The 282,699-nt window shown below is 44.2% G+C and overlaps 2 protein-coding genes and 2 long non-coding RNA genes across 10 annotated transcripts; 2 read left to right on the forward strand and 2 right to left on the reverse strand.

Annotated features, from left to right (window-relative positions):
* Positions 1–30,967: 30,967 nt before the first annotated feature.
* Positions 30,968–199,753, forward strand: smarca4a (SWI/SNF related BAF chromatin remodeling complex subunit ATPase 4a). 6 transcript variants are annotated; one of them, XM_072248375.1, is made up of 34 exons: positions 30,968–31,046; positions 104,425–104,681; positions 107,265–107,397; positions 108,582–108,962; positions 111,929–112,027; positions 115,926–116,184; positions 121,257–121,383; positions 124,977–125,150; positions 127,472–127,645; positions 128,228–128,395; positions 130,406–130,456; positions 131,721–131,851; positions 132,955–133,012; positions 133,533–133,654; positions 134,679–134,829; positions 136,008–136,171; positions 137,050–137,116; positions 137,221–137,331; positions 139,430–139,672; positions 142,423–142,536; positions 147,528–147,635; positions 149,054–149,140; positions 151,678–151,724; positions 156,817–156,983; positions 165,837–166,000; positions 172,564–172,791; positions 180,255–180,332; positions 183,153–183,374; positions 183,938–184,191; positions 189,655–189,763; positions 190,816–190,917; positions 196,440–196,569; positions 197,865–198,004; positions 198,972–199,753. In XM_072248375.1, exons 2-34 carry the CDS (start codon positions 104,460–104,462, stop codon positions 199,002–199,004), a joined length of 4,818 nt encoding a protein of 1,605 aa, XP_072104476.1. In that variant the 5' UTR covers positions 30,968–31,046; positions 104,425–104,459; the 3' UTR covers positions 199,005–199,753. The 6 variants fall into 6 exon arrangements, with proteins under 6 accessions (XP_072104476.1, XP_072104481.1, XP_072104479.1 ...); XM_072248380.1 differs by having other exon boundaries at positions 197,865–197,968; XM_072248378.1 differs by having other exon boundaries at positions 189,658–189,763.
* On the reverse strand, positions 170,298–200,519 carry LOC140191211 (uncharacterized). Of its 2 annotated transcripts, XR_011883784.1 has the most exons (4): positions 200,209–200,519; positions 187,306–187,571; positions 181,712–181,921; positions 170,298–170,799 (listed from the first exon to the last, which is right to left on the reverse strand). It is a non-coding gene; the product is annotated as an uncharacterized lncRNA (long non-coding RNA). The 2 variants fall into 2 exon arrangements; XR_011883785.1 differs by lacking the exons at positions 181,712–181,921; positions 187,306–187,571 and adding an exon at positions 172,591–172,767.
* Positions 200,520–201,798: 1,279 nt separating this feature from the next.
* On the reverse strand, positions 201,799–220,346 carry LOC140191212 (uncharacterized). Its single transcript, XR_011883786.1, has 3 exons — positions 219,096–220,346; positions 216,044–216,082; positions 201,799–202,158 (listed from the first exon to the last, which is right to left on the reverse strand). It is a non-coding gene; the product is annotated as an uncharacterized lncRNA (long non-coding RNA).
* A 910-nt stretch (positions 220,347–221,256) lies between these two features.
* ldlra (low density lipoprotein receptor a) lies at positions 221,257–243,580 on the forward strand. The gene is made up of 18 exons (XM_072248382.1): positions 221,257–221,386; positions 228,552–228,674; positions 231,494–231,616; positions 231,706–232,086; positions 232,800–232,922; positions 234,125–234,247; positions 234,603–234,722; positions 234,812–234,937; positions 235,469–235,640; positions 236,456–236,683; positions 237,219–237,337; positions 238,318–238,457; positions 238,764–238,905; positions 239,703–239,855; positions 240,467–240,658; positions 240,748–240,825; positions 241,308–241,468; positions 241,583–243,580. Exons 1-18 carry the CDS (start codon positions 221,272–221,274, stop codon positions 241,616–241,618), a joined length of 2,655 nt encoding a protein of 884 aa, XP_072104483.1. The 5' UTR covers positions 221,257–221,271; the 3' UTR covers positions 241,619–243,580.
* The last annotated feature ends 39,119 nt before the right edge of the window (positions 243,581–282,699 follow it).

Raw genomic sequence — 282,699 nt, forward strand, 5'->3', positions numbered from 1 at the left:
TACTCTTGCACTATAATTCAAAACCTTGTCAATCTCTATATGTGATTATAGAATTGGTTTATTATTGTCACATTTACAGAGGAACACTGAAAAGTTTAGATTTGCATGCATGCGTACAGATGATTTCAAAACAAGTACATGGTAGGACAAAAGGAAATGCAATATCAATGCAGAATATAATGTCACAAAGAAAATGCAGGGAGGCAATAAGATTCAAAATCTGACGAGGTAGGTTGTGAGGTCAGTAATTCATCTTTAATGTACAATTGGCCCATTCAAGAGTCTTATAACAGCAGGTTGAAGCTGTCCTTGACCCTGGTGGTGCGTGTTTCCAAGCTTTTGGATCTTCTGCCCGATTGAATGGGGAAGAAGAGAGAGTGACCGGGATGGGTGGGGCCTTTGATCATAGTAACTGTTTTTCTGAGGCAGCAGGAAGTGTGGACGGAGCCCTTGGAGAGGAGTCTGGTTTTCATGATGTGCTGAGCTGTATCCATGGCCTTCTGCAATTTTCTGAGAAGTTGTCATACCGAGGTGTAATGCATCCAGTACTAAGCTCCTAGGTATAGACTCCACACAGATGCAAAGGGAAACATCCCAACAGCATTTACTGTGAATAGTAAGAAACAAAATGCTTGAGAAACTGAGCAGGTCAGGCAGTATCTATAGAGGTAAGTGGACAGTCAATGCCAAATGAAGGGTCTCGACCTGAAACGTCAACTGTCCATTTATATCCACAGATGCTGCCTGACCTGCAGTGTTCCTCCAGCACTGTGTTGTGTGGCTCCAGGCTCAAGTACCTGCAGTCCACTGTGCCCCCTTCAGTAGGATCACCTGTGGGACTCCTAGGAGATCAAGGGACTGCAGATGCTAGAACAACAACCCTCCTCCCCCCCCCCCATTTCCCTGGTTGAACAGCATCGGTGGAGGCAAAGGGATGGTGGGATGGTTGGTGTTTTGAGCCACACCATCCTGACATCCTGACACAGGGTTTTGACCTGAAACATTGACAGTCCATTTCTTCTCAGCAGCTTCTGGCTCTGAGATTTCTCAGTTTGTCTGGATTCTCTCTGCACCTCAAAGCCCTGGGCTGTCCCATAGCACTGTTGCCAAGTACTTGCCATTCTCAGCTGCAGAGACTGAAGGAGGTAAAAAGCCGCAGTATATTACTGGATAGAGAGTATCTTGTTTCTCTTTAAATTGTGCAGTTTCTGTGACCCCAGGTATGTTTAATGTACATTAGGAATCCTCTCACTGCCAAAACTGCAGTGTTACCCTGAGGCACTGGAACATCAACCTGGTAATAATGTGCAAGGCACTGGGGGGGACTGGGGCTTTGGCCGTTATGGGTGAGAACTGAATAGAAGCTCAGGGCAACACACGAATGCTGGAGTTACTCATCAAGTCAGGTAGCTCCAACTTCCAGTAATTTCTCTCCCTCTCCCCTTCTCTCTTTTTCCATTCCCTGTTCTGATTACCCTTTCACCCCTTCTCCTCACCTGGTGCCCCTCCACCTTCCCTTTCTTCCATGGTGCAGTGTCCTCTCCTGTTAAATTCCTCCTCCTTCAGCCCTTAATTCTTCCACCTATCCCTTCCCAGCTTCTCTCTTCATCCTCCCCCACCCTCTCACCTGGTCTCATCTATCACGTGCCAGCTTCTCCTCCCCCCCCCCCACCTTCTTATTTTGGTTTCTTTTCCAATTCTGATGAGGAATCTCAACCTGAAATGTTGCTCTCCATAGGAAGGAGCTTGCTCGGTTCCTCCAACGTTTTGTGTATGTTTCTCAAGGATTCCAGCATCCGCAGAATAGAGTGTAGTCACAGAAAACAAACAAGAAAGAAACGGGGCCTTTGCTGCATCTAGTCTACGCCAAACCTTTTACACTATCGACCTTAACCCTCTATGCCCCTCCCATCTATGTACCTATCCAAACTTCTCTGAAAGGTAGGAATCAAAATCGCTTCCACCACTTGCGCTGGCAGCTCGTTCTGCACTCTCACCACCCTCTGAGTGAAGAAGTTAAGCCTCGTGTTCCCCTTAAACATTTCACCTTTCACCCTTAACCTGTTCACCCTCCTGTCGTCCAGTTTCCTGTGTCCTGCGCCTTGGGTGTAACTACCTCTCGATATGTCCTATCACCCTCCAGCCTTCCAACTGATCCCGCTTTCATCCAGTTCCAAAGCAAACTCCTTAACACAGTGTTAGAAGCTGTACTTGCAGGTGAAGTCATCAGGTACACTGGAGGTCTCCCTGCCTTCTCACGTCCCGCAAGAGGATTATTCAACTATCCTGCCTGCCATCCCTACTGCTCTAACTGTATTCTTGAATCTCTTGTATTTATGTAACTCCGGGCTGATTTTTCAATTACAGTTCACCGTTCATGCTTTGCTGAGCAGCGAAGGGCAATGGGCCACATTCCTGCTACTCTGGTTGATAGGGTCGTAAAGCCTTTATTAGTCAAGGAACTGAGGTCAAGAGTCACGATTTGCAGCATTATAAAATTCTAGTGAGGCTGCATCTGGAGTATTGCATTCACTTCTAGTTGCTTCATTACAGAAGAGGTTTTCTAGGGTGCTTTCTTGATTACAGGACATGTACTTTTAGGAGAGATTGGAGAAAATGGGGTTTTCTTTTTTTTGGAGCGTTGAAGGCTGAGGGGAGACCTGATAGAGGTTTATAAAATTATAAGAGGAATAGAAAGAGTAGACAAGTGAGCAACTTTTTTTCCCCAGAGTTGTAATGTCTAATACCAGAGGAGTCAAGATCGAAGGAGATGTGTGGGGCAAGTTTTTTTTACACAGCGTTGTGGGTACCTGGAACGTGCTGTCAGGAGTGGAGGTGGGGTGGGAGGGTGGTCTGGTGTTCAAGTAGGTACGTGAATGTGCAGGAAATAAAATGGACACTGTATGCAGGCAGCAAGGATTAGTTTAGTTAGGTCTTTAATTCCTAATGTAATTAAGGGCCAATGGGTCTGTTCCTGTGTTGTACAGTTCTGTATGCCCTGTAAGTGATGAGACAATGGTTTTGAAGCACTTGAATGAACAGAGAGTAGCGTTTCCCTTGCACCAGTCCCCTGCAGCCCAAATTGGAGCTGGGTACAAGGCTGGTCCCTGCGGTCATGCTGCCTGAATGCAGCCCTTTCGCGCCACCATGTGGAGATTTTAAGTAATGGTGAAAACCTGTCCATACCCACAGGATGATCCTCTGAGTTTACTGTCATGTGCACAAGTACGATGGAAAAACTCTCTTGCAGTATTACCACAGGCTGATGCTGAAAATCTAGAGCATCTCACACAAAATGCTGGAGGAACTTGGCAAGTCAGGCAGCTTCTATGGAAACAGTAGACATTTCGGGCTGAGACGGGAATCAGTAGTGGAAAGGAGGGAGGCAGAAGCCAGAATAAGAAGGTATGGGAGTGGGAGAAGTACAGACTGGCAGGTGAAGAAGTTGGTGGGTGGAGTAGAAACTGGGAGGTGATGGGTGGAAAAGGTAAAGAGCTGAAGAAGAAGGCATTTGATCAGAGAGGACAGTGGACCATGGAATAAAGGGAAGGGGGGAACCAGAGGGAGGTAATGGGCAGATGAGAATAGGTGAGAGGGTAACCAGATGGGAAATGGTAAAAGAGAGAGGAGGGAGGGGTAAGTAATTATTGGAAGTTCCCTTGTCCTGACCTACCACCAACAAGCCTCCATATTCAACAGATCGTTCTTAGTAACTTCTGCCATTTCCAATGGGATCCAACCACTAAGCACATCATTCCCTTCTCACCACCACCACCACCCCCACTCTGCTTGTGACTCCCTTGTCCTGTCATCCTCCCTCACTGATCTCCCTCCTGGCACTTAGCTCTGCAAGCATGACGTGCTATACCTGGTCCCACACCATCTCCCTCACTACCAAACAGTCCTTCAGGTGAGGTGACACTTCACCAGTGAGTCATTTGGGTACATCTACTATATCCAGTGCTGCCAGTGAGGCCTCCACTCCATCAGCGAGATCTGACACAGACTCAGGAACCGTTTCATCGAGCACCTTTGCTCTGTCCACCACAAGAGGCAGGATTTCCCAGCAGCCATCCGTTTCAATCTGACTTTTCATTCTCATTCTCACACGTCCGTCCACAGCATCCTCTATAGTCACGATGAGACCAAACTCAGGTCGGAGGAGTGGCACCTCACAATCTGTCTGGGTAGCTCCAACTTGATGGCATGAACATCATTTCTCTAATGTCTAGTAATGATTCCCCCCACCCCCACTCTTTCCCTCCTTGTCCAATCCCCAACTAGTTATCCTCACCCCTCTTCTCACCTGCCCATCACCTCCCTCTGGTCCCCCTCCTTCCCTTTCGTCTACAGCCTACTAATAGATTCCTCCTTCTTCCGCTCTTTACCTCTTTCATCAATCACCTCTCAACTTCTTACTTCAGTTACCCACCTATCACCTGCCAGCTTGTATTCTGGTTTCTGTCCCCTTCCTTTCCAGTCCTGATAAAGGTTCTCTGCCTGAAACAACATAGAACACAACACAGTACAGAACAGGCCCTTCGGCCCACAACATTGTGCCAGACTAGCTAATAACGTAAATGAAAAACCCCAAAAAATGAATCCCTTCTATCTACAGAATGACCATATCCCTCCATCTTTCTATCATGTGCCTACCTAAGGTCTCTTAAAAGCCTCTGATGTATTTGCCTCTACCACTATACTAGGCAGTGAATTCCAGGCATCCACCACTCTGAGCAAAATACTTGCCCCTCACATCCACTTTGAATCTACCCCCCTCACCTTCAATGCATGCCCTTTGGCAAAGGAGCTGAAGAAGAGGGCATGTGATCAGACAAGACAGTGGACCATGGAATAAAGGCGGGGGGAACCAGAGGGAGGTAACAGGCAGGTGAGAAGAGGTGAGAGGGAACAGAATGTCTACTCAATCTATGCCTCTCATAATCTATCAGATCTCCCCTCAGCCTCTGCCACTCCAAAGTAAACAATCCAAGTTTGTCCAGCCTCTCACGATAACACATGCCCTCTAAACCTGACAGCATCCTGGTAAACCTCTTCTGCACCCTCTCCAAAGCCTCAAGATCCTTCCTATAATGGGGCCGCCAGAACAATATGCAATACTCCCGACGTAGCCTAACCAGAGTTTTATAAAATTGCAACATAACCTCCTGACTTTTGAACTCAGTACCTCCACTAGTAAAAGCAAGCATTCCATAAGCCTTCTTAACCACCTTTTTGACCTGTGTAGCCACTCTCATGGAGTTATGAACTTGAACCACAAGATCCTTCTGCTCAGCAACACTGTTCAGGGTTTACCGTATCCTTGCATTTGCTCCAGCAATTTCCCTACAACTAACGTGAGACTCACTGGTTCCCAGGATTTTCCTCTGTTCCCTTTTTAAATATAGGTACAACATTAGCCAGGAGGGGCCATCGACTATTTATTTCCTCTATAAATGGTCCCTGATTTATTGAGTTCCACCAGCTTTTTGTGCGTGTTGCTCAACGTACATGCTGTCAGGTTGTAGACCAGGGGTCCCCAACTTAATTTGCACCGCGGACCGGTTTAATATTGACAATATTCTTGCCGACCGGGGGTGGGGGGGGGGTGTTCAAGTAGGGTTAAACTCACCTCAACATGTCTTTTACAGTTAGGGTTGCCAACTTTCTCACTCCCAAATAAGGGACGAAAGTAGCCGTCAAATCCCGGGACGCTTTACCTCTGGAAAGACTACCATGACCATGAAGCCTTGCGCGGGCATCTGTGTGCGCATGCGCGTACGTACCGATTTTTTTTTTCTTCCCACAAATCGGTTTTGCCTTCATCTTCCCGACTATACTGTACATACATTATTTCTACTTTATATAGGCTGTGTATTTATCATATCATTCCTGCTTTTACTATATGTTAGTGTTATTTATTTTCGGTTTTATGTGTTATTTGGTAGATTTTGTTAGGTTATTTTTTGGATCTGAGAACGCTCACAAATTTTTCCCATATAAATAAACAGTAATTGCTTCTTTGCTTTACTCCATTTCAGCATGAAAGGTTTCATAGGAACGCTCTACCTTAGCGGGGAAATACGGGACAAGGGCGGTCCCGCATGGGACAAACCAATTTAGCCCAATATACGGGATGTCCCGGCTAATACGGGACAGTTGGCAACCCTATGTTCAAGTTCAACAGTGCGTGACAGGGAATGAGGAAAGGTGCAGCTGACTCATATCGTTTCCTCACGGCCCGGTAGCACATGCTCTAAGGCCCGGTGGTTGCGGACCGCTGTTGTAGACAACCAAGGTGGAATATCAGGTGCTGTTCCCCTAATAACCATATCATCAGCATGCTCTGCTAAGAGTGTATATTGTGATAAAATTTCAGTGGAAAAGCAATGTATTGGCAGAAAATCTCGTAATGAGGGTCACATTTCCTGTCTGCAGAAATATTGTTTCTCAAGAACAGGATACACAAAACGAGAAAATCTGCAGATGCTGGAAATCCAAGCAAAATACACAATGCTGGAGAAACTCAGCAGGCCAGGCAGCAGCGACAGTCAATGTTTGGGGCTGAGACCTGTCAGCAGGACTGGAGGGGAAAAAAAAGATGAGTAGATTTAAAAGGTGGAGGGAGGGTGAAGTAAAGAGCTGGGAAGTAGATTAGTGAAAGATAAACAGGACTGGACTAGAGGGAATCTAATAGGAGAGGACAGAAGGCCATGGAAGAAAGAAAAGGGGCAGAAACACCAGATGGAGGCAATGGGTAGAGGAGGAAAAAGGGATGGGGAATATTGAAGGAAATGGGAGGGGATACAGTACCAGAAGTTCGAGAAATTGATGTTCATGCCATCAGGTTGGAGGCTACCTAGACAGAATATAAGGTGTTGTTCCTCCGACAGTAGAGGAAACTATAGATTGACATATGGGAATGGGAAGTGGAATTAAAATGGGTGGCCACTAGGAGATCCTGCTTCTTCTGGCAGGCCTCCCAATCTATGTACAGTCTCACCGATGTACAGGAGGTCACACCGGGAGCACCAGACACAGTATACGATGCCAACAGACTGACAGGTGAAGTGTCACCTCACCTGGAAGGACTGTTTAGGGCTCTGAATGCACTGAGGGAAGTGGTGTAGGGGCAGATGAGGCACTTGTTCCACTTGCAAGGATAAGTGCCAGGAGGGAGAACAGTGGATACACAAAGCATCTGGATAATTTAGATAACTAAGTTATTGAGATGGGGGTGAGGTGAGATAAGGTGGGCCATAATGCTCAATAAATACTCTTAGACAACGGAGTCAATTTATTCAACATAGTATATACTTATAAAGAGAAAAATATCTCCGGAAACATAGTGCAGAGAGTAGTTACATATAACTTGAACACAAAATGAATCTTACTCAATTGCAGCAGTAGGTTTGACAGGAAACTTACCCAGTTACCTCCATTCCTGCCTGGCTGTGACCTTTGGCAGGACAGTTTTCTTCAAGTGAATGTGCAATTGCTAATTGTAGGTTTCTGTGGGATCTTATTCAACATTTGGTGATTGTATTTCAAATTAACTTTCAATCTCCTTATTTCTCCTGTTTTTAAATTGAATACCTGCTTAACATGCTAGAAAATTGGGAGAAACGTAGATTTCCCCTTAACAGTCATTGATCCAAGGAGGAAATTCCAGCCTCTCCCACTTCTCCACATGGATGAGATTATCGCTGGTATTAAACCCTTATTCCCTCTGTCAGCCAAAGAGGAGTATTTTATTACATTTTTCCAAATACAGCAACTTGGAAAGGTTTATTTTTAAGAAACAGAAAATACTTGAAGGATTCGGCAAATCGTAGCATCCGTGGAAAGAGAGAGAGTTTCAGGTCAGAGATTAGCTATATTTATAGTCACATGCACATGTAGGGTGGCAATGTAGCATGGCAGTTAGCACAATGCTCTTACTGCCCCAGTTCCTGCCACTGTCTGTAAGGAGTTTGTACTTTCTCCCCGTGACCACATGGGTTTCCTTCCACAGTCCAGAAGCATACAGGTTACTAGGTCAGTTGGTCACATGGGTAAGCTCATTGGGTCAGAGGGGCCTGTTACCGTGCTGTATCTCTAAATAAAATAAAACATTGAAACATACAGTGAAATGTGTCAGCCACCAATACAGTCCAAGGATGTGCTGGGGGCAGCCTACAGGTGTCACCATGCTTCTGGCATCAACATAGCATGGCCATAACTCCATCAAGACTTGACATGCTAACTCAGTTTTTCTTTGCACAGATGCTGCCTGCTGTGCTGAGTGCTTCTAGTTTCTGTTTTTATTTCAGATCGCCAGCATCCGCAGTTTTTATTTTATTTTCATTCTGTGAAGGTTTATCAGACCTATTTTTCACATTAGAGGTCAAAGATCAAGAACTAAATGATTGAAGGGAAGTAGCTGTTCTTGAACCTGGTGGTGTGGGACCTTAAGCTTCTGTATGCCTTTATGAAAATCTATATCTACACAACACTGCAGCCCCAGATGGTGGAACTGCTGCTTCCCAGTGCCAGTGACCAAGGTTCGATGCTGACGTTGGGGCTGTCTGTGTGGAGATTGCATGTTGTGTGTGTGTGTGCATGCGCACACGCTCTCCAAGTACTCCTGTGTCCTCCTACATCCCAAGGATGTAAATTAAGCAACACACACACAAAAAAAAATTCAGTAGGTCAGGCAGCATCTATGAAGGAAGATAACATTTTGGGCCAAAACCCTTAATCAGAACCATTGGTAAATTGGTTTATTATTGTCACATATACCAAGATACAGAGGAAAGACTCGCCTTGCATAGCTTGCCTGGTGGTAGTTAAAAGTAAATTTATTATCACAGTACATACATGTCACCATATACAACCCTGAGATTCATTTTCCTGCGGGCTCACTCAGTAAATCCAATAACTATAATAGGATCAATGAAAGACTCACCAAAAGGATGGGCAACCAGTGTACAAAAGACAACAAACTTCAAACACAAACATTAAAAAAATTATAATTAAATAATAATAAACAAATAAGCAATAAATATCAAGAACATAAGGTGAAGAGTCCTTGGAAGTGATTTCATCAGTTGTGGGAACAATTCAGTGATAGGACGAGTGAAGTTATCCCCGTAGGTTCAGGAGCCTGATGGTTGAGGGGTAATAACAATTCCTGGTGACGCGAGTCTTGAGGCTCTTGTACCTTCTTCCTGACGGCAGCAGCAAGAAGAGAGCGTAACCTGGGTGGTGGGGTCCCTGATAATGGATGCTTCTTTCCCGTGACAGCACTCCATGTAGATGTGCAGAATGGTGGTGTGTGCTTTACCCATGATGAGCCGGGCCATATTCACTACTTCTCCATTCAAGGCAATTATAGTTTTCATACCAGGCCATGCTGCAACAGTCAATATACTCTCCATCACACATCCACAGAAGTTTTCAACATTTTAGGTGTCATACTGAATCTTTGCAAACTCCTACAGAATTAGAGGCACTGGCATGCTTTCATGTAATTGCATTAACATGCTGGGCAGGTCCTCTAAGAAATACAAGGTAAAACATTAACAAAGTGCAGAATGAAGTATTACGTGTGGGTGGGAAGTTAATTGTTCACTAGTGAGGAGTAGATTTTGGGGAGTTAATGATAATGAGAGAATTTAATAGACTGGTGTACAGGGTTGACGTTGAGTCTGTGCTGTTTAGTTCTAAGACATCTATTGTTCTAAAGTGGTTATTTTTAATGTTACTGTTGCCTTCCTGTCAGCTTGAACCAGTCTGGTCATTTTCCTCTGACCTCTCTCATTCATAAGATGTTTTCATCCATAGACATGCCACTCAAAACCTGGATGTTTTTGTTTTGCTTTCCGCAGCATTCTCTGTAAACTCTAGAGACTGTTGTATGTGAAAATCCCAGCAGATCAGCACTTTTTGAGATACTCATCTGGCACCACAGTCATTTCATGGTCAAAGACACTTAGATCACATTTCTTCCCCATTCTGGTGTTTGGTCTGAACAACAGCCGAACCTCTTGTCCATATTCGCATTCTTTTAAGTGTAACCCTCGGGTTCGGCCGGTGGCGTTAGTCTAGGGGAAGACAATCTCTGGCCCCACTAACCTTGTGAAATCTTGTTTGTGTGGATGCTGCGTGCTGTGTTACCCTGTTACAAATGAGTACCGTGAAATATCAGATGATACACCGTATGCAATTAAACGATTGAGCTTTGTAATTCTTAATTTGATTATAGGGTTAGTAAAGAAAACAAAAAGAAGAAGGGCCCATTTTAATGAAAGTCTAATGTGCACGTTGGAGCTCACGGTTTTCCCGTCAGTTAATTCTCCATCGATTTCCTCTGAGCATCGTCTACTCCCGCCCCCATTCCAAGTCCACTCTGTCCTGCTGTCTACGACCTCTCCATTCTGGTATCTTCTTTCTCCATCTTCCGCCAAACAAAAGACCTCAAACAACTCACTCTCAGGCACACAACAAGAAAAGAAAACACTCCCTTCATTGGACAGCGGAATACTCCAAAGCCCCTGTTATCTCTAGTCATAATCCAAACACTGCTGATACAAAACAACCATTACATTAGCAGTGAAATCTTTCCCTGGGTGTTACATATGCATTGAGTTGATGCCCATGATTGGCTATTTAGATATTTGCATTAACGAGCAGATGTAGAGGTACCCAATAGAATAGCAACCAAGTGTAACTTGCCTTTAATTAATTCCCATTAATCCACGTCCCTTCAAGTGAGAATTATTTGGCAGGTTTACTCTGCATCACATTGATGATTTTGAAATGCTGGGTTTGGATGATCCCACCAACCACAATCACATGATTTGTTTCTTGAATGAACGTGGACACTCCTACACTGACTGGTTGCATAAGGTTCAATTCCATCAAGATTCACATGGAGGGAAAACTACTTGTTAGAGACCTTCAATTTGCGAGCTTGGGTCTGCAAGGAACACATTCAGGATTCAAAACTGGAAAAATCTTCAAGTCAAAACAGAAGAAAATATAGCTTCATTTTTCCAGGGTTTTCAGCATACAAAATGCATTTTTCAGTCAAAAAATATTAAACTGCTGGGATTTAAATGCAGCTTCACACCCTTGTGTTGCTGCCTTACCGAATGGTTTCCCTGTTAGTGACAGAACCTGATCTGTATGCAAACTGCAAAGCGAGTGTCAGTTGGTTAATGAAACACTGGAATTCATCTTCATTATTCCCCTCATGTCCTTGGATCAGCAGAGAGGGGAGATGCTGCATGAGGGAAGCACAGTATTGATTATCCCAGTTGTCAGATGTACTCTGCTAAACCTCTGATCACATACATTTCCAGCACTGCATTTCCTTTTAATTAATTCTGACTGGACTTGAATATACGTCCTATTTCGAAACCTGATCACAGAATGCATCTCCCGGAGACCAAGGCTTCCAAATAAAAGATCCCTAATGAGCAACTTTCCCTCGCTGTGATCCTCTGTAATGATTAAAAGATGAAGCTAAGGCTTCCTTGTGGTTTTAGGTAGTTTAGACCGGGAAGTGAGAGTTTTAAGAATGGCACATTTCTCTCTCATCTTCCTTGCATATCTAAACAATTCAATCCTTGTTCGTCTTGCACACTTTTTCAATATGCTTCCCGTGTGGTAGTTTCTGCAGAGTAAGGACCAATTGACATTTCATATTCTCTGTACTGGAAAATAGTTAGGATGAGCAGCAAAAAAACTACAGTGTCAACATCTCAGGGCAACACATTGCTACAAGGTACCACAGACGACTGAGGAGGCCAAGTTGTTGGGTATATTTAAAGTGGAGATTGGTATGTTCTTGATTATTAGGGGTGTCAAAGGTAAAGGGGAGATTACAGTTGAGAGGGATAATAAATCAACCATGATGGATTGGTGGTGCAGACTCCACGGACCGAATTGTCTAACTCTGTTTCTATGTTTTATGGTCTTATCACGAAGAATGCCGCTACTTCATTAGGGGTTTAAGGAGATTTCGTATGTCAGCAAAGACTTGCAAACTTCTATAGATGTACAGTGAGAGCATTCTGACTGGTAACATTACAGCCAGGTAGGGAAGCTCCAATGACCAGGATCACAAGAGGCTGCAGTGGATTGTCGACTCAACCAGCTCCATTACGGATGGGTATAACCCTCCCCATCACCGAGGGCACCTTCAAGAAGCAGCACATCAAGAATATGGCATTTATCACTAAGGACTCTCACCATTTGGGATATGGCCTCTTCTCGTTACCACCAACCGGGGAGGGGTACAGGAGCCTAAAGAGCCCTGCTCAATGATTCCGGAAGTGTTTCTTCACCGCCCCCCCCCCCCCCCCCAACACCATCAGATTTCCACACTGTTCATGAACCTGTCAGCATTACCACATTATGACATTTGTCTTTGCACTGTACTACTACCACAAAGCAGCAAGTTCCATGTTATGGCAATGATATATAAATCTGATTCTGATATCTAAAGGTTTCACTAGAAGCTGAGAAAGAGAGGAGAAAAACAATTAGAAAAAATGATAGAATGGAAGGTGTGATAGATTAAATGACAAAAGGGAATTTCATGAAAGATGAAATATAATTGGCAAAATCCAAATTATTACCAACTTTGGGGCCTTAAAGAAGGCAGTAAAATCTGGAAATGAAAGATGGCATCAACCCTACCTATAGGGGAATTCAGTTATCAAAAATTACAGGGGTGTCTTGATCAGCTGAGTTATTGGGCTGTAGAATGGCAAATGGAGTTTAAGTCAGGGTATTGCATTTTGGAAAGTTAACTCAAAGTAGGAATTTCACAATTAACAGTGGGGTCCTGGAGGGTGCTGTATAACTACATGTTTCACTGGAAGTGGAATTACAGATGGACAGGGTGGTGAAGAAGGCTTTGGGTATACTGGCCTTCGTCAGTCAGGGCATTGAGTATAGAAGTGGGAGTAATGATGAGGTTGTACAAGATATTGGTGAGACTGCACTCCGAGAATTGTGTCCTGTTTTAGTCACCCTATATTATTATTAAACTGGAAAGAGTACAAAAAAAAATGAGAAGGATATGGCCTGGATTTGAGTGATTGAGTTACAGTGAGAGTTTGGAAAGGCTAGAACTTCTGTTCTTTGGAGTGTAGGAGACTGAAGGGTGATCTCATAAAGGTGTATAAAGTCATGAGGACAATAGACACACAGGGTAGGGGAACCAAGAACTAGAGGGTATAGGCTAAAGATGAGAGGGAAGAGGTTTATTAGAAATTGAGGGGTAACATTTTCACACAAAAGGTGGTCCACATATGGAAAGAGCTGCCACGGGAAGTGGATGAGAAGGGCACAACAATGCCACTTAAAAGGCAATTAGACAAGTGCACAGGTAGGAAAGGTTTAGATATATAGGTCAAATGTGGACATCTTATAATCAGAATTGGGTTTATTATCACTGACATACATCATGAAATGTGTTGTTTTGTAGCAGCAGTACAGTGCAATACATAAAATATACCATAAAGGAGTTGGGCTGACTCCAATTCAGTATTAAATTAAACATGACCCAGTTACAGCTGTACCATTACAACCTCTCTCCCTGTTGCAGTCTTCCTTCCCATTTGGTGACTATGGATGTTTTTATTTCTCCCTATATCAACCATATATAATCCTTGAGAGAGAACCTTCTATACATTTGGTCCAAATCCACATGGGCTATCATGTAATTTTTCTTGTTAACTTCTAAATGAAATTTTAACTACTCATTAACTATTCCAAAATTTCCAAGGATGTTGCTGGGACTTGATAATCTAGTTATAGGGAAAGGTTGAATAGATTGGGATGTTGAAGTTGTACAAATTGTTAGTGAGGCTGCTTTGGAGTATTGTGTGCAGTCCTCAGCTACCTAGAGGAAAGATAAGCTTGGAAGTGCAGACAGAAATTTTACAAGGATGTTGCTGGGACATGAGGACCTGACTTATAGGGAAAAGTTGACTTTAGTGTAGGAGAATGAGGGGATATCTTATAGACTTACACTAAGTTATGAGGGTATGAATAGGGTATATACATACAGGCTTTTCCCCTTCATGTGGGACAGACTAGAACTAGAGGTCATAAGTTTAAAGTGAAAGGTAAAATATTTAAGCAAGACTGAAGGGAACTTCTTCAGTCAGAGGGTGGTGAGGACATGGAACAAGTGGCCAGCGGAAATGGCGGGTGCAGGTTCCATTTAAGAAAGGGAGGGATATGATGGGCCCAGATGTGGGTCAAAGGGACTAGACAGCCAGATGTGGGTAGATGGGATTGGGTGGGTTAGGCTAGATGGGCTGAGAGGCCTGTTTCTGTGTACATGTAAATGAACTTTCATTTTAAGGAAATTTACAGTTTCTCCACCCCAACATATTGCTATTTATCACTGCTGAAGGAAGAGTCAATGGACCATCTTCTTTGACCACAAAAGGCCACATCTATAGGATAGTAATAATCCATATTTATTTTACCTGCAAACTGGCAAGCAAATTAAGGGATTTAATAGTAAATTGTTAAATATCAATCTCTGAACACAAGAAAATAGGACCAAGAGATCTCAGAAACTGCTGGAATCTGGAGCAAAGGTCAAGCAACATCTATGGAGATAAACAGACAGTCAGCCTTCATCTGAACTCTGAAATAGGAACTGGAGTAGGCTACTCGGCCCCTCAAATTTGTTCTGCTATTCAATTAGGTCATGGCTGCCTTGTGCAAATACTGGACAATTTACACTGCTTCTCTCTGCCTTACACATATCTTGTCATAGACCTATTTCCCAGATTTGTGCATTAATTGCCCATTAAACTCACCATAGAAATTTAATTCAAGATAATTAGCAAATAGCCTTTTTAATGATGTGATAATTGTTATTGCACTATTAATCAATTTCTCAAGCCAAGGGAACTGTTTAAATGATAGCGAATTGTTCAAGATCCATGTCTTTTAAAAAACTGTCACATTCCCCACTTTTTATTCAATATCTAAATACCTTTCTCTTTAACATTCTGTAACCAGTTTAACTTGACTCTTGACCTCATGATCTACCTCATTATGCTTGCATCTTTTAGTTTACCTGCACTGTACTTTAACTGTGACTTTATTCTGCATTCTATTATTGCTTTCCCTTATGCTGCCTCTAGTACCACTCCCTCTATCTATGACCTCGTCACTGTATTGTAAAAACTAAAAAAAAAAAATCACTTTTTATAAACTTGTTTAGTCATAGTCATACTTCATTGATCCCGGGGGAAATTGGTTTTCGTTACAGTTGTACCATAAGTAATTAAATAGTAATAAAACCATAAATAATTAAATAGTAATATGTAAATATGTAAATTATGTCAGTAAATTATGAAATAAGTCCAGGACCAGCCTATTGGCTCAGGGTGTCTGACCTTCCAAGGGAGGAGTTGTAAAGTTTGATGGCCACAGGCAGGAATGACTTCCTATGACGCTCTGTGTTGCACCTCGGTGGAATGAGTCTCTGGCTGAATGTACTCCTGTGCCCAACCAGTACATTATGTAGTGGATGGGAGATATTGTCCAAGATGGCATGCAACTTGGACAGCATCCTCTTTTCAGACACCACCGTCAGAGAGTCCAGTTCCATCCCCACAACATCACTGGCCTTACAAATGAGTTTGTTGATTCTGTTGGTGTCTGCTACCCTCAGCCTGCTGCCCCAGCACACAACAGCAAACATGATCGCACTGGCCACCACAGACTCGTATAGCATCCTCAGCATCGTCCAACAAATGTTAAAGGACCTCAGTCTCCTCAGGAAATAGAGACGGCTCTGACCCTTCTTGTAGACAGCCTCAGTGTTCTTTGACCAGTCCAGTTTATTGTCAATTCATATCCCCAGGTATTTGTAATCCTCCACCATTACAAATACATGCTGGTATTTATGCATTTATTCCATATTTGTAATTCTGACTATTTTTATAGAATTCTTTATTCTGTATAATTGTTGAATGTTTACACAAAACGTTGGAGGAACTCAGCAGGTCAGGCAGCATCTATAAAGAGGAATAAACTGTTGATATTTCGGGCCAGGACACTTCATCAGGACTGGAAAGGGCCCGTCAAAAACATCAACTGTTTATTCCCCTCCACTGATGCTATGTGACCTGCTGTGTTCCTCCAGCATTTTGTGTGTGTTGGTCCGGATTTCCATCATCTGCAGAACCTCGTGTTTATAATTATTGAATGTTGCTGTTTTTTTCTTACATGTCATGCCAACACACCACAGCAATTTCCTAACACATGTAAGAGTATATGGTGAATAAAATTGATCCTGGCTCTGAGGGCTGAAATGATTTTCATGGATGCCATGAAAAACTAAGTTTTTCTCACAGTGACTTAGTACACATGACAATAATAGACTAATTTACTGGCAAAGAAAAATATTATTTCCTTTTCAGTTATTCATTTCTCAGTCTCCCAATCTCACTTATTAATATGATGTACTATTGATCCTACATCACAGAGGTCCCACTGCCATCACCTGGGTTATTATTCAGAGTGTAAAACAGGCTGCTGCGGGAAAATATTCACACTAATGTTTGACCCAGCAGAATTTGACCCATTGATATTAGCTGATTAACACCAGGCTTTGTACAAAATGATTTTCTCACCAAATTCAAAATATATTGAAATTTGGCTCAAATGAAAAATAAAAAGAACTTCTCATCAATAAGCAGAAAACACTGGTTTTCAGTAACCTATGGAAAGCTGAAATTAAAGATGACAAAATTGTTGGAGAAGGCACAAAAGAGAATCACCAGGATGCTGCCTGGATTAGGGTATTAGCTATGAGGAAAGGTTGGACAGAGCAATGAAGTCTGAGAGATGAGCTATTATAAAATTATGCCAGGCATAGATAGGGTAAATAGTTAAGAGTCTTAATTCCCTCCAGAGTGGAAATGTCATACATTTGTGGGCATAGCTGTAATATGAGAGGGAGAAAATTTAAAGATTTACAGGGCAGGTTTTTTTTTATTTACAGAGACCGGTAGGTGCCTAGAAGACACCGTTGGGGAGTGTGGAAGTAGATGCAATAGCAGTTTTTGAGAAACATTTAGATAGGTACATGAACAGGCAGGGAACGGAGGGATATGGACCACATGTGCAGTTGGCATTATGGTTTGCAGAGACATTGTGAGCCAAAGAGCCCATTCTACTGAACTGCTCTATGTACGTAATAGCCAGGAACTGCACTGTGGAAAAATATCATTCATGCAATGAACATATAACTGGATTGAAAATTAAAAGACAAAGTCTTTTAGTGGGATTGTACAAAATACAATATTCACAGAATCTCCTGAATGTTCAGTGTTTGTCCATCGTCGACGTCGATGAGGACCTCGACACCATTATGATGGTGTCGAGACTAGCGCGTGATTTGGATTTAAGTGAGGGAGAGTTGCGCAGCGTCAGCCTCACTCTCTCTTCCCAATTCCCATCTGGATCCAGTGGCAAGACAGAGTAGGGACCACTGGAGATGGGACTAGGTGCAGTGGATGACCAGGACATCTTCTGTGTCTTGTCCTGCTCGACACGTTCCACGACACTTGCAGAGACCGCCTTCTTGACCGTTGGACCTTCCATTGGTCTCATCCGCTCAATCCGCCGGAGTCTATCTTCACATGCTGGGAGAGGCAACTCCCTATCTCACCGAGGGTTTGAGACCCGTTGGCTACCCTCACCTGGTTTAGCCAGCTTGTCGAAGTTGTTGCCCGGAGTTTGGCTGCTGAATGTAGTAAATGTTACAAAGTACCTCAAATAAAATATATCACAGCCAAATAACTTATTAAAACAGGCAACAAAGTTTAATCAGCTTTAAGGAAGCTTTTAAATGAGGAAAAAAAGAGACAAGTTAGGGGAAGTTCCAGCAATTTGGGACCAGCTGTCAACAGAGTGAAGGGATGTGCCTTGGACCAGAGTGATAGAAAGGAGAAGGTGGGATTGTCAGCTGGGAGGAGGTTACAAAAAGAAAGCCCATTAAGGCATTTAGAAATGAGGATGAGAATTTAGATGGGATATAGAGACGAGACATTTGAAGTAAGGACACAAGCAATAGGCACTTGGCTATGAGGAAAGGATGGGGAATTGGCTAGGCGAGCAGTATAGAGCTGGGACTTGGACATTGTCATGGAGAAGAGCTTCAGCAAAAATGAGGTGGAGGAAGGTGGTAGTTGTGGTAACGGGATCAGAAACTCACCTGAGAGCTAATAATGAAGCTGAAATTGCAGACAGTTTGGATAAAACAGATAAAGTTGGATAAAATCAGTGGTGATAACACTGATGGTAGAAAGAGCTATGCAAGGGATTTTTTAAAAAATTTTGATTTCAAGATGCCAAACATTTGTTTTCTAGCACATCGGTAAAGTCACAGAGTAATACAGCAGGGATACAAGCCCTTCAACCCAATCAGACCATGTCAGTTATTGTGGCCACCCAACTAATCCTAATTTCCTGCATTTAGTCGATATCCTGTTCTTCCAGGTGCCTACCCAAGTGCTTCTGAGATGATGCACCAACTACTTCATTCTCAACCACTTCCTCTAGCAAGTCATTTCATTTGTTCACCACAACTGACAATTTCTAAATGGTGAGAGATTCACCAAAGGCTTGTATATAGGACAGCAAGTGATTAGGAAAGCAGTCAGCAAACAATTATCTGTAACAGTTGAGAGAAATTAAATAAAAATGTAGGGAGGATATGCTTCAGTTATATAAGACATTGGTAAGACATTTGGAATAGTGCATTGTGGGTCTCCTTATTTATAAGTTAAAGATTATAAACGTTAGTTTTACTTGTCACATGTACATCAAAACACAGTGACATGCATTGTATTATGTCAATGACCAACACAGTCTGAGATTCTGGGGGGGCAGCCTGCAAAGTGTAAAGAAGGATTTTAATGCATTGGAAGCAAGTCACAGGTTACTCTATCAATTTGGGGCTATTTTAAGGTTGGACAGGCTAGAGATCAGAAGCAAGAGGGGGCTTGATTACCTGACTGAAACATAGGATCTGGAGAAGCTCTGACAGGGTGGATTTGTAAAGGAGCTTTCCTCATGAAGAATCTAGACCGAGGGAGTCACTTTCCAAAACAAAAGGGAGAAAGAGATTAGCAGCAGAGAAAAGAAACTGAAGTTTGTTTCTAAACTTCGGGATTATGCTTAAAATAGTGATTTTTGACAGAGGAAATGAAAATTGATAGCTCTTGCTGCAGGAAGATCAAATACAATGAGAGGTGTAAAGAATCTTTAGAAAGGTGACAAGGACACATTATAGTGTCAACAGTTGATAGGAATGTCTGATAACATGGTATGTGCCAGCCTGCCCTCTGGCCAAAGGTCTGCACCCAAATGTTAACATGTCAACAGCAACAACTTTTTTAATTTTTGCAATGCCAAATATTCCAATATGTGAAATATTCAATCAAAGGGCTGAACAGAAAGCTGGGATACTTTTAGTCCCACTTCTGGATAACATCACTCTATTGACCATCCCTAGCAGGTCTTAAAAATACTAAAACTTGCCTCATGTGCAAGAGGACAAGGGATTCCCAAAGAGCAAGCAGGGAGAGAGTGAAACAGTGAATCACACAGTGATCATGTAAACATTTAGAATTAGACCATAAGACTAGGCCCACCAAGTGAACGCTGCCATTCTATCATGGCTGATTTATTATCCCTTTCAACCCCATTCTCCTATCTTCTCCCTGTAACCCAGACTGTGTCCTCTATCCTAGACTCTCTCACTAACAGAAACATCCTCTCCACAACCACTCTATCTAGTCCTTCCAATATTCTTTAGGTTTCATTAGATCCCCCTTATTCTTCTAAACTGCACAAGTACAAGCCCTGAGCTATCAAACACTCCTCATACATTAACCTTTTCATTCCAAGGATAATTCTCATGAACCTCCTCTGGGCCCTTTCAATACCAGCACATCCTTTTCAGATAAGGGATCCAAAACTGCTCATAAAACTCCAAGTGCAGTCTGACCAATGCCTTATAAAGCCTCAGCATTACACCTTTACTTTTATATTACATGTGTCCAGTAAAAAGATAATCCAGAGAAGTTTTTCAGCTTAGATTGCCCCACTAACAGAAACACAGCACATTAGATTAACATAAATGCAAGGAAAGGCCCTGCTCGTCCAATGCAAATAGTGAAATATCGTGTAGCTTTGTTAACTTAAAGGAAACACCACCTGAAACCAATGTAGATTTGCTATATTGATTCCTTGACAAATAGGCTGGCCTTAGGGATAGATTGATTAAAAGGGAGTTGCTGCTGTTTTTCTCAGTTCAAAGCACATTTCTTGAAAAATTATTTGGTGAAGTTAACCGTGTAGAGAATAGCTGGATGAGGGTCAGTCATTTAAGATAGAGACAAGAAGAAACAAATTCAGGAGTGCTAAAAATCTACAAAATAATCTTTCCCAGAGAAATGTAGACACTCAGCTACTGTACATATTGGGAGTATCTATATTAGTTTAATAGACTCTTGAATCAAAGCAAATACCAGGAGAAAGTCTATTGAAGTACACCAATAACATAAGTGAACTAATGGAATATATACAGATGAGAGATGCTTCTCAAACTTCAGCAGCACAGCACTCGAGAGATATCGATCAGAATCAAGTTTATTATCACCAACACGTCATGAAACTTGTTTTGTGGCAGTAAATATTCTATAAATTACAAGAAATACATATAAAAATTAAATAAGTAGCGTACAAAGAGAACAAAAACAGTGAGGTATTGTCCATGGGTTCATTGTCATTTTGAAAACCTTATGGTGGAGGGGGAGAAGCTGTCCCTAAAACATTGAGTATGTGTACTGTATTCTGGGGGTAGTCATGAAAAGAGGGCACGTCCCAAATGGTGGGGGTCCTTAATTATGGATGCTGCCTTTTGAAGATGCCCTTGATGGTGGGAGGCTAGTGCCAAGTGCCAATGACGGAGCTAGCTGCCTGATTGATGATAATGAAGAATGCTGGTCGTTTAACTGTAGACAGGCGTATCCATTCTATTATTTTCGGTTCCGCGCCGTGGAAAGGCACACTGGGAGCAGCAGCAGTGTCCATTGGTGAAGCCGTAGCACAGAATTGCACTCACGATAAGTAGCAAAAGCAGCACATCTGTCTTGCAAGCAAACAGATCAGATCCAGGACCACATTTAAGGTGGTGAACAATTAAACAGTCAATTGAGGAGATAGCTCCAGGAATAACTGAAACAAATATAGGGTCCAGCATGAGAGTGCTCAAGGCAAGGCTGAAGCATTTATGACCATCTTCAGCCAGAAGAAAGCTTGGGGATAAAAAAAAAATGCCCGTCCCAGCTTCCTTCAGAAATTCTCACAATCACACACACAACCCAGTGTTTAGTCGATCTGATTCACACCACATGAATAAAGTTCAAAGTAAATTTATTATCAATGTACATACTGCATATCACCATATACTACTGATACACATTTTCTTGCATTCACAGTAGAACAAAGAAATACAATGGAATCAATGAAAAACTACACGAACTGAAAACCAACGTGCAAGACAAACTGTGCAAACTAAAAATGAAAATAATAAATAAACCAAAAAAAATCAATCTATACTAATTAATACTGAGAACGAGTTGTAGAGTCCTTGAAAGTGAGGCGATAGGTTGTGGAATCAGTTCAGAGCTGTGGTAAAGTTATCTATGCTGATTCAGGAGTCTGATATTCAAAGGATAATAACTGTTCCTGAAACTGGTGGTGTGGAACCGAAGGCTTCTACACCTCCTTCCCGATGGCAGCAGTGAGAAAACAACACGGTCTGGTGATGATGGATGCTGCTTTCTTAAGGCAGCATTCTTTGTAGATGTGCTCAATGGCGGGAAATGCTTTTAGTCATAGAACATTACAATACAGAAACAGGCCCTTTGGCCCATCTAGTCCATGCCAAATTATTAATCTGCCTAGTCCCATCGACTTGCATGCAGACCATAACCCTCCATATTTCTCCCATCCACGTATCTATCCAAATTTCTCCTATATTTTGAAAGCGAACCCACATCTACCACCCAGCTGGCAGCTCAATCTGCACTCTCACCATCCTTCAAGTGAAGAAGTTTCCCCCCATGTCCTCTTAAGAATTTCACCTTTCACCCTTAACCCATGATCTCTAGTCCCACCCAACCTCAGTGAAACAAGTCTGCTTGCATTTACCCTATCCATACCTCTCATAATTTTGTATACCTCTAATCTCCCCTCATTCTCCTATGCTCTAGGAAATAAAGTCCTAACCTATTCAGCCTTTCCCTATAACTTGGGTCCTCAAGTCCTCGCAAATTTTCCCTGCATTCTTTCAATCTTAATTACATCTTTCCTGGAGTTAGGTGACCAAAACTGCACGCAATTCTCCAAATTAGGCCTCACCAACATCTTCAACATAACATTACAATTCCAGTACTCAATATATTGACTTATGAAGCTCAACGTGCCAAAAGCTTTCTTTACAACCCTGTGATGCCTCTTTCGAGGAATTATGGATCTGTATTCCTAGATCCCTCTGTTCTACCACACTCTGTAATGCCCTACTTCTCACCGTTCAAGTCCTACCCTAATTTGTCCTCCCAAAGTGCAACACCTCATATTCGTCTGCACTAAATTATATCGGCCATTTTTCAGACTATTTTTTCCAGATCCCAGTGCAAGCTTTGATAGTCTCCCTTGCTGTCCACTACACTACTAATCTTGGTGTCATCTACAAACTTGCTGATCCATTTTCATCATCATCCAGATCATTGATATAGATGAAAAACAAGAACACAACCAGCACTGCAATTATGCGACAGGCTCTGAGGGAACACCTTGTCAGGCCCTGGGGATTTATTCACCCTAATTTGCTATAATACTGCAAACACCTCTTCTATAATTTGTATACAGTCCATGACCTCAGTGCTGTTTTGCCTCATTTCTATAGACTTCGCATCCGTCTCCATCTCCAGATGCAAAAATCCATTTAAGATCTCCCCCATCACTTATGGCTCCATGCTTAGTGGTCACTCTGATTTCCAGAGGACCAATTTTGTCCCTTTCTATCCTTTTGCTCTTAATATGTCTATAGAAGGCCTTGGGAGTTTCCTTCACCTTGTCTGCTAGAGCATCCTCATGCCATCGTTTAGCCCTGATTTCCCTCTTAAGTGTTCTCTACCACTTCTTATACTCAAGTACTCACTTGTTCCTTCCAACCTATATCTCTATTTTTTCTTAACTAGGTCGTCAATATGTCTTGAAAACCAAGGTTGTCTATAAACCTGCCGAAGGGTTTCAGCCCGAAACATCAACTGTACTTTTTTCCATAGATGCTGCCTGGCCTGCTGAGGTCTTCCAGCACTTTTGTGTGTGTGTTGGTTGGATTACCAGCATTTGCAGATTTTCTCATTTCCTATAAACCTGCTATCCTTGCTTTTTATTCTGATAGGCACATATAAACTTTGTACTCTCAAAATTTCACTTTCGAAGGCCTCCCACTTACCAAGTACACCTTTGTCAGAAAACAACCTGTTCCAATCCACATTTGTCAGATCCTTTCTGATATTATCAAAATTGACCTTTCTCTAATTTGGAATATCAACCCGAGGACCAGATCGATTCTTCTCCATAATTATCGTGAAACTAATAGCATTATGATCACTAGACGCAAAGTGTTCCCCTACACAATCTTCTGTCTCCTGCCTTGTCTCATTACCAATTAGATCTCGTATCGCACTCTCTGTAGTTGGTGCCTCTATGTACTGATTAAAGAAACTTTCCCGCACACATTTCCTGACCAGCCCTTATACAGTATGGGAGTCCCAGCTAATATGTTTAAGGTAAAAATCCACCTAACCTTATGTTTCTTGCAACAGTCTATGATCTGTCTACAAATCCGACACAAAGGTTGGGGGTGTTGTGGATAGTGTGGAGGGCTGTCAGAGGTTACAGCAGAACATTAATAGGATGCAAAACTGGGCTGAGAAGTGGCAGATGGAGTTCAACCCAGGTAAGGTGTGAGGTGGTTCATTTTGGTAGGTCAAATATGATGGCAGAATATAGTATTAATGGCAAGACTCTTGACAGTGTGGAAGATCAGAGGGATCTTGGGGTCAGAGTCCATAGGACACTCAAAGCTACCACGCAGGTTGACTCTGTGGTTAAGAAGGCATATGGTGCATTGGCCTTTATCAACTGTGGGATTGAGGTTAAGAGCTGAGACATAATGTTACTGCTATATAGGACCCTGGTGAGATCCCACTTGGAGTATTGTGCTCAGTTCTAGTCACCTCGCTACAGGAAGGATGTGGAAACTATAGAAAGGGTGCAGAAGAGATTTACAAGGATGTTGCCTGGATTGGGGAGCATGCCTTATGAAAATAGGTTGAGTGAACTCGGCATTTTCTCCTTGGAGCGGCAGAGAATGAGAAGTGACCTGATAGAGGTGTATAAGATGATGAGAGGCATTGATCATGTGGATAGTCAGAGGCTTTTTCCCAGGACTAAAATGGCAAACACAAGAGGGCACAGTTTTAAGGTGCTTGGAAGCAAGTACAGAGGAGATGTCAGGGGTAAGTGTTTTTACCCAGAAAGTGGTGAGTGTGTGGAATGGGCTGCCTGCGACAGTGGTGGAAGCGGATACGATAGGGTCTTTTAAGAAACTTCTGGACAGGTACATGGAGCTTAGAGAAATAGGGGGCTATGGGAAACTCTAGGTAATTTCTAAAGTAAGTACATATTCGGCACAGTATTGTAGGCCGAAGGGCCTGTATTGTGCAGCAGATTTTCTATGTTTCTAAATTTGCTCCTCTAAATATTGTGGAATGTTGGGTGATCTATAATATAATTCCATTAATGTGGTCATCACTTTCTCATCCCTCAGTTCCACCCATTTAGACTTGGGAGATGAGCTCTCCAGTCTGCCCTGCCTGAGCACTACCATGACATTTTCCCTGACTAGTAACACCACCCTTTATCACATCTGACATCTAAATCAGTGGAACCCCAGAACACTGAACTACCCATCCTGCCCCTCCTGCAACCAAGTCTCACTAGTGGCAACAATATCATAATTCCACATGCTGATCCATGTTCTAAGCTCATCTGCCTTTCCTACAATACTCATTGCATTGAAACACCATGCTCAACCTTTCAATTCCTGTCTTGGTATGTACAACACCTTTCTCCACACCCACTCCACTCTAGTTCCCAAACCCCCTGCAACTCTAGTTTAATCACCCCCCCCACCCCGTGCAAAACCAGCAAACCTTCCCACAAGGATATTAGTCCCTCTCCAATTGAGGTGCAAACTGCCCTTTTTGTACAGGTGTTACCCTCCCTAAAAATCTGAAGCCCTCCCTCTTGCACCATCTCCTCAGCCACATGTTAAATTGTACAATCTTCATATTCCTGGTCTCACTAGCAATTTACCTGTGATGGGCTTTATCAATAAGTCGCTGAAATTACTGGATACAGCATAGTCTTTGGGACCAGACAACATCCCAGTTATCACATACCTCTGCCATAATTTAAAATTCTCCCGAAGGAATTTCTGAAATACGCAGTTTTTTGTTCATGGAGTTCTATGTCCAACTAAAGAAAACTATTCTGGATCCTGTCCTGGGGATTAAAGTGAGACATGAGTATTTAAGTGGATTTGGGGAACAGCAATCAGATTTGCAATAACTCAGAAAGAACAAGGAATGATCAAGGTAGTTTAAGAGATTTGGTAAAACTAGAGCAATGAATAATCTGCTGGAGGAACTCAGTAGGTCGAGCAGCATCTGTAGGGGGAACGTAAAACTGGATGGAGACCAAGTACATGTACAGGCATGGTCTCTCAACCAAAGGAAGCATACACGTACATTAAAAAATCCCAGGATTGGTTCACCAGAATGAATCCTCAGATGACATGTTTGTTGTACAAGGAGACATTAAGCAGACCAGCTCTCTGCTCATTAGTTTATAAGAAACTAAATGTCATCTCATTGAAACATACAAAATCCTCTGGATAGGGTAGATATCCTCCAAGAGGACCACAAACTTGTAGTGTTTAAAGGTTTTGGTGCCTCAATGACTCGGAGAGCTATGTTGGCAGGAATCAGGGCTTTACGTTTTGGCTCGTGGTGGGGTTACCCATGCCAAACAGGTAAAAGAGTTGAAGCCAGATTTAGAGTGGCCTACCAGATCTCTGGGTTTAGGGTTCAGCTCAGGGCTAACAACCCTGAATGGTAAAACAAAGCTGTTACGGAAACAGCAATGAAAAATGAGTGTGACTGTATTTCTGAGTCTCCTCCGGGACTTACTGGAAACTGAGCTACTGACACGATGAAGGAAGCCCTGAACATTGCCAGAAATAGAGGACCTTCAATGTTGCCCTAAGTACCAGTGACATAAGGCACAGTAGAGATTGTAGATGTGGAGTTGTTGTTTCCACTAGCTACTGTAGAAGCAAGTGTCTTTAAATAAGAGTTAAGCCATTTAGTTCCACTCTAAAAGGTGGTAATTCTTTGGTTTTCTGTGTGTGTTGTGGTGGCAGTCAATGAGTAACTTCAATATTACAGAAATCAAGGATGGAGCTGAAAGTGACATTGAGGTCGATGATCACCAACATCATGTAGAGTGGGCTACCCTTGCTTTATCTTATGTTAGAATGCAAGGAAGTGTTTAAGCAACAGTAGAACTTCAACGTTTCGGCACATGCTAGTGATTGCTGGATGACAAAGTAAAAAAAGGACAATGAGAAGAAAATTACATCTTTGATAGTGCAAGGTTCATAAATACAAGAGAGAAAAATTATAAAGGATGATATAACAAATGTTTAACAAATATAAATGGGATTTTTAACAAATTTCACCTCATTGTATACTGAGGAGGAACTCATGGTTGCTCAAGAGATAAGGGTAACAAGTGGAGATGTTTTGGAGGCCATTCATACTACCAGAGAGGAGGTATTTGTAGCACATTACGGCACACCAGGTCTTACAGCACATTAAGTGGATAAATCCCCAGCACCTGACCAGTGCTTAGTCAGAATATGTGGGAAGCTAGAAAGGAAATTGTGGAGGCCCTTATGGAGATATTTTCTTCATTGTTAATCAGTAGTGAACATCTCAAAGGCTGGAAGGTAGCTAATGTTCTTCCATTGTTTAAAAAGGGTAGCAAGGACAAGCCATGGAACTACGGGTCAGTCAGCCTGACATCAGTAGTGGGGAAGTTACTGGAGGGGATTCTGAGAGACAGGATCTACCAGCATGTGGAGGAGCCAGCTTGACTTTTGTGTACAGGAAGTTGTGTTTAATAAACCTTTTAGAGTTTTCCTTAAAAAGAAGTTAACTAAAAATGTTGATGAGGGTAGGGGTGTGGATACTTGGACTTCAGCAAGATCTTTGACAAGTTCCCACATGGTAGACTGCTCAGGAAGGCTAGTTCCAAAATTGCCTCAATGTTAGGAACCAGAGTGGTGGTTGAAAATTACTTCTCAGTATGGAATCCAGTGACTGGTGGTGTGCCGCAGGGGTCGGTGTTGTTATTTATACAAATGATATGGTTACAATTACACAAGGCTTAACTAGTAATTTTGCAGATGACATGAAATTAGGAGTCATAGAATAATAGAACATGGAAACAGGCCCTTCAGTCCATCTGGTTCTTATCAACCAAAGGATCCATCCTGCTAGCCCCACTTGCTCTCATTCAGCCCATAATGGTAGGCCACTAGGGAGTGTAATGGAATAGAGGGACTTGAGAGTACAAGTACATAGGTCATTGAACGCAGCATCACGAGTAGTCAGGGTGGCAAAAAAAGTGCTTATCACACTGCCCTACATCAGTCAGGGCATTGAGTATAGTAGTTGGGACATTATGTAGCAGTTCTACAGGTCATTAGTGTTACAGGAAAGATGTGGTTAAACTGGAAAGGGTGTTACCAGGACGAGAGGGCCTGAGCCATAGGGAGAGGATGACCAGGCTGGGCCTTTATTCTTTGAAGAGTAGAATAAGGGGACCCTTATATTAAAAAGTTTGAAATCACGAGAGGCGTAGATAAGGTGGATGTAACAGGGCAGCATGGTAGTGCAGCGATTCACACAGCGCTTTACAGTACAGGCAACCCAAGTTCAATTCCACCACTGCAAACTGGAAGGAGTTTGTCTATTCTCCCTATGACCACGTGGGTTTCCTCCTACAAGCCAAGAGCATTCTGGTTTGTAGGTTAAGCAGTGATTGTAAATTGTCCTGTGATTAGGCTAGGATGAAATTGAGGATTGCTGAGTGGCAAGGCTCAAGGGGCCAGAGGGGCCTATTCTATGCTGTATCTCAATAAATACTAAAATAAACCTTGTCACAAGAGGGTGGCAAGCTATGCAACAAGTGCCAGAAGAAGTGGTTTAGGCAGTTACAAGCACTTATATAGGTACATTGAGGGGAGGGATATGGGCCAAACACAGGAAATTGGGCCAAAGAGTCTGTATCCATGCTGTATTGTTCTCTGCCTCCATAATGGAGCTGAAGAATTAAAGGGGGATTAGCTGCAAAAATAAAACTAATTATCTTTTGGGAGTCAATAGAATCAAAGAAAGATAGGACAGGTTAGGACCAATACCTACACTGATGTTTTACATAGTGTGAATTCATTTTCAGGAGAGAATGACACAAAAACTGTAAACCCCTCCCCCAAGTTACCCTTTGCACCAACTATCTCCTAAAGCCCAAAAACCTCATACTTTTACCACTCTAAGATGCCACACACCAGTAATCAACCCTCCTCTGCCCCTTTCCCCCTCCCATGACCAATGAGATGCCTCTTACCACTCCCATTGTCTACCTATCCCCACCTCATCTTTCTCTCCCTTCTCTGCCTTCCTCCCAACCCATTCTACTCCCCTCCAATGAGCCCACTCATCCCAAATCCTACTCCATCCCACCTCCCCACACTACTGTCCCTAGACTCCCCCAACCTTCTTGTGCATCCACAGTCTCCATACACCCCTCACACTCCCCTCCATGCCAAACCCATTATACAGCACACACGTTCTCACCCCTCTCCCTCTTCTCTACCCACCTCACACTGCATTCCCACAACCACTCTCCCTCAATGCTATCAACCCCAGCGCCTCATTCACACAAATTTAATTATGATTCAACCGCACATGAATACCACCAAATGAAAGTGTTACTCCAGGGCCAATGTGCAAAACACAGTACCAACAGTCATATGCAACACAATGAGCATATAACACATACACACACTCCCCACCACACACCATCCCACACTCCCTACTCCTCTTCATCCTCAACACCTCCCTTTCCCCTACCCCTCAAATCTATCCCTCACACCTCACCCTCTCACCCATCCCTCACCGCACTTCACTCTCTCCCTGCCCCTCACCATGACCCTCTGCCCCTCATTCCCCTCACACATATCCCTACATCCCACTCCTACCCTTTAACCCCACCATAATCCAACCTCCCACACCCCCTCCCCTACTTACACCCCACTCCTCCCTCTCTCCTTTTGCACTCCTTCACTCCCTTATTCCTCACCCTCCACTCTCCCTAACTCCACCCTCACATTTCTACACATCCCTCACACTCATTCCCCATCCCAAACATTCAGCCCACTCTACCACCATAACCTTCATCCTTACACCCGTCTACCCTCACCTCATCCTCTGCACCCATCTCCATCTTTGCCCTCAATTCTCACTCACCCCAGTTCCTAATCTTCAACCACCACCCTAAGCCCAACACGTACCCACAACCCACAAACCACCATTATACTCCACCCACTCCTCCACTCTGATTATCCAACCCCATCCCAAATCTGCAACCCTTCACCCTGCCCTCTTTTACCCTCCCCTTCACTGCCACAATCATCACCCACACCAACCTCCACTTCTACCCCCTATCCTCATCACCTAGCACTACCTGCACATCCCCATCCAACCCCTTACCCCTCACACATCACATCCCAAAGCCCCAACCCCTCACCCACATCCCCCACTCTTATCATCTCATTACCCACCACTACTCACACATGCCCCACCCCTACCTTCACATTACCTACCCAAAACTGCAATCCCTCACCTCATCCATGCCTACTCTCATCCTCCATCTCTACCCCACCCAACCCCTCCCCCTCACTCCACTTTCCCCTAACCATCACTCTTCCACACCTCACCCTCTCTATCCCGGACTCTCTCCTCCCCCTCACTGCACTCTCCCCTACCCGTCCCTCTCCCAATATCCCCGACTCTCTCCTCCCCCTCATTCCACTCTCCCCTACCCGTCCCTCTCCCACCCTCACCCTCTCTACCCATGACTCTCTCCTCCCCCTCATTCCACTCTCCCCTACCCGTCCCTCTCCCAGCCCTCACCCTCTCTATCCATGACTCTCTCCTCCCCCTCATTCCACTCTCCCCTACCCGTCCCTCTCCCAGCCCTCACCCTCTCTATCCATGACTCTCTCTCCTCCTCACTCCACTCTCCCCTACCCGTCACTTTCCCACCCCTCACTCACTACCCCAACTCTCATCCCTCTCCCATCCCTCACTCTCTAGTCCTACCCTCACTCCATTCTCCCTCTACCCTCTCTCCTGTCCAGTACCCAATCCTCTCCCACCCCTCACCCTCACTCCACTCTCCTACTCATCCCTCTCCCACCCCTCACGCTCTCTATCCATGACTCTCTCCACTCTCCCCTACCCTCACTCCATTCTCCCTCTACCCTGACTCTCTCCTCTCTCACTCCACTGTCCCGTACCCATCCCTCTCCCTCACTCCCCTACCGTCCCTCACTCTCTACCCCTACCCTCACTCCATTCTCCCTCTACCCTGACTCTCTTCTACCCCTCACTCCCCGCCCCTCCCCCACTCCCGCAGTCCCGGGGCCGCGCATGCGCCCTGCCCTCCCCGTCCCCGCTCCTCTCCCAGTTACCGGCGGCTCTTTGTTCCATTAAAACCGCGAGCGGCGCCTCCTCACCCAGGTAAAGCCCGCGTCGCTCTTGCTCGCGCTGCCCGACTGCTGCGTTGCGCGGCGGCCCGAACCCGGGGCCGGTGCCGGAGTCGGGGAGCGCCGGTCCCGCCGGCTCCCGCTCCGCCAGCCCGGCTTCACCTCATTGTCTGAAGCCGAGGGTGCGCTGCAGGCCCCGCCGTCCGATATGGTGGCGCATTCGGACTAAAATTAATTAGTTTATATTGCGATTAATTCAAAATATATTGTTTAGCAGGGTCGGATCGCGGGCTGCATTGTGCTGATCGCATCAGCTGTATTATTCTGTGGTTCTGACTTTCGGCGCTGTCTGCCCCGGTCGCTGCTGAACAAAGCATTGCACACTGCTGTCTGCACACAGATGTATTTTTTTGCAATTTAAAAAGATGAAAAAAGTTTTGATTTTAATAACTGTAATTGCAATATCTTTATATATCTCTTGTCCTGTGATAAAATATAATTTAACATTTCGCCTAAGATTTTTTTTGAACGTGAATTATATATCAAAAATCATGTGCATGGCATATAGTTTTCTTCTGTATTTTCTGCTCCCTGGTGTAAAATACAAAAATAGTTGTTTAGAAGTTTTGCTGTGATGCTAGCACAGTGGTCCGCTCTAAATTGACTCGTGAGATATGACAGGTTGCTGTTTATTGGTTTCTTTCGATCTTTCACAAATATTCCTCTTACTTTGGAGGTCAGGGCTGTTTTGTTTATCAGATACGGTTTTAGTGATGTTGGCATTTGTTGTATTTCGGTGAAGGGATGTTTAGAAACAAGGCATCAAAAAATAGTCTTAAATCAATTCCCCATTTAAAGCATTTGGATTTATATTCCCTCTTCCACTCAAGAAAAAAAAACTGCCTTGCTGCTGAGGTTTTGACCTTGCAAAATACTTAAAGTTGTTGAAAAATGCTTACCACTTGTCGTTCATCTGAGTTGATACTCATTGCCACCAGTGAGAGGTTTTTAATTGCTCGGCTCACCAAATGATACGGTACCTACCCCCACCCAACTTTTCCTGCCCCCAGTCCTTGACTTCGGGATGTAGGAGAGGGGGAGGGGATTGGAAGGTAAGCTCTTGCTTTGCTGCACTTGCTGCAAAGTGCTCCTGGTGGGTGCAGTAACTCCAGCTGGGATTTGCTCCCATCCCCATGGAAATGATAAGAGAATGGGGTTATTTTTGTTTTAAGAAGTTGTGAACTTTTTTAGATGGGTGTAGACATCCCTCCTGTGAAAGATGATTGTTGATTGTTTAACGTGCGGCAAGGGATCACCATTGAGTCCATGCAGTCTTCTCACAAGCTGAAAATAGCAGGGGAGCTGGATGTGCTCAGCATCTGTAGTAGGAGGAAACATCCAGTTGAGATTTCATGTTAAAGACACAGATGTGCTCAGCATGTCAGATAGCATCTGTGGAGGGAGGAAATATGTAGATGACATTTTATGTTCGAAGACATTTCATCAGGACATGATAAGCCAATAGATGCTGCAGATGCTAGAAATCTTGAGCAACACTCAAAATGCTGGAGGAACTCAGCAGGTCAGGCAGCAGCTATAAACAGTGTAAACAGTCAACATTCCTAGCTGAGACCCGTCATCAGGATTGGAATGAAAGGGAGCAGAAGCCAGAATAAGGAGGAGGGGGAGGGGAAGGAAAAAAACTGATGGGTGAGACCGAGTGAGGGGGAGGATGGGTGGGTGGGGGGCTGAAGTAAGAAGCTGGGAGAGGAGAGGTGGAAGAGGCAAAGGACTGAAGAAAAATGAATCTGATGGGAGAGGACAGTGGACCATGGAAGAAGAGGAAGGAGGTGGGGAACCCAAGGGAAGTGAGGGGTATTTAAGAGGGGAACCTGAATGGGGAATGGAAAAAGGAGCGAAGGAAGGAGGGGAGAGAATTGCCAGAAGTTGGAGAAATTGATGTTGATGACATCAGCTTGGAGGCTACCCAAGAGGTGCCTCTCCACCCTGAGTTTGCCCTCATTGTGAGAATAGAGGAGGCCATGGACTAACATGTCAAAATTAGAATGGGAAGTCGAATTGAAATGGGTGGCCGCCTGCCTTTTGCGGCGGATGGAGCAAAGGACCGCCAGTCTGTGTTGGATCAGGGCAGGAAGAGGCTGGGGATTTAAGATAAGCACATTCAAAGCGAGGGTTGGAACAAACAGAGAGGTGCTTAAGCTCACTAATGAAAACCAAGACCCACTTCTTTGTTACAGAACTGCAGGGTCCTTTGATAGTCTGCTCTGCATTCCAACCACTGTCCTCCCTGCTGTGGTTCAGTTGTTCCTAGTGTGCCATTCACCCTCAGAAGTCCTCAATAGAGATGGATTCTATTTTAAAAAAACACTACATTTTTCATCTGTTTAGAGATACGGCACAGTATGGCCCTTCTGGCCCAACAAGCCCAATTATACCCATATGAACAATTAACCTACTGACCCGTACATGTTTGGAACGTGGAAGAAAACCAGAGCACTCGGAGGAAACCGACGCGGTCGCGGGGAGAACACAAACTCCTTCCAGACAGTGATGAGAATTAACCCAGGTCACTGGTGCTGTAAAAAGCATTACCCCAACTGCTATGCTACTGCATGTGTAAACTGAAACTAAGGGCACAGACAAGCAGCAATACCAGCTGTGATGCTGTGGGAAGTCAGTATTAGAAGTGATCTCAAATCATCCAGGCAGCATTTCAACAATCCAGAGTTGAGTCACGGGCAGCTAATGTCATGTTCAGTTGTTCCGAAAGTGAAGCCCAGTCTGGGATTTTGCAAAGCGATTACTTCTGTAGCTAATGGTTAAAAAAGCCAAGGAGGCTGTTGCCAGCTTTCTTTTTTCTCTCTTTCCGTCAGTGGTCGGCTCGGTTAGGAGCAGCTCAGTTATACACTGGGGAGAGCACAGTACAGAGGTCAGGTAGGTCAATCTTCAGAGCTGTCTGCCTCTCAGATCAGCCAGCCTCGAAGCGTGAATTTTATCTTGCTGGCTGATGGACCATTAATTAGAGGAGGAGATTCCAAGGGAGGGAACTTTCTGAATTATTATAACTCTCAAAGGGACTAGAGTGCATACAGTTCTCCCTTCCCTCTCCCACCCTGCCCTGGTAGCTATTATCATCCTTTTCCATTAGATCTGACCCATCTCACAGCACATCATTTAGGAGAGAAAGGGAATGCTTGGATACAATTCTCCTCCCCTGCCCACAGGAAGAAGCGATGACCTTTGTTTAGCCCTTTCCTGCTTCTCAGAGCAGCACTCCCTTCACCACCCCTCAGGGGTTCAAAGCTGTGAGGATGTATTCTGCTGTAAATTGTCTGTTTACCCTTTCTGGAAGGGGGGCGGTGGGTGGGTCCAACATCTGCAGAGGGAGGTTGTGCCCTGATTTGTGGAAATCTCATGCCTTCTGCACTGGAATGTGGCATTTTACTGTTCTGTGGGATTTTACATTTGAGTGTTTGACAAATGTGTTTACATTTACACTCTGTGGCCACTTCATTAGGTTCATCTGTATATCTGCCCATTAATGCAAATATCTAATCTGCCAGCCATGTGGCAGCAACTCAATGCATAAAACGTTCAAACGTGGTCAAGAGGTTTAGTTGTTGTGCAGCCCGAACATCAGAATGGACAAGAAATGTGATCTAAGTGGCTTTGACTGTGGAATGATTGTTGGTGCCAGATGAGGTGGTTTGAGTATCTCAGAAACGGCTGATCTGAGGTTTTCGCACACAACAGTCTCTAGAGTTTATGGAGAATGGTATGAAAAACAAAAAAAAAATGCAGTGAGCCGCAGTTCTGTGGGTGAAAATGCCTTGTTAATGAGAGGAGAATGGTACATGGGTACAGTGCGGTAACAGCAGTTAGCACATTTGCGTTACAGGGTTAGCTGTAAGATCAAGGCTTGCTTCTCTCCACTGGTTGAAAGGAGATTGCGTGTTCTGCCCACGACTGCCTGGGTTTCCTCCAGGTGCTTTGGTTTTTTCCCACATTGCAAAGATATATGGGTTAGGGTTAGTGAGTAGTGGGCATGCTTTGTTGGCCCCAGAAGCATCTTCAATTTGACTTGATGCACACTGTATGTTTCGATGTACACGTGACAAGTAAAGTTTATCTTTATCTCTTCCATAAGACAATACGACATTGGAGCAGAATTAGGCCATTTGACCTATCTTCTCCCATACTCCTTGTTTCCCCCCTTTAGCTTCACTCCTCATTCCTCCTTTCCTCATCTGCTCTTCCTCCACCTCTTTTTCTTAGTCTCCATCATTCCCTCTTCCCCACCTCACTGTTCCCTACTTCCCTTCATTTCATCCCATGCTCCCCCTCCCACACACATTTCATCCTATTGTTTTCCCCCACACCTCTTTTCACTCTGTACTTTCTACCAACAAACCCCCATCACATCCTCTTCTTCCTTAATATACCAAGCTAAACATAAAACATTGAACAGAACAGGCTCTTCGGTCCACAATGTTATGCCAATGGGAAGTAGAAAAGACGTGTCAAAAGGGCAATATTATGATAGTCATGGGAGATTTTAACATGAAGGTCGATTGGGAAAATCAGTTTTGGAATGGACCTCAAGAAAGTGAGTTTGTTGAATGACTACGAGATAGTTTTTTAGAGCAGTTTGTCATTGAGCCTACTAGGGGATCAGCTATACTGGATTGGGGGTAATCTAATGAACCATAGGCAATTAGGGAGCTTAAGGTAAAAGAACCCTTAGGAGACAGTGATCACAGTGTGATTGAGTTCAACTTGAAATCTGATGGGGAGAGAGTAAAGTCTGACATAGGAGTATTTCAGTGGAGTAAAGGAAATTACAGTAGTATGAGGGAGGAGTAGGAAGAAGATGCTGGCAGGGATGTCAGCAGAGCAGCAATGGCATGAGTTTTGGGTAAAAATGAGGAAGGTACAGGATAGATGTATTCCGAAAACAAAGAAATACTCAAATAGCAAAATAGTACAACCGTGGCTGACAAGAGAAGTCAAAGCTATTGCAAAAGCAAAAGAAAGGGCATACAACAAAGCAAACATTAGCGAGAAGATAGAGGATTGGGAAGCTTTTAAAAACCTACAGAGAGCAACTGAAAGAATCATTAAGAGGGAAACCATGAAAAATGAAAGCAAGCTAGCAAACAATATCAAAGTGGATAGTAAAAGCTTTTCCAAGTATGTAAAAAAATAAAAGAGAGATGAGAGTGCATATAGAACTGGTAGAAAATGCGGCCAGACAAATAATAACAGGAGACAAGAAGACGGCAGATGAACTAAATGAGTATTTTGCATCAGTCATCACTGTGGAAGACTGTAGCAGTGTGCCAGGTGTTGAAGGGTGTGAAGGAAGAGAAGTGGGTGCAGTTACTATTACAAGGGAGAAGGCACTCAAAAAGCTGAAAGACCTAAGGGTATGCAAGTCACCCGGACCAGATGAACTATACCCTAGGGTTCTGAAAGAGCTAGCGGTAGAGATTGTGGAGGCATTAGTAATCATCTTTCAAAAATCCTTGGACTTTGGCATGGTGCCAGAGTACTGGAAAATTGCTTTAGGAAAGGAGGAAGGCAGCAGAAAGGAAATTATAGACCAGTTAGCCGGAACCTCAGTGGCTGGGAAACTGTTGGAGTCAATTGTTAAGGATGAGGTGATGGAGTACTTGGTGACACAGGACAAGATAGTGCAAAATCAATATGGTTTCCTTAAGGGAAAATCTTGCCTGACAAACCTGTTGGAATTCTTTGTGGAGATTACAAGTAGGATAGATAAAGGAGATGCAGCGGATGTTGATAACTTGGACTTGCAGAAGGCCTTTGACAAGGTGCCACACATGAAGCTGTTTACCAAGTTAAGAGCCCATAATATTACAGGAAAGTTACTGGCATGGTTAGAATATTGGCTGATTGGTAGAAGGCAGCGAGTGGGGATAAAAGGATCCTTTTCTGGTTGGCTGCCAGTGACAAGTGGTGTTCCGCAGGGGTCAGTGTTGAGACCAATTCTTTTTATGCTGTATATCAATGATTTAGATGATGGAATAGATGATTTTGTTGCCAAGTTTGCAGATGATATGAAGATTGGAGGGGCGGATAGTGTTGAGCACACAGGTAGGCTGCAGAAAGACTTAGACAGATTAGAATCAGAATCAGGTTTATTATCACCGGCTTGTGTCATGAAACTCGTTAACTTAGCAGCAGCAGTTCAATGCAATACATAATTGAGAAGAAAATAAATAAATAAATATATAAATATATTGATTGCAGTATATGTATATTGAATAGATTAAAAATTGTGCAAAAACAGAAATAATATATATTAAGAAAGTGAGGTAGTGTTCAAAGGTTCAATGTCCATTTAGGAATCGGATGGCAGAGGGGAAGAAGCTGTTCCTGAATTGCTGAGTGTGTGCCTTCAGGCTTCTGTACCTTTACCTGATGGTGACAGTGAGAAAAGGGCATGCCCTGGGTGCTGAAGGTCCTTAATGGACGCTGCCTTTCTGAGACACCGCTCCTTGAAGATGTCCTGCTTACTTTGTAGGCTAGTACCCAAGATGGAGCCGACTAAACTTACAACCCTCTGCAGCTACTTTTGGTTCTGTGCAGTAGCTTCCCCCCACACACACTGGACAGTGATGCAGCCTGTCAGAATGCTCTCCACAGTACATCTATAAAAGTGTTTGAGTGTTTTTGTGAAGTATAGTCACTGTCTTGCCTTTATAACTGCATCGATATGTTGGGACTAGGTTAGGTCCTCAGAGATCTTGACGCCCAGGAGTTTGAAACTGCTCACTCTCTCCACTTCTGATCCCTCTATGAGGATTGGTATGTGTTCCTTCGTCTTACCTTTCCTGAAGTCCACAATCAGCTCTTTAGTCTTACTGACATTGAGTGCCAGGTTGTTGCTGCGACAGCACTCCACTAGTTGGATATCTCACTGTTATCTCAGATCTAAGATCTCCATCTGAGATTCTACCAACAATGGTTGTATCATCAGCAAACTTATAGATGGTATTTGAGTTATGCCTAGCCACACAGTCATGTGTGTAGAGAGTAGAGCAGTGGTTAAGCACACACCCCTGATGTTGATCGTCAGTGAGGAGGAGATGTTATCACCAATTCACACAGATTGTGGTCTTGCAGTTAGGAAATCTAGGATCCAATTGCAGAGAGAGGTACAGAGGCCCACGCTCTTCAACTTCTCAATCAGGATTGTGGGAATGATGGTATTAAATGCTGAGCTTTAGCCAATGAACAGGATCCCGACATGGGTGCTTGTGTTGTCCAGGTGGTCTAAAGCCGTGTGCAGAGCCATTGAGATTCCATCTGCCGTTGATCTATTGTGGCAATAGGCAAATTTCAATGGGTCCAGGTCCTTGCTGAGGCAGGAGTTCAGTGTAGTCATGACTAATGACTAACCTCTCAAAGCATTTCATCACCATAAATGTGAGTGCTACCGGGCGATTAGGAGAATGAACAAGAAAGTGGCAAATGAAATACAATGTTGGAAAATGCATGGTCATGCACTTAGGTAGTAGAAATAAATGTGCAGACTATTTTCTAAACAGGGAGGAAATCCAAAAATCTGCAAAGGGACTTGGGAGTCATTGTGCAGAACACCCTAAAGGTTAACTTGCAGGAAGAGTCAGTGGTGAGGAAGGCAAATGCAATGTTAGCATTTATTTCAAGAAGTTTAGAATACAAGAGCAGGGATGTGACGTTGAAGCTTTATAAGGCACTGGTGAGGCCTCACCTGGAATGTTGTGAACAGCTTTGGGCTCCTCATCTAAGAAAAGTTGTGCTGGCATTGGAGAAGGTTCAGCAGAGATTCACGAGGATGATTCCAGGAATAAAGGGGTTATCATACAGGGAACCTTTAATGGCTCTGGGTCTGCACTCACTGGAATTTTGAAGGATGGAAGGCGTCTCATTGAAACCTTTTGAATGTTGAAAGGCTTAGACAGAGTAGATATGGAAAGGATGTTTCCCGTGGTGGGGGAGTCTAGGACAAGAGGGCACAGCCTCAGGATAGAGGGGTATCTATTAAAAGAGAGGTGCAGAGAAATTTCTTTAGCCAGAGGGTTATGAATTTGTGGAATTTGTTATCACGGGCTGGTGTGGATGCCAGGTCATTGGGTGTATTTAAATTAGAGATTGACAGGCTCTTGATTGGACATGACATCAGAGATTACCGGGAGAAGGCCGGGAAGTGGGGCTGAGGAGGGGAAAAAAGGATCAGCCATGATTGAATGGCGGAGCAGACAGGATGGGCCAATGGCCTAGTTCTGCTCCTATGTCTTAGGGTCTTATGGTCTTATAAACTACACCAAGATTAATTTAACCCTTTCTTCCTACATGGCCCTCTATTTTTTTCTAATCCATGTGTCTATTTAAGAGTATCTTAAATGTCTGTAATGTATCTGTATCTACCCCCATCCCTGACAGCATGTTCTATGCATCTGCCACTCTACGTAAAATAAGTAAAACTTATCTTTGACATCTCTCCTATACTTTCCTTCAATCACATTAAAGTTATGCCCCCTCATATTAGCCACTTCCACCCTGAGAAAAAGTCTCTGGTTGTCCAATTGATCAATGCCTCTTATCATATTATACACCTCTGTCAAGCCACCTCTCAGCCTCTGCTCCAGAGAGAAAAGTCCGACCTCGCTCAACCCATCCTCATAACATATGCTCTCTTATTGCGGTAAATCTCCCCTGCATCCTCTCTGAAGCCTCTGCGTCCTTCGCATAAGGAGACACACAGATATGAACACAATACTCTAAGTGTGGTCTAACCAGGAATATTTTAGAGTTGCAACATGGCTCTTGAACTCTCCCCTGGTTAATGAAGGCCAACACACCATACGCCTTCTTAACCATCCGATCAACTTGTGCAGCAAATTTGAAGGATCTTTGGACAGGGACCTCAAGATCCCTCTTTTCCTCCACACTGCTGAGAATCCTACATTCTGCCATCAAATTCAACCTACCAAATGAATCACTTCATACTTTCTGGGTTCAAATCCATCTGTCACTTCTCAGCCCAGCTCTACACGTACCAATGTCAACCCTCTTCTCATTTCCTTGACCTCTCTGTGGTCTATTCCCATGCCTCTGTCAACTGTTCTTGCTCTTTCTGATGACTTTTCTTACCAGTTCGCCACTCGCTGTTTGCGTCCTTCTCTCTTTCTCTCCAAATCAAACCAACAGAGGGAGAGGTTGGTCAGATGAGGACTTTATTCCTTCGGGTAAAGGAGTATCTTTGGAGAGGTGTTTAATATCATTTGGAGACAGGGTGAATGATCTGTCTTTTTCTCAGGTTGGGGATTCAACATTTAGAGGACGTGGGTTTTAAGTGAGAGGTGAAAGGCTTGATAGGAACCTGAGGGGGCAACTTTTTCATCCAGACAGTGGTCAGTATATGGAATGAGAAGCCAGAAGTGGCTCAGGCAGGTACATTAATAGCATTTAAAAGACATTTGAACAGGTAAATGGATAGGAAAGGTCTAGAGAGATATGGGCCAAATGTTGACAAACTGAATTAGCTTAGATGGGTATCTTTGTTGGCATGGACAAGTTGGGCTGAAGGGCCAGCTTCTGTGCTGTAGGATTCTCTAACCCCTCCTCTTTCTTCCCTTGATGCTGCTACTGTCTACCCTCCCTCTTTCTCTCCCAATTGCTCCCTCTCATAATTCTTCCTCTACACTTTCCACTTTCATCCCCTCTTCCTTTTCTCTCTGCCCCCTCAGTCCCTTCTTATTCTTCCTTCTGTATCAGCTCTCCGTTCACTTCTTGGAATGGTACGTTGCTGCAACTGGTAAAGTGACTACCTCCCATCTCCAGTGTCATGGATTTGATCTTGTGTTTGGATGCCCTCCGTGTGGAACTTGCCTGTTCTCCCTCTGATTACCTGGTTTTCCACGATTTCCTCCCACATTCCAACAACATGAGTATTGGTAGGGTAATTGTTGGTGCTGTAGGTTGCCCCACTATTTGAGTGGTAGTTTCTGGAATTGAAGCATTGAAGGAAAAAGTGGGGAGAATAAAAAGAAACACACATCAAAGTTGCTGGTGAACGCAGCAGGCCAGGCAGCATCTCTAGGAAGAGGTACAGTCGATGTTTCGGGCCGAGACCCTTCGTCAGGACTAACTGAAGGAAGAGCTAGTAAGAGATTTGAAAGTGGGAGGGGGAGGGGGAGATCCGAAATGATAGGAGAAGACGGGAGGGGGAGGGATGGCGCCAAGAGCTGGACAGGTGATTGGCAGAAGGGATATGAGAGGATCATGGGACAGGAGGCCCAGGGAGAAGGAAAAGGGGGAGGGGGGGAAGCCCAGAGGATGGGCAAGGGGTATAGTCAGAGGGGCAGAGGGAGAAAAAGGAGAGTGAGAAAAAGAATATGTGTACATAAATAAATAATGGATGGGGTACGAGGGGGAGGTGGGGCATTAGCGGAAGTTTGAGAAGTCAATGTTCATGCCATCAGGTTGGAGGCTACCCAGACGGAATATAAGGTGACGAACTGAATATCTCAGCCATATATCCTTTCTTGGAATGTGTCTCCGCCACCAACTTACTCCAGTTGGCTTTAGGATTTGCTTTCAAGACCCCATCTGTTATTTATTTATATACACATATTCTTTTACTCTCTCTCTCTCCTTTTTCTCCCTCTAGTTCTGAACATACCCCTTGCCCATCCTCTGGGTCCCCACCCCTTGTCTTTCTTCCCGGACCTCCTGTCCCGTGATCCTCTCATATCCCCTTTGCCAATCACCTGTCCAGCTCTTGGCTCCATCCCACCCCCTCCTGTCTTCTCCTATCATTTTGGATCTCCCCCTCCCCCTCCCACTTTCAAATCTCTTACTAACTCTTCCTTCAGTTAGTCCTGATGAAGGGTCTGGGCCCGAAACGTCGACTGTACCTCTTCCTAGAGATGCTGCCTGGCCTGCTGTGTTCACAGGCAACCTTGATGTGTGTTGCTTGAAATTCCAGCATCTGCAGATTTCCTCGTGTTTGCGAGAATAAAAAGGGATTAATTTAGGATTGGTATAAGTAGGTGTTTTAATGATCAGCAATGACTTGATAGGCTGAATGGCCTGTTTCTGTGTTGTGTGCTTTTATGGCTTTGACTCCCGAAATCTGTCACTGCTACCCAGCCATCTCATGCCATCTTCCCCTTTCTTCTCTCCCTAACCCACTCTGCTTCCTTGATTTCTACCTTTCTATACTTTCTCTGACCTCTCTCCCGACATTCCAGCCTCCCCTTTTCATTCCCACTCTCTTATTCTCTCTCTCGCTCCCTTTCTGTCTTATTCTCTCTCTCTGTCTCCTCATTCTTTCTTTCTCTCTCTCTTTCTCCCTCCTATTCTGTGTGTCTCTTATTCCTTCCTCCCCCTCTCCCATTTTCTGTGTATGTCTGTCTCCTTCTCTCCCTCCTATTCTCTCTCTCACTCTCTCATCAAAGTTTGAAATAAATTTATTATTGAGATACATATGTCACCATATCCAACTCCAATATTCTTTTCCTTGCGGGCATTCATAGTGAATTCAAAGAAACGCAATAGAATAAATGAAAAGCTGAACACGACGGACGGACAAACAACCAGTATACAAAAGACAACTGTGTAAATACAAAAACAAAATAAAATTAATTAAATAAATAAATAAGCAATACCTATTGAGAACACAAATTGTGGACTATTCTGTCTCTCAGACTCTTCTATTCTCTATATGTGTGTGTCTTGCTCGCCCCCCCATGTGCTCTCCCAAACCCCCCACTCTCTCACCCCCTTCCCCCACCCCTCCCCTCCCTCTCTCTCATCCTGTTCTTAACCCCCTCTCTCACCCCACCTCCCCATTCTGTGTGTGTCTCTTGTATTTTATGTGAGTGTCTCTCTCTTTCTCTCTCCCTCCCCATCTGTCTCTCTATGCGTCTCCTATTCTCTGAATCTCTCTGTTTCTCTCTCCTGTGTGTGTGTGTGTGTGTGTCACTCTCAATCTCTTCTATTCTGTCTCTCACACTCTCCTATTCTCTCTCCTCCCATTCTGTGTGTGTCTCCCCTCCCTTTCCCCTCTCGTCTCCTTCCCTTTCCCCTCTCGTCTCCTTCCCTTTCCCCATCCCCTACCTCTCCTCCCTCCCCTCTCTCCTGTGTGTGTGTGTGTCTTCCCTCCCGCCGTCTCACCCCTCTCTCAGACTCCACCCCCACCCCCACCCTCTCTACCGTGTTTGTCTCTCTCTGTGCAAGTTTTTTTTCTGTCTCCCTCTCTCTTATTTTGTGTGAGTGCGTGTATGTGTCTCTCCTCTTCTCTGTGAGTCTTTCTCTCTCTGTGTCTCCAATTCTGTGTGTTTCTTTCTTGCTTTCTCTCCTATTCTCCCCCATTCTGTGTGTCTCCCCTCCCACTTTGTGTGTGTCGCTCTCTCACTCTCTCCCCTCTATCTCATTCTGTGTGTGCGTGCGTGGCACATCCCTTCTGTCTCCCAACCCCCTCTTATTCCCTATCCCCTCCCTCTCTCTTATTCTGTCTCTCTCTTGTATTTTATGAGTTTGTGTTTGTGTGTGTGTCTCTCTGTCTCTCTCTCCCCTCTCCCCCCCATTCTGTGTGTGTGCACACACACACAACTCTTCCCTCTCCCCCTTCCCCTCTCTCACCCCCATCCCACCCTCTCTCCCCCTCCCTATTTCCTATTCTGCGTCTCTCTCTTACTCCGTGAGTGTTTGTGTCCTCTATTCTGTGTGTTTCTTTCTCTTCTATTCTCTGTGAGTGTGTGTCTCTCCCTCTCGCTCCCTCCTATTCTCTGTGAGTGTGTGTCTTTCTCTCTCCTATTCTCTGGAAGTGTGTGTGTCCCCCCCCTTTCTCTCCCTGCTATTCTCTGTGAGTGTGTATGTTTCTCCTCTTCTCTCTCTCCTATTCTGTATGTGTGTGTGTGTGTCTCTCTCTCTCCCATTGTGTGTCTCTGCGAGTGTGTGTGTATCTGTCTCCTATTCTCTGTGTGTGTTTCTCTCTCTCTCTATTCTCTCCCTCTCCCCTATTCTCTGTGAGTATGTGTGTGCCCCTCTCTTTTATTCTTTGTGTCTGTCTGTCTCTCTCTCCCCCCCCCATTTTCTGTATGTGTCTCTCTCCTATTCTGTGTGTGTGTCTCTTATTTTCTGTGAGTATGTCTGTCTGTCTCTCTCTCCTATTCTGTGTTTCTCCTTTTTGCTGTGTGTGTTTCTCTCTTATTCGCTGAGTGTGCTCGCCTCATTCTCTCTCTTTTTTGTGTGTGTGGATATGCTCTCTCCTATTCTCTGTGTGTGTTTGTGTCTCTCTCTCATATTTTGTGTGTGAATCTCTCTCTCTAACTCCTATTCTCTCTATGTCTCCTATTTTCTCTCTCTCTCACTCTCATTCTCTTTATCTCTCTCTTCTATTCTGTGTATGTGTTCCCCTATTCTCTTTGTGTTCATGCCTCTGTCTTATCTCCCTGTCTGTCTCTGTCTCTCCTTTTTTGTGTGTGTGCATATGCTGTCTCCTATTCTCTGTGTATGTTTGTCTCTCATATTTTGTGTGTGAATCTCTCTAACTCCTATTCTCTGTGTCTCACTCCTATTTTCTCTCTCTCTTTCTCTCTTATTCTCTTTATCTCGCTCTTCTATTCTGTGTGTATTTGTGTCCCCTATTCTCTTTGTGTTCATGTCTCTTCCCCTCCCCCTCCTCTCCCCTCCCCCTCTCTCCCCTCCCCTCCTCTCCCCTCCCCCTCCTCTCCCCTCCCCCTCCTCTCCCCTCCCCCTCCTCTCCCCTCCCCCTCCTCTCCCCTCCCCCTCCTCTCCCCTCCCCCCCTCTCTCCTCCCCCTCTCCCCCTCTCCCCTCCCCTCCCCCTCCCCCCCTCCCCCTCCCCTCCCCCCCTCCCCCTCCCCTCCCCTCCCCCCCTCCCCCTCCCCTCCCCTCCCCCTCCCCTCTTCCTCCTCCCCTCCCCCTCCCCTCTTCCACCTCCCCTCTCCCCTCCCCTCTTCCACCTCCCCTCTCCCTTCCCTTCTTCCACCTCCCCTCTCCCTTCCCTTCTTCCACCTCCCCTCTCCCTTCCCTTCTTCCCCCTCCCCTCTCCCCTCCCCTCTCCCCTCCCCTCTTCCCCCTCCCCTCTCCCCTCCTCTCTCTCCCCTCCTCCTCCCCTTCACTCTCCCCCCCTCCCCCACTCCCCCCCCTTGATGAAGAGTTACTGGATCATTGTTTCCAGGCTCAGGCTGATTGAACCTCATTCAGTTTGATGCGAGGATAATTAGCCATCCTGTTGTGGTGGGAATAATAAATGAAGTTTTGAGCCCTATTTGGGTGGAGATAGACTTGCATTCCCCACGTACATCACAACAGCTGTCTCTTCCGGAATAGAGTCTGCTAATATTTCAAAATCGTCTTTAATGATGATAAAGAATAATGTGAACAAACTAATAATTTTGCAAAGAAGCAGCACTGTGAGGAAAGGTCTGGTGGATAATATAACTGCCCCTGGCAAAATCCCACTTGCACAGTGTATCCAATTTGTTTAACCATTGGGGAGCTCTACCCCTAGAGAGAGCTGGCTGGTAGTAAACCTCCAACAGCATGCCTGCTTTGTCTTAATAGTAAAAAGAATCTCAAGAAGAAAGGCCTTGCTGTATTTCTAATAGGCTGAACTCATAAGCTGTTAGATTGATCAGTGCATTGGGGTGCTGGTTGATATTTGGTAGCTGGAGCATTCAACAATATATAGTTAAATTAACAATTGCCAAGTGTTTAGAATTTAAAAGCAGGCCAGTGGCCTGTCTGCTTTAATGCTCTACTAAAGTCACCTCCCACCCTTCTTCATAAACCAGTGGTTCACAAACCACAGGCCATCTGTGGCTCACTGCAGCCTGCAGGACGTCCTGTGAAAGCGTTCTAATGGATACACAGGAAGTAACTTGCGAGCTGAATGGTGGCTGACCATGGAAAATAGATTGAGGTTTGGTCTTGTGATAGTGGAGTAGAAGCTGTCCTTGGGCCTGGTGGTATGTGCTTTCAGGCTTTTGTATCTTCTGCTCAATCTGCAGGGAGGTGGGGGAGAATGACTGGGCTGGGTGGGGTAGGAGAGGCCTTTGATTATACTGGCTGTTGGCTCTGGGCCTGGACTCGTTGGAGTTTAAAAGAGTGAGGGAAGATCTCATTAAAAACTACCGAATATTGAAAGACCTAATTGGGGTGAACGTTTCAAATAATGGGAATGTCCAAGACCAGGGGGCATGGCCTCAGAATAGAAGAATGTCCCTTCAAAGCAGAAATGAGGAGGAATTTCTTCAACAAGAGGGTAGTGAATCTGTGGAATTTGTTGCCACAGACAGTAGTGGAGGCCAAGTCAATGGGTATTTTTAAAATGGAGGTTGATAGGTTTCTGATTAGTAAGGGTGTCAAAAGTTATGGGGAGAAGGAAGGAGAATGGGGATGACAGGAATAATAAATCAGTGGAGCAGATTAGGCTGAATGATGTATTTATGCTCCTATGTCTATGGAATTGCACTTTATTATTTGCTGGCCTGTGGCGTAGCGACATCCACACCGGACTTCGAGGTGCTAGTCCTATGTTCAAATCCAGCTGGCTTCTTGCACGTGCTGGGTTGAACATTGAGCTAGCAACGTGGCCTCGTAAAAAACAGATGAATGTTAAGGAGATGGCAAAGGTTGCCGCCCAATGTGCCACAAGGCGTGGAGAGGAACAACAACTTTAATTGTCTGCCTTCACTGCACTTCACTGCATTCTGTTATTTTTTTTCACTTTGTACTGCCTCAATGCACTGTTCAACAAGATGAACTGAATGGATGGCATGAAAACAAAAGGTTTTCGTTATACCTTGGTGCGTGTGACAATAATAAGCCAATTTCCAATGTTTATCGAACCCCCTTCAATTATTTCTCCCTGTGATGTTTGGGTGGCCAGAACTGCATCCAAGTGTAGCCTAAATGAAGTTTTATACATGGTATGAGTGTCCTTTGTTAATTTATGATGAGAACTGCCTCTGCTGGTTGAGAATGTCCCAAGGGACAAAGGCAAAAGTGGACAGATAGAAATGGTATTTTGTCAAAGATACACCGTCTGCAATTGTGGTTCCCAAATGTTTCTGGGTTACCATCTCCATTTTTGGCCATTACGTAAACACTATAAAGAATTTTGATTTACAATACACAGTGAAAGAAAATAGGAACTGCAAATTCAAAGCAGTGACAACTGATTGCAAATGTTATTTAAATCTATTTAAATCTACAAATAAAATTATTTATTTAATTGCAGTAAAAACAATCTTCAACAATTTTAGCGCATACATTAGTCGTCCAAATATTCAGTACTTCATTGCTTTTTCACCTTTCAATGAGATGGATGGGCTTTATGCAGTGATATCAGCTCCTCAGCATCAGACTGAGTGTCACTCAGAAGGAGTCTCAGATCCCCATGTTCAGTATTTTGCAGTCTGTTTCATTGCTTTGAAAGAAGTTGGGCAACTGCACTGAAACTGCGCTCTACTAAATATCATGTTGGCAATAAAGAACATCTTGACCTTTTTCCACAGTGCAGAATGGCATTCAGAGATTTCTTAATGCAACCAAAATTCTTGATAAGATTTTTTAAGTGAGGGCAGACAATAATCCATTTTGTAGTGAGATCAGTTCTTCCTCTGTCCTTCCTGCTAGTTTCACATTAGAAGTGGATTGACTACCGAGTCTGGAACTTGGATTGAGGGAGGATCCTGATATCTCTCTGACGCCTTTATGCAGCTCACCCAAGTAGGCACAGTATACGTGAAGATCGTCATCTGGTATTCCTTCTTTCTCTTCCAACTCATGATGGCCAATGTTGCATTTACATAACTTGAACAGAAATGTGGAGACAACTGATTTCACTCTGATAGGATTCACATCACTTCCTTGCACTTGAAGATTAATTTAATTAAACTTTGTGAATAATTCTGACAAATAAGCAATGTCATGCCTAATATTCTTGAGTTGATTACTGAATGAAGCATTCAAGTCTTCAAGTAATTTTTTTTCACAGTTTTAAAAAACACTGAAAAGTGGCTCAGGCTGCTTGCTTTTGAGAGTCACCTGACTTCTGTGTACAACTGCAAGCATTCGAACTGTTCATCGTTCTCAGTACAAAGCTCTCAAAATAGTAAAGAATTGAGAGCAGGAGACTTGATTTTATTTATTGCCGTGATAACAGTATTTAATGATCTGTGCAGCCGATCATTTAGGTATTTTGCAACAAGATGTTGTCTATGAAATACACAGTGAATGGTAAATAAGTAAGCTTTTTTCAAGAAAGTAGTAACCCCACGGTTGTGTCCTGCCATTGATAGTACCCTATCTATTGCACGAGCAAGAACGTTGGTGAGCAGAGTGCCCTGCTCTTTGAAAAATTGTTCAACATCCCAAAATATTGACTCCCCCTTCGTATCTGTTTCTTAGTACCCTTGCAAATAACAACTCTTGAACCATGCTTTCATCTTTTATTAAGCAAGCATAACCAAGAAGCAAAGATTTAGTGCCTGGCAAAGTTGACTTACCCAACTCCAGAGCAAATTCTGTTGTCCTAAGTATGTTGCACACTGTGCCTTTCACATTCTCAGACATTTCATCTGTTCGTCACTGAGCCGAATCACTTTAATTATTTGTTCTAATGACTTATGCAAAACCATACTCAGAACCGCTCTTCCTGCTAGCAGAATAAGTTCTCCAATTGTATGGGGCTTTCCAGATTTAGCAATGAATGGTGAAATGTTGAATGAAGCATGCAGACCATCACTGTTTTGTTGTGAAGTGCTGGCAAACATGTTTCGAAGTGTTTTCCATTTCTAAAAGTTTTCACAAAGTGTCTGAAGATGAGCTAAGTTCTTGTTTGCTTTTGTCAGAGTGTATTCCCTTCGAATGTTCAAAGAGCATGGATGCTTTCATTGCCTCATTTGAAAAAAACCTTTTCTCACAACAAATACATCTGCTGCTGTTGGTTGCTTGGTACTGGTATAAATCCATATTTCAGATACTCCACACTATACTGTCTCCACTTCATTTTTCTTTGGTCTGCTTCTGCCATTTTTGTTATGGATTAACGACCACGGTCAATCACCTATTGTTTAAGTCCAACCTCAAGCATTGTGATCAATAAAAGGGAAAGTTATGACATGATCATAGCTCAGGTAAAACTTGACTCTTTGTCTAAAGGTACATGAAGTGGGGCAGTGATATTTCAGTTGGGCCGTGGGCTAGAGAAATGCAGTCGAGACCATTCAAAAGGGTAAATTCTGAACTTTACCCCATTGAACACCATGCCCTAATTCACAGGAGTAGCGTCACTGCATGAGTAGAGTATTGGAATTGTACTAGCTGACACTGTACTACAGGACCAGGCCTGGAAATAGCATGATTTCTTCAGTCCAGATTTCTCATGATTTGTCAAATACAGAAGTGTCACATTGCTTTTCAACAACTATAAATGGCTCGAAGCAAAGTCTAAGAGGTGAGGTGATTACGTAATCTTTGTAATCAATTATGAGGCTCTGAGGATAAAATGCTTATAGTAACTAATTCATTCCTTAATTTGAGCCTGTAATCCCTCGGCTGCCCTCCTTTGCTACTGAGCGGTCCTCATCACCCCCAATAGAAACTCCCACTGCCGCTGGGGGGGGGGGGGAGGCGTGCGATACTGTCCACTAAAACATCAAACCCCTAACTCCCAACCTCTCCCACGGACAAAAAAACAGCAACAGTAACATCAAACACCCAACCCTCCCTCGCCCAAAAAAGTAACATTTTGCCCACCTGCCAATCAGCAGCAAAAAGAACACACAGAAAAACTGAAGGAGACTAATATAAACTATAGTCCACACCGATAATCACGTGTCGTGGAACTTTGAAGACATCCTCTGTCATCAACAGCTCAAACTCAGAACTTCCGTGGGGCCATCATCGGCTGAGAAGTGGCCTCCTGACCTCTGGCTCGATGCAGCCTCCCGTGGGGAGTGACCTTTAGCCCGAGGCAGCCTCCCGTGGGGATTGACCTCCAGCCCGACCTGTTAAGAGTGATTGCCAACTTCGCCTCCTCCGCATTTGCCTCAATGTTTCAATCTTCGTCAACACTTAAAGGAACTCAGTTCCTCAAGTCCTGGAGATATTTGTATATGTTTTTTCTGCATATAAAAAAATCTAAGCACCAAACCCAGGAAATACATCACACGTTTAACCATTAGGAAAATTCAGATGCAGCATAGTTTTCTGCTCGTGTTTGCGTGAATTTTTTTTAGGGTTGGGCTCAGTCCTAGTTCTTGTTTATTCACAGATGACGTTTCAACACAAAGAATTCCTGCCTTAGTCCATGAGACATAGGAGCAGAATTAGTCCATCTGGCCCATCAAGTCTTCTCCACCATTACATCATGTCTGATTTATTATACCTCTCACCCCCATTCTCTTGCTTTCTCCCCATAACCTCTGACGTCCTGACTAACCTCTATCAATCTCAATTTTAAATATAATCAATGACTTGGCCTCCTCAGCAATCTCTGGCAATGAATTACACAGATCCACCACACTCTGGCTAAAGAAATTCCTCCTCATCTCTGTTCTAAATGGACATCTCTATTCTGAAGCTGTGCCCTTTGGTCCTAGTATCTTTACTCAAATACCATGGGCTCTCATCTTGTTAAGCAGTCTCATGTCTTTTTCTGAAAATCCAAGTTAGAAACATCCACTGGCACTCCTTTGTCTATCCTGTTTGTTATTTCCTCAAAGAATTCCAATAGATTGACAAGACAAGATTTCCCCTTAAGGAAACCATGCTGACTTTGGTCTACCTTATCATGCACTTCCAAGTACCCCAAAACCTCATCCTTCTCAAAACCTGAAGTCAGGCTAACTGACCTATAATTTCCTTTCTTCTGTCTCTGTCCTTTCTTAAAGAATGAAATGACATTTGCAAGTTTCCAAATTCTCTGGAACCATTCCAGAATATAGTGATTCTTGAAAAATAATTATTAATGCCTCCACAGTCTCTTCGGCTACCTCTTTCAGAACTCTTGGGTGTAGACCATCTGGTCCGGGTGATTTATCTGCCTTCAGACCTTTCAGCTTCCTAAGCACCATCTCCCGAGTAATAACAATTACGCTCACTTCTGCTCCTTAACACTGTTGATCAACAGCTAATCTTTCTGTGGAAGAGGCCCATGACAGTGTGAATGAAACTGTCGCTGAGCTTGGTGGTATGTGCTCTCAAGCTTTAGCATCTTCTGCCTGACGAAAGAGGCGAGAAGAGAGAGTGGCCGGGGTGGGTGGGGTTTTTTGTTATGTTGACTGCTTTCCGGAGGCAGCGGAAAGTATAGACGGTGTCCATGCAGGGAAGCAAGGAGCAACACCTCATTTAATGTCTGGGTAGTCTCTGACCTGATAGCATGAATATCATTTTCTCTAATTTCCGGTAATTTTCCCCCCCACTTCCTCCTGTCTTTTTCCATTCCCCATTCTGGTTCCTCTCTCACCCCGGTGCTTTTCCTTACCTGCCCATCACCTCATGCTGATTCACCTCCTCATTTGCTTTTTTTTAATGGGCCACTCTCCTCTCCTATCAGATGCCTTCTTCTTCAGCCCTTTACCTCTTCCACCTATCCCCTCCTAGGTTCTTACTTCATTGCTCCTCCCCCACCCTTCCACCTTCCCCCTTCCCCCTCACTTGATCCCACCTATCACCTGCCAGCTTATACTCCTACTTTCCGCCACCTTCTTATTTCACATTTTGCTCTCTTCCTTTCCAGTCTTGATGAAGGATCTTTGCCCAAAACATCAATGGAGCATCCCCTTCATTGATGCTGGCTGACCTGCTAAATTCCAGCATTAACGTGTGTGACACACAACATCTGCAGTCACTCTTGCGTCTCCATGGAGGGAAGGCTGGTTTCTGCAATGGACAGGCCCGCTAATTTGGTTTACTTCTGTCTGAAGTTTCCTGGCAAGCCACTATAATACTTCATGAAGAATTCTGTACTGTTCAAGGTCTTTCATATGAGATGTCTTTTCAAGAATCAACTTTATTCACCATATACATTACTGTGCAAGAGTCTTAAACACATGTAAAAAATATTCTAAAGCAAAGATGCTTTCAAAAATAATGAAATGTAAAGTTTCTAAATATCAAAAAATTGCTGTAAAGAGTAGTAAATAGTAAAAAACTAAATCAAATCAATATTTGGTGTTTCGGCCCAAAACGCCAACTGTACTATTTTCCGTAGATGCTGCCGGGCCTGCTGAGTTCCTCCAGCATTTTGTGTGTGTTGCTTGGCTTTTCAGCATCTGAAGATTTTCTCTTGTTTTCAATATTTGGTGTGACCACCTTTTGCCTTTAAAACTGCTTCAATTCTCTTAGGTACACTGTCACATAGTTTTTTTTAAGAAAATCGGCTGGTAAATTATTCCAAGCATCTCTGAGAACTAGCAGACTTTGGCTGTCTCGCTTGCTTCTATCTCTCCAGGTAATCCCAGACAGCCTGGAAGATGTTGAGATCAGGGTTTTGTGGAGGCCATAGCTTCTGTTGCAGAATTCCTTGTTCTCTTCACTGAAGATAGTTCGTTATGACCTTGGCCATGTGTTTGGGGTCATTGTCCTGCTGCAGAATGAAGCTGGGACTGATCAGACGCCTCCCTGATGGGATTGCGTGATGGATGAGAATCTGCTTGTATTTCTCAGCATTGAGGATTCCATTAATTCTGAGCAGATCACCAACTCCATGTGTGGAACTGTAGCCCCAACCCTGCAGGGAACCTTCACTGTTATTCTCTGCTGGCTGCAGAAGCTCATCCATGTAGCACTCTCCAACTCCTCTATGGACAAACTGCTTCCTGTTTGAGCCAAAAATTTCAAATTTTGACTCGTCAGTCCAGTGCACTTGCTGCCATTGTTCAGCACCCCAGTCCATGTGTTTTTGTGTGTAGGTAGGTCTCTTGGCTTTGTTTCCACTAGGAGGAATGGCTTTTTGGCAGCAACTCTTACATGAAAACCACTTCAGACAAGACTTCGCCAGACCGTAGAGGGATGTTCTTTGGTTCTAGAGGTTTCTGTGTGTTCAGAGACGATAGCAGCACTGGACTTCTGATTTAGAAGAGGTGTCACTTTGATGTCTCTCTCACCTGCTGCAATCAGTTTCTGTGGTTGACCACTGCGTTTCTAGTCCTCAACCTTTTCCATTTCCTTGTGCTTCTTCAGAAGAGCATGGATAGCACATCCTGAAACTCCAGTCTGCTGCAAAATTTTTGCTTGGGAGAGACCCTGCTAATGCAGAATGACCACCTTGTGTCTCGTTGCTATGCTCACTCTTGCCATGGTGTAAGAATTCATGGTTTGAAGACCCAAAATGTTGACCGTACTTTTTTTTCCATGGTCTGCTGAGTTCTTCCAGCATTTTGTGTGTGTTGCTCGGATTTCCAGCATCTGTAGATTTTTTCTTGTTTGTGATTTTAAGGATAAACAGTTGCATCTGCCGCACCCTCATAGTTTAGTTTGGTTGTCCTTCGCCCAATTTGATTCCTTCTACACCCGTTTCTGTTTCAGTTAATCAGTTTAGTTCATTCAACTCATTATGTCATTAATCACTACACCTATTTGTTACAAGCAGCACACATCAAAGTTGCTGGTGAACGCAGCAGGCCAGGCAGCATCTCTAGGAAGCGTTACAGTCGATGTTTCGGGCCGAGACCCTTCGTCAATCTTTGTTTAATCATGCACTGGGTTATATATCTATAAAGTAATCACGTTTATATTTGAAAAGTGGTCCATTACTTAATATGTTACTTTCTTTAACAAAACACAAAAAATTCTCTGTAACATTTAATTTTTTGGTAAATGAATGTTTGGAAAATTGAAGTTTGCTCTTTTCTATTGATACACTAATGCAGAAGACAACAAATAAACATCTAAAAAATATATTAAAAATTTTGGGTACTTAAGACTTTTGTGCAATTCTGTTTATTTCCATGCATATTGGATTCCAGTTAACAAGGACACATCAGGACCAATACATTTTGGTTCAATTGAGTGGCTGCTCCAATTGGCCAAAGCTTCATAGAAATAGTTAAAAATGTATAAAAAAAGACAAATTGAGTCACAAATTACATATTTAAATGAAATACAGAACAAATTAGAACACTACCAATGCTACTACAGTACCATAAGACCATGTATTAGTTCCTAATAGTTATTGATGGAAGAATTCATCCGGAGTATGCTGATGTGTTCTTTTGATTGACTGTACATGAACAAACTCAATGCAGACACCTAGTACAGATGGTGGACTGCCTTCATACAATCTTTTCAATGCTTGCATCCTCCAAATCTTTACTTTCATTGTAACATTCAAGATGATTGTTGATACCTTCAAATTTTTCATAGTTCCTAACTTGTTGGAGTAGTGAGATTGTTTCATTTTCACTTCCGACTGTGTCTGCAATCTCCAAGTCTGAATGCTTGAAACCGCAGTGAGCTCTCCAGTTCTAAATTGCCTTAATGCTTATTTCTCGTCAATGGTACAAATCACTACTCTTTGAACACAGACACACTCAACTGATGCTTTTTAAGAACTGTTCACTCTAAGCATGTTGTAATGTCTAATGGCCACACAAGTGCACATGACTGACACTAGTTAGAAACTGTTCAGCAACATTCTCCTGTCCCAATTAAGCCCCAAATAAACAAAGGGAATCCTGGCAATTTTCTCAATTAGTTTTTGTTCTTTAAGAGTTGTCCCAAATGAGCAGCTGCCCCAGTTAACCCTTGGCCCAATGAACGGAAATCCACCGTATTAGGAATTTGCTGTGGCGTGTTGGTCATGGTATGACATGCAACAAAAAATCTTCAGCCGCAATCTGCAGATCAGGTGGTTTTCTTTGTCATCCTAGGTACACCTAAAAGCAGTGACTCCACTTTGAAAGTGGTTCTTTGTCTCTGAAATGCAGGAAGTTCAGAGCATGAGGAGGGCTGAGGATCTTTTCTCTCAGCGTGGTCACACCTTTCCGAGCTAGATGACAATTAACACCTGACAGATGTTGAGATGAGAAACCGAGACAAACAGGCCTGCAGGCAAACAGTTTGTGTCTGGGGAAGCCGTACAAGGATATGAAGCCGTAATAAGTCCTTGTGAGCATGCTATGTCGGCGCCAGAATGTGTGGTGACATGTGTCGGCTGTCCCTGCGCATGTTGGTTGTTGATGCAAACGACACAATTCATGGTATGTTTCGATGTACATCTGATAAATAACTCTGAACTTGAATCTGAACATATTTAGTTCAGAGATCCATATTGAATTAATTGCTGAGGGCACTATTGTAAATAACTCTGCCACGCTACAGAGAGTTAACTCCCCACTTATAACACCTGAGTTGAGTTCAATGTACTTGTGCACCTGTCCCATTGTGTTAAAGTCTGCATCTCTCCTTATGTTAGCACGACAGTGAAGCAAATAATAAGGGTAAGGTTTAGGATTCCTGTTCAGAAATTGACCAGTATATACGTTAGTGAGTGGAACAAGGCCACAGCTGATAGAGATGCTCAGTAAATCAGGCAGCATCAAAGGAGGGGAATAAACAGTCTGAGACCTTTCATCAGGACTGGAAAGGAAGGGGGTTCAGTTCTGAGCTTGGGTGCTGTCAGTCACTGTTAATTGCTCTCAGTGTGAGCGGTAGAATCTGACAAAGGTTATCGGGGGGGAGGGAAGTAAAGAGAATAAAGGGAAATGGGATTTGTAGGTGGGTGATGGTTCACACAGAAGGGGCAGTCTCTGTCTCCCTCTCGCTCAATCCTGTAAGAGTCTTGGGTCTTGGGCAAGGTTTAATCAATGCAGTTTGTGGATTAGACTCTGTAGTTCATGTTATCCTTGTTTTATTGCTATTTTGTGTGATTTTGTTTAGGTGGACAGGCTGTGCGGTCTGCAGTCAGTGAATGACACAATGCTAAATTGAACTGAACTGAACTGTTTCAGTGACTCTGTGGTTTGATGTTATATTTGTACCTCTTGCTCTTCTTTTGCTGTTTGCACGATTTGTTTTTTTTTGCACGCTTGGTGTTTGACACTTTCTTTGGACAGGTTCCGTGGTGTTTCTTTGTTTTGTGTCTGTGAGAAGATGAATCTGAGGGCTGTATACTGCATACATACTTTGAAAATAAAGGTACTTTGAATCTGTGCTACATGTCTCTGTGACTATTGCATTAAGAGAGATTAGTTTGTACAAGCTCGTTACGAGCAGTGGCGGGAAGCCAATCGGCGATCACCAGCGCTGTAAAGCGGCTGCACTCACTGCTACTCTACTGTGCCACGCTGACTGTTGAGTGAAACATGAGGCTATTCAGAAGAGTGGGAAGCTCCCTTAGTGCCCCGGCCAACATTCCCTCCTCAATCAACACTTCACACCTATTGGTTACAGTTTGAATCTTTTTACTCAAAATATGTTGGTTCTCTTTGTTTAAATTGCCACCAGTCCGTCTTCTATGCAGACATCACATTTTAGTTAATTCTGAAAATATTAGAGACTGTAGTATTTAATGTTAGAGAAGTTAGTGCAAGACCTCTACGTTCCTGTCCTTTTCACATAGCAGATGTTACTTTAAGTACATATCTCTTCACAAATACGTCTCCAGTGGTGGGAGCCTTGGGGAGGATTTCCGGGAGGAGGAGGGGCGTGTCTCAGTTTGTTGCTGTAACCACTTGAAAACTGACAATGTGGTGCTAACGGCTGCTTCCAGCAGTTCTCTGACAACCTTTTCCCAGTGAAAATTCTGCCCGATCGTTTATTATGAGGGTGGAGTGGGTCATCTGAAGTAGCCTGAAATACATGGTTGAATTCCCTTGTGAAGGTTCACATGAGTCAGAATATTGTGGTCTGGTCATGTCTGCCTACGCTATGATGTCACCCACTCCCTTCCTTTGCCTATTAGTTCTCACTCATTACCAGCTTTCCCAGAGCAATCATTGTGGGAATTTTGCTTTCTTCCCATAAGACCATAATACATCAATACATCGGAGCAGGGTAGGCCATTTGGCCTATCGAATCTTCTGTGCCATTCCATCGTGGCTGATTTATTATCCCTCACAAAACCATTCTCCTGCCTTCTCCCTGTAACCTTTGATGCCCTTACCAATCAAGAACCTATCGACCTACTCTTTAGATTACTTAGCAACTTGGCCTCCACAGCCATCCATGGCAATGAATTCTTCAGTTTCACCATCCTCTAGATAAAGAAAATCCTCCTCATCTCTGTTCTAAAGGGACATGCTTATATTCTGAGACTGTGCCCTTTGTCCTAGTCTCTCTCACTAATGGAAACATCCTCTCCCTGTCGACTCTGTCTAGGCCTTTCAATATTTGATAGGTTTCAATGCTATCCCCGCTCATTCTCCTAAAACCCCAGTGAGTACAGGCCCAGAGCCATCAAACGTTCCTCATGAATGCATCCATCCTTTCATTTCTGGAATCATGCTCACGAACCTCCTCTGGACTCTCTCAAATGCCAGCACCTCTTTTCTTATTTAAGGGGCCCAAAACAGTTCACAATACTCCAAGTGCAGCCTGACTAATCCTTTACAAAGCCTCAGCATTACGTCCTCGCTTTTACATTCTAATCCTCCTGAAATGAATGCTAACATTGCTTTTGCCTTCCTTACCACGGACCCAACCTGCAAATTAACAAGGACTGCCGAGTTTCTTAACCACCTCTGATTTCTGCTATTTAGAAATTAGTCTAAGTAATAATGGTGTAGACTATTAGAATAATAGTTTAACCCTTACCCTTTATTCCTTCTACCAAAGTGCATGACATGCACTTCTCTACACTATATTCCTTCTGCCACATTTTTGCACATTCTCCCAATCTGTCCAAGTCCTTCTGCAGATTCCCTGCTTCCTCAACACTACCTGCCCCCTATCTATCGTTGTATCCTCTGTAAACTTGGCCACAAAGCCATCAATTCCATCATCCAAATCACTGATAAGTAAAAAGAGGCAGACCCATTACCAACTCCTACGGCACTGGCATCCGACAAGAAAAGACCCCATTTGAGGCACAGCGACAACTCGCAGATACCTCCTCTTATTTACCCCTCGATCGTGACCCCACTAAGGAGCACCAGGCCATTGTCTCCCACACCATCACCGATTTTATCCGCTCAGGGGATCTCCCATCCATTGCTACCAACCTTATAGTTCCTACACCTCGCACTTCCCGTTTCTACCTCCTACCCAAGATCCACAAACCTGCCTGTCCTGGCCGACCTATTGTCTCAGCTTGCTCCTGCCCCACCAAACTCATTTCTGCATACCTCGACATGGTTTTATCCCCCCTTGTTCAATCCCTTCCGACCTATGTTCGTGACACTTCTCACGCTCTTAAACTTTTCGATGATTTTAAGTTCCCTGGCCCCCACCGCTTTATTTTCACCTTGGATGTCCAGTCCCTATATACTTCCATCCCCCATCGGGATGGCCTCAAAGCTCTACGTTTCTTTTTAGATTCCAGACCTAATCAGTTCCCCTCTACCACCACTCTGCTCCGTCTAGCAGAATTAGTCCTTACACTTAATAATTTCTCCTTTGGCTCCTCCCACTTCCTCCAAACTAAAGGTGTAGCTATGGGCACCCGCATGGGTCCTAGCTATGCCTGCTTTTTTGTTGGCTTTGTGGAACAAACTATGGTCCGTGCCTATTCTGGTATCTGTCCCCCACTTTTCCTTCGCTACATCGACGACTGCATTGGCGCTGCTTCCTGCACGCATGCAGAGCTCATTGACTTTATAAACTTTGCCTCCAACTTCCACCCTGCCCTCAAGTTTACCTGGTCCATTTCCGACACCTCCCTCTCCTTTCTAGATCTTTCTGTCTCTGTCTCTGGAGACAGCTTATCCACTGATCTCTACTATAAGCCTACTGATTCTCACAGCTATCTGGACTATTCCTTTTCTCACCCTGTCTCTTGCAAAAACGCCATCCCCTTCTCGCAATTCCTCCGTCTCTGCCGCATCTGCTGTCAGGATGAGGCTTTTCATTCTAGGACGAGGGAGATGTTTTCCTTTTTTAAAGAAAGGGGCTTCCCTTCCTCCACTATCAACTCTGCTCTTAAATGCATCTCCCCCATTTCACGTACACCTGCTCTCACTCCATCCTCCCGCCACCCCACTAGGAATAGGGTTCCCCTGGTCCTCACCTACCACCCCACCAGCCTCCGGGTCCAACATATTATTATCCGTAACTTCCGCCACCTCCAACGGGATTCCACCACTAAGCACATCTTTCCCTCCCCCCCTCTCTGCTTTCCGCAGGGATCGCTCCCTACACGACTCCCTTGTCCATTCGTCCCCCCCATCCCTCCCCACTGATCTCCCTCCTGGCACTTATCCATGTAAGCGGAACAAGTGCTACACATGCCCTTACACTTCCTCCCTTACCACCATTCAGGGCCCCAAACAGTCCTTCCAGGTGAGGCAACGCTTCACCTGTGAGTCAGCTGGGGTGATATACTGCGTCCAGTGCTCCCGATGTGGCCTTTTATATATTGGCGAGTCCTGATGCAGACTGGGAGACCGCTTTGCTGAACACCTACGCTCTGTCCGCCAGAGAAAGCAGGATCTCCCAGTGGCCACACATTTTAACTCCACATCCCATTCCCATTCTGACATGTCTATCCACGGCCTCCTCTACTGTAAAGATGAAGCCACACTCAGGTTGGAGGAACAACACCTTATATTCCGTCTGGGTAGCCTCCAACCTGATGGCATGAACATCGATTTCTCTAACTTCCGCTAATGCCCCACCTCCCCCTCGTACCCCATCTGTTACTTATTTTTATACACACGTTCTTTCTCTCACTCTCCTTTTTCTCCCTCTGTCCCTCTGAATATATCCCTTGCCCATCCTCTGGGTTCCCCCCTACTTGTCTTTCTCCCCAGACCTCCTGTCCCATGATCCTCTCATATCCCTTTTGCCAATCACCTGTTCAGCTCTTGGCTCCATCCCTCCCCCTCCTGTCTTCTATCATTTTGGATCTCCCCCTCCCCTTCCAACTTTCAAATCCCTTACTCACTCTTCCTTCAGTTAGTCCTGACGAAGGGTCTCGGCCTGAAACGTCGACTGCACCTCTTCCTACAGATGCTGCCTGGCCTGCTGCGTTCACCAGCAACTTTGATGTGTGGTGCTTGAATTTCCAGCATCTGCAGAATTCCTGTTGTTTGTGACCCCATTTACTCTTATTCTTTGCCTCCTGCCAGTCAGCCAATCCCCTATCCATATTAGTATCTTTCCTACAATACCACGTGCTCTTAGCTTGTTAAGGCAGCCTCATATGCAGTGCCTTGTCAAAGGTCTTGTGAAAATTTAAATAAGCAACATCCACTGACTCTCACTTGTCTAGCTGCTTGTTATTTCCTCAAAGAATTCCAATACATTTGTCAGGCAAGATTTCCCTTTAAGGAGACCATGCTGACTTTAGCCTCTTTTGTCATGTGCCTCCAAGTACCCCGAAACCTCATCCTTAATAATGGATTCCAACATCTTCTCAGCTGCTGAAGTCAGGCTAAGTGGCCTATAATTTCCCTTCCGCCTCCCTCCCTTCTTGAAGAGTGGAGTGACATGTGCAATTTTCCAGTCCTCAGGAACCATTCTGGAATCTAGTAATTCTTGGAAGATCATTACTAATGCCTCCACAATCAAGCTACCTCTTTCAGAACCCTGGGGTAACCTATCTACCCTCAGACCCTTCAGCTTCCCAGCACTTTCCCCTTAGTAATAGCACTCACTTCAGCCCCCTCACACTCAAATTTCTGGCATTCTGCTAATGTCCTCCACAGTGAAGACTGACATAAAATACTATTAAGTTCATCCAACATTTCTTTTTCCCCCATTGCTACCTCTCCTGTGACATTTATCAGTGGTTCGATATCCACTCACTTCTTTTTTTTACTCTTTATGCTATATATATGAAAAAAATCACTTTTGGTATTTTATTTTATATTATTGGCTAGCTTTTCTCTCCTTATGTTTTTTTAGAGTTGTCTTCTATTGTTTTTTTAAAAAATTTCCCAGTTCTCTAACTTCCCACTAATTTTTGCTATATTGTGTGCCCTCTAATTTCCTTTTATGTTGTTTTTGGCTTCCCTTGTCAGCCATAGTTGCCTCATCCTCCCATTAGAATATTTCCTCATCTTGGGATGAATCTTTCCTGCACCTTCTGAATTGCCCCCAGAAACTCTACCCATTGCTGATCTGCCATTATACTTGATAGTGTCTCCTTCCAATCAACTTTGGCCAGCTCCTTTCTCATATGTCTGTAATTCCCTTTACTCCATTATAACACTGTCTAGTCTGATTTTATCTTCTCCCTCTCAAACTCCAAGGTGAATTTTATCAGATTGTGATCATTGTTTCCTAAGGGTTCCTTTACCTTAAGCTCCCTTATCAAATCTGGTTCATTACCCAACAACCGATCCAGAACTGCCTTTCCCCTTGTGGGCTCAACCCTAAAAAACCCTGCTCTAAAAAGCCATCTCATAGGCACTCCACAAATTCCCTCTCATGGGATCTACCAACCTGATGTCCCTACTCTACCTGCATATAGAAATCCCCCATTTCTATCATAATATTGTCCCTTTTATGTGCCTTTTCTATCTCCCGTTGTCGTTTATTTCCCACATCCTGGCTACTGTTTGGAGGTCTGTATAAAACTCCCATTAGGATCTTTTTACCCTTACTTACTTACTGCCCGTTATGCTGCTGGCATTTAGGGCAGCAATGATGGTCCTCCATCTCTCTATCCTTGGCCATCTTCTCATGTGATTCAGGGTATTTATTTCTACATCTTCCCACGTTTCCCACGTTTCCTTTGCCCTTCGGGGTTCCAGTGAAGTGCCGTCTTGATGGAGTTGGCCTCTCTTTTCATCTCATGCTCAAGCCATCTCCAACACTTTCTCATAATGATTGTGACCATGTCCTCCTGATGACACTGAAGGAGTAGGGCATGGTTGGATATCTTTCTTGGCCATAAGATACTGTGGATCTTTCGGAGGCTCATGGTATGAAATGATAACAGCTTGGAAAGATCAAGCTCTGTCATGAGCCATTATTCTGACTCATACAAGAGCGTGGACAGAACACAACTCTGACAGAGCATCACTTTGGTTTGGACATTGTACTTGGATGATCCCCATACTTTGATCTGAAGACATTTCTAGCTTTGCTGAGTCTGCTCTGGATGTCGTCCTTACTCCCACCAGCCAGCTGAATGATGCTGCCCAGTTGGGTGAATCTTCTAGTGCTGGGTTAGTTGCCTTGACACAAGGAGGAGACTCTACACTGAGGATCATGGTGTCACTTTTTCTCTGATTGACTCTGAGTTCAACTTGTCCACCAAAGGTACACAGGCATTGAGTTTTCTCTTGCTTGTGCTGGCATGTATATGATAGTAACTTAGATTATGAAAACACGTAGTCCTCTTGTCATTTAGTAATGCATGTATTAAGAAATGATACCATATTTCCTCCGGTGTGATATCACAAAACACAGGACAGACCAAGACTGAAAAAACTGACAAGACCACATAATTATAACATATAGTTACAACAGTGCAACAATACCATAACTTGATGAAGAAGTCCATGAGCACAGTAAAGTTCAAAGTCTCTCAAATGTCCCACATCTCACGCATATGGGAGAGGAAAGAAAAACTCTCCCTGCCATGCTGACCGGTCCGACTCTGAGTCATCCAAAAACTTCGAGCTCTGATCAGCTCTCCGACACCGAGTACTGAGCGCCATCTCTGTCCGAACGATTCGACCTCCTTCTCGGTCGCCAAAAGCAGGCAAGGCCAGGGATTTTGAGGCCTACCTTCCGGAAGATTCCCGACCACGCAGTAACGACAGCAGCAAACGAGCGTTTCAGAAATTTCTCCAGATGTTCCTCTGTGCTTTCACGTCCATTCTCCATCAAATCAGAATTGTCCACGGCCCCTATTTAACAGATATGATATCATTTTTCACCGGAGGGCTGCGCGTGCTCAGGCGCGCCGCCATCTTCTCTTCCCGCGAGGTCATCTGCAAAGTCAAGGTCTTCCAAAGTGGAGAACTGAGTCCATCTAATGCCTTTCTGCTTATCTTTCATTGTTTGCCTCATAACCCAGTCAATCACCAGGTTAAACAATGTTGCTGACATCACACAGCTTTGCCTGACTCCTGCCTTGACTTCAAAGCTCAAGTTGCTGCCCCCAACTGTACAGGTGAGGTTAGCATTGGAACTCTAGAGGAGCTGGAGAATTTTGGGAGGGACCCCATATGATCTGAGAATTCGCTAGATGCACTTCCTGTGGATCAAAAACCTTTTCAAAGTCTATGAAGTTTACATACAGTGGTCTCTGTTACTGTGCGCTGTTCTATCACGTTACACAGTATGAAGATCTGGTTGACCTAGCCTCTGCTCTTCCTGAAGACAGTTTGCTCCTTCCTCAAGCACACACCAACAGCATCTGTGATCCATTGGATAATGACTTTGGCGAGATTCTTGCTGGTCACTGACAGAAGTGTGATGTACAGCTGTTGTTGCAATCACTTAGTGCTCCTTTCTCGGGGGTCCTAACAACAGCTCCTTTTGTCCAGTTCTTGGGTATTTGTCCCCGTTCCCAGATTACAGTCAACAATGGTTGCAGGATGCCTGCTGCAACCCTTGGTTCAGCTTTGACGAGTTCGGTATTCAATTTGTCATGTCCTGGAGCTTTGCTGTGCTTTAATGATTTAATCGTAGCAACAATCTCTGCTTTCTTGGGTGGATCTGTGTTGATGTCGAGGTCTTCTGCTGCCTTTTGTGTATGTCAAGTTCTCCCTTTGGTGGTGGTCTATTCAGTAATTCTCAGAAATACTCTGTCCATTGTGCTTCTTGCACTTTCTCAGTTGTCAAAAGCAGACTGTTCGCATCTCCTACTGGACCACTGGATCCGGTCTGGAACTTTCCGCATACCAATTTTGAAATCTTGTACGTATTTCCCTGGTGACCTCAATTGACTGCTTCTTTGGCCTGCACTGCAAGGTCTTCATGTAGACTTTCTTAATCCTTTCTGACAAGTCTCTTCACCTTCTTGTTAGCTTCAGTGTATGCTAATTGAAGTTTCACCTTAAGTCAAGTTGACTTCGCATCTGGCACTTTCCTGTTAACTTTCCATCCTTCTAAGGCTGTCCTCCATCCTTCTAAGGCTGTCCATGTTCCTGCTGTATCTATTCTTTTCTCTTCTTTCCATCTCTTTATCCTATACAAGCCTTGCTGTTCTCCTTGAAGACTGAGGAAATCCGTTTCCATACTGTGTTGATCTTGTTTACTGACACGTCCTTGTCAAGGTCTTGCAAGGCCTGAAGTCTGTTCTTAAGCTGAATGGTGAAAGCAGATCTCACACTGGTGTCTTAGATCATCAAATGGTCAATCTGGTTCTGGTCATGTCCATTGGGTGGGTTTATGGATTTCATGGTGTGGGAAGAGCATCCCTCCTATGACTAGATTGTTTCGGGCATAGAATTCCATTAGTCTTTCACCATTGTTATTCATCGTTCCACATCCAGGTGTGCCCATGAACCTCGTGAAGTAACTTTGGTGCTTGATGACGATTATGTCATGAGATGGTGTTACGTCTACCTCCAATTGTAGCTGTTTGTAGAAAATGCACTTTTCTTCAATGATACTATTGTGCCTTTAGTCTGCCACATCCTGTCCATCTGCTTTCACTGACACCCGGTATATGTAGGCTGTAACAATGCATTTCTGCAGTCATTTGTGCTAGCCTGCCAGTTCATACATTCCAGTACCCAATTTTGGTCTTGATCTTGGCAGTGTTCAGGGCTTCCTTCATTGTGCTAGTAGCTTCCTCTCGGTTTTCTCTACTGTCAGCCATGCAAGTCCCTGGTAGAGACTCAGGAAAACTCGCACATAGATGTAGAAGGATTGTTCATTGCTGTTTCCGTAACAGTTCTGTTTGATCAGTTAGGGTTGTTAGCCCTGAATTGAACCTCCGAACCTGGAGGGCTGTATTATGTCTTGTAACTTCAAAACATAAAACTAATTGGATGGAAAACACAGAGAGTCCAGAATGCGAGTCTAACTTGATTTTTACTTTAAGCGAGGCGCTCGTATATGTTGTGGCGTAATGACATTTAGATACTTTTACAGATAACCTGCAATGCTTTATGTAAACAACAAAGAATGCTTAATCAAACAATATATTTACAATATTACTGAAATAGTAAATACACAACAGACCGGTGGACCACTCTTGGTCTGGCCTCTACCCTTTGAATTCTTAGGCATGGGTGACCTGACTAAGAACCAAAGTATAAGACCCTGACTCCAGCTAACATAGCTCTCCAGGTCATTGAGGCATGAAAACCTCCAGACCACGACATGGTTGTGGTCTTCTTGGAGCCTGTACATAATTCCCATAAGGATGTTTTTACCCTTGCAGTTTCTTAACTCCACTCACAAGGATTCTACATCTTTTGGTCCTCTGTCATCTCTTTTGAAGGATTTGATTTCATTTTTTAACAACAGAGCCACCCCAACCCCTCTGCCAGCCTGCCTGCCCTTGTGACACAATGTCTATCCTTGGATGGTAAGCTGCCAACCATGATCTTCTTCCAGCCGCGACTCTGAGGTTCCCATAACATCATTCCTGCCAGTCTCTTAACTGTGTTACAAGATCATCTACCTTTTTGATTTTGCCCCCATGTTGCATCCCAGTGATTGCAATTTTGCCATATATCATTTGCCTGCCCTTCCTCACGGTCTCACTGCACACTGTATTGACTTTATACCAACTACCCCATCCTCAGCCCTATCACTCCAGTTCCCATTCCTTTGCCAAATTAGTTTAGACCTTCCCCAACAGCTCTAGCTCCATTCTTCTATCTTCTTCTTCTTTTCTGTTTGCTTGGAAAGGCAGGCTTTTGTTGAAACACTGTTTCCCAGAAGCATCTCTCAAAACTCTTATGGGCTCAGTGAGTTAGTCGAAGTTCTGAAGTTATGTTGGCAATTTCAGCATCTATATTATGTTCAAGATCACATAAACCACATATGGGTAAGTTACAAACTAATTTGTTTTGTTTTTTGGTGGAATCTGCTAGGGTACAACTTTTTGGAATATTAGACAAAGGCAATAAGAATGGAGCAGAATTAGGCCATTCGGGCCATTGAGTCTGCTCCACCATTTCATCATGGCTAATTTATTTTCCCTGTCAACTCCATTTTCCAGTCTTCTCCCTGTAATTCTTACTAATCAAGCTTTAAAAACACCCAATGACTTGGCTAAGGCAATAAATTCCACAGATTCACCAACCTCTGGTTAACGAAATTCCTCCTCATCTCTGTTCTAAAGGGACAAAGATGTCTTTGTATTTTTTGAGCCTTCTGGTCCTAGAATCTCCCACTATAGGAAACACCCTCTCCATATCCACTCTCTCTAGCTCTTTCAATATTCGATACGTTTCAATGAGATTCTCCCCTCCCCATTCTTCTAAACTCCAGTGAATACAGGCCCAGAGCCATCATATGCTCCTCATACATTAATCCTTTCATTCCTGAGATCACTTTCGTAAACCTCCTCTAGACCTTCTCCATTGCCAGCATAATCCTTTCTTTGATAATGGTCCCAAAACTGCTCACAATACTCCAAATGTGGTTACTGCAGAGTTTTCAAAGTCTTGCCAGGTAGACCACTTGCAAACATCTTTTTCAGGGACTGCACTGATTGCCTCATTTCCTCTTATCATCTTATACACATCTATCAAACCGCCTCATCCTTCTTTGCTCCAAAGAGAAAAGTCCTAGCTTTTGCTGAACCTGTCCTCAAGACCTGCTCTCTATCGATGATCGCATCAAGGTATATCTCCTCTGCACCCTCTCTAAAGCTTCTACATCCTTCCTATAATGAGGCAACCAGTAACAATGCTCCAAATGTAGTCCAATCAGAGTTTTAGAGAACTGCAACTTTTGAACTCAATCCCCCAACTCGCAAAGGCCAACACACCATACGCCTTCTTAAATACCTATCAACTTTCAAAATAAAGAATGAAACACAGAAGATGTATACGTCTTATCCCATCTTTTGCTGAGCCCAAACCTGATAAATTCACGTTCGTTTGGCTGTAATCCAGTGGTTGCAAAAAGGAACTTCCATTTGTTCTTGTGCCTTTTGTGACTCCAGACCAGCTGTATATTATACTCCAGAGCTGTTGGCTAGGGAATGTGCTCCCAGAAAGAGCCATTCAAAATAACCTGAAGATTCTTGAGGTGTAACTAAGGCACAGGGTATCCAGGATTACTCTTCTGATCATTGCCTTAAGATCTTTTTCATCATCTAGTTTAATTTTAGCCAGATGGTGGTGAATCTTTGGAAGTCATGTTCAGAGATGGCTGTGGAGGTCAAGTCATTTGGTATATATAAGTTAATAAGACATAGAAGTCGAGTTTCCTCCACAATTTGATCATGGCTGGTTATTTCCCCCCTCAACCCATTCTCCTGCTGCCTTTCCACAACCTTTGACACCCTTACTAATCTAGAATGCATCATCCTCTGCTCTAAATATACCCAATGATTTGGTAGAATCATTGTGTGGCGATGCAGTCCAAAGATTCACCACCCTCTGCATAAAGAAATTCCTCCTCATCTCTAAGTGGAGGTTAATAGATTCCTTATTAATAAGGGTTACAGGGAGATTGGGGTTGAAAGGGATAATCAATCAGTCCTGATTGATAGGTGGAGCAGACTCGATGAGCCAAATGGCCTAATTCTGCTTCTATGTTTTATGGTCTTAGCTGAAGCACAGTAACTCCCACAATACATTCTTCATGCTCCACTGCACTGTCAGCTTGGATTTTTCTGCTAAAGTCTTCTTTAATGATGTGAATGTGACCCAGCCTGTTCAACAGATTTCCTTCATTGAGGAACTGGGGCTTGATCTTTTCCCTCACCTCCCTGCTAGTGAGTATGGATAGAAATGGAACAAAGATGGGTAAAGATATTTTTAAGTTATCAGGATAAAAATAAGAAGCTGCTGGAAGAAAGCAAGGAGCCCAACTAGTAAACCCATAAGACTTAGGAGCAGAATTAGGCCATTCAGCCCATTTGATCATAGTTCATGTATTTTCCCTCTGAACCCCCAGTCTCCTGCCTTCCCTCCATAGCCTTTGACGTCCTTACTAATCAAGAACCTGTGAACCTCCACTTCAAGTGTACCCATAAGGATAGCTAATGTTCCTTTTTATAAGGCAAGTAGCCATCACCTGAGACCGGGAACAGTCAGTCCTATCTCACTAATTTGGTTGAGTTTTTTGATGAGGTAGCTAAGAAGTTCGAGAAAGGCAGATTTACATGCTTTGTCCAAATGGATTTTTGTAAGGGTCACACATGGAAGCCCAGTTCAGAAGATTAAGGCACATGGGATCCAGCCAGCTAATTGCATCCAAATGTTGACATGATGGTAGGATGTTTTCCTAACTGGAAGTCTGTGACCATAATATCCCATAGAGATTGGTACTGTGATCGTTGTCGTGTGGAATCTGGGGTTCATTTAATTAAATTTTCCATCCGAACAGCCACCAGTTTGTGCTTAACAGGCAAATTCTCTCCTCTCTGGGTCCCATTTATTCTCTCGCCTGACGGCAGCTCGTTACAAGGCACAGCCAGTAAAGTAATCTGACTATTTTTAGTCCCCGTTGGGAAAGTGCAAAGCTCGGTCAGCCCACACTAGCTAAACTACACTCAGCCCACTCTTCCTGTGACAGCTGAGATGTTTGCTGTGTGATTGGATTGGTGAAACAATTAGTTTTAAAAGAAGAGAGAAAACTGGTTAACTAACTCCCCGCCAGCGATGGTTTGCACAGCAGTGCACTTGTTTTTTTTTCTGAGGGAAGAAAGGGTTTAATTATCTTTGAATCGATCTGCTGCAGTAGATGTGACACGGTGCCCTTTTTGAAATTAGTAATCTGCAGCCGGGAATACAGCTAAGAATATCCTGAGAGAAGGGCATACAGAAGAGAACATTTCTGCTGTACAACTTACTAATTGAATGGAATTTTACAGAGGAGTTGTTGGGGGCTGGGGGGTGGGGGTGCTGAATCCAGTGACTATCTCATTGAGAGATGAAAATATCTTACACAACAGGGTAGATGCTGAGTTGAAATTTTCCCTAGATGTGATGTCAAGAATGGAGGATCAGGATGTCAAAGGAAGGGGTCAGTCATAAGAGATTCTGCAGATGCTGGAAATCCAGAATAACACACAAAAGGAACTCAGCAAGTCAAGCAGCATCTATGGAAAGGAGTAAAGAGTCAACGTTTCGGATCAGGACTCACAATAGAGTTCTCTAGCTGAGGAAGCAAAAAACACAAGATGCTGGAGTTCCTCCATGGGGCAGGCAGCATTTGTGGAGGGAATTGGACAGTCAATGTTACAGGTCCAGCCTGTTACAGTCAATGTTACGGGTCATCTGGACTCTGTGGCAGAATAGAGAAATGGAGACAGAAGAGACTGCAGATGCTGGAATCTGGAGCAAAAATAAACACAAGAGGAACTTAGCAGGTCAGGCACCATCTGTGGATTGAAACGGACAGTCAATATTCTGGGTCAATACCTTTCATCTAGACCAGGGGATCCTAACCTGGAGTCCATAGACCTCTTGGTCAGTGGTAGGGGCCCATGGCATAAAAACGGTTGGAAACCCCTGATCTAGACTGATGACTCCAGATAAAGGCTCTCAATCTGTAATATTGACTGTCCATTTTCTTCCACAGATGCTGCCTTCCCCCAGCAGCTTGTTTGTTTTTGCTCCAGGTTCCAGCGACTGCAGTCTCTCGTGTCTCATTTTCTCTACTCTGCTGTGGAGTCCAGATGAAGGGTCAATTGGACTGGAAATGTCGATTGTCCATACCACCTCCACAGATGCTGCTGACCCACAGAGGATCTCAAATTGTTAATTTTTTGCTCCCATTTCCATCATTTACAGTCTCTTGTGCCTCCAGCTTGGAAGTCCAGAACTAGCGGTCACAGTGTCAGAATAAGGGGTAAACCACTTGGTACCAGGATAAGTTGAGAGCTCTTCACCCAGATGACAATTCTGTACTTGAGAAGCCTGTACAAGCTCAGTCACTGAGTCTGTTCAATACAAAGAGTAATAGTGTTTTGGATATTGAGGAAATTAAGGGATATGGGGTTAGTGCAGGGGAAAAAATCTGTCATAATCTCATTTGATAGAGATGTAAGCATGAAGCCCCAATTGGCCCACTCCTGCTTCTGTTACTCAATCTCTTATATCCTGTTTAAAACAAGTTTTGAGATGTCTTGTGGAAGGGTGGTTGCAGAACATGAGTCCTTTAGGACAATTCTTCCCTAGTAGTTCCATTAATCCAGATTCAGTCCTGATCTCAGGTAGTTCATGTTCATTCTGTGACAGAATAGGATTCTCTGGATGCTCAGCTTTCCTGCCATATCCCAACAATTGTGGATTGATAGATTAATTGGCCACTGTAAGGTGCCCCTATCATTTAGATGAGGGATAGAACCCTAGGGGGAGATGATGGGGAATGTAAGGAGGATAAAATGGTCGGATTGGTTATTTGGATGTAGCTCAGGTTAGGGTTAGTAAGTTGTGGGCATGCTATGCTGGTGCTGGAAGCATGGTGACAATTGCAGGCTGCCCCTAACAAATCTTCAGTCTGTGTTGGTCGTTGACACAGTCGACACCTTTCACTGTGTTTTTTACAGAGTCAGAGTTTTTGTCAGAGTTCTGACGAAGGGTCTCGGCCCGAAATGTCGACTGTACCTCTTCCTAGAGATGCTGCCTGGCCTGCTGCGTTCACCAGCAACTTTGATGTGCGTTGACTGTATTTTTTGATGTTTTGATGTACATGTGATAAATAGAGCTAAGTAGAGCTAGTCTAATCTAATCTAATTTCAATGGATGCTTAATAGTCAGTTTAGACTTGGTGAGCCATCGGGCCTGTTTCCACGCTGTATCATTCCCTGACTCCAGTTAGTTTGTAGAGAGCTGTTCTGAGTCCTACAGGTCCTACAGCTGAATAGTAGAGGCTCGAAAGACCTTGGTCTATCAGGACAGGTTGGAAAATTTTGATTGTTTTCTCTGGAGTATAGATAGTCAGAGACTTTTCCCTAGTGTGGAAAGGCTAAATACTAGAGAGCATAGATTTAAGGTGAGAGGGGTAAAGTTGCAAAGCAAATCTTTTTTACACAAAGAGCTGTCGGTGCTTGGCTTGTACTGCCAGGGTGGTGGTAGAAGCAGATACGATGGCAATGTACAGGATTCCCCCGCCTTCCTATGAAATGGTTTGTAAAAGCTGGAATGTCGTAACGGAGGTGGGAGGAGATGGCAGTGCGCCGCGCGCGTGCAGCTGTCCAGTGAAAATGATATCGTATCCGTTAAATAGGGGCCGTGGACAATTCTGATTTGATGGAGACAGACGTGAAAGCACAGAGGAACATCTGGAGAAATTTCTGAAACGCCGGTTGGCTGCCGCTGTTACTACGCGATTGAGAATCTTCCGGAGGGTAGGCCCCAAAATCCCCGGCTTTGCCTGCTGCTGGTGACCGAGGTTGAGGTCAAATCGTTCGGATAGAGATGGTGCTCGGTACTCGGAGTCGGAGGGCTGATCAGAGCTCGAAGTTTTCGGACGACTCAGAGTCGGACTGTGGTCGGGCATGGCAGGGAGAGTTTTCTTCCTTCTCCCGTCTGCGTGAGATTTGGGACATTCGAGAGACTTTGAACTTTTTTTTACTGTGCCATGGCCTATTCTTCATCAAGTTATGGTATTGTTGCACTGTTGTAACTATATGTTATAATTACGTGGTTTTTGTTAGTTTTTTCAGTCTTGGTCTGTCCTGTGTTTTTGTGATATCACACCGGGGGAATATTGTATCATTTCTTAATGCATGCATTACTAAATGACAATAAAAGAGGACTGTGTGTCCTCATAATCTATAATCTAATCTAAAGTGAAGAAGCAATTACCATTTATTTATATGGGAAAAATTCGTGAGCGTTCGCAGACCCAAAAAATAACCTACCAATTCATGCCAAATAACACATAAAACCTAAAATAACAGTAACATATAGTAAAAGCAGGAATGATATGATAAATACACAGCCTATATAAAGTAGAAATACTTTTCTACAATCGTTGCCACACTGTTCTCCGTAGCGAAAATCTCACGCAAGCACTCTCAGCAGAAACATTCTCTCCAGTAACCTTTAAGCTATGAAGCTGCCAAGTCATCCCAAATAACACATAAAAGTACACAGCCTATATAAAGTAGAAATAATGTATGTAGAGTGTAGTATCACTTACCGGAATCGGGAAGACAGCGCCAAGCACACTGATGATGGTGTGTTAGGCTGAGTCGTTGGAAGCTGCCCTCGCCTCAGAAACCGATCAAACCACCCATGACTACCTTTAAATTCCACTTTGGCAACACTTTCATCACCATCGTCCAGTGCTTCCTGCAACTTATTAAAAAGACTGACTGATTTCTCCTTAAGTATAAGAAAACTTAATGGAACACCATGCTTTGTACACCCATCAATCCACTTAAGCAATAGACTTTCCATTTTATCCATTATTGGATGCCAACTAAGAGAGACCACCTTGCTACAAGCAGAACCAACAGTAACATCAGCAGCTTTCAGAATTCTTTCTCTCTGCGTATAAATAGTGCGAATGGTGGATGCAGGCAAGTTCAACGCACGGACAATGTCCTTACTTCGTTTACCACGATCGAAACGCTTAATTATGTCTAGTTTTACGCTAAGTGTAACACCCTTATGAGCTCTTTTAGGCTTTTCCGATACCTTAGAACTCATCTTGCTAATGGATACACAGAATAAGTCGAGGTAAAGCACGTGTTTAAGCAATGCCGGCTAGAATGCAGTTCGGGGGGAGGAGCTTGGCTGTTTGGGCACGCGCTGCCTTTTTTCGTAACAGTGAAAACACCTTCTGTCAGTGAAAACAGGTAACTAATATAGGTCTTTCGTAACAGCGAGGTGTCATAAAGCGAACGTTGGGAAAACGGGGGCCACCTGTATAAGGAGCATTTATGCAGGCACATGCACAGCCAGGTCTTGGAGGGATATGGACTATTTTAATACAATAAGACCAAAAGAAATAGGCCATTCAGCCCATTGAATTTGCTTCGCCATTCTATCACGGCTGATTTACTTTCCCTCTCAACCCCATTCTCTAGCCTTCTCCCTATAGGCAGATGGGATTAATTTGTATTGGTTAGATGGCTAGTACAGAGATAATGGCCTGAATGGCCTATCCCTGTGCTGTACTATTCTATGTTTTATGCTTATGATAGGCGAGTAGATGGCTGTTCTGTATTCAGCTCCTGTTTGTAATTGCATAAGCAGGCTTTGAATATAGAGCAACACACACAAAATGCTGGAGGAACTCAGCAGGTGAGGCAGCACCTATGGAGGGGAATAAATAGTTGATGTTTTGGGCAAAGACCCTTTATCGGGGCTGGAAAGGAAGGAGGATGAAGCCAGAATAAGAAGCTGGGGAAGAGGGGAAGGATTACAAGATGGAAGGTGATATGTGAGGGACAAGGTGTGTGGGTAGGGGAGGGAGGATGAAAGCTTTGAATGTATCTCCTGATACTTCTCGGATACTTTCCATGGTGGTGCTGTGATTCTATTCAGAGCTATTGAATTGTTATTAGGAAGCTAACTGATTCACCTCTCGGTAAAGGAACCTACAGTCATGCAGAGCAACCTTCCAGTCTCATGTATAACCTCAAAATTCCCAGTGCTATTTCTTCCTTCCTCGGGTACCTACAAGCATGGTGAGGGAGCCACATTGTTCTTCACTTGCATGTGGGACCACGAATTTTGGAAGGACCTTGTGTACAATGAAGTATGTTGAAAGATCACACAGCATTTTTGTTGGCGTTGGTTCATTACTGTCACATGCTGAGTGAGATACAGTGAAAAGCTTTTGTCTCCATGCCATCCTGACAGATCATGCCAGACAAAAGTACATCAACGTGGTAAAAAGGATTCAGAATCAGGTTTATCATCACTGACATATGTCGTGAAATTTGCTGTTTTGTGTACAGAAGTACAGTGCTGTACATAAAATATATTATAAATTACAATAATAAAATTATCAGGTAAGTATTGCAAAAGGAGAGAAGGATGGTGAAGTTGTGTTCATGCACCGTTTCGAAATCTGTTGGCTGAGGGGAGGATGCTGTTCCTGTCTTCGGGCTCCTCTACCTCCTCTCTGATGGTAGTAAGAAGAAGTGGATGCGTCCCAGATGGTGAGGATGCCACATTCTGGAGGCATCGTCTTTTGAAGGTGCCCTCGATGGTGTGGAGGCTGTTGCCTGTGGTGGAGCTGGCTGAGTCTACAACCGTCAGCAGATTTTTCTGGTCCTGTGCTGTAGCGTCACCATTTCAAATGGTGATACATCCAGTCAGTGTGCTCTCTATCGTGCATCTGTAGGCGCAGAGCAGAATGCAATGTTAAGGCTGGTTTATACTTTTGCGTAGGCTCTACGCCGTAGCCTATGCCATTGTGAGTGTTTATACTTGTGCGTTGGTGTGTCTGCGTCGCTCTGCAACTCACCGCCAAAGCGCTCGTTGGCGGTGGGGTTTCTATGCCACTGTGTTGAGTTTCTTTCTGTACTTCAAACAATGGCGACTGAAACTGAGCACATCATGTTGGAGTTGGAGCTAATAAATGTTGAACAAGAGTTACCTTTATTGAAATTACTGCAACGCAGGAAAGAGAGAAGGCGTTGGAGGAGATGCTGTGTACGACCATTGAACGGATTGAGGCAGAAGGAGGGTGAATTTTCTGTGCTTAGAGACACGGACGAGGAAATGCATTTCAAATATTTTTGGATGTAGGCAGGTAGATTTAACGATTTGGTTCATTGTCTCCAAGAGATGCTACCAAGCGGACCAATGCAGTTGTTGCGGTCTGCATCGCCACGACGCGTAGTTATATTTTTGGGGAGGTGCGCGTCAGGCTATGGCGTAGGGTACGCGGCTATGCCGTACCTACGGCGTAGATTTGACGCAAAAGTATAAATTGGCCTTTACAGTTACAAAAAATTGTAGTACTGGTAGACAAAGTGCAAGGACTATAATGAGGTAGATTTTGAGATCAAGAGTTCACCTTTAACAAGTCTGCTAACAACAGGACAGGAGCTATTATTGAGCCTTGTGATACATACTCTCAAGCTTTTGTTAACTTCTGGCCATTGGGGAAGGGGGAGAAGAGAGAATGTCTGGATAATTATTTTGGTTGCTTTCCCAAGCCAGTGGGAAATAGAGGGACTAGAGGGAAGTCTGGTTTGCATGATAGATTGGGCTGCATTCACAACTCTCTACAGTATCTTGCAGCCTTGGCCATTGGTAGCTACATATGATCATTTTATGGTACCACAAGATGGCTTTGCTGGGAATTTGCTGCACAAGTAGGCTTTTACCCCCTTTGGTAACAGTTGATGGAGGTAGTGAGCTGTGGCCTTCCTCTCTAAATAAAGTCAGTAGGGTCAGGGGGCAGGTAGGGGTCCTGTTTAATGTCTCATCTCAAAGACCACTTTCATTCAATGACAGAGGATTCTTCTATGGATTATAACCCGCAACCCTCAAGTGCGATTTTTATTGATGCATCATCCTATTTAGATGCATTGCGGCTTAGATTGGCAACTGCTCCACCCATGGCTGCAAAAAATTGCTGAGTTACTGACGCAGTTCAACATATCACAGAAACCTCCACCTTGCACTTCCTTCTGCCTCGGTAAAACATAAACGAAGATCCCATCCACCCTGGACATCCTCTCATCTCTCCTCCCATCAGGGAGAAGATACAAAACCTGAAAGCATGTACTACCAGGTTGTTGAATGCTTTCCTAGTACAAAAGGAATGACTCTTGATCTCACATTCTCGACCTTGCATTTTATTGCCAGCCTGACTGCAGTTTCTCTGTAACTGCAACCCTTTATTCTGCATTCTGTTGTTGTTTTATCCTGTACTAACTCAATAAACCATTATAATGAATTGATTTGTATGAATAGTGCACAAGACAAGTTTGTTCGCTGTATCTCACATTCCAAGGGCAGAAATGGCTGATAGCAGAGGGCATCATTTTAAGATAATTGGTGGAAAGTATAGGCAGGATGTCAGAGGTAGGGTTTTAGTACAGAGAGGGCTGAGTGCATGGGACGCCCTGCCAGGGATGGAGGTAAATTTACTTACATTAAGGCCACTCAAGAGACTCTCATATAGGCAAATGGATGTAATAAAAATGGAGGACAAGTCGGAGGGAAGGGTTAGATTGATCTTAGAGTAGGTTAAAAGTTCAGCACAACATTGTGGGCCTGTGCTGTGCTGTACTGTTATATGTTCTATGTGACAATTATAAACCTATTTACCAATTTAACCTGGAACCTTCAGATCTAAGACAACAGTGCTGCTAACTGAGCCACAGTCACACTTTACTCAGTATGTGTTTCTCTTTCACTGAGAGTGAAACAATACAGTGAGCTTGGTTTAGTATACTACTGGTGCAAGTAGATGGCTTTATAAAATATGTATGTTAATGTAAGCTCTTAAATAAAAACAGCTCCGATAAATCTTTGCACCATTTCGAGTTGTCCTCTTCCTCAAGTTTATGTTTCTGCTTGCCCTTTCTTTCCTGTCCTGGTATCTGCTGCTAAACATTCCTGCCATAGGAAGCTCCCACTTTGACTGACCTGATCAAAATGTCCCACGGAGATAGAAAATCTACGATGGTCCCAGCTTTGGGAAATTTCCACACCTGGAGCATGACTTCCTGACTCTTACACTCATTACCACCCTGCCTTCTTGTGAAAGCAGCATCCATCGTCAAGGACCACCACCATCTAGGTCGTGCTCTCTTCTCACTGCTGCCATCAGGAAAGGCGTACAGGAGCCTTAGGTCCCACACTGCAAGGTTCAGGAACTGTTATCACCCAGCAAGCATCAGGCTCTTGTACTAGTGTGGATAACTTCACTCGCTTCAACTCTGAACTGATTCCACAACCGGTGCGCTCTACAATACAAGTTCTTCGTATTACTTATTTACTTACTTTGTTATTATTATTTGTTGTTTTTTGTATTTGCACAGTTTGTCTTCTGCATATTGGCTGTTTCTTAGTCTTTGTGTGTAGTTTTTCATTGATTCTATTCTATTTCTTCATTCTACTGTGAATACCTGCAAGAAAATGAATTTCATGGTGGTATACGGTGGCATATATGTATTTTGATAATAAATTTACTTGGAACTTCGAACTGCTTTGCCACTTTCAGGGAACCATGAACTTGCACCCCAAGATCCCTCTATACATCAGTACTCCTCGGGGTCCTGCCATGTACTGTCTACTTTTCCCATTCATGTTGATGAGAATGTGGGGAGACTAAAAAAATGGGATAGGTGTGTTGGAGTAAATGAGTTCCTGATGGTCAATGTGGACTTGGATAGGAAAATGAAGGGGCTGTTTCCAGGTTGTGTGTCTCTCTAAAGTTACCAGGGAGCTATAATGTGGCCTGCTACATCAAGGTCAGTCAGATCACACAATATTTTAAGATACAGGAGCTGAATTAGGCCGCTTGACCCATTCCATCATGGCTGATTTATTTTCCCTCTCAATCTTATTCTCCTGCCTTTTCCCTGTAACCTTGACACTCTTACAAATAAGAACCTATCAACCTCTGCTTTAAACATGCCCAGTAACTTGGTCTCCACAGCCATCTGTGGCAATGAATTTCACAGATTCAACATCCTCTAGCCCAAGAAATTCCTCCTCATCTCTGTTCTAATGGGATGTCCTATTTTCCCCCATAGTTGAAAACATCCTCTCCAAGTCTACTGTACCTAGGCTTTTCAATATTAGATAGATTTCAATGAGATCCCCCAACCATTCTTCTAAACTTACGCTCACAAAGAACTTGCAAACTCCACACACACTGTATGTGATGTCAGGGCCAATGCTATATATCATTATGACTCTAAAATTAATTGAGAGAAGTTTGATGTGGCTCACTATATCACTGTCACTCAGATCACACACTTCCTGCCACATCCTAGTATCCATGCTCACCCTCTACTCTTGAGAATGTATCCCAGCAGTACAGTTCACCCTTAGAGGCATCAAAATCCTTGGGCTACATCCTCTCCAAAAGGACCAACTCTCCATGGGGTGAAGATCCATGGGTGCTCATTGTTTATGAGCCTAGACACAGACCATTAAGAAGCATCACTTCTTAACCTAATCCTGCTTTCACCAGCCTCTTACTTGGGAAATAAGGAAACAAATAGATCTGAATAAAAGTAGCAATTAGGATTCAAGAACTGAAATACCACGTATATTAACAAAATAACCACTTCCTATTCTTATATCATTACTCTTGTACTGTAGCCATGCATCAGCAGTTTCTAACAGAATTAACGAGAGTGTGATCAGGAATGAGAATGAAAATGTTTTTGTCTTTCTATAGACAGTGACATTGAAGCCACATCTTTGTTCTCTCCCCCCATCCTGCACAAAACCGGTGCCCACTTCTACAGCCCTGTCAGCCGTTCTGAGAGTTAGTGTTTATATTGAGGAAACTTGAATTGGTTTGGTCTACATTGGGGCAGTTATGCAGTGGGAGAGGAGAGAGAGGGAGGGGCAACGTGAGGGAGAGATATAGAGAGGGGGAAAGAGATACTGTAAAGAGAGGGATGGAGAAGAAATTACGGAGAGAGGAAGAGAAAAATAGAGATGGGAGAGAGATTACAGAGAGAGGGGAAGAGAATGGGAGAATGATAGGGAGGGAGGAGAGTGAGAAAGGAGAGAGATAGAGAGGGGGTGAGAAATAGAGAGGGAAAGAGGGAGAGAGTCATAGAGAGGGAGGAAGGGAGGGATAGAGGAGGAGAGAGTAAGAGAGATAAAGTGGCAGAGAGAGAGGCAGGGAAAGAGAAAGAAATCTTTCCTGTGATTTTTTTGCCTTGCCCTCCCATGGAGAAGGACTGTCAACTAGAAACAAATGCTGCCTGAAGTGATATTGCCCTGGTAGACTGTATGTCAGTTCCGATGTAAACTGAACGTATGCAGCCATCTCCACACCAGTGCACACTTTATCTAATCACCAAATTCCAGTCTACCAAATCACTTCCCATTCTTTCCCATGATGTAGAATTCCAGCACAATAAGTCATTACCACCCTGGTCCTACCACACATCTTGTTCCCCTGATCAATGCTCAATTACTGAATGCTTTTAGCGGTGCCGTCACGAGTTGAGTAAGATGTTCTCCTACGGAGATGTCTATCCGTCAGTCCTCGGGTGGCTGCAGGGGCCAATCCGGGATCTACATATTCTGGTGCAGTGCAGACACTAGTAAGTGGTGGCTGTGGTTAGGGGTTGGGTCTTTTGGTTGTTAATTCTCTCCTTTCACGGCTGTTCTCTCAGGCGCAGTGGAAGTTGCTGTCATGTAGGTCTGCTCCTTCTTGAGTGCATCTGTTGAGTGCAATGCCTTCCCAGTTTTTAGATGTAATGTTGAATTTTGTCAGCCTGATTTTGATGTTGTCGTTGAAGCATCTTGTTTGCCCACCAGGTGCATACTGATTTTCCTTCAAATGGGAGTAAAGGATCTGTCTGGGGAGATGTGAGTTACGTGGTGCCGGGGTGCCAGTGCAAGGTTCCACTTTCCTTAAGGATCTCTGCAAGGATTCCATCAGAAACAGTGGCTTTGTTGTTTTTCAGGGTCCTGGTGGCATCATGGACCTCTTCCATACTGGCACGTTTCCCCCATGTGTTCTCTCACAGATTTCTAGAGGATTTGGTTAGTAACTTCTGGTTCAGCAGTCAGTGCTGTCGTGGTTAAGAAGTTCTTGAAAGTGCTGTCTCCATTGATCGTTGATATCCTTCCTATCCTTTAGGAAGTTCTTCCCATCCTTTGAGTGTAGGGAGTTTAATCCAAAGTGACTTGGACCATGGACTGCTTTGGAGGCACTGAATAAGTCTCTTGTGTCATCAGAGTCTGCCAGTCTCTGGATTTCCAGGGCTTTCTCAGTCCACCAAGAATTCTTTAGCTCCCTCCACATGCAGTGGACATTTACCTTGGCTCTGGAGTACGCTTCTCTTTTGACCTTGCTGCTGTTGTCATTCTGCGATGCACAAAAGACTTTCTTTTTCTTGGAGATAAGTTCTATGTCCATGTCATTATCTTCAAACCGAACCTGATGTTATCTAGACTTAAGCCCAGGGGTGTTTTTACAGGTATTGAGGATTGTTGATTTAAGCAGATCCCAGTGCTCTTTGATATCCTCCAGATATCCCTGTTGGAGGTTTTCCCTAAACGAGGTCTGCAGGTGCTGCTGGGTGGCAGAGTCAATCAGGCGCTTGAGATTTAGTCTTGGCCTGGTTTGCTCCTTATGAACCTTCCTCTTTTTCATGAGTCTAATGGATATGGTGGGGCAGATCAGGCAATAATCTGTCCCAATCATAGCCCTTGTGATATTCACATCATGGCACTCTCTAGCTTAGACTATGATCGTGGGTGCTGCCAAGATGCCTTGAATTTATTTTTCTGGTGAAAGAGAGTGGTGATCAGCATAAATGATAAGTAGTACTCCACTTGAGTTGATGTTGCCAATGCCTTCCTTTCCTATGGTATTCCTCCAAAGGTTGAAGTCCCGACCAACCCTGGCATTGAAGTTCCCTAAGAGAATTATCATGTCTTCCTTGGGGATGTTCGGCGGTGTCACATCTAGGCAAGTGTAGAAGACCTCTTTTTCGTACTCATGTGAGTCCAGAGTTGGCGCATGAACACTCACAACAGTTGCCGTCTGATTGTTGGCAAGCTCCAAATGGATTGTCGTCACTGACCCTTGCGGGAAGTTCAGTTCAGAGGGTTGACTGGCAAGCTGGTTCTTTATTGCAAACCCAGCACCATGGATGCTGGGCTCGTCAGCTGCCTCCCTTTCCCGAAGAGGGTGTAACCACCCTTCTCCCCCTCAGTTGCCCTTCATCTGAGCGACTGGGTTAATCTAGCATCTCCTCAGTTCTCTGGCGATGATCACAGTTTTCCTCTCTTGTCAATCACTGGTTGCACTCACTTATCAGAGTGCACAAACTCCAGGCTTCAAAGGCCTTTTGTTTCAGGTGATCCCTCTGGATGCGGTAATCCCGTCAGGAGGTTGAGGCAGGCTATTTCTAGGAGGCCTTTTCCAGCCCCTTTCCCGAGTGGGGTGTGCAGCGTGGATCCTAAACAGGATTGCTCGGTTGTGGGTGCAGCTGCCGAAGGGCTCCTTCTGCCTCAGTCCAGGAGCTCAGCGACTGAATCAAACACCCACTACCCAATGTGCCAGCTCATGGCTAGGGGCTTCCTGACCTCACAAACTTGCCCCCTCCACCACCGACTGATCACCGCGGAACTTAATCCAGGATGTCAGGATGTATTCCCTTAACGGAGAATGTCTGTGTATGACTTTGTTAAACACAGGGACGGTGATGCACAGGCAGCCACTACTCAGTCTGTGGCAGATCACGGTCAGGGTCCACTGGCAAATAGTGCAAAATCACAGCCTTCCTTTGCATTCGCTGATGTTGTCATGTGTTATCTTCAGCCAACTCCACTGTTGAGGTCTGGTTGGATCGCTCTTTGTCTGGAACATCCCCCTTAACCATACCACCATGGGTGACCCTACCAGGAGCTAAACTCCAGCTGGCATCACTCTCAGGAACTCAGGAAGTCACAAGCTTCACCACAACAAAGTAACAATCCCCGGATGTACAACCTGCTTTCAGTACACTGAGTATAACCAGTAGCCTGTCTACCTTCTCCTAACAGTCACAGAATTAGATCCAATTTTCCACAATAGCGTTGAGGATAAACCACTGGGTGTACCATCAAATTATTTTAAATCGCAGAAAATGTTGATAGACCTTTCAAATACAAGCAGTTTCTATCTCATTTGACCATTTAAAACATTCCTTCCTTCTTAGAATCATAGAACCTTACAGCATAGAAACAAGCCCTTCGGCTCATCTAGTCCTCGCTGAACTTAATCTGCCGGACCATACCCCTTACCATATCCCTCCACACCCCTCCCATCCATGTACCTATCCAAATTTCTCTAACGTGAACCACTTCTGTTGGCAGCTCATTCCACAATCTTTCCAACCTCTGTGTGAAGAAGTTCCCCTTCATGTTCCCCTTAAACATTTCACCTTTCACCCTTAACCCATGACCTCTAGTTCTAGTCTCACCCAACCTCAATGAAAAAGCCTGCTTGTTTTTTACCCTATCTAGACCCACATAATTTTGTATATCTCTATCAAATGTCCCCTCATTCTCCTATGCTCTAGGGAATAAAGTCCCTACTCATTCAACTAATTCCCTATAACAAAGATTCTCAAGTCCTGGCAACATCCATGTAAGTTTTCTCTGCACTCTTTCAGTCTTATTGATATCTTTCCTGGAGGTAGGTGACCAGAACTGCACAATAATGCTCCAAATTAGGTCTCAACAAAGTGAGGAGAAGAGGTGTGAGGCCAGAAAGGAGAATGGAAGAAGAGGGAAGGGGGAGGGGAAAACAGAATTACCAGAAGGAGAAATTGATGTTCGTGGCATCAGGTTGGAGGCTACCTAGACGGAATATGACGTGTTGCTCCTCCATGCTGGGCGTGGCCTCGTTGTGGCAAAGGAGGAGCCATGGACTGACATGCCGGAAGAAGAATGGGCATGGGAATTAAAAAATGGTTGGCCACTGGGAAATTCCACTTTCGGCAGATGGAGTAGAGATGCTTGACAAAGCTGACCCCCAATTTACATCTGGTCTCACTAATGTAGAGGAGGCCACCTCGAAAGCCCTGGAACACCAAATGGACAAGGGAATCAGGGATGGAACGATCCCTGTGGAAAGCGGAGAGTTGGTGGGTGGGGGGAGGTAAAGCAGAGGGTGTGGGTTCTAGCTGTGATGTCACTTTCGAAGAACGATGGATCTCTAACCCCAGATCGCTCTGATCTACCACTCACTGTGTAAGTCCTACCCTGGTTTGTCCTTGTGAAGTGCAACACCTCGCACTTGTCTGCATTAAATTCCACCTGCCATTTTTCCGCCCATTTTTCCAGCTGGTCTTGATCCTGCTCTGCTAGCCTTCCTCGCTGCCCACCACGTCCCCCAATTTGCTGATCCAGTTTACCGCCTTATCATCAAGATCGTTGACACAGATGACAAACAACAATGGACTCAGCACCGATCCCTGCTGCACTCCACCAGTCACGGGCCTCCAGAGAGGCAACCATCCACTACAACTCCCTGGCTTCTCCCTCGAAGCCAATGACTAATCCAGTTCACTACCTCTCCAGGCTTTCTGTCTGATTACATTCCTAGAATGCATTGCTGCTTTAACGATGTTATATAAATCCAAGTTTTTTGTTGTTTATTTTATAGTGAATAAGACTAGAGAGGATGTGCACTCATGTACAGCTCTCCTGTTGTTATACCACCATGGGCGTTTGATTGCTCACTCTGGTGTCTTAATTGATTGGTCATTTGCTATTTGGAACAGTGGCCATTCAACTATGAGGTTCAAGTTCAAATTTAATGGTCACTTACCCATACATGAATACCCATGAATACAGCCAAATGAAACAGCATTATTCTGCTAACAAGACAAAAATAACAAGAGAATAGAATGTGCATTTAGGTCCACATCAGAGTGCATTCCCTTCCTGCTTCGCCCTAGCACTGAAAAGGTATTTGTGGCTGTTAGACCATGCAGTCTGTGACATATTTATGGAAGACATGATCTGACAGCGGACAGTCAAGGCAGTGTTATAGATTTTCAGATTATCGGGCCAAAAAGGGTTGTGGGAATCAGGCAGGAAGGAGGAGCTGAAGCTGAAACAAAGATTAAAGTTCAAAGTATGAAGTATCCTTATCATCAAAGTGCATCTTTGTCACCAGGGAGTACCCAGAGATTCGTTTTCTTGCAGGATTCACAGTAGAACAAAGAATACAAAAGAATCAATTAAAAACTACGCACAAAAACAGACAAGCAGCCAATGCACAAAAGAAGCCGAAATGTGCAAATTAAAAAATAATGATAATAATAATAGTGGTTGTCCATCATGTCCAACGATGACAGGAAACCCGTGCAGGATAGTTTTTAAAATGGAAAAGCCATTGCACTAGAGAAGGTCCATTCTCCCGACCTCAGAATTCCACATCAGTGGTATGAACAAGTGTCACAAACTGGGGTCTTCATTGGTTGCAGTGGATGACCAGGGTGTCTTCTATGCCTTTGCTCTCCAAGGTGCGTTGCAGTACCACCTTCCTGGCTGCTGGATCTCACTGCAGATCTCATTGCTCAGTCTTCCTGATCTAACTTCGCATGCTAGGACAAGCATGACCCTATCCCACCAGGTGTGAGGCTGCCAGCTACCCTCACCTGCTTTATCCTGACTGTCGCAGTGGTGTACCGGGCTGCGGCCGCTGTCGAATGCAAACAGTTACTTGGAACCGTAGGTGAGGGCTGAATGTCCAGTGGGAACCAAAGGTGAGTGTGCTGCCCCAAGATGGACACAGTAAGCCCCTTCACCAGTGGTGCTACTCCTCCATGGATACCCTGTACACCCTCAAAATAAATAAATAAATAATAGAGATGAATAAATAAACAAACAGATAGATAGATAAATAAATAGATAAATCAAGCAAGCAAACTGAGAACAGGAGTTGTAGAGTGCTTAAAAATTAAGTCCATAGGTCATGTCCAGTTTGTTGAGTAAAGTTAGTGAAGATCCGCTCTGATCTTGGTGAGCAGGTTTGAAGGCTGCGAGCCTATCCCTGTTTCTCTGACTTACTAACACTATGTTCCTATGTTCCTGAAAGGCCATGAATGACATGAAGCTGTAGAGCAGCCAGCTGCAGATAGTATTCAGTGTGTGATCTCACAACAGCCACTCCTCAGATCAGGTCTCAGAAGAGTTTGAATCTGTGTGTCAACTTTCACACCTGAACGAAATCCCAAAGCCAACGCGTGTGTGAATCTGTGTGGGCAGTGTTTTAGTGTACGGAACTCAGCAGCCAATTTTCACACTGCGATGTCTCACAAACTGCAGCATAACAATAAATTGTACTTTAGTAATTTAGGTCCTAGTCTTAATTGATTGATTGATCGACTAATTAATTTTAGAATGTGGTTGTCACTTTGCAGCAACTCAATGCATAAAAGCATGCAAACATGGTTAAGAGGTTCAGTTGTTGTTCAGACCAATCATCAGAACAGGGAAGAAATATGACGTAAGTGACTTCAACTGTGAAATTATTGTTGGTGCCAGATGGGTGGTTTGAGTATCTCAGAAACTGCTGATCTCCTGGGACTTTCATGCACAACAATAATTTACAGGGAATGGTGAAAAATGAAACATCCAGTGAGTGGCAGTTCTGTTGGTAAAAATGCCTTATTTTTGAGAGAGGTCAGAGGAGAATGGTTCAAGCTGACTGGAAGGTAACAGTCACTCAAATAACCCACATGCTACAACAGTGGTGTGCAGAAGAGCATCCCCAAATGCAAAACATGTGAAACCTTGAAGTGGCTGGGCTACAGCAGCAGAAGGCCTTAAACATACACTGAGTAGCCACCAGTAGGTACAGGAGATACTAACGTAGTGACAACTAAGTGGTCTGTTGCAGAGTTGATAACTTTAACGATTGATGTGGGAAAAGTGAGTGACAATTCATATGACACTCGATCCGGTGTTGAGAAAGTGGGAGTTATTCCATCATGATGGGTTTCACTTGATTCAGGTTGGAACCAATATCCTCAAAATCGAATAATTAGGGCCGTAGAGAAGCCTAAGCTGAATCATCTGGAGGAAGTGAAATTTAGGAAATTAAAGATAAAAGAGAAGGTGACTGTGCAAGTTAGTGAACTGGGTAATGATAACCAGATTATGATAGGATGGGCCAGAGCAACTAAACGTCGCAAGTATTCCTCCATTTGGAGTCTACTCTCAAAATAGTTAAAAATCGAATATATAAATCAAGTTATAGGTATATGTTAACAAAAGTAATGCAATGACCATGGAGAACTTTAATCTGTATAAACACTGAGCAAATCATATTAGCTGTATGGAAGACAAATTCATGGAGTATGTAAGAGACGAATTTCTAGATCAGCATGTTAAAGAGTCAACAAGAGAGCCAGCTACTATACTGTGCATAAAGATAGGGTTAGTTAATATTCTGGTCGTTAAGGGCCCTTTACAGATCATAATAATTTTATATTAGAATTGAACAAAGTTTCATTCAATCTGAAACCAGGGTCTTAAAACTAAACAAAGCATACTACGAAGATGTGAGGTACCAGTGGCTATGACAGACTGGGAAACTGCATTAATAGGTATGTCAATAAATCCCTTTTAAGGCACAACAATTACAACAGGAAAAGTACTCCAGTCATTGCTGATAAGTGAATGTAAAGATAATACAAAATCAAAGGAAATGTTCTACAATACTCTTAAAAATAAAACAACATATGATACATGAAAATAGGAGCAGGAGTAGGCCCCTCAAGTCTGCCCCACCATTCAATAACAATTGCTACACCTCCCCCCTCACTACCATTCGCGGCCCCAAACAGTTCTTTCAGGTGGGGCAACACTTAGTCATATACTGTGTCCGGTGTTCCCGTTGTGGCCTCCTGTGTATCAGTGAGACCCGAAGTAGATTGGGAGACTGCCTCACTGAGCACCTATATCTTTACTCTGTCTGCCAAAAAAGGCAGGATCTCCCAGTGGCTGCCCATTTTAATTCCAGTTCTCTTTCCCATTCCGATCTGTCGTGATGAGGCCACACATAGGTTGGAGGAACAACACCTTATACTATTTCTGGGTAGCCTCCAGCCTGATGGCATGAACATCAATTCCATCAACATCATGAATATCATGAACTTCTGGTAATATGTCCCCCCATCTCCTTCACCATTCCCTATCCCTTTTTCCCTCTCTCACCTTATCTCCTTGCCCGCCCATTGCCTCCCTCTGGTGTTCCTTTTCTCCCATGGCCTTCTGTCCTCTTCGATCAGACTCCCCCTTCTCCGGCCCTGTACCTCTTTCACCAATCAACTTCCCAGCTCTTTACTTGATCCCTCCCCTTTCAGATTTCACCGATCGCCTTGTATTTCTCTCCCCTCCTCCCACCTTTTAATTCTACTCCTCAGCTTTTTTTTCTCCAGTCCTGCCGAAGGGTCTCGGCCTGAAACGTCGACTGTTTCCCATTGATGCTGCCTGGCCTGTTGAGTTCCCCCAGCGTTTTGTGTGTGTTGCTAGGATTTCTAGTACTGTATCTGCAGAATTTCTCTTGTTCGCAATATAATCCTGGCCGATCTTTGCTGGCTCAAAACCTCTTTTCTGTCAGTTCCCTACAATCTTCAGTTCCTTGGTCTTTCAAATATTTAACAGTGTCCTCTTTAAGCGTATCTAATGATATGGCCTCCACCGCTCTCGAGGCAGAGAATTCCAAAGATTTACTACCTTTGAGAGACGATTTTATGCACCTCAATTTTAAATGAACAGACCCTCATTTTGTAAATGCCCTCTTATTTTCAACTCTAACACAAGTGAAATTCTCTGAACATCTACACTGTATCTCTGTTTTCCCCTCTTCCATTGGGCAGAAGATACAGAAGCCTGAAAGCACATAGCACCAGGGTCGAGGACAACTTCTACCCCGCTGTTATCAGAATCTTGAACAGACCTTTTGTACGGTAAGATGGATTCTTGGCCTTACAGTCTACCTCATTGTGATCTTGCATTTAATTGTTTACCTGCACCGCAACTTTTTTAGTTGTGTTTACATTTTATTCTGCATTGTTCTTTTTTTTTTAACCTTATTGTACCTCAATGCACTATAAACAGTATGCAAGACAGGCTATCACTGGATCTTGGTATCTGTGACAATAACAAATAATACCAGTGCCAATCCCCTTAGCATTTTAGAATAAGATAACTCCTTATTCTTCTAAAAATGAGCATGTGCACCACCCCTCTTCCTGAATTTGGTGACAAGCTCTTATGCTGACATTGAGGAAAAGGTTGTTGTCATGACACCATGCTACTAAGTTATCTATCTCCTTCCTGTGCTCTGTCTCGTTTGAGGTTCAGCGCACTGCAGGACGTATCATCTGCAAACTTGTAAGTGGAGTCAGAACCCAACTCTTTTGATAGGGCAGCCCTTTCATTCCAGAAATGAGCTTGCTGGACCTCCAATATTACTCTAAACTCTAGGATTGGGAGAAGTTCAGAATTCCACAAAGAGAAACTAAGGGAAAGGTCCGTTGCATCCGGAGTTTCTCCCAGTTAGCGGACGATTTCCCTCCACGCCTCTCTGACGTAGTGGGGAACCGCGTACGAGGCAAGTTACAGCAGTGCCTTCTGCCGGGTGAGTTTCCAAAGGGAGCACCAGCTCGTAACCCAGCATGGATGGAGAGCGTACAGGGGAGCCGGCTGGATTCGAACTGGGGACCTTTCGTCCCAAAGTCCGACGCTGATGCCACTACGCCACCAGCCGGGTCCGTAAAGAGAAACTAAGAACTTGATAAGGAAAACACAAGTGGAGAGTAGAAACCAGTAAAAAAAAACAAAAGAAATTCTGTGGATGTAGAAACATCCAGAAGTTAACATACATCCCTTTCAGATAGATAGGAGGAATTATAAGTTGATAAATTGATTTAATATTGTCACAGGTGCGGAGGTACAGTGAAAACCTTTGTTCTGCATGCTATCAAGACAGATCATTTCATTACACAGTGAATTGAGGTAGTACAGGGGAAAGCCAATACAACAGAATGCAGAATATACAATTACAGAGCAAGTGCAGTGTCTGGCAAGCAGTAAGTTGAAAGACCACGATGAGATAGATTGCGAGATCAAGGGTCCATCTTATGCGATGTTCAGTCCATATATGTCTTATAACAGCAGGATGGAAGCTGTCCTTGATCCTGCTGGTATGTGCTTTCTAGCTTTTGGATCTTCTGCCTGATGGGGAGAGAGAGAATGTCCGGGGTGGATGGGTCTTTGATTATGCTCACTCCTTTACCAAAGCAGTGAGAAGGGTAGACAGAGTTCATGGAGGGGAGTCTGTTTTCCATGATGTACTGAGCTCTGTCCACAACTCTCTGGGGTTTCTTGCCGTCACGGGCAGAGCAGTTGCTATACCAAGCCGTTATGCATCCAGAAGGTAAGCTTTCTATGGTGCATCGATAAAAATTGGTAAGAGTTGATGGGAACATGCCAGATTTCTTTGGTCTCCTGAGGAAGTGGAGGCACTGGTGAGCTTTCTTGATTGTGGCCAAGATAGCCACACCCAGGAACTTGAGCTCTCAAACCTCGCAACCTGAACACCTCCTTTCCTGAAGTCAGTGACAAGCTGTTATGCTGACTTCGATGAAAATATTTTCATCATGACACCGTGCCATTAGCTCCGTGTCTCCTTGCTGTGCTCCAACTCATTACCAATTGAGATTCAGCCCACTATGGTGGTGTCATCTTTGAACCTGTAGATGGAGTTGGTGCAGAATCTGGGCAAACAATGTTGAGTGTACGGAAAATGTCATAGAGTCATAGAAAAGCCCAGCACAGAAATAGGCCCTTTGGCCTATCTATTCTGTGCTGAACCATTTAAACTGCCTATTCCCATTGACCTGCACTGGAATTATAGCCCTCCATACCGCTAGCAATCTTGTACCTATCCAAACTTCTCTTAAATGTTGAAATCGAGCTGGCATGTACCACTTGCACTGTCAGCTTGTTCCACAGTCACGCGACCCGCTGAGTGAAAAGTTTCCCCTCGTGTTCCCCTTAAATGTTTTACCTTTCACGCTTAATCCATGGCCTCTAGTTGTAGTCCCACCCAACCTCAGTGGAAAAAGTCTGCTTGCATTTACCATATCTATACCCCTCATAATTTTGTATACCTTTATCAAACCTCCTCTTAATCTTTGACGTTCCCAAGAATAAAGTCCTAACCTATTCAATCTTCTCTTATACCTTAGGTCCTCCAGACCTGGCAACATCTTTGTGAATCTTCTCTGTACTCTTTCAACCTTATTTACATCTTTCCTGTAGGTAGGTGACCAAAACGACACACAATATTCCAAATTAGGCCTCACCAGCATCTTAAGCAACTTCAGAATAACATCCCATCTCCTGTGTTCAATACTCTGAGTGCAGTCCTTAAATATTTATGAAGGCCAATGTGCTATAACATTTCTTTATGACCCTTTCTACCTGTTACACCACATTCAATGAATTATGGACCTGTATTCCCAGATCCCTTTGTTCTACAGCACTCCTCAGTGCCCCACCATTCACTGTGTAAAACCTACCCTGGTTGGTCCTACTGAACTGCAACACCTTGCACTTCTCTGCATTAAATTTCATCTGCCAGTTTTCAACCCATTTTTCCAGCTGGTCGAGGTCCTGCTGCAAGCCATGGTAGTCTTCCTCCCTATCCACTACACCCCCAATCTAGGTGTCATCTGCAAATTTGCTGATGCACTTAACCACATTATCATCCTGATTGTTGATAAAGATGACAAACAGCAATGGACCCAGCACTGATCCCTGTGGTACTTCACTAGTTACAGACATCCAGTCAGAGAGGCAACCATCTACTACCACTTTCTGGCTTCTCCACAAAGCCAGTGTCGGAAAATAAGGAAACTATAGGGGAATTAAACAAATACAGTGACATGCAAAAGTTTGGGCACCCCTGGTCAAAATTTCTGTTACTGTGAATAGCTAAGCAAGTAAAAGATGACCTGATTTCCAAAAGGCATAAACATATTTCTTTAATATTTTAAGCAAGATTACTTTTTTTATTTCTGTCTTTTATAGTTTCAAAATAACAAAAAAGGAAAAGGGCTTGAAGCCAGCTAAGGGTCTTTCAATTCTTGTTTGGGGGATTTTCATCCGTTCTTCCTTGCAAAAGGCTTCCAGTTCTGTGAGATTCTTGGGCCGTCTTGCACGCACTGCTCTTTCGAGGTCTATCCACAGATTCTCGATGATGCCTCTTGAGGTAGTCCATTGTGGATTTTGAGGTGTGTTTAGGTTCATTATCCTGTTGTAGAAGCCATCCTCTTTTCATCTTCAGCTTTTTTACAGACAGTGTGATGTTTGCTTCCAGAATTTGCTGGTATTTAATTGAATTCATTCTTCCCTCTACCAGTGGAATGTTCCCCATGCCACTGGCTGCAACACAAGCCCAAAGCATGATCGATCCACCCCCCCCCCCGTGCTTAATAGTTGGAGAGGTGTTCTTTTCATGAAATTCTGCTCCCTTTTTTCTCCAAACATACCTTTGCTCATTGCGGCCAGAAAGTTCTATTTTCACTTCATCGGTTCACAGGACTTGTTTCCAAAATGCATCAGGCTTGTTTAGATGTTCCTTTGCAAACTTCTGATGCTGAATTTTGTGGTGAGGACGCAGGAAAGATTTTCTTCTGATGACTCTTCCATGAAGGTCATATTTGTGCAGGTGTCGCTGCACAGTAGAACAGTGCACCACCACTCCAGAGTCTGCTAAATCTTCCTAAAGGTCTTTTGCAGTCAAATGGGGGTTTTGATTTGACCTTTCTAGCAACCTACAAGCAGTTCTCTCGGAAAGTTTTCTTGGTCTTCCAGACCTCAACTTGACCTCCACCGTTCCTGTTAACTGCCGTTTCTTAATTACATTACGAACTGAGGAAACGGCTACCTGAAAACGCTTTGCTATCTTCTTATAGCCTTCTCCTGCTTTGTGTATTTTAATTTTCAGAGTGCTAGGCAGCTGCTTAGAGGAGCCCATGGCTGCTGATTGTTGGGACAAGGTTTGAGGAGTCAGGGTATTTACAAAGCTTTGAAATTTGCATCACCTGGCCTTTCCTAATGATAACTGTGAACAAGCCATAGCCCTAACAAGCTAATTAAGGTCTGAGACCTTGGTAAAAGTTATCTGAGAGCTCAAATCTCTTGGGGTGCCCAAACTTTTGCATGCCACTGTAATTTGGAAGAAGACACAGAAACCTACTGGAAAACAGGACTAAAGAGCTTGAGGAACTGGAAGAAATAGCATTAACAAAGAAATTGATTAATGGGATTGAAAACCAATTCTCACCCAAGACTTGCAATTCTCACCCAAGTCTTGGTGACCTATAACAGAGTTTGAACAAGGTACCATGGAGATAGTGGATGCACTGTAAAATTCCATGGGACCTGGAACAGTTCCTACAGGTTAGAAGGTAGCAAGGTAACCTGAGTATTTCTAAAAGACAGGAATCAGAACTGAAACAACAAAGCAGTTAGCCCAATATCAGGATTAAGGTCATTGCTACAATCCATCATAAAAAAGTTGTAAAGGGTTGGGCAGAGGCAACATTGGCTTATGATTGTTCAAAGTTCAAAGTAAGTACTTATGCATCACTATATATTACCTTGAGATTCACTCTGTTGGAGGCATTCACAGCAGAACAAAGAAGTAAAACATAAAATAGAATCAAGGAATAAAACTAAACACAAAAACAACCAGTGTGCAAAAGAAGTCAATCTGTGCAAATACAAAAATAAATGAATAAATACTAAATACTGTTGTAGAGTCCTTGAAAATGAGTCTATTGGTTGTGGACCCTGACGCCACCCCACTAGGGATAGGGTTCCCCTTGTCCTAACCTATCACCCCACCAGCCTCCGGGTCCAACATATAATTCTCCGTAACTTCCCCCACCTCCAACGGGATCCCACCACCAAGAACATCTTTCCCTCTCCCCCTCTCTGCTTTCCACAGGGATTGCTCCCTATGCGACTCCCTTGTCCATTCGTCCCCCCCATCCCTTCCCACCATCCCTTCCCACCAATCTCCATCCCGGCACTTATCCTTGTAAGCAGAACAAGTGCTACACATGCCCTTACACTTCCTCCCTTACCACCATTCAGGGCCCCATACAGTCCTTCCAGGTGAGGCGACACTTCACCTGTGAGTCGGCTGGGGTGATATACTGCGTCCGGTGCTCCCGGTGCGGCCTGCTATATATTGGCGAGACCCGGCGCAGACTGGGAGACCGTTTCGTTGACCACCTATGCTCTGTCCGCCAGAGAAAGCAAGATCTCCCAGTGGCCACACATTTTAATTCCACGTCCCATTCCCATTCTGATATGTCTATCCACGGCCTCCTCTACTGTAAAGATGAAACCACACTCAGGTTGGAGGAACAACACCTTATATTCTGTCTGGGTAGCCTTCAACCTGATGGCATGAATATTGACTTCTCTAACTTCCATTAATGCCCCACCTCCCCTTCACACCCCATCCCTTATTTGTTTATTTAATATATTTTTAATATATTTTTTATTCCCCCCCCCTTTTTTTCTCTCTCTCTTTTTTCTCCCTCTGCCCCTCTCACTATAACTCCTTGCCTGCTCTCCACCCTCCGGGCTCCCCTCCCCCCTTCTCTTTCTCCTCAGGCTTCCCATCCCATGATCCTCTCCCTTCTCCAGCCTGGTATCCCTTTTGCCAATCAACTTTCCAGCTCTTAGATCCACCCCTCCCCTCCTGTCTTCTCCTATCATTTCGGATCTCTCCCTCCCCCTCCCACTTTCAAATCTCTTACTATCTCTTCTTTCAGTTAGTCCTGATGAAGGGTCCCGGCCTGAAACGTCGACTGTACCTCTTCCTATAGATGCTGCCTGGCCTACTGCGTTCACCAGTATTTTTTGTGTGTGTTGCTTGAATTTCCAGCATCTGTAGATTTCCTCGCGTCTGCTTGTTGATAGAAGCTGTTTTTCTGTGATAGCGCTCCATGTAGATGTGCTCAGTGGTAGGGAGGCCTTTTCCTGTGATGGACCGGGTGGTATTCACCACTTTTTGTAGGCTTTTCCATTTGTGTTTCCGTACCATCCGTGATGCAACCAGACAGGATACTCTCCATTGTGCATCTATAGAAGTTTGTCACAAAGTTTTAGATGCCATGGTGAATCCTTGCAAACTTCTAAGAAAGGAGAGGCACTGCTATGCCTCCTCTGTAATGATATTTATGTGCTGGTTCCAGGACAGATTCTCTGAAATGATAGCGCCAAGGAATTTAAAGTTACTGACCCTCTCCACCTCCGATCCCCTAATGAGAACTGGGTCGTTGATCTCTAGTTTCTTCCTCCTGCAGTCAATAATCAGCTCTTTGGTTTGGCTGATGTTGACAGAGAGGTTGTTGTTGTGGCACCACTCAACCAGGTTTCCAGTCTCCCTCCGAAATGCTACAGAAGTCACATTTGACAAATCTGTTGGACTGTTTTGAGGTTGCAACTTGGAAAACCTTTGATGTGAAGCAATTGGACATTCAGAAAACTTTGACAAGATGCCACACTAAAAGATATTAGAGCAAATTAAATGAAGGAAATAGATTGGTTAATAGATGGAAAACAGAGAGCAGGAAAGCACGATTCATTTTTAGCTGGGTACCGCAATGATCAGTACTGGGGTCCCAAGGACTCAAGATTCAGGCTTACTTATCACGTGTACTTCAAAGCGTATAGTGAAATGCATTGTTTGGATTAAGAACCAACATTATCCATTATTAAGGATGTGCAGGTGTTGCCGCACATTTCGCTGCCAACATAACACTCCCACATTGCTCAGCAGAACAAAACAGAACACAACAAGCAACAAAACGCCAGCTGTACAAATCCCATTCCTCCCTCCCACCCACAACGCACACGTAGTCTTCTAACCCCGTGACACTCCGTATTCCTCAGTCTTCAGCCCCTATTGGACCTGGATTCGGACGCTGATACACGGTCTTTGGGCCTTTGGCTACCCCAGCAGACTTGCAAAGATTCGTATATCCAGGGCTCCAGTCAGATTCCCGATTTGGTTCTCGGGTCGTTTTGCTTTTTATCGACTACAGTTCTGCCGTCAGCACCATACACCCCAGATGCTGATCGGCAAACTACGCAATCTGGGACTCAATGCAACAATTTGCAAATGAATTCTGAAATTTCTTACCAATCACACCCAGGAAGCCAGGCTAGGCAAGCATTCATTAACGCCCCTGACCCTGAACACCAGTGCACCCAGGGATGTATACTGAGCCTCTCCTTTACACTCTTTTCACCTGTGACTCTACCCCTGCCTATGCCACCAACTCCATCAGCAATCTTGCAGATGACACCACGGTGATCGGATTAATTACAAATAACATCAAAGCAACATACAGAGGAGGTGCAGAAACTGTCTGAATGGTGCAATAAGTAAGAAACGATGATCAATTTCAGGAAATGAAGAAAGAATGAACAAGCTTCACTACTCATAAATGGTGTAGCACTGGAAAAGATCTCCAGCTTTAACTCCTTGGGAGTGAACAACACAGAGGAGCCCTCTTGGACCACCAACATCTTTTTGATAGTAGGTAAGGCTCAGCCGTGCCTATACTATCTTAGGGAATTTTTTAGAGAGCAAATCTGCCCCAAAAGCTGATGGTAACTATGTAATTGAGAGCACACTCAACTAGATCAACCAAAAAGCACTCCAACGAGTGGTCAGGGCTGCAGAGAACATAATTCTGCACACAGCTGCAAGATTCACAACTCACAATGTTTACAGCAACCTCACAAAGTCATGTTCGACTGATCCCGTCCCAGTAATCACCTGTTCAATCTCCTGTGGGGACAGGAGATATAGGAACATCTCTGTATGGACATCCAGACTGTAAAACAGCTTTTGTCCCAGGGCTCTGTGCAACTGAACAACCCACCCCCACCCTCCCATAGTCCATAAACAATATGGACAATCTGCAATAGATGGGCATGTGCAACGTTTGAATGGGGCAGCCATTTTTTTTAAATTTTAGAGTTGTTTGTTTTTAATGCAGTTGTAACTTAGATGTCATTCTAAATAACTCAGATGTTATTTTAAATGTAGTCGTTGTCTTTTTAGTAATTGAATTGCCAACATGCTGTTTTGCACTGAGTGGCTAGCACTGCAATATCATTGTCCTCAGCAATGACAATAAAGATCTAATCTAATCTTTAGATTTGAACTTGGATGAGGAGATTGAGTGTGATACAGAGGATGTAGAGAAGCTTCAGAGAGATATAGCCAGGCTAAGTCAAACGGGGAAGTTATTCTTCTCAAACAAAAGAGAATCTGCAGATGTGATCCTGCTGAAGGGTTTCACCAAAATGTAAACTGTACTTTTTTCCCACAAATGTTGCCTGGCCTGCTGAGTTCCTCCAGCATTTTGTGTGCGTTGTGAAAGTTACACTCTCACTGCCTCAGAAAAGTAGCCAACATAATCAAAGACTCCTGTCTCCCTTTGGCAGAAGATCCAAAAGCACGTACCACGAGGCTCAAGCACAGCCTCTACCTAACTGTTACAAGACTCTTGAATAGTTCCCTAGTACGAGAAGATGAATTCTTGACTTCACAATCTACCTCGTTTTGACCTTGCACCTTATTGTTTACCTGCACGGCACTTTTTCTGTAAATGTAACACTTTATTCTGCATCTGTTGTTGTTGAGGGCAGCGTGGTAGTGGAGCAGTTAGTGCGGTTGCTCTGCAGTAAACACCAATTGGGGTTTGACTCCCACTGCTTTCTGCAAGGAGGGAGGACGCGCTGGGTGAATTATAATGTGGAAAACTGTTGTCATAAGTAGACAAGTGGATTAGTTCTTTTAAAATAATGATTGAATAATGTTGATATTCAGAGGGAGCTGGATGTCCTTGTACATAAATCACTGAAGGTCAACATGCAGGTAAAAAAAAATAGGAGGGGAAGTGATATGTTGGCCTTTATTACAAGAGGATTTGAGTGTACGTGTCAAAGGCACTTTACTATTATTGCACCGGGCCATGGGGAAGATTGCTTTCAGAACATTATGTACAGGTGTATTCTCACCACTTGTGGAAGGATATGCTTGCGACACAGAGAATAAGCAATAGCTCACCAGACCAATACCTGAGATTCATCCCTGGAGAACAGATTGGACCTATACTATCTAGAGTTTATTAGACTGAGAGGAGATCTCATTTAAATAGGAAAATTCTTACAGGACTAGAGAGGTGGACACGAGGTTGATTTTTACATTGCCAGGTTGTCGAAAACCAGGGTTCACACAGTCAAAATTGAGGAACAGGCCATTCAGGACTGTGACAAGAAGATATTTCTTCTCCACGAGGGTAGCGAAGACGGTTCTGGAGGCTCACTCCCGGAATATAGATGATTCTGGTTAATTGTGTCTTCAGTTAATCAGGACAGCCGCTTATTTGGGACATTTCTTCAAGATCAAAAACTGAGAAAATTGCCGGGTTTCCCTTTGTTTATCTGGTCACTAATTGGGAACAGGAGACTGTTGCAGAACAGTTTCTAACCAGTGTCAGTCATGTGCACTTGTGTGGCCGTCAGGCACTACACCGTGCTTAGAGCGAACAGTTTTTATAGCGTCAGGTGCATGTATTCGTGTTCAAAAAACAGTGATTTCTGTCATTGATAGTTGGTGAGAAATATGCAGTAAGACAATTCAGAACTGTTTTGCTCAGTGTGGTTTCAGCATTCAGTCTTAGAAATGTCCGAAACAGCCTTTAGACATTACAGAGCGAGCAGTTTTTGAATAGTATCAGTTACACCTACTTGTGTTACGTTATTCATTTGGGCTAATGGACACCGATTCAAAAAGCAGTGATTTTTGATCATTTTTGTTTTTTTTTATTTTGACTTAATGCAGGAAGGCAATTATCTGCACTAGGTGTCTGTGCTGATTTTGTTCATTTACAGTCAATCAAAAGAACACAGCAGCAATTAATTGTTCTGTCAATTACTATTAGGAACTAATACACAGTTTTATAATATTGTAGTAGTATTGGTAGTGTTCTAATTTGTTCTGTATTCCATTTAAATGCATAGTTTGTTACTCAGTTAAATTGTAGTTTGTCTTTGTTATGCCTTGTAACTATTTCCAAGAAACTTTCAGCTAATTGAGGCAGCCACTTGAATGGGCCAAGATGTACTGGTCCTGATGTGCCTCAGTTATCCACTATATACATATTTAAGACAGAAATCAGTTGGACATTTGGGAGAGGAACGTAGGTAGAAAGGATTTAGAGGGATACAGCCCAACCTCAAGCAGATGGAACTAGCTCTGGTCAGCACCTTGGTCAGCATTCATGAGCTGGGCCAAAGGGCTGTATAACTAAATTTTGAATATTACTTGCTGACTAAAGAAGTGAATGCAGAGGTGTAGCACTGAGGTAAAAGATCAGTTTTGATCTTTCGTATGGCAGAGCAGGCAAGAGGACCAAGTGCCCACCCCTTCTGTTTCTTTGTTGATCCTCTGTGATTGCAAATGAAATTGCACGTTGTGTGACTGACAGTAGGCATTCCTGCTTCTGACTTCGTGACGTAAGGAAGGTCTTTAATGAAGCAGCTGAAGACAGTTTTGTCTTGGGCAATATATGAAGGAACATCCACCCAGACTTCCTAGGGATGGGATGGTTAACACATTCGGATTCATTTATTAATCACGTGTATATGGAAACATACTGTGAAATATGTTGCTTGCATGCACAGCCAACACAACCTAAGGATATGCTGGGGGGGCAGCCTGCAAGTGTCACCAGCCATTTGGCATTGACATAGCTTGCCCACCATGTTCGGCAGAACGACACAGAACACAACAGGCAACAAAATAAGCCCTGTCCCACCCTGTCACCTACCCACATACATAGACAGGTCTCCAGGCCTTCATTCTTCCATCTCCAGGATTTTGACTTCAGTTTAACCAAGGCCATCTCCCATTTTCATTGAAGTTCTAATAGACTCACTCTACTGATCAATCTGGGCCAAACTTATATTTTTTGGAGGTAGCTCTTGCTTCAGAAGCAATAATTTTTAAGGCACAAAACACAGATTGGCGATGCATATTGAACAATATATGGAAACAAAAAAGATCAGAAAATTGATGCAAAATGGCACCAGAGCATGGTGACTCATTACAAGTGGATCTTTACAGATCAACTGACTACATCTATTATAATCTGTGATGCATATTCGCTCTCTTTGGACCGGGGACTTGTCATTTTGCTAAGCTCAGCTTTCTAAATGCAGCAGCTATGAGCTTCTAAAGATCAAACTGTTGTTTTTGAATAAGTTAAACTTCCAACCAGTATTCTTTCTTTAGCTGCTTGTCATAAACAGGAGCCAGTTCTCAGTTCTTATTGTAAATGGCAAGCAGTAATCGTTTGGAACTTAAAAGACAGCACACTTGGTCTAATTGCTGAAGAGGTGCAGTATAAAACAATTGGTTATTTAATTTGGCTTGTTTTAAAATAGACAACACTGCCCAAGTTGTTTAGTTCAAGTAAGTTTGCAGACCAGATGGAGAAAATCACTTAGCATAATAAGTAGCTGATCTATTAATAAGTTTAAAGGTACGTGTACTAAAGAAGCCAGCTTCACAGCATTAATTGTGAGTACCTGGGTATCTTTCTCCAGAAGCTTTTAGAATAATTGTGTTCTGAAAAACTATCATGAGTGTGAAGTCACACAAGTGACCTGTAAGGAGACAAATCTCTAGGTGGTATATAGAGTACATACTTTAATAATAAATGTACTTCAAACTTTTGTCTTTTTAGCTTATCGGAATTGTACCTGTGTTTTGGAATTCCTTTGTGTTTTAGAAATGGTTTGAATTTTGGAAGTCTTTTATAAGATAGAAATCATCTGTGAGTTTTAAATGTGTTTGAAGAATGTTGTTTGGATTTAAATGTGTATCACTGAAAATAAATGATCTGTGTTTAAACCGTATCATTAGCTGGAAGTCTCTCCTCCTTGATAAAGAGGGTGGGATCCACCTCTTAAATAGTGGATATTGGCAGCTAAACTCACCAGGATGATAAACAGGGGAGGGAATCAGCCTTCGAAGATTGGGTAGTTACAGTACAATGTCCCTTTAGTGAGGGTACCCGTAGCTATTTGTATTGATTAGGCCTTACAGTTAATTTTGCAGTCAGCAAACCCAGCACCATCACAAATCACTCTACCCTTTCCAAGGCACTGTGTAATGATTTGATGTCTGTAAACTGTATGCAACACAGGCTTTAATCAAAGTCAAAGTCAAAGTAAATTGATTATCGAAGTACATGTATGTCATCAGAAGCTAGCTTGAGATTCATTTTCTGGCAGGCATCTACATGAAAATAAATAAATACGATAGAATTTATGAAAACTATACATAAACAAAGACCTGCAAACAACCAGTGTGCACAGGAAGACAAACTGAGCAAATAAAAAAATAAATAATATTGAGACCATGAGTTGTGGAATCCCTGAAAATGAGTCTGTAGGTTATGGAATCAGAACTGAGTTGGGGTGAGTGAAGTTATCTACATAGCTTTTGTGCACTGTGTAATGATTTGATCTGTCTGAACAGTATACAAGACAAGCTTTTCACTGTATCTTGGTACATGTGACAATAATAAACCAATTTCAATTCCAACTCTTGAGGCCATATTTGTCAGTTCCTGTTTGGATGTCAAGAGCAGTTGGTCCCACCTCACGTCTGGAATCCTGCTCAGATCTTTGTTTTGGCTTTTAGAGTTGAGTCGTCCAGGCAAAGCATAACTTGGGCGTCGGTGAGGAAGTGTGGCTCAAAGGTACTGGCAATGTCCGTCTGCTGCTGAGGATTGAAAGAATTCTGTTCGAACAGATTGAATTAGTGAATGGAACACACCTAGGCAGTTTTTAAAAACATCTGCGTAGATGCCAGTGTAGTAATTGCACAGAACAACTTGGCCAGAGTCATGAATATTTCTGGAGTGCTGGATATACAAGCATGGTAACGGGATCCTCCAGCGCAACGAGACCACACCACTCAATGTGACCAATTAACCTACTAACCCTTATGTCTTTGGAATGTGGGAGAAAACTGGAACGCACAGCGGAAGTCCATCAGGCACAGAGAAAACGTCAAAACTCCTTACACACAGCTGCAGAAATGAACCCAGGTCAATGGTGCTGTAATAACGTTACACTAATCGCTACACTACTGTGCCATCTGAAGCTAATCTTCTATTTTCCCTTCCAAAGTGGATGACCTCACTTTTACCAACATTATATGCATAATCCCATGGGCCAGTGGATTCCAAACCTTAATGTTTTGCTTAAAAAGAGATTTCTCATTTAATTTTTTTACTTACAGGTATACTCAGTGGCCACTTTTATTAGGTCCACCTGCTCTTTAATGCAAATGTCTAATCGGCCTATCATATGGCAGTAAGTCAATGCATGAAGCTATGGAGACATGATCAACAGGTTCAGTTGTTCAAACCAAACATCAGAAACATAGAAAATAGGTGCAGGAGTAGGCCATTCAGCCCTTCAAGCCAAATGGGGAATGGGGAATGGGGAAGAAATGTGATCTAGATGACTTTGACCATGGATTGATTGTTGGTGTCAAATGAGGTGGTTTGAGTATTTTTCAGAAATGGCTAATCTCCTTGGATTTTCACGTATGACAGTCTCTAGGGGTTACAGAGAACTAGTGCGATAAACAAACAACATCAGTGAGTGGCTGTTCTGTGGGTGAAAACACCTTGTTAATGGGAGGGAACAGAGGAGAGCAGCCAGACTGGCAGGAAGGTGACAGTAGCTCAAATAACCAGGCATTACAACAGTGGTGTGCAGAAGAGCATTTCTGAACACAACACAAGCGAATGGGCTACAGCAGCAGAAGACTACACCAGGTTCCACTCCTGTACCTAATAAAATGGCCACTGAGTGTATCTAAAACCTATGAGCTCTTTTTATTGAACTCTGAGACACAGAAAGCAATTTTCTTTATTTACTTTGTCTAAATCCCTCCTGATTTTATGTGTCGCTGCAAATCTCCTGGATTTGTTACTCTGAGTAAGAACTGTGTTGATTACTGTTAATTCTCAGTATTTGAACACTGAAGAAGGCAAATGGCACACTGCCCTTCGTCAGTAAGGACACTAAGTATAGGAGTTGGGACGTTATGGTGGATTTGTACAAGACACGGGGAGGCATGGCAGTGGAGCGGTTAGTGTAACTCTATTACAGTACCAGCAACCTGGGTTCAATTCTGCCGCTGTTTGTACATTCCCCCTGTGACAGCATGGGTTTCTTCCCTGTTTGCCTCCCACATTCCATGACCCTCAGGTTAGCAGGCAAATTGTTCGCAGGAGTGTAAGTGGGTGTTGTGAGTTGCCTGTTACCGTGCTGTATCTCCAAATAATTTAAAGATGCTGGCGAGGCTGCACTTGGAGTATGGTGTTCGGCTTTGGTCACCCTGCTGTAGGAACTATGCTATTGAACTGGGAGGAGTGCAGATCAGATTTACAAGATGTTCTCTGGACTCTCAGGACAGTGTTATAGGGAGAGGTTGGACCGTCCTACCTCTCAGTCTCCTACGCTCTACTCCTTAGAGCGTAGGAGACAGAAAGATGTGTATAAAATTATGAGGGGCGTAGATCGGGTGAATGTACTCAGTCTTTTTCCCGCATGTAGGGAATTAAGAACGAGAGGACATTGGTTTATGGTGAGAGGGGAGAGGTTTAATAAAGACTTGAGGAGCAACTTTTTTACACAGAGAATGGTCTGTATGTGGAATGAGCCGCCAGAGGCTGAGGCAGGTACATTAACAACATTTAAAGTGCAGTTGGATCAGTACATGCTTCGGAAAGGTTGAGAGGTTTGAGGCCAAATGCTGTAGCACTTACATCCACAGTGATGAAGTGTTTTGAGAGGTTGGTGAGGATACATATCAACTCCTGCCTGAGAAGCGACTTGGATCCACTCCATTTGGCTACTGGCACAACAGGTCCACAGCAGATGCCATTTCTTTAGATCTTCACTCAGCTTTGTAACATCTGGACAGCAAAGATGCTCCTTATCAACTACAGCTCGGCAGTCAATGCTATCGTCCCCTCAAAACTAAACAATAGGCTTCAAGACCTTGGCCTCATACCTCCTTGTGCAATTGAATCCTCAATTTCCTCACATGTAGACCCGAGTCTGTTCAGATTGGCAACACCATCTCCTCCACAATCTCCATCAGCACAGGTGCACCACGAGGTGGTGTGCTTAGCCCCCTGCTCTACTCATTGTACACTTAAGACTGTATGGCAAAGCACAGCTCCAATGCCATATTTAAGTTTGCTAATGACACCTTTGTTGTAGGCCAAATCAAAGGTGCTGATGAATCAGCATATTGGAGGGAGATTGAAAATCTAGTTTGAGTGGTGCCACAACATCCTCTTACTCAATGTCAGCAAGACCAAGGAGCTGATTATTAACTTCAGGAGAGGGAAACCAGAGGTCCATGAGCCAGTCCACATTGGGGGATCAGAGCTGGAGAGGGTCAGCAACTTTAAATTCCTCAGTGTTATCATTTCAGAGGACTGTCCTGATCTCAGCACTTAAGTACAATTAAGAAGAAAGCACAGCAACACCTCTATTTCCTTAGGAGTTTACGAAGATTCAGCATGACATCTATAACTTTGGCCAATTTATTAGATGTGTGGTGGAAAGTATATTGACTGGCTGAATCACAGCCTATTATGAAAACACCAATGCCCTGGAATGGAAACTTGCACAATAAGTAGTGGATACAGCCCATCACTGGTAAAATCCTCACCACCATTTAGCACATCTACACAGAGCATTGTCGCAAGAAAGCAGCATCCATCATCAGGGGCTGCCACCACGCAGGACTTGCTTTCTTTTCACTGCTGCCATCAGGAAGAAGGCGCAGGAGCCCCAGGACTCACACCACCAGTGTCAGGAACTGTTATTACCCTCAACCATCAGGCTCCTGAACTGAGGGGATAAGTCCACTCATCTTCACTTCGCTGATCACTGACCTGTTCCCACAACCTATGGACTCACTCTCAAGGAGCCTTCATCTCATGTTCTCGATATTTATTACTTATTTATTTATTATTATTACTTATTATTATTTTATTTCTTTTTGTATCTGCACAGTTGGTTGCCTTTTGGTTGTCTACCCTGTTGGTACAGTCTTTCATTGATTCTATTGTGGTTGTTGGATTATTGAGTATGCTCACAAGAAAATGAATCTCTGGGTTGTATATGGTGATAATAAATTTATGTTGAACTTTAAACTTTTAAAAGGGACTGCCTTGGATGGCATGGATAGGTTAGGCCAAAGAGTCTGTTTCCATGTGACTATGTTACTCTGTGTCTGTGACACTCTGATACTGCGCGTCACAGTATGGTTGATGGGATGCTGTGAGTAATGCGTATCTTTCTTTTTGAAGGCAGGTGACGATTTGTCAAAGAGCGCTGCTGGAAGATGTCAACTCCAGATCCTCCAATGGGAGGCACACCTCGGCCGGGCCCCTCCCCAGGACCTGGACCCTCACCTGGGTCAATGCTGGGCCCCAGTCCCGGTCCCTCACCTGGATCGGCACACAGCATGATGGGACCAAGTCCGGGGCCCCCATCCACAGGGCATTCCATGAATCCTCAGGCACCTGGAGGATACCCAACAGAGAGCATACACCAACTTCATAAGGTAACCAGGCAGAAGTTTACCCGATAATCTTTAATCTTTGTGGCGGAAGTGTGAAGAGTATTTGAGAAATAATCTGAAGGTGTTTAGAAGCGTAAAAAGAATACTCATGAGTAACACTCACAAAATGCTAGAGGAGCTCAGCAGGTCAAGCAGCATCTATGTACTGAAATAGACAGTTGATATGTCAGGCTAAGACCCTTCACCAGGCCGAGACCTTTGTCAGTACCGGAAAGGATGGGGAAAGAAGCCAGAATAAGAAATGGGAGGGAAAGGACTAAAACCTGGCAGGTGATAGGGGAGATCAGGTGAAGGAGAAGTGGGTGGGGGAATGATGTGAGAAGCTTCCTTTCCATATATTTATTCAAAAAGCAGTAAGACCATAAGGCCATTAGAGCAGAGTTAGGCCATTTGGCCCATCGAGTCTGCTCTGCCATTTTATCATGACTGATCCATTTCCCTGTCAGCTTCAGTTTCCTGCCTTTTCCCCGTAACCCATCATACCCTGATTAATCAAGAATCTGTCAACCTCTCCCTTAAATATACCCAACAACTTGGCCTTCACAGCCCAGAATCATTAATCGGTCTTCATGTAGTAACCCTTTTATTCCCAGAATCATTCTCATACACCTCCTCTGAACCCTCTCTAATGTCAGCACATCCTTTCTTAGATAAGGGGCCCAAAACTGCTCACAGTACTCCTGGCGGGGTCTTACCAGTGCCTTATAAAGCCTCAACAGTAATGAGATGTGCTCCCCTCATGTGTGCACCAGTGCCCGAAATTTCCTTAACGTGGATTCAATGTGGGTTTCCAGCCACTTATGTTGAGTGGAAAAAGCTTTGAAGACTATGATAGATTTCATGACCCCCTTTTTTTTTCGTTGCCAATCAGGTTCCAGAAGTAATGGGGCCCTAATGGTTAAAAAAGAACAGACAGATGGATATTGTTTTTTTTAATGTTCTGATTTGGAATGTACTGACTGAAAGTTCAGCATAAGCAGACCTGAGGGGAACTTTGCAAAGGAAGTTGAATGAATTCTAAAAAGGAAAACAGTTCGGGGAATATGAGACTGGACAGAATATGACTAATTTGTTAGCTCTCCCTAAACACTGGTTCACATACGATGGGACAAATGCTTCTTTCATACCTGCAAGATTCTATAAGTCAAATATATTTCATTTCAAGATTCTAAGAATTAAATATGTTTCATTTTATATATGTTTAAGAATAAGGGGTAGGCCATTTAGAACGGAGTTGAGGAAAAACTTTTTCACCCAGAGAGCGGTGGATATATGGAATGCTCTGCCCCAGAAGGCTGTGGAGGCCAAGTCTCTGGATGCTTTCAAGAAAGAGATGGATAGAGCTCTTAAAGATAGCGGAATCAAAGGTTATGGGGGTAAGGCAGGAACTAGATACTGATTGTGAATGATCAGCCATGATCACAGTGAATGGCAGTGCTGGCACAAAGGGCCGAATGGCCTACTCCTGCACCTATTGTCTATTGTCTCTTTTGGAATTGTATGCAGCATTCTGCATAAATATCTCAGGTACGGGACATTATAGTGTACCAGAGATAGCTGGTGGCAGATAAAATGGTACTTACTACCTCTTTGTGTGAGCTAAAATTATTCCACATTTTTATTCCTGTATCCTCTCTGTGAATTCCTCTGCTTTATAACCCCTGACTTGCTATTTTTGACCCGTATAATCCACAGTGTGGCACCATGTCACTTTGCATATGTAAAGCACAAACTTTTGCTGCATCCTTACTTACAAATATTGTCTCTGTATGTAATCTATGAGACCTCTTAGTAAAGTACCTTAGCTATGCCTTTTTTTAATGTGACACTGTGATGAACAGTACTCTTTGGTATAACACCCCGATATACCACACCCCTCACTTACACCTTGAAACACATTATGCTAAAGTCCTGTTGTATCATTTGCTCTGTGTACTACCCATATCTGCTACTGATCTCCTAATGTATTTATATACCATAGCCCTCTCTTTGTTCCTTCTCTTCTTATGCGAGTTTATTTGTTTGGCCTGACTCCTCAGTTACTTCGAGCATTTCTTTTTGTTTATCGATGTTAAACGGTTAAGTTCAGGCTCTGTTCTTTTCCTCATCGCTCTGTAGCTCGATGTCACTGTTGGCTGAGAGGGTGACTTTGACATTTTAGCTGCAACACGTGTGGTAAGCAGATTTCATTGCGCTAATCAGTGTCTGCAGGCTGAAGGAAAGGCTGCTTCAGTAGGAAGCCTGCCGGTAGCTCCTTCTTGCCTGGTTTCCGTGCCTCTCACGTGCACGCATTTCTGTTGTTCCTACTGTCGGCTTGCACAACAGAGACCCCCGAGGCTCCTGCCACGGCTCGGATTTGGGTTCGCTGGGTTAACAGCATTAAAGCTTTCCTTACTCTCCTCCCCCACCCCACCACGCTCCTCGGTCCTGTTGCATCTGTTTCCTTGGGAGCCCAGCTCCACGCAGCACCAGGAGGCTGTGACATTAATGGATAATAGTAACTGTGCAACTACAGTTCCCTGCTAGTTGAAGGGTCACTGCCTCCAACGTCTCGTTTCTTCGCAGGCTATGGAATCAATGCATGAGAAGGTGCTGCCCGATGACCCACGCTACGGTCAGATGAAAAGCATGGGCATGAGGTCAAGCGGGCACAGTGGCATGGGGCCACCGCCCAGTCCAATGGACCAGCATTCTCAAGGTACAGCATTTGCTTCTGTGCAGTCCTCATTTGCTTCATATTTAAAGCAGCACATTATTACTATTCTGTTCTCTCTCACCTTCTGGGCTTTGACTTCACTCCATCAGTTTAACATCCCTGGGCTCTTGCGGAGGCCACTGTTGGCATTGGACTCCACCTGATTCAATAGTGTTTGTTTCCCGTGCTGAGAGCTCCAATCCCCTTTAATTAACCTGTTCCAAGTTCCACATCCCCACCATGGTGCTGCATTCAGCAAACAATGGAATTGTTTGGAGAAAACTGGCAGATTGAGCAGCATCTTTGTTGGGGAGAGGAATCATTGACGTTCCAGGGTCTCAACTCAAAACATCGACAGTCCCTCTCCCCCCCACAGATGCTACTCGACACATTGAGCTCCTGCAGCAGATTGCCACTCCAGAATCCAGCATCTGCAGTGTATTGTGTCTCCAGCGTTCGGAGTTAGCCAATCTGACACCTTTTAAAATTTTCACCCCACATACCTCCATTTACTCTCCCTGTGTAACTTACCAATCCCCAATGATCCTCCTGTCCTCTTCGATATTGCCAGTTGATTTCGGCACCAGTACTTAACTCTATCTGCCTGGATCTTAATCTCAGAATCAGATTTATCATCACTCACTTACATGAAGTGCTGTTTGTTTTTTGTTGGAACAGTAAGGGGGTGACATAAAAGTGACTAGAAGTTACAGAAGTAACTAGTGTATAAGAGGAATATCGAGGTAGCATTCATGGGTTTGTGGATTGTTCAGGTGGAGGGGAAGAAGCTGTTCCTGAATCGTTGAGTTTGGGTTTTCAGGCCGCTGTACTTCCTCCCTGATAATTACGACGAGGGCATGTCCAAGATGGAGAGGGTCCTCCTTGGTGATGGACGCCACCTTCTTAAGGCACTGCCTCTTGAGGCTGCCTTGGACAGTAGCCCCTGATGGAGCTGGCTGAGTCTATAATTCCTTCAGGATGTCACCAAGAACCTCCAGGTCTTTTGTTTAGAGCTACCTGTTTGACCTAATGATCGATCACTCATCTCCTGACAGCACCTTGTGTTGTTTGACAACACGTCCCCAAAAATGCTTCAGTTCGTTAAACAATAGTGAAGTAAACGTAAATGGTTGCTGTTTAAGGAGGAGAAGGTATAGATGTAACCTGCCACGCATCTTTCATTTCAGGCTACCCTTCTCCGCTGGGAGGTCCAGAGCATGCCCCGAGCCCTGTGCCCGCTAACGGCCCCCCTTCAGGGCCACCCATGCCCGCTGGGCCAGGCGGCCTTCCCATGGACGGTGGGGAGCCCCAGACTGTGGGACAGCAAAGCCGAGGACCCTCGCCTTTCAACCAGGGGCAGCTGCACCAGCTGCGGGCACAGATCATGGCGTACAAGATGCTGGCGAGAGGACAGCCCATTCCGGACCACCTCCAGCTAGCTGTCCAGGGGAAGAGACCCCCGCCTGGAATGCAGCAGCAGCAGCAGATGTCATCGCTACCTCCACCATCTACCCCTGCCACCGGAGCAGCGTCGGTCCCAACACCAGGAAACTACAACAGGCCACTCGGTACCCGACTCTTTTATCTCTTGGCGGGTCGCGCTGTCGATGACTGTTGACATTGGTATGCTGGCTAAGCTCCAGCTAGAAGCAGGCAGCCTGCTGCCTACGATCATATAGCATGACAAATGTGTTCCTGTCTTAGCAACTCACCAGCGCTGCACTTCAGTGCAAGTATTTAATGATCTACAATATTTGGCGCTACATGCCATACATATATAACAAATGTCTTAAAAATCCCTTACCGTTAGGATTGCCACAAATGCCCATGAATAGAGGTGCAGCAGTACAAAATAATGAAGGGTTTTGATATAGTAAGGAAGGAGAAACTGTTTAAACTGGCAGGAAGGTCAGCACCCGGAGGGTAGAGACTTAGGATAATTGGCTGAGGAACCAGAAGGAGCTGTGGAGAATATACACTCAGTGGTCATTTTATTGGGTATTTCATGAGTATATATTCATGGTTGCCTGCTACTGTAGCCCATCCAGCTCAAGGTTCAATGTGTTGTGCATTCAGAGATGATCTTCTGCACACCACTGTTGTAATGCATGGTTATTCCTGTCAGCTTGAATCGGTCTGGCCATTTTCCTCTGCTCCCTCTCATTAACAAGGCATTTTCATCCAGAGAACTGCTGCTCACTGGATGCTTTTTGTTTCCTGCACCATCCTCTGTATACTCTAGCGACTGTTGTATGCGAAAACCCTAGCAGATCAGCAGTTTCTCAGATACTCAAATCACCCTGCCTGACACCAACAATCATGCCATGGTCAAAGGCACTTAGATCACATTTCTCCTCCATTCTGATGTTTGTTCTGAACAACAGCTGAACCTCTTGACCATGTCTGCATGCTTTTATGCATTGAGTTGCTGCCATATGATTGGCTGATTAGATTTTTTGCATTGACAAGTGGGTGTACCGGCGTCATTAATAAGGTTGCCACTGAGTATGTTTTACATAGTTAGCTGTTTTGATGTGGAATGTGGCGCCTAAAAGGGAAGTAAATGCAATCATAGCATAAGGACTAGGTAATGTCGGCTGGCACAGTTGCATCGTGGTTAGCACAACACTATTACAGCACGATCGACACAGGTTCAATTCCCGCCATTGCCTGGAAGGAATTTGTACGTTCTTCCTGTGACCGTGTGAATTTCCTCTGGGTGCTCTGGTTTCCTCCCACATTCCAAAAACCTACCAGTTAACTGGTCACGTGGATTTAAGTGGGGAGCACGGGCTCAGTGGGCCAGGAGGGCCTTCCACTGAGCTGTAGTGTAAGGATAAAAGGTACCTAGACTAGAACAAGTGGGAGAGCTCTTTCAAAGTGCTGACCACAAAGCAATGGAACCAATAGCCTTCTAAATGCAGTGAAGCGTTCCTCTTCACCCCTTGCAGTTCAAGTTCAAGTTTATTGTCATTCACTCGTATAAGTGTATAGCATATCTCCAAACAAAACAATCTTCCTCTGGACCAACACACTACATATTAGATTATGAAGACACGTCGTCCCCTTTTATTGTCATTTAGTAATGCATGCATTAAGAAATGATACATTATTTCCTCCGGTGTGATATCACAAAACACAGGACAAACCAAGACTGAAAAAACTGACAAAACCACATAATTATAACATATAGTTACAAACAGTGTAACAATACCATAACTTGATGAAGAAAGTCCGTGAGCACAGTAAAGTTCAAAGTTTCTCAAATGTCCCACATCTCACGCAGACGGGAGAAGGAAGAAAAACTCTCCCTGCCATGCCGACCACAATCCGACTCTGAGTCATCCAAAAACTTCGAGCTCTGATCAGCTCTCTGACACCGAGTACTGAGTACTGCCGAACGATTTGACCTCCTTCTCGGTCGCCAAAAGCAGTCAAGGCCGGGGATTTTGAGGCCTACCCGCCGAAAGATTCCCGAACACACAGTAACCACAGCAGCAGACGGGCATTTCAGAAATTTCTCCAGATGTTTTCACGCCCATTCTCCATCAAATCAGAATTGTCCACGGCCCCTATTTAACAGATACGATATCATTTTTCACCGGAGAACTGTGCACACGCGGTGCGCTGCCATCTTCTCCTCCCACCGACACACATATAACACACACACAACACATAAAGTAATATTACCACAAATAACTTAACAAATAATAAACCATATTCCAGAGGGTTGACATTTACCATCAGGTGCATTTATGACACAGGTTAAAAAGTAAACAGTATAATGTTACTGGCACTTCATACATAATGAGTCCTGGGTGCTGGCAGGGAGTTCAGTAGCCTCACAGCCTGGGGGAAGAAACTGTTTCCCATCCTAATAATAGTCCTTGTCTTAAGGCTTAGTACCTTCTGCCTCCATAAGACTATGACTGCTGAAATATAACTGCACAAATCTGAGAGCTCTGAGTCTAAGCTGCTAGACTACCCCTTTCATACCTTGTTTTTGCTTCTTGAAAGGCTAGACATCGTTTGTAACACATAGCCATTGATTAGGATTATTCAGTGCTGGGACAACGGGGTTGAAGCAATGGATACTAGGTACAGCAGTGGGTATGAGCACCTTGCCCCTTGGAGCACTGGCATATTAGACCACCACTGCATTGGTATAGTAAGCACTAGAACACGAGTGGGTCGGCGAACCCCTTCTGGTTTCACTACAGCATTAATTTCCCCTCCGGTCCCTGTTCCTCTGCGGTCACAAGGAAGCCCCAAATGCCTGTCTGTACAGGGATGGAGATTAGGAGGAGCGCCAATTTCTTGACAGCCAATAGGAGTGTGATTCATTGGCATCATGGTACTAACTGCACCCATTGGAGAAGGGAGAACAATTTGCATATCCTGCCAGGAGCTATCCCTAGATCTTGGTCGCCCATTTGAACTTCCTGTTGTTTATTTGTTATCTTTATTCAATTGCACTCATTTTGATGCTGACTACCTTCTGCTATCTTCTTTCCTCCTTGCCTCTTTGTTATAGGCATGGGAGGATCCAACATGATGCCTCCTGGATCTGCCGTAGTCAATCAGGGAATGCAATGCCAGCCTCCTGGTGGCCCATCCAAACCCTGGCCAGAAGGTAAGGCCCTTGGGGCGATCAGTCAAACCAGCAAAAATGTCAAGGATCACAGGGCAGGACCTTCCAGAGCGTAAAAGTCATAGGTCAGTGAGCACGAGATTCCCCAAGCTTGTATTCTGGGGAATGTTGGGAAGGAGGACTCAGAGGAGATTTAGGTTTTAGATGCAGGGATAGATTCATAAAGCACAGAAACACCCACCCAGAATATGCTGACCATCAACCACCTATTTACATTAATCGTACATTTTCGTATTCTCCCCATATTCTGAGACAATCTCCCCAGATTCTGCCACTGAGCCATGCACTAGGGACAATATACAGAGGCCAATTAGCCAACTAAGCTACAGCAGCATCTGTAAGATCCGGGGTTTAATTGCTGCCGCTGTCTGTGAGAATTTGTACGTTCTCCCCACGGCTGTGTGCTCCAGTTTCTTCCCACATTCCAAAGGCGTGCCGGTCAAGGTTAGTGAGTTGTGGGCATGCTATGTTGGCACTGGGAGCATAGTGACACTTGCAGGCTGCCCCCCAACACAATTTTGTTGAATAGATTTGACACAAAGTTTACGTCTTGCAGTATGTTTTGATATACTTGGGACATGTAAAGCTAATCTCAACCCATACGTTTGAGAAGTGGCAGGAAACTGAAGCACCCAGAGGAGAACATGCAAACTCCACACGGACAGCACCTGAGGTTGATCCCAGGTCTCCGGTGCTATGAGGCGGTGGTCTACTGGCTGCGTCACTCCGCTGTCCTCTTCCTGAGGAACGAGCAGAAAGTGCAATGGGTTTGATTTCAACCTCATAAGGTGGAAGAAGTTTAATGTGGCAACAAGGTGGAGAAGTTGCAGGAGCACTTAGGTAGAGTTGAGTTATAAGGCCATAAGATATCGGAGCAGAATTAGCTTTGCCATTCCATCATGGCTGATTATTATCCCTCTCAACCCCATTAGACAATGAGACCAGCAGACACAGGAGCAGAATTAGGCCTTTCAGCCCATTGAGCTTACTCCGCCAATTGATTGCGGCTGCTCTATTATCCACCTCATGCCTCCTCACCGTGATCATTGACTCCTTACTAATCTAATGTGGAGCAGGTTCAGTGAGCTGAATGGCCTAATTCTGCTCCCATGTCTCACTGCCTTTGTCTTATGGTCTAATCAAGAACCTATTCACTCCACTTCAAATATACCCAATGACTTGGCCTCCACAGCCACCTGGGGTAATGAATTCCACAGATTTACCAGCCTTTGGCTAAAGAAATTCCTCCTCATCTTAATTCTACAGGGATGTCCTTGTATTCTGAGGCTGTGCCCTTGGTCCAAGTCTACCCTATTATTGGAAATGTCCTCTCCACGTCCACTCTATCTAGGCCTTTCAATATTGAAAGGGTTTCAATGAAATACCTCCTCATTCTTCTAAACTCCATTGAATATAGGCCCAGAGCCATCAAATGCTCCTCATATATTAACTCTTTTGTTTCCAGGATCAATCTCATGAACATCCTTTAATTAAATAAAGCTGGCTTACCTATTCGTGGCACTGTAGGTTGAATGGTGGTCTGATCCAATGAGTTTAGGAGGATTTGATTGTATAGCTAAAGAAAATCGGTTTCCTGCAGTGAAAGAATCAGCTGTGATGCCTGGGACTAGAGACATAAGATCAAGTGCCATCACTGTGGCTAGAAAAGTTAAATTCAATTACTTAATTCTGGAACTTAATAACAGTGAGAAATGTAGAATAGTGGGACATCACAAGATCTCAGGACAAAGGAGCAGAAGTAGGCCATTCGGCCCATCGAGTCTGTTCCGCAGCTCCCCCATGAGCTAAACTATTCATCCATCTAGTTCCAATTTCTGGCTTTTTCCCCATATCCCTTGATACCCTGACTAATTAGATACCTGTCAATATCTCCTTCTTAAACACCCTCAGTGATCGGGCCTCCACAGCTGTATGTGGCAACAAATTCCACAAATCCATGACCCTCTGGCTAAAAAAATTTCTCCTCATCTCTGTTTTAACCGGGTACCCTCTAATTCTAAGACTATGGCCTCTTGCCCTGGACTCACCCACATCTACTCTGTCCAACCCTTTCAACATTCGAAATGTTTCTATGAGATCCCCTCTCATTCTTCTATACTCTAATGAATACAGTCCAAGAGCCGTCAAACGCTCCTCATATGTTAGCCCCTGCATTCCAGGAATCATCCTCGTAAATCTTCTCTGAACTCTCTCCAACATCAGCACATCCTTTCTAAGATAGGGGGCCCAAAACTGCACACAGTATTCCAAATGAGGTCTCACCAGTGCCCCATAGAGCCTCATCAACACCTCCTTACTCTTATACACTATTCATCTTGAAATGAACGCCAACATAGCATTTGCTTTCCTTACCGTCAATCCAATTTGGTGGTTAACCTTTAGGGTATTCTGCACGAGGACCCCCAAGTCCCTTTGCACTTCCGATTTTTGAATTTTCTCCCCATCTAAATAATAATCTGCCCGATTATTTCTTCTTCCAAAATGTACAACCGTACATTTGTCAATGTTGTATCTCATCTGCCATTTCTTTGCCCACTCATGAGGCAAACACGAACAAGTGGCACTTCGATGGGCATCTTGGTCAGCATAGACAAATTGGGCTGAAGGGCCTGTTCCCTTGTTGCGAGACTCTATGAATCTAAAGATAAAATTTCAGATTGACATTAAAAACCTGCTTGGTTTATTGATGCCCTTTAGCAAGGGAAACCTAATCTCTTCCAGCCTGGCCTATATGTAGCTGGTGGTAGACTCTTAACTGCCCTCCTGGAATAGCACATTGAACTATTAGTTCTCAGTTCTCATAGTTCTCAGGCAATGGGTGGGTCCTTTGAAAGGAAAGAGGAATGCAAAGTTAATGGCGCAGGTGCAGAAAGGTTTACCAAGACGCTCCCCGGATTACAGCGATTTTCTGAGGATGGGTTGAATGAGCTTTGGAGTGGAGGAGGTTGAGAGATGATTTGATGAAGGTGTACAAGGTGGTAAGAGGCATAGATCAAGTGGACATCAAGAGCTATTTGTTCATTATCATACTGCTTCTTGCGAGAGTGCACTGGGCTCAACTTAACTGTCGCACATCCCAAATTGCAGTAATACCACATCAGATTAGCTTTATCTGTCACATGTACATCGAACCAGACAGTGAAATGCATCATTTGCATCAATGGCCAATACAGTCCGAGGGTGTGCTTGGGGCAGCCCATAAGTGTCAACGTACTCCCAGCACCAACATAGCAGGCCCACAACTTACTAACCCATAAATCTTTAGAATGTAGGAGGAAACCAGAGCATCCGGAGGAAACCCACATGGTCACGGGGAAAACGTGCAAACTCCTTACAGACAGTATCGGGATTTGAATTCATTATGTAAGCATTATGTAATCGTAGTGCCCCACTCTTGACCTCACAATTCCCCCTCATGACAATGAGGACCAAAGTTCTGCGTTGATGGTGAAGTACCTAGGGAAAGCACAAAAGTTGAAAGTAACGTTAAGGGAAATACTTACATTATGTGCAGGTTCTTCCCCAGGTCAGGGCTGGGTTCTGTGCCTGAGAACTGCTCTTATCCTGAATGGTGCTTGTGTTGGAAATACGGGTGCAAATTGTGTGTTCCCACCCAGCCGATATTGCAATAGCCAATAAGTGCACACTGCTGATCTCCCAGATGCTTGGTCATATTTAGGGGCCGTGCATGAGCCAAGCTGCGGAGGACCTTTGACTCTCGATGCAGACCATGCTCGGTAGAAGGATTTTGGAGCAACAGCGGGCGGTGAGCGGTTACAGGCTGGAACTGACACCGGACGGTGCAGTGTCGGTTGAAGGTAGAATCCTCACGATCTTCACACTGGTCTTTGTTTTCCAGCTCCGATGGCCAATGCCACCGCTCCAACCGCTGCCCCTCAGAAGCTTGCCCCCCCTCAGCCCACCGGCCGACCCTCCCCCGCTCCGCCAGCCGTGCCGCCCGCCGCCTCGCCCGTGATGCCACCCCAGACGCAGTCGCCGGGGCAACCGGCTCAGCCGCCCCCCATGGTGCCACATCATCAGAAGCAGAACCGGATCACGCCTATTCAGAAGCCACGAGGGCTGGACCCAGTCGAACTGCTGCAGGAACGCGAGTACCGGTAAGGAGCACCTGTGTGGGCTGTGCATTCCATCCGCCGGACGTTTGATAGGCGTTTAACATAGAGCATAGACATCTACGGCACACTGCAGGCCCTTCAGCCCACAATGTTATGCCGACCATGTAGCCTCCTCCAGAAACTGCCTAGAATTTCCCTACTGCATAGCCCACTGTTTTTCCGATCTCCATGTATCTATCTATGTATCTGCCTCGACCACCATCGCTGGCAGTGCATTCCATTGCACCCACCACTCTCTGTGTGAAAAACTTACCTCAGGACATCCCCCTTGTACCTACTTCCAAGCACCTCGGCACCTTTCCAAGTGCCTTGACAAATTTGGCTTATTTTCCCTGAAGCGGCATGAGCTGAAGGGAGACCTGATCCAGGTTCATAAAATTATGAGAGGCATAGGGTGGACAGCTGGTATCTTCTTCCCAGAGTTGAAAAGTATAACACTAGCAGGCCTGTATTTATGGTATGAGGGGGAGAGTTCAAAGGAGACGTGTGGAACAATTTCTTTTCATAGAGAGTGGTGGTGCCTGGAATGTGCTGGCAGAGATGGTGACGAAGCTACATGCAATAGAGATGTTTAAGAGGATCCTGAGTGTTCAGGGGATGTGGACCGTGTGCAGGCGGAAGGGATTGGGTATTAGTTTGCAACAGCATCTTGGGCCAAAGGGCCTGTTCGTGTGCTGTACTGTTCTATGTTCTATGTCTAACTGAATGGGGAGGGTTGTGTCTTTGATTAAGTTAGCTGATTTCCCCAGTCAGTGGTGAGGAGTCAGCGGGAAGTCAGCTTTAGTCTCTTGTCCACCACCACCCATTTTATTTTCTACACCTGTGCTTTCATCTCCAGGAACCAACCTCTGAAATTCTCTTCCCATTCTTCACTTTAACAAAGTCTACTTTCTGAACACCACACACAAAATGCTGGAGGAACTCAGCAGGTCAGGCAGCATCTATGGAGGGGTATAGACAGTCGACGTTTCAGGCCGAGACCATAAGACATAGGAGCAGAATTGTACCTCGAGACCTATTGAGTCTGCTGTACCATTTCATCATGGCTGATTCATTATCCCTCCCAAATCCATTCTTCTGCCTTCTTCCTGTAACGTTTGATGCCCTGACTAATCAAGAACCCATCAGCCTCCTCTTTAAATATTCTCAATATCTTGGTCTCCACAGCCGTCCATGGTGATAAATTCCACAGATTCACCTTCCTCTGGCTAAGAAATTCCTCTTCATCCCTGTTCTAAATGGGTGTCCCTGTTTTCTGAGATTGTGCCCTCTGGTCCTAGACTCACCCACTATTGGAACATCCTCTTCACACCCGCTCTGTCTAGGCTCTCAGAATCCGGTAGGCTTCAATGAGACCCCCCCCCCCCCGCCCCAGTTCTTCTAAATTCCAGTGAGTACAGGCCGAGAGCCATTAAATGTTCTTCACATGTTAATTCTTTCATTCTCAGAATCATTCTCGCGAACCACCTCTAGACCCTTTCCAATATCAGCACATCTTTTATTAGATAAGGGGCCCAAAACTGTTCACAGCATTCCAAGTGTGGTCTGACCAATGCCTCATAAGGCCTCAGCTCCTATATTCTAATCCTCTCGAAATGAATGCTAACATTGCATTTGCCTTCCTTACTCAACCTGCAAGGTAACCTTTAGGAAATCCTACATAAGGGCACCTCTGATTTTTGAATTTTCCCCATTTAGAACATAGTCCAAGCCTTCATCCCTTCTACCAAAGTGCATGACTATACACTTCCCTACACCATATTCTATCTGCCTCTTTTTTGCCCATTCACCCAATCTGTCTATGTCCTTCTGCAGACTTACTGTTTCCTCAACACTACCTGCCCCTTCACCTATCTTTAAATTGTCTGCAAACTTGGCCACAAAGCCATGAATTCCATCATCCAAATTGAAATATGACATGCAAAGCAGCGGTCCGAATACTGACCCCTGCGGAACACCACTAGATACCGGCATCCAACCAGAATAGGCCCCTTTTATTCCCACTCTTCGCCTCCTGCCAGTCAGCCAATTTTCTATCCGTGCTAGCATCTTTTCCTGTCATCCCACGGGCTCTTAATTTGTTAAGCAGTCTCGTGTGTAGCACCTTGTCAAAGGTCTGAAGATCCAAGTAAACAATATCCACTGTTTCTCCTTTGTCTGTCCTGCCTGTTATTTACTCAAAAGAATTCCAACCAATTTGTCAGGCCAGATTTCCCCTTAAGGAAACCATGGCCTACTTTTATCATGTGCCTCCAAGTATCCCAAAACTTCATCCTTGCATACTTCCAACCGCTGAAATCAGGCTAACTGACCTATAATTTTCTTTCTTATACCTCCCTTCCTTCTTCAGGGAGTGGAGTGATATTTGCAATTTTCCAGTCCTCTGGAACCATTACAGAACCTAGCGATTATTGAAAAATCATTACTAATGCCTCCATCATCTCTTCAGCTATCTCCTTCAGAGCCCTGGGATATAGTGCATCTGGTCCAAGTGACTTAACTACCTTCCGACCTTTCAGCTTCCCAAGCAGTTTCCCCTTAGTGATAGCAACTACACTCACGTCTGCCCCCTGACACTCTCGAATTTCTGGCATACTGCTGTTGTCATCCACAGTGAAGATTGACACAAAATGTTTATTAAGTTCACCTGCCATTTCCTTATCCCTCATTACTACCTCTCCAGCATCTTTTTCCAGATAGCCACTCTTGCCTTTCTTTTACTCTTTATATTTCTGAAAAGCTTTTGGTACCCTCTTTTATATTATTGGCTGGCCTACCTTCATATTTCATCTTTTCTCCCCTTATGGCTCTTTTAGTTGCCTTCTTTTGGTTTTTCCTCCCAATCTTCTAACTTTCCACTATTTCTTGCTAAATTATATGCCCTGTCTTTTGCTTTTATGCTGTCTTTAACTTCTCTTGTTGCCTCATACTCCCTGTAGAATACTTATTCATCTTTGGCATGTATCTATCCTGCGACTTCCAAAGTGACCCCAGAAACTCTACCCCTTGCAGTTCTTTTGTTATTCCTGATAGAGTCCCCTTCCAAGCAACTTTGGCCAGCTTCTCTCTCAAGCCTCTGTAATTCTCCTTACTCCACTATAACACTGATATATCTGACTTCAGCTTCTCCCTCTCATACTGCAGGGTGAATTCTATCTTATGTTCACTGTCTCCTAAGGGTTCCTTTACCTTAACCCTCTTAATCAAATCTAATTTAACTCCCTAATCTATTCCGAGCAATCAGCTGAAGCTCTCCCAGTTCCTCATAGACCAGGTTATTGGAGAAGAGTCACAATTAAATGTGATGTCAGTGTTTTAGGGTATTGCGAAAGATCACATTTAACGAATAAGGCTCTCGTGACGACTAGTAAGATGTTAAGTTTTCTTTACATGTTGTTGAGTATGGAGGGGAGTAGGGTGTGTGGCTGTCCTCTTTGCCCCAAGTGCTCCATCTGCTGCCAGTGGTATAATGCTGCAGTACACCGGGATACCATAAGCACAAGAAATACAAAACGCTGGAGGAACTAGGTGCATTAAAGTACTTGTCTCTGTTCCAGACATCCCACCTCTCCCGCAACTTCCGGGAGTCTCCCACGTATTAATAGTGGCTCCCTGATGACCGCAAATTATATGCAACATCACGGAAATCAATTTTTTGAGAGCAAGCGAGAGAGCAAGCGCGAGAGCGAGAGAGAAAGAGCAAGAGAGAGAGCGAGAGAGCGCTAGCGAGACCATGAGAGACAGAGAGAGAGAGCGCGAGAGCACGCCATGGCAGTGTTCCAAAAAAAGAAAATATAAAACGTACGTCACCCCAGACTACACTAAAGTGTACCCCTGCCTAATAGGGGTCAAAATAATGACAGTGTTGCTCGCTGCACTGTTTGCAACAGTGACTTTTCTATTGCCCATGGTGGGTTAAGACTGTAAAGGACATGTTGAGGTGAGTTTAACAGGTGTCATTCGTTCATTAGTATAACTAACGTTATTTAAACTAGCTGGCTAGCTGCTCAGGAGCTACTCTATTGCAGACATCCCACCTCTCCCGGAAGTTCCGGGAGTCTCCCGCAAATTGATGGTGCTACCTCCCTGAAAGGAGTTTTTGCAGGGTGGGATGTCTGCTGTTCCTGTGATGATCTATGAACAGGTATGTTACAGGAGGCAAAACTCAGGAAGTGCAGGAGGAACTCAGCAAGTCAGGCAGCATTTATGGAAAAGCGTAAACAGTGGACATTTTGGGCTGAGACCCTTCATCAGGACTGGAAGCGAAGGTGGCAGAAGCCAGGTTAAGGAGGTGGAGGTGGAGGAGGGGAAGGAGTACAAGCTAGAAGGTGATAGGTGAAGCCAGGTGAGGGGGAGAGAGGATGGTGAGGAGCTGGAAGGTAATGGGTAGAAAAGGCAAAGGACTGAAGAAGATGAAGAAATCTGATCTGTATGTCAGTATGTCAGCTTTCGTGGACCTTTTTCAGCTCTTTAATGCAGCAAGTGAAAGAAGACTCAAGGAAATAGGAGCTTCAGGCCAGCTCCACCACCGTGGTTTACCGACGCTGGCCTCAGCGTCGTCGCCTGCCATCTGTTTTGCCCTTCCATTAAGACACACTTCAGAAAGTACAATTAAATGTTCTGAGGAACATACACAAAATACTGGAGGAACTCAGCGGGGTCAGGCAGCAACAATAGAGGGGAATAAACAGTGGCAGTTTCTGGCTGAGAGCGTTCATCAGGACAACGGTCTCAGCCCAAATCGTCAACTGTTTTTTACCTCCTCATGGATGCTCCCTGACCTGCTGAGTTCCCCCAGCATTTTGTGTGTGTTTCTCTGGATTTCCAGCATCTGCAGAATCTCTTGTGTTTATAAGTGTTCTGAATTCTATGCTGTGCCCGTGACAAGTCCTGACCAAGCTGCTGCCTCCCAGGGCTTTCAGCTAGAGAAGGTTGGGGAGAACAACACTGGTCATGAGTGAAGAGACTCGATGGGCTGAGTGGCCTGATTCTGCTCCTATATCTTATACCCTTTGGTTGCGGCTCACACCACTAACATTCAATTATGTCGGCAGGTTACAAGCACGAATTTCCCATCGGATCCAGGAACTGGAGAACCTCCCCGGCTCACTGGCCGGAGACCTCCGCACCAAAGCGACCATTGAGTTGAAGGCTCTGCGACTCCTTAATTTCCAGAGGCAGGTTTGTATTTGGAGTGGGAAGTTCTGCTTTTACATCTTGGCTCTGCCCCGACAGCGTGGCCTCCGCTGGCTACAAGTGACAAGGTTAATAAATGCAACCGCGTGCGATCTGAAAGCAGAATGCTGTGACTGGGCTGCCTTTAGAGGCCGTGCTATCAGCTCCCTGCTGTGGGCTGAACCCTGCCCTGCTACTCACAGACATGCCCAACAGCACTGCCATGACAACGGGCTTGCTGCTGCACGCACACACACAAAGTTTCTGTTCATAGCTTTCTCTTCCTGCAGAAGACGCGAGCTCAATCTCCATCCCTGCTGTTGTTCTCTCTCTCTCCCTCAGAACAATGTTCCCCTTTTTTTATGCTCTGCGGACGAGCATACACACTCTGTGAGAACAAAGGAACAGAACCCATGAACCTATTCCATCATTCACTGAAACCATAAATGCATCTTAGAATCAGAATCAGATTCATTATCACTGACATATGTTTTCAGTTATCACCATTTTTGCTTTCTTTTAGCTCTATTAACTTATTTTATAAATATATTTCTTGTATGCGCCAAAAAAAACAAAATTCTTGACCTATGCCAGTAATATTAAACTTGATTCTGATTCTGAAATTTGTTATTTTGTGGCAGCAGTTCAGTGTAAGACTTTAAAGTTTACTATAATTACAAAAATTAAATACATACTGCAGAAGAGGAATAGTGAGGTAGTGTGTGTTCACAGGCCGTTCAGAAATCTGATGGCAGAAGGGAAGAAGCTGCTCCTAAAACAATGAACGTGGGTCTTCAGGCTTCTGTTACTCCTCCCTGAAGGTAGTAATGAGAAGAAGGCATGTCCTGCATAGTGAGCGATGATTGTCCCGGGCACCCTGCAGTCCAGTGCCAACATAGCATGCCCACAACTCACTAACCCTAACCTGTATGTTTTTGGAATGTGGGAGGAAACTGGAGCACAAGGAGGAAACCCATACGGTGACGTGTAGAACATACAAACTCCTGACAACTGGAATTGAACCCCTATTAGTAAGCACCAGCACTGTAAAGATCTATGCTAACCACTACACTACGTGAAGCCGCAGGACCAGACCTTTCATCTAGAGGCCATTCCGTTCATTGTGCTGGTAAACTACCTCATTGACACAGTGGCTAATTATCACACACACAAAATGCTGGGGAACGCAGCAGGCCAGGCAGCATCTATAGGAAGAGGTACAGTCGACGTTTCGGGCTGAGACCCTTCGTCAGGGCCTCTTCCCATAGATGCTGCCTGGCCTGCTGCGTTCACCAGCATTTTTTGTGTGTGTTGCTTGAATTTCCAGCATCTGCAGATTTCCTCATGTTTGCAGTGGCTAATTATCCCCATTCCCCTGCACTTTACCCACATTCTGCCCTCCCACAGTTTTCAGTGTTATCCATTTCCTTCTGAAAGTCCCTGATGATTCATAGATTCATAGTCAAAGAGTACAGAGGCCAGCCCTTGGGCCTCCATATCCATGACGACACTAGACCTGTTGATTCTCCCTGCATTCACATTGACTCTTGCCATCCCATGAATGTTCTGCCACTCACTCCCATACACCAGGGGCTACTTACTGCGGCCATGAACCTACCAGCATGTTTTTAGCTTGTGGGAGGGAACCTGAGCACTGAGGGAAACCCATGCAGTCACAGAGGCCCACAGCAGCTGAGGTCAGGACTGAAAACAGGCTACTGGCACTATGAGGCACCAGCACTGCTCGTCACAACACTGCACCGCCCTACTAAACCAAAGGTCAGGACAACATCATGGGCCGAAGGGCCTATAATGTGCTGTAGTGTTCTAGGAATCAGCCAGAACATTCCAGAAACAGAATAACCTGAGGTGTAAATAATGTCTTTATCACCATCGGTTCCTTTTACTGTGTCCTCTTCCCCTGTTTACTCATCTTTTTAGAACACAGGATACTACAGCACCGTACAGGCCCACGGTGTTATGCCGACCTTTTAACCTACTCTAAGATCAATCTAACCCTTCCTTCCTACATGGCCCTCCATTCTTCTTTCATCTGTGTGTCTTTCAAAGACTCTTAGATATCCCTGGTGTATCTGACCCTAACAACACTCCTAGCAGGGCACCCACTACTCTGTGTTAAAACCTACCTCTGTCATCTCCTCTATACTTTCCTCCAATCACCTGCACATTTACCAGTTGCTGAATATTTCCAGAATTTTCTTTCTTTATTCTAATTAATTGATTGTGGACGCCACTAACAGAGTCATACAGAATGGAAACAGGCCCTTCAGCCCAACTGGTCTATAATGACCAAGGTGCCCACCTAAGCTAGCAATATTTGCTATTGTTTGGCCCATAACCTTCTAAACTTTTCCCATCCATGTACATCTCCAGTGGTCTATTGTACCAGCCTCAATCATTTCCTCTGGCAAATCAATCCACATAAATACCATTCTCTGTGTAAAAACAGTTGCCCTTCAAGGCCCTGTTAAACTTTAAGGCTGGTTTATACTTGTGCGTAAGGGCTACGCTGTAGGCCTGATTTATACTTTTGCATAGCCCTACGCCGTAGCGAGCATGTGTAGCTGTGTCTGCGTCGCTCTGCAATTCACCGCCAAAACGCTAGTTGGCGGTGGGATTCCTGTGCCACTGTGTTGAGTTTCTTCGTGACAGACATGGACGAGGAAATGCATTTCAATTATTTTTGGATGTCAGCAGGTAGATTTGACAATTTGGTTCATCGTCTCCAGCCATTTATTTCGCATCGGTGTACAGACATGGCGGAGAAAAGCAACCGGAAGTGCGTAGGAGGAAATGCGATGCTACCAAGCAGACCAATCACAGTCGTTGCAGTCTGCGTCGCCACGATGCATGAGTTACTTTTTTGGGGAGGTGCGCATCACCCTACGGCATAGGGTACACGGTACCTACAGCGTACATTTGACGCAGAAGTAGAAATTGGGCTTTACTCCTCTCACCTTAAACCTATGGCCTCTAGTTCTTGATTCCCCAACTCTGGGGAAAAAGTCTGTGTGCATTCACCCTGTCTGTGTCCCTCATGATTTTATACACTTCCCTAAGTTCACCTCCCAGTTTCCTCTCACATTCCACCTTCGTGCTGGGTGATCAGTGCACAATCTTCCATAGATTAGTTATGTGAGCTAGGATTAAGAATTTCCTAAGAGCTGCACCTTGGTTCAGTCAAAGCACTAGTTGCAGTACCTTCATGTTACAGATGGTGTTGACACTGAGCTTATGGTTCAACTTATCCTTCACTCAGCAGCGCCGCCCACAGGTTCTGTTGGGCAGTGCAGCCTAATCATCAGTTAAAAATGTCCAGAGCATGATTTTGTGTTGCATCTCTCCATGAGCATCAACCACTGGGGCAGTGATTATACCCAGCAGCCAGTGGGATATTAGGACCAGTGATTACCCCGATCCATTTGGGTTGCAACCTTCACCCTTCCGTTACCATGACAAACATGAGGAAAGAATATCGTTTAAGATGTTTCCTGGTCTCACTCAGGTATAGGGCTGGGTGATGTCATCTTAATCATTCAGACTGTTTTTAATGAGCTGCCTCTCTGTTTGCTCCTCAGCTCCGACAGGAGGTGGTTGTGTGCATGAGGAGGGACACGGCTCTAGAGACGGCGCTGAATGCCAAAGCCTACAAGCGCAGCAAGCGGCAGTCGCTCCGCGAGGCTCGGATTACTGAGAAACTGGAGAAGCAGCAGAAGATCGAGCAAGAGCGGAAGCGGAGACAGAAACACCAGGTGAATGTGACCCCCGGAACTCAACACATTAACGCACGGTCCTGCGCGAAGGGTCCCGATCCGGGAGAGCGGCTGTCTCTTCCCTCCGCAGGTGCTGCCTGCCCTGCTGAGTTCCTCCAGCATCTTGAGTCTTGCTCCAGGTTCCAACATCTTCAGTCTCTGGTGTCTGCACAGTATTTATACAGCACCTTCAACATCGTACAGGGCACCTTGTGTTACAGAAGGGTTGCTTTTAAGATCAAGGATCAACCTTATGTGCCACATATGTAGCTGGTGGGTGATGTAGCAGCATCAGCCTTCGGTTTCAAGGCAAGTGGTCCTGGGTTTGAATCTGGCCGGCTCCTTGATGTTTTCCATCTGCACTGGGTTGAGTGTCAAGCTAGCAACTTGGCCTCGTAAAAACCAGGTAAATGCTGAAGAAAAGACAAGGTTGCTGGCCGATGCGCCACGAGGCGCGGAATGGAACTACGACATTTATATGTATCAGGATTTTGCTGTGGTGTGTTGGTGAGGGCACAACACGCAATTTAAAAAAACAACATTCAAAAAATATAAAGAATAAAGTATGATATAAAAATAAAGTTTGGTGTTAAAGTATGGATAAGGAATAAAAACCAGCATGTACATACAGTGTAAACAGTATTATAAAAAGCGGTTTAAAGTATTTACAGTTCAGCACAGTGCAGTGGTGGGGGTAATGGGGGGGGTGTGGAGAGTTTAACTAGAATGGTTGATCAGATTAACTGCCTGGGGGAGGAAACTTTTAAGATGGCATGAAGGTTTTGTTTTAATAGCTCTATAGCACTTTCCAGAAGGGAGGTTTAGGAAAAAGCAGTCCTAGATAATCATCCATATTGTGATTTTCCATAAAGCATAAGATCATACGATATAGAAGCAGAATTAACCCATTCAGCCCGCCGAGTCTGCCCTGCCATTCCATCAAGGCTGACAGAATCCTTGACAATGTTTGCTGTTTCCTTCACATTCTGTTATTTTTTTTCTTACATACGTTCCCTAAGAGTGAATTTTTATTCAGTTTCTTGGCAGCGATTTGTAAATTACATTACCCTAACAACTGCCGTATGGGAGAACACTGTGAACATCCGGTGGATCTCTGTAGGAATGCTGTAAAACGCTTCACACCAAGTCTCGCCAGAACAGGTGAAGACAAGCAGCCGAGGAAATGGATGTGAAAGAGAAAGTGCTAGAGAACCTTAGCAAGTCAGGTAGCATCTGTGACAACTGGAAGAGTTAACATTCCAAGCGTTTCATTTCATCACGTTGCCGTCGGGATTCAAGAAGAATCTTAAAACTTGTGAGGGAAAACAGAAGTTCCAGGAAGCTTCAGAGTGTGGACACAAGCTGAAGACGCCACAGACAGTGGTGGAAAAATTCAGGGCTGTTCAAGAGGTTACGGGGCATAGAGATCTCAGAGCAACACACAGAATGCTGGAGGAACTCAGCAGGTCAGTCAGCATCTGTGGAAGGGAATAGAAGGTCGACATTCTGGTCTGAAACCCTTCATCAGGACTGAAAAGTAAAGAGAGGGTAAAGAAGCCAGAATAAGGAGGTGGGGATAGGGTTAGGAGTTTAAGCTGGCAGGTGACAGGCGAGGCCATTAAGGGAGAAGGTGGGTGGGTAGGTGGAGGAGAGGGATATGAAGTGAGAAGCTGGGAGGTGATAGGTAGAAAAGATAAAGGGCTGAAGATGGAACCTGATAGGAGAGGAGAGTGGTCCATAGGAGAAAGGGAAGAGAAAAAGCACCTCTCCTTTCCTTTCCAGTTCTGATGAAGGGTCTTGGCCCAAAATATTGACTGTTTATTCCCTTCCATAGATAATGTCTGACCTGCAGAGTTCCTCCAACACTTGATGTGTGTTCCTCTGGATTTGCCAGTATCTGCAGAATCTCTTGAGTTTGAAATCTCAGAGGATTGTTTGAGGTGCAAGGGGTTATGGAGACAGGTTACAAGACACTGGGAACTGAGGAAAATGGAACAGAAATTGGACAAGTCCTTAACAATGCGACTGTAGATGTTTTTGTAACATCTAATTACAGTAGTTCAGACTTGACCTGAATTGTTATTTGTGAATGCCACAGGGAACACCCCCAACAAACTGTGACATGAAGTTGGTTGATACAAGGTAATTTTAGATCACGGTATCCTCGATCCAATCCAATGTGAATTGTAGGAATGTGATGGAGTATTGATGGAGTTCATGCTTTCTCACTGTTCTGCTTTTATGTTTGCAACCCATTCCTAACGACAAAATGATGCACTGACCCCCCCCCCACCCTCCCATCTGCCCATTCTTGCACCCAGGAATACCTCAACAGTATCTTACAGCATGCAAAGGACTTCAAGGAATATCACCGATCGGTCACGGGGAAGATGCAGAAGCTAACCAAAGCTGTGGCTACCTACCACGCCAACACCGAGCGCGAGCAGAAGAAGGAGAATGAACGGATCGAGAAGGAGAGAATGAGAAGGCTCATGGTGAGTCGCAACCTGCACCTCCCATCCCGCTAGCACCCCCTCCAAACACCTCCTCTGTGGGTACCGGCTGTGGTCAAGGGAAATGGCCCCTTTGGCCTCCTGGGGTGTTAATCTGTTCAGCTGCCAGGGGTGAATCAAATACTGCACACAATCCAGCTTCGTACAGGTGTAAGACAGAATAGATGTGGGAATGGATGTATGAGCGATTTTTGCGATACCAATGTTACCTATGTTAGCGCTGACTGTCTATTAAAATATCAATGCTGGGTTTTTACATCTCCCTTATATCTCACACTATCCCTATCTCTTCTCCTTGCTACCCCTCTCTCTCTCTCTCTCTCTCTCTCTCTTTTTCTCTGTGTGTGTCATCTTTCTCACTCTGTCTCTTCCCCTTTTGGTCTTTTCTCCTCTGTATTTCTCTCTTTTCTCCCTCTCTCCCTCCTCCTCTCCCTCCCTCCCTCCCTCTCTCTCTCTCTCTCTCTCTCTCTCTCTCTCTCTCTCTCTCTCTCTCTCTCTCTCTCTCTCTCTCTCCCCCCCCCCCCGCCTCTATCTATCTGCTTCTCTCGCCCCCTCACTCCACAGGCAGAGGATGAGGAAGGCTACCGCAAGCTGATCGACCAGAAGAAGGACCGGCGGCTAGCCTACCTGCTGCAGCAGACGGACGAGTACGTGGCCAATCTGACGGAACTGGTCCGACAGCACAAAGCAGCACAGGCAGCCAAGGAGAAGAAGAAGAAAAAGAAGAAGAAGGTCGGTGAGACGAGAGCCTTGGTATGAGTGGGGTTGGGGGAGGTGGACGGCTCCTGTGCGTTCCGTCAGCTCAAAGAAAGGCTTGGAACTGATGCTCCTTACACAAGTACCGGTTGCCCCAAAGCACCTCCCAGGCAATCATAGTTACCTGTGCAATATATGAAATACAACGAGCAGTTTGAAGATCACACCCAACAGTCATAAGATATTGAGCAAATGTTTGGGTTTTAAGCTTTAGTTAAAAGGGACTGAGGCTAATTCCTTTATTCCTCAATGTAGTGCTATCTCCCACATCTTCCAGATTTGAACACAGCAGCCTCTCGGGGGCCAGCCAAAGGTGCACTTTCCTTTTTAAAATTTGATTTTTTATGATCGTAAGACTATACTGAACTCCAAGAACAACTAGTACAGGAGGTCTACCACATCAGTGATCAGAGCTGCTGGCCAGCAGGCAGACAATTCAGAGAAGGAAAAGCCGCTGGACGGCCAAGAGAAGCCGGCGGACGGGACGCAGCATGGGAAGCCGGCGGACGGGACGCAGGATGGGAAGCCGGCGGACGGGACGCAGCATGGGAAGCCGGCGGACGGGACGCAGCATGAGAAGCCGGCGGACGGGACGCAGCATGAGAAGCTGGCAGTCGAGTCGGAGAAGGAGAAGCCGGTGGTTGGGTCGGAGAAGGTAAGCCGGTGCTCGTCCAGGAGTAGGAGAAGCCGACAGGCGGCTAGGAGAAGGAGAGGCCGGTGGACGAGCCGGGAGAAGGTGAAGCCAGTGCTCAGTCGGAGAAGGAGAAGCCGGTGGTCGGGTCGGAGAAGGTTCTGAGGAGTTGACGTGTGTGCAGACTGTGCTGCTGCCTTCTACTCAAAGACATAGGAGTTGGTGCGTGAAAGCAGCGTGTGGTCTAACTGTGAGTTACTGTCTTGGACATTTCTCTTGCATTTACAAGACCCTGTTGGACATTCATAATGTGAGATGGTGCAGGGCTATTTCCCTTGTTTGGTGGTGAGGCAGCAGTGTGGCCTTGGTTGTAACGAGAACCAGGCCTCAAACGGGCTCGCCTGCTGCTGCAGTCCAGGTGAGACGAAGCTGGAGGCGTTGTAGTATGGAGTCTGTGCTTGGCTGGGAGCTGGCCTCGGCCATCAATGTGCCCTCCGGTGTCTGACGGGCTGGATTGCTGGGAGCTGTACCATCAATGTGCATGTTGCTCAGGGACGTGGAATCTACATGTGTTTTCTCACGTAATGATGTGAGTTTTTTTTTTCTCACTCACTATTTTGAATGTATGTTATGCACCTTGGCCCCAGAAAAATTCTGTCTCATTTGACGGTATCCATGTAAGGTCTGAATGATAATTAAACTTGATTTGATTTGATTTTTTGATTTAATTTGACATCTACCAGAGAGCTTGGGCCCATGTCTCGTTCAACATCAAACCCAAAAGACAGCATGGCTGACAGCGTGCATTCCTTTAATACTGGCTCGATGCTTTGAGAGTAATAGGGACACAGAACAATACAGCATGGATACAGGCCTTTCAGCCCAATCAGTCCATGCTGACCATGGTGCCCATCCAATGAGTCCCAATTACCAGCTATCACCCTCTTCTTACATGAGACTATTGTACCTGTCTCTTCTGATAGCTCTTTCCCATACTCACCACCCTCTGTGTGTAAAAGTTGCCCCTCAGGTTCCTTTTAAATTGTTTCCCTTTCACCCTAAATCCAAGCTCTCTAGTTTTGGACCCCCCTGCCCTGGGGATAGGACTAACTGCTCACACTACCTATGCCTCATACTGTAGATAAGGGCAAGCCTTCTGGTCAAATCTGTGGAGTGGTACAGGTGCCTTGGGCTCACCTCCTCTGGAAGAAGTTTTAAGACTATAAGGCATAACAGCAGAGGCAGGCCCTTCGGCCCATCGACTCTGGTCTGCCTTTCCATCATGGCTGATTTATTATCCTTCTCAACCCCATTCTCCTGCCTTCTCCCGTAACCTTTACCCTTTTTACTTACAGAAGCAGGAAAACGTGGATGGCTTAGGTTCGGCTGTCGGTCCTGATGGTGAGGTGAGTGATTCGGGAAAATTTGGGTTTGTGATGTCAGCAACAAACTCTCCTCATAGATTAAACCTCTCATCTCTGGAATCAACTTGGTAAACCTCCTCAGCACCAACTCCAAAGTCAGTGTGTCTTTCCTTGAGTAAGAAGACTAGACCTTCGACTGCGACCAAGATGTCTTATGTTGTGGACAAGGCTTTCACCAAAGTATCTGTTCTTCAAACGGTTCTGGGCTGAAGAGCACGTTCTTATGATAAAGGCTGTGATCTGATCTGGTTTCCTCCCTCATCCCAACGACTCATGGGTTAGGGTTAGTGTGTTGGCACCAGAAGCATGTCAAGACTTGCAGGCTGTCCAGCTCAATCCTTGATGATTTGATTTGATGCAACTGTTGCATTTCACAGTATGTTTCAATGTACATGTGACATATAAAGCTAATTCTTAATCTTTATCTATCTTTAATTAATGACAGGCAGGCTCAGAAGCAGGAGCATTCTCCTCCTCTGAGATGTAGGAATGTAAGAAACAGGGAGAGGAGTAGATTATTTGGCCCCTTCGAGCTAAGTCTGTCATCCATCAAGATCACGGCTGGCTTACCTTTGTGACACTTTCCGGCATTATCCCCTTATCCACGTAACATCAAGAAATCTGTTGATCTCGGTGTTGAGTGAACACAGATACTGAGCTCTCCCACCATCTTCCAATGTGAAGAAAGTTCCAAAGGTTCAGCACCTTTACTTTGGTCGGATTTCAAGGGTCAAGAAAATAAAATCTAACAGCATTTCTATCAAACACAATGTACAAATAAGTATTCTATACATAGAGTGATTGTATGTACATTAAATGACGGTGGGTGATATGTAGGTAGTGGCGGGAGGTGGTGGCGTGGGTTAACGGGTTGAGGTGTTGATCTGCTTGAGAGCTTGGGGGAAGTAACTGCAGAAGTTTCTCCTTATCTCAGTCCAAAATGGCCCACCCTTATTTGTTCTTAAACCATCTCCCTGTCTCCAGCCCATCAAGCCGTTTTAAACTTCAATGAGATGTCAAACTTAACTCTAAAAATAACAGTGCTAGCCCATGCAGTCTTACAACAAGCCTGCCTTCCCTGCAGCCATTCTGGTGAATCCTCACTGTGCACCCTCCATGGTGAGTAGGGAAGGGAGAGAAGGAATTGGGTGAAGGATTGAGGTGGGCGAGTGGATCAATGGGCTTGGTGGGGGAGGAAAAGCAAAACGACGAGCTTGACTCACTGGGAAATGTCCCTCGCCCTCAGCTGCTGGATGAGACAAGCCAGATGAGTGACCTGCCGGTGAAGGTGATTCACGTGGAGAGTGGCCGAATGTTGTCAGGAGCCGAGGCACCGAAGGCCGGGCAGCTGGACGCCTGGTTGGAAATGAACCCTGGGTGAGTATGCAAGAACACAGCAGGCCCCCCGGGCAGTGTAGAATCACAATCACAATCAGATTTAATATATGTTGTGAAACTTGTTTTTTGGCGGCAGTACAGTGCAATATATTTTTTAAAAAATTATAAATTATGATCATTTCCTGAGCAGTTAGATCAAAAATATAGTGGGCTAGTGTTGATGGGTTGGGTCATTGTCTGCTCAGAAATCTGACGATGGAGGAATGAAGCTGTTCCTGAAACACTGAGCGTGTGTCTTCGGGCTCCTGTACATCCTCCCTGATGGTAGCAGTGAGAAGAGGGCATGTCCTTTGTGCTGGGGGTCCTCAATGATGGAGGCCACCTTTTTGAGGCAACACCTCAAAATACCCTCCATACCCTCGATATGAAGATCCCCTCGATGCTGGGGAGGCTCGTGCCCACGATGGAGCTGGCTGAGCTTGCAACCCTTTTCCAAGCTTGTCCAGTGGCCCCTCCATACCAGCAGTTACAATGCTGTACATGGTGATAGAACAGAGGCACCGAGGAGTACAGGGACCTGGTTTCCTGAAAGTGGCTCACAGGTGGACAGGCTGGTGACGAAGTCTTTGGCCACACTGGCCTTCAGTCAGGGCACTGAGTACAGAAGCTGGGACATTGGTGAGCTCACATCTGTAGTACTGTGTTTAGTTCTGGACACCCTGTGATAGGAAAGATGCCACTGAGCTGCCAAAGAGCGCAGAGGAAATTTACAAGGATGTTGCTGGGATCGAGGGACTGAGTTATGGATAAAGGCTGGGACTTTCTTTCATTGGAGCATAGGAAAGTGAAGGTTGATCTTTCCCAGGGTTGTGGAATCAAGGAGAGAGATTTAATCAGAACCTGAGGGGCAACATTTTCACCCAAAGTGTGGTCCGTACATGGAATGGTCTGCCCGAGTAAGTGGTTGAGGCAGCTACTTCGACGGGGAAGATTTAGAGGGATATGGGCCAAATGTGACTAGCTCAGATGGGGATTTTGTTTGGCATGGGCCAAGTGGCCGAGGGGACTGTTTCCTTGTCTGACCCCTCTTTCCCAGCTCATTTCTGCACCTGTTATTATTTCTCTTTATTTCTTCCGAGCAGGTATGAGGTGGCCCCACGCTCTGACAGTGAAGACACTGGCTCTGAGGAAGAGGAAGAGGTAAGTTCAGAGAAGAAAGAGACACACGATCTAAAGCCTGTTGAGCAGGAGCCCTCGTTATAACACACACCTAGTGGACCAGTGCACATAGACCACAGGAAGCATTATAATGCCCGTGGTTTTTCCCTCCGGTCCAGCTGAGGGGTCTCGGCCCGAAATGTCAGCTGTTAACTTTTCCGTAGATGCTGCCTGGCCTGCCGAGTTCCTCCGGCATTTTGTGTACGTTGCTTGGATTTCCAGCACCTGCAGATTTTCTCTTCTTTGTTGATAATGGCAGTTGTACCCATTTGATCCAGTTTTCACAAGGCCAGATCTTCCCTCTGGCTTTTTGACATCACTAACTTAAAAAAATAGTGTTGATATTTTTAAGCTGCGGTGTAATTAAGCACCAAAACGTAAACTAAACATTTTTTTAGAAGAAGGAACACAATCAGAGCAAAAAGAAAAGTCCATTTTAGTGCAAAGTGGTCAAAATGGTGGACAGGTACCTGATCTATTGGTGGCTGTGTTTCTTGTTCAGGAAGAGGAAGAGGAGGAGCAGGCGGCCACATCAGCACCACCTACTGCCCCCGAGGAGAAGAAGAAAATTCAGGATCCAGACAGCGAAGAGGTGTCTGAGCTGGACGCCAGGCAGATCATAGAGTAAGTAGAGCATTAGGAGCTACAGTATGGACTGGGATGGAGCACTGTGAGTGGAATTGGCACGGTCACAAAGGGGAACCAACTGGTATGGGACAGAATGGTTGGGAATATACTCTAAAACAGCATTACGGCTGACGTTCTGGAGCGTAATGTGTGTCAGCTGGCTGGAGGTGAATGGGTGGGCAATTTATTGGAGCAGAACAGGTGAGCTGTTCTAGAGCAGTACAAGAATGGGTTTTCCAAAGTGGAATGGGGGGTTGTTTAGAACATGATGTGCAGGGTGGGGGTTCTGGAGCAGGATATAAGCAGAATCTTCCGGAGCAGAAGGACCTGACACATGAGGGGGACATCAGTGTGGACCAAGTTTATGGGAAGATTGTGATGTTCAGGAAATGATGCAAGGAAGCTTATCTGGAGCTAGATGTGCAGCAGCCTGGGCAGAATAGGGGCACGCTGTTCTAGAGCAGAAGCGTTCTAGTGCGTTATGGGGGAAATGATTCTGGAACAGAATGGGGGTGGTGTCCTGGAACCAAACTGAGATAAAGATCTGTATGAAGCATAATGCTTTCTTTGGCTGAGAGGAAGGGAACTGTTCTGTGGTGCAGAATATGTGGGATCTACTCTGGAGAACAGAGAGGATGACAAAATCTAATCATCAGTCCGGAGAGTATTCCTTTACCAGATGGAGAGTTGTGACAGTGACGGGCCAGCACGGTAGCATAGAGGTTGGCACAGTGCTGTTCAATGCTAGCTGTAAAATCAATCGGGGTTCAATTGTCTCGAAGGAATTTGTACATTCTCCCCATGACCACATGGGTTTTCTCTGAGTGCTCTGGCTTCCTCCCGAATTCCAAAGACATACGGGTTAGGGTTAGTAAGAGTTGTGGTGACACTTGCAGATACCCCCAGCACATCTTCAGACTGTGTTGGCTGCTGATGCCAATGACACATTCCACTGTATGTTTCGATGCTTCAATGTACAGCTGACAGGCAAGGCTAATCTTCTTCCAATCGCACCTTGCAGGAATGCCAAGCAGGACGTGGATGACGAGTACAGTGCGCCGTTGTCCAGCATGCACGGTCTGCAGTCCTATTACTCAGTCGCTCACGCGGTGACTGAGAGGGTGGATATTCAGTCCACCCTGCTTGTGAACGGTTTACTGAAACAGTATCAGGTAAAGGAGCGTCGGCTGGGTTCTGCTCTTCGCTTCATGAAGGCACGTTGGCTTCATAAACCAGAGTAATGTGTACAGGAGATGGGGTGTTACATTGAAGTTGGATAAGGCATTGGTGAGGTCTTATTTGGCGTATTGTGTGCAGTTCTGGTTGCCTAGGAGAGATATCAACAAGATTGAAGGTACGCAGAAAAAACTTACAAGGATGTTGCCGGGACCTGAGGCCCTGAGTTATAGGGAAGGGTTGAATACATTAGAAGTTTATTCCCGAGGGCAGGGGAGAATGAGGGGAGATTTGACTTGGCTATACAAAATTATGAGAAAATGAAGGGCGGCTTTTTCCACTGAGGTTGAGTGAGACCAGAACTAGAGGTCACGGGCTACGGGTGAAAGGTGAAATGTTTAAGGAAAACATGACGAGGAACTTCTTCACTCAGAGGGTGGTGAGAGTGTGGAACGAGCTGCAGCAGAAGTGATGGATGTGGATTCAATTTCAACATTTAAGAGAAATTTAGATAGGTACATGGATGGAGGGCTATGGTCCAAGGGCAGGTCAATGGAACTAGGCAGAGTAATAGTTTGGCACGTACTAGATGGGCCGAAGGGCTTGTGGGCTGTAGTGCTCTATGGCTCCATGACTCGTTTGTCACTAACTTACTGTGAGATGTCTAGTTTCCACCCCATGCACTGCATCATAGTGGGTGGGCCCCCCCTTAGCTCCCCATCACTGAGACTCCTGCTGCAGGCAACCATTTGGGATTTGGCCGAGGAATGTAGATTCCAAGAAGAATTAGTGACGTAGAGTTACAATGAAAAACCTGCTTGCAGCAGCATCACAGCAATGTAGCTACAGGGAGTGACACACAGAATTTAATTTATGCATAAATTATAAAAAAAATAAATGAAAAGAGAGCAAAAAAAGAGCTTAGTGTAAGGCATGTTCCATAGCGTCCCATTGCTGAGGTAGTGTTAAGCACCATCACAGACCAGTTGGGCTGTATGGACTGCTACTCCATTGACCACTGTTGTGTTATTGCTTTTTCCTTCTACTAGCTCGATGTACTGACGTTGTGACGTTCTGTATGGGTGGCGTGTTCTTCACTGTGCCTCGGTTACATGCGACAATAATAAACCAATCAACAATTATCGTTCTGTGTAACTCCTTGAATGCTACGCAGGTCAAAGGTCTGGAGTGGCTGGTGTCGCTCTACAACAACAACCTGAACGGGATCCTCGCCGATGAAATGGGCCTGGGGAAGACCATCCAGACCATCGCCCTCATCACATACCTCATGGAACACAAGCGCATCAATGGGCCATTCCTCATCATAGTACCTCTCTCGTAAGGAAATCTCTGCTCACCTCTCTATGTCCTGGAGATCTGAGGGAGGAAAGTTGACCAGAATCCTGCAGAACCTGGACAACTCCCCGTTAAAGCAATGATTCCCATCCTTCTGATTAAAAACGTGGTTTATCCAAAGTATACCATGGTTTTCCACAGACCGGAGCCAGATATGTTCTTGGGGTTAAAAAAAAATGCAGAGTAAATTCTATGGGATTGCTCCAAACCATTTCATTTCCTGATAACCAGGCTCGTTTACATTTTCTCTACAATCAGCTCACTGTAAAGGTTATTAAATTGGAGAGTGTGTTAACCTTTTGACCTATTAGAACACGTTTAACCAAAACCACAGAATCCATTGCCGCTGATGTTGTAATGACCCAGAGATCCTCCTTGGTCAACATTCCTTCCTCAACACACGAGATGCTGGAGGAATTTGTGTGTTGCTCCAGATCCTAGCATCTGCAGCCTCTTGTGTCTCCGTTCCTCCTTCATCCTTCCCGCCAACAGATGGTCATTTCTCTCATTTGCTGTCAGTGGGATCTTGCTGCATCCGTAAGGTCTGTCGCAGCGGGAACAGACTCAAAGGCAAAAGAGAAGCACCGTAGGCCCAGGGACAAGCAGCAGAGAAATATTTTATTTCTTTATATAGTGAATGTGGAAAAATGAGTCAGAAATTATGGAAGTGATTGCAATTTACTCTCTAGCCATGGGTAGACCTAATGTTGGCCGTTCATGTTTTATCAGCACAGTCTAACCTGACCCCTGAGGTGTGTTTCCTGCACTGTAATCACAACCCATCACGCTGCACAATCAGGAAGCGACGTGTTCTGTACAGCGATGCAAAACTCCAATCATGACCTTGATTATGTTTGCAGGACGCTCTCAAATTGGGCTTATGAGTTCGATAAGTGGGCTCCGTCTGTATCACGCATCTCTTACAAGGTAACCTCTAGTTCAGCTCTGACTCTGTGTGCAGGCATTTGGAACCAGACTGGTTATTACTGGAGCTGCAGAGATGATGTCTTTCTTGTTCCTCCCCCACACAGGGCTCTCCCGCGGCTCGAAGGGCCTTTGTTCCACTCCTCAGAAGTGGGAAGTTCAACGTCTTGCTCACCACCTATGAATATATAATCAAGGACAAGCATGTTCTTGCCAAGGTAAAAGTTTCCTCACTCCCTACAAAGATTTCCGGTACTCACCTTCTCCTCCTGCCAATTTGTGCTGAGGTATCATAGAAACATAGAAAACCTACAGCACAATACAGGCCCTTCAGTCCACAAAGCTGTGCCGAGCATGTCCTGACCTTAGAAATTCCCTAGGGCCACCCATAGCCCTCTATTTTACGGAGCTCCGTGTACCTATCCAGGAGTCTCTTAAAGGACCCTATCGTATCTGCCTCCACCACTGTCGCCAGCAGCCCATTCCACGCACTCACCAGTCTCTGCATAAAAAACTTACCCCTGACATCTCCTCTGTACCTACTTCCAAGCACCTTAAACCTGTGCCCTCTTGTGGTAGCCATTTCAGCCCTGGGAAAAAGCCTCTGACTATCCACACGATCAATGCCTCTCATCATCTTACAGACCTCTATCAGGTCACCTCTCATCCTCCGTTACTCCAAGGAAAAAAGGCTGAGTTCACTCAACCTATTTTCATAAGGCATGCCCTCCAAACCAGGTAATATCATTGTAAATCTCCTCTGCACCCTTTCTGTGGTTTCCACATCCTTCCTATAGTGAGGCGATCAGAACTAAGCACAGTACTCCAAGTGGGGTCTGACCTGGGTCCTATATAGCTGCAACATTACCTCTCGGCTCTTAAACTCAAACCCATGATTGATGAAGGACAATGCACCATTTGCTTTCTTAACCACAGAGTCAACCTGTGCAGCAGCTTTGAGTGTCCTATGGACTCGGACCCCAAGATCCCTCTGATCCTCCACACTACCAAGAATCTTACCATTAATACTATATTCTGCCATCATATTTGACCTACCAAAATGAACACCTCACACTTATCTGGGTTGAACTCCTTCTGCCACTTCTCAGCCCAGTTTCTGATCCTATCAATATTCCACTGTAACCTCTGACAGCCCTCCACACTATCCACAACACGTCCAACCTTCGTATCATCAGCAAATTTACTAACCCATCCCTCCACTTCTTCATCCAGGTCATTTATAAAAATCACGAAGAGTAGGGGTCCCAGAACAGATCCCTGAGGCACACCACTAGTGACCAACCTCCATGCAGAATATGACCCGTCTGCAACCACTCGTCAGTGTTCATCTTCGTACACCCTACCTCTGTCCAGTTCACCTGTAAATGTTTGAGCTATGGCCTCTGGTGCCTTACTGTTTTCCAAATCCATTATCCGATCAATTTCCCAGCCCATCCATTACCCAACCTATTGTCCCTCCCCATCCATCACCCGACCCACTGTCCCTCCCCATCCATCACCCGACCCACTGTCCCTCCCCATCCATCACCCGACCCATTGTCCCTCCCCATCCATTACCCAACCCACTGTCCCTCCCCATCCATCACCCAACCCACTGTCCCTCCCCATCCATTACCCAACCCATTGTCCCTCCCATCCATCACCCAACCCACCGTCCCTCCCCATCCATCACCCAACCCATCCATTACCCAACCCACTGTCCCTCCCCATCCATCACCCAACCCACTGTCCCTCCCCATCCATCACCCAACCCATTGTCCCTCCCCATCCATTACCCAACCCATTGTCCCTCCCATTCATCACCTAACCCACTGTCCCTCCCCATCCATCACCCAACCCACCGTCCCTCCCATCCATTACCCAACCCATTGTCCCTCCCCATCCATTACCCAACCCATTGTCCCTCCCCATCCATCACCCAACCCACTGTCCCTCCCCATCCATTACCCAACCCACTGTCCCTCCCCATTTTACACAGCCCACTGCCCCATTGTACCCATCCCACTGTCCTTCTTCATCCATTACCCAAACCACTGCACTCCCCATTGTAACCAAATCAATCGCCCCACCCCATCCATTGTCCAGCCCACTGCTCACCCCATCCATTACCCAAACCATTGCCCTTCCCATCCAGTACCCAACAGAATAGTAGAATATAGACTAGATATGGGCAGAGAAATAGCAGCTGGAGGGAAATACCTGGACAAATGTGAAGTGTTGCACTTTGGGAGGTGAAATGTAAGGGGAAGTATACGGTTAATAGGAGGATCCCTAACAGCATGTTTCTCCTGTCAGATCCGTTGGAAGTACATGATTGTGGACGAGGGTCATCGGATGAAAAACCATCACTGTAAGCTGACACAGGTGCTGAACACACACTACGTGGCTCCACGTCGCCTCCTGCTGACTGGCACCCCGCTGCAGAACAAGCTGCCCGAGCTGTGGGCGCTCCTCAACTTCCTGCTGCCTACCATTTTCAAAAGCTGCAACACATTTGAGCAGTGGTTCAATGCTCCCTTTGCCATGACGGGGGAGAAGGTACGTTCCGTGAGGGATGGTTGGAGGTGGCCTGAGCACGGGGTTTGTGTCACCCGACCAAACCTTCATGCATTTTTGGCCATCACTCTTCAGGAAGGATGTGAGGATCCTAGAGTGGGCCAGAAGAGATCTACTGAAGCATTGCAAAGGATTTCAGCTCCAGAATTGGAATGGAGAAGCTGGGGTTGTTCTCCTTGGAGTATAGGGGAAAGTTTGGTGGAGGTAGACAAGTTCATGTTTAGAAGAGAGGGAAAAGACAAAGCTGTTGCCCTGAGTGGGTGGTTCAAGGGCCATTTCTAGACAACAGATACAAGGGAGCGTGATAGAACTGATTAACTGGAACGCACTGCTTGTGGGGATGGTGGAAAAGGAAGCAGTTGCTGCTCTATTTTATTTTATTTTGAGATACAGGCCCTTCCAGCCTCACAAAGTCACACCATCCAGTTACGCCCATGTTACCAATTAACCTACTAATCCATACGTCTTTGGAATGTGGAAGGAAACTGGAGCACCCAGAGGAAAGCCATGCAGTCACAGGAACAATGTAGAAACTCCTTACAGACAGCAGTGGAATTGAATCCCTGGTCACTGGCTCTGTAATAGCATTGTGCTAATGTGTACACTAGGGTGCGGGTGGGTGCTTAGAGAAGGGAACTGGACTGGCACTGGAGCGGATTAAGTTGTTGTATTGTGGGGCAGGAGTGGTCAGCCAACTGGCTCTTCTTCCAAATCTTCAGGAGATACAGGAGACTTCAGATGCTGGTTCTGGACCAAAAAAGTAAAGAGCTGGAGAAACTCAGTGGGTCAGCCAGCATCTATGGAGGGAAATGGACAGGTGATGTTTCCAGTTGAGACAGACTAGGTGAAGGCTCTTGACTCAAAACATCAGTTTTCACTTTCCTTCTATAAATGCTGCCTGACCTTCTGATTTCCTCCACTTACTTGTTTCCTTTACATTGATTTCTCTAACTTCCAATATTTCCTCCCTCTTCTCCTTCCTTCTTCTCCTTCCTTCTTTTCCCATCCACCATTCTAGCTCCCCTATTACCCCTTCTCTTCTTTTCACCTGCCTGTTGCCTCCTACTGGTGCCTCTCCTTCTTCTTCAGCCCTTTACCTCTTCCACCTATCACCTCCTAGCTTCTCACTTCATCCCCTCTCCCACCCACCTACCTGGCCTCACCTATCACCCGCCAGCTGGTACTCCTTATCTCTCCCGCACCTTCTTTTTCTGACTTCAGCCCTTCCATTCCCGTCCTAATGAAGGGTCCCAGCCCGAAAGGGGGGCTGTGGAATGCAATTCCATTTGTGAGGGAGGGCACTTAGGCATTGCTGGTTCCTTCCCGACTTTGCTTCGGAATAGAGTGCATCTTCTCATTGTCAGCTGGTGGCTGGGTTGTCAGGTGCTGGCGGAGTAAGTACGACTCTCATGTCCTGTCCACAGCAGTATGGCTTTTAACGCCCGCATTGGGTACTTTGGAGCCCGTAAACCTCAGATGACCTTTCAGTTACAGAGGGATGGCTGAACTATTGGGGAGAGTGGGGCTGAGGCTGACAGGAGAGAACCATGCATTTATAGTGCTGACATACTGTCTCCAGTGTGCAGACCAATATTCATCCATCGGTCAACGTTTCCTGCCAACATCACCAGAGCAGATTATTTGGCTTTCATCACATCGCGAGATGCTATGCACAAATTGGCTTTCACTGTACTCATGAGGAAAGATTGAGTGAACTAGGAGTGAAGGGGGTGAGGAGATAGAGATGTACAAGATACTAACAGGCATTGATAGAGTGGGCAGCCCAGGGTGGAAATGGTAAATACAAGGAGGCATAATTTTAAGGTGATTGGAGGAAAGTATTGGCAGGGAAATGTTATTACATGGAGAGTGGTGGTGGATGTGTGAACACTCTCCCAGAGTGGTGGTAGAGGCAGATACATCAGAGACATTTAGTAGACTATTAGATAGGGAATTGATGAAGGAAAAGTGGAGGGTTATGTGGGAGGGAAAGGTTAGATTGACTTTGGAGTAGCTTAAAAGGTCAGCACAGCATTGTGAGCCGAAGGGCTTGTACAGTGCTGTAATGTTTTATAGAACATAGAATAGTACAGCACAGTACAGGCCCCTCGGCTCACTATGTTGTGCTGACCCTTAAACCCTGCCTCCCATATAACCCCCACCTTAAATTCCTCCATATACCTGTCTAGTAGTCTCTTAAATTTCACTAGTGTATCTGCCTCCACCACTGACTCAGGTAGTGCATTCCACGCACCAACCACTCTCTGAGTAAAAAACCTTCCTCTAATATCCCCCTTGAACTTCCCACCCCTTACCTTAAAGCCATGTCCTCTTGTATTGAGCAGTGGTGCCCTGCGGAAGAGGCACTGGCTGTCCACTCTATCTATTCCTCTTAATATTTTGTATACCTCTATCATGTCTCCTCTCATCCTCCTTCTCTCCAAAGAGCAAAGCCCGAACTCCCTTAATCTCTGATCATAATGCATACTCTCTAAACCAGGCAACATCCTGGTAAATCTCCTCTATACCCTTTCCAATGCTTTCACGTCCTTCCTATAGTGAGGCGTTATGTTCTTGCTTTTGCACAGTGACCACATCCATTGGCCAATTGAAATGTCCTGAGATTGGGAAAGGCCCTCTGTAAATGCAAGCTTTTGAATGGGGAGGGAGATGTGCCTCCCTTGCCAAATACCGAATCAATCTGCCTCCATTTTGTCTAACATCCCAAACAGGTGGATTTGAACGAGGAGGAAACCATTCTGATCATCCGACGCTTGCACAAGGTCCTCCGCCCCTTTCTGTTACGGCGATTGAAAAAGGAAGTGGAAGCTCAGCTTCCTGAGAAGGTACGGAATTCTTCTGGTGGTTTGAAGTGGACACGTGGGTTAAAGATCAATGGTGATTACATTGGGTTTGGGGTGAAAGGAAAGGGCAACTAGACTCACATATCTTGGGGGTTTCAAACAACTGTCAAATTTTCATTTACTTATTATTATTTCAAGGTGTGAACATCGTTGACATACCACACAATTATTGCCCACCTCCAGTTGTCCTTGAACTGACCACTTGCTGGTCCATTTCCAAGATAAGAGAATAGCTTTAGTTGTCATATGTATATCAAAACATACATTGGAATGCTTGGCTTGCGTCACAGTCGGATGACTGTGCTGGGGGCAGCCCGCGAGTGTCACCATCTTTCCGGTGCCAACATAGCGCGCCCACAATTTGTTAACCTTAACCTATACGACTTTGGAATGTGGGAGGGAACTGGAGCACCCCGCATGGTCACAGGGAGAACGTACAAACTCCTTACAGACAGTGGCGGGAATTGAACCCTGGTTGTGATCACTAGTGTCGTTGGGCATTACACTAACCACTATGCTACCCAGACAGCATTTAAGAATCTGGTCAAGTATATTGTCACCTGCAAGCATGGAAGGGTCAGGTACTCTGGAAAAACTTCCTGCAGCAACTTCACACAATCAAAGATGAGTTCATTGTCAATGAAAAACTTACTTGCAGCAGCATAAAGGCATATGACAATATTCATTAGAAACACATAAATTATAGACAATTTCAGAATCAGGTTCAACATCACTAGCACGTGTCATGAAATTTGTTGTTATGCTGCAGCAGAACATTGTAATACATAAGAAAAACATTATTATAGTAAATTACATATGTCATGTCTTACTTGTAATTGCATCGATATATTAGGCCCAGGGTACATCCTCAGAGATGTTGGCGCCCAGGGAAATTGTTCACCCTTTCTGAAGCCTACAAATAAATCTATGGTCTTACTAATGTTGAGTGCAAGGTTTTTTAATTGCAACACCACAGCAATTTCTTACAAAAAAGAACAAATGAGAACAAGAAAAAATCCATTGTACTGCCAAGTAGTCGTGGTGTTGCTGTTTGAGGTAGTGATTAGTGTTGGTTCAGGAGCCTACAAGAGCCACAGGCATATAGGTTACAGATTACACACAGATTATAAATCATGCACAAATTATACAAGACAGTGAAGAGAGGGGAAAAACGCCACCACATTGGTAGGTTTGGAATCTCTTATGGGCCAGGCTAAGTAAAGATGACAGATTTTCTGTCCTATAGACGTGTGTTGACAGCAATCATCAATTCTTTTCACATTCTAGATCATTAACTGAATTGAAACTCCCCAGCAGTTATGATGGGATTTAAACTCAAAAGTCTAGATTGTTAGTTTCAGTTCCTGGTTTATTGGCCCAGTAATTTAAGCTGTGCACCACAGGCACAGTAGCTGAGCCTCACATTGACAGTACAGCTGGTCTGACCTGAAGAATATTACCACACAACCCTTGCAGAGAGCTCCTCACCACTAATGGCCAATACTCCTTGGATAACATCAAAACATAACCCCCAGCACAATCCTCGCTGATTTGATTCGACACGAGCAATGCATTTCACTGTACGTTTCAATGTACATGTGACAATAAAGTTAATCATCTAATTAGGCTAGTCAGACAACCAGACCCAAGAACAGCTTCTTCCCATTGCTGTCAGACTTGTAAACCAGTCACCTCCTTTACGTCCCCTGCCGCCTTCTTGAACCCTTAATCCTACTTCTGTTATGTCAATTTGGCATTTCCTTTTGCACTGCCAAAGATTGCACTGTTCTGTTGCTTTGTGCTCATCACTGTATTTATTCTTTCTTTCTTTCTTTTTAAATCTTTTATTAATTTTCCAAAATTATAAACAAAATAACAATGTTGATACAAAGAGATTGGAATAATCTTATTATTAATAAACATATACAAAAAAGATTTCAGATAACACAGGTGTAATAGACTTCCAAACTCATGATGTAGTTAATCATAAAGAAAAAAAGAAATAAAAAGAAAAAAAATACAAAGAACCCCACCCCCCCAAAAAAGGAAAAAGGAGAACTAAATAATAAACCCAAAAAAGCAAACGGAACAAAACAGGGCTGGACCAATATCTTAAATCGAACACGTTCAGTAATGTCGTAACCTCGCTCCTCTATTCATATATTTTAAGTTAATAAGAAGGATTCGGAAAGGTCAAATTACATCATATGAAAATGTTGAATGAATGGTTTCCAAGTTTCTTCAAGTTTAACCGAAGGAGCAAAAATATCACTTCTAATTTTTTCTAAATTTAAACATAATATAGTTTGGGAAAACCATTGGAATGTAGTAGGAGGATTGATTTCCTTCCAGTTCAATAAAATAGATCTTCTGGCCATTAAAGTAACAAATGCAATCATCCGACAGGCTGAAGAAGACAAAGATCTATGTTCTACCACTGGCAATCCAAAAATTGCTGTAATAGGATAGGGTTGTAAATCAAAACATAAAACTGTTGAGATAATATCAAAAATATCTTGCCAATATTTTTCCAAGAGAGAACAGGACCAAAACATATTAGTTAAAGAAGCCACCTCAGAGTGACATCTGTCACAAATAGGGTTTATATGGGAATAAAAACAGGCTAATTTAACTTTAGACATATGGGCTCTATGCACTTTAAATTGTATTAATGTATGTTTAGCATATATAGAGGAAGTACTGACTAATTGAAAAATTTTATCCCATTTCTCTATAGGTAGGCAAAGTTGAAGTTCCCTTTCCCATTCATTTTTAATTTTATCAGATATACCTGGCTGTCATTTCATAATTATATCATAGGTAGATGCTACTCATCCCTTCTGAAGAGGATTTAAACCAAAATTTTACCGATGATATCGGTAGGGTATGATATCAGAAAGGTAGGCAACATAGTATTTAAAAAATTTCTTATTTGTAAATATCTAAAAAAATGGGATCTAGGCAAATCAAATTTCTTAGAGAACTGTTCAAAAGACATGAAACAGTTATCCAGAAATAAGTCACGAAAACATGTTATACCTTTTGTTTTCCATATCAAAAAGGCTTGGTCCATAACTGAGGGTTGAAAAAAAATTAGGTATAATAGGGGTATTTATTGTATGTATTATTACCGTGTACTCTGTTTACTCAGCTTCACGTGAGCAAGGACTTTCATTGCATCTCATTGTGTGACAAGAAGTTAACCTGAATCTGAATCATGCAGGCTGCAAGATCAGATAATCCTGTTAGTTGTGAGAGAAATGTTGGCCAGGAGGCCAGGAAGGACCCTCTTCTCTGCAAAGCAGTGTCACTGGGTCATTTCCACTCTCCGCTCATCCACGCTGAGAGAGTAGACTAGCTCGTGAGCAATTGGACCCCAACCCTGAAGCATAGGGATTAGTGAAGGTAGGTGCTTGATAGAACAATCTGAGACAGAATTACATTTATTATAAGTGACTTAGATGGCAGGAAATTTGTTGATGTGCCACAGCAGAACAACAAAAAGACATAACATGACCATAAATTACAAAAAATAAATAAATAGTGCAAAGCAAAAGAAATAATGAGGTGGTGTTCACAGGTTCATGAACTGTTCAGAAATCTGATGGCGGAGGGGAAGAAGCTGTTCCTAAAATGTTGAGTGTGTCTTCAGGCTGCTTTACCTTCTCCCTGGTGGTAGTAATGAGAGGAGGACGTGTACTGGGCAATGAAGGTTCCTAACAATGGATGCTGTTTTTTTGAGGCATTGCCTTTTGAAGGTGTACTCGAGGATGGGAGGGCTTGTGTCTATGATGGAGCTGACTGAATTTACAGCCCCCTCTGCAGCTTTTTCCAATCCTGTGCAATGGTGCCTTCATACCAGATGTTGATGCAACCACTCAGAATGCTCTCCATGGTACAGCTATAGAAATTTGCTAGTCCTGGTTGGATGGGCCAAAGGGTCTCTTTCTGTGGTCTGCAATTCTATGATCCAGCCTTCTGTGTCTTCAGCAGAAGTGGGCTGAGAAGTGGCAGATGGAGTTCAACCCGGAGAAGTGTGAGGTGGTACACTTTGGAAGGACAAACTCCAAGGCAGAGTACAAAGTAAATGGCAGGATACTTGGTAGTGTGGAGGAGCAGAGGGTTCGGGGGGTACATGTCCACAGATCCCTGAAAGTTGCCTCACAGGTAGATAGGGTAGTTAAGAAAGCTTATGGGGTGTTAGCTTTCATAAGTCGAGGGATAGAGATTTAGAGTCGCGATCTAATGATGCAGCTCTATAAAACTCCGGTTAGGCCACACTTGGAGTATTGTGTCCAGTTCTGGTCGCCTCACCGGAAGGATGTGGAAGCATTGGAAAGGGTACAGAGGAGATTTACCAGGATGCTGCCTGGTTTAAAGAGTATGGATTATGATCAGAGATTAAGGGAGCTAGGGCTTTACTCTTTGGAGAGAAGGAGGATGAGAGGAGACATGATAGAGGTGTACAAGATATTAAGGGGAATAGATAGAGTGGATAGCCAGCGCCTCTTCCCCAGGGCACCACTGCTCAATACAAGAGGACATGGCTTTAAGGTAAGGGGTGGGAAGTTCAAGGGGGATATTAGAGGAAGGTTTTTTTACTCAGAGAGTGGTTGGTGCGTGGAATGCACTGCCTGAGTCAGTGGTGGAGGCAGATACACTAGTGAAATTTAAGAGACTACTAGACAGGTATATGAAGGAATTTAAGGTGGGGGATTATGGGAGGCAGGGTTTGAAGGTCGGCACAACATTGTGGGCTGAAGGGTCTGTAATGTGCTGTACTATTCTATGATTTATCGTTGCCTTGTGGGTGTGGTGTTGTGCCTACCCTCGTACTGTGTGGGTATACTCACTTCCAGACCTCAGCTGACCAAAGGCACGATTCACATTGGAGGGATTGGGAGGTGGGAGGAAGAGGGTCTTGGGTGCATGTTGACACTCCACAGTTAAGGTGCTGCGTTATCCCCTCACAGGTGGAATACGTCATTAAGTGCGACATGTCAGCTCTGCAGAGGGTGCTGTACCGTCACATGCAGGCAAAAGGAGTGCTGCTGACCGATGGCTCAGAGAAGGACAAGAAGGTCTGGAAACCCTCCAGTTGACTACTGACACTGTCTCCTTCACAGGAGCAGAGGCTTGTGGTGGCTAGTTGTTATTACTCTTCCGCATGGTTACAGTTCATTTATCTCCCAGCCTGGCCTGCCCACTTGTTTGGTAATGTCTCTCAGATTCCTGTTGGTTCACTTCCAACTGGTGAAGGTTTACCCCAGCTTGATGTGGCTTTGCAAGCTTGGTTGGCCTTTAATGGTAGAGAGGTGTGAAATTCCCTTGCATTAGGCTTGAGAGAAAGGAAGCAGGCTTCATCCCACTGTTGAAGGATTCCAACAGGATGTAAGAGTCAGAGATTTAGGAGAGAGAGGGAAGGAACTGTGGAATGACATTAGAAACAAGGATAATATCATTGACCATCAGTAGCAACGTGTGGAAAAATACCCCAAAAAATGTTAGCATGTATAGTTTATAGAAGACATGGACGATAGAAAATGGAGGACTATATGGAAGGGAAACGTTAGATTATCTTGGAGTTGGTTAAAAGGTTGGCAGAACATTATGGGCTGAAAGGCCATGGAGCAGACACAATGGGCTGAATGGCCTAATTCTGCTCCTATGTCTTACGCCTGTACTGTACTATGATCTGTTGAACAGCAGAGCCCATGTTGTCGTACCATCCTTTTAACCTACTCCTCGATCGATCAAACCCTTCCCTCCTACACAGCCCATGACCCTCCATTTTTCTTGCGTCCGTGCACTAGTTTGACAGCATTAGAGGGCATTTGAATGGATGCTCGATTGAAGGGGGTGGATTTTATGATAAACTTAAAGGAGAAGATGGGGGAGGATGCCAGAGGGATTTGGGGATGGAATTCAGGAACCTGGGGGTTTCGGCAGCAGAAGGCAAGGCTGCCAATGGTAATGTGAATAATCATGGCTTCACAAGAGGCTGGAATTTAACCCTTCTCACAGGTTTGTAAGACTGAAGGAGGTTGGAAAGGTAGAGCGTGAAGAAGTCTTAGGAGATTTTGAAAGAGAATAAAATCTTAGAACTGGAGCATGAGGCAACTAGGAACCAATGGAGGGCAAGAAACACAGAGATAACTGAACTGAGTTAAGAGCCTGAGGATCAATGGAATAAGAAAGATGCGAGAAGATTCGGAATGGGATTAGGAGACCATTGTTGCAGCGAGTAAACTAAATGGGCTGAATGGCTGTTTGTTTGTTTACAAAATTATATGAGGCTTTCCCACATAGGTGTAGTAAAGGTGAAGGAAAAATAATATTGTTTGCAGACTTTAACTTTTGGAGGACTAAGATTCTGGCCTTTTAACCAGGCAGATTACACAGCCTTCAATGGGAATACCTTTCCTTTGACCTCTCTCTCTATTACACTGAGGTCAGGTTCTGCCACTTAATTGTGAATTTTTTGGCATCTTCTCTGCAGGGCAAAGGTGGCACCAAGACTTTGATGAACACCATCATGCAGCTGAGGAAGATTTGTAACCACCCGTACATGTTCCAGCACATTGAGGTAGGTGGCACGGCACAGGGCCAGAGTCACTGGACAATGGGAGAGGTGGGAGAGCGGTTGACCAAGGTGAAGTGCATCTGCTCCTTAAACCATGAGATATAGCAACAGAATTAGGCCTTTAAGTCTGCTTTGCCATCATTTAACGTATTTTTCTCAATTCCATTCTCCCACCTCCTTATAACCCTTAACTCCCTTATCAACCAAGAGCCTTTCAATTTCTGTCTTAAGTACACCCAATGACTTGGCCTTCAAAGCTGTCTGTCGCAATCGATTTACCACCCTCTTCCTCATCTCAGTTCAAAAAGAACATCCTTCTATTCTAACGCTGTGCTCTCAGATCCTAGACTCTCCTATGGAAATGCCCTCTCCACATCCACTCTATCTCAGCCTTTCAGTATTAAGTAGTTTTCTCTCACCCTTATGAACTTCATCAAGTACAGGCCCAGAAACATCAAACACTCCTCGTACGTTAAGTCTTTCACACCCGGTATCATTTTTGTGAATCCCCTGTGGGCCCTCGAGGGCCAGCAGCTCTTTCCTTAGCTATGGGGCCCAAAATTGCTCACGGTATTCCAAATGGAGTCTGATCCACACCTTTGTAAAGCTCCCCCACCCTACCTGAGTACTCTCGCTATACAGGCTCTGTTTAAGTGTACATTTCTCTCAAAGTCAGGTGAGCCATGAGAGGCAGAAAGATAGGGGAGAGTGGTTACAGAGGTAGATGTAAGAAGCTGCGATCCCCAAGCTTAAGGAACAAGAACTGGATTTCCAATTCTTGATCGCTTGCTGAAAGGTGGGTGGGTGTGTGTGTGTGTGTGTGTGTGTGTGTGTGTGTGTGTTATAACTTGCGTCTGTTTAATTTTGTAGGTGAACATGTTTGTTGATTTATGTACGTATATGGTAACATGTACAAATATTGTACATGTGCATTGTTGTGGATTGCTTAGCTGACTGTGTGTGTGTGTGTGTGTGTGCGTGTGTGTGTGTGTGTGTGTGTGATTGAGTACATGCTTGTGCATCTGCCCATAAAACATAGCACAGTACAGTCCCTTCGGCCTATAATTTTATGTGGACCTGTTTACCTACTCCAAGATCCATCTAATGCTTCCCTCCCACATTGCCCTCCATTTTTTCTTCCTGTACTACAGAGTACACTCCCTTCAGCCCATGATGTTATACCGACCTTTTAATCTACTCCACGATCTATCTAACCCTTCCCTCCTACACAGCCCTCAACTTTTCAACCACCCACTTCAACCCTGCTTCCCAATCCCATTCAGATATGTCCATCCATGGCCTCCTCTACTGCCACGATAAGGCTAAATTCAGGTTGGAGGAGCAACACCTCATATACCGTCTAGGTAGTCTCCAGCCCCTTGGTATGAACTTAGAATTCTCCAACTTCCGGTAATTCCCTCCCCCTCCCTTCCTCTATCCCTATTTCACATCACCTCCCTCATAGTTCCGCCTCCTTCTTCTACCACCCATTGTTTTCAGGGCTATGACGTCAATGCTTCCCCTTCCCCACCCCTTTGTCTTTCAAATTACTGGTCTTTCAACTGAAGCTACAAGCATTCTTCAAATCCTTCCCCATCTTTCATTCTTCAGTCCTGACGAAGGGTTCCGGCCCAAAACGTCGACTCATCGTTTCTCACTGATGCTGCCCGACCTGCTGAGTTCATCCAGTGTACTGAAAGTGTTACTTTGATCACAGCATCTGCAGATTATTTTGCGTTTTCAATCATCCATATGCCTATCTAAGATCTTACATGTCCCTAATGTCTCTGCCTCTACCACCACCCCTGACAACATGTTCCACACACTCACCCCTCTCTGTGTAAAAGACCAACCTCTAACATACCCCTTGTACTTTCCTCCTATCACCTTAAAATTATGCCCTTTCGCATTAGCCATTTCCACCCTGGGAAAAAGTCTCTGGACTGACCACTCTGTCTATGCATCTTATCATCTTATGCACCTCTATCAAGTCAGCTTTCATCCTCCTTCACTCCGAAGAGAAAAGCCCTAGCTTGCTTAACCTTTATGAGACAAGTTTAAGGTTGTGTTGAGTCCTAATTTCATCTACTGTTCATCTGCAAACAGTTCAAAGAATAAATAGGATGTTTTGGGTCAAGACCCTTCATCAGAGCTGGTTCTCGACCCAAAACATTGACTGTCCATTTCCCTCCACAGATGCTGCCTGACCCACTGAGTTCCTCCAGCATTTTGTGTTTGTTGCTCCAGCCTTCCAGCATCTGCTGTCTCTTGTGTCTCACTTTACAAAAGGGTCAGCATAGGTCTAGTAGTTAGAATGCCCTGTTGCAATGTATGATCCTCTCATCTGGAATCCAGAAATGTTCTATTGTGATTGGCCATTTAAATAAAGAGCATGCATTAGGTGATAGAAATCACTGTGTAATTGGCTAAATGTGATGTTGGTTAAATAGCTGCTGGGAATTCTCTGGGAATTCAGAATATTCCCATGATTATCTGTGTCCTTTTCCTTTCATTTCTTGACGCTTTGTCTTTTTGATCAGGAATCTTTCTCAGAACACTTGGGATTTACTGGAGGCATTGTACAAGGGTAAGTCAGACCAGTCTCCACATGTGTCACCATTTGAAATGGGTGACATAGTGTTCAGTGAATTGGGTAAACCATGTCTCCCCAGACCAGACTTAGAATCTCACTTGCCTGTGTTGAATTTCAACTACTGAGTGTGTAAGATGAAGTTTCATGAATGAAGCTCGAGAAATGATCGCAGCTGATCTTCTGACTGAGTGTGCATGAGACTGTTAGCAGGACCTAATTAAAGGCAGATTCAAACACTCAATCTGTGAAGATGCATCTGATCTGAGGTTTTCCCTAAGGATTTATTGGAATGACTCTGATATGAGGGGCGAATGAAATAATGGGATTAGTGGAATGGGTAGCTGATGGTCAGCATGGATTCAGTGGGGCAAAGGACCTGTTTCTGTGCTGTACGACTGTGATCAGAATTGGGGTGTCCCCGTGGCTCTTTGAGTGCCGCACAGAATCTCGCCCTATAAAGCGAGCATCAAAAGACGAACTTCCTTTGCAGTTACAGGGAAACAGGAGACCTCTGGCGGATCAGTATGGCAGACAGCAGGGAGATTTCCATGTCTTGACAGTCCTGGAAAATAACGGCTCAGAGCTGGGGAGCCTGGATATCGATGCTGGTTTAGGATTTAGGTGAAGGAAGCCCGGAATCTAACCGGGTGGTACAAAAAGACTGCTGGAGGAACTCAGCAGGTCGAGCAGCATCTGTGGGAATAAAGAAATAGTCAATATTTCAGGTCGAGGCTCTGCATTAGGGGACTGATAACACTCCTGCGATGTACCTTGAGACAACTGATGATATTCAGTGCATAAGAGCAGATTTTTCACTACCACCATTGAGGAGGAGGTACAGAAGCCTGAAGACCCACAATCAATTATTTAGGAGCAGCTTCTTTCCCTGAGTTGTCCATGTACAACATTATTCCTTTTTCTGTATTATTTATTTTTATAATTTATAATAATTTAATGAATTTGCACTGTACTGTTGCCCAAACAACAAATCTCATGACAGAAGTTAAGGATAGCTTCTCTGTTATATTACCAGAACAAAATTGTAGGTACTGAAATCCAAAATCAAACCAGAAAATGAAGATAAAGATTAGCTTTATTTGTCACATGTACATTAAGATGTGTACATGTCACAGACAGTGAGATGAGTCAAATCAAATCAGCGAGGATTGTGCTGGGGGCAGTTTGCAAGTGTTGCCATACTTCTGGCAACAACATAGCAAGCCCACAACTAACTAACGCTAAACTAATGCTACCTCATTCGTCTTTGGAATGTGGGAAGACACCGGAGCATTGGGAGGAAACCCATGTGGTCACAGTGAGAACGTAACAAACTCTTTACGGGCAGTGGCGGGATTTGAACCCCAATCTTACAGCTGCCCCTGTAAAGCATTGTGTTAACTGCAATGCGACTGTGCCGCCCTGGATGATGGAAATACAAAGCACGTGTATGGAGAGAGAAACAGAGTTAAATACTTCAGGTCCAAGACAAAATGCTCAGAATGTTTGTCAAGGAGTCATAGACTTCTCTTTTCATAAGACACCCGACCTGAATTAGGCCAGTCAGCCCATCAAGTCTACTCCAGCAACTGGTTTATACCCCTCTCCACCCCATTCTTCTGCCTTCTCCCTGTAAACTTTGACACCCGGATTAACCAAGAACCTATCAACCTCTGCTTTAAATATACTCATTGCCTTGGCCTCCATAGCTATCGTGGCAATGAATTCCACAAATTCACCACCCTCTGACAAAAGAAATTTCTTCTCATCAATCCTAAATGAACGTCCCTCTATTCTGAAGCTGTGCCTTCTGGTCCTTAGACTTATCCACTGTAGGCAACATCCCCTCCATATCCACTCTGTTTAGGCCTTTCAGTATTAATAGGTTTCAATGAAATCCCCCTCCCCTATTCTTTTAAATTCTAGAGAATACAGGCCCAGAGCCATCAAATGCTCCTCACATGTTAACTCTTTCATTCCCAGAATAATTCTCGTGAACCTCTTCTAGACCCTCTCCAATGCCAGCACATCTTTTCTTAGATAAGGAGAGCAAAACTGCTCCAAGTGTGGTCTAACCAATGCCTTATAAAGCCTCAGCATCACATCTTGCTTTTTTATTCTAGTCCTATTCACTCAAAATGAATGCTAACATTTGCCTTCCTTACCACCAACTCAAAGTGCAAGTTAATCTTTAGGGAATCCTGCACAGACTCCCAAGTCCCTTTACGCTTCTGATCATTGAAATGTTCCATCATTTAGAAACAGTGTATGCAGCATCCTTTCTGTTAAAGTGCATGACCATACACCTCCTTACACTATATTCCATCTGCCACTTCTTTGCCCATTTTTCCAACCTGTCCAAATCCTTCTGCAGACTCCCTGCTTCCTCAACACTACTTGCCCTCCCACCCATCTTTGTATCTTCTGCAAACTTGGCCGCAAAGCTATCAGTCCGTTATCCAATTCGTTGCGGAACCCTGCAGAATACTAGCAGCGGACCAGAGTAGGCCCCTTTATTCTAACTCTTTGCCTACTGTCAGTAAGCTAATCTTCTGTCTATGCTAGCATCCTTCCTGTAATACCATGAGCTCTTATTAAGCAGCCTCATATGCAGCACCTTGACAAAAGCCAAATAAGCAACAAGCACTGGCTCTCATTCATCTATCCTGCCTGTTATTTCGTCAGAAAATTCCAACAAATGCGGAAACCATGCTGACTTTCGCCTACTTTATCGTGCGTCTCCAAGTACCTCAAAACTTCATCTTTAATAATGGGCTCCAACGTCTTCCCAACCACTGAATTCAGGCTAACTGGCCTATAAATTCCTTTCTTCTGCCTCCCTCCCTTCTTAAAGAGTGGAGCAATATTTGTAGTTTTCCACTCCTCTGGAACCATTCCAGAATCCAGTGATTCTGGAAAGATCATTACTAATGCCTCCTCAGTTTCTTCAGCTACCTCTTTCAGAAAACTAGGGTGTAGACCATCTGATCCAGGTGACTTATCTACCTTCAGAGCTTTCAGCTTCCCAAGCACCTTCTCCTTAGTAATTGGCAATTACATTCACTTCTGCTCCCTGACACACTCAAATTCCTGGCATGCTGCTAGGTCTCCTACAGTGAAGACTAATGCAAAATACTTTTTAAGTTCATCTGCCGTTTCTTTCTCCACCATTATTACCTCTCCAGTGTCATTTTCTGGTGGTCCAATATACACTCTTGCCTCTCTTTTCTTTATGACATCTGTGGACTTCAGAAAGGGTAAGATGTGGGAACACATACCAATTCTCATAGAGGGATCGGAAGTGGAGGGAGTGAGCAGTTTCAAGTTCCTGGGTGTCAATATCTCTGAGGACCTAACCTGGCTCCAACATATCGATGTTCCTATAAAGACAGTAGCTATATTTCATTTGGAGTTTGAGGAGATTTGGTTTGTCAGCAAAAACACCCGCAAGTTTTTTACAGATGTACTGTGCAGAGCATTCTAACTACTGCATCACCATCTGGTATGGGGGGGGAGGGATGCCACTGCACAGGATCAAAGTTAGGCTGAGTTGTACGATTACTGGGCACTAGACATCTTCAAGGGCGGTGTCTCAGAAAGGCAGTGTCCATTATTAAGGACCTCCAGCACCCAGGGCATGCCCTTTTCTCACTGTTACCATCAGGTAGGAGGTACAGAAGCCTGAAGGCACACACTCAGCGATTCAGGAACAGCTTCTTCCCCTCTGCCATCCGATTCCTAAATGGACATTCAATCCATGAACTGTACGTCACCTCTTTTTTATTTCCTATTTTTTGTGCTAGTTATTAAACTATATAATATATACTTACTGTAATTCACAGGATTTTTTACTCTATTATAGTGTATTGCATTATACTGCTGCCGCAAAGTTAACAAATTTCCCAGCATATGCCAATGATATTAAATCTGATTCTGATATCAATCTGAAAAAAACTTTTGGTATCTTCGGGCCAGCTTACCTACATATTTCATCTTTTCCCTCCTTTTCCAGTTGCTTGCTGTTGATTTTTAAAAGCTTCCCAATGCTCCAACTTCTCACTAGTTTTTGCATTTTGTGTTTATGCTGCCTTTGATTTCATTTGTTAGCACAGTTGCCTCAACCTGCCTTTGGAATATTTATTGATCTTTGGGATGTACTTATCTTGCACCTTCTGAATTGATCCCAGATCTTCAGCCATTGCTGTTCCTCCATCATCCCTGCTAGTGTTCCCTTCCAATCAACTTTGGCCAGATCCTCTCTCGTGCCTCTGTAACTCCCTTCACTCCACTGTAATAATGATACATCTAGCTTTATCTTCTCCCTCTCAAAGTGCAGAGTGAATTCTATCATATTATGATAGCTATCTCCCAAGGGTTTCTTTGCTATAAGCTCCCTAATCAAGTCTGGTTTATTACACAGCAATGAATTCGGAAATAACTTTCCCCTAATGGACTCAACTACAAGCTGCTCTTAAAAGCCATCTCATAGGCATTGTACACATTCCTGTTTTTGGGATGCAGCACCAACCTGATTATTAAAATCTGCATATTAAAATCCCCCATCACTATTGTTATATCGCCCTTATTCCATGCCTTCACTATTTCCCATTGAAACTTATATCCTACATCTGGCTACTGTTGGAGACCTGTATATAACTCCCCTCAGCATCTTTTTACCCTTGCAATTTCTTAACTCTACCCATACGGATTCTACATCTTCTGATCTTATGTCATCTCTTTCTAAGGATTTGATTTCATTTTTTACCAACAGAGCCTGTCCTTTCAATACAATGTGTCTCCTTGGATGTTAAGCTCTCAACTATGATCTTCTTTCAGCCACATCTCAGTGAAGTCTGCAATATCACGCTGCCAATCTCTAACTCCACTACAAGATCATCTACCTTGTTCTGTATACTGTGTGGATTCCAATATAACACATTTCGTAGATGCTGCCTGACCTGTAGAGTGTTTTCAGTATGTTCTGTGTTTATTTAAGGAGCATGTAGTAATGCTTTTGGAAGTAACGTTGTGTTGGGTCGACATGATCGCCAGCCTGGTACTGAGTGGGGATCTCATTCTTCTCTGACAGAGCCGATTTATACCGAGCCTCAGGGAAGTTTGAACTGCTGGACAGAATTCTCCCCAAGTTGCGGGCAACCAACCACAGGGTACTACTCTTCTGCCAAATGACTTCACTGATGACCATCATGGAAGACTACTTCGCATACCGCAGCTTCAAGTACCTCCGGCTGGATGGTGAGTGCCGGCATTTTTTTTTTTTAACCTCTTCCCATCCCGAACTGCCTCTGATCACACCAAACTCCTCAAACCTCTAAAGTGGCTGCTCTCCATTGAAGAGGAACACTACTGGTAGGATCAATTTTGGTGCTGATTAAACAGCTGAATTATTTTCTCCATTGGGACAATTGTCCCATGGATGAGCTGGTTTGTTTGAAATCAACAAGCTTGACTGTCAAAGTCCAAAGTAAACATAAATTGTAATACAATTTATTATATAAGTAAATAAATTGATGCAACACACATCAAAGTTGCTGGTGAACGCAGCAGGCCAGGCAGCATCTCTAGGAAGAGGTACAGTCAACGTTTCAGGCCGAGACCCTTCGTCAGGACTAACTGAAGGAAGAGTGAGTAAGGGATTTGAAAGTGGGAGGGGGAGGGGGAGATCCAAAATGATAGGAGAAGACAGGAGGGAGAGGGATGGAGCCAAGAGCTGGACAGGTGATTGGCAAAAGGGATATGAGAGGATCAGGGGACAGGAGGTCCAGGGAGAAAGACAAGGGGGGGGGGGGGAACCCAGAGGATGGGCAAGGGGTATAGTCTGAGGGACAGAGGGAGAAAAAGGAGAGAGAGAAAGAATGTGTGTATATAAATAAATAACAGATGGGGTACGCGGGGGAGGTGGGGCATTAGCAGAAGTTAGAGAAGTCAATGTTCATGCCATCAGGTTGGAGGCTACCCAGACGGAATATAATGTGTTGTTCCTCCAACCTGAGTGTGGCTTCATCTTTACAGCAGAGGAGGCCATGGATAGACATATCAGCATGGGTTTATTTTTAGAAGCTTTTTGTATGACGCATGACTCCGGGGTTGTACACCTAATGGGTTCTCTTTTTTTTTCTCACTTTTCTGCTTAGTAGGTTTTTTTTGTTATCACAAATTTTTTTTTCAATCTTTAAGATAATGTCTTTTTTGAGACATTGTAAGTGTTGTTACTTCAATGTACTTGTTATTTTTTCTGTATATAACAATAAAAAGATTTGAAAAGAAAGAAAGTAAATAAATTATAAATTAATTAATATAAATTAATTATAAATTTAGTTTACACTCGGTGGCCACTTTAATAAGTACACCTGCTCACCTGTTTGTTATGCAAATAGCCAATCATGTGACATGGTCAAAAAGGTCAGTTGTTGTTCAGACCAAACATCAGAATGAGGAAGAAATGTGATCTAAATGACTTTGACCAAGGAATGATTCTTGGTGCCAGTTGGGATGGTTTGAGTATCTCAGAAACTGCTGATCTCCTGGGATTTTCACAAACAACGGTCTCTAGAGTTTACAGAGAGTTATGTGAAAAACAAAAAAAAATCCAGTGAGTGGCAGATCTGTGGGCAAAAACACCTAGTTAATGAGAGATTAGAGGAGAATAACCAGTCTGGTTCAAGGTGACAGAAATAACCATGTTACACCAGCATTGTGCAATGGAGCATCTCTGAATATACAACGTGTCAAACATTGAAGGGGGTGGGCCATAGCAGCAGAAGACCGCAGCGGACCCGACTCCTATATCTAATAATGTGGCTACTGAGTGTATGTCAACACATACTGCAAGAAAATGAATTGCAGGGTAGTATATGTTGGCCTGGTTCTACGGTACATGTTCTCTTTTTTTTACTTATTTGTTATTTGGACATTTTTTGATATTTGCACAGTTTGTCTTCTTCAGCACATTGGTTGCTTGTTAGTCTTTGTGCGTAGTTTCTCATTGATGCAACTGTATATCTTTGTTCTACACAAGATTACCATCATCTGCAGAACCTCTTGTATTTTTGTTATGTTCTAATTGTGTTCTTTCTAATAAAGATGTGTTTATATTTATTTGCTTGGGAACATTGTGCTTCTAATGTGGTGTGCCTGTGATAATGCTGTAAGTAAGATTGTGCGTACATGTACTTGATGATGATTATGAGGACACACAGTCCCCTTTTATTGTCATTTAGTAACGCACGCATTGAGAAATGATAAAAATGTTTTTTCCAGTATGATATCACTAAAAACACATGATAAACCAACTTAAAAACTAACAAAAACCACACAATTCTAACATATAGTTACAACAGTGCAAAGCAATACCGTAATTTGATAAGAACAGACCATGGCACAGTAAAAATCTCAAAGTCTCTTGAAAGTCCCATCATCTCACGCAGATGGTAAACCTCCAGTGCCGCCAACTTGCCGATGCAGCATCCCGGAAGCATCCGACCATGGTCCGACTCCGAGTCCGTCCGAAAACTCCGAGCCTCTGAGCACCGAGCACCATCTCTGCCAAGCACTTCGACCCCGACCCCGGCAACAGGCGATACGCAAAGCCAAGGATTTGGGGCCTTCGTCTCCAGCGATTCTCGATCGCAGATGGCAATAAACTCCACTTAACTTTTGTGATCGTGATGATTATCTGGTCTGAAGTGAATGTTAAGGGATAGAGGCAGTATTTATCCCATCTTTGCTATTTTCTCAAATGAACACCAGAGGGAGTTTCCTGTGGTAAAGTCAAAACCAGAATGAGAATCAGATTTATTATCACTAGCATATGCTCCGTGGCCACTTTACTGGCTACCTCCTGTACCTAATGAAGGCCACTGAGTGGACATCCGTGGTCTTCTGCTGCTGTACCCATTCACTTCGAGGTTTGATGTGTTGTGCATTCAGGGATGCTCCTCTGTACATTACTGTCTGGCCATTCTCCTGACTTCTCTTCTTAACAAGTTGTTTTCACCCGCAGAACTGTTACTCAATAGATTTTTTTTTTGTTTCTTGTACTATTATCTGTAATTATTTGTATTATCTGTATTATTTCGGATGACTCTGCCATAGTTGGATGCATCAGCAAGGGAGATGAGGCTGAGTACAGGGCTACGGTAGGAAACTTTGTCACATGGTGTGAGCAGAATTATCTGCAGCTTAATGTGAAAAAGACTAAGGAGCTGGTGGTAGACCGGAGGAGAGCTAAGGTACCGGTGACCCCTGTTTCCATCCAGGGGGTCAGTGTGGACATGGTGGAGAATTACGGATACCTGGGGATACGAATTGACAATAAACTGGACTGGTCAAAGAACACTGAGGCTGTCTACAAGAAGGGTCAGAGCCGTCTCTATTTCCTGAAGAGACTGAAGTCCTTTTACATCTGCTGGACGATGCTGAGGATGTTCTACGAATCTGTGGTGGCCAGTGCTATCACGTTTGCTGTTGTGTGCTGAGGCAGCAGGCTGAGGGTGGCAGACACCAACAGAACCAACAAACACATTCCTAAGGCCAGTGATGTTGTAGGGATGGAACTGGACTCTCTGACGGTGGTGTCTGAAAAGAGGATGCTGTCTAAGTTGCATGTCATCTTGGTCAATATCTCCCATCCACTACATAATGTACTGTGTGGGCACAGGAGTACATTCAGCCAGAGACTCATTCCACCGAGATGCAACACAGAGCGTCATAGGAAGTCATTCCTGCCTGTGGCCATCAAACTTTACAACTCCTCCCTTGGAGGGTCAGACACCCTGAGCCAATAGGCTGGTCCTGGACTTATTTCATAATTTACTGGCATAACTTACATATTACTATTTAACTATTTATGGTTCTATTACTATTTATTATTTATGGAGCAACTGTAACGAAAACCAGTTTCCCCCGGGATTAATAAAGTATGGCTATGACTATGACTAAACTCTGGAGACTGTCGTGTATGAAAATCCCAGGAGATCAGCAGTTTCTGAGATACTCAAACCACCCCGTCTGGCACCAGCAATCATTCCACTGTTAAAGTCATTCTGATGTTTGGTCTGAGCAACAAATGAACCTCTGGACCAAGTTGCTGCCACATGATTGGCTGATTAGATATTTGCATTAACGAGCAAGTATATCTAATAACTGAGGTATTTCCTGAAATTTATTGTTTTATGACAGCAGTACAGTGCAAAATTTAGAAGCATTTCTATAAGTTATAAAAATAAGTAAATAATGCAAAAGACAAATAGTGAGGTATTATGGACCATTAAGAATCTAATGGCAGTGGGGGAAAAAGCTGTTCCTAAAATGTTGTGTGTGTGTCTTCAGACTCCTGGTACCTTCTCCCTGATGGTAGTAACATGAAGTCAAGGTTATTGTTGTGCATAGGTATGGTGAGGTACAGGTACAATGAAGAACTTGCTTGCAATGGCATCACAGGCATAGAGATACAGACAATACAGTATAAATTATACATAAATTAGACAACTGAAAATCATTTTTTCAAAACAGCATATTATTGCAAAAATACAATTAGAAAAGGTTAAGAGCAGCAAACAATCTGTTGGAGGAACATGGGATATCGAGCAGCATCTGTGGGAGCTGGGTGCCGGACTGCTGTGGGATTTTGACCCAAAATGTCAATACTCCCCCAACAGATGCAGCTTGAGTTTCTAACTTCGTCCAGCAGATTGCTTCTTTTTCCATATTCCAGTATCTACAGTCTCTAGAAAAGGTTTGGAGCTGAAAAATTCCTGGCTATGCTTCCAGGAACAGGAATGGGTGGAATTCCATTCACTCAGAACTCCCCCCCCCCCCCCACCTCATCTCAGATCATGGGAGCAGTGGCCTGAGGAGGTCAAATGCATGATGCATGGGTGATGCTGAGCTGGGTGAGCAGCCTTACGAGGCACAAAGGATTCTGCAAATGCTGGAGATCTACAGCCACACACACAAAATGCTGGAGGAACTCAGAAGGTTAGGCAGCATCTATGGAAGGGAAAAAAGGATTTCAGGCTGAAACCTTTCAATAGGACTGGAAAGGAGTGGGGCAGAAGCCAGAATAAAATGGGGAACAGGGAAAGATGATTAGTGAATACAGGTGAGAGGGGATGGCAGATAGTTGGGAGAGGGTAAGAAGTGGGAATGATGGGAAAAGTTGGGAGGTGAAAGGTGGAAGAGGCTAAAGGCTGAACTAGATGGAATCTGATTGGAGAGGACAATGGACCATATATAGAAGTACAGTGCTAGAATCCTGAGGTGATAATTGCCCCATTAGGGACAGGTAGGGTGGGGCCAGACCAATAGAATACCCTCACTCTGTGACAGCATGGTCTTCCTTACCCATCAAGGATCTTTGTGCCAGTGCACGTGCGTTCCTTCAGGATCCCAATGCCTCTGTAAAGAGCCCAATGTCCTCTCGTATCAGATTCCATCTTACTCAACCCTTTACCTCCTCCACCCAGATCTCTACTGCTCTCAATTCTCTGATCTGCTTCCTCTTTAGATGCTTCCAGTGATCTAGACTCCAGAATCAGAATATCAGATCTATATCAAATTTGTTATTTGATAATAAACAGTACAGTGGAAATACATAAATTTACTGTAATCAGCAAAATAAATACTGCAAAGAATAATGAGGTAAACATAATAATAAAAGAATAAAAGGCTTTAAGCTCATTGGGGAGTGAAACATCACTGCCGTTAGGTTTCACCTTCCAGGAAGTAATGGCCGGAAAACCTGGCCAAAGAGTCATGCATCTGATTGTCTCTTCCTTCACATGGAATGTCTTTCCACTCTCACAATGGCCTTCCATAGGTCATACATGGACTTCTTGTAGGATTCGGGTTCACCTTCTGTGGTAAAGAATTCCAGAGATTCACCACCCTCTGTGAATCTGGGCAGGTTATTCAGCTGGGCAGCTGGAGGAGCCTTGAGATGATGTAGGAACTGAGGTGGGGATGGGTGGTCCTTTAAAACACGACTGTATGAACAGATAGTTTTCTGTCTTGTACTAGATTTTCCTCTAGGCCTGTCATACAATTAACCTACCACTAGGTGGAGCCATCTGCCTTTTTGTGGCCCTCACCACCAAGATCATTTTTGAAATCGAAACTTTGTGGACAAGTCTTAGGTGGACTTCCCATCCCTGCTGGTTCTGAGAGAGAAACGAAATTAAAATTAGTTCTAATTACCGAGTGCTGGTCAGAGCAGGAATAGGATCATAGTATAGATGAATGAGTGGCTAAGGAAGTGGTGCAGGGGCAGGGTTTCAGATTTCTAGATCATTGGGATCTCTTCTGGGGGAGGTATGACCTGTACAAAAAGGACATGTTACACCTAAACCCAAGGTGGTCCAATATCCTTCTGGGCAGGTTTGCTAGAGCTGCTGGGGGGGATTTAAAATAAGATTGGATGGAGGATGGGAACCGAAGTGATGGGGCAGTTGGTATACAAGTTGATGCAATGTGTAGTGAGAGTGTGAGGAAGGACAGGCAGATGATATATGGCAAAATTGCGGTCACTGGGATGAGCTGATGTGTATCATGGGGGGAAGAATCGAAAAGGGTAATGAGTATAGGACTGAAGGTGTTATATTTGAATGCATATGTATATCAATTAAGGTAGATGATCTTGTAAGGCAGTTAGAGTTTGGCAGGTGTGACGTTGTGGGCATCTCTGCGTCGTGGCTGAAAGGAGATCATAGTTGGGAGCTTAACATGGAAGGATACACATTGTATTGAAAGGACAGGCTGGTAGGCAGAGAGTGTGGCTTCCTTTGGTAAAAAATGAAATCAGTTCCTTAGAAAGAGGTGACATAGGATCAGAAGATGTGGATTTCTTATGGGTAGAGTTAAAAAAAACTACAAGGGTAAATAGACCCAGATGGGAGTTATATACAGGCTCCCAAACAGTAGCCAGATGTGGGATATAAATTTTAATGGGAAAAAGAATATGCATGCAATAAGGAGAACGTAACGATAGTCATGGGGGATTTCTATATGCAGGTAGATTGGGAAAATCAGGTGCTGGATCCCAAGAGAGGGAATTTGTAGAATGCCTACGAGGTAACTCTTTAGAACAGCTTGTTGTTGAGCCCACTGGGGACAGGCAATTCCGGATTGGTTATTGTGTAATGAAAAACATTTGATTAGGGTGCTTAAGGTAAAAGAACCCTTAGAAAGCAATGATCACAATAAGTGAGGAGTCTGTAGAAGGACTTGGACAGATTGGGAGAATGGGCAAGTAAGTGGAATATGTTGTATGGAAGTGTGTGATCATGCACTTTGGTAGAAGAAACAAAAGCATAGACTATTTTCTAAACAGGGAATTGGTCAGACCGAAATGGACTTTGTGAGCAGTTTTGGGTCCTTTATCTCAGAAAAGATATGCTGGGATTGGAGAGAGTCCAGAGGAGGTTCGCAAGAATAATTCCAGTAATGTAAGGTGCGTTGATGGCCCTGGACCTGTGCTTGCTGGAGTTTGAGAGAATGAGGGAGAATCTATCAAATATCCAAACCTTTTGAATTTCAAAACGTCTAGATAGAATGGATGTGGAGAGGATGTTTCCTTTAGTGGGTGAGTCTAGGACCAGAGGGCACAGCCTCAGAATAGAGGGACGTCCATTTAGAACAGAGATGAGAAGGAAGTTCTTTAGTCAGAATCTGTGGAGTTCATCGCCATGGATGGCTGTGGAGGCCTGGTCATTGGATATGTTTAACGTGGAGGTTAATAGGTTCTTGGTCAGTCAGGGTGTCAAGTGTTATAGAGAAAAGACGGAGGAATGGTGCTGAGAGGGATAATAAATCAGTCATGATGGAATGACAGAGCAGAATCAACGGGGCAAGTGGCCTAATTCTGCTCGTGTGTTTTATTGTCTTATGGACATATATTGTGAAACTTGTTCGTTTGTGGCTGTAGTACAGTACAAGACATAAAAAATACTATGGGTTACAATCAATCAATAAATAGTGCAAAATTGACCATTCAGATACCTGATAGCAGAGGGGAAGAAACTGCTCCTAAAATGGTCTTCAGTCTGCTACAGCTCCCCCCTGATGGCAGTAATGTGACGAGAGCAAGTCTCAGATGGTGAGATTCCTTGGCGATGGATGCCACCTTCTTGAGGAAAGTCCTTTCGAAGATATCCTCAATGGTGGGAGGATTGTGGTGAAACTGGCGCAGCCCTTTGTGATCCTGTGCATTGGAAGCTCCAAGGGTGAACAGATGGGCTTTCTGCCACGGTCACTCTTAAGCTCATTTGTATTCATACAGGGCTCAAACTCTCAACCTGTCAAGGTGGGGTTTGAACTGACATACTCTGAATCTGGTTAGGTAACATAGCCTGGTGATTGCAGATACTAGAATCTGGAGCTTTAAAAACAAAAGCCGCTGCAGGAGCTCAGCATCTATGGAGGCAGATGGATGGTCTGCATCTTGGGTGGGGGTCCTTCATCAGGGTATTTATTAGACTAGTGTGTCTTGACCTGAAATGCCAATTATCCCTCTGCCTCCACAGATGCTGCCTGACCCACTGATTCCCTCCAGTAGCTTGTTCTTTGGTAACATACGCAAGTCACCTCACTGGGTCAGGTGGAAGGTGGGGCTTTACCATGAAGTTCCAGAGGCAAATTGCTCAGCCATGAGGCTCCACTGCAGCCCTGTAAATTGGGATTATTTTGCCCTTCAACCACCAGACTCCATGGATAACCTCAGTCACCTCAACACTGAACTGGTTCCACAGCAAAAGACCCACTTTCAAGGACTGTACAACTCATATTTTCAGTATTTATTTATTTATTTATTATTTGCCCCCTTTTTTTACTTGCACAGATTGTTTCCTTTTGAACACTGGTTGTCTGTAAGTGCTTGTGTGTCGTTTTTCATTGATTCTTTTGTATTTCTTTGTTCTACTGTAAATGCCTACAAGAAATTGAATCTCAGTAGTATATCGTGACACATATGTAATTTGGTAACAGATTTACTGTGAGCTTTGAACTGTACGAGATGGTGGAAGGCTAGGATTCAGTCATCCAGTGCCTCCCCCCCCCCCCACACTGTCTAACCGACTGTTCTCCCTATTCCAGGGACCACCAAGTCCGAGGACCGTGGCATGCTTCTGAAGACATTCAATGAACCCAACTCCCATTACTTCATCTTCCTGCTCAGCACACGGGCTGGAGGCCTGGGCTTGAACCTCCAGGCAGCAGACACCGTGGTCATCTTCGACAGTGACTGGAACCCACACCAGGTGAGCTGCTCAGGAATCTATTGTGTGTCCCTTCCCTCTGTGGAGGGAGCTGGCTATCAAAACCCGAGGGGGCCAGTCCAGAGCAAGAGGAACACCATGAGCCCGTTCCCCATCCAGTTGTAGAACACAAGGCGCAGGAACATGCCCTTTGGCCCGTTAAGCTGATGACACCTCATTTCCTTCTGCTTGCACATTGTCCATATGCTCCGTACTCTGCACGTTCACATGCCTATCTGAGAGCCTCTTAAATTCCTCGTTCGTATCTGTCCTGGATAGACAGCCAATATCTTTTGCCAATTTTAAATTCCTGTCCCACCTAGAAAATGGTGCCCCGTACGCTATGATATTGTTCATTGACTTCAGCTCGGCATTTAATGCAGTCATCCCTCAGAGGCTGGTGGGGGAACTGTTCTCGTTGGGACTCAACACTCCTCTCTGCAATGGGATCTTGGACTTCCTGGTGGGAAGACGCCAGTCAGTCAGTTGGAATCAACAACTCAAGCTCCACCACTAGTGCCCCCCCTCCCCACCCCCCTGCCCCCGGGCTGTGTGCTCAGCCCACTGACTCACGACTGTATTGCCAGGTTCAGCTCAAGCCATATCATCAAGTTTGCTAATGATACAATGGTGGTTGGCCTCATCGGCAACAATAACGAACTGGCATGTAGAGAGGAGGTCAAGAGGCTTGTCAGACAGTGCAAGGACAACAACCTGAGTCTCAATGTGGCCAGGACAAAAGAGGTGATTGTGGACTTCAAGAAGGGGCAGGTCAACCACTCTTCATTGTACATCCATGACTCTGCCATGGAGAGAATGAAGAGCCCAATGCTCCTTGGTGTGCTCTTAACAGATAATTTAACTTGGACCCTCAACGCCTCCTCAGTAGTCAGGAAGACACAGTGGTGTCTACACTTACTGAGGAGCTTGAGGCCATGCTCGGCTCCCTGTCCCCATTCTAACAACTTTCTACATGAGCACCATCGAGAGTGTCCTGTCGGCTGGTTCTTTATGTAGCCACCACACCACAAGGCATCGGACGACAGGACCCTACAGAGGATAGTAAGAACCACTTAGAGGCACCAGGGTGTCCCTCCATGCTATTTGTGACATTTACTGGGGGCGTTGTAGATGAAGGGCCCAAGCTTTGTTGAGGTTCCTCTACCACTCATCCCACAATCTCTTTGACCCACTACCATTTGGAAGGAGGGACAGGAGCATTAGGATCAGCACTGCCAGACTGGGTAACAGCTTCTTCCCTCAGGCTGTGAGACTAATGAATACCCTGCCACCACCTTGGCCTCTTCACTAGGCCCACGAGCTGTTTACTATTTGCCTGTGCTGCAATGCAATTCAAATTTATTTTGTATTATATTTTATTAACTTATTTGTGGTAATATTTTGTTTTATGTTCTGTGTGTAATACTTGTATTGTGGTTCAGAGAAATGTTATTTTGTTTGGTTATATATATGTACAGTCAGATGACAATAAAGTTAAACTTGATCTTTTAACCAGGGTGGCAATGGCCAATACCAGATGAGTGGAGGAAAGTCAGAGGAAGGTACTGCCAGGGGTGATACATTAGGGACTTGTAGGACACTCTTAGATCAGCACATGGATGAAGATAGAGGGCTATGGGCTGGTTAGAAGAGAAGGATTAGACTGATTTTGGAATAGGTTGACGTAGTTTGGAACAACCCATGGCAGCGCATTCCGGACACCCACCACTCTCTGTGTAAAAATCCTTCAGCCGCACATCCCTTTTGTACTTTCCCTTCTCACCTTAGATGCATGCCTTCAAGTATTAGACATTCCAACCTTGGGAACAGAGACATTGGCTGTCTCCCTTAGAATTTAACAAACTTCAATCTGATTTCCCCTCAGCTCCAGAGAAAACAACTCAAGTTTATCCAACCTCTCCTTCCAGCACTTTCCTGAACCCTGTGTGATGTTAAGTGGTGCTAATTTGCCACAGGTAGATTGAAAGTTAGAGTGAAATGCACTCATACAGACTGAGGATTGTGCTGGGGGCAGCCGGCAAGCGTCACCATGCTTCCAGCACCAACATAGCATGCCCACAACTCACTAACCCTGCCCCATACATCTTTCGGAAACTGGAGCACCTGGAGGCAGCCCACTTGGAAATGGGGAGTGTGTGCAAACTCCTTACAGACGGTGGCAGTATTGAACTTGGATCACTGGTGCTGCTGAGCATTGGACAGACCACCAGGCTACCACACCATGCAGTTAGCAAGAAAGAGATGTTAGGGGGTAAATACATAGGTTAGGCGAGGTGTGGAGTTAACTGAGAAAGCTCAGTAATAGAGTGATGAGCAGTGCCTCGAGTGTTTAGTTGACATGTTGGGGCAGGGTGGACACAAGGCTGGGTCGTCAGCAGCCTTCTCACTGCACCATTTAATCCAGTCAACTTCTTTCCAAGGGCATCAGAAAAAAAATTGCAATCCCTACCTGCCGCAATTTTTTGTTTCTGTTCAAGTGCGATGGTGAAACCAAATCTCCACAGGTGACAGGTCTGCAGTTGGAAGTGATTGTTCTCGGAGTGTTTCACAGCAACACCTCCACAGCTGTCAGATTCTGTAATTACTGACTGCAGGAACTAACCGGCCCATGCCCTCCCCAGATCTAGTGACGGAACAATAAGGTGGACCCCTACATGCAGGAGACGCTTTATTAGGTAGCTCTTGTACCTAATAACGTGGCCACAGGAGTGGAATTTGGTGTGGGCTCATCCGCTTCAAGGTTCAATGTACTGTGCATTCAGAGATGCTCTTCTACACACCACTGTTGTAACACGTGGTTATTTGAGTTACTGTCACCTTCCTGTCAGCTTGAACCAGTCTGGCCATTCTCCTCTGACACTCTCATTAACAAGGTGTTTTTGCCCACAGAACTGCTGCTCACTATATGTTTTTTTTTCAGTTTTGCATCGTTCTCTGTAAATTCTACGGACAGTTGTGCATGAAACTCCCAGGAGATCAGCAGTTTCTAAGATATTCAAATCAACAACAATCATTCCACGGTCAAAGTCACTTATTTCTTTCCCATTCTAATGTTTTCTGGACAACAACAGAACCTCTTGACCATGTCTGCATGCTTTTATGCATTGCATTGCTGCCATATGATTGGCTGATTAGATATTTGCGTTATCAAGCGGGGCACCTAATAAAGTGGGTACTGAGCGTAATTGAAACATTCTTCCTTTATTAGCGGCTGGTGGGGCAAAAGTTAGACTTCCCTCATGTGAGTGAGTGATTGTGGAGTGGTCCCGTAACAGCAGGAAACTGGAACCCGTCGTGGCACCACGTTACTGCTGTACACACACAGACGGGAGGTAGGTTCGGCTTAGATTCAGGTGCATTTATCGCATGTACGTTGAAACGTACTGTGAAACGTGTTGTTTGTATTAACGACCGTCACAACCTAGGAAAGTGCTGGGGGCTCCCGCGAGTGTCGCCACACATTCTTGCACCAGCAGAGCATGCCCACCGTGCTTGGCAGAACAACACAACAACAGTAACAAAAACACGAGGAATTCTGCAGATGCTGGAAATTCAAGCTACACACATCAAAGTTGCTGGTGAACGCAGCAAGCCAGGCAGCATCTCTAGGAAGAGGTACGGTCGACGTTTTGGGCCGAGACCCTTCGTCAGGACTAAAACAACAGCAACAAAACAACAGCAGCAAAAGAAGCCCCTCACACACTCATGGTCAGGAAGCCTGGAGGAGACTTTCAATGAGCAGAGTTATGGAGGTCGTGTTTTAAAGGCATTGCTGAAGATTATGGAGAAAGAGTGGGCTGTGAATTAGGAAGCCAGGCTGGAGAAGGGAGGATCAAGGCTTTGGAGACCTTTGAAGATACTCAGTTTTTGAGACTGTTACGTGAAGAGAAGGGACAGGAGATGATGGGGGTGGTAGGATATGATAAGCTTGGAAGATTATTTGGGGAGGGAGGTTGGATAAAGCAGAATGAGAGTAATTAGAGCAAGAATTAACTCTGTCATTGAAAACCACCAAGATAAGCAACGCACACAACATGTTGGAGGAACTCACAGGCCAGGCAGCATATCTATGGAAAAGAGTACAGTCAACGTTTCAGACCAAGACCCTTCAGCAGGACAGACTACCTTGTGCCTGAAGCAAAATGCTAGAAGAAATCAGAGATACCTCAGAGACAGTCAACACTTTAGGTCTGAGACCTCTCAATCTGGACAGGTGAAGGTAGTCTTTGAACCCTCAAGTGTGTTCCCGGTTCTGGATGATAACCACAGCAAGTGCCTTTATCCCTGCTTTTTATTTGAAAATGAAATCTTATTCACAATAACAAATCCCAAAGATCAAACACAGGTGCAAAAATCTTTTAGTTAATACGCTCAGTGTGTTAACATTTTTTACCTAGCACTGTTGTCACTCATGGGGCCCTGGGTGTGATCCACTCTTCGTTGTTTGCCGAGCTTCCCTACCTGACTCGGCCCCTCGGTACAGTAGGAGAAGCCCACACTGGGGTCCTTCACTCAAAGGCTTCGCATTAGCCGCACTAAGCCTCAGTGTGTCCCTCAGCATGTCCTCCTGTGGCCTGGAACATTGATGATGCAGGGGGTTACGGTCCGACCTGTTCCCCCTGTAGCAGCCGCAGTGGAGGAGGGCCAAGGTTACAAAACACAGGGAATCACAGTCTCTCTCTTCCCCAGGCTCCATTCAGAATCAGAATCAAGTTTATTATCACCGGCATGTGACGTGAAATTTGTTAATCTAGCGGTAGCAGTTCAATGCAATACATAATCTAGCAGAGAGAAAAAAAATAATAATAAATAAAATAAAACATAATAAATAAACGTAAATGAATTACATATATTGAATAGATTTTTTTTTAACGTGCAAAAACAGAAATATATATTAAAAAAAGTGAGGTAATGTCCAAAGCTTCAATGTCCGTTTAGGAATTGGATGGCAGAAGGGAATAAGCTGTTCCTGAATCGCTGAGTGTGTGCCTTCGGCTTCTGTACCTCCTACCTGATGGTAACAGTGAGGAAAGGGCATGTCCTGGGTGCTGAAGGTTCTTAATAATGGACGCTGCCTTTCTGAGACACCACTCCCTAAAGATGTCCTGGATACTTTGTAGGCTAGTGCCCGAGATGGAGCTGACTAGATTTACAACCTTCTGCAGCTTCTTTCGATCCTGTGCAGTAGCCCCTCCATACCAGACAGTGATGCAGCCTGTCAGAATGCTCTCCATGGTACAACTATAGAAGTTTTTGAGTGTTTTTGTTGACATGCCAAATCTCTTCAAACTCCTAATAAAGTATAGCTGCTGTCTTGCCTTCTTTATGACTACATCAATGTGTTGGGACCAGGTTAGATCCTCAGAGATCTTGACACCCAGGAACTTGAAGCTGCTCACTCTCTCCACTTCTGATCCTTCTATGAGGATTGATATGTGTTCCTTCGTCTTACCCTTCCTGAAGTCCACAACCAGCTCTTTCGTCTTACTGACGTTGAGTGCCAGGTTGTTGTTATGGCACCACTCCACTAGTTGGCATATCTCACTCCTGTATGCCCTCTCGTCACCACCTGAGATTCTACCAACAATGGTTGTGTCGTCAGCAGATTTATAGATGGTATTTGAGCTATGCCTAGCCACACAGTCATGTGTATACAGAGAGTAGAGCAGTGGGCTAAGCACACACCCCTGAGGTGCGCCAGTGTTGATCGTCAGTGAGGAAGATAAGTTATCACCAATCCACACAGCTTGCGTTCTTCCGGTTAGGAAGTCGAGGATCCAATTGCAGAGGGAGGTTCAGAGGCCCAGTAATTACTAATACTAACAGGAAGTTCTCCACTGGCCTCCCACACTGCACTATCTGTATACGGCTTAATGTCCCTTTCTGAAAACAGGTGGAAGTAATTAACATAACTAATCTGCCTGTTGCTAGTTGTTCATTAACTGCTGATAAATACTGGTTGTCTGCTGATGAACTTTCCCTGCAGTAAATTGCTTATCCCTGTTAATCCTCATACACCGTCTTGAAGATAAAACAGATTAGCTTTATTACACCAAAGCAAACTGTGAAATGCATCGTTTGTGTTAAATCAGAGCAACAGCCTGCAAGTGCCGCCATGCTTCCGGCGCCTACGTAGCACGCCCATGACTCGCTAACCCTAACCCATACACCTTTTGAATGTGGGGGGAGCCAGAGGAAACCCACACAGCCATGGGGAGAACATACTAACTCCTTACAGACAGTGGTGGAATTTAACCCTGATCAATGACATTGTAATAGTGTTGCGCTGTGCAAACATGCCCTTACACCTCTTGGGTTGTAACAATTCATTTGGCGGAAAGATTATAATGTATTTTTTTATTATGGATGGGCTTTAAGGAATCGCGGTCGGCGCTATATGCCGCGTGCCACCAAAATGTTTGTGTGCGCCATCTTGGGCAAGCAGAGGTTCACCACCCTTGCCCCAAGATTTAACATTTCACAGAGGCGGAAAGCAGGGGGAAATCCTGCCACTCTAACCTGGCCGTGACTTGGATTCATTTCAGGATTTACAAGCTCAGGATCGCGCTCACCGAATCGGGCAGCAGAATGAAGTGCGCGTGCTGCGGCTCTGCACCGTGAACAGCGTGGAGGAGAAGATCCTCGCGGCAGCCAAGTACAAGCTGAACGTCGACCAGAAGGTCATCCAGGCTGGCATGTTCGACCAGAAGTCGTCGAGCCACGAGAGGCGAGCCTTCCTCCAGGCCATTCTGGAACATGAGGAGCAAGATGAAGTGAGTACTGTGTGTAGCCTGAGTAGCTGATGGATCTGTCTTTAAAACAGATGAAAGTGCAACTTTTCTGTGCAATGTGAGCAACCATACAAAGTTCAAATTCAGTGCATTTCATGCAGATGTTTCGTGTTTTTGGCAATATTTCAAACAACGTGCCAAATATTCCAATGAAAATCTAAACATGCCAGGCTATTTCCTGGCTCGCTTTCCTCTCTCTATTGTCTGTAAACCTGTTGCCCGTGTCCTAAGTCCTAACAAATCCAGTTCTCCATCACCCCTGTGCTTGCTGATTTCAACCCACTCTCTGTTAAGCAGAACCTCAACCTTCCACTTTTGTGTTTAAGTCACTGCCTGCACTGAACTTCCCTCGCAGATCTGAAGATGTCTACATTCCTCTCATTTCCGTCTCCTTTTGCTTCATTTAATCATTGTTAGCATTGGCAGCCGTTTCTACAGCTGCCTGGGTCCTGCAATGACCTTCCTAAACCTCATCTCATCTTTTTAAAATGCTCCTTAAAACATCCATGGTCATCTGATCTTCATGTAACTTGGCAGCAGTTTTTGTTTGAGTAACACTCCATGAAGATGTTTAGGACATCTTGCATCATTAAGTATTTTATAGAAATGCAAATTGATGTCTTATATTGCAAAACTGTCATGCAAAATGCAGTTATCTCATATTTCATGGTATTTGGATAAGGATGTTCTGAGTATCAGACAAATATTATACACATTGGAGAAATGTATGTGAATATTTTGTAAAAGTGTGAAAATACCAAAGAAATGCTTTGTGTTCTGTACCTTCTGTACCTAATAGTGGCCTCTAAGGGAATATCGTGCAGATATGCCGATATTCCATACAACACATGATACTCTATTTATTGCGTAAGTATTCCATGGGGGGAGTGCCCATTATGCTGCTGGCATTGAAGGTCCTCAATCTGTGGTGGTGTTCAGGGCTTCCTTCATCATGTCAGCAGCTTCCTCTCAGTTTTCACTACTGTCAGTCCTGCAAGTCCCAGGAATATCATTGCACACAGATGTAGAAGGATTCTTCATTGCTGTTTCTGCAGCAGTTTTGTTTTACCGGTCAGGGTTGTTAGCCCTGAGCTGAACCCCCAAACGTGGAAGACCAGTCTACCACTCTTAGTTCTGCTTCTACCCTTTGATCTGTTTGGTGTGAGTGACCCTACCAAGAGTCAAAGCTAGCTTAGCTCTCTGGGTCATTGAAGCCTCTGAGGCATGACAAAGTTGTGGTCCACTTGGAGGGAGTACTCTATATGACACGTGAATTTTCCATACATCATTCAGATCTTCATGCAAATAATTTATACAATGGTGCGAGTGCTCCGTATGGTGTGTGAGTGATCGATGCCACCTGCCCCCATGCTCTAGGGCACACCAGCGCGGTCCGAGAGGAGCTGGGAATGGGTGACATGGGAACAGCTGCGCAGCTGCAAGAAGGCATCGTCAGGGGAGGAACTTTAAAAGATTCGGGTTGCTTGACAGATTTGGGGCCTGGTAGTTTCGCCTGATTTGTGTGCATCAGGAACCTTAGCGTGTCAGCTCTGTAAAAACCGACAGAAACACAAGGTTCTGCAGGTGCTGGAAATCAAAGGCAACACACACGAAGTGCTGGAGGAACTCAGTAAATCAGGCAGCACCAAAGAAGGGAATAAACAGTGAGCGTTTCAGGCTGAGACCCTTCATCAGGTACTGGTTTACTTATGAATCTATTTGTTTATTTATTTAAAGATATGGCACAGAACAGGCCCTTCCAGCCTAGTGAGCCACATCACCCAGCCACCCATCTGTTTAACCCCAACCTAGTCACAGGATAATTTACAATGACCGATACATTGTTGGACTGTAGCAGTAAACTGCAGCAGCCAGAGAACAGGGAGAGTACACAAATTCCTCACAGATAGCTCAGACTCCGACGCCCCGAGCTGTAATAGCATCGCGCTAATCACTACGCTACTTGGCCTTGAAACATTGTATGTTTATTCCTCTCCATAGATGCTGCCTGACCTGCTGAGTCCCTCCAGCATTTTGTACGGTTCATCCAGATGAAATACATTGTCTGAACTAATCATTCAGGCTGCTATTGACTTAATGAGGTGCTCTAGTGACAAAATATTATAGCACAGTGTTTAAGAGCAACATAGAAACTTAAAGCACAGAAAAGACTATTGGAAGGACATGCTGTAAGTAGACTAGTTTGTAGTCTGACCTGTGTATATACTTCATCTCATCATTGGACTGTGACAGAGCATTCCTCAATTTGTACATCTTTGACAAAATGCCGTTAAACCCTTTGGAGCCCAAATCACATCATTAAAGAGCAGGAATAATGTTAGCACTCGCTGTGGATGTGATATTTTGCCAAGAGGTGTTTTACACATGCTAGCTGAAAGACCCAGGAGCCTGCTGTCACAGACGAGGACATATTTACTGCCAATTTTACATTTATTTTTGGATCCAAGTTGGGGGAACTGTGAGGATTCTACACGTCCCACGCCTGCCAACCTTCCCATAGTCACACTACAGAGGGCTTGAAAGAGGGTGAGATGGAGATGTTTCTAAGCAGGTACTTGTTGTGATCTGGAATGCACAGTTGGAGAATGTGTTGGAAGAGGCTTTGAAGTAACTTTCCGAAGGGAACTTGTTTTCACAAGGTTATGGCTAAATAGAAGGGAGGCATTCGGGTACGATGGTGTGAACGTGCTTCTGACCTGGAGGATCTCTATCAAGAGCAGTTAGAAACATTACTGGATGTTTCTTTTTAAACCAATTGCTACTGCAATGGCACTGTTAAATAGTAACACACTCAAAATGCTGGAGGAACTCACCAGGTCAGGCAGCATCTGTGGACAGGAATAAAGAATCAATGTTTCGTGCTGAGACCCTTCATCAGGCCTGGAGAGAAGCCAATGGGATCCTAACACCAAAAACAACTTCCGCCACCTCCAATGGGATTCTACCACCAAACAGATCTTTACCTCCTCATTCCACTCTCTGCCTTCTGCAGAGATAGCTCTGTCCATTCGTCCCTCCCTCCTGGCACTCACCCCTGCAAGCGGAAGAAGTGCTACACCTGGCCATTCACCTCCTCCCTCGCGCACCACCACTTAAGGTGAGGCAGCACTTCATCTGTGAGTCTGTCAGGGTCGTCTGTATCCCGTGCTCCCGATGCATCCTCCCCTACATTGCTGTCCAGTGTTCCTGGTGAGGGCTCCTCTACATCACTGAGACCTGGCATTGATTGGGGGACAGCTTTGTTGAGTGCCTTCACTCTGTCTGCAACAAGCAAGATTTCCCAGTACTTCATACCTTATTGTCGCCAAACAATTGATACTAGACCGTACAATCATCACAGTGATATTTGATTCTGCGCTTCCCTCACCCTGGATTACAAATCGATAGTAAATATTAAAAATTTAAATTATAAATCATAAATAGAAAATAGAAAAATGGAAGGTAAGGTCGTGCAAAAAAAATCTAGAGGCAGGTCCGGTTATTTGGAGGGTACGGTCCAGATCCGGGTCAGGATCCGTTCAGCAGTCTTATCACAGTTGGAAAGAAGCTGTTCCCAAATTTGGCCGTACAAGTCTTCAAGCTCCTGAGCCTTCTCCGGGAGGGAAGAGGGACGAAAAGTGTGTTGGCTGGGTGGGTCATGTCCTTGATTATCCTGGCAGCACTGCTCCGACAGCGTGCGGTGTAAAGTGAGTCCAAGGACGGAAGATTGGTTTGTGTGATGTGCTGTGCCGTGTTCACGATCTTCTGCAGCTTCTTTCGGTCTTGGACAGGACAACTTCCATACCAGGTTGTGATGCACCCTAGAAGAATGCTTTCTACGGTGCATCTATAAAAATTAGTGAGGGTTTTAGGGGACAGGCCAAATTTTAGTTTTCTCAGGAAGTAAAGGTGCTGGTGGGCCTTCTTGGCAGTGAACTCTGCTTGGTTGGACCAAGTCAGGTCATTATACCATTTTAATTCCAATCGCCATTACCATTCTGATATCTGGTGTTCCATCTAAGCAATGATCCCAGTGCGGAAAACTCCAATAATCCCGCAGCCTTGGGACTTCAGTGCCAGACTAGCGGACTTGCTGGATTATTGGATGTTAAACCCAGTTTATCGTTCTCTCGACACGTTAGATGGTATTGTAATACATTTTGTAGCGAAGCCGGGGTTTTTAAAGTGAGCAAGAAAGAAAGTTCCCCATCCAAAGTCTGGCTCTGGACAACGGGCTCCAGCCACAACCTTCTGGTGTAATCAGTGAGTGAAGTGCCGGACCTTCGGCATTCTTGACCACTCATTATCTGTTGCACCCTTGTTGCTAATTTATGCATCTCCAATAATGCCTGTCTGGTTGGTAAGGTCGCATGAGCTTGCCGAGTTTCAGACGCGTTATGACGACGAGTGTTCGGTTCTTCCTGTGTTCCAGTGCCTCGTCCTTTCTTTTGGAAGGGCCTGCTCGACTGACGGTCAGTCAGGTCTTGTGCCTCAAGTTAGGGTGCAGCTTACCACCCCCGTGCCCCCCAGAATCTTTAATGCCCCCCGACGACTTCTATTTCCCCTATTGTCCCCTTTAGGACATGTAACCAGCCCCGTTGGGAATAACCGCGTTATTTGGAGTGGGTTAAAAGGTCAGTGGAATGTTGTGGGCCAAAGGGCCTGTACTATGCTGTTGTATTCTTCATCTCTACTGAGTTGTACTGAGAACTTTCAAGACTGGGACTCATCACCTCAGCCAATGATTCCATCAGGGGCAGAGCTAACTACCCCCCCCCCCCCACAAACTCCAGTCTCAGCCTCTGTGAGCTGGAGGGCCCTGGGCTGACCCTCTTTATCCAGCCCCCATCTGCACCTCAACAGGAAAAACCGCAGAGCTTACAAAAAAAACCAATACAGTCCTAATGAAGGGTCTCGACCCGAAATGTCAGCTGTTCATTCCCCTCCATAGATGCTGCCTGACTTGCTGCGTTCCTCCAGCATTTTTTGTGTGTGTGTTGCTTAATACAGCAATGGTTTTGTTTCTTTGATTCCTTGTTAATAAGATTCCTTTCACTCTGTGACAGAATGCCATATGTTCCACTGCTTACATGATCACAGGGATGTAAAGAAACACAAGAAAGTGGCATCCATTATGAAGGCCCACACCATCCAGGCCATGCTCTCTTCATGATACTCCTGTACCTCATGTCACTTTATGCAGACATCCCACCCTGCAAAAACTCATTTCAGGGAGGTAGCACCATCAATTTGCGGGAGACTCCCGGAACTTCCGGGAGAAGTGGGATGTCTGCAATAGAGTAGTTCCTTAGCAGCTAGCCAGCTAGTTTAAATAACGTTAACTATGCTAATGAACGAATGACACCCGTTAAATACCTCAACATGTCTTTTACAGTCTTAACCCACCATAGGCAATAGAAAAGTCACTGTTGCAAACAGTGCAGCGAGCAACACTGTCATTATTTTGACCCCTATTAGGCAGGGGTACACTTTAGGGTCTTCTGGGGTGACATACGTTTTATATTTTCTTGGAACATTCCGCCATGACACGCTCTCGCTCTCAAAAAAATTGATTTCCGTGATATTGTATATAATTTGCGGGCATCAGGGAGCCACTATTAATATGCGGGAGACTCCCGGAACTTCCGGGAGAGGTGGGATGTCTGCTTTACATGCACTACACGCAGTCACTTTATGCATATAAGCTAATCTTATGTCTCTACAGCCGTACTCAAACAGTTACTTGTACATGGTGTTATATAGGATTGCTTTTATGTTTATATTTATTATATTTTTATGCTTATTGTATTTTTAAGCTGCATTAGACCTGGAGTAACAATTATTTCATTCTCCTTCACACTCATGTACTGAAGAATCCTAATAAACAGTATGTAAAAAGGTTGCTTGGTTAAGTATTAGCTGGAGCCTCCATGTGACGTTAAGCACGTTCCCAAAAATTGTTGACAGTATCAATCTAGTGATCACTGTGTTGTTGGCAAAGCTGACTTCTATTTATCTTTTGTTGAGAAGTACTGTGCGGAATAGTTACTAGTGGCACCACCCCAGCAGCAACTGATAACCCCGGGTTCACTCTAACCTAATCATGAGCTAATTGACAATGACCAATTAACCCACCCAGTACGTCTTTGGACTGTGGGTTTAATGCAAGGTCTGGCTGGAAATGAGAGCTGGAAACCAGCCTAGAGTGCGATGAATGCCTCGTGATTTCAGTTTGTTGTCAGGGTTGTGGCTGCAGTTTACCAAACATCTATTCTACATGGTTCCTTGCTGCTGTTTTCCACATCTGAATGATCACTCTGTAGGGAGTGGCAGTTTATCTTTGTTTTGTTTCAATCTTCAGTTTCCTGTGTGTGGTCCAGGTTAGAGTCTCTCTGGGACAGCATAGTTCTTCATAAATTATATTGTATTTCTTCATTCTACTGTAAATGCCTCCAAGAAAATGAATCTTAAGTATGGTGACATAAACTACATACTTTGGTAATAAATGTACTTCAAACCTTTAACATTTTTGAAGCGTTGGAAAGACAGGTGGGTAAATGCAGGCACCTCATTGACCAGATGGTTGAGAGATTGGGCCCCAGGTTCATGACTCTCACCATTTGGGACGTGCCCTCTTCACATCACCACCATCGGAAAGCCTGGAAACCCAAACTCAATGAATCAAAAACAGCTTCTTCCCCTCCATCATCAGCTTTCTGAACAGTCCATGAACCCTACCTTGTTATTCATCATTTGCACTATTTACTTATTTATTTTTTATTTTATAGTAACTTTCTATGTCTTGCACTGTACTGATGCCACAAAACAACACATTTCACAACATATATCGGTGATAACAAACCTAATTCTGATTCTAATCGTGTTGTCTTTGTACCCGTGATGAGACACTAGCTAATGCCACAGCCTCTGCTGCCCAGGAAATAGGCAGAAGGCACTTGAAACCATCCTGTGACCTGCCAAGCTGGTCTGATAACTTGGTTACTGCCGTAATTACCAATTTATAGCAACAAAAGAAACGCATAGTGGATGTAGTTAGTAATATGCCGAGGCGGTTGTAAATGTAGCCTGATTTCCTTTTCTGTGTCCAAGTACACTCCACCCCGAAAGGCTGTGCTGTGGACACTTGTAGATGTACAGTTCCAGTCCTCGCCTACCAAGTCTGGAACGGGCTCATTCCTCGCTCACCGAGCCTCCCATCAGCGGCCAGTCCTGGTCTGGGAAGTCACAGTGCGGTCCAGGGCTTTGAGCTCACGACTTGGGCACCCTCAAGTACAGTACGAAAAATACCTCACCACCTCTTAAAGAGTGGGGAAAGCTGCAGAGCTCAGAGCATTTCAGTTGTGGAGAGGCTGGGTGCTGTGCGTCTCTGCCCTCAGCCCTCCCGCTGTCGTCCAGCTTTTCACCTTGAATCTGTTTTCTTGCAGGAGGAAGACGAGGTTCCTGATGATGAGACGGTGAACCAGATGATAGCCAGACACGAAGAGGAATTTGATCTCTTCATGGTGAGAACTGTTGGGTACACACCAAGGAGGGGTGGGGGCTCCTAATCTTTTCTGCTGGTCTCCTTTTCCCCTCCTCTCTACTGAAACAGTGCTAATTTCCATAGGTTATGAAGCCTTATGCCTTATTAGGGGCAGCACAGAAGCATCACTGTACAGCACCAACAATTGGAAGGTTGGGATTCAATTCCGGCCACCGTCTGTGAGCAGTTTGTATATTCTCGCTCGTGGCTGCGTGGGTTTCATCTGGGTGCTTCAACTTCCTTCCACATTCCAAGGTGCACAGGTTAGGGTTAGTGAGTTGTGGGCATGCTATGTTGGCGCCTGAAGCATGTCGACACTTGCAACAACCATAATCCTCACTCATTTGATTTGACATGAGTGGCGCAATTCACTGTATGTTTCGATGTACATTTGACAAATAAAGCCAATCTTATCTATAACTCCCCTTTGATTTTTTTCCATTTATCGTACACCATCCATGTAAAGCTTTGATATAAAATCCTTATCCTTAAATTCAAATCCCCCCCCCCCACCCATGGTCTCCTCTTCACTATCTCACGCTAGCGTGACACTATTACAGTGACAGCGAAACAGGTTACGTTCCACCACTGTCTGTAAGGAGTCTGTATATTCTCCGTGTGGCCGCGTGGATTTCCTCTGGGTGCTCGGGTTTCCTCCCACATTCCAAAGACATACGAGGTCACATAGGTGTTATTGGGCAGTGCAGGCTTGTTGACCTTGAGGGGCTGTTATTAGAGATACTACATGATAATACAACTCCCGTGCTACATGTCTGAATCTGGATGGAGCCAGCCACATCTTGAACTTAAAAATGCATCCTCACAGATCTCCTTAGCAGGCGCAAGGGCAGCTTCTACCCTACTGTTATAGACCATTAAGTAGTTCCCTAGTACCTTGCATCTAGTTGCTTACTTGAGCTGTACTTTCTTTGTAGCTGTACACTTTATTCTGCTTTCTATCAAAGTGGATTCCAGTTAATTGGGACACATTGGGACCAAAACATTCTGACCCAGTTTAGCAACTTCCCCAATTAGCCAAGGTTTCATGGAAATAGTTAGAATGGTATTAAAAATGACAAACTTCCCTTTAACTGAGTAACAAGTCATGTATTTAAATGAATACAGGATAAATTAGAACACTACAAATACAGAATAGATTAGAACACTACCAAACAGCTACTACAGTACTATAAAACTGTGTAATAGTTACTAATGGTTATCGATGGAGGAATGCATCCAGTATACGATGCTGTGTAAGGGGTGTCCAGGGTGGGCTAGCATCTCCGGTGAAGGAGATTGTCATGTCCTTTCTGGGGCAGCTCACTCACCTTCGGTCCCCACTGTACTCTCAGCTCTCACCTGTGGCTCCAAGTAGCTGCTTGCATGCGACAGCGACCACCCCCAGATACACCACTTCGACAGGCGGGGAGGTGAAGGTAGCCGGTGAGCCTCGTGCCCCGGTGAGATAGGGCAATGCCTGTCCCAGCCCGTGAAGCCGGCTCCAGCAGACTTGGCAGATGAGATCAATAGTGAGATCCAACAGCCAAGAAGGCGGTCCTGCAACGCTTCCTATAGAGTGAAGAGCATGATAAGGCACAGAAGAGATCATAGTTATCCACTGCAACCAAGAAATTCCCCAGTTTGTGACGACTACTCGTACCAATGGAACTAAACTTCTGAGGCTGAGAGAATGGAACTGTTCCAGTACAATGGCTTTTCCACTGTAAAAACTCTCCTGCACAGGGTTCACTCTCATTGTCGGATACAACAGACAACCAACACACTACCACGTTCTTTCGATTGTAATTGAACAAAATTAGCACAAATGCCTAGTGCAGATAACGGACTGCCTTCAACCAATGCTTTCGACAATTGCATCCTCCAGATCTTCATCTTCAATGTAACATTCAAGATGACTGCTGATATCTTCAAATTCTTAGTAGTTCATAACTTGTTGAAATAGTGAAATCGTTTCATTTTCATTTTCACCTTTGGCCGTTTCTGGTATTTCCAAGACTGAATGCTTGAAATGGCCATAACCAAAACAATTTTAAATTGTCTGACTGCTTATTTCTCAGAAACTATTAGTGACAAAAATCTCTGCTTTTTCTCGCAAACACACACGCAACTGATGCTATTTTTAAACTGTTCACTCTAAGCACAGTGTAGTGTCTAACAGCCACACAAGCTCACATGACTGACACTGGTTAGAAACTGTTTGGCAGCAGTCTCCTGTCCCAAGCAGCATAATGTCCCAAATAAACAAAGGGAGTTCCAGCTATCTTCTCAATTAGTTTCTGTTCTGCTTGAAATTCCAGCATCTGCAGATTTCCTCGTGTTCTAGTTTCTGTTCTTTAAGAGTTACCCCAAATAAGTGGCAGCCCCGATTAATCAATGGACCAGGTAACCGGAATCCATTATATTGTTCTACCTTGCAGTATCTCAATGCACTCTGTTATGGATCTGTCCTATGGGATCAGTATGCAAGAAAAGCTTTGCACTGTACCTCGGTACATGTGACAATAGTAAACCAATTCCCCATTGCCAATTCTTTGTCTCTGCTTTGAAAAGATGTAATGCTGAGGTTTTATAAGACATTGGTCAGACTGCATATGGAGTATCGCGAGTAGTTCTGTGTCCCATTTCTATGACGGTATGTGCTGCCATTCATTCTCTTTCCCTCTCTCTCTCTCTCTTCCCCCCTCTCCCTCTCTCCCCCTCCCCCCCCTCTCTTCCTCTCTCCCCCCTTCTCTCTCTCTCTCACACTCTCACTCTCCCTCTCGTTCTCTGTCCCCCTCAGCGGATGGACCTTGACCGTCGCCGGGAAGAAGCCAGGAACCCGAAGCGAAAGCCGCGGCTGATGGAGGAAGACGAACTTCCGAACTGGATCCTGAAAGACGATGCCGAGGTGGAGCGGCTGACGTGCGAGGAGGAGGAGGAGAAGATGTTTGGGCGGGGATCGCGGCAGCGCAAGGAGGTGGACTACAGCGACTCTTTGACCGAGAAACAGTGGCTCAAGGTAGGAGTGTGAGTGCGTGGGAATGCAGCCTGATCATCAGGCCCGTGTACACACGTACATCGCAGGCCAAGCGTGCACCCCACCCCAGGGAGAGCCTGCATGGGGTGAGGATATTGCCATACCGAGAGAAACCAGCTGAGTCAGACTGTGAGGTGTCAACTGTACCTGTGGATTTGATACTACAACGTCAGAGCAACATGGATGGAGAGATAGGAATACACACACACACAAAAGAAAGACACAGTGAAGGTCAAAGACACAGACATAAGACACACAGAACAAAGTGACAGACACAGGCACATCCAAGAAAGGCACACACACACAAATAGAGAACAAAGTCACATACATATTCAAAAACCCATGTCAGACAGGCATGTAGAATGTCAAAGAGACACATGCACACACACAGACACAGATGAAAGACAGACACATCCAGAAAGGCACAGAAAGTAACAGACAGGAACACACACACAATTCAGGCACTCTCTCTCTTGCTGTTGCCTCCGCTGGCTGAATAAGGTCCAACAGAGGATGGGTTTCATTGTGGTCTTTTTCTCTCCCAACAGGCCATAGAAGAGGGCAACCTGGAGGAGATCGAAGAGGAGGTGCGCCAGAAAAAAGCCCGCAAGCGAAAGCGAGACGTGGACCCTCCGGTGGTCATGGCGACCACCAGCACACGCAGCAGCCGGGACAAGGACGACGACGAGAAGAAGAAGAAGAAGCGGGGCCGGCCGCCGGCCGAGAAACTGTCACCAAACCCACCAAACCTCACCAAAAAGATGAAGAAGGCTGTGGACGCCGTCATCAAGTACAAGGACAGGTTGGTGACGGGGAGTCCTGGGGCCATCGGGCAGCAGGTGATGGAATGGAGGCAGAGGTCAGCAGTGGGTGGTTGGCAATGAGCCAGGGGTTGGTTCAGTTACTCAATAACAATAAGCTAGAACACAGCAAGAAAGCTTAGTGACATGGTATCATGACAACAATTTTTCCCTCAGGGCTGGTCATTGACTTGAGCAATAGGGGTGGTGCATGCACCTCTGTCTGCAGCAACTGTGTTAAGGTTCAGAAGATTGAAAGCTTCAAGTTTCTGGTGTAAACATTACCAATGGCCTGTCCTGGTCCAACCACGATGGTGTCACGTCCAAGAAAGCTCACCAATGCCTCTACTTCCTCAGGAGGCTAAAGAAATTTGGCACGGCCCCTTTGACCCTCACCAATTTTTATCAATGAACTGTAGAAAGCATCCTGTCTGGATGGCTTGGTATGGCAACTGCTGTTCCCAAGACCACAAGAAATCGCAGAGCTTTGTGGACTCAGCTCAGAAGATCTCAGATACCTGCTTACCCTCCATGGACTCTTTCCACCTACTGCCTCAGCATAATCAAAGGCCTAACCCACCCTGGACATTTTCTCATCTGCCCTCTCCCATCGGGCAGACTATTATAAGAATATTGAATGGTTCCCTAGTACAATAAGATAAGCCACTGACGTCACTACTTACCTTATTATTGTCTACCCACACTGCACTGTCTCTGTAACTGTGACACTTCACGCTGCATTGTTGTTGTTTTACCTTGTACTGCCTTTAAAGGTTAGCTTTATTCGTCACATGTACATCGTAACATCGAAACATACAGTCAAATGTGTTGTTTGCAGCAATGACCAACACAGTCCAAGGATGTGCTGGGGGCAGCCTGCCATGCTTCCAGCGCCAACATAACATGCCCACAACTTACTAACCCTAACCCACCTATGTCTTTGGGACGTGGGAGGGAACTGGAGCACCTGAAAGAAAGCGATGTAATCACGGGAGAACATACAGACTCCAAAGCAGACACTGGCGGGGATTGAGCTGCAGCTGCTGGTGCTGTACAGTGTTACACTACATGGCCGCTACACGACAATGCTGCTCTTGCTGTACCGTACCTACTGCCATATGTAATGAGTTCATCTGCGTGAGCAATATTCCAGACAAGCTTTTCACTGTAGTTTGGTACGTGTGACTAATTCCAATTCCAATACTGCAGAGAACCGGGGCTTGGTAGTGGCAGGATCACAGAAAGCTGGGGACAGACGGGTGGGTGATTACGCAGAGAGCCTCCAGGGAGTTGGTGATTGAGACACGGGGTTTATTGGTTAAATGGCTTGTCACATGTGCCAAGATACAGTGCAAAGCTTCTCCTGAATACTCTTTAAACAGACCAAATCATTACATAGTGCATTGAGGTCGAATACAGTAAAACAATAACACTGCAGAATAAAGTGTAAAAGCTTAAGAGGACAGTGCAGGCAAACGATAAAGTGCAAGATCATATCAAGGTAGATTATGAGACCAAGAGTCCATCTGATTGTATAAGAGTTCCATTCAAGAGTCTGATAGCAGTGAGATAGGGACTGTTCTTGTGGCTGGTGCTTTAGGGTTCTGTATCTTCTGCCTGAAAGGAGAGGGGATAAGAGAAAAGGTCCAGGGGCTGGGGCTGTCTGCTTTACTGAGGCAGTGAGCAGTTTAGAGAGAGCCCATAGCGAGGATGCTGGTTCCTGTGATGTGCTGAGCTGTGCCCACAACTCTCTGCAGTCTTGGGTAGAGCAGTTGCCATACCAGGCCATTTTACATCCAGACTGAATGCTCTCTATGGTGCACCAAGAACAGGGACATGCCAAGTTTCTTTAGCCTTCTGGGTAAGTAGAGACATTGATGAGTTTTCATAGCCATGACATTAATGTGGTTGGATCAGAACGGGATATTGATGATGTCCACACCTAGGAAGTTAAAACTCTCAACCCTCTCAAACCACAATGTGTTTAATATAGACAGGAGCATGTGCACCACTCCCCTTCCCGAAGTCAACGACCAGCCCTTTTGTTTTGCTGGCATTGAGGGAAAGGTTGTTGTTATGACTCTGTGTCAGTAAGGTCTCTATCCCTTTCCTGTATTCTGACTCGTCATTATTCGAGATTAACCCACCACAATGGTGTCACCTGCGAACTTGTAGATGGAATCAGTTAGGATAATCACATGGTTGGTTGGTGAGAGGATTAGTATTGCTTTCACTGAGGTTTGACAAGAAGATCAGTAGCTGACTGGCCCATGTTAAGCTAGTCGGTGGAAGATGTTGTTTCTATGCCATTGGGAGTGTGTCTCTCCAGCTCTCTGGAGAACACCAAGCATTCCCTTTTAATCACACTAGATCTCACAAAAACATAGAACGCTATAACACAGAAACAGGCCCTTTGGCCCATCTAGTCTATGCCAATCTATTAACCTGCCTAGTCCCATCGACCTGCACCTGAACCATAGCTCTCAATACCCCTTCCATCCATGTACCTATCCGTCTCTCTTTAAATGCTGAAATCAAACCCAAATCCATCACTTTCGCAGGCAGCTCAATTCACACTCTCACCACTCTCTGATTGAAGAAGATCCCCTCCCCAGGTTCCCCTTAAAACAGTTCACCCTTCACCCTTAACTCATGACCTCTAGTTCTAGTCTCACCCAACCTCAGAGGAAAGAAACCTGCTTGTATTTACCCTATCTATACCCCTCGCAATTCAATAGGTACATTTAATGTCAGAGAAATGTATACAATATACATCCTGAAATTCTTCCTCTTCGCAAACATCACAAAAACAGAGGATTGCCCCAAAGAATGAATGACAGTTAAATGTTAGAACCCCAAAGACCCAGCTCCCCGCTCCCATACCCAATCAGCAGCAAAGCAACGACTCCCCTCCCCCACCAGCAAAAAAGCATCGGCACCCCCCACCGAGCACTCAAGCATGCAGCAAAGCATCAATAAAGACACAGACTTACAGTACCCCAAAGACTACTCATTCACCCAGTAATTTGACATACCACAGGCTCTCTCTCCCGAATAAGGGAAAAAGAAGTGTCCCCTTTTCACAGTGAGAGGGGAGACATAACAAAACAACTCACCGATTTATGGTGTTAAAGTCTGTTGCATCGTGTTTTCCAAGCTCCATCTTCCATCTTCCATGATGCACCAGACGGTGACATTAGCCTCGAGTCCGCCTGCCTTCAGAGCCTCGAAAATCTGGCACCCTGAAGGTGTGCTAGTCTTCCTGGCCTGGTCCTTGGCATGTTGAAAAGCGGCTGGTCGTGAGACACCGAAAGCAAGTCCCATTTCCACAAAAAATCAAATTTTGTATATCTCTATCAAATCTCGGTCATTCTCCGCTCCACTGTAGGGAATAAAGACCTGATCTACTTAACCTTTCCATAAAACTCAGGTCCTCAAGTCCTGGCAACAACCTTATAAATCTCTCACGTTCAAGTTCCAGTTCATTGTCGTAGGCATCCACAGGGTACAAACACCATGAAAATTGGCTTTTTGCAGCAGACATTACAAAGTTCAAGTTCAAATTACATTTATTATCAATGTATACATAATTAAATATAAATTGACATAGTTAAATTAACATAAATTATACTTGACTTATAGGACACAGTAAACACAACATATTAGTGCAATGTCCAGGTACTTGTCTAGGAGAACGTTTGATCAAGAAAATTTCTGTAGTGACATAAGAGGATGGAAACAGGCCCCTTGACCCACTGAATCTGTGACTATGATAATATACCATTATATTCTACCAACATTCCTGTAATTCCATTCAGATTTTGACACTCACATACACCGTAGGGCAATTTAAAGCGGCCAGTTCTCCTACTGGATAGCTGCAGCACTTGGGGCAGTGGGAACCATGAGGTCGCTGGAAGAACGTGCAGATCCCCCGTGGACAGCACCCAGTGTCAGTACTGAACCTGGCGGAGCTGATTTTGTGAGGCAGCGGCTCTACCAGCTGCTCCACTCTGCCTGGAATCACAGTTGGTGCGACTGTCACTCCCGGCTGGAATCACAGGGACCACAGGACAGGGATCGGGAGGGAAGAGGTAACTCCATCTCTCTACCCCACCCAGCCATCCGGACATTCTCTCTTCTCCCCTCTCCCATGAAGCAAAAAGATAGAAAAATCTGAAAACACGTTCACCCAGGCTCAAGCACAGCTTCTACCCCATTGTCGTTGTTATAAAACTATTGAATGACTCCCTAAGATGATAAGATGGACCTCACAATCTACTTTGTTGTAACCTTACTCCTTATCGCCTACCTACACAGCACTTTGTAACTGTACCATTTCATACATTACAGGAAGGATGTGGAAGCTTTAGAGAGGGTGCAGCGGAGATTCACCTGGATGCTACCTGGGCTAGGGAGTATGTCTTATGAGGAAAGGTTGAGTCTTATGAGGAAGACTTTTTTCTTTGGAGCAAAGAAGGATGAGAGATGATTTGATAGAGGTGTACAAGATGATAAGAGGCATAATTCAAATGGACAAACAGAGACTTTTTTTCCAGGGTGCTAATAGCTAATATGAGGGGACATAATTTTAAGGTGATTGGAGAAAATTATGGCTAGACGGTGGTAGAGGCAGGTACATTACAGACATTTAAGAGACTCTTAGGTAGGCATGTGAATGATAGAAAAATGGAGGGCTATGCAGTAGGAAAGCATTAGGTTGATCTTGGAATAGGTACAAAGACTGACAAGCAACCAATGTGCTAAAGAAGACAATCAGTGCAAATAAGATAAGTAAATAAATAACACTGAGGATGTGATTTGAAGAGACCTTGTAAATGAGCTGACGGGTTGTGGAATGAGTTCAGCATTGTGGTGAGTGAAGTTATCCAAGCTGGTTCAAGAGCCTGATGGTTGAGGGTGCTAAATGTTCCTGAACCTGGTGGCGTGGTACCTAAAGCTCCTGTACCCCCTTCCGGAATATAGTAACAGGACGACAGCATGGCCTGTATGGTTGGAGTTAATGATGGGTGCTGCTTTCTTGTGGCAGCGCTCCTTGTAAATGTGCCTAATGGTGGACGTGTAGATCTGGTGGCAAGTTTTAAAAGCAAAATGGTTAAATACTCAAAAATGGAGAAGACTGGGTTGCAAGGGCAAAGCGCTAGCACAGCTAGATGGACTTAAAGGCCTCTTTTTTATGGTGTAGTATTTAATGATTCTCAGCTCCGCTGTATCCTGTTAAAGATGAATTCAGTGTTCACTGTCACCAGTAGTTAGTGTAGATAGCAAAGTCGGTCTGAATCCTACTGCTACAGACTCCTTCCATTTGTTGTACTGTGGGTGGGATTGCACTGTTCAGCCACTATAATTAATGCAGAGCCAGCAGACACCAGATCTTTTTATCTCTTTTCTCCATCTGTGTAGCAAGTAGCTATTAATTGACACTTCTCTATTCTTTTTTAAAGTAGTACTGGCCGACAGCTCAGTGAAGTTTTTATCCAACTTCCATCTCGCAAGGAGCTTCCTGAGTATTACGAGCTCATCCGCAAGCCTGTTGACTTCCGAAAAATCAAGGTACACGCCGGGCTAGCTCAAGCCTGTCTTTCTGAATGTGTGCAAAGCCTTAAGGTTTTAGCCAGCCACCTCAGCTTCTGAATGTGCCGCACCTGCCAGCGTTTCCAAAACTGTCAGGTGCTGGAGTGTCTGGCATTGCTACTTGTGAAGTGACACAGAATTAGTCTCTGTCCAGTTCATGAAATTTGTACCCAGCCTCATGCTAATGGTATATGTCAAATGCACGCAATCCAGTGCAGTACACGCTCCTGCCCATTGGTGTATGCTTCAGGCAAATAAGCCATGCCCCAATCTATTCATCTATGGGACAGTCCAATAGAATATCCCAAGGCTCATGATATTTGGCACAATACCAATTGGTATATTTCATAAATGTGCAACCCCCACGTGGTATGTTTCATGCTAGTGTAATGCTTCACAGTGCCAGTGACTTAGATTCAGTATCACCACTACCTGTAAGGAGTTTGTATGGATTTTCTCTACGTACTCCAGTTCCCTCCCCAATTCCAAAGACCTACAGGTTAGTGAATTGTGGGCATGCTATGTTGGTGCCGGTAGCACGGCAACACCTGCCCCCAGCACCTCCTCGGACTGTGTTGGTCATTGACGCAAACGGTGCATTTCACTGTATGTTTCGATATATACGTGTGAGGAACAAAGCTAATCTCTGATCTCCAACCCACTTGTAGGATCAGATTTTCCTTTCCCTGTACTGCATACTGGGCACTTGTTGTCCCACAGCTGTCCATGGCCCAAGCTAAAGAGTCATCTCCTGCTACATTGAGTCTTCCTTGATGCTTGGGCGATGAGATGTGGAAAAGCACTGGCCCGGGCTGCTCTTCCTTCCTTAGAGCACAGTCGAGACACTTTGCTGATGCTGAGTAGCCCTATGCACTTCAGAGAGCCAGTGAACCTCACCCAGCTGATAAAACCATATGGTGCTTACAGCGTGGGGTGCAGGGTGACGGCGAGTCACCGCACTTTTCTGGAAGGGTGGTTGAGATTTGCAGAACAGGCTGAGAATGAACTGACTGCCGCCTTTCTCTCAGTAGGAGCGGATCCGTAACCACAAGTATCGCAGCCTCAATGACCTGGAAAGAGATGTGATGCTGCTGTGTCAGAACGCACAGACGTACAACCTGGAGGGTTCACTGGTAGGTAACAGAGAAGGCTACAGAAAGGCGATTTGGCCCATTGTGCCTGTACCATCACAGAGTATTACAGCCATGATACAGGCCCTTGATACACTGTTCCATGCTGACTACATCATCCTCCCTGCTGCCCATGTTCGGCCTGTAACTCTCCAAGCCCTTCCCCTCTCTTTCACCTTTCCAGCTCAGAAACAGGTTTATTATCACTAAATTATTCATGAAATTTGTTGTTTTGCAGCAGCATTATGGTAAAATACATACAAGATTATTATGTTACACGAAGAAATATAAAATAAAAAGTAGTACAAAAAGTGAGGTAGTGTTCATGGACTCTATGAATTCTGCAAATTAATTTTACTTCTGCCTCTTTACTGATCGCCTTACATACAAATTTATTTACATATTTTATTTACATATCAAATTTTCCTATAAAATTTACTTCATCATCTCTAACAGACATTGAATTCAGATCGTGACAACTCACTGTGTGGTAATGGGCTTCTCATCTCCAGTGGCTTTGCTACCAGATTCCTTCAAATTCTGGTGAATGAACCCCCTGCAACAGTTCCCCTCCTCCCATCCTATCAAACCCCCTCATAATTTTAAACACATCTAATCACTCCTTAACCTTCTCTACTCCACGCCCCTCCTGGGAGCATAATACTGTGTGCATCTTATTCAAATCAGCTTGGCTTTGAAAATAACTTCCGTTCTTCAGGATGGATCGGTCCAAGCCGGGTTGGTAGCCACTGGCTTTTTATAAATGAACAAACTCATCAAAGCCAAAGTCAAGTTTATTATCAAGTTTACTATTTACACAAGAAATAAGAGAGGTAGAAGAGGAGAAGAGGTTAACTAAAACAGCTGGCCTGGCCAAACAAGGGGCTTGGACCCAGTGGGAAAGTGTTGAACAACGACATCTATCTTGGAATGTTCTGTGGCAGATGGAACCGCTCCGCATTTCTTTTTTATGCGGAGCAGTGTATGATCTGCTCCCAACACCTGCCAACCTCAGCATCTGGTATGAAGATAAGACAGACAGGTGTGCTGCTTGTGGCAAGAAGGGAACACTTCAACATACCTTGAGTGCATGCAGAGTCAATCTTTCCAGCGGCATGTACACTTGGAGACATAACAACGTTCTCAAAGTTGTAACAGAAGCGGTTGAGCGGAGAGTATTGCAGCACAACTTATCTCATGCCCCATGCTGCACAGAACATCGCATATCATTTGTGAAAGAAGGCTCCAAGTCAAGGGTGTACAGTGCAGGCTCATGATCAAGCATACTTTCTTCAGCCAATGATTTGTGTGTCAAGGCTGACCTGGATGGGAAAGGCAGTTTTCCGGAGCAAATAGCTTTCACCACATTGCGTCCAGATAGAATCGTATGGTCTGACACCAGTAGAGAAGTGGTTATTGGTGAACTGACAGTCCCCTGGGAAGACAACATCGATGAAGCCCATGAGCGCAAGTTAACCAAGTATGCAGAATTAAGATCAGAGTGCACAGACAGAGGGTGGAAGGTCTTATGCTATCCATTCGAAGTAGGCTGCCATGGGTTTATTGCGTTCACTCGCCAGAAGTGGCTGCGTGACCTTGGCTTCACTAGAAGAGAGATCAAGTCAACCAGCAGGGCTGTAGCTGAGGCAGCAGAGAAAGGATCAGCATGGGTGTGGACCAAGTATGTCCGGAGGGGCAGATAGTCAGACAGTGTACACATATCTTGCAAACCCTTCAGTAGTTGCATAGGCACCTGAAGAGCAGACTATCTGTTGGATGGAAGTGACTGATAGAGGCAGATGCCAAGTTTTTAAGCTCACCAGTGGGAGGTGGTGCTTTTGCACTGCTTGCCCTCCACCTCGAGGGAGTCTTGATCATAAGCGGGCCGAAACTCCTGAAGACAGGTGGCAGATCAACTGATGATCCCACTGGTGATAGCACAGGACAGTTAACGTGTATTTTTTAACTCATCTGCACAAGTCCATGTACACACAGGTGCAATGAAAACTTACCTGCAGCAACATCACAGGCACATAGCACCACATAAAGAACATTCACAAGAAAAGCATAAACACAATGTTTAAAAGAAAAAACACATTAGAGCAGACAAAAGTAAATTCCATTTTAGTGCTGAGTGGTCATTGTGCTGCTAAGCTGTAGTGATTAGGGTTTTGCCAGTTGGTTGAAGGGAAGTGGCTATTCTTCAAGCTGGTGGCGAGGGACTTCAGCCTTCTGTACCTCTTGTCTGATGGTAGACGTGAGAAGAGGCCATGGCCCAGGTGGTAGGGATCTTGATGATGGATGTTGCCTTCCTGAGGCAACATCTCCTGTCGATACTCCCGTTGGTGGGGAGGGATTTGCCCATGATGTGTCGATAATGTATTGCATCATGCTTAAAATGGGCTGAGGATTCAAATGGCAAGATACCTGCATGTCAACCCAGCACTGTGGCTACTGAGCTGAATGGAGGCACACTCATAGCTCTGATTAGGCTGGGTAGCAGAATAATTGGTCTACTAGAGCTCGGATCAATTCAGGTTTTAATCTGTACTGACCTCCTATCAAGAACTACTCCAGTATCTCCACAGCCTTGAAATCTTTCCAAAAGTGTGATTGCAAAAATTGGAAACAGTATTGCAGCTGCGACTTATCAGTCACTTGCAGGAATTTTCTAGTTTAGTTTCTTTAATCCAGTTTATAAAAAGGTTGTTCAGTGATTTGAACTTGTTTTGCCCCATTCTGCATCCTAGCCTGCTTCCCCAGGATCACGTTCGGTTTATTGTCGTGTGCACAAGTACGGTGAGCCGCAGTACAATGAAAAACTTGCTTGCAACAGCATCCCAGGCATGTCGGTTCAGACAACACAAAACGTAAATTATATCTAAATGGTATCAGGCAGTGAATTAAAATAAAACTACTTAATCCATGTGAACATAGATTTATACAGTGTGGAATGAGGCCCTTCAGCCCTACTCAGCCATGCTAACCAAGCTGTCTAGCTGAGCTTGTCCCATCTGCCTGCAGTTGGCTCATATCCCTTTAAACCAGGGGTTCCCAACATGGGGTCCACGGACCCCTCAGTTAATGATGGGGGTCCATGGCATAAAAAATGTTGGGAACCCCCGCTTTAAACCTTCATACAAACCTGTGTAAATGCCTTTAAAATGTTGTAATTATACCTTCCCCTATAGCTTCCCCTGGCAGCTCATTCCATATACTAACCATCTTCTGCCTGACAAAGCTGTCGCTGAGGTCTCTAAGTTTTCACCTTTTCACCTTAAAGCTATAATCTCTAGTTTTAGACTCCTCTACCCTTGGAGACTGTGACCACTGAAAAAAGATTGTGACCTTATCTTATCATGATTTCATAAGCCTCTATAAGATCACACCTCAGCCTCCTACGCTTCGGGATAAAGAGTCTCAAATTTTCCAGTCCCTGTTTATAACTCAAGGCTTCTAGTCCCATAAATGTCCTTGTCAATGATGTGCTGTTGTTCACCACCTTCACAAGTCTTGTACAAATTCGCCCAACTTTCTCCTTAAACCTCCTGATCAAAGCTTTTTTAAAGACTTCCCATTGCCAGAATAATCCTAGTACTCTGTAACTCCAGAACTCCTGTTATTGACCTGAATCATTTCCCTCCACAGACACTGACTGGCCTACTGAATATTTTCAGCACCTGCCTGTTCTTTCTCCAGGGTCTACAGATTTATTTTTTCACTTTCAAAAAACTTACTTGACTTTCAGATTGAAAAAGTGGTCAACAAGACATTCATAGGTTTGGACTTAGTCAGTGGAGTTCTGGAGTGTAAATGCAGTGAAGTCAAACTGAACTTCATGGGGCACTAATCCAGTGTTCGGTGGAGTACTGAGCTTGATTCTGTTCTCTCATTTTGGGAAGATTGTGAAGGCAATGGAGAGCACCTTGAAAAGAAATATGAAAAAGTATCCTGAGATAAGGGGCTGCAGATAAAAGGAGAGATTAGGGAATTTGTGATAGTTTTCTTACAGACTGGAGAACATAAGGTACAATATAAAGAGGAAGAGGGACGGGACGAAGGATTTCTGACAAAGTATGTGGTTGGAACCTGCAATGTATTGCATGTGAATAAGGTGAAGGCAGGCTACATGGTGGCCTTTAAGAGGGAATTGGATAAATATATGATGGAAAAAAATGTGGAGCTGTAGCGAAAGGGCTGGTTGGTTGAACTAGGGAGTTGCTCTGGCAGAGGACCAGCGTGCACACACATGACCTCTTTGTATTGACCTCACAATCTACCTCTTCATGACTTTGCACCTTTTTGTCTCCCTGCACTGCACGTTCTCTGTAACAATAGCACTTTGTTCTATATTCCGTTCCCTTGTACTACCTCAGTGCACTGATGTGATGGCATGCAAAGCAAAGTTCTATAGAGATCCTCTACTCAAATCAAGCTGACTTCATTGTCACGTGCACAAGTACAGTGAGATTCATGTATAATGAAAATTTTGCTTGCAGCAGCATCTCAGGCATATGGACTCAGACAACACACATGTTGAATCTTCAAGTGGATGGGCTACAACTACCATGGACTTACACTCAATGGTCACCTTGCATGCGCACCTGAGTTCACCTATCATCTTCTATCTTGTCCTCCTCCCCCTCCCCCACCTTCTTATCCCCCACCTTCCTTTCCGGTCCGGATGAAGGGTCTAGGCCCGAAGAGATCAGATCTCTTTTCCATAGATGCTGCCTGGCCTGCTGAGTTCCTCCAGCATTTTGTGTGAATTACACTTAGTGGCCACTTTATTAGGTACCTCCTGTAACTAATAAAGTGGCCACTGAGTATATATGTCCATGATCTTCTGCTGCTGCAGCCCATCCACTTCAAGCTTCAACGTGCTTTGCGTTTAGTCTGCACACCACTGTTGTAATACATGGTTGTTTGAGTTACCGCTGCCTTCCTGTAGGCTTGAAACAGTCTGGCCATTCTCCTCTGACCTCTCTCATAAATGAGGCATTATCGCCCACAGAACTGATGCTGGTTGTATGTTTTTTGTTTCTCTGAGAATCATTCTGTAGAGAATGGTTGTGCGTGAAAATCCCAGGAGATCAGCAGTTTCTGAAATACTCAAACCATCCCGTGGTTTCATGGTCAAAGTCACTTGATTCCCATTTCTTCCCCATTCTGATGTTTGGTCTGAACAACAACTGAACCTCTTGACCATGTCTGCATGCTTTTATGCACTGAGTTGCTGCCACCTGATTGAGTGATTAGATACTTGTATTAACAAGCAGGTGTACCTAATAAAGTGGGAACTGAGTGTAAATTTATACAGCAAGGAAACAGGCCCTTTGCCTATACTTAAGCATGCTGACCAAGTTGTCTACCTGAGCTCTTCCTATTTGTCAGATTTTAGCCCAAATCTCTCTAAAGCTTTCCTATCTACATTCTATATTTCTACCCTATATTGTATGCTACTGAATAATTGACTCCTGTTAGTTATCCCACTGCTGATAATGTCCACTTCCTGTCCCTTGTAGATCTATGAAGATTCCATTGTACTCCAATCTGTTTTTACCAGCGTACGGCAGAAGATCGAAAAGGAAGAGGACAGTGAGGATGACAGCGAGGAAGGAGAGGAGGAGGAAGAAGAGGGGTCGGAGTCAGAATGTAAGACTTGGAATGCGTTTGGCTGCCATTAGATCATATGACATAAGAGCAGAATTAGGCTATTAGGCCCATCAAGTCTGTTCCTCCATTTGATCATGGCTGATTTATTATCCTTCTTAATCCCATTCTTCTGCCTTCTCCCCGTAACCTTTGATGCCATTACTATTCAAGAATCTATCAGCCCCCCCTTTAAATATAGCCAATGACTTGGCCTCCATGTCTGTCTTCGGCAATGAATTCCACAGATTTGCCATCCTCTGGCTAAATAAGTTCCTCCACATCTTTATTCTAAAGGGACGTCCTTGTATTCTGACGCTGCGCCCTCTGGTCCTAGACTCCCCTACTATTAGAAGCATCCACTAGGCCTTTCTGTATTCAATAGGTTGCATGAGATGTCATCATTCTTCTAAATTCCAATGAGTACAGGCCCAGAGCCATCAAACACTCCTCATACATTAACCCTTTCATTCCCAGGATCATTCTTGTAAACCTTCTCTGGACCCTCACCATTGCCAGATAAAGGGGCCCAAATCTGCTCATAATACTCCAAATGCGGCCTGACCAAGCTCCTCTTTGTCTCAGGAGCTTTTGATCAGATCTTCTGGCCCCACTTCCTTGCACAGTATCACCTCCACATCCAGACAAAGCCCTTCAGCAGAGAATGACTTGAGGTGAAATAGCTTGGCGAAGTGAGCGGAAAGACGAAGCAGAGATAGCGAATTGGACCGTGGGGTCTGGTGCCCTCTCAGCTGGAGATAGGTTCACGGAACCAAAAACTGAAAGAATATCCTGACAAATTTCTCCGTACTACATAGCCCCAACTGCTCTCACTTTGCAGGGAAATTGGAACTGAATCGATCCAGTGTCAGGGTGACAGTCTCCAGTTGAGAGAACACACACCAGGTGAAGGAAGGTATTCTGGCAAATGAACAGCTTGGGGAACTGGGGTATCAAGAAAGCTCACTGGGATCAAAGGTACAGAGCTGAGTTATAGACTAAGAATGAACGCACACACACACACTCTCACACTCTTGACACACACGCGCGCGCGCACCCAGCCTCAACACACACACACACACACGCACCCAGTCTCGACGCACACACACACACACACACATACCCAGTCTCAACACGCACAGACACACCCCTCCAAACGGCCTCTGGGCCTCCAGTCACTACACCTGATAACTCCGATCAGTGCATATGTATCCTGCCAATGATGAGGTAAATCCGTGGTGACTTCATTTCTTTCTCTCTCGCTCCTCCCTCTCCCTGTTTCTCCTTGCCACTTACAGCTCGATCAGTGAAAGTGAAGATTAAGCTGGGCCGGAAGGACAAGAGTCAGGACCGAGTGAAAGGGCGGAAACGCTCCAGCCGCACCTCCAAGTCCAAACCTATTGTAAGCGATGATGACACGGAGGAGGAAGTGGATGAGGTGGGACCCAGTACCTGAGCCCATTATTGCAGAGTTTCCGTTATTCAAAGTTGAGTTTAATACGGGAACTCCAGTATTGGGTGGCCAGTAACCTCCTCCATGTTGGCCTCATGTATTCAAGGTTGTAGCTTTGTAATTACCTGTCACTTAACTCACCGGCTATAGTTAACACGTTTTCGTAAGCTTTTATACAAAATGTGCTGCGATCTGCAATAACAGACTTAGTAAGGGCAAAACACTTGTATTCCAGAAATAATTATCAGATGTCCTATCACATTGATGTTGGCTGGGAGGGAAATTTTGGCAAAGGTACAGAAATGACCCCTCTGTTCTTTGAGGTAGAACCACAGGAGTTTTAATTGTTTAGGTCTCAATTTAACATTTCATCCAGTAAGCATGGTAGCGTAACGCTATTACAGCGCAAGTGATTGGGGTTCAATTCACTGTCTGTTAGGAATTTGTACGTTCTCTCTGAGACCACATGGGTTTCTTCTGGGTGCTCTGCTTTCCTCCCATATTGTCAAGACGTATGGGTTAGCCCCACCATTTTTTGTGTTCAGTGTTTGGAAATAAAATCAAAAGTGCTCTGGTTAGTAGGTTGATTGGGTGTTGTGGGCACTTTGGGCTAGAAGGGTCTGGTTCCGTGCTGTGTCTCTAAATAAATCAAAAAAGGTACTCGTATCATTACAGCACTGACAGCTATATGCTCCAGAGCAGGACTAGAGTCCTGCCAGTTGGTCCAAACAGGCACCGTGTGAGCTGTGGTCCAGGAGCCCGCCTGCTGATGCTCCTCCAGGCCCACATGTAAAGAATGGGCAATCACACACCGACCAACATCACTTATCAACATGTTGCCCCCATTTCAAAATGTAGCAGGGTTTCCCAAAGCAACGAAGGCTGGAGGTGACAAAGTTACCAGGATTGTCTCAGAATTGTATTTATTTTCTTTCTCTATCTTCATTTTTAGGAACGGTCAGGAACCGGTACAGATGAAGATTAATCTCAGGATAACATTCCGTGTTGGGATCTACACTGGGGCTTGTCCATCCCTCTGAAAGTGACTGTGCGATGTTCTGGTACCTGTGTCCAGCTAGCAGTGTAGTGTACGTTCTTAGTATACGATGTAATCTTGCATATTTATAGCAGCAGAAGAGAAGGCATGTAGGTTTATCAACTTAGTGTCTCGCTGTGTTGAAGCTGGTCATGCTCCCAATGGCATTAATGGCACAGTCTTTTCCAAGTCAGCATTCATTGTGCAAATAATGATAAATCAAGACACAGCTGCTAATTCCAGCCATCTAAATCTTTCCTCTTCCTTCCTTTTCACTTCCCTCTGAGACTCCCCGCACTGTGTAATATATAAGCCATCTGGTTAATTGTTATATTAATTAAATTAACCAAATGGGGTTGAATTGGGGGACCTTGACACTAACTCAGAGTGGACACATTTCCGATTGGTGCGCAAGGAATGGCAACGTGGAAAAGTCTGTCCAGGAAAAGAACAAAAACTCATGAATTTGGGAATACTTGATTTTTCTAGACGTTCTATTTTGTTTCCTCTCTCCGTGCGAACGCAGTCAGTCACATGCAGTCCTTGCCTCATTGTACTGTGACTTGTGTAAGCATGTGTATAGGAATTCATTCCCATTACTGTACTGTACTTTAAACAGGTCAAAACCACCCATCTCCGCAGACTCTAAGGGGATTCTGTACGGTCATTATCACTGGACTACAATAAAATAAATACTTGACTGTGTCTGATTTATATATTGTGTGTGTGAGTGTACGTGTGAATGTGTGTGTGTGTGTGTGAGTCTACGTGTGAGTGTGCATGTGTCTGTGCGTGTACATGCATGCAGAATGTCCTTCAGTAATACAACCCATTTTGAATTAGTACAATATCCCAATGCACTTCACAGGAGTGATAAAAGCAAAGATTAACATTGAGTCATTAGGGTAGTTGGCCAAAAATGTTATAACATTAACATTTTTTGAAATTTTGAATGGCACAGTACAGGCTCTTCAGCCCACAATGTTGGGCCAACCTTTTAACCTAGTCTAAGATCAACCTAACCCTTCCCTCTCACATAAACCTCAAATTTTCTTTCATGCATGTGCCTATCTAAGAGCTTCTTAACTGCCCCTTATGATCTTGCCTCTACCACAGGGCATTCCACGCACCCACCACTCTGAAAAGATCTTACCTTTGACGTTCCCCTTGTACTTTCCTCGAATCATCTTAAAATTAAGCCTCCCGGTATTAGTCATTAAACGTCGTGGTGGTGGCTATCCCTCGAGGTCGAGGATGATGGTCTTCGTTCTGTAGATCTACTTATGGGCTCTCAAGTGGTTTATGAGTCCAATCTTGGCTTTGAAAGTTCTTCCGCATTCAGGACAGGTAGTTCCAGATGGCAGATCAGGCTTTGGTTGTTGCTGCCTCTCTTTCCATTTTCTTCTAATTCTGCACATCTGTTGGCTTCGAAAGTCATTAAACACAACTCTGTTTAAAAGAGTTTTGTCCTTAAGGACCAAAAATTAGAGACAAGATTATGTCACCTGAAGTATAGCTTTTAATAATGGAGCAACTAAAATCAGTGATATACAAGAGACCAGAACTGGAAGTGCACAAATATTCTGGAGGGTGCAAGGTTTGGAAGTTTTTTATTCGGAGATACTGCACGGTATCAGACCCTTTGGCCCAATGACCCTGCACTCTCCAATTGTGACTAATTACTCTACTAACCCATATGTCTTTGCAATGTGGAAGGGACCCGGAGGAAACCCATGCAGTCAGGGATAGAACATACAAACACCTTATAGGCAGCAGCAGAGTTGAATCTGGGTTGTTGGTGCTGTGATAATATTGTACTACTGTGATATGGAGAAGAGGAAACCATGGAGGAACTGTAATTCAAGGATGAGGATTGTACATCAAAGTTTAGCATGGATAAGTACATGGATGGGATTGGTTTGGAGGAATATGATCCGGGTGCAGATAGATGGGACTAGGCAGGTCTGGTCAGCATAGACTAGATGGATCGATGTCCCTCATGATTTTACTGTCTATATCTCTGTAAGGTCACCCCTCAACCTCCTGCTCTCCAGGAAAAAAATGTTTTGGCCTACCCAACCACTCCTTGTTGCTCTAGCACTCCCCTCCCCTTGCTAACATTCTTGTGAATTTTTCCTTCACCCTTTTCGGCTTAAAGATATCTTTTCCATAGCCAGGGCAACTAGAAGTGCACCCAGTACTCCAAGTTTGGTCTCACCAGCATCTTGCACAGTTGCAACAACCAACTCCTGTACTCAGTGTCCTGACTGGCAAAAGCAAGTGTGGCGGGTGCCTTCTTCACCACTCTACCGAGGGCAGCGTGGGGCATATCAGCAAAATGCTTCACAGCACCAGCAATTATATGATTGGGGTTCAATTCCCACCGATGTCTGTAAGAAGTTTGTCCATTCTCCCATTGACGGCTTGGGTTTCCTCCAAGTGCTCCAGTTTCTTCTCACACTTCATAGACATATGGCTTAGGGTTAGTAAGTCATGTCCATGGCACTGAAAGCATGGCAACACTTGCAGGCTGCCCCCAGCACATCCTTGGGCTGGACTGTGTTGGTCATTTTCTCTGTACGTTTAAATGTACATGTGAAAATAAAACTAATCTACCTGTGTCACCATCTTTTAAGGAACTAAGTACCTGTAACACTGGGTCTCTGTTCCAGGACGCTGCCATTTTCTATGTTCAGAAATAAAACCAAAGTATTGTGGAAAACACACAGCACTATCATACACCATCTGTTCTGGGATTTTGCTGTGTGCAAATAGGCTACTGTTATTCCTGAATTACAATAGCTAACACACTTCAAAAATATTTTATTCGCCAGTACATGCAGGCAGCGTGTCTCCAGCTCCTATTTGCGGCTGATGCTAATCTAAAATAGCTGAGTTTATTGACTATATGGTCATATGTTCTCACTTGGATTGCTTACACAGTGTTCTTTGTGATGTTACAACAAGATTATACAGACAGGTAGAAGATGTAAAGAGAGTTGACAAGGATGATACTCAAACGAGAAGGTTATAAATACCAAAGACTGGATAGGCTGCAAACTTCACTCCAGAAACTGGAACGATGAAGGAGCCCAGTGGAGCTCTGTAAAGAAGGAGATAATTTCAGCATAAGTGGAGAGAGGACTATCTCATGTTCCAATTATGGACTAGTTTGTCTGCGGTACTCACTGACCAGAAACACTGCACATGGCATTCGCCTGCTCAGACTAACCTTTTTTTTTTACCTGAAGGGGACACATTCCATAAGATATAGAAGCAGAAATAGGCCATTCAGCCCATTGAGCCTGCTCCACCATGCTATCATGGCTGATTTATTTTCCCTCTCAGCCCCATTCTCCCTGTAACCTTTGATGCCCTTACTAATCAGGAACCTATCAACCTCCGCTTTAAATATACCCAATGACTTGGCCTCCACAGCTGTCTGGGCCTATAAATTCCACAGATTCATTATCCTTTGGCTAAAAAAATTCTTCATCTCTGTTTTAAAGGGACATCCTTGTATTCTGAGGCAGTGCCTTCTGGTCCGACATTCCCCACTATAGGATACATCCTCTCCATGTCCATTCTATCTAGGCCTTTCAATGGTCGATTTTGCCCCCTGCCCCCACCATTCTTCTAAACCCCTGTGAGTACAGGCCCGGAGCCATCAAATGCTCCTTGTATGTTAAGCATATCATTCCTGTGAACCACCTCTGGGTCCTCTCCAATGCCAACACATTCTTTCTTAGATAAGGGGGGTCCAAAACTGTTCACAATACTCCAAGTGTAAGAAGCACATCCATCGATGCAGATTGTGATCTATGCTGGGAACAGGCCTTGGGCATCAGAACCTGTGGCCCCAACCATGGGATATTTTGATTCAGCTCTAGATTTATTTATCACATTTTTTTTAGGCATCCGTTAGTCTCATGAGACTATGGATTGCGCCTTGGAAGGTTTCCATGGCGCAGAAAGGTTGTATGGAAGACCAGCAGTTGCCTATGCTGCAGGTCTCCCTTCTCCACGCCACCGATGTTGTCCAAGGGAAAGGCATTAAGACCCATACAGCTTGGCACCGGTGTCATTGCAGAGCAATGTGTGGTTCAGTGCCTTGCTCAAGGACACACACACTGCCTCAGCCAAGGCTCGAACTAGTGACCTTCAGATCACTAGACGAACGCCTAAACCACTTGGTCACGCACCAACACTTATTGAACACACATTGAAACATACAGTGAAATGTCTCATTTGCATTAACAACCAATACACTCGAGGATTTTCTGGGGGGCAGTTGCCAAGTGTCGCCACACATTCCAACACCAACATAGCATTCCCATAATGTTTAGCAAAACAACAAAAGCAGGAGAACTAAAACAAGACAACAGCAGAACAAACCCCCTTTCCCATCCTCTCATCCACCCACCTCCTCAAGCACGCACAGAATGGCCTCCAACCCCAGGATAGGCCTGGGCATTTTTGATGGACTTTTGACAACTTGCCTTCCACAAAGGCTATTGAACTGTTTTCAGATGTCCCTGATAAAAAGCACTGAGAATCAGAATCAGGTTTATTATCACTGACTTAGATGATGTGAAATTCTGTGGCAGCAGTACTGTTCAAAGACATAAAATTACTATAAATTACAAAGCAGTGCAGAAAAGGAATATTAATGTAGTGTTCATGGGATCATGGAGCAATCATGTGACGGGGAGGTTGGAAGCTGTTTCTCAATCACTGAGTGTGGGTCTTCAGGCTCCTGAATTTTCTCCTTGATGGAAGTAACAAGAAGAAGGCATGTCCCAGGTGGTGAAGGTCCATAAAGATTGATGCTGTCTTTTTAGGTCATTGCCTCTTGAAGATGTCCTCGATGGTGGGGAGCATTGTGCCCATCATGGAATTAGCTGAGTCTACAACCCTCTACAGTCTCTTGCAATTCCTCCACGCCAGGCTGTGATACAACCAGTCAGAATGCTCTCAGTTGTATATCTATACAAATTGGCTAGACTCTGGTGACGTGCCAAATTTCCTCAAGTACCTAATGTAGTAGAGCAGCTGGTGAGCCCTCTTCATGATGCATCAATGGGTTGGGTCCAGGACGGATCCTTGAGATAGAAACCCACAAACTTAAAGCTGTGTATCTTAGTTTAGACAGGCACTTGATAGCACAGACATGATGGGTTGAAGGGCTTGGTTCTGTTTTGTATTGCATTATTATATGATTTTAATTAACAGTACTTTAACACAAAATACTGGAGGAGCTCAGGCAGCGTCTATGGAGAGGAATAAACAGTCGACATTTTGGGTGAAGGCTCTTCATCAAGATCTGATGAATTATCTTCCCCTGTCCATCTAACTTATGCCTTGACTTCCATTTGCTCACTTTTGGCTAATATCCTTCTAAACCTATAACTTAGGATAAGTAATATTTTCAAAAAGATAAAATAAGCGGTGCAAAGAGAGGACAAAGTAGTGAGGTAGTGTTTGTGGACCGCTCAGGAATCTGATGGCGAAGGGGAGGAAGCTGGTTATAAAACAGTGTGTATGTGTCTTCAGGCTCTTGTACCTCCTCCCCAATGGTAGTAATGAGAAGAGGGCATGTCCTGGACAGGGCAGGTTCTTGATGATGCATGCGCCCCCTTTTGAAGATGTATTTGACGGTGGGGAGGCTAGTGGCTATGATGGAGCTGGTTGAGTTTACAACCCTCTGCAGCTTTTTCCAGTCCTGTGCATTGGAGCCTCCATACCAGATTGTGATGCAACCAGTCAGAATGCTCTCCATAGTACAGCTATAGAAATTTGCTTAAAAGTTGCTGGTGAACGCAGCAGGCCAGGCAGCATCTCTAGGAAGAGGTACAGTTGATGTTTCGGGCCAAGACCCTTCATCTGGACACTGTGTCCTGACGAAGGGTCTCGGCCGAAACATCGACTGTACCTCTTCCTAGAGATGCTGCCTGGCCTGCTGCGTTCACCAGCAACTTTTATGTGTGTGCTTGAAATTCCAGCATCTGTAGATTTCCTCGTGTTTGCGTTTATAGAAATTTGCTAGAGTCTTTGGTGACATAATGAAACTCCAAATGAAATATAGTCGTTGATGTGCCATTTTTTGTAATCGCATCAAAATATTTTGCCCTGGGTAGATCTTCATAGATGGTGACTCCCAGGAAATTAAAACTGCTCGCCCTTTCCACTGCTGACCAGTTGATGTGGACTGGTATATTTTCTCCTGACTTCCCCTTCTTGAAATCCACAATCATTTCTTTGGTGTTACTGACATTGAGTACAAGGTTGTTGTTACATCACTGCTCAACCAGCCGATCATTCTCACTCCTCGCGCTTCCTCATCAACATCTGAGATTCTGCCAACTATAGATGTGTCAACAGCAATAGTGTTTGAGCTGTGCCTAGCCACACAATCATTGCTGTGGGGTCATGGATATGGGTGAGATCAAACTGCTAAAAACATTTGTACTCTGAATATTATCCAAAATTCAGTTTCACCTGAAATCTCATATCTCATTATTACACTCAGTGGCCACTTTATTGGGTACAAGAGTGGAACCCGGTGTGCTCTTCTACCATTGTAGCTCATTTACTTCAAGGTTCCATGTTTTGTTCAGAAATGCTCCTCTGCACACCAGTGTTGTAACACGTAGTTATTTGAGTTACTGTTGCCTTCCTGTCAGCTTGATCCAGTCTGGCCATCCTCCTAATATCTCTCATTAACAAGGTGTTTTCACCCACAGAGCTGCCACTCTCTGGATTTTCTTTGTTTCTCGTACCATTCTCTGTAATCTCCAGGTGATCAGCAGTTAATAACATACTCAAACCACCCCATATGGCACTAAAAATCATTCCACGGTCAAAGTCTCTTAGATCACATTTCCTCCCCATTCTGATGTTTGGTCTGAAAAACAAATTAACTTCTTGACCATGCCTGCATGATTTTATAGATTGACTTACTGTCAAATGATTGGTTGTTTAGTTATTTGCATTAACGAACTGGGGTACAGGTATACCTAATAAAGTAGTCACTGAGTGTAGATTCTAACACATTCATAGACCTCTGGTAATTATTAGCTGTGTCTACAACAGAATAAAAACTTGTCTGGGCATTTCCCGGCAGGGCTGTTCTCAAAGATGATCTCTGCTTTGATCTTCCTGAGAAATTGTTTTCAAAACAGATTTGTTTGTCTGCATCAGATGAAATGAAGTCAGCTAATATGTGTTGCTATGGCAATGGCAGTACTAGGCTTTGGACAGCATTGGCCTAAGCATGGAAATAGATAGAGTCATAGATACAGTCACACAGCACAGAAACAAGCCCTTAGCCCAACTGGTCCATGTTTGGCATCCTCAAGAGAACCATCGATGTGTGAAAGGATTAAATTATGCATAATTGAAATTTATATGAAAACCTCCATCCCTCACATGTTGGCTGCCAATTCTTCAAGCTTGTTCTGCTTTTGAAAAAGATTAAGACTGATCTGATTTTGGCCTCAGCTCCCTAGAGCCCTTAACAGGCCTGTATGTCTGTAAATCCATGCACCTTAGCAATGAATATATTCTGTGATTCATCCTCCTGAAGCTCTCTGTGATAGAAAAATTCCAGAGATTCATAATCTTTTTCCTCCTCATCTGCCTTAAATGGGTGATTCACCAATTCTAAAATTATGCTGACTACTGTTGTAGGTTTGTGAGGAGGAATAGTCATATAATCAGAGTCCTACACACTTACAGCACAGTATGTAAGGAGTTTGTACATCCTTCTTGTGACGCAGTTTCCTCCCACTCTCCAAGGACATAAGGGTCGGTAGGTTAAATTGGTCATTGTAAATGGTCCTGTGATTAGGCTGGGGTTAAATGGGGGGGGGGGTGTTGCTGGGTGGTGCAGCTTGTTGGGCTGGAAGGGCCTGTTCTGCACTGTATCTCTAAATAAATATTTTAAAAAAACAATAAATCCATTTCCTCAGCTTTACACCTTTACAGTTTGCCACCTGACGGTGCTCTGGTCAGTACCAGTATCTTCCATTAGACTTTTGAGTATAATCTTACTTCATAATACTTCTGTGAAACATAAGCAATGAAGAATTCCTACCAGTGGTAAGAGAATTAGAACATGAGTCACCACTGCTAATGAAATCAAGAATAAAATTCAAAAGTGAATTGAGTAAAAGCTTGATTGGGGAAACTAAATAAGAGGGCAATGGGGAAGGTGTAGGAGCTGGAAAACGTTGTCTCATTTTTACTATGTTCTGTACCAGCAGTTATGGTTGAAATGACAATAAAAAATGACTTGACTTGAGTGAAGGATAAACTAGATAACTTGTTCGAAGAGACTGTAATGGGCTGGACACCTCTGCTCCATCCCCTCACTACTTCATGTAGGAATCGTTCTCCATATGATTCCCTTCTCTTCACTGTTAATTGCTTTTTACAAAGTCAGCTTTTTTTCCCTCTTCCAGAGAACTTGGAGAAGTCTGGGAGTTGCAAAATATTGTAAAAATTGAACATAATTGACCTGAACACCCGTGATGAAGAGCAGTGCATGAGGGTCAGAGTGCACTGAGGGGATAAGTGGAACAGAATAGGTTGGAACAACCAAATAGCCTGCCCTGCTGCTCTTATTTCATATGGTCCTGTTAAGAGGAGCAGAGGGAGGAACTGCAATACATCTTTCCATTTTGTAGAACATACAACATATAGCACTAGTCCGGCCATTTGGCCCATGATATTACATAGAACAGTACAGCACAGTACTAGCCCATGATGTTGTGCCAAACTTTTAACCTACTCCAAGATCAATCTAACCCTTCCCTTCCTTTTTATTTTATCCATGTGCATATCTAATAGTCTCTTAAATGTCCCTAATACATCTCCCTCTCTCACCTCCCCCAGAAGTGTGTTCCATGCACTCACCACTCCGTTTAAAAACCTAAAACTACCTAACATATACTTATCTCCAATCATCTTAAAATATGTCCCCTCGCATTAGCCATTGCCACCCCAGTCATTGATTGACAGCTGTTTCATGTTTTTAAGGCAACTTGATGTTACCTTACTGTGCAGTTAAGGCAGTAAAAAAAAAGCGCAAGAAATTATTGGCTTCCTGCCGTTCTTTTGTACTTTCACTCAGATTAAAAAAAACGATTCAGAAATGATTTGTTGGCATTCTATGCCTGGTGATGTCTGAAGCTCTCAAACATTCATATAAATAGATTTTTGTTAAAAGCAGGATGCGATGATTTAATTAGCAAGTTATCAAGTTTCAAACAATACAGCAAGTTCTGCCATACCTTGCCACAGTAGGCGAGAGAGGTACATTGAGCCGTAATACCTGCTGTCTCTTGATGAAGAACAGCAGGTGGGAATTCACAGTCTCTCCTGAAATTTTAGTTCCATCTGTGGTCACCACCTTTGAAATGTTGCTGTAATACAGACAAAAACATCTGCCAAGGAAGAGGAAGAATGATAGTTCCCTCCTGATCTTTTTTCTGAGTTCTTATAGCCTGCTGTAAAGTGTTCTTTTAAAAATGTGTTGGAGATGTGGGATGGCAAGGGATTGAGCAGTGCCAAGTATTTTTGACTCCCAAGTGCGAATACCGGCCCTTTTCCCTGAATTTCCTTTTCCCCAGAGCCCTCACACTGAATGCCAGGCAGGATATGAGGGGAGGTCAGATCCTCTCCTGTTGTTGGCAAAGGAATTACAGTAAATGTCTGTAACTGTTGATTACGTAAAGTCAGCATGTAACGAAGAACCACAGCGCTTCATCACTCTTCCGGCTCATTTCAGACCAGAATTTCAATGTAAGTTAAGCTTTTAACTCTGCTAAAAAAAAAAACAAAATGCACCTCAATTGTTAATGCAATAAAGACAATGAGCTAAGTGCTATTAAAAGGAATTAGTTTCGATAGGTACTTGTTGGTTAGTACAAATATGTTGGGCTGAAGGGCCTGTTTCTGCACTATGACTGTAAATGCAGGGTCAGGAATAATTGTGAGAAACACACACAAGATGTTAGACCGTAAGATATAGGAGCAGAACTAAGCCATTTGGCCCATCAAATCTGCACTGCCATTCCCCTCTCAACCCCATTCTCCTTCCTACTCCCCGTAACCTTTCATGTTCTGGTTAATCAAGAACTTATCAACTTCTGCCTTAATTGCCTGTGGCAACAAATTCTGCAGATTTGCCACAGTCTGGCTAAAGAAATTCCTCCTCACCTCTGTTCAAAATGGACGTCCCTCTATTTTGAGGCTGTGCCCTCTACTCCTAGACTCCCCCTCCAAAGGAAACATCCCCTTCATATCCACTCTATCTAGGCCTTTCAACATTCAATGAGTTTCAGTGAGATCCCCCACTCATTCTTCCAAACTCAAGCGAGTCTAGGCTCAGAACCTCCAACTGCTGCTCATATGATGACCTTGTCATTCCTGGAACCATTTTCGTGAACCTCCTCTGAACTCTCTCCAATGTCAGCACATCCTTTCTTAAATAAGGTGCCCAAAACTGCTCACAATACTCCAAGTGAGGCCTCACCAGTGCCTTATATTGCCTCTGCCTTACATCCTTGTTTTTATATTCTAATCCTCTTGAAACGAATGCTAACAATGCATTTGCCTTCCTCACCACTGATTCAACCTGCAAATTAACCTTTAGGGAATCCTGTACGAGGACTCCCAAATCCCTTTTGGTGGAGGAACTCAACAGGTCAGGCAACTTCTTGGGGCTGAGACCACACAGGGCATGGCTATGGACAGTTTAATGAGTGCCTCACTTCTTGGGCCTTCAAGGTCTATCAAATATCTGCAAGATTTAATATTGGACTATGGTTGGATATCCCTGGTTTTAGTACAGCCACAACATCTCCTACAACACCATCCCTACACAACAGTTCCCCACAACTGGCTAATAGCTACCACTAGCATGCAATAGCCACACTATTAGACCATACTTGCAGTATTGTGTTCAGTTCCAGTCACCTCATTATAGGAAGGGTGTGGAAGCTTTAGGGAGGGTGCAGAGGAGATTGGCCAGGATTGTGCCTGGTTTAGAGAGCGTGTCTTATGAGGATAGGTTGAGCAAGTTAGGACTTTTCATTTTGACTGGATAGAGGTGTACAAGATGATTAGAATCATAGAGTGGATAGCCACCACCTTTTTCCCAGTGTGGAAATCGCTAATATGAGAGGGCATAATTTTAAGGTAATTGGATAAAGTATTGGGGGGGGGTCAGGGGTAGGGTTTTTTACACAGAGAATGGTAGGTGTGTGGAACGTGCTGCCAGGGATGGTGGTAGAGGCAGATGCATTAGGAACATTTTAGATAGGCACATGGATGAAAGAAAAAATTCAGGGCCATGTGGGAGGGAAGAGTTAGACTAATTGTCGAGGTTAAAAATTCAGCACAATATCTTGGGCCAAAGGGCCTGTACTCTGCTGTACTGTTCTATGTTCTATTTTCTAATCCTACCATCCCAATCGCTTCGCAGTCATTGACGTACCTCAGCTCTTGGCTCAGAAATGTCTGCATCATGAAATTCTTATCCTTATTCTTCCTTCTCTCCATGGTAATATAGCTGTTAGCGTAGTGCTTTGCAGTGCCTGTGATCGGAAGTTCATTTCCCGCCACTGTCTATGAGATAGAGTTTGCACGTTCTCCCTGTGATGTGTGGGTTTCCTCTGGGTGTTCCAGCTTCACCCCACATTCCAAAGTCATACAAGTTAGAGCTAGTCAACCTTGGGCATGCTGTGTTAGACCATAAGACCATAAACCATTCCATCATTGCTGATTTATTATCATTCTCAACTCCATTTCCCTGCTTTCTCCCATTAATCTTTGACACCCTTACTAATCAAGGACTTATCAATCTTTGTTTTGAATATATGCAATGACTTGGCCTCTAAAGCTGTCTGTGCCAATGAATTCTACAGATTTACTGCACTCTGGCTAAATAAATTCCTCCTATCTGTTCTAAAAGGATGTCACAAGATCACAAGACAGCAGAAGTAGGCCATTTGGCCCATCAAGTCTGCTCCGCTAAACATGAGCTAAACTTTTCTCCCATCTAGTTCCAATTTCCGGCTTTTTCCCCATATCCCTTGATACCCTAACTAATTAGATACCTAACAATCTCCTCCTTAAACACTCTCAATGATCGGGCCTCCACAGCTGTATGTGGCAATGAGTTCCATAAATCCACAACCCTCTGGCTAAAAAAATTTCTCTTCATCTCTGTTTTAAATGGGCACCCTCTAATTCTAAGACTGTGGCCTCTTGTCTTGGACTCACCCACCAAGGGAAACATTGTATCATTTCTTAACGCATGCATTACTAAATGACAATAAAAGAGGACTGCGTCTTCATAATCATCATAATCATAAACAGCCTTTCCACATCTACTCTGTCCAACCCTTTCAACATTCAAAATGTTTCTATGAGATCCCCTCTCATTCTTCTATACTCTGATGAATACAGTCCAAGAGCCAACAAACGCTCCTCATATGTTAGCCCCTGCATTCCAGGAATCATCCTCGTAAATCTTCTCTGAACTCTCTCCAACATCAGTACATCCCTTCTAAGATAGGGGACCCAAAACTGCACATAGTATCCCAAATGAGGTCTCACCAGTGCCCCATAGAGCCTCATCAACACCTCCTTACTCATACACTATTCCTCTTGAAATGAATGCAACATAGCATTCACTTTTCTTACTGCTGGTCCAACCTGGTGGCTAATCTTTAGGGTATCCTGCACGAGGACCCCTAAGTCCCTTTGCTCTTCCGATTTTTGAATTTTCTCCCTATCTAAATAATAATCTGTCCGATTATTTCTTCTTCCAAACTGTACAACCGTACATTTCTCAACATTGTATCTCATCTGCCATTTCTTTGCCCACTCTCCTAAACTGACCAAGTCTCTCTACAACCTTTCTGTTTCTTCAACACCTCCTATTCCTCCACATATCTTGGTGTCATCCGCTAACTTAATGTCCATCCATTATGAGTCTGTGCCCTCTGGTCCGAGACTCTCCCACTATAGGAAACGTTCTCTGCATATCCACTCTATCTCGGCCTTTCAATATTCAATAGTTTCAATGCAATCTCCCCTCATTTTTCTAAACTCCAGTGAGCATAGGCTCAGAGCCATCAAACACTCCTCACACATGAACTCTTTCATTCTCAGAATCATTCTCATGAACTAACTCTGGACCCTCCCCAATGCCAGCACACCATTTCTTAGATAAGGAGTCCAAAACTGCTCACAATACTTAAAGTGTTGTCTGATCAATACCTTATAAAGCTTCATGTTGCCTAGGGAAGTATGGTGACACTTGTGGGCTGCCCCCAGCACATCTCAGACTGTATTGGTTGTTGATGCAAAATGACACATTTCACTGTAAGCTGACCTTTAAGATCTTTATGTTTAGTCCTGGCATCTTCTGAGATATTAATATTTCTCTGTTTCTGTCTTCTTGTTCATCCCCATGTTTACTTGCTCCATGATTGGTGACCATGTCTTCTACTGCCATGGCTTTAAATTGTGAAGTCCTCTCCATAAATTTACTTAAAAATATAAACTTTATTGGTTATAAAATATATGTATACAATATAATAAACAGTTATGTTCAATAAATGCAATAGTATTAACTTAATTTTTAAAACCATTGCCACTTGTGTGGCTCCCAGGATGATGCACCATTTCAATGTTTGAAGTTCTCTCTGTAAACCCTAATGGATTTTCCCATTTCCTGTCTCCTTTAAGATGCCCCTTACAACCCTGCCTTATTGACCAACTTATTCTAAGGACATTGAAAGTTGATTTTTGTTCGAAGGGTCTTTGGGCACATTAAGGGTGTTGAAAAAGAGATGTTATTGTAACCGTTTCAAATTCTCTCTCCTCTCCATGACATTTCTTACAATCCACTTATGGGAAAGATAAAGGTTAGCTTTGTCACATGTACTTCCAAACATTGAAGCATAATGTACTGTATGATACATTGTTTTATGTCAAGTCAAATCAACGAGGATTGAGCTGGGGGCAGCCCACGTGATGCCGTGCTTCCAGTGCCGACATAGCATGCCCACATTTTACTAACCTTTACTAACATATACATCTTGGGCATGTGGGAGGAAACTGGAGCACCTGGAGGAAACCCATTCAGTCACAGGGAGAACGTACAAAACTCATTACAGATAGTGACCGGAATTGAATCCCGATCGATGATCGCTGACACTGAAAAGTGACGCACTAACTGCTACGCTACCTTGCCACCCCACATTAGTGCTACTTACCCTTACATTTGGACTAGTATTATTAGTATTTTGTTAGGGTATTTTATTTTGTTAGAGATAAGACATAGGAGCAGAACCTGGCCATTCAGCCCATTGAGTCTGATTTGCAATTCTATCCCCAACCCCATTCTCCTGCCTTCTCCCTGTACCTTTAACACCTTTACTAATCAAGAACCTATCAACCTCTGCTCTAAATATACCCAATGACTTGGCTTCTATAGCTGTCTAAGACAATGACTTCCACAGATTCACTTCTCTCTGGATAAATAATTTCCTCCTGATCTTTGCTCTAAAGTGTATTATGAGGCTGTGACGTCTGGTAGTGTAAAATTGTGATCAGAAATATCCCCATGATGAGTTTTGAATTGTCTTCAGATGGATTGGTCAGCATGGATGTAAACATATTACCATTATTAAACAGGGGTTGACAAACAGCCAGAATGTCCCACACCAGATGATGAAATATGCAGGCACCTAAATGATTTCAATATAAAGTACAAAGATTCACTCTCATCCTTGAGAGAGCAAGAAACCTTGAAGTTAAAAACTAGATAAACCTGATGATTGTTTATGATTAACTCCTAAGCAGCTTGTGACTGAATGTGAATGTTAAGTTACTCACAAATGCACCCCAAATTCCACTCATTCATAATACAGTTGCTGGAGTGCTTCTGATGAAACCTTATGCAATTTACAACAGGACTAATATGAAAATACTAAAGTCATGGTGCAAAGGAATTGGTTATTACAGGTTGTAGACATAAATGTTAAAACATAAATGAACGATTTTGAAATACTAAGATTCTTGAGACACTTGATAACCTAACCATCGCTGTTGAGGCTTAAGTAATGATGTAAGACAAAGCCACTCCCTCCTGAATCAGATCAGCAGACTCTCAATCGCTTTGACGTTACAAAATGCACAGATCTTGAAAAGTGGGTTGGGCTAAGAAGAGTGGCCTGATGGAGTGAATCACTCTGAAACGCCCACATTACAAACCTCAGCAGCTCATACCAGAAGCCCTTGTTTTGCTGAGGAATGTAAAGAATTTATTTTTTCCATGAAATTCTATACAGGGAGGAAGATGCAGAGAGCTGAAAGCAGGTTGGTGGCTAGCTATGCAAAACAATTAAATAAATAACATACTTGATCAAAAGCACTATTGGGAATCTGAAATGTAAGTATAAAATCCTGGAAATACACCAGCCTGTAACTAACTATAAATAACAAAAGGACAATTTCTCTTCTCTTTGAACCAGCTAATGGCACACCCACCCATCCCCCTGTAAATCTGTACACCAGTCTCTACAAGCCAAGGATAGACCTTCAGTGTTTATGCTGTGGATATGTCTCTTGCTCTGTCACCAGATTCCGTTTCATTTTTCCCGTGGCCCTGACAGTGTTTGTTTGTAAGGGCAAAGTTCAAATGTCCTTTTATGTGCGGCTAACTGCAAGCTTTGCCCTCCTCACTACCACTCCCTTCCCCACTTCACAAATGGATTTCGAATTTTGTGCCCTTGAACTAGTTCAAGGTTAAACAATGTCAAAAGCTTGCTGGCAGCATTACTAAAGACAACAAATAATGCAGAGAATCTTCGAATAACCTTTCTGAATATTGATACTGCCTAACCATACCTGTTTTTGCTTAGGTTTCAGGCACCCTGATTGGCAGATCCAACCAATACAGGGAAAGTAGACGGATCTGTGTAGACTTAGAATCAGGAACAGACCAACCTTCAACCCTGATTCTCCAACCACGTTAATCAATGTTGTACAGAAGATGTTGTGAGACCGAACCAAAGTTCAATATTCAATATACAAGATTCAAGTTTATCACAAAACATACAGTGGTGCATCGCTTCAAAATTCAAGATTCTAGATTGTTTATTTCAGTGCATGAGTATAAAGGGGAACATAATGATTGTTACTCCAGATCTGATCAACATAAAAAACACAATAAATATAAATATGAAAGAAATCCTATAAAACAAAATATATAAATAAATGTTGATTATGGTCGTAAACACAAAAGGTTAGCTTATATACATAGAGTGATCGTATGTGCTTAAAGTGATGCTTGGTGCAGGAGTATCTGAACGTAATGTCAGGAAATAATAAAGTGACAAAGTGACTCTTGGAAAGAGGAACTCTTCTAGGTAGCAGCAGGGCAAATGAAAACACAGTAGGACAGCGACTGTCAGTGTAGTTATGAGGTGTAGAGTGTGAACATAAAATGGTAGCACATAGCGGGTGAAAGGTGCTGAGGGGTTGTGGAGGGGAGTGGCAGATACAGATGTAGTGGTGGTGGGGTGGGTTAATGGGTAGAGGTGTTGATCAGCCTGATGGCTTGGGAGAAGTCATTGTTTTTGAGTCTAGCGGTTCTGGCGTGGATGCTGCGTAGCCTCTTCCCCGATGGGCGAAGGACAAACAGTCCGCGAGCCAAGAGTGGGAACCTTCACGATATCATTGGCCTTTTTTCTGGCACCTTTCTGTATGTATGTCCTTGATGGTGGGTAGACTGGTGCCAGACTGGTGATGCATTGGGCAGTTTTAATTGCCCATTGTAGAGCCCTTGTTGTCCACAGTTGTTTGCATTAATAACTGCAATTGCACTGGTCAATGTGACTAAAAATACATACATCTGCATGATTACATTTTTTCATCTGATGTGTGTAAAGTTGGTGTGAGGACCTTACCCGATTAAGTAGTAAATGCAGCAGGCTGCCCTGGAGGTTCTGCAGGATGGATAAACAACAGGAAAGCAAAGGGTTAAGAAAATCCTTGGTTTAAGTTCAAGTTCTTTTATAGTTTTAGGGTTGGGAAATGTTGTATGACTTGCACATAGCCACATAAACCCTGAAGTCCATAGCCTTGTGCACATGAGATTACATATTGAAAGCCTATTGGATGAGAGCATATGGTCAGGTTAATCTAACCTTCTTTGAATAAAGAGGGAGGAGCCTAATAGGACAGCAATCTTCAGAAAGTAATATGCAGGTTCGATCTTTAACATACTAACAGGTGGAAAATACAACTTGGGGTTGAAAGTTCTTATTCGAAGGGAGAGTGTGGGGGTGGGCAGTGTGCTCTTAGATGGGATAGGCAAGATGGTTGGTTGCGGGACAGACTTGGGGAATAGGAGGATCGATACTCTGTGATCAATTGTAATTTTTGTAATGTTCATTGGTATCAAGTGTCACATAAACATAATTATTGTAGTTGTGTACCACCCAAGAGTGCCACATGAGAGGCAGCTGTGCTATCGATGTATTTGAATGTAATAGACAATTGACAATAGACAATAGGTGCAGGAGTAGGCCATTCGACCCTTCGAGCCAGCACCGCCATTCACTGTGATCATGGCTGATCGTCCACTATCAGTATCCAGTTCCTGCCTTATCCCCATAACCTTTGATTCCGCTATCTTTAAGAGCTCTATTCATCTCTTTCTTGAAAGCATCCAGAGATTTGGCCTCCACAGCCTTCTGGGGCAGAGCATTCCATATATCCACCACTCTCTGGGTGAAAAAGTTTTTCCTCAACTCCGTTCTAAATGGCCGACCCCTTATTCTTAAACTGTGGCCTCTGGTTCTGGACTCATCCATCAGCGGGAACGTGCTTCCTGCCTCCAGCATGTCCAATCCCTTAATAATCTTATATGTTTCAATAAGATCCCCTCTCAGCCTTCTAAATTCCAGAGTATACAAGCCCAGTCGCTCCAATCTTTCGACATATGACAATCCCATCATCCCGGGAATTAACCTTGTGAACCTACGCTGCACTCCCTCAATAGCAAGAATGTCCTTCCTCAAATTTGGAGACCAAAACTGCACACAGTACTCCAGGTGTGGTCTCACCAGGGCCCTGTACAGCTGCAGAAGGACCTGTTTGCTCTTACACTCAATTCCCCTTGTGATGAAGGCCAGCATGCCATTAGCTTTCTTCACTGCCTGCTGTACTTGCATGCTTGCTTTCAGTGACTGATGTACAGGAACACCTAGATCTCATTGTGCTTCCTCTTTTCCTAACTTGACTCCATTTAGATAATAATCTGCCTTCCCGTTCTTAACACCAAAGTGGTTTACCTCACATTTATCCACAGTAATAAAACAGTACAAAAGCAGTGACTATGAAGGTACAAAATGAAGAGGCATTGAACAGTTTATTCCTGTAAATATTTTTACTATGAATAAAGTTTAGTTTGTTAAAAAAGTGTTACACAAGCCATAAGTTTAATGAATATTCTTCAAAATATTCAAACACCTTTGTAATGGAGGTAGAATTTTTGCTTTGATATTATACGATTCAAGGGTAAATACATTAGCAATTAACATAATACTCCAGAAATTGCTGTGTTGAAGTCATTGAACCACCAGCTAATGCCTTGCTAAGTGGAGGACGAGTTTCTATGTAGTTACGATAAAGCGCCCTTTAACTGTTTGTTTCTTGTGTAACTTTGTCAGTGGAGACACTCACGTTTAATCAAAACTGAGCCCAAGGAATGAGGGATTCCCCTGCTCAGTTGCAGGACCTGTGTCCTTGGTCATGACATGGGAGAGTGGACATGGTCAACCATCCAGTAAACTCATAAGACAAAATCCAGAGACAGGTTATCCAATAGCAATCTACCAGCAATTGACTTCACCTTTAACTGAGGTGCTAGGGGCTAGTTGGCAGTGATTGGTATTAAGAATGAATCAGAAGTAATTACAGAAATGATACCTTTGTTTATCTAAGAACATGAAATTGTAAGCTGTACAATTTTATTCTGCTCTGCCATTCAGTATAATGCCTGATCTTTTAGCAAGCTCCATTTTCCCATTTGAATTTTCTGTTACCCTTTGCCTTCTATCGATCCCAGTGACTAAGCATCCATTCTATAAAGAGAATTCAAAAGATTTACAACTCATTGGGTACAGAAATTTCTCATCTTGGTCCTTACCTCCTTTTCCTCTGACCACAAGCCTCCAATTTTGTACCTGCCGCTGAGAAACAACCACTTCATGTCCACACTATTAGTATCCACCCTGTCAATCATTCTCAGAGTCATGTATGTTTCAACTGGATTATTTGTGTAAACTCCAGAGAGCACGTCAAGTTTCCTCAACCTGAGATAATAATAAACCAATTTACCAATTTTATTGAATTTATCCGCTCATCCCTGGAATGCATGTTGTAACTCAGCAAGTCAGGCATCATTTATGGAATGGACTAAGCTATCGACATTTCCAGCTGAAACCCCTCATCAGGACTGGAAAGGAAGGGGAAAAAAGCCAGCAGCCTTCCCCTCCCCTGACTTTTTCCCCTTCCTGTCCAGCCCTGATGAAAAGGCTCTACGCGAAATGTCTGCTACTTATTTCTTTCCATAGATGCTGCCTGACCTGCTCAGTTCCTCCAGCGTTTTGTGTGTATTGCTCTGGATTTCCGGTATCTGCAGAATCTCTTGTGTTTATGCATGTGGTAAACTTACTAATGTAATCCCAGGGTCTGTCTCCAAGATTAGCGCAGATATACAATAGAAACCAAAATGAATCATGTACTCCAAAGTTGGCATCATCCCAAACCTGCAAAATACTAGCAAGACTTCCTTACTATGGCATTCCAACTCCCTTGTAATAAAGATGAGCTTGCATTATAATCACTTGCTATATTTGTCTATCTACTTTCCACATCTTCTGAGCAAGTAAACCCAAATTATTAAGTATCTACATGTTTAAAAGTATCTGACCACTTATGAAAGAATCTCACAGAATTGCCTTGATATTTTTCCTCCGAATGCTACTGACTGGATTCACAAATGGAAGAACTACAAGCCTCCACTTCATCAGCAGTTGAGTAGGAATCATTCCTAGGAGCATGTTGTGGAGGGATAGTTTCCTGTTGGGAGAAAAGGAGGAAGATTACTGCATGCTGGCATGAGTTTAGAAAGAGAGATGATATCAAAGAGACAAGTAATATGTGGGAAAAGGTGCAAAATAATAAATCAGCCATGATGGAATGGTAGAGCAGACTCAATGGGCCGAATAGCCTAGTTCTGCTCCCATGTCTTGTGGTCTTAAGATGATGGAAGGTCTCGGTCAAAGATATTTACTGTCTATTCCCCTCCACAGATCCTGCCTGACTTGCTGAGTTCCTCCAGTATTTTGTTTGTCCCTGTTGCCCAAGGTTTCCAGTATCTGCAGAATCCCGTGTTGAAGTAAGGTGTTGAGGGGGGTTCTCAGGATTAATGAGAGGCAATTGCCTCATGCTGTAGGATTTGGGAGCAGAATGACTGAAGGATCAGCCACTTAAAATGAAGATAAGGAGAATTAGTTTTACACAGAGGATTATGAATCTTTGCCCTCCACAGGACTATGGGTGATCCATTGCTAAGTATGGTGGTGAACGCCAGGTTTTTTGACATTAAGGGAATCAAGGGGGTTTGAAATCAGGTAGGAAGGTGGTCTCAAAGTTACAATCACCTGTGGAAATACATGCTGAGCCTATTTCTGCTTCTGCCCTTTATTTGTGAAAAAAAAAGACAAATGAAAAACATTTTCAATCTACGTTGGGTTTTATAATTACAATTTCAATTTATATAATGCTCTTACTGATGAGCTAACTGAGCTACCTACTCTGTAAACAGCCACTTAGTGATTCCCAGAAGCTTATAAGATGAAACCCTTTACCAGAACCTATAGAATCTGATTTGAAAGCCCAGCACCATCTTGTCAGACCTGCCATTCTTCAAATGAAAGATTAAACTGAACATTTGTTTGCCTGTTCCAGTGGGTGAGATATATGTTAAAAATCACGCAATGCTTGAATAACGGTGGTCAAACTGTTAGTCAAGCTGTTTGAGGGACCTTGCTTATGACAAAATGGTTATTCCCTTTCACCACAAAGAAACATTCTCTTTCGAAGTCCTTCAGTTTTATTTGATCTGTGATGAAGCATTGTTTTAATGCTATATACAGTATTCTTTATAATTAGAGGCATTAAAACTGCACTTACATGGTCTTTTTGTTGTGAGATTGGCAAGCTCTCAGATAATCACTGTGACTTCTCAAAGCAGCCATGGTTTTAACTTATATCAGAAATATCGGGCCAGCAATTAAGAATGGACTGTCAGTACTTGTATTTCCCTTTCTTTTGCTTTCTCTCTACATATGGGATATGCACACTGGGTATAAGTTTTAACATTATGAGGCAAACATTGGTGATATTAAAGCAAGAACAATTCCGATTTGGAGTACTGGTGTAATGCCAGTGAGGGTGATTTACTTCAAAACTATAATCTGGAAATGTTGCAAAATCTGCAGCAATCTATTAACACATCAATTTCAAAATAACCCCCTGAACATCCTCATGCTCTTGGACTGTCAAGGCTGTTATTTTGGTAGACTATTATGTGCAATGTGCACCCACGTTGCTCCACAAGATAACTGGTAAAATAAACTAACTGTACAGCTCAAACCCTGGCCATTCAGCCCATCAGGTCAATGCTGGGTGCTGCTGCTGCTAGTGTTCTGCAGCAGCTCTCCTCTTCACAACAACACTTTATAAACGGCTCTAAGTGCATCTCGGGGAGGGACGAGTTGGGAGAAAATAATGTAATAAACAAATTATTCCCGGCTGAGAGGAAAATTCAATGCACTACCCTTCGAATTTGGGATGCGGAGGATTATCCTGCTCTGCAATACTAGTGCCCTTGCCTAAGTTACTTCTGTGCCTAAAAAAAAGTTGTTTTTCCAGTTTAGGGATGTTTGTGAGGAGAGGCTGAGGGCCACGGCCGAGACTGAGAAGCTCCCCCGCTCCCCCGCCACCCCGCCACCCCGCCACCCCTCGACCCACCGGTGCGGGCGGGAGGCGGAGTCTCTCCAATTAAAGGCGGAGGGGGGCGGGGCCAACGGATCACCCCACCGGCCGGCTTTCAAATACCCGGATGGGCGGGAGCCGGCTCCCATTTGGAGCATCAGCCAGCAACATGATCAGGTCGTTCGCTATCCTGCCGCTTCTCCTCCCTCTCGTCTCTTCCCTCCAGCTACCGGCTCTGTCAGGTGAGCGTTCTGGGAGGCTGGGCAGGCTCACGCGTGGGTCGGGATGGCGGGGAGGGCTATTAGCGGTCGGGGCTGAGGGGTGATGATCGAACCTGGGGTTGGAGGTGATGACAGGGTTGAGCTCGGTGCCACCGGCGAGGCTGTGGCGGGGGGTCAGTCGGTGGGCGTGTGAGGAAACCGGCTCGGTGGAGGAGAGGGGTGGCTCGATGAGGAGCAGGGGGAAGCGGCAGGGACCCCTTGGATAAGTGAATAATCTCTGGCGTGACGAATCCCGCTGTCCGCCCGCACGCCCACCACCACCACCCTCACCCTCACCACCCTCACCCTCACCACCCTCACCCTCACCCTCACCCTACCTGCGGCGGCCGCCGCCGCCGGACCCCCGTTGCTGGGGTGGGCTGGGGGCTCTCGGCAATTCCCCATGAATGGAACGCGAGGGGGTGTTCCTTCGCCGGCTCTGATTGGCCAGGGGGCGGGCTTTCAATATCGCCTGTTCGCTCGGCGTCCAATCAGACCGCCGGCCGCCGGACTGGCCCTATGGAAAAGGGGGCGCGGTGATCCGTGCGGCGAACTCTGGGAATTGTAGGCATGAGCGGTTCACTTGATCCGACTCGGCGGTGAGCTGAAGGTTAAATTTAAGCTAAGTTTTAATCCCTTTCACTCGATGTCGAGTGGGCAGGATTCCTGTATAAGGTGTCGAGATTTTTATCCGACTGGAAGCGAACTCTCCTAAAACATCCTCGTGGATTTTGACAGGGTAGAATTGGGCAGACGCTTCTTCGTGGGGCAGAGTTGGATGGAGGGTTACTATTTTAACTAAGGGTGTTTAGGATAGCGCTGAGGGTTTTGACACGGTCACTTCTCGATCATAATTCAAAAGATTGTTTCATGCTTTTCCAAGATCAAAAGGTGATCCTTTTGAGGCAGCAGTGTATAGTTTCTTGATATGCAACGACTTGAAAGGTTGCAGTGTTGGCGGTATCACAGAGCTTTTAAATGGCAGAAGAATTTGGTGTTAAGTGGTTTGCCACTAGTTTGTATGTCCTTTCGCTATTTTCGCAGCGTGAGTTGTTTAAATCTTCCTTCGTTTACGTTGAAGGGTGAGAAGTAGTTTTGCGGAGCCTTATTTGTGAACTAAATTTAATGATCAGTAAACTTAGCGCTTTCCCCACAGTAGTACTGTACTTGTACGCACAACCTTGGCTAAATTCAACGTACTGAGGTTTTTTTATTAACTTAATAGTAACTCCTCGATCTTTGTGTGGTGATGTGTTGTTGGCTTCTGAAGTTCCTGTCTTATTCCCTAGTTCTGGAGAAGGGGGAAACTAAATTTGGGGAAGTAAAGAATGTCTCATTGCGCATAGAATGAGGACGAGAGGCTGGGGAGCTCTTGTTAAGTTTCGAGTTCCTTGGTTGAGTAGTGGGATAAAGTCTCATTTACTTTGCTCTATTGGTTCTGCTGAAGTGCGAACAGCAGCTTATTTTTTGCTTATGGAATTTAAAGGAAGTGATTCATCTTGCAGCTTTGAACCGGGAGTGGAGGGTGGTAGTGAATAGTTGACCTAGCACAATGCTTTGCTAATACGGTCTGACTGGCTCCTAGACAAAAGGGGGGCGGGTGAACAATACAGCTATGCCTCTTAAGGTGGGCAAAGTATGATGAAATGGAAATAGATGTTGAGGGATGACAAATTGATTGGTAATCCTCTATTTTATATCGTCATTGTCCCCATCCTGCCTGTCATTCAAAAAGCATTAAACTTTGGAATAATTGTCTTCACCAAAATAAACCTTATTCGTTATATGAGGAGTTTCAGCCAAGAAAGTCCAGTACCCATTTTTCCCTTGTAGCCTGTTCTCTTGCACTTTCCCATTAAGTCACTCCGACCCTCCTCTTGGGGGTCACAGGGATAATTAAGTAGCCAATTAACCTGGTAGCTAGCATGTTTTTGGGATGCAGGCGAACACATGGTCACAGGAAAACCGTGTAGATTCTACACATCCAGTACCCGAGGTCAGATTCGAATATAATTGCTGAATCTGAAACTCGACATTACCTGTGGCACCATTGTGAGATTTGACTCCTCCGTCTCCATGGATTTCTGGCTTGTATTTGCTTTAGACTGCGGACCCGCCTTGGTTCCAGGAATTACAATTGGAAGGATTTGAATCTTCTGAGCCACTCCTTTCTAAAAGCATATGAAAATAGCTTGTACAAAGCGGCCTCTGATTGGCTGCCTCACATGGTACGATCAGGCTATCTTGTTGACTAAGTTACCGTCAATAGTTTCAGCTGCCTTTTGAGTATTGATGAGATGGCAACAAAAAAAAAGCTTGTTATCCCCCGCGTATACAAACTGAGTAACAAGTCCCCTGAGAGATGACTCTATAATTTAAGATTAAAAAAATTCTCAGCAGGCAGGCTTTTAAACCCTTGGCAACTGAATGTAATAATGATGAAGTATGGATCTGGTGCTGCAAATTAGACTTCTAGCGGAAGGCTGCAGCGAGCATGCTAGGCATGGAATAAAAGTGTCAGCTGTAAAGGAGTGAAAGAGCTTTGAAGCAGTTCTTACTTGTACTAAATTGGGCTTGACTAGCTGTTTTTTGAGTTTGCAATTATAACATTGGATTATCTTGAGGCAAAGTGCCAAGCACTTTGTAGAATGACCAAGTGTCTTTGCGCTAATTGCTTTTTTTATATAGTGGGGAGTGGCTGACGGTGGAGGCTTCAGTAAGCATTCTGTTCCGGGAGAGTGCAGCTACACACTTCTGTAGATCTGCAGGTCTTCCGTAGACCTACAGAAAGACTTGCTGAAGGCTGCAGAATTCAATTTGGAATGAGATTAAGTCTTTAGTGCTGGGTGTTTGGAGGTTAGTTTAAATATAGATGGAAGTGTATTGAATGTCTCGTCAGATCCCGTCCCTATTTAATGTTTCACACTGTAGAATTAGGCTGATAATTTTTAACAGCCACTCTTTGGTATCAAACTTTAAAATAATTAATTGGAGCCATTATTATAAACTAGTGGCCAGTGTGTTGCTACATTAATTTCATATTTAATTTCAAATGAATTGGGTGGCACAATTCAGTTTTGTTACACTTCACCAGATTAATAGTATTGAAGGAAACTCCCATGCTGACAGGCTGTTTCCCATCGAACACCCATAAACACTTAGCTGAAGATCCTCTTATAGGTAGAAACCTCTAGAATGCAGGAAAAGATGGGACAGAATGATTAGAAAATCATTCGACTGACTAAATGTGTCAAATATTTGGATGTAGCTCCAAGATTGCGTAAAGGGTTTATGAAAAGCGGAGGTGTTTTTTTGAGTGAATCACTCTAAGTGACTGTAATTTGTGGAAATTTCATTCATAGTCTATGCTTGTGGCCTGTGTACATAGTAAGGCGTGTCTTGTCTCTAATGCTTTCATCCTCTGATGCCTTTACTTTTGGTGTATTTGTCTACTGGTGTATTTCACATTGCCGCCACACCTTCAGGTTGTAAAACATAATATCACGGACACACACCTTTAATTTTTCTGTAAATCTATTTTCTGTCTCAGTACTTTATATGTTTGTAAGATCTATGTTCAAACAAAGCTGTTTTATTTCAATCTTAATTCCTTAGCTTGATGGGCACTGTAGACTAGAAATCTTTCTGGGTAAATCCCTGATGTATGACTCCTGACTACTAAAGGAACTGTAGTGAGTAATCTATATCTCTTTGTGCAAATTTGTATTGGCTGTTTCTTTTCCCCCCTCTTCCCCCGCCCTCCACTGAGGGGCTGGTGTGTGGATACTGGGAAGAATTTTCTTTATTTCAAAATATACTTTATTCAAGAATAAAATTATATACAATAAACCATTCAATAACTTTCCATCCTTTACATACGTTTCCATTATAGTCAGTACATATCCATACTTATGGCCACCCACGTGGCACTTCAGTTGTTCACCTTACCACATCATTGTTGAGGGGTATACTCCCCGCCACCCGACCCCTCCCACTCCCATGGGTGGAGAAACCTATACCGTGGTCCTTCCCCACCAGGCCCTTGCCGCGGCTGCACCGAGTTTCAGTGCGTCCCTCAGCACGTACTCCTGCAGCCGAGAGTGTGCCAGTCGGCAGCATTCTCCCACGGACGTCTCCATGTGCTGGTAGATCATCAAGTTTTGGGCCGACTAAAGAGCGTCTTTCACCGAGTTGATGATCTGCCAGCAGCACCGGATGTTGGTCTCCGTGTGTGTCCCCGGGAACAGCCCGTAGATCAGAGAGTCCTCCGTTACGCAGCTGCTGGGGATAAAACGTGACACTAGCCGTCCATCCTCCTCCACACCCTCTTTGCGAACTGGCAGTGTGCAAAGAGGTGGGTCACAGACTCCTCCTCACTGCAGTCCTCCCGTGGGCAGTGGGGTGCAGAGGCGACGTTCTGGGCATACAGGAGGGCTCTGACTGGGAGGGCCCCTCTCACCGCCAGCCAGGTGAGGTCTTGGTGCCTGACACAATTCTGAGGGTGCTTCTGATTTGTTAGTAAAGCGAATGAAACTCTTAGGTGACAGTGGTCATTGTTGGGAGTCTTCCTTTACATAGAAATATCCATATGGAAAAGGAACTCTTGTGTTGCTGTGTTTTTAAACTTTAATTCAAAACGGTAACTTTAATTCAAACATCCTGTTAAAGTGCTGTAGGTGGTCACTTCCTGGAGTAATGGGGGTGTGGTCAGGAAATGTGAACAAGCCAATAGTGTATAATGAAGCAGTCAGCCCACTTTTCAACAGCAAATGGGTGTTGTGCACGAGATGATTGTGCTCATCTGGGTGAGTCACGTTCAGTCAAATTTCTTTGTACTAGAGAACCCACAGTAGGAATTTCGGCTTGAAGTTTTCCTCAAGGGGAAAGACAATTAATGAATTTTTGAATTAAATGGTGACACCAGATGCAGGGTGGAACTTTTAAGCTGACTTCATTAATCTTCCTGCACATGTGAGATATGGGGCTGTTTTGACAGGCTGAAATACCGCTAAATAGGCTAAGTGAGGCTTGTTAATCGTAACTTAGTCCTGGGAAAAAGTAGTTGGGGCTCAAATTTAATTAAGAAAAATGGGATGTATGAATGCTGAATCTTCTGAATAGTTCATGTACTGTGGTGCTTGAGAATTGCCTTCGGTAGTGTAATTGCACAGCCTAGTGGGCAAGGTTGTACGGACAGAAGCTCACCTTGAGGTGATGGCTGCACGTGTGTTAAACTTGTGGCAATGCATGGATGGTGTTGTGATCAACCTGAATTTTTGGAGTTAGAAGAAATGTTGGTGCAGAATTAAAATATTTTCTCCCTGTGGCTGCAGTATTCATTAAATTGTGACAGATATTTTATCTTAGTGCCATTTTTGTTTTCCCAGTGCCCCTGTATCTCAACACCTATTGATTATGATCTTGAGTGTACTTGGTGACTGAGATGCTGCAGCCCTCTACCCAAGAGAATTCCAAAGGTTCACAGTCTAGCTAAAGAAATTTCATTTGAGGCTTGATTATCACACTACTCATTTTGGTTTAGATGCCCAGGTAGGAGAAGCAATCCCTGCATTGAAACTGTATGTGACAGGATCATTCCTTATTCATTTGGCCTGGGTATAAACCTGACCTTATGACAAACCCACCATAGCTGGAATGATCCGGTTACCTCCATGTGAATTACATGTCCTGTGGAGGACAACATTGTTGACTAACCCTAAAAGAGTCAATGGAATTACAGGCATGTGAGAGAATCAGTCGCAGTGCTGGAGATGTGGAACAACTGGTTTCTTTTTCTAATTAGTATGTTACACCTAAATTTGGAACCTGACCTCCACTTGGTGGGAAGGTTGAGAACTAGTGGCTTTAGTCAAAGAGCAGGTTCAGAATCACCAGGGACTCTTCACTGCATCAATGGACACCATTGCTGCATAGGCAGTAGCCTCAGTGTCAGTTCTCTGCAGATTCTGCTTGCAATCAGTGCTGGTTTCCTGCCACATCAATGTGAGCTTGTAGGTTAATTGCACACTAACTGGTAGGTGAGTGATAGAATCTGACAGTGATGGGAAGATGAGTGAAGAGGGTAGTACTCAGAGGAATGGGGTTAGTACCAGCAGATGTAGACATGGACTTCCATGCTCTGGCAGTAATTGAACTCTTGACAAATCTGGGCAACTGCTTCATGACCAAAGGTGCCTGAATCTCACTAACATTCTAAATTTATTTAAAAATGGTAAGAATATAGGATCCATTAGTTGGCTGTTTTCAGCCTAATGGTTATTAACTGTAGGTGTAAAATTTGCTGCAAACATTTTACAGCCTTCACTGGTTGCTATCAGCTGGATACTCGAGCTGCTGACTGTTTACGCAAGTAATTTTCCTTAAATCTCCCTCCTGCCTATTGGCTTTGAGAATTGAAAGAGCAACTTAAAGATGTATCTATTGGGACTAAATCATCTTAAGCACGCAGCTTCACAGAACCATATACTCCTGAAAATTCCCTGTGCAGTGTGTGTACCCAGTTGCAGGAGGCAGTGCTGGTAGTTCCAGAGAAACAGCAAGCTGCAAATATAGAAGTCATATGCATATTGCCCAGTTTGATATTGGTTCATACAGATTGGTGACCATATTTATTGAGTTATCCTGATCTGCACTCAAGAACCAGCAGTTGTGTTGACCAGCACATGTCCCTTACTGGTATGTGGCTAGACAATGCCAGGCTCATTGCACTTCTCAGTTGTATATACAGCTAAGAAACCTGAACCAGGACTAGCAGCCAGAGAATAGCTGGCCAATAGGCATTCTGGGAAATTGGGGTGCTGGTGTGGAATGGAGTGTATAGGCTGGAAGTTAATTTCCATTCCAACTCCATTTTTTTTTAAAACTGCCTCTACTACAGCTGTGTCTTTGCATATGGACCCAGCAGCTCGTAGGTAGAAATGTGACATACTGTGGTACTTAATGCAGGAAGTGGGAGAAGAATCTGTGTTATCTCACATATTGAACTTTGGAAAACCTCTGGGGGAAGAGGGTATCGGATCCAATCTGATTTTGCCAGGGTGTTTTCCTTTTGCTACGTAACCAGTTGTTTCTCAAACTTTCTCATTGCGATAAAACTAAAACTGGGTAACCTTTTGGTTTGTTTCAGCGACTGGATTTTGTGGTAGAAACGACTTCAAGTGCGCTGATGGGCATTGTATTCGGGCGCAGTGGCTCTGTGATGGACAGGCGGACTGCGATGATGGTTCTGATGAGTCGCTAGAGACGTGTAGTAAGTAAAACCTTTATTTTTGTTCCTTTTAGTGGCAGTTGCACTCTATAGGGTTATTTTCCAATATCCCTGCCAAATAGGCTAACCCAGGGCATTAATATGCTGTAGATGGGCCCAGGAAAAGCTACAACTGGGTGCAGTGAAAGCTACAAGCAGACTCTCAAAACTACAAGTGTATATAGGAAAATCCAGAGGAGATTTGAAAAAAAAACAAACTAGAATAGAGGGCAAAACAGCTGGTCAAAGTGAAACGGTGGCTGTATAAAATGAAAACAATTGTGCACATGGGGGGAAAAGGAATCGGCTAAAGGGAAATCACAAGCTAGCCGCAGGGAAGTCCGTCCAGAGTAAATAGAGGACACATGCTACAGCTCACAAAGGTATGATGATTAGTAAGGATGTCAAAGGTTATGAGGAGAAGGCAGGAGAGTGGAACTGGGAGGGAGCATGGCCTAATTCTGCTCCTATGCCTTATGGTGTTATTAATTCTGATGCTGTTTGCTCTGCATCTCAGTGTAATCGGTCATGCCTGACTAATGGTCCCTTTTGGAGCAGGGTGTGCAGAATCTTCTCAGTTTATTAAACAAGCTAAGTGTTTTATGAATCTGAATTGTGATGGTGTAGGGATGATTCTGGTGGGAGGGAGTGGAGGGGTGGAAGGAATGGTTACCTAGCGGGCTTTTGCAATCCAAATTTAAATACTACAATGTGGATCTTTGGGGTGACTTGCTTAAATGGCTCAAATGCTTCAATATGAATTAATTTAGAAGATAAAACAATAATTCTGCAACATAAGGTTGTGCAGACACTGGAAGTGTTGAGCACAATACACACAACACGAGAGGAACTCAGCAGATCAGGCAGCAACTATGGAGGGGTATAAACAGTCGATGTTTGGGGCCGAGACCTTCGTCAGGACTGGAAAGGAAGGGGAAGAAACCATAATGGAGGGGAAGAGGTACAAGTTGATTGGTGAGACCAGGTGAGGGGGGAGCTAGGTAGGTGGAAGAAGCTGGGAGAGGAGAGTTGGAAGAGGAAAAAGGCAGAAGAAGGGATCTGATAGGAGACAGTTGACCCTGGAAGAAAGCTAAGGAGGGGAATCAGGAATGTGATAGACAAGTGAGAAGAAAAGTGGTGAGAGGGTAACCAGAATGGGGAATGGAAAAATGAGGGAGAGGGAGAAATAACCAGAAGCTAGCAAAATCGATATTCATGCCATCAGATTGAAGGCTACAGGTTTCCCCTGCCACCTGAAGGTAAAGCGTTCCTATGAAACGGTTCGTAAGCCGGAATGTCGTAAAGTGAAGAAGCAATTACCATTTATTTATATGGGAAAAATTTGTGAGTGTTCGCAGATCCAAAAAATAACCTACCAAATCATGCCAAGTAACACAACACCTAAAATAACAGTAACATATAGTAAAAGCAGGAATGATATGATAAATACACAGCCTATATAAAGTAGAAATACTTTTCTACAATCATTGCGTCCACCATAGTGAAAATCTCACGCAAGCGCTCTTGGCAGAAACACTCTCTCCAGTAACCTTTAAGCAATGAAGCTGCCAAATCATACCAAATACATAAAAATACACAGCCTATATAAATTAGAAATAATATATGTACAGTGTAGTATCACTTACCGGAATCAAGAAGACAGCACCGAGCACACTGATGATGGTGTGTTTGGCTGAGTCGTCGGAGGGTAGGGTGGTGCAGTGGTCCCCAATCTCCAGACTGCGGACTGATACCGATCCGCGAAGCATGCAGTGGTGCAGCGGTAGCCGGGACGCACCCAGCACGTCTTTAAGAAAAAAAGCTGAAATAAACAAGCTAATTAATTAGGTGCCGGGCTTGTTTATTTCGGCTTTTTTTCTTAAAAAAGTGCTGGGTGCATCCCGGCTACTGCTGCACCACTGCATGCTTCCCGGATCGGTATCGGTCCACGGCCCGGAGGTTGGGGTGGTGGGATACTGGGGTGTCATCTCATCGTCGTCTGTCTCCATCAGGGCAGGCAAGTCATCTTCTTCTTATGTTTGCCTGCCTCGATGTCGAAGGTCGAGGTTCGTTGTCTACTTTTTGTGATGTGGGAGGCTTGAAAAACGACAGTATGCTTGACTGCTTAGCCTTGCGCATTTTTCTATCATACAGTTCTTTGTAAGCACTCAAACCATCCTGCAAATATGCCCTAAACCTACGTACCCTTTCAAAATTAAAGTCTTACTTTTCTGCAATAATTGCGGCGAAAATCTCACGCAGTTGCTTCACGTTCAGTTCCTGTATGACTTCACTTTGTCCGTTCGCTACTGCGTTCAGTTTCGATTGTTATCCTTTCCTCTTCCAATTGCATCAGCTCTTCATCTGTCAGTTCTTGGTCACGGGATGCCAACCCTCTTCAACACCATCTTCGTCAACTTCCACAAGCCAAACTCACTTTGTCCTTGCTTCGTTCACCACGATCGAAATGCTTAATATGTCTAGTTTTACGCTAAGTGTAACACCTTTGAGCTCTTTTAGGCTTTTCTGAAACCTTAGAACTCATCTTGCTCACGGATACTCAAAATAAATCGAGATAAAGCACAGATGCGCACAGACACGTGTTTAAGCAATGCTGGCTAAAATACATTTCTGGGGGAGGAGCTTGGCTGCTCGGGTGCGCGCTGCCTTTTTTTCGTAACAGTGAAAACACCTGTTAGCGAAAACAGGTAATGTAACAGCGAGGTTTTGTAAAGCGAACGTTCGAAAAGCGGGGGACACCTGTACCTGATTCTGTAGGTCATTAACAACTTTCAAAGATACGGAAATACTTTCTGTTGCAGAGAATAAAACCTGTGGCGCTCTTGAGTTCAGCTGTGGTGGCCGCGTTAACAAGTGTATCCCAGCATCCTGGCACTGTGACTCTCAGTCTGATTGTGAGAACGGGTCCGACGAGGAGAATTGTCGTAAGTGACCTGAAAGATCTCTCTGCTCATTTGCAACCATTCACAAGTATAACACGTGCCTTACAATTACTTGCCGTCCTGTTCAACAGCTGCCCGTGTCTGCAAAGACAATGAGTTCCAGTGCCACAATGGAAACTGCATCTCTACAAAGTTTACCTGTGATGAGGAGGACGACTGTGATGATGGGAGCGACGAGCTGGGGTGCCCAGAACGGACCTGTTCACCAGAAATGTTCCAGTGTGGTAACCACGTGTGCATCCCCTTGCTCTGGGCTTGCGATAACGATCCCGATTGCCCCGATGAGTCAGATGAATGGCCACAGAACTGTGGGAAATCCCCTGCAGCTTCAAAGCCCAACCCCTGCACCAGCCTCGAGTTCCACTGTGCTAACAGTGGGGAGTGCATCCACGTGAAGTGGCGCTGTGACGGCAACACGGACTGCAGGGATAAGTCGGATGAGGATGGCTGTGGTGAGTGTTTACAGTGCTGTTAAGTGTTAACCCATGGCTAGAATGGCCTTTGAGTGCAGGGTTTCTTGCCTCAATGATGCATCTTATATGAGCTCTTTATCCAAGAAAGGATAGGCTGGCATTGGAGAAGGTCCAGAGAGGTTCTGTGAATAAAAGGGTTAATATGAGGACTGTTTGGCTCTGGGACTGTACTTGATGGAGTTTAGAAGAATGGGGGGGGGGGGGAATCTCATGGAAAGTGCTAGATAGTGGATGTCGAAAGAATGTTTCCAATAGTCGGGGGGAGTCTACGACCAGAGAGCACAATCTCAGAATGGGTGTCCCTTTAGACCGGAGATGAAGGATTTCTATAGCCAGAGAGTGGTGAATCTGTGGAATTCATTGCCACAATGGCTGTGGAGGCCAATTAATTGGTTATGTTTAAAGTGGATGTTGATAGATTATTAATTAGTAAGGTTTTGGGGAGAATGGGAGGTGTAATACTTTATAAATGTGCAAATGAAAGCTTGTGTGTTTGCATACTGATCCCAGATATCTGGGCGGTGGGGAGGCTGCTATATTTGTCAGACAGAGGGATAGTAAAAACCTCAGTAGGTGAGCTAGGTGGCCTTGCTCTAAAATTATTGATGTTATAAGCATTACCAAATTGTGATAATAACAGATTGTTTACAAATAAATCTAGTGTCTTCACTCGTATCTTTTTTTTTCTTAAGCTCTGACAACTTGCAAGCCTGATGAATTTCAGTGTGATGATGGGATGTGCATTCATGGAAGCCTACAGTGCAATAAGGAGATTGACTGCCATGACCAAAGTGATGAAGTTGGCTGTGTAAATGGTATGTTAATTATTTCCACTGAGCGTTGCTTCCTACTAAGTTTTTGAATGAAATATTTGTCTACAGTCATTATGTTTGTGTACGGTAGGTATAAAGGGGCATGGATCAAATGCAGGAAATTGAATGGGTACAGTGGATGATGGCATGGAGTTGTCAGGCTGAAGGGTCTGTATCTGTCTATATTATTTAGGCTTTATAACTACATTCAGTTTAACAGAGCTTTTCTTTTCCCTCCTACCCAATATCAATATGGTAGTATCTATTTTCGAAGCAAAATGCTGCTGTGCTTTGAGATTTAATGGGTCCCCTGCGAGGCTTGGAATCCCACGTTATGTGCGCATGCACCGGAAACCCAATTTCCCTCGGGATCAATAAAGTATATCTATCCGTCCCATCTTATCCATCTTATCCATCCATCCAGAATGTTTCGGGTCAACATGAAGATCCTGGTTTAGGATTCTGGCACCTCTAAATTGGGAGTTGGAGCAAAGCAACTTCACCAGATCCAGTAGAGAGATTCTTTTCCTTCCCTTTTTGCTCATTCCCCGCCCCCCCCAGGATCAGAGGGCACAGGCTCAGAATAGAAGGATGTCCCTTTAGAACAGATGAGGAATTCCCTTAGCCAGACAGTGGTGAATCTGTGGAATTCATTGCCATGAATGACTGGAAACCAAGTCATTGGGTATATTTAAAGCAGTGGTTGATAGGTATTTGATTAGTGAGGGTGTCAAATCTTGCAGGGAGAAGGCAGGAAAATGGTGTTAAGCGATAATAAATCAGCCATATGGAGCAGTCTAGATGGGCCAAATGTCCCGATTCTCTAATGTCATGATCATTTCCCCTTATCAATTTTGTCTCAGAAGATTATGTTCCCCTTAAATTTGGTAGTCGCTGCCAGCTGTTGCTGAATATTATCACGCTATTGAGCAGACTTTACTAGCATTAAACTGCAGACTTGCAATAAAAATGAACACCCTGGACTTCTACATTCCCTACTTTAGTTTTAAGCCTCCCTACTAGCTGGCTGAATGTTCAAACATGGCTACTGCTGAAATCGTTGAAATGTCGTCCTATTTGATCTATTCAAAAAAAAAAGTCCAATTTGTAACTTGGCTACTATTGCATAGATTCAAACTGTTTTATAACTGACCAATTTGAAAATGCAAAGTATTGATTCCTTTTAAACAATCCTGTTTTCACAGTAACTAGGTGCGATGGCCCCCACAAGTTTAAATGTAGGAGCGGAGAGTGTATCCTAATGGACAAAGTTTGTGACAAACAACGTGACTGCCGAGACTGGTCAGATGAGCCCCTGAAAGAATGTGGTACGTCAGTTTAAATGTTAAGAACCTTTTCTGGGTTATGTTTAGAGGGAAAAAGCCTTCAACTGCTTCTAGCTGGGCCAATATTAATTGAACTGCAGTTTTTCTGCCTCTGTCCAACTTGTATTCACAGGATCTAGTTTTTAGTGGGGCTCGTGGTGGTGAGAAGTGATTTCTTTAATCCACCCTCTGTGTGGTGTGTGTGTGTGTGTGTGTGTGTGTGTCTCTAGACTTTGTGCACAGTACTGTGTAAGGGTGGGTTAAAGAAACCACTTCTCAACTGGGATGTATCTGAACAGGACAAAGATGATTTGTTAAATTAGAGTTAATGCTTTGGTTTCACCATTCTGAACACTAGGTGAGAATGAATGTCTGAAAGAAAATGGCGGATGTTCACACATCTGTAAAGATCTGAAGATTGGCTTTGAGTGTGTCTGTCGACCTGGATTCAGACTGGTTGATAATACAAAATGTGAAGGTATCAGTTGCTTCTTGCCACGCTCCTAATATTTTTCTATTCTTTATTGCCAAAGTATTGTTCAAACAAAACATCTTGTGAAATTGCAGATATCGATGAGTGTGAGAACCCAGATACGTGCAGTCAGATTTGCATCAACTTAGATGGTGGATTCAAGTGCGAGTGTAACAAAGACTATCATATGGATCCAGTAACCAGGCAGTGCAAGGCTATTGGTAAGAACCACAAAGAATCAGCTGTAGTTGCCTGTGTTTTCTGTTCCCTTTTATTTTGGGTTTCCCTGGCTTGAAACATCCCTCCATAGATGCTGCCTGACTTGCTGAGTTCCTCCAGCATTTTGTTACTCTTTGCTTTGGATGCTTTTAACTTAAATCTTTTTTTTCCCTAATGCACTGCTGGCTGGATTGGGTACGACTAGCAGTGAGGTATTGATTGGATACATGATGCACCACTTACTGCTATACTAGTGCCAAAGCTGTTTTCTTCCTAACTTGTGCCATGGTATTAGTGTTGCTTGCTGCCAAAACTCAGACTAGAAGCCTGACAGTCTATTTTTCAGGTCTATGGCGTTAAAGTTCACTTACGCTCATTTAATCTGTATGTGTGCATTCATTAAGGTCATGACTTGGTACATTGCACTGGAGAGTGATGTGATCTTGTTGATATGACTTGAGTTTTAATTTTAATCAATGTGCTTGTAGGAACTAGTTGAATCTAAAGTTTCCCCATGTTGAATTTCATTTTAGGGACTGTTGCTTACTTGTTCTTTGCCAGCCGTCATGAGGTTAGAAAACTGACTCTTGATCGGAGTGAATACACACAGTTGATCCCCAGTCTGAAGCATGTTGTAGCACTAGACATGGAGGTGGCTACAAACAAGATCTATTGGGCTGATCTGGATCAGAAGAAAATCTTCAGGTGAGATTCTGAGGGGCTTGGGGAACCAGAGCATTATCACTTGTGGCATAGGGGTCAGTTATGATGGTGATGTGATCCTGATCAATATTTGGACTCTTGATGTGAGAGATTTGGTTTGCAATATGTTCAATTTCCTAAAAACCAGTTTGTTAAAGTTGATGCCATCTTTTGTTGCATTTGGGGTGTCAGAAGTTTGGAGTTTCTTTCTGAGAGTGAATGGGCTTCCTCTGGGTACTCTAGTTTTCTCCCACAGTCCAAAGACCTACCTGTTAGTAGCTTAATTAGCCATTGTAAATTGTCCTGTGATCTTGCTGGGGTAGTTTCTGGGTGGTGTGGCCTGTTGGGCCAAAAGGGCTTCCTATGATGGATGCAGCCATTTTGAGGCATCACCTTTTGAAGATCCTCTCAATGGTGGGGAGGCTGGTGCCCATGATGGAGCTGGCAGTTTATAAACCTCTGCATCTTTTTCTGATCACGTGCAGCGGCCCCTCCATACCAGATGATGTAGCCGGTCAGAATGTTCTCCACTGTACATCCATAGAAATTCTCTGGAGTCTTTGGTGACGTACAAGATGTCCTAAAGCTTCTAGTGAAATATAGCTACTAGTGTGCCCTCTATATAATTGCATCAATATGTTGTGCCCAGGATAGATCTTCAGAGCTGTCGACACTCAAACCTGAAACTGCTCACCTTTCCATTGCTGATCCCTCTTTGAACATCTAATAATAGATATAGCCACAGACTTGTGCCTCATTTTGGGCTTCCGTCTCCAGACCTAGCACTAACCTCCAGTAACTTTCTCCTCTTACTCTAGTGCTCGAATGGACAAAGCTGAGAACTCTTCTCATCATTCTACAGTGATCGCGACAGAGATTAAGGCACCAGATGGTCTGGCTGTAGACTGGATTCATCAGAACATCTATTGGACAGATAGCATTGTAAGCACTGTCTCAGTCGCTAACACGGCTGGAACAAAGAGAAAAGTTCTCTTCAGAGAAGAAGTGTCGAAGCCCAGGGCCATTGTGGTGGATCCAGTTCAGGGGTACGTACAGCTTCAGAAGCTAAATTAAGAGTGTTTTTATACAAACTGCTTATTGGTTAGAACTTCATTCTGTCTTTAAATTTTCCAACTTTGGTTAAACCATTGTTTCTAGAGAAAATCTGGAAACTGATTACATGATAATCTTTGCAGTGGAGGGGAAAACTAATGGGCAAATAAAGGGGAGGGGGTACTATCTTGATGGTTTTCCCAAAAAAAAAGCTAAGGAAAATAGAAGCTTGCAAAACTGCAGAGGCTGAAAATATAAGATGAAAAGGGTGCCAGTAATACTCAGCAGATTGGGCAGCATTTGTGAAAACTGGAATAGAAAATATTTGTTGTTTTTCATCCTACTTCCCAATTCTGACAATCTTCTGAAATATTAACTTGCTGCTTTTTGCACATACTGCTTGAAGAAGTATTTTCTGCTATTAGAGATCTTGGGCTGATCATAGGGTCTGTTAAGGAATGGGTAACTTTTTCATTGATTTGGATTGTTATCCTGGGTTGACTAATTGATTCTTCACCCCCTCCACAGCTTTCTATATTGGAGTGACTGGGGAAATCCTGCCAAGATTGAGAAAGGTGGTTTGAATGGCGTGGATCGCATGTTGTTAGTCAGCGAGGGAATTGAATGGCCAAATGGAATCACCCTGGGTGAGTTTTTTTCTTAATTTACCATTTTTCTTTTAGTCATAGTCATACTCTATTGATCCCGGGGGAAATTGGTTTTTGTTACAGTTGTACCATAAATAATAGTAATAAAACCATAACTAGTTAAATAGTAATATGTAAATTATGCCAGGAAATAAGTCCAGGACCAGCCTATTGGCTCAGAGTGTCTGACCCTCCAGGGGAGGAGTTGTAAAGTTTGATGGCCACAGGCAGGAATGACTTCCTATGACGCTCTGTGTTGCATCTCGCTGGAAGCTGAATGTACTCCTGTGCCCAACCAGTACATTATGTAGTGGATGGGAGACATTGACCAAGATGGCATGCAACTTGGACAGCATCCTCTTTTCAGACACCACTGTCAGAGAGTCTAGTTCCATCCCCACAACATCACTGGCCTTACGAATGAGTTTGTTGATTCTGTTGGTGTCTGCTACCCTCAGCCTGCTGCCCCAGCACACAACAGCAAACATGATAGCACTGGCCACCACAGACTCGTAGAACATCCTCCGCATCATCCAGCAGATGTTAAAGGACCTCAGTCTCCTCAGGAAATAGAGACGGTTCTGACCCTTCTTGTAGACAGCCTCAGTGTTCTTTGATCAGTTCAGTTTATTGTCAATTCATATCCCCAGGTATTTGTAATCCTCCACAATGTGCACACTGACCCCCTGGAGGGAAACAGGTGTCGCCAGTACCTTAGCTCTCTTCAGGTCTACCACCAGCTCCTTAGTCTTTTTCACATTTACACTTGTGGAGAGGGTTCAGAGGAGGTTCATGAGAATGATCCCAGGAATGGCATCAAAAATTACAAGAGAATGGGCTCAGTTCTCCATTGGCCTTCACTGCAGTATCCCCTGGAACACTTACATTTTCTTAAAGAGCTTTGCATCAGGGTTTGCATGAGACTGTTCCACTTGGGATCAAGTACATTGGCACAGTGCATGATGATATTTTTGTTTCAGATTTGGTGAATCAGCGTCTGTATTGGGTAGACTCCAAATTGCATACTTTGTCCAGTATTGGTGTTGCCGGAGAGAACAGGAAGACCTTAATCATCTCGGAAGACAAGCTGGCCCATCCCTTCTCTATCACACTGTTTGAGGTGAGTGGCTGGAGCGTGGTACTGGAATGTAGATGAGATTAATTGCAGAAAATTTAATGGATTGAGTATTCAGTCCAGATTAAAGAGAAAAGTGTACTTAATAAAAATGTTGCTCTTAGTTGTGGCTAGTTTTTGCCAAGGGAAACTGCTGTAAATTGATCCAACTCATTTCTTGTTGATTTATAATCAAGGAGTTATAAATTATATTGAAAAATATCAGAATCTCCCTTGGAGTCTTGTTATACATTTCATTATACATTTTCCCTTGAGCTGGTTGACCTCGCTAATGTTTTCCTTTTGTTAAAGGATAAGGTCTTCTGGACTGATATGGAACAAGAGGCTATTTTCAGTGCCAACAGGCTTACTGGAGGTGACATTCTAACAGTCATTGAGAACATCGATGTTCCCCAAGATATTGTCCTCTATCACCATCTTCGGCAGCCCAAAGGTTAGTTATGAGTAACGGGGTGTTTTTTTAAAAAATTTTGAAGCAAACCAGGACTGCAGTTCTTTCGATGCCCATAGTTCTCAATTGAAACTGATACTGGCTTAATGACCAAAAGCCATCAAAAATCTTTAACCAATGGTGATTATAATGCCCTATTCCAGCACTGCTTTATCTTGTCTCCAGTAGGTTACAAGGCAACTCTCTGTAAATACAAATATCCCACTATTTCCATGTGTTTGAATTGTGGAGGCCATGTCATTTGGTATATTTAAAGTGGAGGTTGGTAGGTTCCTGATTAGTGAGTGTCAAAGATTAAGGGGAGAAGGCAGGAGAATGGGGTTGAGAGGGATAACAAATCAGCTATGACAGAATGGCAGCAGAGATTTGGTGGGCCAAACAGCCTAATTCTGCTCGTCTGTCTTGTGTTTAGAGCTGGAATGTGTGGTGTCATTTGTGGGCTGCCCCAGCACACCCTCAGTTGTGTTGGTTGTTAATGCAAACAATGCATTTAATTGCATCAACATGCATGTGACATCTCTTGAATCTTGTGCGTCTTATGACAGATAACATACAAGATTCAAGAGAATCCCTCTTTTACCCTCTTCTAGTTGTTGCATTTGAAGAAACTTTCAATAGTTTTGTCCCTAAGCTGTGGGAATCTTATCAGAACTTTTTTTGACCAATCGTTTGATTATCTTCCCTATCTTGTGTGTGACCAAAATTCTATTTTTGCTTTAGTCTGTTGCATTTTAAAGATGACAATTCTTTCATGTAATCACTATCTATCTTTCTGCCAGGTGTTAACTGGTGTGAGCAGAATGGCCAAGTAAATGGGGGATGTGAACATCTCTGCCTTCCAGCACCACAGATCACTGCTCATTCTCCCAAATACACATGTGTTTGTCCTGATGGCATGCAACTGGGGCCAGATATGAGAAGCTGTATAAAAGGTTTTTGCTTTTTTAAAAAATCTTTATTGGGTCTTTTGTAATTTGATCTGAGACACTGATTTCAGTTTATAACTGCTTGCATTAAGTTTGCTTGGGTGGCGAAGGGAGAATGTTCCCAAAATGGGAGAAAGTGGAAAATGAAGATCAGTCTATTTAGAGGGCTGACCAAACTAATTGTAGGTAAAAGTCTATTGACGGTCAGTATGAGGCATGTAATTTTAAGCTGATCAGTGGGGATGTCAGAGTTGCCCTTTTAGAGTGGTGGTGCCATATAAGAGATTCTTAGATAGGCACATGGATGATAGAAAATGGAGGTCTATGTAGCAATGAGAGGTTAGATCTTAGTATGTTAAGGTTGGCTAAATATTACAAGCTTAAGGGCCTGATCTGTATTTTAGTGTTCTGTGTAATAAAGCAGAAGAGAATCCTAGCCATACTTTGGAAGGAAAGCCTGATTAGTGGAGTGGTAGATTGCATGTTAAAGGTATAATTGAAAGTGTGATGTTAACCCCAGGAATCATTCACTTACAATATCAGTACATTGTATTTTCACTTTAAACAGATAAGATCATCCCAACATGTACATTCTGACCATGACTTTTTTTATTTAGCTGTCGCTGCACCTACTGTCAAGTCGACTGTGGCAGAAACATTGAGTCATACTAATAAGGCAGTTCAGACCACCAGCCCCACCACAATCAAGAATGTGATCCACAGCTCCAAAGCTGCTAGGACTACAACGGCTCATGCTGCTCCCTCCTCACTTCCCACTGTCCACGAACTGCTCACCATCTCACCTAAAGGTGCAACTCTTAACTACTTTGGAATCAATTCTGCCTTTTTATACATTTCAGGCTACTTACTTTTTCTTCCCTCCCCTTGTCTCCAACAGAGCAAAGTGGGGTTAAGGCTGCAGCGGCTGCCACAGATCACAAAGGAACTAACGCGTTGTGGATTGTTCTACCTCTGGGTAAGTTCAGTCCAGACAAGTTGAGGACACTTAAGTTGTAGCTTTAACATTTTAAACAAGAGATTCTGGAAATCCAAAGTAACACACAAAATGGTGGAGGAATTTAGCAGCTCAGGCTGTATCTGTGGAGAGGAACAAAGTCAACATATCAGGACTGGGTCTTGAAGCATCTCAGCCGAAAATGTCAACTCTTTATTCCTCTGGTTGCTGAGTATCTCCAGTGTTTTGTGTGTGGCTCTAACACTTACATGTAAATTCTAACTGATTGGTCTTGGAGCTATAGTAGCTCTTGCCTTCGTAACTTGATGCCTGTTTTTAATCACATTGAACGTTGGGATTTTGAGTTAAGCGAATGAGGTGACTAGTGTTCCACCAGAAATCTCTGCAGACAGCTAGAATGTAACCTGCCATCTGCCCTTTCAGTTGTGACCATGCACTCAAATCTCTGGCAAGGCAATGATCAGACCTCTTCATTCCCTCAGCAATCCTGGCACTTCTCAGTACTGCTGTGTACTTCATATGGAAAAACTGGAAATTGAAGAATACTAACAGCATCAACTTTGATAATCCTGTCTACCAGAAGACCACTGAAGACGATGAGGTCCACATCAGCCGAAACCAGGTCGGCTACACATATCCCACGGTGAGAAACTAATATTTCGTTTGTAATCTGAAAAGGGTTGCAGTCTGTGTGATTAGGTTTTGAATTACCCTTTTGTTATTAATGCAAAACTAAATAAAATCCTTTGTTTTGCAGAGAGCAGTTGTAAGCTTGGAAGACTTTGGTGCTTGATACAAAGAGCCTACTGCGAAGTGCCTCACTGGAGTAGTGCTGTTCATGGACCTGTAATGTCAGATGTACTGTTCAGCCCAGCTCGCACAGCACTCTTATTTCCTTACCACTCCACCCAAACTCAGCCAAGTCACTCCATAGATGTCCTTTTTATCCTTTGCAATCAATGTGCTATTTACTGTGGATATTTTTAATTGTGGTTTTCTAAACCTCGCCTCCCAGTTTCAGATATTACTTGACCTCCTGACTCTTAGAAACTTTCTTTTGGGACTCATTGAGAAGCTTGTTGAAGGCAATGACTGTCTAATACAATCGAAGATTAAACCCTGATCAACGTGAGTTAGTCTGAATGTACAGAAGGAATTTAAATATGAAGTATGTTACAGATACTGTACATAACAGTGCAAGATTTGTCATACCCTATTGTAAATAACATTTATGTACAGCAAAGTCTAGTGAGAGTGAGCTGAAATGATATTTGTCCAGTTTTATTTCCTTACTCCAACATGGAGCTGGCCCATGGATTGTGGAACTTGCTGTTTCAGTTAGCTGCTGCTAAAATGGCTATGAACTTTGTAATTAAATCCAGTGCAAATTTATTTACAGCCTTGAACATGTATCATAATGCACTCCTTAAATACATTCATACAATTCCTTTCCAGATCTGTGTGCAATCCTACACTGACTAGAAATGAGTTGTTATTTTTCCTGAACCAATGCACAGCTCAAATCCTCGTTCATTGGCAGCAATGGAACACAGCGAGTTCCCACCACAACTGCAGCCATCCACCCTTTTATAGTGTTGGTGCCAGCCTGCAAGATTAAATCCAGCTTGCTCTTTTATTTGTAAATAGCTGTAAATTGTACAGATATTTTGCAGAAGGAAATGTTTAATAATTTGCAGTGTTGATGTATGTCTAATCTATTTATTTATTTGTCTTCTGGAGCCATTATTGTAAAACCTCAGACTCCATGCAGCTCCAGCATTACAATATGGACCTGCAGCAATTGCAGCAGGACCAGGAACAACGAATTCCATTTATGTGTTGGGCTGGGTTATAATCAGTGCACAACTCCATTTGATCCTGATTTGAAATATAAATGTTTACAAAGGCTGCTTTCTGACAGCACATTTTGCTAAATGGGTTTGTCTTTCTACTTGTTAAATTTACACTTACAGAATGTATATTTATTTACAAAATAAAAATGTTAAAAAAAAAAGATTCTAAAGCAGAGCACATTCCAGTGAACCACTGCTGGATGTCTTAATACTGTCAGGCAGTATCTTGATCCTGTTGTGGGAGGAGCAATTATCAACTTGCAGCAAAATTGGACATGTTTTCATTGGCATAGGATCGTGCATAAAACTCTTGCTGTAAATGGCAAAGTCGTGGTGTCCTGCCATGCACCATTCAGTGTTGTGCTTCTGCTCTGAATGTGATTCACTACCTTACTCTTTACCAAACCTGGTAGAGTGGCTGGGTGCTCATAACAACATCAGTGACCATTTGTCAGTAAGGTACCTCAATACCCATGGACTTGGGGCAAGTGCCTTGCCCTAGGTACTGATGTAGATGTCAAGTGGCTCAGTAACTAATAAGGTGTACTGGTTAATCTTTTAAAGTAACGTTGTCAATAGTCTGTTTAATGCCTTGCTACCTCTGCTGCACTAGTGTTTCAGTAAATGTGAGCTTGTTTTGAGATTTAACCAACAAGCCGTTTTTAAATGAGTTCATGGATATTCCAATCCCAAGCTGCTATCGAATCAATCTTACTGCAATCCATTCAATTTAAGTTTCTCCACCTCAACATTTATCAGTGTGACTGAATCTAGCCTTGTATCATGCATCCCCTATGAATGTTCGGCTCTGTGACTGTCTAAACCACATGGATGTACATTTACTTTCTTCCATTGATTTTTCCAGCAATCAGCTAAATAAAATTTATTTCAAAGCCTGTAAATTTTGTAATTGTGATTTGCTTTAGAACTGTTAAATGTTTAAACTTATTTGACAGGTATTAAACATATTTTGAAGATTGAAATGTTTACATCTGCATTCCTGATGCTACTATAGGTGTACTAACAATCAGCCACTTGAGGCAGCAGCTCAGTGATAAAAGTTTGTAGAAATGGTCAAGCAATTCAATGGTTCTGAGCAAGCATCAGAATAAGGAAGAAATGTGATTTAAGTGACTTTGTGGAAAGATTGTTGCTGCCATATAGGATGGTTTGAGTGCTGCTGTTTTCCTGGCACGAGAAACACAAAATAAATCCAGTGAGTAACAGTTCAGTGGGCAAAAACAGCTTGTTGAAGAAAAGTCAGAGACGAATGCCCGGACTGGTTTTAGCTGACAAGATGACAGTAACAAAAAAAAAGCTACACGTTATAATAGCAATGTGTGGAAGCATCTCTGAACACACAACACACTAAAGGCCACTGAAGTGGATGAGCTGCAGGAGCTGAAAACCACACCAGGTACCCTTCCTGTATCTAATAAAGTGGCCACTGAGTATACCTCCATTTTCACTTGTTAACACTGCTGTGTACACTGGACAGTCTTCATGCTAGTCTATGGTTGCCCATGAGGTTACACTCCTGGACACAAGACCCAGCTTAAGTGACCAGGTCTGCCTGCACCCAGCCCCCAGGTTATGAAAGGGTTCCATTTCTGAGAACTGTTAATGATCTGGATGTTTTCACAAAGCCTTGAAGTAAATAAGCATGTGGGAGTATCGATAAATGACTGTGACAGGAGAATAAGCCTTGTGAATGTTCAGTTTCCAGTGTCTGTTTGGCTCAACCTGCATAAATGCCCTGCACTGACCTGCCAGGAAAAGGCAGATCAGTCGTGTTGGTCTTGCAAATGCCTGTTCATGTGTGAGCTGTCTACAAGCTGTGTTCATAACCTGGAAAGGGTCTGAACTTGATGTCAGGGAGTGATCTACGTAATCCTTAAAATTGATGAAGCTTTCGTAACTGATTCAGAGGAAACCAACATTATCCTGAAGGATTTTAACTTATGTTTTTAATAGTTTTTTTTTAAGATAGTGGCTGTGGATGCCTACCTAATTCAATAAAACAAAAAGGTCTTTGTAATATGAGAGCTTTTATTCTCAAGGTTATTTCCTGCTGGGTGTTTTGTACTAGTCCTGAGAGATTAGCTGCAGGCAATAGCTTTGTATGAGATGTACCAGTGTATATATTTTTTAAAAAACTTAAATATTGAGTACATAGTTTTAATTCCATCTGTCCCTCACCTCCAACCCTCCGACTCTCAATACAGGAGCCCCTCAGGGCTGCGTACTGAGCCCCCTCCTTTACTCCCCTGTATACCCATGACTGTATCACCACTCACAGCAAATTAAATTTGCTGACGGCACTACATTGATTGGCCTTGTCGTGATAACGAGGTGGCATACAGAGAGTCATCTCTCTGACACAGTGGTGTCAAAATGTCTCCCTCAATGTCGCAAAAACAAAGGAGCTGGTTGTGGACTACAGGAGGAATAGAGACAGGCTAACCCCTATTGACATAAATGGATCTGGGGTTAAGAGGGTAAACAGCTTCAAGTTCCTCAACATCCAAATCACCGAGGACCTCGTGGTCTGTGCACAGCAGCTGTGCGGTGAAAAAGGCACAATAGCGTCTCTTTCATCTCAGACGGTTGAGGAAGTTTGGTATGGGCCCCCAAATCCAAGAACATTCTACAGAGGCACAATTGAGAGCATCCTGACTGGTTGCATCACTGCTAACTATGGGAACTGTACCTCAATCACAGAGAGTGGTTTGGACAGCCCAGCGCATCTGTAGTTGTGAACTTCCCATGATTCAGGACATTTACAAGGACAGGTGTGTAAAAAGGATCATTGGGGACCCAAGCCATCCCAACCAAATGGTACTGCAGCATAAAAGCTGGGACCAACAGGATCCGGGACAGCTTCTTCCACCAGGCCATCGGACTGATGAACTCACACTGATTTGAGTGAACTCTATAGTACATTGTTTTCTATTTAATGTAAATTATTATAAATTACTGTGATTGCAGATTGCACATTCAGATGGAGATGTAGCGTAAAGATTTTTACTCATGTATGTGAAGGGTGTAAGAAATCGTCAATTCAATTCAGTGGTGATATTTTTGAAAAAATCTACACTGAACATGCTGTGCAGGATAGCATGAATGCTTGTCATTTAAATTTCTGCTAATTCCTATCACTGTCATTTTGATAACACTGCTACAATGTGCTTTTTTTCTGTTTTTTTTTGTTCTGTAGTGTGGAGGAGTAGAGCCTTTCTAAGAAAGCTAGAACTTAAAAGCTCCGTTGAGTATACTTTTTCATTTAATGTGATCATCACCAATCTTGTACAAGCTCTCTGCAAAATCACCATATCCCTTGATACACAATAAATATCCACAAGTCAAAGTGATAAAGTGCCTGAAGCCTAAGATTTGCAGCATCTAGCAGCACCTTTTGGGGAAACATAGAAAACCTACAGCATAATACAGGCCCTTTGGCCCACAATGCTTGCCGTGTACTTGCTTTCAAAATTACCTAGGGCCCTCTATTTTTCTAAGCTCCATGTACCTATCCAGGAGTCTCTTAAAAGACCCTATTGTATCTGCCTCCACTACCGTCGCCAGCAGCCCATTCCACGCACTCACCACTCTCTGCATAAAAAACTTACCCCTGACATCTCCTCTGTACCTACTTCCAAGCACCTTAAAACTGTGCCCTCTTGTGTTAGCCATTTCACCCCTGGGAAAAAAAACCTCTGACTATCCACACGATCGATGCATCTCATCATCTTATACACCTCTATCAGGTCACCTCTCATCCTCCGTCGCTCCAAGGAGAAAAGACCGCGTTCACTCAACCTGTTTTCATAAGTCATGCTCCCCAATCCAGGCAACATCCTTGTAAGCAACACATATCAAAATTGCTGGTGAACGCAGCAGGCCAGGCAGCATCTCTAGGAAGAGGTACAGTCAACGTTTCGGACCGAGACCCTTCGTCAGGACTAACTAAAGAACGTGTGTATATAAATTCTTTCACTTTCTTTAGATATTCTTTCTTTCTCTCTCCTTTTTCTCCCTCTGTCCCTCTGACTATACCCCTTGCCCATTCTCGGGGTTTTTCCCCCTCCCCCTTTTCCTTCTCCCTGGGCCTCCTGTCCCATGATCCTCTCATATCCCTTTTGCCTATCACCTGTCCAGCTCTTGGCTCCATCCCTCCCCCTCCTGTCTTCTCCTATCATTTTGGATCTCACCCTCCCTCTCCCACTTTCAAATCTCTTACTAGCTCTTCCTTCAGTTAGTCCTGACGAAGGGTCTCGGCCTGAAACGCCGACTGTACCTCTTCCTAGAGATGCTGCCTGGTCTGCTGCGTTCACCAGCAACTGATGAGTGTTGCTTGAATTTGTAGCATCTGCAGAATTCCTCATGTTTACGTTTTTAAACATCCTTGTAAATCTCCTCTGCACCCTTTCTATGGTTTCCACATCCTTCCGGTAGTAAGGCGACCAGAACTGAGCACAGTTCTCCAAGTGGGGCCTGACCAGGGTCCTATATGGCTGCAACATTACCTCTCGGCTCCTAAGCTCAATCCCACAGTTGATGAAGGCCAATGCACTGTATGCCTTCTTAACCACAGAGTCAACCTGCGCAGCAGCTTTGAGTGTCCTATGGACTCAGATCCCAAGATCCATCTGATCCGCCACACTGCCAAGAGCTTACCATTAATACTATATTCTGCCATCATATTTGACCTACCAAAATGAACACCTCACACTTATCTGGGTTGAACTCCATCTGCCACTTCTCAGCCCAGTTTTGCATCCTATCAATGTCCCATTGTAACTTCTGACAGCCCTCCACACTATCCACAACACCCCAACCTTTGTGTCATCAGCAAATTTACCAACCCATCCCTTCACTTCCTCATCTAGGTCATTTATAAAAATCACAAAGAGTAGGGGTCCCAGAACAGATCCCTGAAGCACACCACTGGTCACCAACCTCCATGCAGAATATGACCCATATATCTTTGCTTTCTGTGGGCAAGTCAATTCTGGATCCACAAAGCAATGTCCCCTTGGATCCCATGCCTCCTACTTTCTCAATAAGCCTTGCATGGGGTACTTTATCAAATGCCTTGCTGAAATCCATATATACTACATCCACTGCTCTACCTCCATCAATGTGTTTAGTCATATCATCAAAAAATTCAACCAGGCTTGTAAGGCACAACATGCCTTTGACAAAGTTATGCTGACTATTCCTAATCATATTATGCCTCTCCAAATGTTCATAAATCCTGCTTCTCGGGATCTTTTCCATCAACTTACCAACTGCTGAAGTAAGGCCCACTGGTCTACAATTTCCTGGGCTATCTCTACTCCCTGTCTTGAATAAGGGAACAACATCCACATCCCTCCAATCTTCCGGAACCTCTCCCATCACTATTGATGCAAAGATCATTGCTCAGCAATTTTCTCCCTCACCTCCCACAGTAGCCTGGGGTACATATCGTCCAGTCCTGGTGACTTATCCAACTTGATGCTTTCCAAAAGCTCCAGCACATCTGCTTTCTTAATATCTATATGCTCAAGCTTTTCAGTCTGCAGTAAGTCACCCCTACAATCGCCAAGATCCTTTTCCATAGTGAATACTGAAGCAAAGTACTCATTAAGTACCTCTGCTATCTCCTCCAGTTCCATACACACTTTTCCACAGTCACACTTGATTGGTCTTATTCTCTCACATCTTAACCTCTTGCTCTTCACGTACTTATAGAATGCCTTGGAGTTTTCCTTAATTCTGTCTGCAAAGGCCTTGTCATGGCCCCTTCTGGCTCTCCTAATTTCATTCTTAAGCTCCGTCCTGCTAGCCTTATAATCTTCTAGATCGCTATGATTACCTAGTTCTTTGAACCTTTCGTAACCTTTTCTTTTCTTCTTGACTAGATTTACAAAAGCCTTTGTACACCACGGATCTTGTACCCTACCATCCTTTCCATGTCTCATTGGAATGTACCTATGCAGAACTCCACACAAATATCCCCTGAACATTTGCTACATTTCTTCCGCACATTTCCCTAAAACATCTGCTCCCAATTCATGCCTCCAAGCTCCTGCCTGATAGCCTCATGTTTCCCCTTACCCCAATTAAACCTTTCTTAACTTGTCTGTTCCTATCCCTCTCCAATGCTATGGTAAAGGAGATAAAATTGTGATCACTATCTCCAAAATGCTCTCCTACTGAGAGACCTGACACCTGACCAGGTTCATTTCCCAATACCAGATCAAGTAGGCTTATCTACATATTGTATCAAGAAACCTTCCTGAACACACCTAATAAACTCCGCTCCATCTAAACCCCTTGCTCTAGGGAGATGCCAATCAATATTTGGGAAATTTCCCAGATCTCCCACCACGACAACCCTGTTATTATTACACCCTTTCAGAATCCACCTCCCTATCTGCTCCTCGATGTCCCTGTTACTATTAAGTGGTCTATAAAAAACAACCAGTAGACCCCTTCCTGTTTCTAACTTCCACCCACCAAGACTCGGTAGACAACCCCTCCATGACTTCCTCCTTTTCTGCAGCTGTGACACTATCTCTGATCAACAGTGCCTCGTCTCCACCTCTTTTACCTCCCTCCCTGTTCTTTCTGAAACATCTAAAGCCCGGCACTCGAAGTAACCATTCCTGCCCTTGCACCAACCAGGTCTCTGTAATGGCTGCACATCATTGCTCCCAGTACCGATCCACGCTTTAAGCTCATCCGCTTTGTTCATAATACTCCTTGCATTAAAATAGGCACATCTCAAACCATCGGTCTGAGCACGTCCCTCCTCTATCACCTGCCTATCCTCCCTCCAAGCTTTCTCTATTTGTGAGCCATTTGATGGCTCTGGGGCTGGAGTTTAGAAGAATGAGGACAAAGCCTACTGAAAGGTCTGAATAGAGTGGACATGTTTGGGATGTTTTTTATTGTGGCAAGGTATGGGACCCAAGGGCACAGCCTCAGAATAGAATGATGTCTCTTTACAACAGAGATAAGGAATTTCTTCAGGCAGAGGGTGGTGAATCTGTGAAATTCTTTGCCACAGATGGCTGTGGAGGCCTAGTCATTGGGTATATTTGAGGCAGAGGTTGATTAGTTCTTGGTTACTAAGGGCATCAAACATTACAGGGAGAAGGCAGGGGAATGGGGTTTAAAGGAAAAATAAATTACCCATGGCTGAATGCCGAGCTAGCTCAATGGGCCTAATTCTCTACCTATGTCTCATAGATTATGGTCTAAATCAGCAATAAGTCAGCAGAGTGATGAACGCTTTTGGCACGCTGATCTCCATCAGTCTGGGCATTTGGCATAGATGTTGAGATGCTTAGTTACATTTCTGTACAAGACTGGAGAGGCAGAGTTTTGAATATTGCATTCTATTTTGGTAGCCCTGCTGAGGAAAGATACCGTTAAGCAAGAAAGTGCAGAGGATATTGTCAGGATTCAAGGGACCGACTGGGAGAGGTTCAGCAGGTTGGACGTTTTTCTTTGGAGCGTAGGAGAACGAAGGGTGATCTTATAGAGGTGTATAAAATCATGAGGGTCATAGATAGGGTGAATATACATTTTTTCCCCCAGTGTTGGAGAATCAGGAACAAGAGGATATTGGTTTAAGGTGAGAGGGGAGAAGTTTGATATGAACTTGTGGGGTAACTCTTTCATTCAGAGGGTGGTCTTTATGTGGAATGATCTGCCAGAGCAAATGGTTGAGACAAGTACAATAACAGCATTTCAAAGACACTTGGACAGGTACATGGATATTAAAAGATTAGAGGGATATGGGTTAAGCACAGACAAACCAGACTAGTAAAGTTGAGCATATTGATCGATAGGGACCATTTGGGAAGAAACGCTGTGTGACTTGCTCCTAAATTGGGGTGAGGCTTATTTTAAGATAAAGTAAACAAGAATTTGGAAAGATTGTATTGCGGAGGCTATCAGTAGGTATAGGATTATCTGGGGCTTTAAAAGTAACATTGGGAGAGCTCAGGGTTAACGTGTTCCTGTTGGAGTGAGGGCAAGGCTAATTATGGAACTCTGACTTGCAGGGATATTGAGACCCTGGTCAGGGAAAAGGAGGCATATGTCAGGACTAGCAGCTGGAATCAATGGCCAAATAGCCGAATTCTGCTCCTGTGTCTTTTGGAAGCGGGCAGTGTCGTGCTTTCAGTGCCAATATACCATGTCCACAGGTTACTAACCCTAACTTGTACATTTTTGGAATATGGAAGGAAACCCGAGTACCCAAATGCAGTCATGGGGTTAACATTCAAGCCCCTTACCGAAGACAGGAACTAACCCCCCTCTCCCACCGTCACCATCACTTGTGCCGTGTAAGTGGGGAAGAAGACACTCGGCAGGCCTGCCTTCATCGGACAGGGCACCGAGTCTGAGAATTGGGATGTCGTGTAATGGCTGTAAAGGATTTTGGAGAGATTATACCTGGAATATTTTGTGCAGTTCTATAGGATGGCTGCGATTAAGACAATGAGACATTCAGCCCATTGAGTCTGCTCTGCAATTCCATCATGGCTGATTTATTACCCCTCTCAACCCTAGTCACCTGCCTTCTCTGTGTAACCTTTGATGCCCTTGCTAGTCAAGAACCTACCAATTTCTGCTTTAAATATACCTAATGGCTTGGCCTCTACAGCCATCTGTGGCAATGAATTCCAGATTCATCATCCTCTGGCTGAAGGAATTCTTCCTCATCTCTGTTCTAAAGAGATGTCTGACGTCCTACTCTGAGGCTGTACTCTTTGGTCCTAGACTCCTGCACTATTGGAAACACCCTCTGAATGCCCACTCTGTCTAGGCTTTTCAATATTTTATACATTTCGATGAGATCTGCCCTTATTCTTCTAAACTCCAGCAGGTACAAGCCTAGAGCCATCAAACACTCCTATACATTAACCCTTCCATTCCCGGGATCGTTCTCGTGTACTTCCTTTGGACCCTCTCCAATGCCACCACATACTTTCTCAGATGAACTGGAGAGGGTGCAGAAAAGATCCGTAGCATGTTACTGAGACAAGAAGAATCGAGTTGTGAGGAGATTCGGAGAGTCTGGGAGTGTTTTCCCTGGATTGAAAAACGGCTGAGGGATGGCCCTACAGAGCTTTGTAACATCCTGAGGGGTGTAAATAAGGTTGACAGTCACAGTCCTTGTACCTAGATAAAACAACAGAGGGGTTGTTTGCCACGAGCTGCTTAACAAAGCTCAAAGTCAATTTAACAAAGTATGGGCCACTATATACTAACTTGAGATTCACTTTCTTGCAGAAATTTACTTGAAAATAAAAAAATACAATAGAATTTGTAAGTGGGTTAGATTTTTTTAGTTGTGGGTTAGATTTTTTTAATATAATAAGATTATTATTTTTCAATGTTACGAACTAATTGATTTGTACGAATATAGGGTAAGGAGCCTTTATATGCAACTTAGCTCAATGTATTGACATATATATCTTTTTCCTGTACTCTGTATTCTTATATATAAATTAATAAAAACTATTGAAAAAGAATTTTTAAAAAGCTATAAAGATTCAAAAGATGCAAAATACATTTACTGTCAAAGTACATATGCAGTATACAACCCCGAGATTTGTCTTCCCACAGGCAGCCATGAAACGATGAAAACCAGGGAACCCGTTCAAAGAATAAAAATCAAGCACCCCCCCACACACATGCAAAAGAAACAAATCATGCAAATTGCGACAATAAAAAATGAGCAAAAAACACAGAATATAAAACACAAAATCGAAAGAGTCCACAAATATTCATTTCTGCTTGGCGTTTATCTGCAGACCGTCCCAGTTCAAAATCATCCAAAATAGCAGCAGAAAATAGGAGTCAGAAACACATCATGGTGGGAACTACAGAGTCCAATCCACAAACGGCGTTGCTTAAGCCTTGCCCAGGAGACCAGCACCATCCTCTGGCAGCGTCAGGGAGAAAGAGAGACCATTTGGGAAGGAAGGTCCCTCACCTTCTTACCTTCTCTCCCACCCGCTCGTGCTCCTCCCCCTCCCCCACACTTTTATTCTGGCTTCCACACCCTTCTTTTCCAGTCCTGATGAAGGGTTTCAACCTGAAATGTCAACTGCCCATTCCCCTTTAACATGCTGAGCTCCTCCAGCATTTTGAGCGTTTTGCTCTGCATTTCCAACATCCGCAGAATCTCGTGTTCACAATTAGAACAATGCGCTTTTTAGTGAGTCTACCCTTCATTTAACTTTGCATTGTAATCCATATTTGTTCCAATCACCCAGCAAGCTCAAGACTTTAATACCAGGCCAGCAGATCTTCAGGACAATCGTAGGCTATAATCTTTATAGCACTTTTAATTCGATTTTACTTTAGGTGCCGCAGAATGTTATCATAACATTTAAGTGTGCTCAGGAATCAAAGCCCTGGTGAGATTCAAGGGAATGGAAATGACCCAGGTTTCCTGGAGAGTCAGGTAGCAGGTTATTGGAGATTGACTGCATTCCAGACACTTTCTTTCATTTGCTGATTCAAAATGAATGTCTGCCTTCTGCATGAGATATTACCCCTGGGACTTGACATTTAGAAAAGAGGCAGTTTAACAATTAACACCGGACTAAGTCAGTATTCTGGATGATAGCTACACCGACTCGGGCGCAAATCCCAGGCTGTCTGCTAGGGACTCTCAGTCAAGCAATTAAAACTGAAATTAAAGTCAGTTTCATTAATGATGCCCATGAAACTAATGAATTATAAAAGCCTATCTAATTCACTGATACACGTTGTTGGATCCTGAAGTTTTTGTGATCGTGAGGTCTGGAAATTAAGAGGGAGTATTATGAACAAAGCGGATGAAATTAAGAACGAACAAGAAAAATGTGAGAACGAAGGAGATGTGGTCATCACCTACAAAAACTAGCTAAAAAGATAACAGCAGTCTAATGATAACAATTAACGTATAAAATAACCAGATTCAAGTGGTGTGACAGCCGCTACAGGAAAATTAAGATGCTTCTAGAAAAATACAGAAGCAGCTGTACTACAATTACTGGAAAATACGCTGAACAATTTGTAGCTGATTATACAAAAATACAAACATTCATCGGAACATTAAACCACAAGAAAAATAACAATTCTGCACAATAATCCAACAATGTCCTTCCCAGGTTGTGGCAGGGTTCCCGTTCCTGTGAATTTTCCATAACCCAAACGAGTGCCAAGTCAGAAATGTGACCATGGACCAAGCCCTCACGTGGCAGAAGATGCCCGCAGACCTGCAGTAGCCAGTAAATCCATCCCGTCAGGTAAGTTGGGTGTTTTTAAGCAGTGGAGGATCTGTAACCTCTGGCAAGGAAGTAGAACATAGAATATAGAATAGAACAGCCCAGTACAGGCCTTTCGGTCCACAGTGTTATGCCAGCCATTTAACCTACTCTGAGATCAACGTAAACCTTAGCTCCCACATAACCCTCCACTTTCTATTGTCCATAGTCTATTGAAACGTTTCTTAAATGTATTTGCCTCTACCATCACTACCACTGGCAGGGTGTCCACGCACTCACCACTCTCAGTGTAAATAACTTAACACTGATATCCTCCTTTAATTTTCTTCAGTCATCTTAAAACTATGCCCCTTGTCTTAGCCATTCCTGCCCTGGGAAAGATGTCTCTGGATATCCACCTGATCTATGATGAGGCATATAGATGAGGGTAGTGCAGTGGATGTGATCTATATGGATTTTAGTAAGGCATTTGACAAGGTTCCACACGGTAGGCTTATTCAGAAAGTTAGAAGGCATGGAATCCAGGGAAGTTTGGCCAGGTGGGCAGAATTAGCTTGCCTGCAGAAGGCAGAGGGTCGTGGTGGAGGGAGTACATTCAGATTGGAGGATTGTGACTAGTGGTGTCCCACAAGGATCTGTTCTGGGACCTCTACTTTTCGTGATTTTTATTAACGACCTGGATGTGGGGGTAGAAGGGTGTGTTGGCAAGTTTGCAGATGACACAAAGGTTAGTGGTGTTGTAGATAGTGTAGAGGATTGTCAAAGATTGCAGAGAGACATTGATAGGATGCAGAAGTGGGCTGAGAAGTGACAGATGGAGTTCAACCTGGAGAAGTGTGAGGTGGGTCACTTTGGAAGGACAAACTCCAAGGCAGAGTACAAAGTAAATGGCAGGATACTTGGTAGTGTGGAGGAGCAGAGGGATCTCGGGGTACATGTCCACAGATCCCTGAAAGTTGCCTCACAGGTGGGTAGGGTAGTTAAGAAAGCTTATGGGGTGTTAGCTTTCGTAAGTAGAGGGATAGAGTTTAAGAGTCGCGATGTAATGATGCAGCTCTATAAAACTCTGGTTAGGCCACTCTTGGAGTACTATGTCCAGTTCTGGTCACCTCACTATAGGAAGGATGTGGAAGCATTGGAAAGGGTACAGAGGAGATTTACCAGGATGCTGCCTGGTTTAGAAAGTATGCATTATGATCAGAGATTAAAGGAGCTAGGGCTTTACTCTTTGGAGAGAAGGAGGATGAGAGGAGACATGATAGAGGTGTACAAGATAATAAGAGGAATAGATAGAGTGGATAGCCAGCGCCTCTTCCCCAGGGCACCACTGCTCAATACAAGAAGACATGGCTTTAAGGTAAGGGGTGGGAAGTTCAGGGGGGATATTAGAGGAAGGTTTTTTTACTCAGAGAGTGGTGGGTGCGTGGAATGCACTGCCTGAGTCAGTGGTGGAGGCAGATACACTAGTGAAGTTTCAGAGACTACTAGACAGGAAAAAGAATCTAAGGTTGGGGCTTATATGGGAGGCAGGGTTTGAGGGTCGGCACAACATTGTGGGTTGAAGGGCCTGTACTGTGCTGTACTGTTCTATGTTCTATGTATGATTCTTATCATCTTGTGCACTTCTATCAGGTCGCCTCTCATCTCCTTCACTTTGGAGAGAAAGGCTTGAGGTTGCTCAGCTATCTTCATAAGACTTGCTCTCTCATCCAGGTAGCATCCTGGTAAAATCCATCAGGATGGATAGCGTCCTTCCTTACCTGGTCTAGTCCATATGTGACTCCAGACACAAAGCTGTGCTTGACTCTTTATTCCTCACTAATCACCAAAATAAATCATTCTGACAATATCACATTGCTATTTGTGGAAGTTTAATATTAAGTTTCAGAAATATCACATTGAAAACAAAGTGTCTTTCATTATAGAAAGGTAGAGAAAAGCTTTAGGATTGTAAGTTTTTTTTATTGGAAATTGTCAGCCTCTGTCTGCTCAGAGCTGATCTCATTAACAATGAGTATAACCTTTAATTCAGTATAACCTTCACCTCAGACAAGGCGAAGAACGCTTGCCAAGAATCTTGTTGATAATGGCTACCCTCCAGATTTAGAACCAGAAAGTTTGAATCATTTTCCATTTAAGATTGTCACCCAAACAATCAAATTTTGGTGATCACATTGCTGTACATTATAGGCATAAAATTGATATGTATTTATCCCCCACTGCATTTCTCTGGGCAAATAGCAGATGTTCAGATTGTACTTTGCCTCAAATCTTGCCGCCAGCTCATTGGCTTGGGGAATGTAAACACTAAAGAATAAAGGATCTTTACAACTCCTGAACTCAGTAGTATTTATGTTTTGCCTTCTTTTGCACATTGCTCATTCGTCTGCCTTTGTTTATGCATAGTTTGCCAGATTTCTTTATTTTCCCGTGAATGCCTGCAGGAAAATGAACCTCAAAGTAGTACGTGGTGACATTCACTAAGTGGCCGCTTTCTTAGGCACCTCCTGTGCCGAGAGAGGAGATGAGGCAGTGGAACTATCAAGATGATAGTTATTCGCCAGAACTGATAGGTAGCATTTCATAAATAGGACTAGATTTAAAAATATCGAATATCTAATTACAAGCTGTAATGACAGTACAGGTTGAGCACCCTAACTGTAATTCCAAAATCTGTAAACATCCGAAATCCCACATTTTTTTGAGTGCTGACATGATGTCACAAACAGAAAATTCCACAAGGCACAGGGAAAGTTCCTGGGCAATGTTGCAGGCCTCTGTGCACCACAAACATTTCTGAGCATGTGCAATGAACAGAAGTTAATGAAAAATAGAAAACATAAAGTGAAAATGAAGATCTCTATCGTGTATTGAAAGAGTGGACTTGTCTGCATTGGAGTGAACGTATTCAGCTTAATGGCACGCTGGTCACGAAACTAGCAAAGATCTATCACGATGAACTGAAAGTTGAAGATAATTGTGAATATTAAACATGATGGTTGCAGAGGTTTAAGAAGAGGCATGGCATTATATTTTTAAAGATTTGTGGTGATAAAGAGTCTGCTGATCACAATACAGCAGAGAAACTGATTGGATTTTGTCGCTGATGAAAATCTAACACGCTGGATGGCTTCATGAGCACGTATGTGACGAACAAAGGCTGCTTTCCAGTAGAACATAAATTCAGAGTTGGGAATGATGGTGATGCCAAACAGCCACTGTTCATCTGGGTGGACGAGGTCGTGATAGCTATCTTTCTGATGGTTCAATATACAAGTTATTGTTTCATACACAAAGTTATTAAATTATTATATAAAATTACCTTCAGGGTATAAGCTGTATAAGTAATGTAAATGAGTTTCGTGTCCAGACTTGGGTTCCATTCCCAAGGTACAATATCTCATTACATAGATGCAAATATTCCAAAATCCAAAACACTTCTGTATACAAGCATTTCAGATAAGGAGTGCTCAACCTGTCTGTTTTTCTGTATACAAGACACTTAACCAATAGCAATATTTATCTCTCTGACTACAAGGCAATTAAAACTGTAGCAAACTATAATGGCAGCTTGTACTTTTCTATAAAAATTAATGTAGCCCCCTGGTAAGCCTCGGGCTCGCTCAACTGGCTTCCGTCTAGGGGGAGCAGCCTTCAGCCCTGCCAAACTGGATAACGAAGTTTGTGTGGATGCTGTGTGATGTACCCCCACGCCACCAAATAACAGACAATACACCATATGTGATTAAATGATCACACTTTATAGAACTTACTGGAACTATGTAATTAATAGAGATAAAATATAAAAGGAAAATAAAAGGTGCCAAACTTATCAAAGTTCAACCACTTCGTGCACAATAGTTGCAGCTCAATTAACGGAGTCTTCTTTCCGCCATTCGATCCCCTCTGACCACCTCGACCCGCCGTCTGGGACCAACCACGGTGGTCGACCAGATGCTCCGCATGAGTCTGTCTTCGTCTCCTCTCCTCGCCGAAGACCCTGGGCCTCGGACTCCCGCTCGGGGTCCGTCCCACCACCCAGCTTATAGCATCGCGTCTCCTCTCTCTGCCCCCATCCGCCTTCTGCCCCAAAGCCTGCAAAAACCAATAGCTTACAGACACACAAGAAAGAATAACATCTATCCCAATTGGTTCATTTAACCTCTTATCAATAATATAACCCAAACAAGCTGCAAAAGAGAAGCACTTTCTCAGCAGTTAACATAACAAAGAAGCCATTTTATTCTAACATAACAAAGAAGCCATTTTCATGAGCCTTAGCAATAACATAAAAGAAGAAACCCCTCACATTAACAAACTACAGTAAAAATATCATGGCAGTATGTATGTATGTAGATACTAAAAACTCGAGTGAACGATAATATTTTTATTTTGTTTTATTTATTTTACTTAAGGTACAACATGGTAACAGGCCATTCTGGCTTAATAAGCCCACACTGTCCAATTACACCTGAGTGATCAATTAACCTACTGACTGGTACATCTTTGAAATGTGTATCTTTCTGTATATAAGGTGTTTTAAACTATAGTGAACTACTGTATAATGGCAGTATGTTTTTGGATATATGGGGTGCTTAAAGCTATCGTGAATTATAATGGTACTATCTATTATTCTGTTTTTAAGGTGATTCAAACTATATTCACCCTTTCAATAAGGACACTCAGCACAGCAACAACAGGTGTTCTGTTCCCCAGAGCCACAATAAACGCCAGCTGTACATTATTCAGTTTAGCAGATTTCCCCAAGTTTCGCTCTGTCCTTCCTCTCCTCCCGGATATTCACAACCCTGAAGTTTTAACCAAAATGAAAACAAAAGTGAAAATCATGAAGTGCAGTCAGGGCCATTTAAGATGCTGTTTATTGCATCACCGAGCAAAAAACAATACATTAAGGAGGCAAGTTGCCACCTCAGTATAACATTGAGGTGACTGACAATCTTGTAGGAATTAGAAAAAAGGATTGAAAAAAAAAATGATAATGTTATTTGGCAGCTGTTAATAAATATTAAATAAACAATGTTAAGGTTGAGAGGGTTGATGTGCCAAATTTCTTCAGCCCCCGCAGGAGCAGAGGCGTTGTTGAGATTTCTTGGCTGTGATATCAACACGGTTGGGCCAGGGCAGGTTATCTGTGTGATGTTCACACCTAGAAACTGGAAGCTCGCAACCCTCTGAAACCTCAACAGTGCCAAGTCTTTTCCCCTTGGAGCGAAGGAGGCTAAGAAGTGACTTGATGGTACAAGGTACAAGATAAGATGCATGGATTGCGTTCCCAGGGTAAAAATAGCTAACTTGAGGGGGGCATCATTTTAAGATGATTGGAGGAAAGTATAGAGGAGACGTCAGAGGTAATATACTTTTACGCAGAGAGTGGTGGGTGTCGGGGGTGGTGGTAGAGATAGACACATTAGGGACATTTCAGAGATTCTTAGATAGGCACATGTGTGATGGGAAAATGGAAGACTACGTGGAAGAGAAGGGAGACAGATCTTGAAGTAGGTTAAAGAGTCAGCAGAACATCAGGGGCTGAAGGGCGTTTACTTTGCTGTAATCGTCTATATTCCCTGCCTCTCATGGTTTTATATACATCTCTATAAATTCGCACCTCAGTCAGCTGCACTCCAAGGAATAAAGCCCCTACCTGGTCAACCTCTGGCTATAATCCAATCCCTCAAGTCCTGGTAACATCCTTAAATTCCACCATTAAATCAGTTTGTGGCCTACCTGCCCCCTAGCTCCACACACCTTCTTGTGTTCCACATGTCCTGTATATCTTTACACAGCAGAAACTGATCAATCTCACTCCTAATGATTTCCTTTGACCTCCCAGTGTTCCTAAGTTTTCAGGAAGTTATGTCAATACCCGTTCGCATGATCGGATCTAATTATAAGATTATGCACTCAGTTGTACTGTGTAATTTCCAAAGTGCTAAAAAGATCACCACTCAGACTTCTAACTCAAAAGAGTTCACACCAAGGTTGTGCAAGCCAGCCCTATAAATTAACCCTTCAGTTTCTGGAGTCAACTGTAGTAGTGCAATCACTCAAATCGAGAATGATGTTCTCCTAAGGGATTGTCTATTGCTGGGTCATCGGGTGGCTGTAGACACCAATCCAAGATCCACGTAGGGTGGTTCCCTTAATGGAGAATGCCTGTGCATGACTTTGTTTAACGTGGGGAAGCTGGTGCACGGTCGGCCGCCACACGGTCTTTAACAGATCGGGGTCAGGGTCCACTGGCATTGAATACAAGACGACTGGGGACCCCTCTCTGCTGTTGTGATGTGTCATCATCTTCTGACGGCTCCACCAGTGAGGTCTTGGATGGGTTGGACTTCCTCTGGAGCCTCCCCCTCAACCTTCCCACCATGGGTGACCCTACCACTAGTCTCCAGACGGCATTGCTCTCAAGATCCCAGGAAGTCACAACCCTCTGCACCACAACAAGGTGTCAATCCTCGGAGAAATCCGTACTGTAATCCCTTCAACACTGACCATAACACTCAATTAGATTCATGTTTAGAGTACCAGTGCCTGAAACCAAGTCTGCTTCTATTCACCTTTCTGAATACTTTTTATTTTCAGTGTCACAAGTTCTTGTGATCTGGTCAACATCCACCCTTGACATTCAAGACCAATATACCAAAAGCCATGGAAGCAGAATTAAGTCATTCGGCCCATCGAGTCTGCTCCACCATTGATCATGGCTGATTTATTATCCCTCTCAACCCCAATTTCCTGCTTTCTCCCGTTAAACTTTGACACCCTTTCTAATCAAGAACCTATCAATCTCTGTTTTAAATATACCCAGTGACCTGACTTCCACAGCTGCCTGTGTCTTTACCATCTCGGAGTTCTGCATAATTAAACAGAAACTCAATTAGACCAGTCACATAAAAAATGTGGTTATAAAACCCTTGTAATTGTACCACCTCAGCCATTTCCTTTGGCAGCTCATTCCAAATATCCACCATCCTTTGTGTGAGAAACTTCTCATCGGGTTACCTTTAAATCTTTGACCCCTACCCTGAGAAAAATACTGTGACCATCCACCTCATCTAGGCCCCTCGTAATTTTATAAGTCTCTGTAAGGTCACCCCTCAGTCTCCTTTGCTTCAGCGAAAACAGCCCCTGCCTATCCTAGATGGAAGTCCCAGATAGAGTGGATGTGAGAGAGTCTAGGACCACTGGGCACAGCCTCAGAATAGGATATCAGGACGTCCCTTTAGGACAGAGATGAGCAGGAATTTCTTTAGCCAGAGGCTGGTAAACCTGTGGATGCTAAGTCATTGGACATATTTAAAGTGGAGGTTGATAGGCTCTCGGTTAGTAAGGTCACTAAAGATTACAGGGTGAAAGCAGGAGAATGGGATTAAGAGGGGAAAAATTCAGCCATGACTGACTTGACAGGCTGAATGGCCTAATTCTGTTCCTATGGCTATGGTCTTGTGGCCTAAGCTAGACTCTCTGCCTAACTCAGGTCCCAGCAACAACCTTTGAATCATTTTTTGCACCCCCACCCTGTTATTCACTTCCTTTCTATAGTATGATGACAGGATCTGTACACAATATTCCAGGAGCAGTCTCACCAATGTCTTGTATAGTTGTAGCATGGTATCCCAATTCTTGTACTTAATGACCCATCCAATGAAGGCAAGCATGTCTCTTCACTACTTTGTCTACCCACAAATTTACTTTCAGGGAGCTGAGTGCTCACAGTCCTAAATCTCTCTGTTCTCCAACACTTCCCAGGGCTCTGTCATTGCCTTTGTGAGTCCTCCCTCAGTACTGGATTAATCTGTCAATCATGCTGGGAACAGCACCCTCCTCCTTACACTGGCTCTAGCCAATCAAATCCTTTCTTCCCTCACTTCCTCCCGTCCTTTCCCTCTGCAAGTGCAGGAGGTGCCCAGCCTGCCCGGCTGCGTACGCCATCCGTCTCTACACTTTGCAACTCCTACATTCTTTCATCTGTGTTCTTACTCTCTAACTGCTCCCCTTTTCACTCATTGATCACTTTGCTTACAGCCTATCTCCACAGCCACCCCAATTTCACCCTCTACAGCCTCTTTTTCTCCCCTTAGTTCTGGTGGTAAGGTAGCGTAACGCTATTTCAGCGTTAGGACATGGATGGCTAAGGTCATGGTCTGAGTGCAGGTGGATGGGACTAGATGGAAGATCAGATCGGCACAGAATAGATGAGCCAACAGGCCTGTTTCTGTGCTGTAGCGCTCTATGACTGAAGAAGGGCATTGCTTTGGTTCAAAGGGCAGCATGATAGCGTAGTGGTTAATTCAGGTTTCGATTCCCACTGCTGTCTGTAAGGAGTTTGCATGTTTTCCCTGCGACTGCATGGGTTTCCTCCGGGTGCTCCAGTTTCCACCCACATTTCAAAGACGTATGGGTCAGGGTTTGTGAGCTGAGTGCATGCCACGTTGGTGCAGGAAGCCAACATGGTGACACCTGCAGGCTGACCCTAGCACGATCTTCGCTGAATTAATTTGACACAAACAGCACACTTCACTGTATGTTTCGATGTACACGAGACAGACAAAGCTAATCCCTAGCCTGAAGCATTAACTTGTTCCCTTCATGCAAATATGGCTGGATCTGTTGCACACCTCAGGCATTTTCTGTTTTTATTTTATATCTCCAGCACCTGCAGGTTTTTATAAAGTCCTTCCAAACTCTACTGCACAGAGTGTCGATAGTACAGACATCAAGCCTTCAGCGTGGAGGCGAAGGACACCCACAGAACGCAATGTCCAAACCTTAAAATAAATTTTGTTATCGCATACTACTTTTGAGATTCAATTTCTTGCTGAGATTTACCGGAAAATAAATAAGTAAATAGAATTTGCAGAAATACTGGAAACAAAGACTCATAAACAAGCAATGTGCAAAAGAAGACAATTTATGCAAATAAACATTAATGAGAACATGAATTGTAAAGGGTCCTTGAAAGTGAGTCCATCAATCATAAAATCAGTTGAGTGATGCTATCCAGGCTGTCTCAGTAGCCTGATGGTTGTAGGATAGTAACTTTCTCAACCCTGTGGTGTGGGGCCTAAGGCTTCTTTACCTCCTGCCCAATGGCAGTAGTAAGATGGCCTGGATGGGAGTTGGGGCGGGCAGGTGGCGGGGGGAGGTTCCTTGATGGTGGACGCTGCTTTCTTGTAGCAGTGCTCCATGTGAACGTGCTCAGTGGTGGGGAGGGCTTTGCCTGTGGTGGACTGGGCTGTATCATCCACTTTCTGTAGATTTTTCCATTCCTGGGCATCGGTGTTTCCATGCAACCAGGTAGGACACTCCCCACCGTACATCTATAGAAGTTTGTCAGTGCCATTGGTGACATGACGAATCTATGAAAATTTCAAAGAAAGATCTCCTGACTGAACGTATGGCATGATCAGATCTCCATGGTTATAGGGTTAGGCTGCACCTTCGCTACCTTGATTACCTTACTGCAATAAACTGGCTTTGAAGTATTCTTAGCCGTAATATAGCCTTGACCAACTGACTATAATTACTCACATATTTACTGTGCAACCAATACCTAACTATTAAATTACACTGTATTTAAATAACTGGCTCGTGTTACTGAAAAACATCCTGTCACTGAATTTCCTGAGGTGTTATAACAGGGTGGAGTTCAAATTCATAAAGGCATCATTGATGTGGTATAGATCATAACAAATAGAGGCAGAATCAGGCCATTCAGCCCATTGAGTCTGCCCCGCCATTCCATCATGGCTGTTATATTGTCCCTCTCAACCCTATTGTCCTGCCTTCTCCCCATAAAATTTGATCCTCTGACCAATCAAGAACCCATCAACCTCCACTTTAAATATATCCAATGACTTAGCCTCCATGGCCATCTGTGGCAATGAACTCACTACCCTCTGGCTGAAGAAATTCTTCCTCATCTCTGTTCTAAATGGACATTCCTCTATTCTAAGGCTGTGCCCTCTGGTCCTAGAGTCACCCACTACATCCTCCCTCATCCAGTCTTCCTAGGCCTTTCAATATTCAATGGGTTTCATTGAGATCTACCACGTTCTTCTAAACCCCACTGTGTACAGGCCCAGAGTAATCAAATCCCTCTCGTATATTAACCCTTTCATTCCCGGAATCATTCTTGTGTATCTCCTCTAGGCCCCCTCCAATGCCAGCACATCTTTTCTCAAACCTGTTCGCGATACTCCAAGTGTGGTCTAACCAATGCCTTATAAGGTCTCAGTATTAGATCCTTGCTCTTATATTCTAGTCCTCTCAAAATGAATGCTAACATTGTATTTGCCTTCCTTACCACTGACTCAAGCTGCAAGTTAACCTTTAAGGAATCCTGCACATGGACTCCCAAATCTCTTAGCATCTCTGAATTTTGAATTGTCTTCCCATTTACTAACGATCTACTCCTTTATTCCTTTTACCAAGGTACATGACCGTACACTTTGCTACACTATATTCATCTGCCACTTCTTTGCTCATTCTCCCAATCTGTTTCAGTTCTTCTGCAGACTCCCTGCTTCCTCATCACCACCTGCCCCTCCACCTATCTTCGTATTGTCCACAAATTTGGCCACAAAACCATCAATTCTGTAACCAGATCATTGACATATAACATGAAAAGAAGAGGTCCCAACAATGACTCTTGCGGGACACCACTAGTCAATGGCAGCCAACAGAATAGGCCCCTTTATTCTAACGCTTGGCTTCCTGCCAGACAGCCAATCTTCGATCCACGCTGGTGTCTTTCCTGTAACACCATGGGCTCTAATCTTGGTAAGCAGCCTCACGTGCAGTACCTTGACAAAGGCCTTCTGAAAATCCAAGTAAACAACAGCCACCAACTCGCCTTCACTTATTCTGGCTGTTGTTTCCTCAAGGAATTTCGATACAGTTGTCAGGTTAATTTCCTCTTAAGGAAACTATGCTGACTTTGCCATATTTTATCATGAGCTGCCAAGTACCCCAAAACATCATCCTTAATAATGGACTCCAACATCTTCCCAACCACTGAAGTCAGGCTAACTGGCCTATAATTTCATTTCTTTTACTTCCCTCCCTTCTTAAAGAGTGGAGTGACCTTTGTAAGATTCCAGTCCTCTGGAAATATTTCAGAATCCGGTGATTCTAGAAAGATCATAACTAATGTCTTTACAAACTCTTCAGCAACCTATTTCAGTACCCTGGGGTGCAGTCCACCTGGTCCAGGTGACTTATCTACCTTCAGACCTTTCAGGTTCCCAAGCACCTTCTCCTTAGTAATAGCAACTACACTCACTTCTGCCCTAATGCTAGACTCTTCAACAATGAAAACTGATGTAAAATACTTAATAAATTTATCCACCATTTCTTTGTCCTTCATTATTACCCCTCCTGCATAATTTTCCAGTAGTTCAATATCCACTCTCTCATCTCTTTTACTCTTTATATATCTGAAAAAACTTTTTGTATCCTCTTTTATATTATTGGCTGGCTTACCTTCATATTTCAACCCTCCTTTCCTTGTGGTTCTTTTTAGTAGCCTTCTGTGGTTATTAAGAGCTCCCAATCCTCCAAATTCCCACAATTTTTATACTATATTACCTGTTCTCTATTTCCCTTTTATGCTGTCTTTGACTTCCCTTGTCAGCCACGGTGGCCTCATCCTCCCTTTAGACTATGACTTCATCTTTGGCCCCTTCCAAATTGTCCCCAGAAACTCCAGCCATTGCTGTTCTGCCATTATCCCTGATAATGTTTGTTCGATTTTGTAATTTTAAAACATTAAATTAATTTGATGGAGACACAAAAGTCTTGTTCAATCAACTTTGGCTAGCTTCTTTCTCATGCCTCTGTAGTTCCCTATATTCCACTGTAATGCTGATACCTCTGACTTTAGGTTCTCCCTCTCAAATTGTAGGGTGTGTTATAGCATATTATGATCATTAACTCCCAAGGATTCCTTTACCTTAAGCTCCCTAATCAAATCTAACCCACTCCAGAATTGCCCTTCCTTAAGTGAGCTCAACCACAACCCTCTCGAAAAGCCATCTCACAGGCATTCAATAAACTCACTCTCTTGAGATCCATTTCCAACCTGATTTTCCCAATCATCGTGCATATTAAAATCTCCCATGACTATCAAAGCATTGTCCTTTTGACATGTCTTTCTATTTCCCGTTGTCATCTGTGGTCCATATCCCGGCTGCTGTTGGGATGTCTGGATATAACTGCCATCGGGGTCTTTTTACCTTTGCAGTTTCTTAACTCAACCCAAAAAGATTCAACATCTTCTGATCCTACGTCACATCTTTCTACTGATTTGATGCCATTCTTTACCAGCAGAGCCATGCTGCCCCATCTGCCTACCTTTCTATATCTCCAATACAACGTGTAACCTTGGACATTCAGCTCCCAATTACAAGCATCCTTCAGCCATGATTCAGTGATGGCTACAACATCATACCTGACAATCTGTAATAGTGCAACAAGATCATCCACCTTATTTCTTGTACATCATGCATTGAGATATAACACCTTGAGTACTGTATTTGCTACCCTTTAGGATTCTGCATCCCTAATGCACTGATACTCATCTTGCTGGCTGCAATTATGTCCTATCATCTGCTTGTCCTTCCTGACAGTCTGACTGCACGCCATCTTTGCTTTTTTTACCATCCGTCCTGTCTTGAGTCCCTTCACTCCAGTTCCCACCCCCTTGCCAAATTAGTTTAAATCCTCCCCAACAGCTCTAACAAATATCTGAGGGGGAGCTTCCTCACTCAGAGGGTGGTACAAGTGTCTAACATGCTGCCAATGGAAGTAGTAGGTTAGAAGTCGGATAGGTTTATGAATGGGAGGAGCATGGAGATCTATGGGCCGAGGGCAGGTAGATGAGGCTAGGCAGAAGACCAGACTGGCAAGGACAAGACTGGCCAAAGGGAATGTTTCTGTGCTGTGGACCCCTTTCTATCTGTGACATTAAGAGACAGCAGATGTTGGAATCTGGAGCAACAGACAAGCTGTAGAGGAACTCAGCGTGTCGAGCAGCATCTGTGGGGGGAAAGGATTTATCATGGTCTCCTGTTGCAGGGATTTGACCTGACCCTTCGACATCCTCTTCCGCCCTCCCCCCCACTGACAGCTACAGCTCGACCCCCTGAGTTCCTCCAGCTGACTCTGTGCTGTGCAGTTTTGGTCACCTGCCTACAGGAAAGATATCAATGAGATTGATAGAGTACGGAGAAAGTTTACGAGGATGTTGCCAAGACTTGAGGACCTGTGTTACAGGGAAAAGTTGAATAGGTTAGAACTTTATTCCCTAGTGTGTAGGAGGATGAGGGGTAATTTGATAGGGGTATAGAAAATTATGAGGGGTATAGATAGGGTAAATGCAAGCAGGCTTTTTCCACTCAGGTTGTGTGAGACCAGAACTGGAGGCCATAGATTAAGGGTGAAAGGTGAAATATTTAAGGGGAACTTCACCCAGAGGGTGGTGTGAGTGTGGAATGAGCTGCCTGCAGGAGTGGTAGATGCAGGTTCAATTTCAGCAATTAAGAGAGGTTTGGATAAGTACTCAGGAAGGGTGTAGAGGGCTATGGTCCAGGTGTGGATTAATGGGACTAAGCAGAACAACAGTTTGGCATGGACAGGGATGGACTAAAGGCCCTGTTTCTGTGCTGTAGTGCTCTATAACTCTATGATTGTCACCAATTTGTGCACATACTCTCAAAAGGTTTGCCACCCCCGAATGGACTGCACAGGTTTCCCCTGGGTGCTCCAGTGTTCTCCTACATCCCAAAGACCTGCAAGTTGGCGGGTTAATTGGCTGCTGGATTGTTCTTTAGTTCCACCCTTCTGATTCTCCCACCAGATATCCAGACTAGGGGCAATTTTTAAGAAGTCGCCCACCACCAGGTTCAAGAACAGCTACTTTCCTTCAAATATTAGGTCCTTCAACCAACCAGCATAAACTTAATCACTACAGTTTCACTTGCCACCTCTTGTTACTACACCCCCTCCCCTTCACCCATCCACCCACCCACCTTCCCCCTCACCTGGTCTCACCTGTCACCTACCAGCTTGCTCTTCTTCCCCCCCACCCCCCACCTTCTTATTCTGGATTTGGCCCCCCTCATCTCCATTTCTGATGAAGTGTCTCAGCCGGAAAAGCTGACTCTTTATTCCCCTTCTTAGGTGCTGCCTGATGTGATTTCCTCCAGCACTTTGTGTGTTTTTCTCAAGAGTTCCAGCGTCGGTAGAAGTTCTTCTGTTTGTGACTGTCACCACTTGGATCACTTTGAACTAAAATGAAGAGTTTTTTTGTTCTAATTGTGTTCTATCTTGTAAAAATATGCTTAATTTATGCATAGAAATTATGCATAGAAAGCTCAGGAAGGGATCAGAGAGTATGGCCAAGTGCAATAGGAATCGATGTAAAAGGTGAGGGGAGTAATGGATTAAAAGTATTATATATGAATGCACGGAGTATAAGAAATAAAGTGGATGAGCTTGAGGCTCAGTTGGAAATTGGCAAGTATGATGTTGTGGGAATAACAGAGACATGGCTGCAAGAGGACCAGGCCTGGGAAATGAATATTCAAGGGTATACGTCCTATCGAAAGGACAGACAGGTGGGCAGAGGGGTGGGGTGGCTCTGTTAGTGAGGAATGAAATTCAGTCCCTTGCAAGCGGCAACATAGAATCAGGAGATGCAGAGTCGGTATGGATAGAACTGAGAAACTGCAAGGGCAAAAAGACCCTAATGGGAGTTATCGACAGGCCCCCAAAGAGTGGCCTGGATATAGAGTGCAAGTTGAATCAAGAGTTAAAATTGGCATGTCGCAAAGGTAATGCTACAGTTGTTATGGGGAATTTCAACATGCAGGTAGACTGGAAAAATCAGGTTGATACTGGACCCCAAGAAAGGGAGTTTGTGGAGTGCCTCCGAGATGGATTCTTAGAGCAGCTTGTATTAGAGCCTACCAGGGAGAAGGCAACTCTGGGTTTAGTGTTGTGTAATGAGCCAGATTTGATAAGGAAACTCGAGATAAAGGAGGCATTAGGAGGTAGTGATCATAATATGATAAGTTTTAATCTACAATTTGAGAGGGAGAAGGGAAAATCGGAACAAAGGGGACTATGGACCCATGAGGGAGGAGCTGGCCAAGGTTGATTGGAAAGATACCCTAGCAGGGATGACAGTGGAACAACAATGGCAGGTATTTCTGGGAATAATACAGAAGGTGCAGGATCAGTTCATTCCAAAGAGGAAGAAAGATCCTAAGGGAAGTAAGGGGCAACTGTGGCTGACAAGGGAAGTCAAGGACAGTATAAAAATAAAAGAGAAGAAGTATAACATAGCAAAGATGAGCAGGAAGCCAGAGGATTGGGAATCTTTTAAAGAGCAACAGAAGATAACTAAAAAGGCAATACGGGGAGAAAAGATGAGGTACGAAGGTAAGGTAGCCAAAAATATAAAGGAGGATAGTAAAAGCTTCTTTAGGTATGTGAAGAGGAAAAAAATTAGTTAAGACCAAAGTTGGGCCCTTGAAGACAGAAACGGGTGAATTTATTATGGGGAACAAGGAAATAGCAGATGAGTTGAACGGGTACTTTGGATCTGTTTTCACTAGGGAAGACACAAACAATCTCCCAGATGTAATAGTGGCCAGAGGACCGAGGGTAATGGAGGAACTGAAGGAAATTCACATTAGGCAGAAAATGGTGTTGGGTAGACTGATGGGACTGAAGGCTGATAAATCCCCGGGGCCTGATGGTCTGCATCCCAGGGTACTTAAGGAGGTGGCTCTAGAAATTGTGGATGCATTGGTAATCATTTTCCAATGTTCTATAGTTTCAGGATCAGTTCCTGTGGGTTAGAGGGTAGCTAATGTTATCCCACTTTTTAAGAAAGGAGGGAGAGAGAAAACAGGGAATTATAGACCAGTTAGCCTGACATCAGTGGTGGGGAAGATGTTGGAGTCAATTATAAAAGATGAAATAGCGGCACATTTGGATAGCAGTAACAGGATCAGTCCGAGTCAGCATGGATTTACGAAGGGGAAATCGTGCTTGACTAATCTTCTGAAATTTTTTGAGGATGTAACTATGAAAATGGACAAGGGAGAGCCAGTGGATGTAGTGTACCTGGACTTTCAGAAAGCCTTTGATAAGGTTCCACATAGGAGATTAGTGGGCAAAATTGGAGCACATGGTATTGGGGGTAGGGTACTGACATGGATTGAAAATTAGTTGGCAGACAGGAAACAAAGAGTAGGGATTAACAGGTCCCTTTCAGAATGGCAGGCGGTGACCAGTGGGGTACCGCAAGGCTCGGTGCTCGGACCGCAGCTATTTAGAATATACATTAATGACTTAGATGAAGGGATTAAAAGTAACATTAGCAAATTTGCAGATGACACAAAGCTGGGTTGCAGTGTGAAATGTGAGGAGGATGTTATGAAAATGCAGGGTGACTTGGACAGGTTGAGTGAGTGGGCAGATGCATGGCAGATGCAGTTTAATGTGGATAAATGTGAGGTTATCCACTTTGGTGGCAAGAACAGGAAGGCAGATTACTATCTGAATGGTGTCAAGTTAGGAAAAGGGGAAGTACAACGAGATCTAGATGTCCTTGTTCATCAGTCACTGAAAGTAAGCATGCAGGTACAGCAGGCAGTGAAGAAAGCTAATGGCATGTTGGCCTTCATAACAAGGGGAGTTGAGTATAGGAGCAAAGAGGTCCTTCTGCAGTTGTACAGGGCCCTGGTGAGACCACACCTGGAGTATTGTGTGCAGTTTTGATCTCCAAATGTGAGGAAGGACATTCTTGCTATTGAGGGAGTGCAGCGTAGGTTCACGAGGTTAATTCCTGGGATGGCGGGGCTGTCATATGTTGAAAGATTGGAGCGACTGGGCTTGTATACACTGGAATTTAGAAGGATGAGAGGGGATCTGATTGAAACATATAAGATTATTAAGGGATTGGACACGCTAGAGGCAGAAAACATGTTTCCGGTGTTGGGTGAGTCCAGAACCAGAGGTCACAGTTTAAGAATAAGGGGTAGGCCATTTAGAACGGAGTTGAGGAAAAACTTTTTCTTTTTTTTTTGGCATGTGCCTGCGTGCGTGCGTGTCTATGTGTGTGCGTCTGTGTGTCCGTGCGTGCGTCCATGATGATGTCTTTTTCATGGCTCTTTACAAGGCGTGGAGCGAGAGAGGGAGAGAGACTGTGTGGCATGCCACTCCTCACACAGACATTTTTCGCAGTATTTTCCCTTTTTATTTTACGAGGTCGAGTTGTGATCTTGACACTCAACCCAGCAGGGAAGGAAAGCGTACTTGGGAGCGGACCCGACTAGTTTTGAACCCGGGAACCTCCGCTCCCAGGTCCGGTACCGATGAGGAGAAACTTTTTCACACGGAGAGTTGTGGATCTGTGGCATGCTCTGCCTCAGAAGGCTGTGGAGGCCAGTTCTCTGGATGCTTTCGAGAAAGAGTTAGATAGAGCTCTTAAAGATAGCAGAGTCAAGGGATATGGGGAGAAGGCAGGAACAGGGTACTGATTGTGGATGATCAGCCATGATCACAGTGAGTAGCGGTGCTGGCTCGAAGAGCCGAATGGCCTACTCCTGCACCTATTGTCTATTGTTTTTCTTGTGAATACTGCTTATATGATGCTAAGCTCTTGTGATGTTGCCATTAGTAAGTTTTTCATTGCACCTATGCACACATGTATTTGTGTACATGACAATAATAACTTTATTTATAGAGCATTTCCATACCAATGATCTAGTTCAAAGTACTTCACAATGGGATAAAAGTCAAACTTGAAAATACAATTAAAAAAGCATGAAAATAGAAGACAAAAAGATGTTAGTTAAAAGCATGCATGGCTTTATAAATATATTTTGAAATGGCATTTAAAAGTGTCAACTGAGTACACATCCCTTATAGAATTAGAATTAGAATTAGATATTGAATTCCACAGTTTAGGAGTGCAGTTCAAAAAAGCTGATCTGCCAACTATCTTTTGAGGGAGATTGTTTAAATTTAATGGACTGGCAGAAAGGATCTGAGAGTTTGAGCATGATTATAAAACAAAATGATTCTGTGATGTACTTAGTTTCCAGAGAGCTTGAAAAACAAGTAAGAGAACTTTAAAACTAATTCTAAGAGACACAGGAAGCCAATACAGAGTAGGTAGTTTGGGTGTGCTATGTTCCCTCTTCTTGGTTTTGGTTAGGCGTCTAGCAGCTGCATTTTGCATTAGCTGAAGTTTGTCAATGGTTTGCTTTGGAAGGCCAGTAAAAAGTGCATTGCAGTAATGTAGTCTATTCAATAGAAAGGCAAGAATTCGGTTTTTAGCATCACTATGAGACAGAAATGGACGTATCTCTGCAACATTTCTTAAGTTTAGAAATGCTGCGCTGGTCACTTTAAGTGGGATTTAAAATTCAAATATGAATCAAGGATAACACCCAAACAAGTTACTTCTGATTTTACAAGGGGAACCAAGTTCCTAGGTTTATCAAGAAATTTATTGCTTTTGGCCTTGGGACCAATCAAAAGAATTTCAGTTTTATCTTCGTTGAGTTTTAGGAAATTATTGCTCATTTATTTGTTTATTGCAGCCATACCAGAAGTCAGAGAAGATAGGGTGTTATCATCAATAGGTTCAACCCCTGAGATAGACAATTATGTGTCATCAGCATAACTGTGGAGATCAATTTTATGCTCCTTAATGATGTCTCCTGAAGGGGGCATGTATATGGAGAAAGAGTAGGGGACTAAGACAGCTTCCGTGAGCAAAAAGTATATTGTACCTCTCAGAAAATTGGTCTCCAATACAGACAAAAAAAAATTCTTAAGATGAATGAAACCAATTCAACTACCAGAGAGGCCAACACTGTTCTCAAGGCAATCCAGGAGAGTTTTGTGGTGAATTGTGCCGAAGGTGGCTCTTAGATCTACAAGGATTAGAATGAAAACCAGAGCCGAGCCTTAGGTCACTGACAGTTTTGGTAAGCGCTGGTTCTGTGCTGTCGTTTGCTCTAAAACTTGACTGAACATTTTTGAGAATATTGTTCTCATTCAGAAAGCGGCTGAGTTGGTTGAAAATAAAATTCTCAAGAACTTTGCCCAGGAAGGAAGATTTGATATCGGCCTATAGTTATCTAGTACTTCACTATCAAGGTTTGGCTTTTTAAATAAGGGTTTCACAGTCACAGTTTTGAAGTCATCAAGAAAAAACTCCATTTTCATGGGATGTGTTAATTATTTTCCTAAAAGAATTGAAAACACCATTAAAATAATCCTTAAAAGTGTAGTAGGGACAGGGTCTAGATAGCAAGTAAATGATTTACACTTTGTTACAATCTGAGAGAGTTCTGAATCAGAAATACTTGTAAATTTTGACATAGTTGCTGTCTTTTTACGAGGTTTGCTATAGAGGTTACCAGTGTTTGTAGCAATACTCTCCCAAACGGGAGTAATTTTGTTGATTAAAAAAATTGCAAATTCTTCACCGAGGACATTGTAGATTGGGGCAGGGTCCAACAGTCAGTTTATAGTTGAGAACAATATTCTTGAATCACTGCTAATCTTGAATCTCTGTAATAATCCTAGAAAAGTGGATTCCCGTTCTGACATGTCGGTCCATGGCCATCCTCAGGGTGGTGAGCAACACCTCATATTCCATCTGGGTAGCCTCCAACCTGATGGCATGAACATTGATTTCTCCTACTGGTGTTATTTTTTCCTTCCCTGTCCCCTCTTCTTCTGCTTCCCTCTCTGGCCTCTCACCTCTTCTTACCTGCCCATCACATCGCCCGGGTCCCCTTCTCCTTCCCTTTCTCCAATGGTTCACTCTCCTCTCCTACCAGATTTCTTCCTCTCCAGCCCTTGGGTACCTTTCCTACCCACCTGGCTTCACCTCTGAACTTCCAGCTAGCCTCCTTCCCCTCTCCCCTTGTTTTTATTCTGGCGTCTTTTCTCTTCCTTTTCAGTCCTGATAAACCTGAAATGTCGACTGTTCATTTCCATTGATGCTGCCTGACCTGCTGAGTTCCTCCAGCATTTTGTGTGTGTTAACTGAGTCCAGTTTTTTCTTGAAAATATTATGGTGGACTTTTGCTCCAGTTTCCCTCCATTTTTCCTCATGATCTCGAGTTTACGGACAGAATTGTTTAACCATGGTGACATTTCACTAAGTGATTTCTTTTTAACCCTAAATGTTTAACCCACTGTGTTTAGCATATTTGTCAAGTTTTTGTTCAAAGAATCAAACATTTACCGAGCAGTTGCATTGCAGCATCAAGGAACTATTTTTTTTTAAACTATAATTTCTTTTGTGCTCTTGGTTCCAGGCAGGAGGGAAAAGTACACAAAAAATTATCAGAGATAGAGGTATCAAACATGGAGACATTAATAATACTTAACCTTTTTGCCATTACTAAATCAAATGTATTTCCAAGTCAATGGATGGGCTCAGAGACATGCTGTTCAATATAATAGTCGATAAGATTTCTGAGAATTCTGAGAGGAACCAAGCATTGGACTTAGGACAGTGATAAACATAAAAGACAGGATCTGCACCACAAATTTTAAGCATACGTACCTCAACACTTGAAAAATTGTTGACAGGCGGTAGATTGCTCAACTTTGACCATGACAGCTGTCCTTACAGTTCAATCCTCAATTATGGTTTAGAAATTCAGAGATGTTCTTCTGCACACCACTGTTCTAATACATCATTATTTGAGTTACTGTTGCCCTCCTGTTAGCTTAAACAAGTTGGGCCATTCTTAGACATCCCACCCTGCAAAAATTCATTTCAAAGAGGTAGCACTATCAATTTGCGGGAGACTCCCGGAACTTCCGGAGAGGTGGGATGTCTGCAATAGAGTAGCTCCTTAGCAGCTAGCCAGCTAGTTTAAATAACGTTAGCTATGCTAATGAACGAATGACACTTGTTAAACTCACCTCAACATGTCTTTTACAGTCTTAACCCACCATGGGCAATAGAAAAGTCACTGTTGCAAACAGTGCAGTGAGCAACACTGACATTATTTTTGACCTCTATTAGGCAGGGGTACACTTTAGTGTAGACTAGGGTGGCGTACATTTAATATTTTCTTTTTTTGGAACACTCTCCCATAGCGCCCGCTCTCTCTCTCTCTCATGGTCGCTCTCACACTCGCTCTCTCTCAAAAAAGTTTATTTCCGTGATATTGTATATAATTTGCGGGCATCAGGGAACCACTATTAATATGCGTGAGACTCCTGGAACTTCCAGGAGAGGTGGGATGTCTGCATTCTCTTCTGATATCTCTCATTAACAAGGTATTTTCGCCCACGAAACTGACACACATTGGACTTTTTTTTGTGTTTTTGCACCATTCTCTATAACTCTAGATACAGTTGGTTGTGAAAATCATAAGAGATCAGCAGTTTCTGAGATACTCAAACCACCTGGATGCTATCACCTCCTACAAAGTGACACCAAGCAACATAGGTGACAACAAGGCTGTGCTCCCAGATGAGCTCAATGCTTTTAATGTTCACTTTGACCATCAAAAAAGGAGGCACCTTCACTAATTCTGACAGCCCCCGATGACCTTGTGATTTCGGTCTCTGAGGCCCCGGTAAGAGCATCCTTCGGGATGGTAAACCCCGGAAAGCCCTGGCCCAGGTAGGGCTCCTGGCGAAGTACTAAAGTCTTCTGCTGATCAACAGGTTGGAGTGTTCACTAAAATCTTTGACCTCTTGCTTTAGTAGTTTGAGGTACCCACCTGCTTCAAGCAAGCTTCAATTACATCAGTGCCACAGAAGAACATGGTAACCTGTCTCAGAGACAATTATCGAGTAGCACCTTCACCCACAGTGATGAAGTGTTTTGAGAGGTTGGTGATGAAGCATATTAACTCCTGCCTGAGAAGTGACTTGGATCCACTCTAACATGCCAATTGGCACAACAGGTCCACAGCAGATGTCATTTAATTGGCTCTTCACTCAATCTGTGGACAGCGAAGACGCTCTTCATTGACTGATGATGATGGCATCCATCCGTCTCGAAGGACAATGGAGAGTGACAGTGGAATGACGTCTCCAGGGCACAAGCCTGGGCAGATGGTATGGAGGCCCTGGGGTGCCCAGTTGTCAAGATCCCCAACTCAGCCACACTGGTGTAGTCAGAAGGACAGCAAGGAAATACATTTGGCACCATCTTGGCTGCAGGAGCTGCTGGAAGGATGTTCAGTGATGTCCAGTCACCTGAGCAGCTCCACTTGGATTTTCTGTCTGGGTTCACACCCCGAGCCTTCATCTCTCCCGAGGCAGAGGGGCGATACGGGAACAGGGCAGTGGGGCGATACGGGAACAGGGCAGACGGGCGATACGGGAACAGGGCAGACGGGCGATACGGGAACAGGGCAGTGGGGCTATACGGGAACAGGGCAGTGGGGCTATACGGGAACAGGGCAGACGGGCTATACGGGAACAGGGCAGACGGGCTATACGGGAACAGGGCAGACGGGCTATACGGGAACAGGGCAGTGGGGCTATACGGGAACAGGGCAGACGGGCTATACGGGAACAGGGCAGACGGGCTATACGGGAACAGGGCAGACGGGCTATACGGGAACAGGGCAGACGGGCTATACGGGAACGGGGCAGACGGGCTATACGGGAACGGGGCAGACGGGCTATACGGGAACAGGGCAGAGGGGTAAAACAGGAACTAGGTAGTGTGGCTATACAGGAACGGGGCAGTGGGGCGATACAGGAACGGGGCAGAGGGGCGATACAGGAACGGGGCAGAGGGGCGATACAGGAACGGGGCAGAGGGGCGATACAGGAACGGGGCAGAGGGGCGATACAGGAACGGGGCAGAGGGGCTATACAGGAATGGGGCAGAGGGGCCATACAGGAACGGGGCAGAGGGGCCATACAGGAACTGGGCAGAGGGGCCATACAGGAACTGGGCAGAGGGGCCATACAGGAACAGGGCAGAGGGGCCATACAGGAACTGGGCAGAGGGGCCATACAGGAACAGGGCAGAGGGGCCATACAGGAACAGGGCAGAGGGGCTATACAGGAACAGGGCAGAGGGGCTATACAGGAACTGGGCAGAGGGGCTATACAGGAACTGGGCAGAGGGGCTATACAGGAACTGGGCAGAGGGGCTATACAGGAACTGGGCAGTGGGGCTATACAGGAACAGGGCAGTGGGGCTATACAGGAAGAGTGTGCAAACACAGGATTGTACAGGAACAGGAATGTGCAGACACAGGGTTAAACAGGAACAGGGTTATACAGGGGAGGATTGTGTAGACACAGGGTTATACAGGGGAGAGTGGAGTGTGTAGACACCGGGTTAAACAGAGGGGTATTGTGTAGACACATGGTTATACAGGAGAGGATTGTGTAGACACAGGGTTATACAGGGGAGAGTGGAGTGTGTAGACACAGGGTTATGCAGGGGAGGATTGTGTAGGCACAGGGTTATACTGGGGAGGATTGTGTAGACACATGGTTAGACAGGAGAGGATTGTGTAGACACATGGTTATATAGGGGAGGATTGTGTAGACAAGGGATTATACAGGGGAGAGTGGAGTGTGCAGACACAGGGTTATACAGGGGAGAGTGGAGTGTGCAGACACAGGGTTATACAGGGGAGAGTGGAGTGTGCAGATTGGAGGATTGGAGGGTGGCTAATGTAACCCTGCTGGTTAAAAAAGGAGAGAGAAACCAGGGAATTATAGACCAGTTAGCCTAACATCAGTGGTGGGGAAAATGCTAGAGTCAGTTATCAAAGATGTGATAACAGCACATTTGGAAAGCGGTGAAATCATCGGACAAAGTCAGCATGGATTTGTGAAAGGAAAATCATGTCTGACGAATCTCAGAATTTTTTGAGGATGTAACTAGTAGAGTGGATAGGGGAGAACCAGTGGATGTGGTATATTTGGATTTTCAAAAGGCTTTTGACAAGGTCCCACACAGGAGATTAGTGTGCAAACTTAAAGAAAGCACACAGTATTGGGGGAATGGTATTGATGTGGATAGAGAATTGGTTGGCAGACAGGAAGCAAAAAGTGGAAATAAATGGGACCTTTTCAGAATGGCAGGCAGTGACTAGTGGGGTACCGCAAGGCTCACTGCTGGGACCCCAGTTGTTTACAATATATATTAATGACTTAGATGAGGGAAGTAAATGCAGCATCTCCAAGTTTGCGGATGACACGAAGCTGGGCAGCAGTGTTAGCTGTGAGGAGGATGCTAAGAGGATGCAGGGTGACTTGGATAGGTTAGGTGAGTGGGTAAATTCATGGCAAATGCAATTTAATGTGGATAAATGTGAGGTTATCCACTTTGGTGGCAAAAACAGGAAGACAGATTATTATCTGAATGGTGGCCGATTAGGAAAAGGGGAGGTGCAACGAGACCTGGGTGTCATTATACACCAGTCATTGAAAGTGGGCATGCAGGTACAGCAGGTGGTGAAAAAGGCGAATGGTATGCTGGCATTCATAGCAAGAGGATTCGAGTACAGGAGCAAGGAGGTTCTACTGCAGTTGTACAAGGCCTTGGTGAGACCACACCTGGAGTATTGTGCACAGTTTTGGTTCCCTAATCTGAGGAAAGACATTCTTGCCATAGAGGGAGTACAAAGAAGGTTCACTAGATTGATTCCTGACATGGCAGGACTTTCATATTATGAAAGACTGGATTGGCTAGGCTTATACTTGTTGGAATTTAGAAGATTGAGGGGGGATCTTATTGAAATGTATAAAATCCTAAAGGGATTGGACAGGCTAGATGCAGGAAGATTGTTCCCGATGTTGGGGAAGTCCAGAATGAGGGGTCACAGTTTGAGGATAAAGGGGAAGTCTTTTAGGACGGAGATGAGGAAAAACTCCTTCACACAGAGAGTAGTGAATCTGTGGAATTCTCTACCACAGGAAACAGTTGAGGCCAGTTCATTGGCTATATTTAAGAGGGAGTTAGATATGGCCCTTGTGGCTATAGGGATCAGTGGGTATGGAGAGAAGGCAGGTACAGGGTTCTGAGTTGGATGATCAGCCATGATCATACTGAATGTCGGTGCAGGCTCGAAGGGCCGAATGGCCTACTCCTGCACCTATTTTCTATGTTTCTGTGTTTACAGGGGAGAGTGGAGTGTGTAGACACGGGGTTATACAGGGGAGGATTGTGTCAACACAGGGTTATACAAGGGAGAGTGGAGTGTGTAGACACAGGGTTATACAGGGGAGGAGTGTGTAGACACAGGGTTATACAAGGGAGGATTGTGTAGACACAGGGTTATACAGGGAGAGTGGAGTGTGCTGACACAGGGTTATACAGGGGAGGATTGTGTAGACACAGGGTTATACAAGGGAGGATTGTGTAGACACAGGGTTATACAGGGAGAGTGGAGTGTGTAGACACAGGGTTATACAGGGAGAGTGGAGTGTGTAGACACAGGGTTATACAGGGAGAGTGGAGTGTGCTGACAAAGAGTAATTCTGGAAATTGCTTGTTTCATACTGGCTGTCCATATGCATCCAAACAAAACAGTATTTCACTGAATCTAACTGTACCATTAAAGACTCACAGGTCAGAGCCTCCCCCCCCCCCCCCAATGTAACTGTGAAGGCCGTGTCTTCCTGTGCCCTCGTGAACTGCTGTTAAACAGAATAAAACACAAGTCAGGGTCATTCCTTTTGGTGTATTGCAATATGTGGATTACAAATCTCGATAGATATTTCTGTAAAAAGGATAATACAAAGACTCTGGTGAAGTTGGGCTTGTCTTGATGTTTTTCAGAAGACACCAAAACCAGCAACACCTATAGATCAACTGATTAGGAGTAGAAGATAAAACCAAGCAGTGGCCAAGGTGAATGACCTGTAAATACCAGCAGAGTAATATACACACAAGGAAATCCACTACATTTGGTTTATATATCAGGCAATGTTCTTGGGTGATGGAGGGAGTGTACAACTGTGTATGGTACATCTCCTGGCACTGGACCCAATCCGCATCTGGACTGTCCCTTTCGCCAAGCCTCTTTAAAACCAAAAATAATTAAATTAAATTCCTCTTGCAATTTATAAATATTGGGTTGAATGGGGCTGTGGGCTGTGTGCCATTTTGAAACCCACCTGAAGCAAAATGGAAGTGGAATTTGATGCCCATGTGTCCATCTCCTTCGCTCCCAATATGTACAAGCCACATCATCTGTAGGCTTCTGCTGGTGTGGTCTTTTTCTTACCCCAGACCCCTGACAAACTGGGGAGAAATTTGACACTGAAGTTACCTGATATCCTTCCTCACCTGAATGTCCTTCTAGTCTCCTAGAAGCCTGGCTTCCTGGATTTGGTCCCCCATGGAGGGATTTGGTTCCCTGGTCTCCAGTGACAGCAGAAGAGATTTAATGAGCACTTTGACCTTTAGACGCTTCCCTTTGCTTACCTCATGGCTCCCAGTAATGGTCAGTGCCCGAGCCTCAGAATGGAGGTAGGGCAAAAGATTTATCTCTGGTTTCTGATCTCCCTCTGTACCCCGAGGCTCGAGTGGAGGGTGGAGCATAGCCCCCGTGAATAAGCCTTGTGGTCAGTTTTAACACAGCTATACTGGTGTCTGCCTGGGAAGAATATTAAAGAACATGATAGAGTCTACATTAGTCGGCCTGTCTATCTTGATGTTAAACCCACGGGACTAGGCTATTTGTTTCTCTTCAACAGCCAGTGAACAGAAATTGGCTGACTGCTCTATCTTAACGTGGTGGCACAGCGCTTTATAGCAACAGCGACCCAGGTTCAATTCCCACCACTGTCTGTAAGGAGCTTGTATGTTCTCCCCATGACCATGTGGGTTGTTTCCCACATTCCAAAGACAAATAGTTTGGGTTCGGGGAAGTGCATTGTGGATTTACTATATTGTCACCGGAAGCATGGCAGCTCCCAGCATGTCCCTGGACTGTGTTGGTCACTGTATGTGTCAATGTACATGTGACAAATAAGGGTCATCAGGAACTGACTGACTGACTACTGGGCTGAGGAGGGTCTCTCTCTTTTTTCTCTCTCTCTCCCTCCGTCTTGGTCTCTGGAAGGTTGTACATTGACCTCCTGAGAATGCCGGAATGGTGGACAGGCCAACTGAGAAGGAAGGAGGCGAGAGGAGGCAGGAGGAAGAGAGGTGAGGGAGCAGTGGAAGTCACTGATCGTAAGGATCAATCTGGTTAGACTGAAGCCTTGATGGGCCGAATGTCCTTTACATGCTCTATACACTTCCATTATACAAAAAGCTGATGGACGGACGGCGAGGTTGTCATGCAAGTTTGCAGCAGCAGGTGTATAATCCGGAAAGTGCGAAGGTCGTTTTCCTTTCCCATTGCCCCCTTCGTCGCAGCCTCGTGCCCCGCTGTGTAGTGCAGTTTCCACCCCCCCCCGCCCCCGCGGGCTGATAGACACGGGCTGCTGTACTGCCGCTTCGGTCCAATACGCCTGCAGGCTTGTCCGGGGTGAGTGGCCTCCCCAGAGCGGAGAGGGAGCCCTTGAGCGATTCCTGCTGGATCTCCAGTGGGAGTGGGGGGTGAGGGGGGAGTGCAGCTGGGGCTCAGGTTGGGAAATGGTGCTGGTGACACACAGACCTACAGCTGGGCTTTGGTTGTGGAAGGGTGAGGCAGGTTCTGTGTGGGAGTCGGTGTGCCCTGTAAAAGGACAAAGACATTTGTTACCTCCACAGTACTCACTCACTTAGAATTAGACAAGGCCAGTTAGAACGGAAAGACACAGACAAAATTATCTTCTCTAAACAGTTGATGCTTGTCTTATTATTGTCACATAGAGTCATAAAAGCAGACTGGTGCAGACTAAAGGGGCCAAATGGTCATCTGTTCTGTAGTGCTCTATGATTCTATAAATGAGGACGTTGCTTTGGTTCAGTAACAGAGCAAGGTTAACTTTAAAGCGACACACACAAAATGCTGGAGGAACTCAGCAGGCCAGGCAGCATCAATGGAAAAAGGAATAGTTGACGTTTCGGGCCGAGATCCTTCGACAGGACTTTAAAGTGAGCTGGAAAGAAAAATGGGACAATCCAGTCACCTGAGCCAAGTCCCTCATGGTTACATCACAAAATGCTGAAGGAACTCAGCAACTCTATGGAGGGGAATACTGTAAACAGTCAATGTTTTGGGCTGAGACTCTAAGCAGTATAATAAAACTGCTGTCGGAAAACTGACCATTTCTACCTGGCCTTCTGCTTTCAAAATGACAAGTAGTGATCATCTCCCTCCTCCCTCCCACAGGTTGTCCAAACTGGGTGATTGTCTGTTTCAAACTGGGGATTGCTATGATGCTCAGGGTCATCACCACCAGCCTTACTTCGCTCTAGTGTTTGGTTCCGACTCCTTCTTTCACCTCAGGAGACCGAGAGGAGCTGGCAAGACTGTGAAAAGCTAACTGTTACACAGCGTTTGTATGCACAGAAACAGATCAAACAGCCCAACAGATCCATGCTAGAGATTACTTCCTACGTAAATCCCACCATGTGTGTCACTTCCTTTTACAAGTAGTGAACTTGTAGAGTTTTGCTTCAAAATACCCTGACTGTTCGACTGGAAGTTCCATATACTCACTGCTTTCAAAACAGAAAAAGTCCCCCAAGTTACTCAGAGAACTTTTTATTTCTAGTTCGGCGATCTGAAATCTCCCTCAAA

The sequence above is a fragment of the Mobula birostris genome, chromosome 32 (assembly GCF_030028105.1).
Source record: "Mobula birostris isolate sMobBir1 chromosome 32, sMobBir1.hap1, whole genome shotgun sequence".
NCBI classification, from domain to species: Eukaryota; Metazoa; Chordata; class Chondrichthyes; order Myliobatiformes; family Myliobatidae; genus Mobula; species Mobula birostris.

Excerpts from the sequence above, each read along its gene's own strand:
- smarca4a (XM_072248375.1), top strand. The coding sequence starts at position 104,460 with ATGTCAACTCCAGATCCTCCAATGGGAGGCACACCTCGGCCGGGCCCC. Across the intron at positions 183,375-183,937 it reads AGAAACAGTGGCTCAAGGTA|GCCATAGAAGAGGGCAACCT; the intron begins GGAGTGTGAGTG and ends CTCTCCCAACAG. Across the intron at positions 196,570-197,864 it reads AGAGGGGTCGGAGTCAGAAT|CTCGATCAGTGAAAGTGAAG; the intron begins GTAAGACTTGGA and ends TGCCACTTACAG.
- ldlra (XM_072248382.1), top strand. The coding sequence starts at position 221,272 with ATGGGCGGGAGCCGGCTCCCATTTGGAGCATCAGCCAGCAACATGATC. Across the intron at positions 221,387-228,551 it reads CCAGCTACCGGCTCTGTCAG|CGACTGGATTTTGTGGTAGA; the intron begins GTGAGCGTTCTG and ends GGTTTGTTTCAG. Across the intron at positions 232,087-232,799 it reads GTCGGATGAGGATGGCTGTG|CTCTGACAACTTGCAAGCCT; the intron begins GTGAGTGTTTAC and ends TTTTTTCTTAAG.